This window comes from Haliotis rubra, unplaced genomic scaffold, assembly GCF_003918875.1.
Source record: "Haliotis rubra isolate DU_JTF1 unplaced genomic scaffold, ASM391887v1 Scf90, whole genome shotgun sequence".
NCBI lineage: Eukaryota > Metazoa > Mollusca > Gastropoda > Lepetellida > Haliotidae > Haliotis > Haliotis rubra.
Genome location: NW_025767635.1, coordinates 2,113,006 through 2,401,363, shown reverse-complemented (window position 1 = coordinate 2,401,363; position 288,358 = coordinate 2,113,006). Strand labels below are relative to the sequence as shown.

The 288,358-nt window shown below is 43.7% G+C and overlaps 6 protein-coding genes across 9 annotated transcripts; 2 read left to right on the top strand and 4 right to left on the bottom strand.

Annotated features, from left to right (window-relative positions):
• Positions 1-26,585: 26,585 nt before the first annotated feature.
• On the top strand, positions 26,586-31,985 carry LOC124263928 (Krueppel-like factor 3). The gene is given in 6 exon segments (XM_046698659.1): positions 26,586-26,739; positions 27,931-28,161; positions 28,447-29,197; positions 30,444-30,487; positions 30,489-30,581; positions 30,583-31,985. Coding segments are annotated over 6 exon segments (1,398 nt in total). The 5' UTR covers positions 26,586-26,676; the 3' UTR covers positions 30,799-31,985.
• An 11,416-nt stretch (positions 31,986-43,401) lies between these two features.
• Positions 43,402-55,259, bottom strand: LOC124263939 (ankyrin-2-like). The gene is made up of 2 exons (XM_046698666.1): positions 53,875-55,259; positions 43,402-45,343 (listed from the first exon to the last, which is right to left on the bottom strand). Exons 1-2 carry the CDS (start codon positions 55,141-55,143, stop codon positions 44,726-44,728), a joined length of 1,887 nt encoding a protein of 628 aa, XP_046554622.1. The 5' UTR covers positions 55,144-55,259; the 3' UTR covers positions 43,402-44,725.
• Positions 55,260-60,127: 4,868 nt separating this feature from the next.
• LOC124263966 (malignant fibrous histiocytoma-amplified sequence 1 homolog) lies at positions 60,128-78,302 on the bottom strand. 2 transcript variants are annotated; one of them, XM_046698693.1, is made up of 3 exons: positions 77,808-78,302; positions 72,854-73,922; positions 60,128-60,767 (listed from the first exon to the last, which is right to left on the bottom strand). In XM_046698693.1, exon 2 carries the CDS (start codon positions 73,680-73,682, stop codon positions 72,891-72,893), a length of 792 nt encoding a protein of 263 aa, XP_046554649.1. In that variant the 5' UTR covers positions 73,683-73,922; positions 77,808-78,302; the 3' UTR covers positions 60,128-60,767; positions 72,854-72,890. The 2 variants fall into 2 exon arrangements, with proteins under 2 accessions (XP_046554649.1, XP_046554650.1); XM_046698694.1 differs by lacking the exon at positions 77,808-78,302 and adding an exon at positions 77,372-77,510.
• A 1,999-nt stretch (positions 78,303-80,301) lies between these two features.
• Positions 80,302-86,019, bottom strand: LOC124263968 (U-scoloptoxin(16)-Er12a-like). The gene is made up of 3 exons (XM_046698698.1): positions 85,702-86,019; positions 84,583-84,703; positions 80,302-80,438 (listed from the first exon to the last, which is right to left on the bottom strand). Exons 1-3 carry the CDS (start codon positions 85,772-85,774, stop codon positions 80,324-80,326), a joined length of 309 nt encoding a protein of 102 aa, XP_046554654.1. The 5' UTR covers positions 85,775-86,019; the 3' UTR covers positions 80,302-80,323.
• A 6,742-nt stretch (positions 86,020-92,761) lies between these two features.
• On the top strand, positions 92,762-109,315 carry LOC124263970 (39S ribosomal protein L13, mitochondrial-like). 2 transcript variants are annotated; one of them, XR_006895003.1, is made up of 8 exons: positions 92,762-92,894; positions 93,437-93,560; positions 94,743-94,836; positions 97,488-97,548; positions 98,158-98,244; positions 107,772-107,893; positions 108,993-109,147; positions 109,229-109,315. XR_006895003.1 is itself a non-coding variant. In XM_046698700.1 (7 exons), exons 1-7 carry the CDS (start codon positions 92,874-92,876, stop codon positions 109,042-109,044), a joined length of 561 nt encoding a protein of 186 aa, XP_046554656.1. In that variant the 5' UTR covers positions 92,762-92,873; the 3' UTR covers positions 109,045-109,315. The 2 variants fall into 2 exon arrangements, 1 of the variants encoding a protein (XP_046554656.1); XM_046698700.1 differs by having other exon boundaries at positions 108,993-109,315.
• A 4,895-nt stretch (positions 109,316-114,210) lies between these two features.
• Positions 114,211-277,888, bottom strand: LOC124263931 (collagen alpha-1(IX) chain-like). Of its 2 annotated transcripts, XM_046698660.1 has the most exons (45): positions 277,495-277,888; positions 276,136-276,274; positions 237,478-237,546; positions 207,224-207,283; positions 202,315-202,450; positions 199,759-199,984; positions 199,347-199,517; positions 198,344-198,415; positions 196,894-196,935; positions 196,269-196,328; positions 194,983-195,090; positions 194,491-194,544; positions 194,098-194,151; positions 193,738-193,782; positions 193,225-193,287; positions 192,772-192,831; positions 192,491-192,544; positions 189,526-189,579; positions 189,198-189,260; positions 188,012-188,056; positions 187,064-187,117; positions 186,676-186,720; positions 185,728-185,781; positions 184,469-184,522; positions 184,025-184,078; positions 183,893-183,904; positions 180,585-180,638; positions 174,958-175,047; positions 173,589-173,642; positions 170,829-170,882; positions 168,203-168,247; positions 165,518-165,571; positions 159,480-159,533; positions 156,373-156,435; positions 131,709-131,780; positions 129,557-129,592; positions 127,737-127,757; positions 126,074-126,130; positions 124,398-124,430; positions 122,778-122,924; positions 122,203-122,257; positions 120,595-120,696; positions 116,590-116,679; positions 116,157-116,234; positions 114,211-116,036 (listed from the first exon to the last, which is right to left on the bottom strand). In XM_046698660.1, the coding sequence occupies exons 3-45, from the start codon at positions 237,539-237,541 to the stop codon at positions 115,843-115,845; spliced, it is 3,057 nt and encodes a 1,018-aa protein (XP_046554616.1). In that variant the 5' UTR covers positions 237,542-237,546; positions 276,136-276,274; positions 277,495-277,888; the 3' UTR covers positions 114,211-115,842. The 2 variants fall into 2 exon arrangements, with proteins under 2 accessions (XP_046554616.1, XP_046554617.1); XM_046698661.1 differs by lacking the exon at positions 127,737-127,757.
• Positions 277,889-288,358: the final 10,470 nt, after the last annotated feature.

Below are 288,358 nucleotides of genomic sequence, written 5' to 3'. Positions count from 1 at the left end.
GTCCTCGACCACTGGGCCACGCGTGCCACCTTTCATCGATTATAACTGTCAGATTGTGGGATGTTTGCTGTCGGTGAAGAAAGGTCATCACGTGTTTGACTTCGAGGTTCTTATGGCCGCTCCTCCATCACGCGTTGGAACCAGATAGCCTCTATCGTGACTTCACTAATCTTTATATATCATACACTATGTTACACAACATGTGCGGAATATGCTGTGGTTTTTGGTAACAATAATCTGTAAATGAAACATTAATATATCTCTTCCCGCCTGTTTACATAACTGCAGGTTACAACATTGTTGGTAAGTGTTCAAGAGAACTTCAATCCTGTCAGTATATATATATATATATATTTACACAGTACGTTGTGTATATGATATAAGTGACATTGTTGGTAAGTGTTCAACTTGTCAGTATATACAGCATGTTGTGTAGACAACTACGTACGCGCGTCTCCCGCCGTTGTACAAGGCGTGTAAACCAACATCCAAAAGAAAGTACACGTGCGGTGCTTTAGTTGTGACACATACGTCACCAACATTATGTTTGTGTTGCCAAAACAACACAGATATCGTACCTAAATACAATGCACACCAAGTTTCATGACCAACGTGGGCGATTCTGTCGATGTTGACGGGTTAATGATATCCCCGGATGCCGGCATCCCATTCCTGCTGACCTCACTCTGTTGATGCTGATGACGTCGCTGAACATCCGGTTGCGCAGATTGAGTATGCCCAGTTGATGGTCGTCTTGCGAGATCGTCATTCGTCTGATGATTGTCTGCATTGTACAACCGCATCTTCTCGTAATACTTCTCGTTTATCCTGATGGCGTATAACCCGCACGTGCGATTCAGCAAAATAATAAATTTTATGATGTCCCGCTCAGAAAACTTTTGAGGAGATCTGTGGTGTTTCGGCAACAGAAAGATAGTGTTAGTGACTTTTAAATTACAATCGAACCACTTTATGTGAGGAAATACTTACCTCGTTTCTTTGTTCTCAAAACACCAGGCGTGTACTTTCTTTTCTACATCAGTATGTACAGAGTGCACAGAATGTCGTCATCATCACAGTCTGTACCACGGTGTCGTCATATATTGTCACAGTCTGTACCACAGTGTCGTCATATATTGTCACAGTCTGTACCACAGTGTCGTCATATATTGTCACAGTCTGTACCACAGTGTCGTCATATATTGTCACAGCCTGTACCACAGTGTCGTCATATATTGTCACAGCCTGTACCACAGTGTCGTCATATATTGTCACAGCCTGTACCACAGTGTCGTCATATATTGTCACAGTCTGTACCACAGTGTCGTCATATATTGTCACAGCCTGTACCACGGTGTCGTCATATATTGTCACAGCCTGTACCACAGTGTCGTCATATATTGTCACAGTCTGTACCACAGTGTCGTCATTTATTGTCACAGTCTGTACCACAGTGTCCTCAGTATCACAGTCTGTACCACGGTGTCCTAATTGTCACGGCCTGTGCCACAGTGTCGTCATATAGTGTCACAGCCTGTACCACAGTGATGTCATATATTGTCACATATATTGTCACAGCCTGTACCACAGTGTCGTCATATATTGTCACAGTCTGTACCACAGTGTCGTCATATATTGTCACAGTCTGTACCACAGTGTCCTCAGTATCACAGTCTGTACCACGGTGTCATAATTGTCACAGCCTGTACCACAGTGTCGTCATATATTGTCACAGTCTGTACCACAGTGTGTCATATATTGTCACAGCCTGTACCACAGTGTCGTCATATATTGTCACAGTCTGTACCACAGTGTCGTCATATATTGTCACAGCCTGTACCACAGTGTCGTCATATATTGTCACAGTCTGTGTCACAGCCTGTACCACGGTATCACACAGTCTGTACCACAGTGTCGTCATATATTGTCACAGTCTGTACCACAGTGTCCTCAGTATCACAGTCTGTACCACAGTGTCGTCATATATTGTCACAGTCTGTACCACAGTGTCGTCATATATTGTCACAGTCTGTACCACAGTGTCGTCATATATTGTCACAGTCTGTACCACAGTGTCAGTGTCATATATTGTCACAGTCTGTACCACAGTGTTGTCATATATTGTCACAGTCTGTACCACAGTGTCGTCATATATTGTCACAGTCTGTACCACAGTGTCGTCATATATTGTCACAGCCTGTACCACAGTGTCCTCAGTATCACAGTCTGTACCACAGTGTCGTCATATATTGTCACAGCCTGTACCACAGTGTCGTCATATATTGTCACAGCCTGTACCACAGTGTTGTCATATATTGTCACAGTCTGTACCACAGTGTCGCCATATATTGTCACACCACAGTGTACCACAGTGTCTGTACCACAGTGTCGTCATCATCACAGCCTGTACCACAGTGTTGTCATATATTGTCACAGTCTGTACCACAGTGTCCCTATTATTACAGATTCCGACATCGCTTACTCCTCTCCTTTTCATGGATGGCATCTTGCCAAATGAGACGCTAATTCGAAGGAACAGGTTCTCCTTGGCTAGTCTAAAGATACAGGTTTGACATTTGGACTTAACAAATAAGTACTCGTCATTTGAAACATGAGAAGATAATAAATAATGGATCGCTCAAGTCACAAGGGGGAGTTGTTATTGAGCATCTTGTGGAAGATCAGGCCAACACCTATCTTGGAATGCATGGTCGGGACAAGCTTCAATACAAACCGAGTATAAATTGCGCTTGAAGAAAATCTGAAGCCCAGGGCTAAATACTCCAAACATCACAACTACTTTTCCTGTACCAATGTTTTCCTATTCCCTTGGGGTAGTTGACTGGACAAAGCAAGATATTCAGAATCTTGACCGCTTGACGAGAAGGATCGTGTCTGACAACAGAGCTCACCACACTTAGTCCTCTCATAATCGTTTAGGTAAGGCAACTAGTTCGAGAGGTCAGGGTTTGAAAAAGAATCGTATTATGCACATATTTATTTATCTGATGATCCTCTGGTCAAGCATGTCAAGACTCATGATGAAGGCAAGAAATTCTACAGCTATTATAAACACGTTGTTGGACAGAATCTCAAATTTGAGGTTGATTTTGTTGATGGCGATGTACTGCTCTACTATACGGCGATGGTATTAAACAAGGTGAAGCCAGTCACCCTGTCTACCCAGACTCGGTCATTTAAGGAGAAGCTTTCTGTGAAACCACTGCATCGTGTATATATGCACTGAGTGGAAAATAATAGCTGCCCAGCCGACTCCTGGGCCTGGATGAAGTCGTCTTGTCTTAAAAATGAAACAGACGGCTTCCTTTTTGCTGCCCAGGACCAGATACTTCCCACGCGCAACCGCCAATATGTGATCATATAATGGTTTTGCTGAGATTTCCAACACCTTGTCAGTGGTTGTCCTTCCTTATATCTATCCTAAATCACTTGATGGAAAGGTCTGTTGCTTCTATCACTGCCTTCCTCATGACTGAGGCTTTGTGCAGTCGCCATTTTTGCTGTTTTGTAAGATTCGGTTTTAGAAACAACTTTCACATGTTTCCTGTCGGTACAGCATCTATAACGTCCATCAGGCTTTGGCACAATAATACAAGGTTAACTCCAGTCATTTTGACTTGGTTCAGTACACTGGCGTGTATTGAACCTCCTTCTTCAAGGCTTGATTGGATTCATGCGTTAATGTTGTTGTTTCACGTGCACAGTGTCACCTACATCAACAGCACGACAAACTAAATATGTGGAAACACGTGAGTGAACTTTGGAATTAACTCTGAGCTTTTCACCTCAGAAGGTAAATGAGCCAGTTTAACATTTAAGTTATATAACATTTCAGAATTGTGAAGCTTATTTCTAACTTAGTCAGGAATACCATAAAACTTGACAAAATCCCATTTCACAGCAGCATCACAATCTGATACATTACCCGCTGTAGGTACATTGTCATGTCGTCCATGGTACTTTCTAATCATACTGACAAAGTGGAGTCTTTTTATGACGATCTGTATTAGCATGACATAGTCAATATCTGACTTACTTCAATAACATATGGTTCATGGTACCTAGCACGTAATGGGTGACCAGACATTGACAAAAACACTAACACTTTACTGCCAGGACCAAAATTTCTCCCTTGAGACTCCCTGTCATAATGGACTTTTATCATGACCTGTACTTCCGTTATCCTTGGAAACGCGAAAATCTTTCGAAAGACTAGTCTATGATAATGAATAATAGTACAACAACCTCATGTTAGACCTATTATGTAGCCATTGCTCCTTCGCGTGTTTAAAGGTCCATGAACAGTATGGCCAAATACAAGGTCAAGAGGACTGAAACCTAGAGACTCATGGACTGACAGCAAACAGCAACATATGAACGTCTTAATCCCAGTCCTTCTTTGTCTCAAAACAGTTAGTCCTTATTCTATACTTTAGTGTCTGATGGAATCTTCCTAGAGCACCCTGAGATTCAGGATGATTACACACGTTATACGCTAAATGAAAACACCCAATATGAATTATTGTCTTAAGCAAACCAAGCATAGTAAAGCCTTGATAGCCTTGGTAGCTTCGATAGCCTTGATAGCCTTGGTAGCTTCGATAGCCTTGATGGCCTTGATGATGATCTGGGTCATGTGAAGGAACAGGTGATAGTATTAGTTAGTTGCTTGTACTGGTAGCCTGACCTAGTTTTAGGCAAAGCACCAGCACAATCAATGATGGCCATGCTGAAAGGCTCTTCAAAGTGGCTTTCAAGTGTGCGGCTGGTATTTTCATGGTAGGTTTGCCAAACATTTGACACACATAGCAGAAGTTTTGGAAAATTCAGTAACATAATGCTGCAAATTAGGCCAAAGAAAATAGGACAATATTGTGTCACAAGTTTGGATGGAACCCACACGACCTGCCACACGGGTTTCACGTGCCAAACTCAAAACATTTGAATTTGGAAGAACAATCTTATGAGGAACCATTGATTTATTACCTGAAGGCAGCATCCATTTCAAAACGAAGTTCTGGGACATATCCCAGAACCTAAACAACTGTTCCCTGCCCAGAACCGGTTCCTCAACAGTCAACTTTCAGAATATTTAGTACTCTCCAGACAGACAAGAGAATAATCTATGAAATTGCCAACCAAATCGTACTGGAATCGTTCTCAAGAGACATTTGCCTGACTGAACAATACATTTAATTTCCTTTTCAAGATTTTCAGTAGTGTAAAGGTCATGAAAAACAATAGAGTCCGCCAAATAATTTCCCCCTGCCAAATTGCTTCCAATAAGCAAGTCCACACCTTTGATAGGGGCAGGTTCTACAACCGACCCACACACAAAACCAACCTTCACAGAATGGAGAGGTGCACTTGTAAAACAATAAACCCTCTCCAGAACACCAGCCATCAACTATAGCAGCAGACTCCAAAGACGTAGTGCCATCCCTAGCAGATATAAACGTCTACCTGTAAGCTTTATGTACCGTCAAAACTGCAGCCTTAACAGTCAGATCATCAGAACTGGCAATAGGAAGGGCAGAATAAACTTCATGAGCTTTCCCCCGAATAACATGGTAAACTGACTTTCAGGCCACTTTAAGTTGATAGCCACCTTTTCAAAATTTAAGGAAACCTTTTCATCATCGTCTTCAGAAAAAGGCGGAATGAATCTAATCTGCCTAGAAAAATCAAATGACCTATCACCTTTGGAGGTACCGAGATACGATTTTGCAAGTAATTTATCTCAGCTTATTTTCTTTATCAGCTTTGATATACTGTCTCTCCTCTACTAATGTCCTCGATCATGACCAAAGCACCAAATTATTAACCGGTCCGTAAAAGAGGTCGGTGTAAAACAAACAGGCAACAAAACAATTGATATAATTAATAATCGTATTTCAACATAAAATAAGTTTACAAATTAATAGAAATAACTACGAAGGTATAACAGTGGTAGTATAAAATAGAGTTTCAGTACAATTCAACTACTGTATAATACAACTATAGTGATAATAGCAATAAAGACAGAGGTGGTTATATCAAACATCATCATACTGTTTACTGTTATGTCAGTTCGTGGTATTCAGCAGGCTGACAGCATCCAGAGGTCTGGCACTTCACTTGATTGATGCATATCGCATCTGAGCTGATCCTTGCTCATGATGGCGGTCATTAGATTACCTGATACAGACTTGATATTTACAGATCGCCGTGACACAAAGAACAAAAGAACGATTAACTCAGTACAGACTGTATATGAGTGAGAGAGAGAGAGAGAGAGATAGATAGAGAGAGAGAGAGAGTGTGTGTGTGTGTGTGTGTGTGTGTGTGTGTGTGTGTGAACGTTTTACACACCTTCAAGTCCAACTCCAGCTCTCACAGTCTACGTCTGTATAGCCTAAACAGCCGTTGCAGATAGGTTATCAGGAGAGCTTTTACCTTGAGTGACATCTATGATCTCAACTTCGACCAAAGCACCAAGTACTCGGATCGTATGACTCTCATTGTCCCGATCGAGCCTGAAGGGATAGTTCTGAAACGACTGCTAACACCGACACTGTGCAGCAACGAACATAATGATTTCAATGATGACATTCAAATAATTCAAATATGTGAATGAAGGATATCAGTCATGGATGTCATTCTGTACAATGTTGATGTGCAGTCCTTCCTGTCGATCGCAGCAGTTCTGTTTTACTTTGTACTTTGTACACAATTGTACTTAGTGAAAGTAGGCCAGTGGAATGTGTCGCCCGGCTACATGTGCTGATACAAGTGACTCGGGGTTAGAGCTCGAGATATCAGTTTCACAGCTGCAGTGGGAGTGTGTCAAGGTGTACCAACACTATGTACAATGTATTTTATGAACGCTTCATGTAACACCGTATCTTCTCGCGTGATCAGAGTTTTATCGTCTTCCACACATAATTCTAACTGAAGCACACGAATATAGATAATTAACGTTTGTGAAGCTGTGGTGACTTCATACCAAAAACATGAGAGTTTACAGTTTACGGATAAATATGTCCTGGAAGATTGCAGATGAGAAGGGGGTTGACTGGCGTCAAATGGTGAATGAATAAGAAATTCAGCAACAGTCCTGTTTGGAATGAGCATTTTGTTTTGTATTCATTTGGTCCTTCTTTTCATTCCGTTTAAAGTTGAAAACTATTCCATTTCATTTTAAACAATTATTGTGTTCGGCAAAGCGAAGTATAGTTGACAAATACTCCTGAGGTAATTTCCATATTGTTTTGCAGATTTTTTTGTAGTATCTAAGTCAGTAGTCCCTACTACATGAGGTATATCATAGTTACATGTCACTTCTACATGAGGTGTGTCATGGTTACCTGTCCCTTCTACATGAGGTATATCATAGTTACCTGTCCCTTCTACATGAGGTGTGTCATAGTTACCTGTCCCTTCTACATGAGGTGTGTCATAGTTACCTGTCCCTTCTACAAGAGGTGTGTCATAGTTACCTGTCCCATCTACATGAGGTATATCATAGATACCTGTCCCTTCTACATGAGGTGTGTCATAGTTATCTGTCCCTTCTACATGAGGTGTGTCATAGTTACCTGTCCCTTCTACATGAGGTGTGTCATAGTTACCTGTCCCTTCTACAAGAGGTGTGTCATAGTTACCTGTCCCATCTACATGAGGTATATCATAGATACCTGTCCCTTCTACATGAGGTGTGTCATAGTTACCTGTCCCTTCTACATGAGGTGTGTCTTATTACCTCTCCCTTCTACATGAGGTGTGTCATAGTTACCTGTCCCTTCTACATGAGGTGTGCCATAGTTACCTGTCCCTTCTACATGAGGTATATCATAGTTACCTGTCCCTTCTACATGAGGTGTGTCATAGTTACCTGTCCCTTCTACATGAGGTGTGTCATAGTTACCTGTCCCTTCTACAAGAGGTGTGTCATAGTTACCTGTCCCTTCTACATGAGGTATATCATAGATACCTGTCCCTTCTACATGAGGTGTGTCATAGTTACCTGTCCCTTCTACATGAGGTGTGTCATAGTTACCTGTCCCTTCTACATGAGGTGTGTCATAGTTACCTGTCCCTTCTACATGAGGTGTGTCATAGTTACCTGTCCCTTCTACAAGAGGTGTGTCATAGTTACCTGTCCCATCTACATGAGGTATATCATAGATACCTGTCCCTTCTACATGAGGTGTGTCATAGTTATCTGTCCCTTCTACATGAGGTGTGTCATAGTTACCTGTCCCTTCTACATGAGGTGTGTCATAGTTACCTGTCCCTTCTACATGAGGTGTGTCATAGTTACCTGTCCCTTCTACATGAGGTGTGTCATAGTTACCTGTCCCTTCTACAAGAGGTGTGTCATAGTTACCTATCCCTTCTACATGAGGTGTGTCATAGTTACTTGTCCCTTCTACATGAGGTGTGTCATAGTAACCTGTCCCTTCTACATGAGGTATATCATAGTTACCTGTCCCCTACTTCATGAGGTGTGTCATAGTTACCTGCCCCTTCTACATGAGGAGTGTCATAGTTACCTGTCCTCATCACATGAGGTGTGTCATAGTTACCTGTCCCCATCACATGAGGTGTGTCTTATTACCTGTCCCCATCACATGAGGTGTGTCATAGTTACCTGTCCCCATCACATGACGCGTGTCATAGTTACCTGTCCCCATCACATGACGTGTGTCATAGTTACCTGTCCCCATCACATGACGTGTGTCATAGTTATCTGTCCCTGCTACATGAGGTATGTCATAGTTACCTGTCCCCATCACATGACGTGTGTCATAGTTACCTGTCCCTTCTACATGAGGTGTGTCATAGTTACCTGTCCCCATCACATGAGGTATATCATAGTTACCTGTCCCTTCTTTACGATGTGTGTCATAGTTTCCTCTCCCCATCACATGAGGTGTGTCATCCTGTCATGAGGTGTGTCATAGTTACCTGTCCCCATCACATGAGGTGTGTCATAGTTACCTGTCCCCATCACATGAGGTGTGTCATAGTTACCTGTCCCTCCTACATGAGGTGTGTCATAGTTTCCTGTCCCCATCATATGAGGTGTGTCATAGTTACCTGTTCCCATCACATGAGGTGTGTCATAGTTACCTGTCCCTCCTACATGAGGTGTGTCTTAGTTACCTGTCCCTTCTACAAGATGTGTGTCATAGTTACCTGTCCCCATCACATGAGGTGTGTCATAGTTACCTGTCCCCATTACACAAGGTGTGTCATAGTTACCTGTCCCCATTACACAAGGTATATCATAGTTACCTGTCCCCACCACATGTGGTATATCATAGTTACCTGTTTCCATAACACGAGGTGTGTCATAGTTACCTGTCCCCATCACAGGAGGTGTGTCATAGTCACCTGCCCCCATCACATGAGGTATATCATAGTTACATGTCCCCATAACACAAGGTTTATCATAGTTACCTGTCCCAACCACATGAGGTATATCATAGTTATCTGTCCCCATCTCATGAAGTATGTCATAGTTACCTGTCTCCATCACATGAGGTATGTCATTGTTACCTGGTGTATATCAACGTTACCGGTCTCCGTCATAAGGTATGGCTTCATTTCATCACGGCACTGTAGAGCTATACTGAATAGTAGGTGTTGTTGGTCAGTCGTGTGTATTGCTGGTCAGTCGTGTGTATTGCTGGCTGGTCAGTCGTGTGTATTGCTGGTCAGTCGTGTGTATTGCTGGTCAGTCGTGTGTATTGCTGGTCAGTCGAGTGTGTATTGCTGGCTGGTCAGTCGTGTGTATTGCTGGTCAGTCGTGTGTATTGCTGGTCAGTCGTGTGTATTGCTGGTCAGTCGTGTGTCTTGCTGGTCAGTCGTGTGTATTGCTGGTCAGTCGAGTGTATTGCTGGTCAGTCGTGTGTATTGCTGGTCAGTCGTGTGTTGGAGTCCCGTGTTGGTACTTTCATTACCAGGACGCTGTCTAGGGATGTCTACACTGTGGTCAGCGTCTGACACATCCACGGTAGAGATACATTCACAAGTATACGCGACTCACATTGATCACTGATTTCATATGAATATGATATTCTTATGTGTACTTGGTCACAATATGGCTGAAATATTGCAGATGTGACTACAAATCTTAACTCACTCACTCATTATTTGTACTTGTTTCCCAACGTTTGGTTTCCAGATGAATTGTGAGCATAAATAGCAGTAAATGGTTAGGCATAACAATGATAATTAAATGTGCACACAAAAACAAAACGCCAAGCCAGGTAATGATCAGGTTCGGTTACCTGAAGAAACAGATACCATTGGGTGTAAAAGGTAAATAGCAGTGGAAACTATATGAAGGGATCACCGATAGCCAGAGACGACACCAGGTGGTAAGCATATCACACCGTACCAGCTGCGCCCCGAGATAAAGTAAGCCCTCTTGAGTTTTCTGCTGGCTGAAGTGTTTTTTCTTTCCGAAACTTTCGCAAAGCGACCGACAATGCAAAATTCACTATATCATCATTTGAACACGCTCACAAGTTGTCCTGACACACTTTGTGGTTGCCGATGGACGCAGTCAAGGAAAGGGAGACAACTCCTAGAGTACTGAAAATACCCCAGATGCATACAGTTGCATGAACTAGTTGTTTATAATTATCAGTAAAGCTTCTCGCGTGACAACTAAACTTTCCGTCTTGCTTGGTAGATTTACCGTCTCGGAGCGAACGTATGTCCGACTGAACGTAGATACTTTGCCCGGGAAACACACCTGTAGCCATGGGTAGTATTGGGTACACAGTCTACAACAGGGAGATTGTAGATGGTTAACCTGAGAAACACACCTGTAGCCATGGGTAGTATTGGGTACACAGTCTACAACAGGGAGATTGTAGATGGTTAACCTGAGAAACACACCTGTAGCCATGGGTAGTATTGGGTACACAGTCTACAACAGGGAGATTGTAGATGGTTAACCTGAGAAACACACCTGTAGCCATGGGTAGTATTGGGTACACAGTCTACAACAGGGAGATTGTAGATGGTTCACCTGAGAAACACACCTGTAGCCATGGGTAGTATTGGGTTCACAGTCTACAACAGGGAGATTGTTGATGGTTAACCTGAGAAACACACCTGTAGCCATGGGTAGTATTGGGTACACAGTCTACAACAGGAGATTGTAGATGGTTAACCTGAGAAAACACACCTGTAACCATGGGTAGTATTGGGTACACAGTCTACAACAGGGAGATTGTAGATGGTTAACCTGAGAAACACACCTGTAGCCATGGGTAGTATTGGGTACACAGTCTACAACAGGGAGATTGTAGATGGTTAACCTGAGAAACACACCTGTAGCCATGGGTAGTATTGGGTACACAGTCTACAACAGGGAGATTGTTGATGGTTAACCTGAGAAACACACCTGTAGCCATGAGAAGTATTGGGTTCACAGTCTACAACAGGGAGAACGTAGATGGTTCACCTGAGAAACACACCTGTAGCCATGGGTAGTATTGGGTTCACAGTCTACAACAGGAGATTGTAGATGGTTAACCTGAGAAACACACCTGTAGCCATGGGTAGTATTGGGTACACAGTCTACAACAGGAGATTGTAGATGGTTAACCTGAGAAACACACCTGTAGCCATGGTAGTTAACCTGAGAAACACACCTGTAGCCATGGGTAGTATTGGGTTCACAGTCTACAACAGGGAGAACGTAGATGGTTAACCTGAGAAACACACCTGTAGCCATGGGTAGTATTGGGTTCACAGTCTACAACAGGGAGATTGTTGATGGTTAACCTGAGAAACACACCTGTAGCCATGGGTAGTATTGGGTACACAGTCTACAACAGGGAGATTGTTGATGGTTCACCTGAGAAACACACCTGTAGCCATGAGAAGTATTGGGTACACAGTCTACAACAGGGAGATTGTAGATGGTTAACCTGAGAAATACACCTGTAGCCATGGGTAGTATTGGGTACACAGTCTACAACAGGGAGATTGTAGATGGTTCACCTGAGAAACACACCTGTAGCCATGAGAAGTATTGGGTTCACAGTCTACAACAGGGAGAACGTAGATGGTTAACCTGAGAAACACACCTGTAGCCATGGGTAGTATTGGGTACACAGTCTACAACAGGGAGATTGTAGATGGTTCACCTGAGAAACACACCTGTAGCCATGGGTAGTATTGGGTTCACAGTCTACAACAGGGGGATTGTTGATGGTTAACCTGAGAAACACACCTAAAGGTCTTTGGTAGTTAGTCTGAAGCGGACATAGGGACGTGAATGATCTGTCTGCATGACATCCAAAGGATCACAAATAGTACAACTGACTCACACAAATACGCAATAGTCTTGACGTGTGTGTCTATATAAGCTGTGTGTCTATACCATAAGTATAATAGCACCTAATACCTCTCATTCATAAAAATGAACGGGTTAAGAAAGAGGTAAGGCTGTACCACGCATCACCTGCATGATGGCACTGCAACCTATATTCGAAGTCTTCTGAGGAGAGCGTTCCACATTGCCACCGGCGCGTCAGCTGATCGATAATATCCCCGTGCCTGCTGTAGGCCAAGGACGGATAAAGAGGACAGTCGCTTGTGTAATGTGGTATTCCTGGGGGCATTAGTGTTAGTAGTGTGTCACAGATCCTACCATGCAAGTAGTGTGTCAGAGATCCTACCATGTAGGTAGTGTGTCACAGATCCTACCATGCAGGTAGTGTGTCAGAGATCCTACCATGTAGGTAGTGTGTCACAGATCCTACCATGCAGGTAGTGTGTCACAGATCCTACCATGCAGGTAGTGTGTCACAGTCATGCAGATAGTGTACCAGATCCTACCATGCAGGTAGTGTGTCACAGATCCTACCATGCAGGTAGTGTGTCAGAGATCCTACCATGCAGGTAGTGTGTCAGAGATCATTCCATGCAGGTAGTGTGTCAGAGATCATACCATGCAGGTAGTGTGTCAGAGATCATTCCATGCAGGTAGTGTGTCAGAGATCATTCCAGGTAGTGTGTCAGAGATCATTCCATGCAGGTAGTGTGTCAGAGATCATTCCATGCAGGTAGTGTGTCAGAGATCCTACCATGCAGGTAGTGTGTCAGAGATCATTCCATGCAGGTAGTGTGTCAGAGATCATTCCATGCAGGTAGTGTGTCAGAGATCATTCCATGTAGGTAGTGTGTCAGAGATCATTCCATGCAGGTAGTGTGTCAGAGGTTGTGGTTGTAGTTGCGGTGGTAGTAGTTTTAGTAATGATAGTAGTAGCAATAGTAGTAATAGTAGTAGTATCAAACTATCTATAATAGTAGTATCAGTAGTAATAGTAGTAGTATCAAACTATCAATAATAGTAGTAGCAGTAGTAATAGTAGTAGTATCAAACTATCAATAATAGTAGTAGCAGTAGTAACATTAGTAGTATCAAACTATCTATAATAGTAGTATCAGTAGTAATAGTAGTAGTATCAAACTATCTATAATAGTAGTATCAGTAGTAATAGTAGTAGTATCAAACTATCAATAATAGTAGTAGCAGTAGTAATAGTAGTAGTATCAAACTATCTATAATAGTAGTATCAGTAGTAATAGTAGTAGTATCAAACTATCAATAATAGTAGTAGCAGTAGTAATAGTAGTAGTATCAAACTATCTATAATAGTAGTATCAGTAGTAATAGTAGTAGTATCAAACTATCTATAATAGTAGTAGTAGTAATAGTAGTAGTATCAAACTATCAATAATAGTAGTAGCAGTAGTAATAGTAGTAGTATCAAACTATCAATAATAGTAGTAGCAGTAGTAATAGTAGTAGTATCAAACTATCAATAATAGTAGTAGCAGTAGTAATAGTAGTAGTATCAAACTATCTATAATAGTAGTATCAGTAGTAATAGTAGTAGTATCAAACTATCAATAATAGTAGTAGCAGTAGTAATAGTAGTAGTATCAAACTATCTATAATAGTAGTAGCAGTAGTAATAGTAGTAGTATCAAACTATCAATAATAGTAGTATCAGTAGTAATAGTAGTAGTATCAAACTATCAATAATAGTAGTAGCAGTAGTAATAGTAGTAGTATCAAACTATCAATAATAGTAGTAGCAGTAGTAATAGTAGTAGTATATCAAACTATCTATAATAGTAGTATCAGTAGTAATAGTAGTAGTATCAAACTATCTATAATAGTAGTAGCAGTAGTAATAGTAGTAGTATCAAACTATCAATAATAGTAGTAGCAGTAGTAATAGTAGTAGTATCAAACTATCAATAATAGTAGTAGCAGTAGTAATAGTAGTAGTATCAAACTATCTATAATAGTAGTATCAGTAGTAATAGTAGTAGTATCAAACTATCAATAATAGTAGTAGCAGTAGTAATAGTAGTAGTATCAAACTATCAATATAGTAGTAGTATCAGTAGTAATAGTAGTAGTATCAAACTATCAATAATAGTAGTAGCAGTAGTATCAAACTATCTATAATAGTAGTAAGTAGTAATAGTAGTAGTATCAAACTATCAATAATAGTAGTAGCAGTAGTAATAGTAGTAGTATCAAACTATCAATAATAGTAGTATCAGTAGTAATAGTAGTAGTATCAAACTATCAATAATAGTAGTAGCAGTAGTAATAGTAGTAGTATCAAACTATCAATAATAGTAGTATCAGTAGTAATAGTAGTAGTATCAAACTATCAATAATAGTAGTAGCAGTAGTTACAGTAGTAGTATCAAACTATCAATAATAGTAGTAGCAGCAGAAGTATTTGTACCAGTTATGGCAATAACTGTTGTTTTATTGGTAGTGGTTTGTTTGAATCCGGTTGGTGGTTTGTTTGAATCCGGTTGTGTGAGCTTCCGCGGAACACGGGACTTACTTATATCACAGCGGTTCGTCTATGTGGATCACTAACCAGTTGGAATACGTCATTATGTCCACGATAAGATGAGTCCCCTTACGCCCAACAGACCATATAATCCAAATATATGTGCTTGTCTGCTGTTGCTAGGCGCCAAGGAAACACACCGCTTTCACTGCGCAGAACGACATTTGGATTGGCTTGATGTGAGTTCATTCATGCGCCGGTCAGTATCTGTGGATGTGTGGAGCGTGGAGGCCGAGTGAGGGAACTCTACTGAACGACCCAGCCTCGCTAGGGATTACTATAATTATGAACAGAACAGAGCGCCGGTCTAAACCAAGTAATAATCTGCTGACATGTGCACCTACTTAGTTTCATTGTTAACAGTGCGCTTACACCAACCCAATCACTCGGTCAGCTTGACAAACTTACCACAGGTACATAGATATATACAGCCATGGGTGGGGTTTAACAGTGTGTGTGTGTATGTGATGCGTGTATTGTGGTGTGTGGGGGGAGAATGCGAGGTGCGTGTGGTCTATGGGTGTGTGTTTTTATTTGAATGGAGATGTAGAAGGTAGTGTAAGGGCGCGGGTATGTTGGTCCAAGGATGTGTGTATGGATGAAAGTAGAGGACGAAGGTGTCTGTATCTGGAACGTCAGCAGAGGTCTCGCGGGGCCTGCAACACGTGATAGACGCGTGCACTGCCCACGCACAAGTCAACCTACAGCATGCTGCATGATGCATCGTGTCAGGACGTCGTTATGGTGCTGTAGGTGATATGGGTGCCTCAGTCAAATTCCGAGCAGGTGATGAGTGGAAGACGCACGGAACACCACTGTATCTGACCTAGAACAACTATATGGCCAACTATCAGCGATGTAGTGCATTCATTAAAGTGTTCACGAGGTCAGAACGGTGTACAGAACACACGTGTAGCAAGGTGTACTCAAACATGCTGGAGTCACGTGTGTCAGGGTGACCTCCAGTTTGTAGTACGAGCGATATACGTTGGTCGTAAAAACTGAATAATGAGAATTCCTGGACTGACAGACGTCATGTTTACCCTGACCTTCTCACCTGAGTCCACCTGTACAGCTAACATCCCTTGTACGTGCAGCTTGACAGTCGCTGCCGATCGTACGTCTCTGCTGAATGTGGCTGTCTGATCAAATGTAATATTTGTCAAAGTTTCCTTTTATCAGCACCTCAGATATGTGTTATATTTCTCACATGTATTTCCGTGTATTATATTTTCGACGTTCGTTCGACGGACAGTTTCGTTCAGGTTAGATTTCAGGTGGTATTTACGGCAAGGGGACTTTATTGGTGTGGCATGTCCTTTGTGCCCAGGTCGGCCCTTCTGTGTGGAGATAGCAACGCGGAACTGCAACCCGGCCTTCGGGCGGCAGGTGCGTGAACCTGTGACGACACAGGGGAATCCCTACAATCAGCCAATCGGCTTCCCTCTTCAAGTCTGGGATTCGTAACCAGTCGTCCTACTCTTGGACTGACATCTACCAACATATTTTACAGACCATTAGGTTAATACATTATAATCATAGACTATAATGAAAAACAGCGCATTTTCTTGGCATTATGGTCGTGGAGTCTCATAAAATCCATTACAACCTCACGTTGGGATGATGTCAACTCGTGTTGGGAGTTGTGTTTTACTGGTGTACTTCACAAGTGTAGCTGAAACAGGCTGTAGCACTAAAGGGTACTACATATATGTCATAATTCCAGCATATCAAACTAAATTGGTTAAACTGACAACACCAAAATTCGGTTTATTTTCATCGTTGTTGGGGAGGGGGAAACGTAATGGTCGAAAGCCTAAAGTATATTCTCCTCTTGAGTGCAATGTGTGATATATGTCCCATGCCGAAAAATACTGTAAAATATCGTTCTCAAACACGTACACTTCATTGTACGCGTCACGATGAGTCCGGCTGTTTCTGTTCAGCATCAACGTACACATATGGCTGTCTCGGATTAAACCAAACAACGTCAAGAATGTCATAACCTTCGTTGAAGGAAACCATCCGTTGTTGTTTTTCTATTTGTGTCCACTGAGTGTCCCCCAGCTGTATTGACGTAGGGTGTCGAGCTGAGAGTCACAGGGGACGTCAACACGGGGCATAGTTCAGTTACAACTCGAGACATGCTGTGATGGTATACAAGTGTACAAGTGAAAGCACGGACCAGTTATATCGGACCACATTACCCTGCGGTTATTGCCCTCGATCATCTCCGATATAGCCATGTCACCTGACTTTACCACACAAAATACCTATGTCACCTGACTTCACCTCTCAAAATACCCATGTCACCTGACTTCACTCAAAATACCTATGTCATCTGTATTCACTCAAAATACCTATGTCATCTGACTTCACCACTCAAAATACCTATGTCACCTGACTTCACCACTCAAAATACCCATGTCACCTGACTTCACCTCTCAAAATATCCATGTCACCTGACTTCACCACTCAAAATACCCATGTCACCTGACTTCACCACTCAAAATATCCATGTCACCTGACTTCACCACTCAAAATATCCATGTCACCTGACTTCACCACTCAAAATACCCATGTCACCTGACTTCACTCAAAATATCCAAATACCTATGTCATCTGTCTTCACTCAAAATACCTATGTCATCTGACTTCACCTCTCAAAATACCCATGTCACCTGACTTCACCACTCAAAATATCCATGTCACCTGACTTCACCACTCAAAATACCCATGTAACCTGACTTCACCACTCAAAATATCCATGTTACCTGACTTCACCACTCAAAATATCCATGTCACCTGACTTCACCGCTCAAAATACCCATGTCACCTGACTTCACTCAAAATACCTATGTCATCTGTCTTCACCACTCAAAATACCTATGTCATCTGACTTCACCTCTCGAAATGGTTCCATGTCACCTTCACCTTCACCAACAGACAGGGAAAAGCTGTCATATTGTTGGTGTTGTTTAACGCCACACCCACCAAGGTTGCAGCTAAATGACGGATGATTGTAAATAATCGAGTCTGGAAATCCAGTGACTGACGGCATGTACATCGATCTACGAGGTAGGAGGCGATGACATAACAGTATGTGCCAAACTAGTTAGGGACTGTGGCCATCCCATCCTACAACAGGCTCCGTGCAAGGGATGCTTGTATATGGTGGGAAAAGTAGCCTGTTTCTCACCTGTTGCATCGCGTCTAACATATAGAATAATAAAAAGTCCTCTGGATTGACAATTAGTATTTGATCCGGACACACTCTGAAACAAATACACTGAAAACAAGGGAACCATGTTTTACTGTATGTCCCAACATAGCCAAATAGACCAAATTGTGTTGCTGGGGGGTAACTCTGGTTATGGATGAAAGGAACCTACACTAAAGCAGGATAAGTCATTAAGGTGCTCTTGGTGCACCCTCCGCGTCAACATTAGCACGATGTGGTCACTTTTTTATTCTCCGAGCTGTAGCCATTTGTACTGGAGCTTTTTCAGTACCGCCTGTGCACCCAACTCGTATTCACAACAGCAAAGCAACGTTGTCTCATTGACTGCCTATAACACCCCCGAACACAGCATTAGACAACTTGTTCATTGATGTGCCAACTTGGCGCCCAGCTCTTGAACATTCTGGGACTGACGAGTCAAGGCACGAAGACCTATTCCTAGAGCATCTCACACCTGTTCGATGGGACCGAGGTCACGCGATGTCCATGGCCACTCCACGGCGTCAGTACCCGCCTGCACTCTTCCGCCGGCAAATCGGAGCGTAAAACGTGATTGGTCCTATTCCATCACCTCTGGTTCCATTTGCAGGTGCAATTGTGCAATCGACGTTCATTGCGGTTTACCTGTGTCAAAACTGGCCCAGCATAAGGACGTCGGACACGAGATGGACAGCTCGCATGCGGTTTCGTATGGTCTGGCCATACACTGCGTTAATTAGGAGATAAACATCACATTTATCGACACTGTGGTACACTTACAGAATACCGGATACCTAATTATATACATTCTATTGAGCGCGTGAGGCTCCTATATATAGAAGAACCAGAGAGCGCGAGCCTGCGAGCAATCCAATAAAAATACGAATTTAAGGTAAAAAATAAGGTTAAAATCGAATTCCTCACCTTACTTCCGGTTTAGGAAACCTAAACTGGGGATTTTAACAGCGTTCACTGACGTAAACAGAGTGAAAAGTAATCGTGTGTTGAAATTTTATTCAAATGCATGCTGGGAAAAGGAACTCTACAGTGTGGGAACACTCTGATGGTAAGTGATTTTTGATTGGTAAGGTAAGGTAGGTAAGGCTTTTAAATAAAGGGGGGTACCCCCTTTACCCCCATTATCTTACCTTTTTTTAGCTTTAATATTGTTTAATATTTAATATTTAATATTGAACGCTGCTTCAACACAGCCTTCATTCATCGCGTGCCGTTGCTAAGGAAACAAAACGAAAGTGCGCAAAAATAAATGCGCAATCAAAATAAAAATGGCGGATAGGTATCCGGTATTCTGTAATCTTGCCGACACTGTAAACACAAAAGTAAGTCAAAAGGCCCACATGGGTTTTACTGTTTGCACTCAATGACATCGAGTACGGGTACAGCAGTGAAGTGTCATCAGCTGGCCGTTTCAGCTGGTTCCCATGGTAGCATCTGGACACTGCTCATTTGTGACGTCATTCCGACTTTACGTCACAATATGATTTGAATGACGTCTCCACTGCTGACAACGCAACAATACAATTGTGTGCGATATTTGTACGTGTCATTACGCAGTGAATAGTCTTGCAATTTCCAGGAATCGAATACCATTCGATCATGTTTTTCAACCAATCAGATTAAAGAACACAGTGACTTTTGGTTTATTCATAGAATGTGTTCCCCTTCAATATGGATCACGTCTATATGTTAGCAAGATCGGGTTGAAGTGCCTGCCTTGGAGGAGAGGTTGTTGATAGCATACTGACCTAGTGAGCGGCGAGTACGTGCAGAGTTAACCGTGATTGGGACGCATGGACTTTCTCGCACAAAGCTTTCTCAGATAACATTCTGAAATATTGAAGGATCGTGTTGTTTGGATGTCAATTGTTTTGTGCAAGAGTGCTGGTGGTGTTGGTACAGATGTGACAGGGTGCAGGTGTAATGGGGTATAGGTGTGATGGGGTATAGGTGTGATGGGGTATAGGTGTGATGGGGGTGTAGGTGTGATGGGGTATAGGTGTGATGGGGTATAGGTGTGATGGGGTGTAGGTGTGATGGGGTATAGGTGTGATGGGGTACAGAGTGTGATAGGTGTGATAGGGTATAGGTGTGATGGGGTATAGGTGTGATGGGGTATAGGTGTGATGGGGTATAGGTGTGATGGGGTATAGGTGTGATGGGGTATAGGTGTGATGGGGTATAGGTGTGATGGGGTATAGGTGTGATGGGGTATAGGTGTGATGGGGTATAGGTGTGATGGGGTGTAGGTGTGATGGGGTATAGGTGTGATGGGGTATAGGTGTGATGGGGTATAGGTGTGATGGGGTATAGGTGTGATGGGGTATAGGTGTGATGGGGTATAGGGGGTATAGGTGTGGTGTGGGGGTGTAGGTGTGATGGGGTATAGGTGTGATGGGGTATAGGTGTGATGGGGTATAGGTGTGATGGGGTATAGGTGTGATGGGGGTATAGGTGTGATGGGGTATAGGTGTGATGGGGTATAGGTGTGATGGGGTATAGGTGTGATGGGATATAGGTGTGATGGGATATAGGTGTGATGGGGTATAGGTGTGATGGGATATAGGTGTGATGGGGTATAGGTGTGATGGGGTATAGGTGTGATGGTATATATAGGTGTGATGGGGGTGTGATAGGTGTGATGGGGGGTATAGGTGTGATGGGGTATAGGTGTGATGGGGTATAGGTGTGATGGGGTGTAGGTGTGATGGGGTGTATAGGTGTGATGGGGTATAGGTGTGATGGGGGTGTAGGTGTGATGGGGTATAGGTGTGATGGGGTATAGGTGTGATGGGGTATAGGTGTGATGGGGGTGTAGGTGTGATGGGGTATAGGTGTGATGGGGGATATAGGTGTGATGGGGTATACAGGTGTGATGGGGTATAGGTGTGATGGGGTATAGGTGTGATGGGGTATAGGTGTGATGGGGTATAGGTGTGATGGGGTATAGGTGTGATAGGGTATAGGTGTGATAGGTGTGATGGGGGGTGTAGGTGTGATGGGGTATAGGTGTGATGGGGTATAGGTGTGATGGGGGTATAGGTGTGATGTAGGTATAGGTGTGATGGGGTGTAGGTGTGATGGGGGTATAGGTGTGATGGGGGGTGATGGGAGTATAGGTGTGATGATGGGGGTATAGGTGTGATGGGGTATAGGTGTGATGGGGGTGTAGGTGTGATGGGGTATAGGTGGTAGGTGTGATGGGGGTATAGGTGTGATAGGGGGTGTATATATAGGTGTGATGGGGTGTAGGTGTGATGGGGATATAGGGTGATAGGTGTGATAGGGTGTATAGGTGTGATGGACTGTATAGGGGTATAGGTGCTTGATAGGGTGATAGGTGTGATATGGGGTATAGGTGTGATGGGAGGGTGTGTGTAGGGGATAGTATAAGTGTGATAGGTGTGATGGGGTATAGGTGTGATAGGGGGTGTAGGTGTGATGGGAGTATAGGTGTGATGGGGTATAGGTGTGATGGGGTATAGGTGTGATACAGGGGTGTAGGTGTGATGGGGTATAGGTGTGATGGGGTATAGGTGTGATGGGGGTGTAGGTGTGATGGGGGTGTAGGTGTGATGATGGGGTATAGGTGTGATGGGGTGTAGGTGTGATGGGGTGTAGGTGTGATGGGGTATAGGTGTGATGGGGTATAGGTGTGATGGGGTGTAGGTGTGATGGGGTATAGGTGTGATGGGGTATAGGTGTGATGGGGTATAGGTGTGATGGGGTGTAGGTGTGATGGGGTATAGGTGTGATGGGGTATAGGTGTGATGGGGTGTGTAGGTGTGATAGGGGTATAGGTGTGATGGGAAGTATAGGTGTGATAAGGGTGTAGGTGTGATAGGGTATAGGTGTGATGGGGGTATAGGTGTGATAGGGGTATAGTGTGATGATATAGGTGGAGGTATAGGTGTGATGGGGAGTATAGGTGTGATGGGGTATAGGTGTGATAGGTATAGGTGTGATAGAGGGTGTAGGTGTGATAGGGTATAGGTGTGATGGGGTATAGGTGTGATAGGTATAGGTGTGATGGGGTGTAGGTGTGATAGAGGTGTATAGGTGTGATAGGGGTATAGGTGTGATAGGGGTATAGAGTGTGATGGGATGTAGGTGTGATGGGGTATAGTGTGTGATGGGGTATAGTATAGGTGTGATAGAGGTGTAGGTGTGATGGGGTGTAGGTGTGATGGTGATATAGGTGTAGAGTGTGGGTATAGGTGTGATGGTGTGGTGTAGGTGTGATGTGGGGTATAGGTGTGATGGGGTATAGGTGTGATGGGTGTGTGTATAGTGTGTGATAGAGGTGTAGTGTGTGATGATAGGGTATAGGTGTGATAGGGGTGTATAGGTGTGATGGGGAGTATAGGTGTGATGAGGGTATAGGTGTGATTGGGTGTAGGGTGTGATAGAGGGGTGTAGGTGTGTAGAGGTGTGATAGGGGGGTATAGGTGTGATGGGGTGTAGGTGTGATAGGTGTAGGTGTGGTATAGGTGTGATGGGGTATAGGTGTGATGATAGAGGTATAGTAGGTGTGATAGGGGGTATAGGTGTGATGGGGTATAGGTGTGATGGGGTGTATAGGTGTGATAGGGGTGTAGGTGTGATGGGGTGTAGGTGTGATGGGAGGTATAGGTGTGATGGGGTATAGGTGTGATGGGGTATAGGTGTGATGGGGTATAGGTGTGATAGGGGTATAGGTGTGATAGGGGTATGGGTGTGATAGGGTGTAGGTGTGATAGGGTATAGGTGTGATGGGGTATAGTGTGTGATGGGGTATAGGTGTGATGGTGGTATAGGTGTGATGGGGTATAGGTGTGATAGGGTGTATAGGTGTGATGGGGTATAGGTGTGATAGGGGGTATAGGTGTGATGGGGGTATAGGTGTGATGGGGTATAGGTGTGATGGGGTATAGGTGTGATAAAGGGGTATAGGTGTGATGGGGTATAGGTGTGATGGGGGGTATAGGTGTGATAGGGTATAGGTGTGATGGGGTATAGGTGTGATGGGGTATAGGTGTGATGGGGTGTGATAAGGTATAGGTGTGATGGGGTATAGGTGTGATGGGGGTGTAGGTGTGATGGGGTATAGGTGTGATGGGGGGTATAGGTGTGATGGGGTATAGGTGTGATGGGGGTATAGGTGTGATGGGGTATAGGGTGTGGTGTGGATGGGGTATAGGTGTGATAGGGTGTAGGTGTGATGGGGTGTAGGTGTGATGGGGTGTGATGTGGGAAGTGTGATGGGAGATTGTAGGTATAGGTGTGATGATATCATGGGATATGATAGGTGTGATGTGGGGTGTAGGTGTGGTGGGGTATAGGTGTGATGTATAGAGTGTATAGGTGTGATAGGGGTGTAGGTGTGATGGGTGTATAGGTGTGATGGGGTATAGGTGTGATGGGGGTAGTATAGGTGTGATGGGGTGTAGGTGTGATAGAGGTATAGGTGTGATGGGGGTGTAGGTGTGATGGGGTATAGGTGTGATGGGGTATAGGTGTGATGGGGGTATAGGTGTGATGGGTATAGGTGTGATGGGGGTATAGGTGTGATGGGGGGGTGTAGGTGTGATGGGGGTATAGGTGTGATGGGGTATAGGTGTGATAGGGTATAGGTGTGATGGGGTATAGGTGTGATGGGGTGTAGGTGTGATAGGGGGAGGTGTGATGGGGGTATAGGTGTGATGGGGTATAGGTGTGATGGGGTATAGGTGTGATGGGGTATAGGTGTGATGGGGTATATAGGTGTGATGAGGTGTAGGTGTGATGGGGTATAGGTGTGATAGGGGGTATAGGTGTGATGGGGTGTAGGTGTGATGGGGTGTAGGTGTGATGGGAGTATAGGTGTGATGGGGGTATAGGTGTGATGAGGTGATAGGTGTGATGGGGTGCTAGGTAATTATAGGTGTGATGGGGTGTAGGTGTGATGGGGTATAGGTGTGATGGGGGTGTAGAGTGTATAGAGGTGTAGGTGTGATGGGGGTATAGGTGTGATTGGGGAATTATAGGTGTGATAGAGGTATAGGTGTGATGGGGTATAGGTGTGATGGGGTATAGGTGTGATGGGGGTATAGGTGTGATGGGGTATAGGTGTGATGGGGTATAGGTGTGATGGAGGTGTAGGTGTGATGAGGGTATAGGTGTGATGGGGGTATAGGTGTGATGGGGTATAGGTGTGATAGGGTATAGGTGTGATAGGGTATAGGTGTGATGGGGGTGTAGGTGTGATGGGGTATAGGTGTGATAGGGGTATATAGGTGTGATAGGGTAGGTGTGATGGGGGTACAGGTGTGATGGGGGTATAGGTGTGATGGGGTACAGGTGTGATGGGGGTATAGGTGTGATGCGGTATAGGTGTGATTGGGGTATAGGTGTGATGTGGTACAGGTGTGATGGGGGTATATGTGTGATGGGGTATAGATGTGATTGGGTACAGGTGTGATGGGATATAGGTGTGATGGGGGTATAGGTGTGATGGGGTATAGGTGGCATGGGTATAGGTGTGATGGGGTACAGGTATGATGGTGGAATGGGTATAGGTGTGATGAGGTATAGGTGTGATGGTGAAATGGGTATATGTGTGATGGGGTACAGGTGTGATGGTGGAATGGGTATATGTGTGATGGGGTACAGGTGTGATGGTGGAATGGGTATAGGTGTGATGGGGTATAGGTGTGATGGGGTGTAGGTGTGATTGGGTACAGGCGTGATGGGGTATAGGTGTGATGGGGGTATAGGTGTGATGGGGGTATAGGTGTGATGGGGGTATAGGTGTGATGGGGTATAGGTGTGATGGGATATGGGTGTAATGGGATATATTTGTGATGGGATATAGGTGTCATGGGATATACGTGTCATGGGATATAGGGGTTCAGGTGTGATGGTGACATGGGTATAGGTGTGATGGGGTATAGGTGTGATGGGGGTATGGGTATAAGTGTGATGTGGTATAGGTGTGATGGGGCACAGGTGTGATGGCGGTACGGGTATAGGTGTGATGGGGTATAGGTGTGATGTGGTATAGGTGTGATGGGGCATAGGTGTGATGGGGGTACGGGTATAGGTGTGATGAGGTATAGGGGTGATGTGGTATAGGTGTGATGTGGTATAGGTGTGATGGGGCATAGGTGTGATGGGGGTACGGGTATAGGTGTGATGAGGTATAGGGGTGATGTGGTATAGGTGTGATGGGGCATAGGTGTGATGGGGTATAGGTGGTATGGGTATAGGGTGATGGGGCAGGGGCGGATACAGCTTTTTGAGGGTATAGGTGGAGAGGTTTCAATGGTCATTTAATAAACTTTCAGGTGTGATGGGGGTACCCCTGCACCCCTCCTCTGAATCCGCCGATGTGGGGTACAGGTGGGATGGGTGTAGGTGTGATGGGGCATAGGTGCATGTAATTGTGTATGGTTGTAGTTGGTGGTGTGGTGGGGAGGAAATTTATTTAATCATCGGTGCGTGATTTTCGACAATTATGTACTTGTTTTACAGAAGATGCTTCGGCGATTCGTACATGGTAATGAGAGTCTACCTAGTTTATTTCGTCATTCTTCACATTGTGTTATGTAGATGGTTAGTGGTATGGAAACCACACAAACATTATACACTCCTTTACAAGCAAATGCGAATGCAATCACCTGTATTTTTCATATATGGAGATCAATTCAATTCCGACACAGACTGGCATACTGACATATGCAGAGAGTCACAGAAATTTGCGATTCCGTGTCTCTATTAACAAAAATAAGCATATGTTAGTTTCACGTGCATTCCAAGCCCCTTTATCAAATGCGTGTTAACTATATAGTACACTAGACTAATTTAATAGGGCTGACATAGTGACGTGCTTTGTGTGACCTTTGTTTCAATGTGTACAGTCCAGACAGAGCTTATGTCAGTTAATTTATTCAAGCCGAGTATCACGCCGCCCGCCTGGATCACGTGCTCCGCGTGCAGCGTAAAGCAGCCAAGAGCGAGATCAGTTCGCGTCAAAGTCAGTTACACAATTTTGTCGTGTCAATTTCATTTTCTGTTTACAACCGAGTGATAACGGAATTACCTTGATGTCCGATTATTAGAGATCCCCGACTCTTATATCACTATATATGTACTTCTTGTTGCTTTTGTTGAAAAAAGAATAATAAATTCATAATTATATTCATTTCAGCACTTTTACGCACACACTTAATTAATGTCTTTCTCCGACATGTCTTTATATAGTTCAGAGACACATTAACAGGTGCTGTACCAGTCTTGTTGACTAATCAGTGCGCAAGTTCTGATGTAAACATTGACAACGAGAACTGTGTGACATGCCATTGCCATCACAAGGCCACGTGCACATGGACAGCAAAGTCACTAGCTGATCACATGATAGATGGATGCTGATTGGCTGCTCAAACCATGCCCCCATTTTTCATTGGTTTATTGTTCCCCGCCCTCGCCTTGAATGTGAGCGTAGTTTGTACAGTCATAGAAGATGTAAATTGGCCTTCGATCGGAACCAGTTAGAAATATACGAAAATGCGAGAGGATATCTGTTCATACCCCCCATCACCACCAGTTACCCCGCCGGCGTTTATCACAGTAAGTATTAGTTTAGTCAATATATTTCTTCATTATAAACTCCAGTGGTACGTACTTTTCCCGAGGACATTGATATTCAAGCCTGGCTTGCGACTGAGAAATGTCCGAAATCTTGGGAGGTTTCACATGATCATTTGTTCTATTAAAATGTGTTAAAATAGAAAAGTTTTGGTGGTAGATCTATTCGAAGGAACGATGTTTTGGACTTGGGAATAATGTGATTCGATTATGAGTTACAAGTCAGCTGTTATTCAGTCTAGACAGAATAAGCTTTGTTTGTAAACAAAGTCAGCGATCTGTTGTTGGGAACCGATGTTCATTCAGTTTGAGATCAGAGACTACATGTTTTGTTTTTAATGATTGTATGTAACGTTTTCGTGTCGGCGTAGCTAAAATTAACATCTTTCCTGATGTCAGCGCCTCAGCACTGTGTCCATGCACTCCGCGCGTGAGATAGTGGTGACTTGTTGATAGCTGTGGTTACTGGGCCGTGGCTGCTCCTCGGCTCAACTGGGTGTCTAGGGCAGTTTTGTGTGTGCTAAATCTTAACATTCTCACCTGTACTACATCTTCAAAGATTGTTTGCCATGTGCGTGATATTTTTAATTCTTAAACACAAGTTTGCATATGTTTATGTTGATGATTTCGAAGGCACTGGGAAACCGGAAGTAAACGCCTCTTTGTTATGAGCGTGACCTTGCTCACCATATTTGGAAGGTGTTACACACGTTGAACACGTGCTCGCTTAAGTAGTATCCAAGACCGTCGAACTTTGAACGGGCATTACGTCAGAAAATATGACATTGTAGGTATTTAAACTTAACACACGCCTGGCTGTCATGATATGGGTAGATAGAGTTAGCAAAATCAGGTTTATGTTCTCATTAGCAGGGGGATGTGTTTTGTCGCTTGTTTCCCCAATGAAGGTTAAGATCAGGGAATGGGATTGAAAAAACACCCCAATATTATTAGTACATTATACTTGTTGTATAATAAGGACTATTTAGGACAATAGGACTGGAAATTGGACAATGAGGACTTCTTTCATGAAATTTCTAAAGGGAAACATTTTAAAAGAACTTGTGCAATTCACAATAATAGTCTATGAAAGTAAAAGTCAACCAAATTAATTTAATTTTCTTCAATTAACAAAGATTAATGTTCTTTGATAATTATTTTTTTGGTTTTTAGGATAAAGATATGGTATTGAGAAGCCCGAGTCAGCCTTCCTGCCAGGACCCCCTGGAGCGGGATGCAGTGGAAACACTCTTGGCAATGGGTGGCAAGAGGAAGCGGGATTCTGATGATGACCCTTATCTTGGGGTCATGACCCCACCACATTCAGATGGGTCAAGGTCGCCATGTCATGATGACCAGGAAATTAAGACCCTCAGCTACAGGAAAGAATCAAAATTAGCCAGGGTAATTATAGTTAGGTGTATTATGTGAATAGTTGGTTTGTTTAAAACTGAAAGTGTTGCACACATTATTCAGACTGTCAGATGGCTTTGAGATGAGCACAAAATAATTTAGTAGCTTATGTTGGTTGTAAAGTGTTGATGCATACAATTTAACCGAAATATTGCTATTATAAGTTCTGAAAAGGAAATGCTGATTTTCTTTGAATGAACAGTGTATGAAGCTAGTATTTCTAATCCATATAGAGTGTTGACGTAAACCTTATATTCAGTGGTTTTGATGTTTCAGTTATTGCTTGGTGACAGTTCAATGAGGCTTGAATCTGTAACGTCACAGGAGGTGCATCCAACAGCTACATCTCTGAGCCGACATGTGTCAGTCATAGTTCCACCAAGATCTTTCCACAACAACTCTTCTACTGTGCACTGCACAGATCAACCCATCAACCTGTCTCAGAAGAGAACAGTCCCACCTAGTGACTCAAGTGCCTGTGTTCATCCACCGAAACTGCATACACATGAGACGCATTCGACCTCCACCCTGGAAGCAACACCTAGACCTATGACCACAGTTGCTGAAAGTCCTCAGTCTTTTCCGTTTGTTCTCCCAACCACTGTGAGTACAGGTCCTTTGCACTCTGACAGGAGTCCCTTGGTATCAAATGGCTGCAAGCCCAATTGTGCCCCAGCAGTCTGCTCAACCTGTCCCAGTCCTGTGTGCTCATCCCTGCCATCTGGAGGAGCAAGAGTGCCGATTGTCCTCACCAGTGTGGATGGCAAGCTCGTTCCCACCATGCCTTCCATTGTACAAGTGTTTGTGTTGAACCAGAACAGTGCAGGACCAAGGAAGGAACAGACAAAAGTAGACAGTTTTTGCCCAATTGCACCGCATCCAGTGGTGATGCAGTCTGGAAACCGATCTGAGGAAGCAGGTTTTGGTGACGGCAAGCGACGGCGAACACATGAGTGTACCTTCCGTGGCTGTGATAAAACATATTTCAAGAGCTCTCATCTTAAAGCACACATCAGAACACACACAGGTATGTTCCTAAGTAGACAAATGTCTGGTCTTTCAAGTGAACTTGTTTTACTGGAAAAGCAGTTCTTACATTATCATGATAACATATAATGAAAAGTGGCCAAGAGAGTATCCTCATTTTTAGCCTGAAAGAGCAGTGATCTAGACTTGCCAAATAGAATAAGCTGGCATGGGCTGTCTTGGCATGGGCTGTCTTGGCATGGGCTGTCTTGGCATGGGCTGTCTTGGATATGTTTGTTTCAGGGTCTGTATGACTAGTACCAATGTAGTATCACCAATAGATAAACAAACAGATAAAGGGACTGTTTCTTAAGTTTCGTTATTTCACAACTCTGTCACTTGCTGTAGTTGGAAGTACTTGTTGGCAAACAAGATGGCAGCATACAACACTGGTGTAAAATGTCTGCTGTGTGTGCTGTTTGCCTCATTTTAGTGACATGCCACTGCCCTGAAGGTGTACTGATTTCCATGGCAACATGTCCTGTCAGGCCCTGAGTGTGTACTGATTACCATGCCAACGTGTTACCGTGTCAGGCCCTGAAGGTGTATTGTCCATGCCAACATGTCCTGTCTGATTGTGTTCCTGAAGGTGTATTGTGGTCCATAGGCCCCAACATGTCCTGTCAGGCCCTGAAGGTGTATTGTGTTCCATGCCAACATGTCCTGTCAGGCCCTGAAGGTGTATTGTGGTCCATGCCAACATGTTCTGTCAGGCCCTGAAGGTGTATTGTGTCCATGCCAACATGTCCTGTCTGAAGGCCCTGAAGGTGTATTGTGTCTCATGCCAACATGTCCTGTGTTCTGTCAGGCCCTGAAGGTGTATTGTGTCCCATGCCAACATGTCCTGTCAGGCCCTGAATTGTGTGTATTGTGTCCACATGCCAACATGAGGCCCTGTCTGATGTCCCCAGGCCCTGAAGGTGTATTGTGTTCCATGCCAACATGTCCTGTCAGGCCCTGAAGGTGTATTTGTGTCCATGCCAACATGTCCTGTCAGGCCCTGAAGGTGTATTGTGTCCCATGCCAACATGTTCTGTCAGGCCCTGAAGGTGTATTGTGGTCCATGCCAACATGTTCTGTCAGGCCCTGAAGGTGTATTGTGTTCCATGCCAACATGTCCTGTCAGGCCCTGAAAGGCCAACATGTTCTGTATATTCTATTGTGTCCCTGTGTTCCATGCCCTAACATGTTCTGTCTGTTCTGTCCCTGACGGTGTTCCAGCTTTTAACACACGTGTGTTGTTTCAGGTGAGAAGCCCTACAGCTGTGACTGGGACAACTGTGGTGTATTGGAAGTTTGCCAGATCAGATGAGTTGTCCTTGACACAAACGAAGGTGTACTCACACCTGAGAGAAATATATTGATTCAGCTGTGAACAGTGTGACTGACCGAAAGTTCATGAGAAGTGACCATCTTGCAAAGCATCAGATGGCGCCATGCAGCCAACAAGAAAGTTCCTACCTGGCAGACAGTGTGAGGGGTTACCGAACTTTGCCAGACTCAATGAACAAAACTTGTGCTCCTTCAACCCTCAAGTCTTTCAATGTCTTTGTGCTTGTCTTGCCTGTCTATGTGAATTTGGTGGATTCCTCGAACATTTAACATTATGCTAATTGTGAAGGCTGGAGCAGGAGTCTATTTATTTACAAATGTTCTTATTCATAGCCCTGACCTATTTCAGCACTCCAGGGTTTAATCACAGGGTACGTGAATATTATTCGCATATTGTCTCACTAGCTCGGTATACAACAAGTATGATATATGAATGTTAGTTACGATCACAGGTTTTGTAGTGAAAGAGGGTGTTGCTTATTATGTAGGATTATTATTACTTGCTAAAACTTCCCTTTGAGTGATCTCTAAATGAGCATCTTTCGGAAACATCATAATTATGCATAGGCTCTTCAATATTTCGATTATTATATTTTTCTACAAAAAAATCAGAGTAAAGACATTCTATTAATCTTTCTTTTATTCCTAATATGTTAAAATACTAAATCACCTTGGTTGAGTCCAAGTCTGACATCTGACATTCAAGGCTTCACAACTAGAAAGGAATAGATTGACCTACATTACTTGGTTGTCTACATATTTTCTGAGACTTTGTTTCCTTACATTTTGTTTGTTTAATGGTTGTTGTCTTCTTGGTGCAAATGTTGCAAGAGATCAACTGTTTTTCTGGTTAAGATATGACCACACACAACGCAAGCATGGTGTTGGTCACAGTGGGTGCAATATACAACATAGCTTGGTACATTAAGAAGGATATATGTATGTGACAAACAAACACCTTGGACGTTTCAGGACATGAATATGTATGTAATGGCAGCAAGCTCGAAGCTATTTGTATTTTATTCCTTCAACCACATTTCTTCCCATTTCATACCAGTGAATGTCTGAGAGAGAGAGAGAGAGAGACAGAGAGAGAGAGAGAGAGAGAGAGAGCTATGGCAAATAGGTCACCAGTTGTATGTTGAATTAATTCCTGGATAGGGTCAAAGTCCAGTCTCCAATGAATATTTATTATTAGATGTATAGTGGCAATGTTTGACTAGAGACGGATTTAGAGCTGGTTTCCACATACAGGTACGTATCCAAGCTAACATTAACATGATCAATGATAGAGAGCTGCCTGTGACATCGTGACACTTGTCACCGCCACAGGATTGCTTCTAAGTAAGCGTTGTTGTAAGGTATTTCACCTCACTGTACATTTATCATCTAATTTATTTACACTGATCTGTTTTGTACACGTACAAGTACATATTTATTAAAGTCTTGTGAGAATGTTCTGGTTTTGAGTTTGTACATTTATGCGAGTGTCTTGGAGAGAGCACTGTACATTTATGCGAGTGTCTTGGAGAGAGCACTCCGACAGGTGTTGCAGCTATTATCTATATATTGCTAGTAACTGACTTGCGAAGTCCGGTATATTATCACTGAATTTGTCGGCAGCATGAGGCGGTGTTGTGCGTCTCATCACATGATGTATCTACATACGTGCTGCCGGCAGTTGCCAGCGCCATCTGGACCTGCATCTGCACAAGGAGATCGGTGCAATACTACAACAGTAATCACTGCATCCTTTATCCTTACTGTGACCCTCTGGTCGGGGATGGTGTGTACTATACTGCATACCCTGCAGGCTGGAGAAAACTGCTGTTCCTTGTGTGGCCTGGCGATCTCATTCTGGTACTGAACTAGTAGCATTTGCACTCGTTTACCTGAAGTAACGAGACGATTATGCACTAGAACTATATACAATAGGCCCGCACTTTTCCCAGGAATGGCAACTTTCTCAAGCGGGGCCTTCACCCCCGACCTGTCACCGTTCAAACCTCGCTAACCTCCATTAACCGACATTCGTACGGGGCGTGTTCACATTCCGTGACGTCAGCTTTGTGTGGGCGTTTCATTCTATGAATAGAGCATTGCGCTCCCAGCCCCACGGTCCAACCGCGTGAATGTACTGAGCGTAACCAAGGACCGGGCTTTGATTGCGAAGGAATTGCTGTGGCGGTTGTGTAATCAGCACTTAGTATGTTCTATATATAGAAAGCTATTGCTCACTACCCAGCCCAGCCAGCTGCAAGGTCTCCACGGGGATATGTGGATTGTGTTGTGATCTGTGTCATTCGGACCATTGACTTAGTACAGTCGTTTAATCCTATCGACCATTAAATAGAAAGGATCTATAATCCCATAGAAAGAGTTATTTTTTTAACCCACGTTACTTTGTTTACACACACACAATCGCACGCACGTACACACGTGCATTTAACGATAAATAAGGCCCACACATGACATTTGGCTCCATCCTATTTGAAATGTCCCCAATGCTTGGTCCCTTTTTACCATGGACCCTTCAAAAACATGAAACGTTTCTTCACGCCCCCTGTCAACACACCACCCACTCTTGGCTCAATTACCAGTCCCTAAAGAGTGTGCCAACTTTCTCATTTGACTGACTGACTGACTGAGTTTAGTTTTACGCCGCTTTTAGCAATATTCCAGCAATATCACGGCGGGGGACACCAGAAATGGGCTTAACACATTGTGCCCATGTGGGGAATCGAACCCGGGTCTTCGGCGTGACGAGCCAACGCTTTAACCACTAGGCCACCCCACCGCCCTTTCTCATTTGAAGTCATACAGCTGGTATTGTGCATGCTCCGCAATAGTTGGGGTTAATTCTGGTTGTTTAACCACGAATGTGTGCCGCCGGTCAACCACTATCAACAACAGTCTGCAACGGACGAGTGAGTGAGTGAGTTTAGTTTTACGCTGTTTTCAGCAGTATAATAGTCCAGCAATATCAAGGCGTGGGGGGACCTACAGCAAAACATCAAGGTACAAGTCTGTTCGGGTTTCTGTGATTGTCATGGAGGACGTCGGGTAGCCAATACTGTGTTTATCTCCTAAGGCAACTGTGAGTATATCAAGGCTTAACATCTTGCATTCAGCCGTGTCGTTCCTCCAAGAAAGTGAGCTTGTGAACAACACAGTTATCCCCGGCAGTGCATGGCTGTAGATTGTGAAAACATTGAACATCCCCGTATTCACCAGACTTGGAACCGCCAGAACACCATCATTTCACAAAGAAACTTCTGGCAAAGCATTATATGAAAGTGGTAATGGTATAACCTCTGCTATGGGGTCCAGACACTGCAGCACTATTGGCAGAGGTGTGTTTGGCTCAGAGGGACAAGGCTGAAACCACCAGTTAGTGTCCAGTTCTATCAATGCAGTCCATTGTGGTGAGGTGCACGTTTCAATCGCTCCTGTATATGAACATGTGGAAGCGAATAGGTTCAAGGTTGCTGGTGCTGCTTTCAGTAACACAATTACTCATTTTCTCACTGTGTTTGTCGACTACAGCTTGATTAATACCAAGAGTGGAGTGTATTTATCAAATATAGGGTGATTATATAGGTGATGGACTGTACTTGTCGGATATAGGGTAGTTGTATCTGAGATGGACTGTATTTATCAGGCAGTTATATCTGAAATAGGCTGTAATAATCCGGTAGGGCTTTTTGTTAATATGTTTTTTTTTAAGTGAGCTTTAGCCTTCCCTGCAACGCTAAAGCCCTAAATGAAGCAAGTCTCAGGTTATCCCATCTCACTTGGTCTCCTTTTCAATTTATAATGGTTTATTTGTTGCTATCAAAATTATATATATTCAGAGACTAAGTCTAAGAGGAGACAAACTTATCTAGGTACCCCAAGCAACATACTTTTTCAGAAGATACATCATGATGTGATACACGATTTGTTTGGTCGTCCCCATTACGTCATGAGCAGATGGCTTCAGGTGTGTATACCTCATTGCCCTGTTTGGCTTTGAAATATGATTGGCTTTATATGAATATTTTGTGTCAAGATGGATTTAGAAAATTTCAATATTTTTGCTTTTGGAAATGCGCTTCCAAATTGTTATCTACTATCAACATAGACACAATGGGGTCAGACCAAATACGCCAAGCATGGTGGACTTTAAACCTTCCCTACTGGGTTTTTCCACTGAGGATAGGAGAGTGTATCAGTGTATCAGCGACTTCTACAAAACGTTTCAGATAAAGTTGATATAGCTGTCAAACACCAAGTAATGTTTATCTGTATTTCTGCAAATAGGACACATGGAGTCAATTTAAAGTAGCCGTTGGTATGGCATATAGCATCTTTACACCTTTGTATGAAAATTTGGTCCAGCCTATCGTATCCTATATGGTTCAACAATTTGGCGTACTAAGGCGATGACATGGACTGGACGTCACCAGTAACAAAACAAAGAATTGAAATCGAAATCTTTCGTTTCGGGTGAGGATTACATGCTGTAGATTGATCTTGTATACCCAGTAATATTGACCTATGGCCAGTAAAACACCGTACATCCTCTAGTAATATTTTTTTCAGTCTTCATTTACAAATCTATGATTTGAAAATATTTCAACTGATGAGTTTAACTTTTCTATAACTCATTTGCTATCCTTAAAGCAATCCATTTTTTCCATCCACCTTTCGGAGATATGACATGGAGGGTGGGGGGTGACAGGCAAGCATGCGGTAATTTTTAGGCGGTCGTTACTGTCAGCTGTACAGGATATAACCCTTGGATTTATGATTATGCTTTTCGGATTTTTCAGTTTTTTAGCTTTAACCTACGAAACCAAATGTTCGACCTAAGGTATGGATTGGCGGACTCACAACACGCTACGCAAAACACCAGCATCCACCACTTCAGTGGAAAATACATATAAGCTTTGTTCGTATAACTTTAACTGTGTGAGCTGAGAAACAAGGAGTTAAACTGACATTTCATTCTCTTTGGTAAAACATGGCGAGCAGGCAAACACACCGTTATTCGGCCGACAGCCGACACATCGTCCATATAGCACTTATTTTCGAGGATATTTCCGGCAAATAACCTCATATCTGTCCGGTGTGGATCATACATCCATGGTCACCTCCTTGTGTCACTCGTGACTCCGTGACAAGGCCGTCAGTATGCCCTTGTGTTGGATGGCCAAGACAGGCAGATAGTGCTGATAGTGTGGACTAGATACTCTGCATGGACTCGATAGCTCAATAGCCTCTCCCTCTCGTGTTTAATCAAGCCAGTGTCCACATTGTGACTGAATGAATCACAGATAGCCAGAGGCACTAGTATGTATCGACACCACACCTTCCCTGGTGTGAGTCACTGAGGAGCTGGAGCCGACGATTACAACTTACTTCATTCATCTCATCATTTGTCGATATCTGCCAGTTGTCATAACGTCTCTTTTACCATCAGATATATTTGTATAACCTTCAGAAGAAATAAAGTGTTTACATCTTTCATAACCATTTACAAACTACAGACTATTTCTAAGTTTTCTCAAGAAAGTATATTTCTTTAGTAATTTTGTTTCAGGACATTTAAGGACATTCCCTGTGACATTTGTGCAAATACATTGGTGTTTTTATGTGAGAGTATTTCCATCCTAGGTTTACGTTTACGTAACGCTATATTCAGCCTGTGACTTGTCACAAAATATCCTGGCCAAGTAAATCCGATAACACAAGCAATAACACACTTCGTCACCCCGTATAACCGCTGTGAAACAGGCCCTTCTCTAACATGGAAACCAAAGAGGAGAGTATGAATGTACCAAGTTTGTCTTTGAATATATATATATATATATATATATATATATATATATATATATATATATACACTTGGAAAAACGGGTAATTTTAACAAAGCTATATGTTTCGGCTAACATCAGCTGTGGGCACGCTCAGTTCGTTGGTAAAGCCGCATGGTTTTGTCTGTATGATCATGTCGTGACTTCAGGAGTTTCCTTCAACCTTTTAATATTGTATATAACACAATACACACATCATCTGTCTTGACCCAGAACGATACCTGATACATGTAAGGAGTAAGAGAGAGGATAGGGCAACATGGCGTGAATCTGATGAGACAAAACATTTATTTGGAACCTGGGAACATTCCACAATCAAGATCTAGTGTGCTCTCCACGTGCTTGGATAACTGCCTGTAACTTACGCTACGATACACAGCAAACTGTTGCATTTATTGTGCAAAACCGCTTCCAACTCAATAGGTGCTTGCATCCGCCCCCCGAATGTCCCAAATGTGCTCCAGGGTGTCCAGGCCCGGGCACATGGCGTTACACGGAATGTGAGTCACTGCATTATTCTGAATGAAAGCTGTCACTGAACGCGGACGGTGTGGTCTACCAGGTCTAGCGTTGTCATCCATAAATACAGGTCTTGTAGCAAGAGGGTAATGAACTAAATGGAGGACAGCAACTGGATCTTGCACTTCCCGGAAATACTGGTCATCCGTCAAATTCCACGCAGTGTCACCAAGTCATTGGAGACCACACAGCACCACGATGAAGGCTTCATTATCAGGGCTGGTTTTAGCACCACGATGAAGGCCGCGTTATCTGGGCTGGTTTTAGCACCAGGATGAAGGCCTCTTTATCAGGGCTGGTTTTAGCACCAGGATGAAGGCCGCGTTATCAGGGCTGGTTTTAGCACCACGATGAAGGCCTCGTTTTCAGGGCTGGTTTTAGCACCAGGATGAAGGCCGCGTTTTCAGGGCTGGTTTTAGCACCACGATGAAGGCTTCATTATCAGGGCTGGTTTTAGCACCAGGATGAAGGCCTCTTTATCAGGGCTGGTTTTAGCACCAGGATGAAGGCCGCGTTATCACGGCTGGTTTTAGCACCACGATGAAGGCCTCGTTTTCAGGGCTGGTTTTAGCACCAGGATGAAGGCCGCGTTTTCAGGGCTGGTTTTAGCACCACGACGAAGGCTTCATTATCAGGGCTGGTTTTAGCACCAGGATGAAGGCCGCGTTATCAGGGCTGGTTTTAGCACCACGATGAAGGCCTCGTTTTCAGGGCTGGTTTTAGCACCAGGATGAAGGCCGCGTTTTCAGGGCTGGTTTTAGCACCACGATGAAGGCTTCATTATCAGGGCTGGTTTTAGCACCATGATGAAGGCCTCGTTATCAGTGCTTTTATCACCATGTTGAAGGCCTCGTTATCAGGGCTGGTGTTAGCACCATGATGAAGCCCTCGTTATCAGGGCTGGTTTTAGCACCACAATGAAGGCCTCATTATAGGGCTGGTTTAATTTCTCAGATGGGGGCCATTAATATTAGTGTAGGTTGATGTCAGATGAACCTTTCATTATCAGTGACTGACTGACTGAGTTTGGTTTTACGCTGCTTTTAGCAATATTCCAGCCACATCACGGCGGGGGACACCAGAAATGGGCTTCACACAATGTACCCATGTGGGGTTCGAACCCGGGTCTTCGGCGTGACGAGCCAACGCTTTAACCACTAGGCTACCCCACCGCCCCTTCATTATCAGTGACAATTTTAGCGAAAGACAGAGTCTAACGATTACTTGAGTCAATAACCAACAGTAACTGTTACTAATTCATTAATTCATTTGTTTTATTCCTGTAATTTAGGGCCACAGTAGATAAAAGAATTAAAATCAAAGCTTAAAATTTTAGGTGTATATTCAACAGTTTCTGTGTTTCAGTTTCCGCGTTAAATCCTGTTATTCTTGAAAATTAATTTTGTCCCGTTACAACATTACACACGCGTGTATGGAATCGCTATGGTAGGATCATATTACTTGCGCTTCGCTTGATTTCTCAGCTAAGAACTGGACGTTGGTTGTTCGTCACATTGCCTGAGAACTTTCTCTATCAGAGGAAACTCCGTGCTGAGTGAGTGAGTTGGGTTTTGAACAGTATTCTAGTTATAGCACAGTAAACTGCACCGCTTTACACAGTTGGGGCACGACTGCATAACAAGACAGTTCAGTAGCTGTTTGTTCAGTTTCAGCAGAGACCATATACATGCAATAGATACTGGTTTCAGTAGGGCGGTGGGGTAGCCTAATGGTTAAAGCGTTCGCTCAACCCGGGTTCGATTCCCCACATGGGTACAATGTGTGAAGCCTATATCTGGTGTCCCCGCCGTGATATCCCTTGAATATTGCTAAAAGCGGCGTAAAACTACTCACTCACTAGTTTCAGTAATAGTTTGTATGGAGTGAGGGAGGCTTCTGGCCATGACCTCCCATACCCATGGGATTTCCGACCATGACCCCCGTCCATGCTGAACAGCATAAGAATTGCATGGTGAGTAAACTTCAGGCCATGACCCTCGGACATGTTGAAAGCTATAACAGTTCTCTGTCCTGTCAGCTTCTGGCCTTGACCTCCATACCCAATAAACAGTATAACAAACGTCTGAGGTGTCATCTTCTGGCCTTGACCTCCATACCCAATAAACAGTAAAACAAATGTCTGAGGTGTCATCTTCTGGCCTTGACCCCCATACCCAATAAACAGTATAACAAATGTCTGAGGTGTCAGCTTCTGGCCTTGACCCCCATACCCAATAAACAGTATAACAAACGTCTGAGGTGTCATCTTCTGGCCTTGACCTCCCAATAAACAGTATAACAAACGTCTGAGGTGTCAGCTTCTGGCCTTGACCTCCATACCCAATAAACAGTATAACAAACGTCTGAGGTGTCATCTTCTGGCCTTGACCTCCATACCCAATAAACAGTATAACAAACGTCTGAGGTGTCATCTTCTGGCCTTGACCTCCATACCCAATAAACAGTATAACAAACGTCTGAGGTGTCATCTTCTGGCCTTGACCTCCATACCCAATAAACAGTATAACAAACGTCTGAGGTGTCATCTTCTGGCCTTGACCTCCATACCCAATAAACAGTATAACAAACGTCTGAGGTGTCATCTTCTGGCCTTGACCTCCACCCAATAAACAATATATAACAAACGTCTGAGGTGTCATCTTCTGGCCTTGACCTCCATACCCAATAAACAGTATAACAAACGTCTGAGGTGTCATCTTCTGGCCTTGACCTCCATACCCAATAAACAGTATAACAAACGTCTGAGGTGTCATCTTCTGGCCTTGACCTCCATACCCAATAAACAGTATAACAAACGTCTGAGGTGTCATCTTCTGGCCTTGACCTCCATACCCAATAAACAGTATAACAAAACGTCTGAGGTGTCATCTTCTGGCCTTGACCTCCATACCCAATAAACAGTATAACAAACGTCTGAGGTGTCATCTTCTGGCCTTGACCTCCATACCCAATAAACAGTATAACAAACGTCTGAGGTGTCATCTTCTGGCCTTGACCTCCATACCCAATAAACAGTATAACAAACGTCTGAGGTGTCAGCTTCTGGCCTTGACCTCCATACCCAATAAACAGTATAACAAACGTCTGAGGTGTCAGCTTCTGGCCTTGACCTCCATACCCAATAAACAGTATAACAAACGTCTGAGGTGTCAGCTTCTGGCCTTGACCTCCATACCCAATAAACAGTATAACAAACGTCTGAGGTGTCAGCTTCTGGCCTTGACCTCCATACCCAATAAACAGTATAACAAACGTCTGAGGTGTCATCTTCTGGCCTTGACCTCCATACCCAATAAACAGTATAACAAACGTCTGAGGTGTCAGCTTCTGGCCTTGACCTCCATACCCAATAAACAGTATAACAAACGTCTGAGGTGTCATCTTCTGGCTGAGGTGTCAGCTTCCTCCATACTTCTGGCCTTGACCTCCATACCCAATAAACAGTATAACAAACGTCTGAGGTGTCAGCTTCTGGCCTTGACCTCCATACCCAATAAACAGTATAACAAATGTCTGAGGTGTCATCTTCTGGCCTTGACCTCCATACCCAATAAACAGTATAACAAATGTCTGAGGTGTCATCTTCTGGCCTTGACCTCCATACCCAATAAACAGTATAACAAACGTCTGAGGTGTCATCTTCTGGCCTTGACCTCCATACCCAATAAACAGTATAACAAACGTCTGAGGTGTCATCTTCTGGCCTTGACCTCCATACCCAATGAACAGTATAACAAACGTCTGAGGTGTCATCTTCTGGCCTTGACCTCCATACCCGTTAAACAGTATAACAAATGTCTGAGGTGTCATCTTCTGGCCTTGACCTCCATACCCAATAAACAGTATAAGAAGCGTCTGAGGTGTCATCTTCTGGCCTTGACCTCCATACCCAATGAACAGTATAACAAACGTCTGAGGCGTCAGCTTCTGGCCTTGACCCCCATACCCTATAAACAGTATAGCTACTATCTGTCCTGTCAGCTTTTGACCTTGAGACCCATACCCGATAAACAGTATAACAACTGTCTGAGGTGTCATCTTCTGGCCTTGACCTCCATACCCAATAAACAGTATAAAAACAGTCTGACGTGTCAGCTTCTCGCTATTGCAAAGCAGAACACCAGACCATCAGGCTCTTAGGTCCAGGGATGGCAGAACAAGGATTTTAGAAATCCTATTTTGGAATTCAACCAACTGCCATCAGATCCCAACAAGTGTTTGCCACTGATGTGGCAATGTCCCCCGCCGCTAAAGAATGGAATATCTATATTTACTACTTTTTATTTTTGGGTCACATACAAGATGCCTGAAATGACTGGTGTCTGCATAATCACCCAATGTAGGCTCTCAACATACTTGAAAACATTGGGTGCAATGTTTTATGAGATATCGCCTTTAAAAAGCGGTCAAAGTATCGCGGTGACCTTGAAAATAAGGTCAAGGTCACACAAAATCAACTGGTGTCTGCATAATCCCCCAATGTAAACTGTCACCAAATTTGATGACATTGGGTACAACAGTCGATGAGATGCTGTGTTAAGAAGAGTTTATAAAGTGTTCAAAGTGCCGTGGTGACCTTGAAAATAAGGTCAAGGTCACCTAAATACAGTGGTGTCTGCGCAATCCCCCAATGTAGGCTGTCACCAAATTTGAAGACACTGGTCACAACAGTGCATGAGATATCACGTTAACAACAGTTTGAAAAGTGGTCAGTGTCGTGGTGACCTTGAAAATAAGGTCAAGGTCACCCAAATCGTCTGGTGTCTTTGTAATCCCCTAATGTAGGCTGTCACCAAATTTCAAGACATTGGGTGCAACAGTTCATGAGAAATCGCATTAACAAGAGTTAACAAGAGTTAAAAGTGTGAAAAGTGTCGTGGTGACCTTGAAAATAAGGTCAAGGTCACCTAAATAAACTGGTGTCTGCGTAATCCCCCAATGTAGGCTGTCACCAAATTTGAAGACACTTGGTACAACAGTGCATGAGATATCACGTTAACAACAGTTTGAAAAGTGGTCAGTGTCGTGGTGACCTTGAAAATAAGGTCAAGGTCACCCAAATCGACTGGTGTCTGCATAATACCCCAATGTAGGCTGTCACCAAATTTGAAGACATTGGGTGCAACAGTTCATGAGATATCGCGTTAACAGGAATCGGGACGGACGGACGCCGCTGAATACATAGTCCCCCGTTCCGCGTTGCGGCGGGGTACAACAAGGCAAGCCAATTGCCACGGACTGTCGGTGGACTCTCTCTTAACTCAACATGATCAGCTGCCATTGGCAAAGTCAATAAACTAATCATTCATCACCTTCAATAAACTTGTCCACAGAAAACTCAGCTGCAATACATGTTAGCTTTATAACTAATAACAATGCCAACGCAAGCAACATACATCAACAAAAGATCTCCTAAAATGAATGATAAAAGATGCAATACATTCAACATTGCAGATGGAAAATCAGTGAACAGATCTCACTCAAAGTTAATTTGTCTGACATTAGGGAAAAACAACCGTACTCGTGCCTGTGATATCGTGAAGTGAGTGCTCAATGAAGAATCAGCAATCTTGCACCAGTTTTGTAGATATGCTCAACTGTACATCATGCATGTATGTCTGAAGTCACATTGGATGACATAAATTAGACCAACATGTGGTGATGTAAAATAACATATTAATTTGTGTCATCATCATGGCTAACGATGCATATATCTTGAAGGATATCTTCTTGTTCATTGCATTGAGGAAGGTTTTGATGTAGATTCTTAAACTATTATCAAGCTATAGTGACTACAACCAACTAATGAGAGGTATCTATGCATAATAGGTTGTAACAAGTGGGAAAATATGGACAACAGGTAGTTAAAACTGGTCACGAATAAAATCCCTGCTGATTTGTGGTGGCAGGGCAGATTTCAGTGGCTTCCAGGTTTTCTCTTTGTGATGTCCTGACGATTGGTGCAAGAGGATGATCTAAACTTTGCTAAACTGAACTTGATGGTGGGAGGAACTCTTGCTTGAGGTTTGAGAGAGCTGATTTACAATCTGCTTTGGTTGAAGTTAGTATTAAGTTAGTATTATGTTCTTTAATGCAGGTATCTATGTGCCGGGTGGTTTCACCAATGCAAGTCTCGGCAGTCACAGTGTATACTACAGATCACTCTATTAGCAGTTGCTTGCTGCAGGATGGTCTTGAGGGACGGGGAGCCAGTGAAGGTTCTACATACCAGATGGCTATGATTGTGGTTTGGTTTGGTTTGTTGTTTTACGCAACACTCTGCAATATTCCAGCTATCTGGTGGTGGTCTGTAAATAATCAAGTCTGTACCAGACAATCCAGTGATCAACAGTAAGAGCATTAATCTACATAACTGGTTACGATGACATGTGACCACCCGATCCCGTTAGTTGCCTCTTACAACAAGAGTGGGTTACTGACGACCAATTCTAACCTGGATCTTCGCTCGGAGACAAGCCTGGGTTACTGATGATCAATTCTAACCCGGATCTTCACTGGGAGACAAGCCTGGGTTACTGATGATCAATTCTAACCGGGACCTTCACAGGTACCTGGCTATGAAGTGTCAATCAAGTAACAGACTCAAATCAGCTGTTTAGTTAGTATTCATTCAGCATGTTTACATTTTAATCCTGTTGTATTTTGGCTTCCTCACTGGGGCTAGTGGTTTGCATTCAACACTTGGCCATGGAATTATGTGCTCCAGTGCCTGTTGTTGTTAATCTCCTGCCGGTCAGATCCTACCCTGCATACACACATCTCATCAGTTGGCTGAGTCACTTTAGCCTGAAAACAGTGTAAGAATCTACATCGAAATACAAGCATCTACATGCACCAACTACGAAGTTGTTATCATTCTCTAGAATGCCTCATCATTGACAAACTTTTGATTGTTGTGATTACCTGGTAGTAACTGACTGTGACATGCAAGCAAACCTCGTGGAACTTACAACCAGTGACCACAGTGACCACAATGACAGCAGGAGCTGAAGCCTGTACCTGGAGGTACAACATCCTTGTTGGCCTTCCTTCTTAATCCACCTTCTTCCCCAGACCATGACCACTCATTGTGTTATTGCCACATGAGTGAGTGAGTATGGTTTTACACTGCTTTTAGCAATATTCCGGCAATATCACAGCGGGGACACCAGAAATGGGCTTCACACATAGTACCCATGTGGGGAATCGAACCTGGGTCTTCGGCATGACAAGCGAATGCTTTAACCACTAGGCTACACCGCCTCCCCCACAGCAACATGATGAACATCACTTACTATATTACACAAAAGCATGGCATGACAGAATCCCTAATATCACAGAACTTCTTTTGAGTTGTCTAAATGGCAAGTTGTCCTGACCGATTCCAGAATACATGACTATTGCTCCATGCAGACACATACATCACAAGCAGATTCTTGCATCAGTTATCTCTGACGAGGTGACATTTGGGATACATACTGGCAGTAGCATTATGTTCTTGCTGCTTACATCAGCTATCTATATACAAAACTGTGTGCTGCTGCTATTGTGCAGAGACCAACATAAAAGATCCGTGGCCCATCATATCATGGGAACACCTTTATGGCTCACTCCACAGAATGTCATGTACACAGGTTCCAACATTCAAACTCAAAATTATCCCTGAAATTACACAAGCAATCTGAAAATACAAGTTAGCATCATGATACATACAGTTATCATGAGATGAGGACACAGTAAACCCTGTGAAAACCTCATCAGTTGGATGGCTTATTTGATGCTATAATCTGAAGATCCCTTCAAAATGTCTTCAGGAATATTTTCATTGGTTGAGGAAGAGGTAGTTGATCCACCTTGTCACAGAATCGGATTCCCCCTAGAGTTCGCCGAAGCCTGCTCCAGCACAGTGTCTGCAGTGACGGGAACGACTGCAGCAACAATCGATGCTCCTCATCCACAGCCTCCCACAACTTCCGCCAGTCACTGTGTTCCACAAAACCTATGACATGTACATTATACAGGAAGCAGCCCAGTTTCCCCACAAGCAGGTCCAGCGCCCACCTCCAGCCATTTGGCTTCTCCATGCACCATGTCTGTCCTGTATGAAACGTGTTAAAATAGGACAAAACAAACATGGTGACCGGTGTTCGACCTTGGTTGTCTTGGATGCATGGGTCAGCCCCTGCATCTAATAATGTCTTCACAATTGACCGTTCCAACTCCCAGCCTGTGTTGAGGGCCAGGTGGAGTGGTGTCTGGCCATCACTTGTCTTTGAGTCAATGTTGACTCCCTGACGCACTAAGGCGGCGATGGTCTTGTATGTGCGTGCACCGACAGCTGTGTGGATTGGCTCCAAGCCCTTGTTGTTCTTCTTGGTGAAGTCAACACCTAAATCTGACAGCCACTGTACCAGCTCCTGCAAGGCAAGAACATATTGCAGATTAGTTTTTGAACTAGTTGACAAATTTTTCCTGCACAGAACTGTATGTAGCCCAAGTCTAAATATAGCACACCAGTACCCCTCACTAACTCCACAAGTACAACACATAACACTGCCCCTCACTGACTCCACAGGTACAACACATAACACTGCCCCTCACTGACTCCACAGGTACAACACATAACACTGCCCCTCACTGACTCCACCAGGTACAACACATAACACTGCCCCTCACTGACTCCACAGGTACAACACATAACACTGCCCCTCACTGACTCCACAGGTACAACACATAACACTGCCCCTCACTGACTCCACAGGTACAACACATAACACTGCCCCTCACTGACTCCACAGGTACAACACATAACACTGCCCCTCACTGACTCCACAGGTACAACACATAACACTGCCCCTCACTGACTCCACAGGTACAACACATAACACTGCCCCTCACTGACTCCACAGGTACAACACATAACACTGCCCCCCCTCACTGACTCCACAGGTACAACACATAACACTGCCCCTCACTGACTCCACAGGTACAACACATAACACTGCCCCTCACTGACTCCACAGGTACAACACATAACACTGCCCCTCACTAACTCCACAGGTACAACATTATAACATTATGAACATTGTTGCACAAAATATAATGCTGCTCATGACACTATTGACATGTGTATTGTGGTATATAGATGGGCAAAGTGTTTGACAGTGAACAACAGTGGCTGGACATGCAGATCCATTCTTCTCGATGTACTAAGACCAAGAAAATAAATGCATGTATTGTTTGAAATGCATATTGCTGTACACTGGTAATACCGACCGGTCCCATTCTGTATGGTTGTCCATTTCCGAGTGTGCACTTCAAATTTAAAAACTGAAAGGTTTCATCACTTAGTGACTCCTGAACTAAAAGGAAAAAGTTTTCTCTTTCCTGCTAGTATTATGGTTAGATAAAAAAATATGAAATGATCAAAATTCAGTGTTGTGCCGTGCGTGGGCTTGTGAGAATACACAATAATTTTTCACATGGCACATGAAATTTCTTACAGTGCGTACCTAACGACGCGTCCTATTTCTAAAGAAACATGCCGTCATAGAAAGTTATCTCTTTATTAAAATGACGTGATTAAACTTATTTTTCATCTGCAATACCAGACAAACTAACAACACAATGTTTATGCCGCCATTTTGAATGGATTATCCCTTGGCTAATCGAATTTGTTGTTGCATATACATGTGCCAGTTTCCCAGTGGATACTATTCATCAACCAATGAAACAGTTTGTTATATATTTAGCTTACACATGTTCGTCAAGCATGAAAGAGAGCAGGACGACCAAACAGCAGATGTGATTAACATGTTTGGGGGGAAATGGGGGTGATCAAAACATAACTGATGACAGAAACACACCTTCAAATAAAGAAACATTACCATCAGTCGACAAGTCACCGACAAAAATTCTGGTGACTTGTTTGAATTTTGAGCATGTTCAACCTTTCAAAGTTGATAATTAAACATTTATTATGTTTTCTTTTCCATTTTCCATGTATTGAAATTTTCAGGACCCTCTTAAATTTCTGGTGTCCATTAAAATTGTACATGTAGGGGCACTTGGGCCCATATTTTGCAAAACCTAGGAACTACACCGTTAAAAATAATATGTTTATGTTATCATGAAAAACAGGTTCTGAAAGTTTGATCAATACAATTGCAGCAGTGAAAATAGTCCCAACTGTCACCCTTAGAGTATGGGTAATACCATAGTGAAAATAGTCCCAACTGTCACCAGTAGAGTATGGGTAATACCATAGTGAAAATAGTCCCAACTGTCACCAGTAGAGTATGGGTAATACCATAGTGAAAATAGCCCCAACTGTCACCAGTAGAGTATGGGTAATACCATAGTGAAAATAGTCCCAACTGTCACCAGTAGAGTATGGGTAATACCATAGTGAAACTAGTCCCAACTGTCACCAGTAGAGTATGGGTAATACCATAGTGAAACTTGTCCCAACTGTCACCAGTAGAGTCTGGGTAATACCATAGTGAAACTAGTCCCAACTGTCACCAGTAGAGTATGGGTAATACCATAGTGAAACTAGTCCTAACTGTCACCAGTAGAGTATGGGTAATACCATAGTGAAACTAGTGACAACTGTCACCAGTAGAGTATGGGTAATACCATAGTGAAACTAGTCCCAACTGTCACCAGTAGAGTATGGGTAATACCATAGTGAAACTAGTGACAACTGTCACCAGTAGAGTATGGGTAATACCATAGTGAAAATAGTCCCAACTGTCACCAGTAGAATATGGGTAATACCATAGTGAAACTAGTCCCAACTGTCACCAGTAGAGTATGGGTAATACCATAGTGAAACTAGTCCCAACTGTCACCAGTAGAGTATGGGTAATACCATAGTGAAACTAGTCCCAACTGTCACCAGTAGAGTATGGGTAATACCATAGTGAAAATAGTCCCAACTGTCACCAGTAGAGTATGGGTAATACCATAGTGAAACTAGTCCCAACTGTCACCCTTAGAGTATGGGTAATACCATAGTGAAAATAGTCCCAACTGTCACCAGTAGAGTATGGGTAATACCATAGTGAAAATAGTCCCAACTGTCACCCTTAGAGTATGGGTAATACCATAGTGAAACTAGTCCCAACTGTCACCCTTAGAGTATGGGTAATACCATAGTGAAACTTGTCCCAACTGTCACCAGTAGAGTATGGGTAATACCATAGTGAAACTAGTCCCAACTGTCACCAGTAGAGTATGGGTAATACCACAGTGAAACTAGTGACAACTGTCACCAGTAGAGTATGGGTAATACCATAGTGAAACTAGTCCCAACTGTCACCAGTAGAGTATGGGTAATACCATAGTGAAACTAGTCCTAACTGTCACCCTTAGAGTATGGGTAATACCATAGTGAAACTAGTCCCAACTGTCACCAGTAGAGTATGGGTAATACCACAGTGAAACTAGTGACAACTGTCACCAGTAGAGTATGGGTAATACCATAGTGAAACTACTCCCAACTGTCACCAGTAGAGTATGGGTAATACCATAGTGAAACTAGTCCCAACTGTCACCAGTAGAGTATGGGTAATACCATAGTGAAACTAGTCCCAACTGTCACCCTTAGAGTATGGGTAATACCATAGTGAAAATAGTCCCAACTGTCACCCTTAGAGTATGGGTAATACCATAGTGAAAATAGTCCCAACTGTCACCCAGTAGAGGTATGGGTAATACCATAGTGAAAATAGTCCCAACTGTCACCAGTAGAGTATGGGTAATACCATAGTGAAAATAGCCCCAACTGTCACCAGTAGAGTATGGGTAATACCATAGTGAAAATAGTCCCAACTGTCACCAGTAGAGTATGGGTAATACCATAGTGAAACTAGTCCCAACTGTCACCAGTAGAGTATGGGTAATACCATAGTGAAACTTGTCCCAACTGTCACCAGTAGAGTCTGGGTAATACCATAGTGAAACTAGTCCCAACTGTCACCCTTAGAGTATGGGTAATACCATAGTGAAACTAGTCCCAACTGTCACCAGTAGAGTATGGGTAATACCATAGTGAAACTAGTCCCAACTGTCACCAGTAGAGTATGGGTAATACCATAGTGAAACTAGTCCCAACTGTCACCAGTAGAGTATGGGTAATACCATAGTGAAACTAGTCCCAACTGTCACCCTTAGAGTATGGGTAATACCATAGTGAAACTAGTCCCAACTGTCACCCTTAGAGTATGGGTAATACCATAGTGAAACTAGTCCCAACTGTCACCAGTAGAGTATGGGTAATACCATAGTGAAACTAGTGACAACTGTCACCAGTAGAGTATGGGTAATACCATAGTGAAACTAGTCCCAACTGTCACCAGTAGAGTATGGGTAATACCATAGTGAAACTAGTGACAACTGTCACCAGTAGAGTATGGGTAACACCATAGTGAAAATAGTCCCAACTGTCACCAGTAGAATATGGGTAATACCATAGTGAAACTAGTCCTAACTGTCACCAGTAGAGTATGGGTAATACCATAGTGAAACTAGTCCCAACTGTCACCAGTAGAGTATGGGTAATACCATAGTGAAACTAGTCCTAACTGTCACCCTTAGAGTATGGGTAATACCATAGTGAAACTAGTCCCAACTGTCACCAGTAGAGTATGGGTAATACCATAGTGAAAATAGTCCCAACTGTCACCCTTAGAGTATGGGTAATACCATAGTGAAAATAGTCCCAACTGTCACCAGTAGAGTATGGGTAATACCATAGTGAAAATAGTCCCAACTGTCACCCTTAGAGTATGGGTAATACCATAGTGAAACTAGTCCCAACTGTCACCCTTAGAGTATGGGTAATACCATAGTGAAACTTGTCCCAACTGTCACCAGTAGAGTATGGGTAATACCATAGTGAAACTAGTCCTAACTGTCAACCTTAGAGTATGGGTAATACCATAGTGAAACTAGTCCCAACTGTCACCAGTAGAGTATGGGTAATACCATAGTGAAACTAGTCCCAACTGTCACCAGTAGAGTATGGGTAATACCATAGTGAAACTAGTCCCAACTGTCACCAGTAGAGTATGGGTAATACCATAGTGAAACTAGTCCCAACTGTCACCCTTAGAGTATGGGTAATACCATAGTGAAAATAGCCCCAACTGTCACCCTTAGAGTATGGGTAATACCATAGTGAAAATAGCCCCAACTGTCAACCTTAGAGTATGGGTAATACCATAGTGAAACTAGTCCCAACTGTCACCCTTAGAGTATGGGTAATACCATAGTGAAACTAGTCCCAACTGTCACCCTTAGAGTATGGGTAATACCATAGTGAAAATAGTCCCAACTGTCACCCTTAGAGTATGGGTAATACCATAGTGAAACTAGTCCCAACTGTCACCAGTAGAGTATGGGTAATACCATAGTGAAAATAGCCCCAACTGTCAACCTTAGAGTATGGGTAATACCATAGTGAAAATAGTCCCAACTGTCACCCTTACAGTATGGGTAATACCATAGTGAAAATAGCCCCAACTGTCACCCTTAGAGTATGGGTAATACCATAGTGAAACTAGTCCCAACTGTCACCAGTAGAGTATGGGTAATACCATACTGAAACTAGTCCCAACTGTCACCCTTAGAGTATGGGTAATACCATAGTGAAACTAGTCCCAACTGTCACCAGTAGAGTATGGGTAATACCATAGTGAAAATAGTCCCAACTGTCACCAGTAGAGTATGGGTAATACCATAGTGAAAATAGCCCCAACTGTCACCAGTAGAGTATGGGTAATACCATAGTGAAAATAGTCCCAACTGTCACCCTTAGAGTATGGGTAATACCATAGTGAAACTAGTCCCAACTGTCACCAGTAGAGTATGGGTAATACCATAGTGAAAATAGTCCCAACTGTCACCCTTAGAGTATGGGTAATACCATAGTGAAACTAGTCCCAACTGTCACCAGTAGAGTATGGGTAATACCATAGTGAAAATAGTCCCAACTGTCACCAGTAGAGTATGGGTAATACCATAGTGAAACTAGTCCCAACTGTCACCCTTTAGAGTATGGGTAATACCTTATAGTGAAACTAGTCCCAACTGTCACCCTTAGAGTATGGGTAATACCATAGTGAAACTAGTCCCAACTGTCACCCTTAGAGTATGGGTAATACCATAGTGAAAATAGTCCCAACTGTCACCCTTAGAGTATGGGTAATACCATAGTGAAACTAGTCCCAACTGTCACCCTTAGAGTATGGGTAATACCATAGTGAAACTAGTCCCAACTGTCACCCTTAGAGTATGGGTAATACCATAGTGAAAATAGTCCCAACTGTCACCCTTAGAGTATGGGTAATACCATAGTGAAAATAGTCCCAACTGTCACCCTTAGAGTATGGGTAATACCATAGTGAAACTAGTCCCAACTGTCACCCTTAGAGTATGGGTAATACCATAGTGAAACTAGTCCCAACTGTCACCCTTAGAGTATGGGTAATACCATAGTGAAACTAGCCCCAACTGTCAACCTTAGAGTATGGGTAATACCATAGTGAAACTAGTCCCAACTGTCACCCTTAGAGTATGGGTAATACCATAGTGACAATAGCCCCAACTGTCACCCTTAGAGTATGGGTAATACCATAGTGAAACTAGTCCTAACTGTCACCCTTAGAGTATGGGTAATACCATAGTGAAACTAGTCCCAACTGTCACCCTTAGAGTATGGGTAATACCATAGTGAAACTAGTCCCAACTGTCACCCTTAGAGTATGGGTAATACCATAGTGAAACTAGTCCCAACTGTCACCCTTAGAGTATGGGTAATACCATAGTGAAACTAGTCCCAACTGTCACCCTTAGAGTATGGGTAATACCATAGTGAAAATAGCCCCAACTGTCAACCTTAGAGTATGGGTAATACCATAGTGAAACTAGTCCCAACTGTCACCCTTAGAGTATGGGTAATACCATAGTGAAAATAGTCCCAACTGTCACCCTTAGAGTATGGGTAATACCATAGTGACAATAGCCCCAACTGCAGTGTATATTATACAGTATGCCCTGGTAATAATGCCACCGTTTGTCCAGGAGACAACATGGCATTATATCCAGGGTGGCATTATAACCAGGTAGGCCAGTTAGCGGCCCTATGCAATGAACAAGGTGATTGAGCTGATGTCTCCTGTAATGAGCCTTAAATGACTGGACAATCCCAGCGTCTAGGGGCTGCAGGTCACTGCTTGCTGTGGGTGGCAGGAAGTGTATTTTCACATGGTTTATCTTATCTGGGATTACATGACTACTTATAGCATTAATGGGTTTGGTCAATAAATTTGAGTCATGTCAATTAACCAATTACGGTATGTATACTACATGCAGCCAGTGTAATTGGCATTATAACCAGGGGAAAATGACTTTCACAAAAACCATTGGCATATGGCATTATATCCGTTTGGCATCATAACCAGGGTATTATATGGGCAGGAAACCGTTCTGTCAAAAACATGGCATTATATTCAGGGTAGCATTATAACCAGGGTGCACTGTACTATGAAACAAGGCCCGTCCGACCGAACTAGAGTCATACGGTCTAGATTTCTGACGGACGGTCTAAAATTACAGTTAGCCAGCCCGATGGTCTGGTAAAATCTTTAGATGTTCGATACATCTGAGCAAATTCACCATATCTTGGTGTCTGGTCTGGTTGAATCCATTTTGAGCTGGTAACATTTTGAAGTTACCAGCCCTGACGTCTGGCTGGATTTTTGGCTTATTTCAAACACTGCCAACTGTCACCCTTAGAATAGCTCCAGCTGTCACCCTTAGAATAGCCCCAGCTGTCACCCTTAGAATAACCCCAGCTGTCACCCTTAGACTAGCCCCAGCTGTCACCCTTAGAATAGCCCCAGCTGTCACCCTTAGAATAGCCCAAACTGTCACCCTTAGACTAGCCCCAACTGTCACCCTTAGAATAGCCCAACTGTCACCCTTAGAATAGCCCCAACTGTCACCCTTAGACTAGCCCCAGCTGTCACCCTTAGGCTAGCCCCAACTGTCACCCGTAGAATAGCCCCAGCTGTCACCATTAGAATAGCCCCAACTGTGACCCTTAGACTAGCCCCAACTGTCACCCTTAGAATAGCCCCAGCTGTCACCCTTAGATTAGCCCCAGCTGTCACCCTTAGAATAGCCCCAACTGTCACCCTTAGACTAGCCCCAGCTGTCACCCTTAGAATAACCCCAACTGTCACCCTTAGAATAGCCCCAACTGTCACCCTTAGACAAGCCTCAGCTGTCACCCTTAGAATAGCCCCAACTGTCACCCTTAGACTAGCCCCAGCTGTCACCCTTAGACTAGCCCCAGCTGTCACCCTTAGAATAGCCCCAACTGTCACCCTTAGAATAGCCCCAACTGTGACCCTTAGAATAGCCCCAACTGTCACCCTTAGAATAGCCCCAACTGTCACCCTTAGACTAGCCCCAGCTGTCACCTTTAGAATAGCCCCAACTGTCACCCTTTGAATAGCCCCAACTGTCACCCTTAGAATAGCCCCAGCTGTCATTCTAAGAATAGCCCCAACTGTGACCCTTAGAATAGCCCCAGCTGTCACCCTTAGACTAGCCCCAACTGTCACCCTTAGAATAGCCCCAACTGTCACCCTTAGAATAGCCCCAACTGTCCCCTTAGAATAGCCCCAGCTGTCACCCTTAGAATAGCCCCAGTTGTCACCCTTAGACTAGCCCCAGCTGTCACCCTTAGAATATGGGTAATACAATAGTCATAGTGACAATAGCAGTTAATGCACACCATCAGATTTTCTATGTGTCATTTCAGAATTCACTGCACATATGCTGCAAGCACACAGACCAAACTGATCACTGCAGGTGTCTGATGCCATACCTGGGAGTCTACTGACATCACATACTATTATTCCAGTGACAAACTTACATCTATTTCTGTACTTCTGCTACTCTGGACCACATTGAAAGCTGCATTCTCTCCAGTTTGGTCAATGTACTTTACATCTATTAGTCCAACTTCATATAGGTCCTTCAGGATTGACAAGTTGACCCCATTTAGTGCTGAATAGCAGATATCCATCACAGAATCTTCATCCTCTGTCTTTGGGAATTTTTCATGAAAGACAAGCATTGCCTTAACAAACTTTGGAAAAACTCTTAATACACCAATGTACAGAGTAGTGTAATAGCTTGTCGAGTCTGTAAACATTTTTGGACCAAAATGTTCCAGAAGACGGAGTGGAATAACTTCATCTTTCCCTGAATTTTGACGCAGAGCTATTCTGAGAATTTGCTGGTGATTCTGTGCTAAATGTGCATTATTGAGTTCACACTCAGTGTTGTATAAACGTAGCAATAAAATGTCCAGACACTCTTTGTGTTCCATCTGACAACTCCACAGCAAGGCATAGTGCTTGCACAGAAATGTGATGTCACTCTCATAGGTGTTGATCAACAGGACCAGTATCTCCAGCTGGTTGTTCTGACAAGCCAGTTCAATCAGGGATCCATAGTACCTCAAGGCCACTGCACCTGGAATACGATAGCTTCTCACATTTAAAGGCAGTTCTGTTATATAACTTGCCCCATGATCTATCAAATACTTCACCATGTCATAATTTCCATTAACGACAGCATAATGTATCGGGGTGATGACTCCGTCGTCAGTAACAGCGATTTTGTCGAAGTTCACTTGAGCACCAGCTTCAGTCAAAATTTCTACGATATTCTGACAGTTTAATTTGGCTGCAATAATCAATGGCGTTTGTTTCAAATACATACAGTTTACGTCAACCCTCCCTGAGTTTATTAAAGCCTTCACAATAGTCTCATTTTCAGCTGATACTGCTGCATGTAAAGGCGGGTAGACGGTCACAGAAGCCAGAGTTGCCTCCCCTGACAGAGACTCATCCGCTTCACTCGCACGGCGGAGTACAGCATCGTCTACTGACAATCGTGCTCTGTTTCGGGTTTCCACGGAAACATCACTTTCGCGGACAGTGGAACAGTTTAAATCACACCCTGCGTCTATTAAGACGTTGACTATGTCGTAATGCCCTTGTTCACATGCTACCGTGACAGGTGTGCGTTTGTGTTCGTCCACGGCGTTGATATCATGTCCCGCCCGGATCAATTTCAACACCTCCTCCTTCTCGCCGAAGCTTGATGCGACGTGGAGTAGATGCGAGTCGTCCATGGCAATTAAAAGCTACTGTGAAAACGGCGTCATAACTATTTGTAGAATTTCGGCTCCCCGTTCTACCAGTAAACCGTTCTTCCAGTACAAAAGAGTGCTGAAAGGGAGGTCACTCTATATTTCTTTCCCGTTTGTGATTAGACTGGCTTACTTGTCCTGGTGCGCAAGCAGTGCATTCGGATAGTGGCAGTGTACCAGTCCGTCTGGTTCCCGGTCAATGCTATCTATGACACTGTTGTCGCAGTATGCCAAATGGATGATCTAATATGTTTACTGGTTACCAAGGTTTTCAGTCTTCGGCGCGTTGCTATTGATCGCACTCTCATTCAGGTATCCTCACAGTCACTTGTTCTCCACAACGTTGTGTACTTTCTCTTGTTCATTTCCTGTACAAATGACTGCCGGGTTATAGGTCTAATATAAAACTATACCTTTATTGTCTGATAATGTATTTTTTTTTCGATTGTTCTAACCTCTAGGCATCTTAGAATAGATGATCAATGTTTTCACTACAAATCTGAGAAGAGCAAAGGCCAATATTATAGTGAAATGTATCTTCAGTACATGTGTACAAATTGATGACCCCCCTACCTCCCCAGTACAAAGTGGGTGCCCCCCCCCCTAAAATCACCATTAACACACACACGCGCGCGCGCGCACACACACACCAGCCATAACTTATGAATGGTCACTTACTATGAAATATTTGCTATGAAGTTATGTGGTACAAATTATGGTGATGCCCTTCCTCTGAATTTTGACGCAGAGCTATTCTGAGAATTTGCTGGTGATTCTGTGTTAAATGTGCATTATTGAGTTCACACTCAGTGTTGTATAAACGTAGCAACAAAATGTCCAGACACTCTTTGTGTTCCATCTGACAACTCCACAGCAGAGCATAGTGCTTGCACAGAAATGTGATGTCACTCTCATAGGTGTTGATCAACAGGACCAGTATCTCCAGCTGGTTGTTCTGACAAGCCAGTTCAATCAGGGATCCATAGTACCTCAAGGCCACTGCACCTGGAATACGATAGCTTCTCACATTTAAAGGCAGTTCTGTTATATAACTTGCCCCATGATCTATCAAATACTTCACCATGTCATAATTTCCATTAACGACAGCATAATGTATCGGGGTGATGACTCCGTCGTCAGTAACAGCGATTTTGTCGAAGTTCACTTGAGCACCAGCTTCAATCAAAATTTCTAGGATGTTCTGACAGTTTAATTTGGCTCAATTGACGAAAAGATCCTCTACTTTGCCACCAGCGACCGTCTACGCCTGCTACAAGAGCTGGATACGCCACAGTTATACGTTTTCCATGACTACATCACAACGACCTGGGTAGATGATAATGCTAAATTCAGGCTGGGGATATGGAACCACCACACCACTGCTGGAACTCGCACGAACAATCACCTGGAAGGATGGCATTCCCCAACATACATCTAAACAAGGCCGTGCGGAGAGCAGTCCCAACATACATGTATTCTCACTAGCACACCCCAACATACATGTATTCTCACTAGCACACCCCAACATACATGTATTCTCACTAGCACACCCCAACATACATGTATTCTCACTAGCACTCCCCAACATACATGTATTCTCACTAGCACTCCCCAACATACATGTATTCTCACTAGCACACATACCCCAACTAGCACTCCCCAACATACATGTATTCTCACTAGCACCCCAACATACATGTATTCTCACTAGCACACCCCAACATACATGTATTCTCACTAGCACTCCCCAACATACATGTATTCTCACTAGCACACCCCAACATACATGTATTCTCACTAGCACTCCCCAACATACATGCACTCCCAACATACATGTATTCTCACTAGCACACCCCCAACATACATGTATTCTCACTAGCATGTATTCTCACCCCAACATACATGTATTCTCACTAGCACACCCCAACATACATGTATTCTCACTAGCACACCCCAACATACATGTATTCTCACTAGCACACCCCAACATACATGTATTCTCACTAGCACACCCCAACATACATGTATTCTCACTAGCACACCCCAACATACATGTATTCTCACTAGCACACCCCAACATACATGTATTCTCACTAGCACTCCCCAACATACATGTATTCTCACTAGCACACCCCAACATACATGTATTCTCACTAGCACTAGCACTCCCCAACATACATGTATTCTCACTAGCACCCCAAATATACATGTATTCTCACTAGCACACCCCCAACATACATGTATTCTCACTCACTAGCACCCCCAACATACATGTATTCTCACTAGCACTCCCCAACATACATGTATTCTCACTAGCACATTCTCCCAACATACATGTATTCTCACTAGCACCCCAACATACATGTATTCTCACTAGCCCCCAACATACATGTATTCTCACTAGCACCCCCAACATACATGTATTCTCACTAGCACACCCCATACATGTATTCTCATACATGTATTCTCACTAGCACACCCCAACATACATGTATTCTCACTAGCACTCCCCAACATACATGTATTCTCACTAGCACTCCCCAACATACATGTATTCTCACTAGCACTCCCCAACATACATGTATTCTCACTACTAGCACTCCCAACATACATGTATTCTCACTAGCATACCCCTAACATACATGTATTCTCACTAGCACATGTATTCCCCACTACACTCCCCCAACATGTATTCTCACTAGCACTCCCCAACATACATGTATTCTCTCACTAGCACTAGCACTCCCCCAACCCCATGTATTCTCAACATACATGTATTCTCACTAGCACCCCCAACATACATGTATTCTCACTAGCACACCCCCAACATACATGTATTCTCACTAGCACTAGCACCCCCAACATACATGTATTCTCACTAGCACTAGCCCCAACATACATGTATTCTCACTAGCACACCCCAACATACATGTATTCTCACTAGCACACCCCAACATACATGTATTCTCACTAGCAACATACATGTATTCTCACTAGCACACCCCAACATACATGTATTCTCACTAGCACACCCCAACATACATGTATTCTCACTAGCACACCCCAACATACATGTATTCTCACTAGCACACCCCAACATACATGTATTCTCACTAGCACACCCCAACATACATGTATTCTCACTAGCACACCCCAACATACATGTATTCTCACTAGCACACCCCAACATACATGTATTCTCACTAGTGACGGTCCTGCAGTAGTTGGAGAAGACAGCAACAAGCTGCCCAGATGTTATATATATGTCAATAATGTTTATACATAAATGATATAAATCAACGAGATATACAATATTATTTCAATATTTTTCAATATATATTTTACATAGCTTCAGAGGCATGTTAGTTTTGTCAGGGCTGCCATGTGTCTGTTTTCCAATACATCCAAAGTATTTTAACGTTTCAGTTTTAAACATAGTATGGGATACTTTCTGTTCAGAATAAAAATATCCTTCCAAAACTGAAACTCAGCATGGGAAATCATTGTCATTACATTGACAGCTTATTTATTAGAGCAAAGAATTCTGTAAAAAGATCCACGTAAAATAATACCAAGCAAGTTTTATTTTTGTTATCGTGCCTACAGTCACAGCTGAATGGTTCTACCATTGACGAACAAAATAATCTGCATTTTCGTGTACAGTTATCGTGTGCAGAGTTTATGGGATACTCGACAGATTCACTTACAGTATATCAGTACTCATGGTTACAGCTATGTATGAGATGCACGCTTAATGCGTCGTTGTATGGTGGTTTACGGCTGTTGGTAGTAACTACAGACAAGATTATGCGTCTACTTGGAGTCGGGTAGACGTTGTGGTAGACAGTGCTGCAGACGCCCCCGTCGAATGAAAAACGTTTACCAATTTAGTTCCTGTCAGGAAGAGATTTTACGTGCGCTTTAGATTTGAACGTCACATGAAGGTCATCTCAGGTTCATGCCCGCGTGTGTCAAGTTTATATTTTTAAATTTAGTACTTTGGGACGTTAGGTTATTGGGTACCAGCGTTTTGGTATACCGCTCAATATGTACACCAAAAAATGTAAATTAGTTATAATGTTAGAGTCTAGCGATGAAATGGAAATGTCAACTATGTGGATGTTACAATGGAGATAAGACTCAACATGGCTGTCGCGTGTTGAAGTTAGCACATATAATATGCTCGTTGTGTTCAAACTCAATGGATGACCGTGGCCGTCATGCATTAAACCAGCGTGCCACTGAATTTGAGCCAGCAAGCAGGCCGACCAAGATTGAACGCGTGGAAAGCGGCCGTAAAATGTCGACAGCTTCCCTGGGAATCCGGATCGCCCACTGGACTTCATCTTGCATACTCTCACTTCTGTTCATGCTGCCGCTGTGTCTTACGACGACTCTGCTGTTGTCTGTGGTCCGCTGAGGTTGCTGTTGTCAGTGCTATGTGGATGCTGTTGTTATAACAGGTGATACAACAATGGTATTCTCAGTGTCAGATGCTATTAACTGTTTGAGAGGCATTCTAGAAGTTGTAAGTAATAGTACTGACAAGTCTTTATAGATGATCAACTTCTTTATTGTGCAATAGCGACGTTTCGGTATAGATACTTAGACCGTTTTCGATGCTTGGCAACGATATAAGTATCTGTACCGAAACGTCGCCATTGCACAATACAGAAGTTGATCATCTATAAAGACCTGTCATTCCTATCAGATGGTATTGTTGTTTTAGTGGTACGTTATCAATGTGTTATCAGTGTCCGTTGATGAAGCTGAGGTTTGTGACCCGTTGACGATGGTGTTGTCAGTGTTACATCTAACATCATCGATGGTACGTTGATGCTGATGGTAGATGCATGCTGCTGATGTTTTAGTCGGTGGTATGCAGTTGTGGTGTCCATGCTGTAGTACCCTAGGTCAGGCTAGGTCAGGCTAGGTCAGGTCCCGATTGTTTAATGAAGAACACATCTGTAGGCGGCTACTTTTTATTTTTTTCTGAGTACAGTGTAGTAACTGGACTATCTAATCTGCTTTGTTGGACAAAGCACGGAGTATGTGCATAGAGCTGGAGCATACAACCAAATAAGGAATGCTTTATCGTTATATATCATTCAAAACAAGTAGGGGATATTCCTTTTTGCGACCATACCACTAGCCAATACCAATGTATATGAGAACAAGTAATATATATCCATACGGATGAAACATGTCCAAAGGAATGGAATAAATTGTGACATTTTCCCTTAATTTCTCTCCATCATCTGTTTCCTCCTTGGCTTCATCATTTGTATTTTATCAATCTTGTAAATCCAATATCCCCTCCTTTTTAATGGTATATATATATATATAGCCATCTTTCTGTTGAAAAAGCTTGTGTAATAAATATATCACGTGACGTTCCCAACGTGTTGCAAGCCGTAATACTGAGCAGTGTCGTTCAGTGAAAGTCATCAGGAGATTCCTGTAGTTGAGGGAGACACAGTGTAATACTCATGGGCACTTATTACAGACAGTCCACCAGGGGTATAGGCCACCCATGGACGGATATGGACGGATTACTGCCCCTGGACCCAGGAAACACGTGACAACTGGTGGCGGTGCTGGTCATTCTGAAACAAACCAAACACATGAGATACAAGGAAACCTTGAAACAGTATCGCGACTAATTAGGTGTACAAGAAAATTATCCCCAAATATTCCACCAATACGGACATGTTTAAAACAACGTGAACAATGTCAGCTCAATGCCCTGCTATACCGTGAGATAACATGCTGAACTAGATAAACCCGGAATCTCCACAGTACATGAGCGTAACAGCCTCTCCGGCCGGCCGCAGGTACGCACTTCTTATGAGTGTGGTAAACCTTCAAACAAAGTGCATTTAATTCAGTGTTTTAAAAAACACCGACAAGACAGATTTGAACGACTAACATCCTATGGTGAATTTCAAGATAAAGTGGACCAAATATATAATTTCTTTGAGAGGCATTTTCCTTCAAATATATCATGTTGAAAACAATTCAGAATCGATGTGCTTTGTTCCATCACTCGAATTACATTAATTCAAATTTAAATTTTACAATACAACGAAAGCAAAAGCATCCATAATATTCAAACATAATATTCAATCAGAATGTTCAGTCAGAATGTTCAATCAGAATGTTCAGTCAGAATGTTCAGTCAGAATGTTCAATCACAATGTTCAGTCAGAATGTTCAATCACAATGTTCAGTCAGAAGTTTCGCTATCCACAGTTGTTTTCTGTACAACTACCCACCAACCTCTTTGTCCCTTCACATTAACAGACCTTATACAAATAGAATGAATAAAATTATTCGGTGTGTTATATTTCTATTGTTATATTTAGAAGAAAACAAAACCATCCTTCCAATGCAATATCCGTGATGATGATGATTTGGAGATATAAAGTGCCTCTTCCGACATAACGCGCATTTCGCACAGAGTAGCAATATCCGTTCACAAGCTAGAGACCTCAGTAATAGGTGTATGTACACCGGGTGGAGACACCTCAGTAATAGGTGTATGTACACCGGGTGGAGACACCTCAGTAATAGGTGTATGTACATCGGGTGGAGACACCTCAGTAATAGGTGTATGTACTCCGGGTGGAGACACCTCAGTAATAGGTGTATGTACATCGGGTGGAGACACCTCAGTAATAAGTGTATGTACATCGGGTGGAGACACCTCAGTAATAGGTGTATGTACTCGGGTGGAGACACCACAGTACTATGTGTATGTACTCCGGGTGGCGACAACTCAGTAATAGGTGTATGTACATCGGGTAGAGACACCTCAGTAATAAGTGTATGTACATCGGGTGGAGACACCTCAGTAATAGGTGTATGTACATCGGGTGGAGACACCTCAGTAATAGGTGTATGTACTGGAACCGGGTGGAGACACCTCAGTAATAGGTGTATGTACATCGGGTGGAGACACAGAAGTAATAGGTGTATGTACACCGGGTGGAGACACCTCAGTAATAGGTGTATGTACATCGGGTGGAGACACCTCAGTAATAGGTGTATGTACATCGGGTGGAGACACCACAGTAATAGGTGTATGTACATCGGGTGGAGACACCACAGTAATAGGTGTATGTACACCGGGTGGAGACACCACAGTAATAGGTGTATGTACTCCGGGTGGAGACACCTCAGTAATAGGTGTATGTACATCGGGTGGAGACACCACAGTAATAGGTGTATGTACATCGGGTGGAGACACCTCAGTAATAGGTGTATGTACATCGGGTGGAGACACCACAGTAATAGGTGTATGTACATCGGGTGGAGACACCTCAGTAATAGGTGTATGTACACCGGGTGGAGACACCACAGTAATAGGTGTATGTACATCGGGTGGAGACACAGAAGTAATAGGTGTATGTACACCGGGTGGAGACACCTCAGTAATAGGTGTATGTACATCGGGTGGAGACACCACAGTAATAGGTGTATGTATGTACTCGGGTGGAGATACCTCAGTACTATGTGTATGTACTCCGGGTGGAGACACCTCAGTACAGTAATAGGTGTATGTACACCGGGTGGAGACACCACAGTAATAGGTGTATGTACATCGGGTGGAGACAGTAACCTCAGTAATAGGTGTATGTACATTGGGTGGAGACACCTCAGTAATAGGTGTATGTACACCGGGTGGAGACACCTCAGTAATAGGTGTATGTACAACGGGTGCAGACACCACAGTAATAGGTGTATGTACAACGGTATGTGCAGACACCACAGTAATAGGTGTATGTACACCGGGTGGAGACACCTCAGTAATAGGTGTATGTACACCGGGTGGAGACACCTCAGTAATATGTGTATGTACTCCGGGTGGAGACACCTCAGTAATAGGTGTATGTACACCGGGTGGAGACACCTCAGTAATAGGTGTATGTACATCGGGTGGAGACACCTCAGTAATAGGTGTATGTACACCGGGTGGAGACACCTCAGTAATAGGTGTATGTACATCGGGTGGAGACACCACAGTAATAGGTGTATGTACATCGGGTGGAGACACCTCAGTACTAGGTGTATGTACTCCGGGTGGAGACACCTCAGTAATAGGTGTATGTACATCGGGTGGAGACACCACAGTAATAGGTGTATGTACACCGGGTGGAGACACCTCAGTAATAGGTGTATGTACACCGGGTGGAGACACCTCAGTAATAGGTGTATGTACATCGGGTGGAGACACCACAGTAATAGGTGTATGTACATCGGGTGGAGACACCACAGTAATAGGTGTATGTACTCCGGGTGGAGACACCTCAGTAATAGGTGTATGTACATCGGGTGGAGACACCACAGTAATAGGTGTATGTACACCGGGTGGAGACACCACAGTAATAGGTGTATGTACTCCGGGTGGAGACACCTCAGTAATAGGGTGTATGTACTCGGGTGGAGACACCTCAGTACTAGGTGCATGTACATCCGGGTGGAGACACCACAGTAATAGGTGTATGTACATCGGGTGGAGACACCTCAGTAATAGGTGTATGTACATCCGGGTGGAGACACCAGTAATAGTGTATATGGTGTATGTACTCCGGGTGGAGACACCTCAGTAATAGGTGTATGTACACCGGGTGGAGACACCACAGTAATAGGTGTATGTACATCGGGTGGAGACACCTCAGTAATAGGTGTATGTACATCGGGTGGAGACACCACAGTAATAGGTGTATGTACATCGGGTGGAGACACCTCAGTAATAGGTGTATGTACAACGGGTGGAGACACCTCAGTAATAGGTGTATGTACACCGGTGGAGACACCACAGTAATAGGTGTATGTAGTAATCGGGTGGAGACGGGTGGAGTACCACAGTAATAGGTGTATGTACACCGGGTGGAGAACACCACAGTAATAGGTGTATGTACTCCGGGTGGAGACACCTCAGTAATAGGTGTATGTACACCGGGTGGAGAGACCACACACCTCAGGAACAATAATAGGTGTATGTACACCGGGTGGAGACACCACAGTAATAGGTGTATGTACACCGGGTGGAGACACCACAGTAATAGGTGTATGTACATCCGGGTGGAGACACCACAGTAATAGGTGTATGTACACCGGGTGGAGACACCACAGTAATAGGTGTATGTACATCGGGTGGAGACACCTCAGTAATAGGTGTATGTACATCGGGTGGAGACACCTCAGTAATAGGTGTATGTACTCCGGGTGGAGACACCTCAGTAATAGGTGTATGTACATCGGGTGGAGACACCACAGTAATAGGTGTATGTACACCGGGTGGAGACACCTCAGTAATAGGTGTATGTACATCGGGTGGAGACACCACAGTAATAGGTGTATGTACATCGGGTGGAGACACCTCAGTAATAGGTGTATGTACACCGGGTGGAGACACCACAGTAATAGGTGTATGTACATCGGGTGGAGACACCACAGTAATAGGTGTATGTACATCGGGTGGAGACACCACAGTAATAGGTGTATGTACAGTAATAGGGTGGAGACACCTCAGTAATAGGTGTATGTACATCGGGTGGAGACACACCACAGTACTAGGTGGATGTACTCGGGTGGAGACACCTCAGTAATAGGTGTATGTACATCGGGTGGAGACACCTCAGTAATAGGTGTATGTACATCGGGTGGAGACACCACAGTAATAGGTGTATGTACATCGGGTGGAGACACCTCAGTAATAGGTGTATGTACACCGGGTGGAGACACCACAGTAATAGGTGTATGTACATCGGGTGGAGACACCTCAGTAATAGGTGTATGTACATCGGGTGGAGACACCACAGTAATAGGTGTATGTACATCGGGTGGAGACACCACAGTAATAGGTGTATGTACATCGGGTGGAGACACCTCAGTAATAGGTGTATGTACATCGGGTGGAGACACCTCAGTAATAGGTGTATGTACATCGGGTGGAGACACCTCAGTAATAGGTGTATGTACATCGGGTGGAGACACCTCAGTAATAGGTGTATGTACACCGGGTGGAACACCACAGTAATAGGTGTATGTACATCCGGGTGGAGACACCTCAGTAATAGGTGTATGTACACCGGGTGGAGACAACTCAGTAATAGGTGTATGTACATCGGGTGGAGACACCTCAGTAATAGGTGTATGTACATCGGGTGGAGACACCTCAGTAATAGGTGTATGTACATCGGGTGGAGACACCTCAGTAATAGGTGTATGTACATCGGGTGGAGACACCTCAGTAATAATATGTATGTACTCGGGTGGAGACACCTCAGTAATAGGTGTATGTACACCGGGTGGAGACACCACAGTAATAGGGTGGAGTACACCTCAGTAATGGAGGTGTATGTACATCGGGTGGAGACACCACAGTAATAGGTGTATGTACACAGTAATAGGTGGGTGGAGACACCTCAGTAATAGGTGTATGTACACCGGGTGGAGACATCGGGAGGAGACACCAGTAATAGGTGTATGTACATCGGGTGGAGACACCACAGTAATAGGTGTATGTACACCGGGTGGAGACACCACAGTAATAGGTGTATGTACATCGGGTGGAGACACCTCAGTAATAGGTGTATGTACACCGGGTGGAGACACCTCAGTAATAGGTGTATGTACTCCGGGTGGAGACACCTCAGTAATAGGTGTATGTACATCGGGTGGAGACACCTCAGTAATAGGTGTATGTACATCGGGTGGAGACACCACAGTAATAGGTGTATGTACACCGGGTGGAGACACCTCAGTAATAGGGTGTATGTACATCGGGTGGAGACACCACAGTAATAGGTGTATGTACACCGGGTGGAGACACCACAGTAATAGGTGTATGTACTCCGGGTGGAGACACCTCAGTAATAGGTGTATGTACATCGGGTGGAGACACCACAGTAATAGGTGTATGTACATCGGGTGGAGACACCACAGTAATAGGTGTATGTACACCGGGTGGAACACCTCAGTAATAGGTGTATGTACATCGGGTGGAGACACCACAGTAATAGGTGTATGTACATCGGGTGGAGACACCTCAGTAATATAGGTGTATGTACATCGGGTGGAGACACCTCAGTAATAGGTGTATGTACACCGGGTGGAGACACCTCAGTAATAGGTGTATGTACATCGGGTGGAGACACCACAGTAATAGGTGTATGTACATCGGGTGGAGACACCTCAGTAATATGTGTGTATGTACTCCGGGAACACCACAGTAATGGAGTACACCTCAGTAATAGGTGTATGTACAACGGGTGGAGACACCACAGTAATAGGTGTATGTACACCGGGTGGAGACACCTCAGTAATAGGTGTATGTACACCGGGTGGAACACCTCAGTAATAGGTGTATGTACATCGGGTGGAGACACCACAGTAATAGGTGTATGTACTCCGTAATAGGTGGAGACACCACAGTAATAGGTGTATGTACATCGGGTGGAACACCTCAGTAATAGGTGTATGTACATCGGGTGGAGACACCACAGTAATAGGTGTATGTACATCGGGTGGAGACACCTCAGTAATAGGTGTATGTACACCGGGTGGAGACACCTCAGTAATAGGTGTATGTACACCGGGTGGAGACACCTCAGTAATAGGTGTATGTACACCGGGTGGAGACACCTCAGTAATAGGTGTATGTACACCGGGTGGAGACACCTCAGTAATAGGTGTATGTATGTACCGGGTGGAGACACCTCAGTAATAGGTGTATGTACACCGGGTGGAGACACCTCATAGGTAGGTGTATGTACACCGGGTGGAGACACCTCAGTAATAGGTGTATGTACATCGGGTGGAGACACCTCAGTAATAGGTGTATGTACATCGGGTGGAACACCTCAGTAATAGGGTGTATGTACAGTAATAGGTGTATGTACATCGGGTGGAGACACCTCAGTAATAGTGTATGTATGTACATCGGGTGGATCGGGTGGAGACACCTCAGTAATAGGTGTATGTACATCGGGTGGAGACACCTCAGTAATAGGTGTATGTACATCGGGTGGGAACACCTCAGTAATAGTGTGTGTGTACACCGGGTGGAGACACCTCAGTAATAGGTGTATGTACACCGGGTGGAGACACCTCAGTAATAGGTGTATGTACATCGGGTGGAGACACCTCAGTAATAGGTGTATGTACACCGGGTGGAGACACCTCAGTAATAGGTGTATGTACACCGGGTGGAGACACCTCAGTAATAGGTTTCTGGTTTTTACAGGCAAGTATTTCACGTCGGTGTCCTAGTAAATCATTTGATAAGCGGTAATTTGCATGTTAACAGTAAGACCCTTTGTAAGCCTTATCTACTCGTATTCTCCTCAGTGCACAGCTGTTGGCACGCCGTCAGTTAATTGTATTCCTTTGTATATTTATGGCCTGTTATCAGTCAGCCTGCTCGACATGAAGCCCACAAACATTCTACTCAATTGTTGTCCGTGCCAGTGTTGTCTAAGTGTCCTCATATTGGCCATATTTACTTTGTTCTTGAGAAAAGCCACATAACGTATACTGTGTGACGCCTAAAAATCGTTTCCCTCCTTGGTGCCAATATATGGCCCAATCAACAGGACAAACAGCGCTAGGGTGACAGGAATTGAAGAACCAGTTTCGTTGGGGAAGGAAGAATTCAACAATTGCTAAGTTTTGAGTATCTGTAACCTGTTCTCTTCTCTTCTCATCATCCAAGTTGGAAGGATCGTGCTGTAAACAGTGTTCATTTTGCGAGAGCCAAGGGTAACACCTGACGTTCAAACAGTACATAAAAAAGACCAAGAGACTCGTGTCGTGGTCCCCGTCCGTTATGTGAAGTGTTGCATTTTCCCGACTAATGTCTACCGATACCACTCCAGACATAAGTCAGAATATTGAGTGACGGAGAGTCGACCTACTTGAGCATTATACCCTACTACAGTCTGCACTCAGTGACAGACACAAACCTCTGTAATACTCAAACTGGTTGAGTACCCTGTATGACATACACTATAGTGGCGCGTACCCTGTATGAAATACACTATAGTGGCGCGCGCCCTGTATGACATACACTATAATGGCGCGTACCCTGTATGACATACACTATAGTGGCGCGTACCCTGTATGACATACACTATAGTGGCGCGTACCCTGTATGACATACACTATAATGGCGAGTACCCTGTATGACACAAACTATAATGGCGAGTACCCTGTATGGCGCGTACCCTGTATGACATACACTATAATGGCGCGTACCCTGTATGACATACACTATAATGGCGAGTACCCTGTATGACATAAACTATAATGGCGAGTACCCTGTATGACATACACTATAATGGCGCGTACCCTGTATGACACACGCTATAATGGCGAGTACCCTGTATGACACACACTATAATAGTACACTGTATGACATAAACTATAATGGCGCGTACCCTGTATGACATACACTATAATGGCGCGTACCCTGTATGACACTATAATGGCGAGTACCCTGTATGACATACACTACTATAATGGCTATAATGTACCCTGTATGACATACACTATAATGGCGCGTACCCTGTATGACATACACTATAATGGTGCTGCGCACCCTGTATGACATACTACTACTATAATGGCGCGTACCCTGTATGACATACACTATAATGGCGAGTACCCTGTATGACACACCTATAATGGTGGTACCCTGTATGACATACACTATAATGGCGCGTACCCTGTATACACTATAATGGCGAGTACCCTGTATGACATACACTATAATGGCGAGTACCCTGTATGACATACACTATAATGGCTATAATGGCAAGTACCCTGGTATGACATACAAACTATAATGGCGAGATGTATGACACACGCTATAATGGCGAGTACCCTGTATGACATACTACTATAATGGCGACGCACCCTGTATGACATACACTATAATGGCGAGTACCCTATAATGGCGTATGTATGACATACACTATAACACCCTGTATGACACACTATAATGGCGAGTACCCTGTATGACATACACTATAATGGCGAGTACCCTGTATGACATAAACTATAATGGCGCGTACCCTGTATGACATACACTATAATGGCGAGTACCCTGTATGACACAAACTATAATGGCGAGTATGAGTCCCCTGTATGACATACACTATAATGGCGAGTACCTATAATGCGCACCCTGTATGACACACTATAATGGCGAAGAGTACCCTGTATGACATACACTATAATGGCGAGTACCCTGTATGACATACACTATAATGGCGAGTACCCTGTATGACACAAACTATAATGGCGAGTACCCTGTATGACACAAACTATAATGGCACGTACCCTGTATGACACAAACTATACTATAATGGCGAGTACCCTGTATGACACACACTATAATGGCGAGTACCCTGTATGACACAAACTATAATGGCGAGTACCCTGTATGACACAAACTATAATGGCGCGTACCCTGTATGACACACACTATAATGGCGAGTACCCTGTATGACTATAATGGCGCATACCCTGCTATAATGGCGAGTACCCTGTATGACACAAACTATAATGGCACGTACCCTGTATGACATACACTATAATGGCGAGTACCCTGTATGACATACAATATAATGGCGCGCACCCTGTATGACATAAACTATAATGGCGAGTACCCTGTATGACACAAACTATAATGGCGAGTACCCTGTATGACACAAACTATAATGGCGAGTACCCTGTATCACACTATAAGAAGTGAGGTCACGCACTACCAGTATATATGGACGTACCTGTCCAGTTGATTGCTATGATTATCACATGAAAATACTTGTATGTCAAAACAACTCTTGCCTCCGAGCATACTACCTGGTATGCCATAGTCTCATTTAAAATAATCTGGTATAACACAGCCTAGTTGAAACAAAACAAAACTGGTATAAAACATCCATTTGAGTTATAACATTGTATGTGACACAACTTGGCTTAATATAATCCAGTGTTAACATAATCTTCGTATGACAAAGCAGCCGGTTTAACATAATCTGGTATGACGCAACCTGTGTTAACATAATCTGGTATGACGCAGTCTGTGTTAACATAATCTGGTACAACACAACCTGTGTTAACATAATATGGTACAACACAACCTGTGTTAATATAATCTGGTATGACACAACCTGTGTTAATATAATCTGGCATGACACAGTCTGTGTTAACATAATCTGGTATGACATTACAGCCTGTGTTAACATAATCTGGTACAACACAACCTGTGTTAACATAATCTGGTACAACACAACCGCTGTGTTAATATAATCTGGCATGACACAACCTGTGTTAATATAACCTTCTTGTCGTAAATAATAATAGTCATGTACTGTAACTGAAATCTCGGTGATGGATTGTCAACAATGGTCAGTTCCACATGTCGTTAATTATTTCGACAAAACTATCAGCAGTGTAAATGTGTCATGGGGAGGATTGCCAAACTAACACTGCTCCAAATGAATAAGAAAAATAGTACGAGGGAAAATGTCAGATCGGCAGCAGATATTCTTTGACAGCGTCAATGCACCTGATTCCAACAAGCAGTAACCACGCTTCAAGTATGTTGGTTGTTTACTCTAGAACAGCCACGCATGGCCGAACACTCGGCGAGCGTCTCCAGCTTTCAGTACCGTTTCGCTTCATTGCCTACATTCGATTTCGATAATGCAGCACTTAATCGGAATGAATGCACCACAGTCACCTGATCTCCTATGTACCTGTAAACACTACAATGCGTGGACAATGGAACGTTTGATACTGGTAATGCTGTAATGGCGGTAGGTAATGTCCTAACAGGATCAGGACACGTAATGGTGTAGACTTGAGTGGTGTTACTGACTGCAAGCTCGGACAAACACCAGTCTTCAGGAGCCAGTCGCTTTTACATACAAACTGTTTACATGTCTTGTATTATACGGCTTCGAATGGCAACATTAGTCTGACGTGTCAACAGAAATAATTGTTGGTCATTGTAACTGGAACAACATGCCTTATGGTGGGTGTCATATGCTTCCTGTGTGTTGTCTGTGTGCTGACTGTGTTGCCTGTGTGCTGACTGTGTTGCCTGTGTGTTGCCTGTGTGTTGCCTGTGTTGACTGTGTTGCCTGTGTGCCTGTGTGCTTGTGTGCTGACTGTGTTGCCTGTGTGTGTGTTGCCTGTGTGCTGACTGTGTTGCCTGTGTGTTAATTGTGTTGCCTGTGATACTTTGTCTTGATTGTGTTGCCCGTGTCTTCATTCTGTTGCCAGCGTTTTGATAGTGTTGCCTGTCTTGCCTGAATTGTGTTACCAGTGTATTGATAGTGTTACCAGTTTGTTGATTGTGTTGCCCGTGTGGCCTGTGTGTTGGTTGCGTTGCCTGGGTCTTGATTGTGGTGCCTGTGTGTTGCCTGTGATGGCCGTGTGTTGCCTGCATTGACTGTGTGTTGACTATATTGCCCGTGTTTATGTGATGTTACCTGTGTAAAGACAGTATTGCCTTTGTTGCCTGTGTGTTACCTGTGTAAAGACAGTATTGCCTGTGGTGCCTGTGTGTTACCTGTGTGAAGACAGTTTTGCCTGTGTGTTACCTGTGTAAAGACAGAATTGCCTGTGGTGCCCGTGTGTTACCTGTGTAAAGACAGTATTGCCTGTGGTGCCCGTGTGTTACCTGTGTAAAGCCAGTATTGCCTGTGGTGCCTGTGTGTTACCTGTGTTACCCGTGTGTTGCCTGTGTTAACTGTGTATATGTTATGGTGCCTGTGTAAAGACAGTGTTGACTGTGTGTTGACTGTGTTACCCGTGTGTTGCCTGTGTTAACTGTGTATATGTTATGGTGCCTGTGTAAAGACAGTGTTGACTGTGTGTTGACTGTGGTGCCTGTGTGTTGACAGCATTAAAACATTCATGTTTACTGTGTGCACTTGTACGTTTCAAATCGGGCTATGTACAGTAATCAATATAATCTCTCTCAAGCGATGATATCGATTAAACGACAATACGGAAGATTGCTCACATTGGAGCTACACGCCCTCTGCTCACAACGACCTACAGACGTACAAGGACAGTATCTACCGTGGGTAATGGATGCCCAAGACGACCGTCCCATCGGATGGTTGGGATTAGATATTTATCACCGGTGATTATAGTACCGTAAAGAAGAACATTCTCAGAGTTCTTAGAACGAAGCTGTTGACCCTAGCAACAACGCATGTAAATTTGATACGAATACTAAACAAAACATCGCTTTCCCTCGCCCTGACAACAATGGAGACAGATATTGATCCTAGTACTAAGTTCCTACATATCTGTATCATGGAAGTCCTGCTCGGACGGATGTCTATGTTATAACCAGCTTCGGGCTTCCAAGTACAGATCTCTTAACCGTGTTTACCACGAACTCTTTAGTGCACGCTTTGGTTTTGAATTATCACGTTCTCTCAGATTTCAGTCTTTCAAATCATTTACACTATGAGACAGGAGATTCACCGTATTACGTTTTCAGCTCTACATGGGATCCGAGAAGAAATATTGTCGAATACTTACCGTTATCCAAACAGAACCAAACCAACAGTTTCATTGTGTGACAAATTATGTGCGACACTATGATACTGTCTCTTCAATGATCCCATCGTTATAGTATCGCATGATTAAGGATACGCACCTTGATTACTATGCCACGTAGATTACAGGCGTGCAGGTCAATAACTCCTGTCTGTGTCGTTATTCCGGGACTTCCTTCCGGAGAGTGACGACATATACCGGTCTATAGCATCGGGGCCCATTCGGCATATCTCGATAGGAGGGTGGATGAGCGGATTCCCATCCAGAGCTGACGAAGTGTATCGGAACCCCCAGTCCAATTTCACCAGCCTACCAAAGTCTCTCGGAAGTTGTCGGATTCTGTTGTTGCCGATCCAGAGACACCGAAGTTGCGTGAGAGTACAGATGATGTCGGGCAACTTGGTGAGGTCGTTGATGAAGAGGAGGAGAGACTCCAGTTGTTTCATGTCGCGGATCTCCTCCGGCAGAGAGCTGATATGGTTGTCACTGACGTCCAAGAACTCCAGCTTCTCCAGTTTACACAACTGCAGCGGGAACTCCCGGAAGCTGTTGTTGGCCATGTGAAGACTCTGGAGGTTCTTCAGATTGCAGAAGTTGCTGGGGAGGCAGGACAGCTGGTTGTTGCTGAGTGCCACCCTCTCCAGCTGCTGCAGCAGAGCAATCTCTGGGGGCAATTCCTTCAGTTCGTTTGTGTCAAGCATAAGGACCTTCAGGTTGACCAGCCTGCCTATTGTGGGTGGACATACTGGGAGCTTGTAGTCCAGGCAAGCCTCTCGCTCCGGACTAAGGTCAAGGACATCCAGTTCTATAAGATGGAACACTGAATCGGAAATGTTAGCCAAGTCTTTCCCCCGCACTTTCAGTTTCTTCCAACCGTAATACAGAGGATCCTCCGTCTCAATTCGCATTCGATAACTTTTCACTGACATCTTGGCAGTTTGAAAGAGAACTATCCTTGCTCCACGCCCTCCCTTGCCTCGCCTTGTTGAACCTCAGCAGAATCGTAAAATTATCAGAAGTATTAGAAAAGGATATTTATCTGTCGATAGTAGAAGAAACGCAGAGGTCCATGGTCGTTGAAGGTAGCAGCAGCGACGGCGTTCTACGTGGCCTGCTGGACGTCGTCGACTTTCGTATCTCTCGCAGGATCACTCAGCGCCGTCTGTTGCCTGGAAGTTGAATATAGATATTGTATTGACCTACCAACAAACCGGGGCCATCATGTCCATGACGAGGGTCACAACATCCACGTCGAGTTTTGTTTCTAAATGTACAAAGCAGCTTTCCTATTAATCCAATATGTGCATCGACCTGTGCTATAAATACCGCCATCACTCAGGCGTGTCAGGGTGAATTATTTAACACTACTGGCGGGATGTTGCTTGACAGGAAGAACCGGATGCAGATATGAAAACGGGGAAGCTGTGCTAGTTACCATGGTGATGGGCCATCTGACACAAATACTAACACTAGTTTGATAACACAGTTGTCATATAATAGAAAGGCAATATTGAATTAACATAGACAGACAGTCTACTTTGAATACATTGTGGGTTAACATACAGGTGACATGCACATACGACTATAGGCCAATACGATATGGATAGGTGGTCGATTCTGAATCTAATATACGGTATATATATAAATATATATCAACAGGCTACACTGAGTACATTAAATGGATAACATATAGATGGATGGTTATTTATCCTATATTGTTAACCCGTTGACTGGCTATACTAAGTATTCTGTTTGGTTAAACCACTGGTGCTAGTATTTATCATTAGGTCATAGTTGGAACAGCGGAACTTACACAGTGCAATACAGTAGGCTTTTACTGACTACACTAAAATAATATTCTTCAGAAAGATTTACCTTAATTTGTCTGTACATCTCAAGTTTGGAATATTTACGAAGGACTGAAATCCAATTTTGAACGTCAATGTCAATACATCTCTGTTTAAATTCATTTAGAAACTACTGCGCGTTGACAACACGCTGGTCCATCCACGCTTGTCCCAAACCATAAGTGAACAATAAAGTTTTAACTTTTAGTGCCCAGCAGTCACGGGGTTTTATCAGCTAAACTAAACTGGTACTTATATACAGTATACAAAATTACATTCGCCCTTTGACTTGTACATCTGATCCAATATTTAATTATCTTAATATATCTATTAACATCCAAAGAATATCTCTCAAGTTCGCCACGAGCCACAATGTTCGGTGTAGTAACAGAGAGCCTAAGTATTTGCTTACGTACATTTTCATGAACATGAAGAGCATTCGGCGAAGGGTGGAAGCCCCAAACTTCCGCTCCATACAGCAACACGGGTAGAATTTTTACATCAAAGATATGCAACAAAACCTTCAATGGACTAGTCAGTGACACAACCTTCAGTGCCTGAACACAATATAGGGCTAAATATATTAATGGGCGAACTTATATGAACATAATATAGGGCTAGAATATTAATGGGCGAACTTTACTGAACACAATATAGGGCTAGAATATTAATGGGCGAGCTTTACTGAACACAATATAGGGCTAGAATATTAATGGGCGAACTTTACTGAACACAATATAGGGCTAGAATATTAATGGGCGAACTTTACTGAACACAATATAGGGCTAGAATATTAATGGGCGAGCTTTACTGAACACAATATAGGGCTAGAATATTAATGGGCGAACTTTACTGAACACAATATAGGGCTAGAATATTAATGGGCGAACTTTACTGAACACAATATAGGGCTAAAATATTAATGGGCGAGCTTTTTGGACACAATATAGGGCTAGAATATTAATGGGCGAAGCTTTACTGAACACAATATAGGGCTAGAATATTAATGGTCGAACTTTACTGAACACAATATAGGGCTAGAATATTAATGGGCGAGCTTTACTGAACACAATATAGGGCTAGAATATTAATGGGCGAACTTTACTGAACACAATATAGGGCTAGAATATTAATGGGCGAACTTTACTGAACACAATATAGGGCTAGAATATTAATGGGCGAGCTTTTTACTGAACACAATATAGGGCTAGAATATTAATGGGCGAGCTTTACTGAACACAATATAGGGCTAGAATATTAATGGGCGAACTTTACTGAACACAATATAGGGCTAGAATATTAATGGGCGAGCTTTACTGAACACAATATAGGGCTAGAATATTAATGGGCGAGCTTTACTGAACACAATATAGGGCTAGAATATTAATGGGCGAGCTTTACTGAACACAATATAGGGCTAGAATATTAATGGGCGAGCTTTACTGAACACAATATAGGGCTAGAATATTAATGGGCGAGCTTTTTACTGAACACAATATAGGGTTAACATACAGATGCAAAGCCTAGACTGTAAACATTCATGTAGTTTGAATTACAGGTGGTATGTGAAAATCCCTAGTGAACATTTACGAGGGAAATATTTCCTGAATTGAATACAGGATGGTATGTCCAAATACTAGAAGATTGGTATGAACTGAATACAAGGATGGTATGTCCAAATGGCTAGTAGATGGCTACAGTATGAACTGAATACAGGATGGTATGTCCAAATACTAGAAGATGGCTGGTATGAACTGAATACAGGATGGTATGTCCAAATACATGGCTAGTATGAATTGAATACAGGATGGTATGTTCAAATACTAGAAGATGGCTGGTATGAACTGAATACAGGATGGTATGTCCAAATACTAGAAGATGGCTGGTATGAACTGAATACAGGATGGTATGTCCAAATACTAGAAGATGGCTGGTATGAACTGAATACAGGATGGTATGTCCAAATACTAGAAGATGGCTGGTATGAACTGAATACAGGATGGTATGTCCAAATACTAGAAGATGGCTGGTATGAACTGATGGTATACAGGTATGAATTGAATACAGGATGGTATGTCCAAATACTAGAAGATGGCTAGTATGAATGAATACAGGATGGTATGTTCAAATACAGAAGATGGCTAGTATGTGAATACAATGGTACTAGAAGATGGCTGGTATGAATTGATTACAGGATGGTATGTTCAAATACTAGAAGATGGCTAGTATGAATTGATTACAGGATGGTATGTTCAAATACTAGAAGATGGCTAGTATGAATTGATTACAGGATGGTATGTTCAAATACTAGAAGATGGCTGGTATGAACTGAATACAGGATGGTATGTCCAAATACTAGAAGATGGCTAGTATGAACTGAATACAGTATGGTATGTCCAAATACTAGAAGATGGCTAGTATGAACTGAATACAGGATGGTATGTTCAAATACTAGAAGATGGCTAGTATGAATTGAATACAGTATGGTATGTTCAAATACTAGAAGATGGCTGGTATGAATTGAATACAGGATGGTATGTTCAAATACTAGAAGATGGCTAGTATGAATTGAATACAGGACATGTTAATAGAAGCAATGAATTCAGCATGAGTTCCCATCCTGTTGGACAGTGGGCATTACGTGTGATAAAGGTTCACAAGTACATTTATAGTCGTCAATGTGGAGTTATATAGATCTTGACGTCGTCATTACTCAAGGGGCCTTCCATGTAGGTGAGAGTGGCTGTAGATGCAGTATAAAGTATACTCACTTCGGTTCACCTCAGATTATCCAGGTTAATGGGGAGGCCACAAGCATTCTTCAGAGACATAATACATTTACCAGGCTGATGTCAGAGCTCCTACGATTGTTCCAAGAATATGTTGCGTATGTAAACAATGAAATCTATACACAATCGATTTAGAAATAAATGTATCCTCTGGCTGCGGAACAGCCGCATATACACGGGGGCGGTTCTTTGGGTAGAGCACCCGACTGCTAAACAAGGACCTACCCTGCCAGTATAGGGTATTACCAGGGTATTACTGACCATAAACCCCGCAGTAATTACTGAAAACCCCGACGTGTAAAGCCACACACCAGTAACTTACCTCTGCCCTCGCCAGATCTGATATCGATCAAGTCAACTCTCGCCTAAACATGGTCCCGTATGATTAATGAGTATATTTCATTCTCGTAGTACTCACCAGATCTTAAAAGTCTCCGTCGAGTGGCCGAGAATGTGTTACAAGTGTCCTGTTTATGTAGGCTGGGTTTGAACCTCTGTGCTGGTTGTAACAGTAGCTCTCGTCGTCCAACCGAGTCTGTGAAGTCGCTCCCGGCAACCGTCGTCTCAACACGTTCACAACGGAAGGGGAAAGTATAAGGAGTCGATACGTTGAGTAAACACTCTCAAGACCACCCGTCAGTCTCTGATCGACGGCTGATACGTAAATCTCTACTCTATTCATTCAACAAAGCAAATAGTTGAATAGCCACGATCCTCAATAAGTTGTCTGTAATTTATTCCTGTAGCGTTGAAGGGAAGAGTTGGCACCCGGCATTCATGGGATCGCCTTACCCTGTTCATGCCTCAGTATGAATTTAATACGTTAATTGCTATCTGCGTGTCGGAGTCATGTGTCGCGATCAATGTGGGCCTGCCTGCAACTGCGTGTACAGCAAGAAGCTACAAAGGCAATGACAGGTATCCGTGTCTCAAGTGGTTTAACGCAACAACAGGATTATGCACCCGTGTCGTCATAAGGCCTTAGACAATGGTATTTGGCCTGCTGAATGAAAGTGGGAGATCTTGTAGCGTGGAGCAAGTCTTTACATGACACTGAGTGTTTCCCTGTGTCAGTGAGTGAGATACCAGGACGTTTCAGGACGTTTCTCCAGCAGTGTAACATGGGGCAGTATCACCAGGCTTCACAAACTGTTCCCGTCCTGGGGCTCCTTTCGCGAAGCAATCTTTACCAAGGTTAACCTCAACTTCGATTCTTTAACATTGCACTTAGGTTACCTTAGTGAATTACGATCACCTTAGTGCTTTGTGAACGGAGGCCCTGCTGTTTCGCCAGGTCTCTGCGTTGTCAGCACCAGATGGTAATTGAAGGCTGTAATATTAAGCTGTTTTCAAAGAACAAGCAGGACTAACGTCCACGCCTTTAACGGAACAACTGCCGTAAGTAGTTGTCAACGAATGTTATTGAGTGTTTCAGGGTTAGCAATTTCTGTACTCCGTTCCGCAAAGTGATCTTAAAGCATAATTGTTCGTAACTTGTAGCGCAAAGATATACGTTTATCCCCATTCTCCTGCATAAAAGCATTTTCTGCTTTCGTTGGAAATGAGACAAAGAAATGCAGATTCAATTACTAACTCGTTAGGCAGTTTTAGTGTTTACGTGTAAAGAAGATTGTTCAGCACAGTGCGGTGCGGTGCGGTGCGGTGCGGTGGTGCGGTGCGGTGCGGTGCGGTGCGGTGCGGTGTGATATGGTGTAGGGTATTGTGTGGTGCGTTGTGATATGATGTTATTTAGTGTGGCATGTGTGATACAGAGTGGGTCTGGTGCGATGTGGCAGCGTTAAATGCAGGTGGATTTGGCAGGAGAAGTTAAGTTAAGTTTCAATTCTTGTGGTTCTGGCAGAAGGTCACTCAGCTCCCGCAATACAACCCAGATGTCTTTCAGTCACGACAGTCCTTGGCACGATCTTTGTCATATCATCTTGTGTTCAATGCATATAAAACACCAACGCTTGGCCACGTGATATTGTGCATGCAGACCCTGCACTGTTGCCGGCCTCAGGGTGTGGCTAAATAACTTCTGTCATCTCCTCCTATATAACTCCTACATCTGCTGTGTACACACGCCGGTTGACGCACACTAAACACGACTAAGAAATCTGAAATATAAATTTAACGATTTCCTAAATAACTTGCATCATGGCGTCATCGTGATCTATCCCCCCAGAGCCGACTGAACGTCCACTACACCGGTACCCACATTGATATGGCACCTGCATAAGCTAGGTTATAACAAGGAAATGGTTTTACTGATCTAGGAATATCTCAGAGACATTTTGGCCATATTCAGTAGCCATTGTGACCAACCAATCCAGTCGCTTTTGACGACAAAGCCAGCTGACTTCTTTGATTAGCATTCTAGAAGTTGGGTAGATGAAGGATGAGGACTATTTTTATGGACATACAACTTCTTTATTCTGTATAGGCGACGTTTCGAAATAGATTCTAATGTCGCTGTCAAGCAAGTGATGCTTGACAACGACATTAGAATCTTTGTCGAAACGTCGCCTATACAAAATACAGAATAAAGAAGTTGTATATCCATAAAAATAGTCCTCATGCTTTAAAGCCAGCTGACACGGACAAAGAATCTTGAGAAAGGTCAGCATGTTTCCAGACAGTAGGGCGCTCGGGTGGTCAAGTCCCTCAACACGCTGTAGAGAGTTGCGTCCCTTGTACACATCGGAAACCTTTGGTTATGGGTTCAATTCCCGTTTAGTTCGCCCCGATTATGTTTCTAGGTGCGCCAGCACCATATTCGTGCTCAGTGGTTAAGCTGGCATCAGACATCCCAAAGAGAGCTGATACGTCAAACTATTTCTTTCACTCACTCACTCACTCCGAGCTTGCAGTGAGCCTTTCCTTGCACTGCCAGAAGAAACAGAAATGTCGCGTTTTGGCGCAAAAAGAGGTAGTTTATTTTCCTACAGGAGGACCTGTGCAATATGGAACGTCACAACACTCCGGGAACGGCCCGGTTGGGTCCTTCTTCAGGTTGTACTGACAACTCGGGATCGGGTAGTCTGGACATCTGTAGAAACAACACGACACAACGTGAATATACGTGAAACAGCATGACACAACGTGAATATACGTGAAACAGCGTGACGCAATCTGACGGGATTTGATTAAGAGCAGGCTTTAAAACAAGTTGCATCAAACTGATGGTATCGAAAATATATGTGACTGTGGCTATTGCATTCTACCACTTGTATATATTTGACTCTCACACACACACACACACACACACACACACACACACACACACACACACACACACACACACACACACACAAGACAAACACACACTCAAACAAACATACATACATACACACACAGGCATAAAACACACACACACATAGGTACACTGACACATACACCACAGTCGTCCTTATGAGTCGACATGTGCGTCACTTCATGACGTCGTTTGACGTTACAGTCGTCCTTAAGAGTAGATTAGGACTGGATAATTGCGTCACTACATGCTGTTGTTTGACGTTACCGTCGTCCTTAAGAGTAGATTAGGACTGGATAATTGCGTCACTACATGCTGTTGTTTGACGTTACCGTCGTCCTTAAGAGTAGATTATGACTGGATAATTGCGTCACCACATGCTGTTGTTTGACGTTACCGTCGTCCTTAAGAGTAGATTATGACTGGATAATTGCGTCACTACATGCTGTTGTTTGACGTTACAGTCGTCCTTAAGAGTAGATTATGACTGGATAATTGCGTCACTACATGCTGTTTTTTGACGTTACCGTCGTCCCCCGGAAGAGAAGATTATGACTGTAATCCTTTCATCGTTTTTAACGAAGAAGCCATACTTTGTTGGCACACTAACGAAGCAGCCATACTTGCCACACTCTCCTCTTGTTGAACCACGTGGTCCCTGAATCCATCTCATGGCCCTTGTTGTCCACGCAGTTGCCTAGGTGACAATGTGACACTGGTACACGTGATGTTGATAACAAATGTGGATGATAACATGGAATATAACTGAACAAGCAAATATATTTTAGTTGTATGAGAAACGCGGTTTAAGGCCCATAAAAATTAGGAATGCTACTGTTGAATAGATCTCCCTTAGACGTAATCGTCAAGCAGGCGAGAAATATCTACTGCAGCAGAAACAAGGACTATATTGTCTCTATGTACTGTCCTTGCTGTAGAGTGACGTGTTGCATCATGTGGCCATGTTTTGGGCCAGTGAGATAAATATGTCCCAGTGGCAAGCGATAGTCAAAGTTACTTGTTCGAACCTTAAACTGGTCACAGAAGCCATTGAGGAATGAATATGCTATTATCCGTAGTATCAGCCCCACAGAAGGCAAGTAAGAGGAGCAGATATTGCCACTTGAAGTGACACCATTATCATATGCTGCACACATGTGGTCACTAAAATCGTAAAGTGATCAGATGAAGTTTACGAAGAAAATGCTCCAGCCAATAATGTCTCTAGACGGGTGAGAACCTACCTTCGTGAAACGTTATAGGCGCATATATTCCTATAACACACGAGGTGAGGACGGCGACGAAGAGCAAGCCCATGATTTCAACAGGTGTGAAAAAAATGGACGACGGCAGCTGCTTGACGACCGGTAATCATCGGTAGATTCCGCTTATGTGTTAAGTAGACCAGCTTGTGAGTGTCACAAACACTGCGAGCAATACATCATGTTTCTGGTCGAGGGGAGGGGGAGCAGGAGGGTGGAGTGAAAAGAATGGGTATTGAAGGGAGTAATATCTCACTGTACTACATTGACGAGGGAGGGGAGCAGGAGGGTGGAGTGAAAAGAATGGGTATTGAAGGGAGTAATATCTCACTGTACTACATTGACGAGGGAGGGGGAGTACATATACCTCACTGTACTACATTGACGAGGGAGAGGGAGCAGGAGGGTGGAGTGAAAAGAATGGGTATTGAAGGGAGTAATATCTCACTGTACTACATTGACGAGGGAGGGGAGCAGGAGGGTGGAGGAAAAGAATGGGTATTGAAGGGAGTAATATCTCACTGTACTACATTGACGAGGGAGGGGAGCAGGAGGGTGGAGTGAAAAGAATGGGTATTGAAGGGAGTAATATCTCACTGTACTACATTGACGAGGGAGGGGAGCAGGAGGGTGGAGTGAAAAGAATGGGTATTGAAGGGAGTAATATCTCACTGTACTACATTGACGAGGGAGGGGAGCAGGAGGGTGGAGTGAAAAGAATGGGTATTGAAGGGAGTAATATCTCACTGTACTACATTGACGAGGGAGGGGAGCAGGAGGGTGGAGTGAAAAGAATGGGTATTGAAGGGAGTAATATCTCACTGTACTACATTGACGAGGGGAGGGGGAGCAGGAGGGTGGAGTGAAAAGAATGGGTATTGAAGGGAGTAATATCTCACTGTACTACATTGACGAGGAGGGGAGCAGGAGGGTGGAGTGAAAAGAATGGGTATTGAAGGGAGTAATATCTCACCTGTACTACATTGACGAGGGAGGGGAGCAGGAGGGTGGAGTGAAAAGAATGGGTATTGAAGGGAGTAATATCTCACTGTACTACATTGACGAGGGAGGGGAGCAGGAGGGTGGAGTGAAAAGAATGGGTATTGAAGGGAGTAATATCTCACTGTACTACATTGACGAGGGGAGGGGGAGCAGGAGGGTGGAGTGAAAAGAATGGGTATTGAAGGGAGTAATATCTCACTGTACTACATTGACGAGGGGAGGGGGAGCAGGAGGGTGGAGTGAAAAGAATGGGTATTGAAGGGTAATATCTCACTGTACTACATTGACGAGGGAGGGGAGCAGGAGGGTGGAGGAAAAGAATGTATTACTAATATCTCACTGTACTACATTGGGAGGGGAGGAGCAGGAGGGTGGAGTGAAAAGAATGGGTATTGAAGGGAGTAATATCTCACTGTACTACATTGACGAGGGGAGGGGGAGCAGGAGGGTGGAGTGAAAAGAATGGGTATTGAAGGGAGTAATATCTCACTGTACTACATTGACGAGGGGAGGGGGAGCAGGAGGGTGGAGTGAAAAGAATGGGTATTGAAGGGAGTAATATCTCACTGTACTACATTGACGAGGGGAAGGGGAGCAGGAGGGTGGAGTGAAAAGAATGGGTATTGAAGGGAGTAATATCTCACTGTACTACATTGACGAGGGGAGGGGGAGCAGGAGGGTGGAGTGAAAAGAATGGGTATTGAAGGGAGTAATATCTCACTGTACTACATTGACGAGGGGAGTTACATATACGGAGGCTCGCGAAACGTAATACAATCTGCATATATTTTGGCATCATGTTTAGCAATGTCGTCTACTCTTAGTCCGACTGCATCGGTTGTGTGAAACAGTTTGCGTCCAGAAAAGAGAGTCAGATTAACGTGAACGATTAAACAGAACAGAAGGAAGGTACAGTGTTGCAGTAATAAACCTTACACAATGCTGGAACGACGCCGGTGGAATCATGTCGATTTGTTTTAAAGCAAGTTAGAGTTTATAAGAAAACCCAAATCCATATATGGGTGTGCCACGTCTCATAGACTCACGTTCCACAATATCACTCTCGTAAACTCACGTTCCTCAGTCTCACGTCTCGTAGATCACGTTCCATAATATCTCACGTTCCTCAATACTCACGTCTCGTTCACGTTCCACAATATCTCACTCTCGTAGACTCACGTTCCACAATATCTCACTATCGCAGACTCACCTTCCACAGTCTCACTCTCGCAGACTCACGTTCCACAATATCTCACGTCTCGTAGACTCACGTTCCACAATATCTCACTATCGCAGACTCACGTTCACATTCTCACTCTCGCAGACTCACGTTCCATAATATCTCACGTCTCGTAGACTCACGTTTCACAATATCTCACTCTCGCAGACTCACGTTCCACAATATCTCACGACTCGCAGACTCACGTTCCACAATATCTCACTCTCGCAGACTCACGTTCCACAATATCTCAGTCTCGCAGACTCACGTTCCACAATTTCAAATCTCGTAGACTCACGGTCCACAATATCTCATCCTGATAAACAGCTCGCTCTCGCAGACTCACGTTCCACAATTTCAAATCTCGTAGACTCACGGTCCACAATATCTTATCCTGATAAACATGTATGATATTTTCGGGAACGTATACACGTGTATATAACTCTCGTCGACTCACGTTTCCCTGTATCTGATCCTGACGTCATTCTTCACGAAGCAGCCGTATTTAGCACACTCCCCATTGTGGAACCACGATGTGCCAGAGTCCATTTCGTGCCCAACATTGTTCGCGCAGGTTCCTGAAACAGAACATCACAAATTGCATCATCACACATACTATATATATCTGTCACTTGTGGTGTTCTGTGAGATGTAACTCTGCTCATGGTCAATCCAATACGAAGCCGCGCCCCACACACGTACCCTTCCCCTCAAACATACCACCTGCACAGTTAGACATGGAACTGGACGTATATAGTAAACCACGGGGTAAGTCACAACAGTAATCCTACCGTGTGAGTGAGTTCTCTAATGGAGTGAGTTGACCTATATCCCCTGGGATAAAGGTTTATGTTTGGGGACACGGCGGGCAACATGGCCTTGGTGTTACCCACTGACAGACAGGGTACAATAAGCACTGGATACTGATGGAGTGAGTTCACCTTTACCCCCTGGGATAAAGGTTTATGTTTGGGGACACGGCGGTCAATATGGCTTGGTGTTACCCACTGACAGACAGGGTACAATAAGCACTGGATACTGGCAAGGCATGGGAGGCGACTCTGCACAGAAACTTCGAACCAATAGTTTTAGTTGAAGTTTGCAATAAAGGTTTATTAAAAATATTATAATGTCACCTTGTCATTTGAAGTATAATATTGTAAGAATACAATGGAGGAGAAAACTATTATTAGGTACGAATTTGTATTTCAGGAACGGAAAATACTTAAGACTTTCTGTGACCTTCACTGAGGCTACGATAGGTTATGGCGCAAGGTTGTGGCTTAATTCAGAAGCATATTTCTTATCAGTAGGTCAAGTGAATTCAGTTGAAATTAATAATTTTACAAAAATTAATATCGACATGAACTTTGAAGAATATTTTGTCTATACTTATTAATTAACTGCTGTTATAACACAACAGAAATCATCCAACATGTTAACATCCAAAACAGATCGCCAGACGAAATGCAGTCACAAACAGAAGACTGCGGACATAACGTTTAACATTAAAACGCCTTACCGTAATTGAGTTTCTGATTATTTCATTGTTTTCATGGGGAAAAACACAACAAACCTGAATCAAATGTGATAGGGGCATATATGCCCAGAATCCCGGACAGCAATAGTGCGGCACACAGACAGTGCATGTTGTTGGCGGTAGTGGAAGACAGCAGGTGCCCGCTAGCTCACAATCTCTCACCCGCCTGCTGTCACTAAAATGGTTAAACGTGACTCCAAGTGCCTATGTTGGAATCCAATACATGCAGATACATACACGTCATGAAGCAAGCACCAAGAGATTCTGTTTGATGTTCGAACGTCCTGTAAATCAACGTACTATTGAAGGTTTCACGTTAGACTAACGCCTCGTGTCTGAAGTGAAACTACTTTACGGGCACAAAGGTCTTTACAATGTATCTATAAATTTAAGAAAATCAGCCACAAGATTCTGTGCTTCTAGACTTGCAAGCTATGATAGACTTGAATTGGCTGTATTGAATATGTATGGTTCGGGTTCTGTATAATAAAAGCTTTACGTAAGAAAGAATCACACGCGATTTCCACTTCTATTTGTCATTAAATTACTGTTGTGTTTCATACTGTATTCTCCACACTACACAGGTGTGTATGCGTGTTACATGACCCGTGAAGGTCAAGGTTAGAATTGGTCTTCAGTAACCCATACTTGTCGTAAGAGGCGATTAACGGGATCGGGTGGTCAGGCTCGCTAACTTGGTTGACACATGTCACCGTATCCCAACTGCGTAGATCGATGCTCATGCAGTTGATCACTGGATTGTCTTGTCCAGGTTCGATTATTTACAGACCGCCGCCATATAGCTGGAATATTGCTGGAGTGCGGCGTAAAACTAAACTCACTCACTCACTGTGACTGTAATATGACATTAGTTACGAGACCTATAATACAGCACCAGCTTGGTCAGATTTACCCAACATGAACGCTGTAAGATTTGAAATAGAAATCAGTGACAGGATTATTTTCAGCACAAAATACATCTTCAGTGTATATTATATACACTATATATATGATATATATAATATATACATGATGTAGGAATACACCCTGGTACTGCATGGTCAGGTCAGAGACAGTTTTACAACTACAGTTGACCTACAGGTCTACACTACAACAACCACAGACATGCCAGCATCGTTTATCCCATCTACTAGGGATGCCTTCACATGGTCATAAAGAGATGTCGCCGTGTTTGTCAGCCACATTTGCCAAATTCTGTTGTGGGTGGGGACAGAACGAAGAGAAATCCATAGTTCTTACCATGTTCGTAAAAGGTTCTGCTCCACACGATATGAAACATTCTGTTTCTCAGTGCTGATCTGAAACTGGTTGGTCTACCTGTACAATAATATTGTTAGAAAACAAACCCCTTCCACATCCATAAGAAATCTCAGCTAAAAGCTAAGTCGATTCTACAATTCTGACAATATTATGAGTGTGTGTTTGTTGTACAGGATGGAGAGTTTCGTAGATTTGAGAAGTTAAATGTTGTTCATAGTGTTATGTTGTAACACAGTTAGTCTAGTGATAATGTTGTTCATATTGTTATGTTGTAACACAGTTGTGTTAGTTAACATGTTAGTGATAATGTTGTTCATATTGTTATGTTGTGATATAATGTTGTTCATATTGTTATGTTGTTAGTCTAGTAACACAGATAGTGATAATGTTGTTCATATTGTTATGTTGTAACACAGTTAGTCTAGTGATAATGTTGTTCATATTGTTGTAACACAGTTAATCTAGCGGGATATGTTGTAACACAGTTAGTCTAGTGATAATGTTGTTCATAGTGTTATGTTGTAACACAGTTAGTCTAGTGATAATGTTGTTCATAGTGTTATGTTGTAACACAGTTAGTCTAGTGTCAATGTTGCAGGTTTAAAATGTGGATTTCTCTGCATTAAACATTCATTCTGACACACCAGTGGTAGTAATTGTCAACTTTACTGATGATAAATTTGTTTCATCAAAGTGAGTCAGTTACATAGATGATATGTCTAGATGCAGTATGATAAGTTAGGTACATGGATGATACGTCTAGATGCAGTATGATAAGTTAGGTACATGGATGATATGTCTAGATGCAGTATGATAAGTTAGGTACATGGATGATACGTCTAGATGCAGTATGATAAGTTAGGTACATGGATGATATGTCTAGATGCAGTATGATAAGTTAGGTACATGGATGATATGTCTAGATGCAATATGATAAGTTAGGTACATGGATGATATGTCTAGATGCAGTATGATAAGTTAGGTACATGGATGATATGTCTAGATGCAGTATGATAAGTTAGGTACATGGATGATATGTCTAGATGCAGTATGATAAGTTAGGTACATGGATGATATGTCTAGATGCAGTATGATAAGTTAGATGCAGTATGACATGGATGATATGTCTAGATGCATGATAAAGTTATGGATGATATAATGCAGTATGATAAGTTAGGTACATGGATGATATGTCTAGATGTATCCAGATGCAGTATGATGTACATGGATGATATGTCTAGATGCAGTATGATAAAGTTAGGTACATGGATGATATGTCTAGATGCAGTATGATAAGTTAGGTACATGGATGATATGTCTAGATGCAGTATGATAAGTTAGGTACATGGATGATATGTCTAGATGCAGGTACATATGATAAGTTAGGTACATGGATGATATGTCTAGATGCAGTATGATAAGTTATGGTACATGGATGATATGTCTAGATGCAGTATGATAAGTTAGGTACATGGATGATATGTCTAGATGCAGTATGATAAGTTAGGTACATGGATGATATGTCTAGATGCAGTATGATAAGTTAGGTATGGATGTTATGGTAGATATGCAGTATGATAAGTTAGGTACATGGATGATATGTCTAGATGGATGATAAGTTAGGTACATGGAATGTCTAGATGCAGTATGTATGATAAGATTAGATACATGGAGATATGTCTAGATGCAGTATGATAAGTTAGGTACATGGATGATATGTCTAGATGCAGTATGATAAGTTAGGTACATGGATGATATGTCTAGATGCAGTATGATAAGTTAGGTACATGGATGATATGTCTAGATGCAGTATGATAAGTTAGGTACATGGATGATATGTCTAGATGCAGTATGATAAGTTACAGGTACATGGATGATACATGTCTAGATGCAGTATGATAAGCAGGTATGATGAAGTTAGGTACATGGATGATGCAGTATGATAATGTACATGTCTAGATGCAGTATGATAAGTTAGGTACATGGATGATATGTCTAGATGCAGTATGATAAGTTAGGTACATGGATGATATGTCTAGATGCAGTATGATAAGTTAGGTACATGGATGATATGTCTAGATGCAGTATGATAAGTTAGGTACATGGATGATATGTCTAGTCTAGATGCAGTATGATAAGTTAGGTACATGGATGATATGTCTAGATGCAGTATGATAAGTTAGGTACATGGATGATGGATGATATGCTAGTATGATAAAGGTACATGGATGATATCTAGATGCAGTGATAAGTTAGGTACATGGAGTTATGTACATGGATGATATGTCTAGATGCAGTATGATAAGTTAGGTACATGGATGATATGTCTAGATGCAGTATGATAAGTTAGGTACATGGATGATATGTCTAGATGCAGTATGATAAGTTAGGTACATGGATGATATGTCTAGATGCAGTATGATAAGTTAGGTACATGGATGATATGTCTAGATGCAGTATGATAAGTTAGGTACATGGATGATATGTCTAGATGCAGTATGATAAGTTAGGTACATGGATGATATGTCTAGATGCAGTATGATAAGTTAGGTACATGGATGATATGTCTAGATGGAACATATATAGATGCAGTATGATAAGTTAGATACATGGTACATGGATGATATGTGTCTAGATGCAGTATGATAAGTTAGGTACATGGATGATATGTCTAGATGCAGTATGATAAGTTAGGTACATGGATGATATGTCTAGATGATAGGTACATGGATGATATGTCTAGATGCAGTATGATAAGTTAGGTACATGGATGATATGTCTAGATGCAGTATGATAAGTTAGGTACATGGATGATATGTCTAGATGCAGTATGATAAGTTAGGTACATGGATGATATGTCTAGATGATATGTCTAGAGCAGTATGATAAGTTAGGTACATGGATGATATGTCTAGATGCAGTATGATAAGTTAGGTACATGGATGATATGTCTAGATGCAGTATGATAAGTTAGGTACATGGATGATACGTCTAGATGCAGTATGATAAGTTAGGTACATTACAGCTTGTAATGGTATACTGTACATAACATGCACTGGATTGCGAGACTATCATGCTTGTACATGGAACCTTGACCTTTGAAACCTGAACTTGTGTCCAACAGTGGCCTGAAATGTCCTACAGAAAGTAGAGTGTGTCTCTGTGAGCCGTCTTATGACACCAAACACATGGCTCTGTAAAGTAATGCACTCAGTAGTGATTGGTGTAGGCATTTAATTTGGTCTCGTAGACCGAGACTTGGGGCAGTGTTCATAAACACTGAACACATTTATCTCAAACTGTTTTGCTGTGGTGACATGCTTGTGGAAAGTTACATTCGGCTGCTTACTTGGATTACCCCATTGTGGAAGGTGGCGTTTGTAAGTGGAGCTACCATCAGGGAACTCCAGCACAACCATGACATGGCTACAGGCGCCACTAGCTTCCATGAATACACGTCCATTGTGCTCTAGACCGAGTCTGCTGGGCTGGCTGAACATATCGCATATGGCTAATGTTAGTCTACTAGTCTCATGGGTTACAAAACATCAGTGTGTTGTCAAAGAACCATACAAACAGCATTGGATATTTCGGAACCTTATTACTTCAGTCCATCTTCGAATATAAACTAGACCAGATTATCGCATGATTCATAACAGACGAGCTGCGTGGGTAAGGCTTCGTTATGTGTCGGCACCAGTTATTTGCGCTGACGGGGTCGTCGATATAGGTACTACGTATGTGTACCCCAGGTAGGTACGTGTCAGTACACACAGCAATGTACCCTAGCCAAAATGAGAATACAGAAACATGCCTGGTACCCTAAACGACAGACGGGTTCATATTCCTCAACCCCCAAACCAAAGCCAGTTCATGTTATAGTTCCTGTTAGACTAATTACGAGTGATACTCTGCAGCGCGACATTAGCATCATTGTGTATGCTTGTTATTGGGGTATTAAAATGGACTCCGTCCGTCCGTGCACATTCGTCTTTTCCGGAGTAGAACATAAAACCGTTCTATAATTCTTCACCAAACTTGGCACATAGATAGGCCTGGTGGTGAAATGGTGCCTTTTGGTAGTTTGGTATCTCTTAATAAAATACTTTTTTTACATTCCCATGGCAACAAGTTTGACTTTGACTGAAATTGGTGTTGGTGCTCTTTTCCGGAGCAGATCTTTAAAGGCGTTCAATATTTCTTCACCAAACTTGGCACATAGATAGGTCTGGAGGTGTATTGGTGCCCTTTGGTAGTTTGGGAATTCTGAATGAGCTATTTTTGCGTTTCCATGGCAACAAGTTTGACTTCGACTGAATTTGGTCGTAGTGCTCCTTTCTGGAGCAGAACTTGAAAACATTTCAGTACTCTCCCTCCACTTCGCTATATAGTCGCTGACTTGGTTCACATCGTTTCCCAATTGCGTAGGTCGATACTCATGCTGTTGATCACTGGATTGTCTGGTCCAGGCTCTATTATTTACAGACCGTTGACATATAGCTGGAATATTTCTGAGTGTGGCGTAAAACTAAACTCACTCACTCACTGCTATATACATGCGAAAACATTTGACATGGTCATGACTAGTTGACATAAAAAGTATTTTGCCATAGCGGGGATACTGACAACCTTGTCTTCTTGTTACTTATATAATGCAATCGAATGCATCTTAAACAATAGTATGAAAGTCCCCATCAAGAAAACGGCGCGGAGTGGACTAGGGTACGTTTCTGTATTCTAATTTTGGCTGGGGTACATTTCTGTATACAGAAACGTACGTCGGGGTACATATCTGCGGTACCATTGCCGACAACGATCCCATAGATCTGCGTTATTTGCCCCTGAATATTGAAGCCTAAACAATAACAGCACAACGCCAAAACAGCATTAAGCTTAACCAGCATATTATTTAGAGAATATAATCAGGGCCTAAGTGAAAACGACACTGATTTTTGTGACTAAACCTCAAGTTGTACATCCATAATATTATCATCATTCTTCACCACCTCAACTTCAAAAATGCGCATCCAAGAAGTATAAACAGGCTATCAAGCAGATACAAAGGGGCTAAGTCAATATAATGAAGCCAGCAAAGTGCATAGCCTTTTCAGCCTGTTCTCAGAGTAACTGTTTCGTCTTTTGGTTATCTTAATATGGATTGTTCAGTGTTCTGTCGTTTCCAATTAAATGCCTGCATAAAAAAACATTAAAATTTTTGGGGAAGCCTATATCGAATCAACAATGTCTTTCTTTTGCTTGACTCCAACATACACTTAGCAACAAAAAATAATATTAAAAAAGGCTTGTAACTGCTTGTAAGCTTGTTTGATAAAGACATAAAGGAAAAAGGCACCCGCACCCCCCAAAAAACATTATAGGAGAAAAAGAAACAAAAAATACTACTGTACAATCTGTACGGTACTTTACTGGAGAAGTTTAATAAAAATATAACATGTTACATTTGATCACTTTATAGATGACATCGTGTATTCATTTATGAATAAGGTAGTACTTTAGTAATGTTTCAAAAGGCAGACGACCTATTATGTAATCTGTGTCAACATTCCCCCAAAACATCATAGACACGACTCAAGACTAACTACATCGCGCCGTTTTAACATCACATACATACTGCCATTTTGTAAAGGTGCTGTTTCCGCCTGACCACGACTACTGAGTGATGTTTATCGTGATCAGTTCATTTGTTTACAATTAATCTAAAAACACTAAACAGTTGCGTCAAATGTTCGGCATTCGCTAAATTAAATTTTCAGCTTACAGCGTCCTATTATTAAAAAGTAAAATAAGAGCGATGTTAATTTTCACACACAGATAAGTGTACTCCAATGACTTTCCCCAAGTTCACCGGAAGTTGATAACTCGCCTTAGCAAAGCATGGTGTGAACGATAGGGGATAATATCCGTAAATGGCAAACAACAGAGTATTGGTATGTAAAATAGCGGGGTGTTGTCGGCACCGTGTTTCCTTTTATAGACAAACTGTACAGAACATTGCAATATATTTTACCGTTTCTAGATGAAACACCTGACATCGCCAGCACCAAACACCAGTGCCAGTCCATGTTTTGTCAAGACCCAAGACGGTGTAACATACTGTAAACATACTGTTACATACAGGTCGGCTGTTGGGTCACAGCAGTTGCATTGTTTAAACATGAAGCATGTTCTAAATGAACTGCTTTCACTGACATCCTGTCCGAAAGGCATTGCAGCTTCTCTTATAAAGATGATTATAGATAAATGCTAAACAAGAAACAGGATCATTCTGCATGCTATGAACACATTTTCAAACACTCATTCACAGTTATCGTTAATGATACATTTCCATGGTTACAGCATATTTTCATTTGAGGTGTGTTTCTATTGCAATGACAACTGCATGGATTAAAACACTGTCTGATAGAAATATGCCAGCATAATTATCTCCACACTGACATGTTAAACATGTGTTTTAAACTTTTATTTCCAGCAATGGGCAACGTTTGCTCGCACATGGTGGATATATGATGCCAACTGCCAGTGTCCCTTCAAGTCAGCCAAGGTCCTCGTCCCCCACCTCCAGGGGAAACACAAGCCAATATATCACCCGCTCAGTAAGATCTCAAAGTGCTTCGTTGTGTGCCATATTTATACAAATTCTTAGAGTGACAGCAAAAAGTGTTAACACATGGCATTTGCACATTTGCTTGCTTGCATCGTGTGGCAGCCATGATATGAACCTGAACAGTGCCAGAATTTCTAAATATTACACAAGGATCACTCTGGTTGTCACTAGTCCAAAAGTAAGAATTAGCTTAGTTGCCATAACTGCATTCCTTAGTGCAGCTTTTCGCTAAGTTTCATAATGAGTCAAAACTTTTCTAAAGAAAATTATGAAAATCCTTTGTGAATAAGGCCGCTGACATAGTGCTCCAACTGTCATATCCCTTCATCTTTCTTGCAATTGAGAAAACTGCTGTATAGTAGTTTTTCACAAATTGTTAGGTGAGAAAGTTGATGAAGTAAAGAGTTTGCCTGACTAGACAGATGTACAGTGATAATATGTAGGTATAGTGGCAGTACACTTTCCTGTTTTGCTTACAACTGTCTAACTTTGTTTAGACTTGACCTATATAACAGATTTCCTTAAATGCAGAATGTGGTCCGCAAGTGTGAACCTGAAACATAGCCATGTAGGAAATGTAAACAATGATAAAAGTGGAAATCAAAATCGGTCCAAATTTTTAACAAATAAAATTGATGGTGACCAAAATAAATATTCTCTAAAAACCTCAGATTATCAGGGTCTTACACAAAAATATAGTAACAGAGGACACAGAAGACGTATGTTGCAGAGGGATTATTACTTGAATACTTGAGGGTACTTTCCTTTAAACACCCTTAGAATTATTTATTGGGATCTGTTGGAACCCTTGTTTTGAGTGTCAACGTATAACTTTGGGTTATGTTCAACATGAGTTGTGGATTGGTTTGCTGGTATCACAAAGGGCATTATTGCCAGGGAGGGACTGTAATTCTGAGGAACCGAAAAACATAATGAAGATATCGGGAGAGCTGATGATGTCCATACATGCACCGGTTCTAGCTAGTGTTTGTGTTATGTCACTTTTGTGACCTGTAGAGGTTGATTCTGTGCTCGGTCTTGAGCACTGAATTTTTATTAAGAAATATAGGTGGAAGTCTGAGACTGTTTACTTTTACAGGTGTTTCTATGCTACAGTGATATGCAAGTTTCATTGTGTAAGCAGCTAGTGAGAACATGTGTCTGTCTCTAGGTGACATCGGCGACCATGTTGTTGTCATCAACACGAAGCACATTGCTATGAAGGGAGACTACTGGAGGAAATGGCGGTATCATCATCACACAGGGTAGGTTGATGTGTTACCGTGACTACACAGGATAGGTTGCCTTGACTACGTCACACTTTCTGGTTTTGATGGCTGCCATCATATTGCATGTGTTTGTGTTCCATGTCTATAGATACCTGTAGTAAGTTGTAATTGAGATCATGGGATTCACACTGTCCTTGCTGTTTACAACTGGTTTACTCCAGTATGGGTTCTTGTGAGATGTTCAGTTCTTGATGTCTATTCATTCCGTAGTTTCATGTAACATTAAATGTAAATACTCCTACATGTATGGCTGTGGAAGTTAACATGTGTGTGAGGTCAGCTCTATGTGAATAAAAAAACTAAGTTGAAAGGTATGAAACCCAAGAAGACACCATCCCGTCAAGACTAGCAATAAGTTCTCTTATCATCTAATGGAGGGTGTTATCGGTGCAATAAAGCAATCTGATAAACTTGGTATCCAAATCTGATAACTATGCAAATTATGTCAATCCACGAACTACTTTCACAAAACTCCATACTATGGCTGAGCTACAGATAACTTTTTGGGCCATTGAGTTATGTACTCGCTTTTGTTCATCTCAACTGGGTATCCTATTTTCCTTTGAGTAACCAAATAAATTGTACCCACCTCACTCACACGCAATTGATTATTTTGCCATTTTCCATTAATTGTAAAAATATAAAAAAGTTTAAATGTTGGTTTACGTGTTTGTTATTTATATTGGATCTATAATATGAGAAACGATCAGAAAGACTGCAAGTTGCCATGTTTGTATGCTGAAATAGAACCTCTCAATAGACCTCAGTTATTTTACCTAACCTCAGTAACCTCCATCACATTGTTGTGTGTACACATGTAATATCATATTTAATGAGTATTTACAAAAATTCAAGCGTACTTGTACGCACTAGACTTGAGTTTTCACATTAATATTTGTGTAATTTACGAGGATACGCAGCTTGTAAACAAACATGGCTGCCTCCATTCTCAAAATTGGTGATTCTGTAAGAATTGATGGCAGAGGTTCTGGAGTTGTTACTGCAGTAATTGACTTTGGAAAACATGAAACGGAGAACTTCGTTCAAATTGAAGATATGGATTATGAGGCACAAGGGAAAGATGATTGTCTAAGAAAGGTCCCGACCAAGGATTTTGATCTATTGATCACAATACAGACGACGAATCGATTCCGTCAGGTATCAGAAACTGATATTGATGAGGTGATTACCCGAAATGAAAATAGAAACACTCCCAAGAAAACCCTGCTGGATTTTATTGTTCTTTTTAAACAGAAAGATCTGATTATAGGCATGAGTTATGTTTGCACTGTATTAGCGACTAGTCACAACCATATGCCGCCGTCATGAACGACCTTCACCTTGGTGTAACGCTAAGTATTGTTACGTGAATGCTCGATTCTCTTCATATAAATTCATTTATCATACAATGGATAGTGTTCTCAGCAGGATAAAGCCAACGGATATTTTCGGTATCCGTTGGGGTCATATATGGATATCGATGCAAATTAGAGAGGTCATATGCAAATTTCAGGGACTACTTTCACAGTGTAAACAAACATGGCTTCAAGGGTTGGCGGTCGTGTCCAGATTGACGGCTTTGGTTACGGTACTGTCAGTGCTTTGATCCCAGAAAATTCATGCCTGGTTTTGATAGATGGAGTAGATTACAAAGCGAAGATAGAAATTCATAGGCTTACGAAGATACAAACATCAGTTCCCTGACCGACTGTCAGTGTTAGCGAGAGAACGGTGCACAGTGTCACGCTAACATTAAAGCGTATTTGGTTGTTCAAAAGGTTAATTGAAGGTTTCTGAAGTTCCACGTGAGTTTGTTGTTATTTTTCAAACGTAAGCTAAGATTTGTTGACATCAATACGTGTTTTTTAGCATAAAAGCTTACTGGGAACTAGATGACTGCTGAGTGATCAGGAGAAAATTATGTCACCGGGCTTGTGACGTAACGTATTACTCCTCGCCAAGGCTTGCTAAATACAATGATTATTCCTAATGCAGGATATTAACCATCCCAAAACACACTCGCGTGATAACCTATATGTACGATTTGTTTCTTTTTTTAAGAGTAATTTTAAGAATGACATTATATGATAAAGAGATTATTAACCGAGTGTGTTTCCGTATCATTAATGTCATATATTAGGAATAAAAAATATGTATTATGCTCGCCAAAGGCTTGCATAATACAATTTTTATTCCTAATATATTATATGCCAAAGGCTCGCATAATACAATTTTTATTCCTAATATATTATATGCCAAAGGCTCGCATAATACAATTTTTATTCTTTATATATTATATGCCAAAGGCTTGCATAATACAATTTTTATTCCTAATATATTATATTCCAAAGGCTCTCATAATACAATTTTTATTCCTAATGTATGATATTAATGATACGGAAACACACTCGGTTAAAAATCTGCATATCTTCATGTAGCAATGGTAGCTAAACCTGACAGTACTCATTTATAACAGTTGAGATGCAAGCTGTACCTCAGTCATCACCTCCTGAAACTATATATTGTGACACCACTTCAACGTGACTCTTCTCAAGTCAGGCGTGACAACGTGTATGGCGGATCCTATAGTTGTGTGATGTGTTCATTTCTCCGTCTCTGTGTTTCAGACATGGGGGTGGCTACACTGCCACATCGGCATGGAGACTGCACCAGCTGGATGCCACAAAGGTAACGATTGAGACACTGTGTGGAGTCACCCTTGACAGCTGTCAACAAAAAGCTGAACCCTTTCACCAAAGTCTGCTTGAATCATACACTCAGTACTCGTTTTTGTTTTGTACCATAACAATGGCACAATATTACTTTCATATCACAATCTTTTCACTTCAGACAGACATAACATTTTCAAAGCCTGTTAACCATGACGTCCTTCTTCCTTTATAGCCACGGATTGGACTAATTTGTTATTTTCAGCTTACTATGTTGTTATCTGGTGAGTGACAGTGCCTTGTGGTTAGCAAATGTAGCATTTTCTTATTTTAGTGAACTCTGAGAAATACATTTTCCCCACATTTAAAGCGCTGAATTGTTTCTTCTTTTCATACAAGGAGCTGCATAGGTGTTATGTTTGAGTTGTCTCAAGGAGCTGCATAGGTGTTATGTTTGAGTTGTCTCAAGGAGCTGCATAGGTGTTATGTTTGAGTTGTCTCAAGGAGCTGCATAGGTGTTATGTTTGAGTTGTCTCAAGGAGCTGCATAGGTGTTATGTTTGAGATCTCTCAAGGAGCTGCACAGGTGTTATGTTTGAGTTGTCTCAATGTCAAGCGTGGTGTTACAGATCATGTACAGAGCTGTATACAGCCGTCTCCCGGGCAACCTGCTGAGACACACCATCATGAGAAGACTACATCTGTTTGAGGAGGAGGTAGGAGAGTTGAGACCTGTAGCTAGTTTCATACACACTTGGAAATACTTTGACTGCAGATAGCTCTTTTTATGAAGGCCTTGCAAGATGCAAGATATTAATAACGACATAACACTGATCAGTGGGATCCTCTGATTATTGAAAAGTCTGTCTTTGCTGCAAATGATGTGGTTTTGTGAACATGAATATCATAAAGATTGGCTGTCACGCATCTCATCACCAGCTTCTCAAACCTCAAAGAGTTAGGGAATATGAAGTTGATGACATGGTCTGCTTCTGTCATGTGTTAGATGTTGTTAAAGAAGGTCAGTATTCTGTCCCCAGTAGATTCAACTTAAACTTCTATCCTGTTTTACACTGTTCCCTCTTTTACACTCTACCCTGTTTTACACTGTCCCCTCATTTACACTCTATCCTGTTTTACACTGTTCCCTCTTTTACACTCTACCCTATTTTACTCTCTATCCCGTTTTACACTCTACCCTATTTTACACTCTATCCTATTTTACACTGTTCCCTCTTTTACACTCTATCCTGTTTGACACTGTTCCCTGTTTTACACTCTACCCTACTTTACACTCTATCCTATTTTAAACTGTTCCCTGTTTTACCCTTTATCATGCTCAACACTGTTCCCTGTTTTACACTGTTCCCTATTTTACGCTCTATCCCATTTTACACTGTTCCCTCTTTACGCTCTACCCTATTTTACACTCTATCCCGTTTTACACTCTATCCCGTTTTACACTGTTCCCTCTTTTACACTCTACCCTATTTTACACTCTATCCTATTTTACACTGTTCCCTCTTTTACACTCTATCCTGTTTGACACTGTTCCCTGTTTTACACTCTACCCTATTTTACACTCTATCCTATTTTAAACTGTTCCCTCTTTTACACTTTATCATGCTCAACACTGTTCCCTGTTTTACACTGTTACCTATTTTACACTCTATCCCGTTTTACACTGTTCCCTCTTTTACGCTCTACCCTATTTTACACTCTATCCTATTTTACACTGTTCCCTCTTTTACACTCTATCCTGTTTGACACTGTTCCCTGTTTTACACTCTACCCTATTTTACACTCTATCCTATTTTAAACTGTTCCCTGTTTTACACTTTATCATGCTCTACACTGTTCCCTGTTTGACACTGTTCCCTATTTTACGCTCTATCCCATTTTACACTGTTCCCTCTTTACGCTCTACCCTATTTTACTCTATCCCGTTTAACACTCTATCCCGTTTTACACTCTACCCTATTTTACGCTCTATCCCGTTTTACACTGTTCCCTCTTTTACACTTTATCATGCTCTACACTGTTCCCTCTTTTACACTCTACCCTATTTTACAATCTATCCCGTTTTACACTGTTCGCTCTTTTACACTCTACCCTATTTTACACTCTATCCTGTTTTACACTGTTCCCTCTTTTACACTCTACCCTATTTTATGCTCTATCATGCTCTACACTCTTCCCAGTTTTACAATTTTTCCTTATCCTGACTCATGCTTAATTGCTTGTCTTCTTCTTCTTGCGATAATAGTGGAACACTTGTATCTCCTATTGAAGCTCCCTTCAATGTAAAATCACTAATCACTACTCACCAAGAGTTGTCCCTCCTTCTGTTTTGGCGGGAAACTGGCGCCACTGTTCTCCCACATGCCTCACTCTCTCCTTCTTCGCCCAGTGAGCAGGTTGTGAGAGTGCCTGATTATTTAGTTAGTTACCTCTATAAGTTCTTTATAGAGGTTTAGCTAGTATCCTTCATCAATATGTTTTGATATTTATTCGTATTTACAACTGTTTTTTCACGGTGTATTCCGTGTTTGTTCAGTAGTTTACGTTCATGAAAATCTGTTCCGTATGTAAGTTACGTTTCTCTGCTGCTGACCCGCACCTAGTATGCCCTAGTTGCACAGTACCATGTTCTTTCAGCTCACGCTGCAATTGTTGCAAGCTTTTATCAAATTGTGAATTTAATAAATATTTACTTTGGGTCCTGAGGCGTGCTGCAGATAGGTCGCGCAGGATTGATCCAGTCATGGACAACACAGCTGAGTCCCTCACCAGTCAACTGCTGTCGGACGACCCCCTACCGTCTGGTGTTCCGCTGGAGTTTCCCTCGGAGGAGAGGCTTGGGACGAAGTCCGCCACCTCCAAGAAGAGACCTGCATCTCCAGTCATCCCGTCGTCGCAGTCCAAGACTCGGAAGTCGTCTACCACCCAGCGCAGACTTCGCACCCCCAGGGCAGCTGCCGCAACCAAAGGGAAGCCAACGCAGACTACTAGAACTTTCTCGGCCGAGATTGTTCCCGTCGCAGAACAGGGCCTGTATGATGATCAGCCGATCATCATCCCAGAGGTGCATCACAAGAAACGACTGGTCTCAGCTACAGTGACGTCAGCGCAGATCCTATCTCAACCCGATGTATCAACGCCGACATCAGATGATCGTCCCGTGGGCCCCCTCGCCATCATCGCAGAAAGGGCAGCGCTGGTACCACCGCAGACCTTCCAGGGCGACTTTATGCAGCAGTTCTCCCAGCAGATCATGGAGCTAATGGAAGAGCGCTACGGCCCGGGGAAGAAACAGCCAGCCCAGGGCCCGAGCCTTCGCGAAGGCTCCAACGTAGACATCATCTCTGAGGGGCCTGCCATCAACGTGACATCTGCCAGCAGAACTACACCACTGGGCCAGCCTGCGTGAAGGTCGACACAGCCTGCCCCGACGGAGGACTCGGACGACCAGCGTTCGCGGAGGCGTTCGCGAAGGACTACACGATCCCCACCTGCTTCGGACTCAGATGATCAACGCTCGCGGAAGCGTTCACGGAGGAAGAATCGCTCATCCCCGGACTCTGGCTCGGACAACCAGCCTTCGCGAAGGACCAGTCGCCACTCCCCAAGGGCGGACTGAGATGGTGCTTCGCGAAGGCCTTCGCGAAGGACGTCAGCTACAGTATCCAAGACATTTTCGTCCCGTAGATCATCGAGGGATTCACCAGGAGCTTTGCGAACCTACAGTCGCTCATCTCCGCGCAGGTCCCCATGCAGGCACAGCTCGTCAGGCCATTCACCACGTCGATCTCCTCGCCGATCTCCACGCAGATCCCCACGCAGGTCTCAGCGAAGGTCTCCACACAGGTCTCCACGCAAGTCACCACGACGTTCGCCAACAAGTCTCCGCGCAGGTCTCCGCGCAGGTCTCCACGCAGGTCTCCACGTAGATCGCCACCCAGGTCATCACAGTCACGCAGGACACCACCTCGTTCACTGTCGGAGGAGTATCAACGTCCCCTTCTCAGAGCTCCTGTTACTGAAGATGATTGCGGCATCATATTCTCGGACTCTGAAATACGGTACTGGATGGCTAATGGTTTGGACTTGGCTTCACCATCTATAAGAACGATAATCCGGCTCACACCTATCTGATGACAGATGATGATGTCGACATGCTCACTCTACCCCCGATCGATCCCGTCGCATCGGTTCCACAGAGCCTGCACGCAGCTTTCAAGACAGCCACTAAAACCCAGGCGCCACACTTACCACAGTTCAACGCCAGGAAGTTCTCCTCCCATAATATGGATCCTTTCCTTAAAGCTCAGGACATAGACGACAACTTTAAAGTAATCAGCGATGCCAAGGCCAAGTCGTACAAGATTGAGGACCGCAAGCTGGCTCAAGTAGAAACTATGACCAGAAGAATGTTCTTCGGCCTCAACAGATCTCGCACAGTCAACGAAACGCTCATCGCCAAGTTTCGAGATTCCACTGCGGAAGAAGACAGAATGATTTATTAGGCCCTCCTTATGCAGAAGAAGGACCAACAGTTCATGTCAGACCACCTTTCGTCCATCTCCGCAGCTCTAACTCTGGCTCATCGTCAAGGTCTCCTCGCCTCCTGCAGTTGGAGTGAACAGTTTACAGCATCACTTTACACAGCCCCGTGGTCAACTCCTTCCATCTTTGCTGGAGAAATCGACAGGGTTGCTAAGGAAGTCACTAAAGATTCAAGAGAAGTCCTAAAGTCCATAGACACTCTGGCCAGCGTCATCAGGCAGACAACCCAGCGTTACTCAGGAAGATCCAAGTTTCCTGGAATTCAGAGAGCACGGGACAGGAAAGTGGGGAGCTTCAGAGGCGGGAAGGACTCTTTTCGCCGCCCATCCGGCAACTACAGGGGAGGATCCGGACGAGGCAGGGCACCCAGAGGTCCCTGGAATTATCGACGATGAAAGACGGGTTCGGAACGACTTGAGTCTTCCACCCCCGACCGTTCCTGTACAACCTTCACAAGTGGGTGGATGTCTACAACGCCACTGGGAAAACTGGGAAATACTACAAGATCCATACGTATCCAACATCCTAAGACACGGATATCCCATCCAACTACAGGCCAAGCCACCGCTGACAGTCAACCCTTACAAGTTTGACTTCAAGGCACATCAGATAGAGAAGTTACGAGAGGCTGTCTCATCTCTTCTAACCAAGCAGGACATAGAAATCGTGGATCAAGTCAACATCGAACCAGGTTTCTACTCCCCAGTTTTCCTGGTTCCAAAGAAAAAACCCAAAGAAAAGTTCCGACTCATCTACAATATGAGCACGTTCAACAGGGATTATCTACGCAGACCCCCCAGGTTCCGCATGATACATCTACCTCAACTAATCCACCTCGTCCATCTGATGGACTACATGGCAAGCATAGATCTACAGGATGCCTACCTGCATATCCCGATACATCCCGACTCGAGAAAGTACCTCAGGTTTACACTGGACGGGCTACATTACCAATGGAATGTCCTGCCATTTGGAATATCATCGACCCCCTGGTTGTTTACAAGAGTAACGAAACCCATAGTCACGTATCTACATCATCGAGGGCTACGCAGTGCATTTTACCTCGACGACGGGATTCAAGTAGATCAAGACCCAGTCCGTCTCAAACTACAACTGAATTTCACCATCAATCTACTAACTCAGCTAGGATGGTTAGTGAATCTACTCAAGTCGGACCTAGAACCTACGCAGGACCTACAGTTTCTAGGCATCAGATTTCTCACGAAGCACAACCGTATTGTCGTGCCAGGGGACTGATGGCTCAAGATTCAACAGACCATACCTCAAGCCTTACTCTCTCCATGGCCACTAGGACAGTGGCAGAGTCTGTTGGGTCTCCTCACGTCTGCGTAAGACATGACAGCCAGAGGCAGACTACAGCTACGCCCGTTACAGGTCCTCATCAACGCTCATCGCGACGACCTACAACCCTTCAGTCTACCGAATTGTCTCAGACCACATCTACTATGGTGGACCCGGAGGTCGAATGTTTGCGAAGGCATCTATTTAGCAGAGCCGGAGTTCAAGACCCATCTATACGTAGACGCGTCACTCCAAGGTTGGGGAGCACATCTCGACAACCATGTGGCAGCCGGGATATGGAATCAGGAAGAGAAACATCTGCATATCAACATGCTAGAGATGAAAGCAGCAATCAACGCCATACTCCATTGGAGCACCATTCTACAGAATGCGCATCTCATGGTACACACAGACAGCTCAACAGTGGCGTTTTACATAAACAAACAAGGCTCAACAAGATCATTGAACCTACTAGATCTCTGCTTTCAACTGTTCGACCTAATCGACGATCTGAACATCCACATAAGAGCATGTCACATTCCAGGAGCCAAGAATGTCATAGCAGACGCACTATCCCGTCCAACTCTACCATCACCGACGGAATGGATGCTCCATCCAGAAATCTTCACACAGATCATCAAGGAAATAGGAGCTCCATTAATAGACCTATTCGCCACACAATTCAACAATCAGCTAACAACATTCGTCTCGCCAGTCCCAGACCCACGAGAGCGGGCAACGGACGCTTCAGCATATCTTGGGAAGGCCTCAACGCCAGACGCTGCTTTCTGCCGCCAGCTTCTACCAAAGTGTTACAGAAAATCAGCCAGGCAAGGAACCTCCAACTGATTTTGGTCGCTACTTTACTGGCCAGCGAGAATATGGTTCCCAATTCTCATACAAGAACTCGACCACCAATACTGCAACTACCAGAGCGATCAATCTACTAGTACATCCTCACACAAAACAAGCGCGATACGGCAACTCCAAGGGCATTCCAACTACACGTATGGACTGGATCAAGGCGTGTTTAAACAAGAGAGGTAACTCAGCCAGAGCGGCGAAAGCAGTCATGCTTGCTTTATGCAATCTCTACACGCAACTTGTATGAGCGACGACAAGCATGCAGTTTTGAGACCTACGCTGCTAAAAAGGGATTTACAGCTAGAAATGCAACACATCCTCAAGTGGCAGACTATCTTTGTCACCTACGACAAACCAAGCGTCTGAAAGGGTCTACACTCTCAACATACCTAGCGGCATTCAGTTCAGTGATAACTATGAGAACGGGTGCAAAGCTAACCAAAGTACCAGAGTTACTGGCCTTGTTACGCTCTTACAGATTGGAGGACCAAAAACAGAGATTTCGCGCTCCGGCATGGGACCTCAATATCGTTCTCAAACATCTCACAAGTGACGTTTACGAACCACTGGAGACAACATCCTTTGAATTCTTGACACAGAAAACACTGTTCCTGCTAGCCCTAGCAACAGCAACGAGGATGTCGGAAATTCATGCTCTAGATTACGAGTGAACGCAATTTGATGATAATCAAAATACGGTGCACATGGGACTGCGATGGGATTTTATCGCTAAGAATCAACTGCCAGGTCAACCGACAGACAGACAATTCCACGCCCCAGCACTATCCTCCATACTGACCACATGATACGCTTTGACTTATCCTTGTGCCCTGTGAGAGCATTGAAAGTTTATCTACATCGATCCAGAATGATGAGACGCAAGTTTAAACAACTTTTCGTCCCGATATCAACAGCGACACAGACGGAAGTCTCCCGTACTACGATATCAATCTGGATAAGAACTGTCATACTACGAGCCTACAAGGCTGCAGGACTCGATCCTCCAAGAGCCTCTAACCCTCACTTAAATTAGAGCACTGGCATCAACACTCGCTTCTACATGGGAATTGCTCGCTAACACCCATCATGGAGGGCTGTTTCTGGAAATCGGACATGGTGTTTGCAAACCACTACTTGAGAGATATCGCCACCGAGGGACGTCTCAGGCATTCACCATTTCGGCCCTCTGGTTGTCGCACAGCAGTTGACAGTTCCCCACAGAAGATGAGACGTAGTCTCGCTGTGTTATCACATGACTTATCAAGCCTACACTCAGCAGAGTTTGCTTCAGTATCCTTGCACGTCTCAAGACTAGCATAAGTGATAAACCCAGTACTTGTAAGTTTACTAGTACAGTCGGGTCGCTTCTCCACTTTGGAGTCGCTAAATCCACATTAATGTTAACAGAAATAGGACCAAAAAGTTAACTATTGTGGTCCCCCCATCTAAAGGCAGCTGAAAGAACACTTTTGAGTACAGCAGCAGAATTTAGCGTAATTACAGTGCCATTATGAAGTTCCCGTAGGGGTTTTTATTTTGACGTAAAATTCACTAATTAAATCCTAAGTGCTTTTTCCCACCACCTTATCTGTCGGATTCTACAAGCAATTAAGCATGAGTCAGGATAAAGAAAAATATGTAATTTTCTGAGTAAAATTGATATTTTATACTTATCCTGACTCATGAGGTAAGCCCTCCCAACCTATCCACAAGACACTTTGGATTTCCCTGTAAATTCAAGTGTCGGGCTCGTATTCAGGAGAGAGTGAGGCATGTGGGAGAACAGTGGCGCCAGTTTCCCGCCAAAACGGAAGGAGGGACAACTCTTGGTGAGTAGTGATTAGTGATTTTACATTGAAGGGAGCTTCAATAGGAGATACAAGTGTTCCACTATGTTCGCAAGAAGAAGAAGACAAGCAATTAAGCATGAGTCAGGATAAGTATAAAATATCAATTTTACTCAGAAAATTACATATTTATCATGTTCTACACTGTTCCCAGTTTTACACTTTATCTAGCTCTACACTGTTCCCTGATTTACACCTAATCATGTTCTTCTTCACTGTTCCCTGTTTTTCACTCTATCCTGTTCTACACTGTTCCTTGTTTTAAATTCTACACTGTTTCCTGCTCCGTACTGTTTCCTGTTCTACACTCTGTCCTGTTCCCTGTTTTACACTTGATCATGTTCTACACTTTTTCCTGTTTTACACTTTATCATGTTCTACACTTTTTCCTGTCCTACACTGTTTCCTGTTACACACTCTCTCCTGTCCTACACTGTTTCCTGTTACACACTCTCTCCTGTCCTACACTGTTTCCTGTTACACACTCTCTCCTGTCCTACACTGTTTCCTGTTACACACTCTCTCCTGTTCTACACTGTTTCCTGTTACACACTCTCTCCTGTCCTACACTGTTTCCTGTTCTACACTCTCTCTTGTCCTACACTGTTTCCTGTTACACACTCTCTCCTGTCCTACACTGTTTCCTGTTACACACTCTCTCCTGTCCTACACTGTTTCCTGTTACACACTCTCTCCTGTCCTACACTGTTTCCTGTTACACACTCTCTCCTGTCCTACACTGTTTCCTGCTCCGTACTGTTTCCTGTTCTACACTCTGTCCTGTTCCCTGTTTTACACTTGATCATGTTCTACACTTTTTCCTGTTTTACACTTTATCATGTTCTACACTTTTTCCTGTCCTACACTGTTTCCTGTTACACACTCTCTCCTGTCCTACACTGTTTCCTGTTACAAACTCTCTCCTGTCCTACACTGTTTCCTGTTACACACTCTCTCCTGTCCTACACTGTTTCCTGTTACACACTCTCTCCTGTTCTACACTGTTTCCTGTTACACACTCTCTCCTGTCCTACACTGTTTCCTGTTCTACACTCTCTCTTGTCCTACACTGTTTCCTGTTACACACTCTCTCCTGTCCTACACTGTTTCCTGTTACACACTCTCTCCTGTCCTACACTGTTTCCTGTCCTACACTGTTTCCTGTTACACACTCTCTCCTGTCCTACACTGTTTCCTGTTACACACTCTCTCCTGTCCACCTACACTGTTTCCTGTCCACACTCTCTCCTGTCCTACACTGTTTCCTGTTACACACTCTCTCTCCTGTCCCACACTGTTTCCTGTTACACACACTCTCCTCTCCTGTCCTACACTGTTTCCTGTTCCTACACTGTTTCCTGTTCTCCTCCTCTCCTGTCCTACACTGTTTCCTGTTACACACCTCTCCTGTCCTACACTGTTCTCCTGTCCTACACTGTTTCCTGTTACACACTCTCTCCTGTCCTACACTGTTTCCTGTTCTACACTCTCTCCTGTCCTACACTGTTTCCTGTTACACACTCTCTCCTGTCCTACACTGTTTCCTGTTACACACTCTCTCCTGTCCTACACTGTTTCCTGTTACACACTCTCTCCTGTTCTACACTGTTTCCTGTTACACACTCTCTCCTGTTCTACACCATTTCTTGTGTATTTGTCCTCAGAATGTCCCTGAGGAGATCCTGGCCAATGTCACCGGTCAGATCCGTCAAGTGATGCCAGTGCCAAAACGATATGATGAATACACGGAGGAGGAAAGAAAGACATTCCCCAGACTCTTTGACTGGTATGTTCTGTACATCAGTTTTCCTCCTAGAGCGAGGGGTCCTGACCGCCTTGGGGTCTGCAAGGGGCAGTACGTGTCATGTCTTACATAGCAACATCAGGGTCTACTGGTGGTGTCAGTGTTCGTTTGATAGCATGCGTGAACATGTGACACTTTTACATGCTAAATATAAAGGATATAAACAACTTGGTTTGTCAGTTGTATGATATGCACCATTTAGCATTTCAGTTTACTATATACATCATATGCCTCATCAATATGTTTGATGGCTCACAATTTGTCGTGACCGGATGATTGTCAGTATATAGGATAAACTTCCCCTGGCTGGGCAGTATATAGCATATACACCACTTGGTGGGGAATTGTGACATGCTACACTAACTGACTGGTTGGTAGTGTTCAGGAGCCAGTTGCTAATTACATGGGTCAAGAATGACTAAAGGCCAAGACGAGCCCCAGTTGCTAATGACATGTGTCAAGAATAACTAAAGGCCAAGACGAGCCCCAGTTGCTAATTACATGTGTCAAGAATAACTTAAGACCAAGACGAGCCCCAGTTGCTAATTACATGTGTCAAGAATAACTAAAGGCCGAGACGAGCCCCAGTTGCTAATTACATGTGTCAAGAATAACTAAAGACCAAGACGAGCCCCAGTTGCTAATTACATGTGTCAAGAATAACTAAAGACCAAGACGAGCCCCAGTTGCTTATTACATGTGTCAAGAATAACTAAAGGCCGAGACGAGCGCTAGTTACTAATTACAAGTGTCAGTGATATATTTCTTGTCAAGAATATGTTTCAGTGAATTACTTCTTCAGCATCCCTCAGCACACAATGTGTATTGTTTTATGCATTGATTGTAAACATTGTGTGTACTTGACGCATATTCCTGCATTGTGTAAAACAATGACATGATTACACAATGCCATTTAAAACAATGACCATTTCAAACCGTTTCAGTGCATGTCAATATCACAAGTTCACAAGATCACAACTCAAGATTTTTAGACTTTGTCCCAATCAATTGATGGAGAGATTCATAACCAGTGGATCATATTCGCTTCATGTTTCCTCATTGCCGCCATCTTGTTTTGCAGGCCAGAAGATCATGTGCTGGACTATGGGAAGAAGAAGGATGACCTTTCATAGTTTAAGCTGTAGGACACAACTACCAGGGAATGTGGCCAGCCTGGGGCTGAAACCTGGACACAGGAATATCCTCGGGTTGGTCTGTGTGTCCAGCAGTGTGTGTGTCCAGCATACAGGACATATTGGGACAGCAATCAGACATAAACATGTACACCTGGGATGGAAGGTTCGATGTCATGGTCAGATGTGTGTGTGTGTGTGTAGAAATTACAAAAATATTTGTATGTGTGTTTTAAAGGAAATAAACCAGTTGTTTACATGAAGAACTTTACAAAAGCGTTATGTTTTCTATTGGAAATAAACGACCTGTTTATGTTCTTACAAAAAGATGTATGTGTGTGTGTTACAGAAAACACAGCTGTTGACAACATTCATGGTGACATAGTGGGATCCTTCAGATAATGTTGTGCCAGGAATACTATGATACCCTTTCAGGATATGTGCTCAAAATACATCTCCGTACACTTGCTGGTCTTGTACCTGTGAAGGTCTGGGTTAGAATATTAATCTTCAGTAACCCATGCTTGTCGTAACAGGCGACTAACAGGATCGGGTGGTCAGACACATGTCATCGTATGTATCCCCATTACACAGATCGATGTTCATGCTATTGATCACTGGATTGTCTGGTCCAGACTCAATTATTTACAGACCGCCGCCATATACCTGGAATATTACTGAGTGCAGCGTAAAACTAAATTCACTCACTCCAGCAATAGGTGGAATGTTTCTGTCCCAGCAGACATTGGCGATATCTGTCTCAGAAAAGGGTTCCACAATCTGTGTCTCGTTGAACACTGGACAATCTTCACCTGCAGATGTTATGGGCAATTACTGACCCAGAAAACACTTGCCAATTTCAGTATCATCGGACATTGGACAATGTCATGTGTACTGAACGCTGACGTCAAATTATAATATCCTGTACGCACGTCTAAATTCATGCTTTGTAGGTGCAACTCAAGTCCTCGTGTTCAAATCTTAGAGTGTTATAATTACATCTCAAGTCGTCATGTATAGTACACATTTAAGTCAAGCTGTAAAATCCTTTTGGGACGAAACTTTGTAGCGCGTCCCTTCCCTACCCTAAAGCCACCCTGACACTTGCACGAATGTTGTCCCCGCACTGGTACGCAATTTTGCGTGCCAATGAGTAAATTTGGCGTAAACTGTTGTGAAGTGTGCATAAACTGTGTGGTGCTGCGTACCAGTGCACAAAGAAAAGTTTAAAATGTTAAAAAATTTTGGTACGCATAATCTTTGTGCCACTTGCGTGAACTAGTCATAAACATTGCGCAACTTACTCGCAAACACTGTGGGCGGTGCGTATCAAAGCGTGTCAGTTTCCGGCCTTGCGCGCATTGACATGCAGTGTCACACATTGGTCACGAACTGTGTGCGACATGGTCGCGACAGATTGCGGAAAGTTCACGCCTTATAACTTGTCATGAAGTAGGGCGGGACTTGTGTATTGTCACGACTTGTTCTCGTGGTCACGGCATGACTAGTTCCCGTATAGTTTGCGCACAGCACGAATAGTTTGTGCATGTCACGAAATTGGCAGTGCGTACATAAAAGCGTGCAAATCGCCAGTCCCAACATTCCTCAACTCGACAGGGAACAGTCAACAAAATGCCTGCCAGGAAGAAGAAGACAACCAGAGGAAGAGCAGTACCAGCAATGGACACAGAAGACTGGAAGAAGAGACCGGATAAGAAACAGAGAGAGATAGAGACAGAAGTTGCAGAGAGTGAGAGGGATATTTTCTCCAAATACCGGACTACAAATGGACGGATGAGGGAACTATGAAGCTGGTCGAATCTGTTAAGCAGCACCCCCAGCTGTTCGACAAGAAGCAGAAACATTGGCTGAATGTCACTGCAATAACCCAATTTTGGACATCAAAATGATATGGCACAGGCTTGTCATCATTAGGGGGGTGGAGCTGGTCCAGGCAGTCCGGCTCGGTTGTCCTCGACAGCTTTGTGCAAAGTACAGTTCTTCCATGTCCCTCCATCTGAAGCACCACCCTCTGCCCCAATATCAACATACAAGAACTTGTATAAAGCATTTACATGGGCCATGAGTACAATGCTGTGGAAGCCCTTGTAGTACTGATCCTGCTTTGGGTGGCTTCTTCATAGCAACGTGCTTTCTGTCCACAGCCCCCAGACAGCTGTGGTAGTTCCTTCAGCAACCTCCTTCCACTCCTCTTCAGTTTTGGAGCACCTGAGTACTTCGTCCCTGCAAACCTCAATGATGGCTTTGCAAACCTCTGGTAAGAACTTGCTGATTGTAGTGGCTTCAACTCTGAAGCTATACTGTAGACTTGCATAGGAATTACCAGTGGCTAGGAAGCGAAGAGTGATTGCCAGCTTGAGTCTCAGCGGTTCTCTCATGAATGTGGTTTTCTTCTCAAGATGAGGGGTTAACTTCTCCACCATGTCTTGGAACAAGTCGGGGGAAATTCTCAGGTTATTTCTGTAGCCTCTTTGGATCTTCCTTGTGGAGTTCACTTCATAATGTCCGAAGTGATGTATTATAGTCAACCATTCCCTCACTCACACTGTCCTTGTTTTCCTTTTTCTAGTTGGGGTTACGTTTTCTTCTTTGGCCTGCTCTTGCTGCATTTGCTGGTCTTCAAGAAGTAATAGTGCTGCACCTGCGAGATATAGACGCCTTTTCTTTTCCACAGGGGCTTGTAACGCTAAAAACTGCCATCAAGGTATATACTGTCACTGACGGGGTCATGGTACTATTTAAAAGCTTGTAACGCTAAAAACTGCCATCAAGGTATATACTGTCACTGACGGGGTCATAGTACTATATAAAAGCTTTTATAGTACTATGACCCCGTCAGTGACAGTATATACCTTGATGGCAGTTTTTAGCGTTACAAGCCCCTGTGTTCTTTTCTGCAATAAGAGCTTGTTCTCTAGTGTTCAACATCTTGTAGGTCCACAGCAATGAATGAAGCTGGGGGTGATGCCTGCTATTTATATAGCGTGGCGTCAAGCTGGACAAAGCGGGACCAAGTAATACAACGACTGCTCACGCATGCGCGAAGTGGTTGTGGCAATGCATGCCCATGCTGGAACTATGCGTATCGTGCGTACTATGCCGTACACTAGACGTAAACAATGCGCCAACAATACTTGACCTGGTCGTAAAATAAGTCATGCCATAGCCTGCCAATGCGTTCCAGTGAGCACCATTTTCGGTCACGCATTGCGTGCCAAGTACGTAACTTACGCGGAAACAGGACGCGAACAGTGCGCAAACTAGGCTTCACGCTTTCATGCGTACCATCTGAATTAGACGCATTGCCACGACGGATTGCGCGGCAGTTCGGGGATAAAATTCGTGCAAGTGTCAGGGTGGCTTAAAACTGATGGGAGGTTTGTTGATGCCTCCAATAATTTACCTTGTAAATATTGACTGAAGCACTCCAAAAATATAACTTTGGTTACGTGACCTGTGATGTCTTCACACCATGAACATGGTTGCTGGATGTTTTTTTTTTTACAGTGTAACCCGTATTAACAAATTTCGACATTTTGTTGTTTATTTGTCTTTGTGATGCTACCACCTCCGGTAGATACAATGTGTTTGGTAAAGTGATTGTGCAGTATTCCAGCTGTAACGCAGTGACCTGTTGGTTGGTTAATGCCGCAATGTGGCCTATAATGTGTCCACTACATGGATGCCATAAGCGGCGTTCAACCCTCAGCTAGCCGAGGACGTAGGGCTGTTGTAGGGTACGTGAACTTCATCTGGGTTACAGGGGACTATTTCCTGTTTAAATTACATGGTTTTTGTCATTATAGGAACCCAAACAGCCCTGCTCCATGACTGGAATATGTCTGCGTTCCATTTGACCAAAATTAGTTTAGATGAATGTATAAGATGTATTCCGCATTTAACATTGATCAGCATTAATGGTTGGAATGTATGCAATGGAAGATTTCAAAGTGGCTATGTCGCAAACGTTAAATATCTGGGAAACCTTTCTTCGGAATGTGGGAATTTTATTACGTTTTGAGGTTGAGTCCCATCCGGAATTGAAACCCACTCCAAATTGCCAGCACACAAAATCAGCTATCTAACGCACGCGGTCACCGAGACTTCCACGAAGAATGAAAGTCCGGCAGCTTTCCTGAAGCTGAATGTTATGCGTTAATACCTTTCACATACCGTGGTATGCACCCGTTTCTCGTTTGTTGTTAAAAAACCCATAGAACTATTTTTGAGTGGCTGTTGAAATGTTCAGGTTGTGTTTATTTGTGTGACAAAATGTAAATTATCAGATCTTATTCTTGAAATTTATGTTCAATTTGTGTTTGTATAGCCAGTTTAAATATTAGATCGTATCGCATTAACTTAGATAAAGGCTCTCTGGCACATCTTTTCTAGCATTGCGTGATTGTGTAAATAATGGAGTAGTCCATCACCCGGAGAGTTGCGTCTCTTTGCGGTGCAGTAAAATATACAATCGAGGTTACGAATCCCATATTCGTCCTCATTATGTTTCAAGGCTATTGCAGGAATCTTGCAATAGGAGTCGTGAAACCACACTCATTCGCTCTACGGTTTGGCCGTGCTCGTAGCCTTCACCAAAGTAAAAAGTCTCTTCATTGTGCTGTCTCACAATGATGAGTCGCCATTCAAATGAGCTCCGGTTGTAAGTCTCGTTACATCCAATTTACCCCCAGAGGAACTTGCAGTGTCCCCAGCAAATGGTGGGTGGGGGTAGGAATCTACGTCTCACTATATTCCACAGCTAGACAGCAGGTGACGGAGCGTCTCGTGACAGCAGGAGTTGTGACCCTACTCTCTCTCTCTCTGTGTGTGTGTGTGTGTGTGTGTGTGTGTGTGTGTGTAATACTTCAAGGAATATCGAGTGATCTGTATGTACGTGTGTGAATCTTAAGATAAACTACATCCATGAGATACGAATCTGTTATTTGGTAACCGGCAATATATTCTGTTTCATTCATTACCTTGTAATACAACCAGTGGTTTTAGAAGTTAAAAGTTGAAACCTTTGGTGCCTTAAGACCAGTGAATCATGTTGAGGTCCCTGTTACTGAACAAGTCACCCGGTTCTCTCCCAGACATGCAGGGAAGTATATATTTCACTAGCACAAACAACGCCGCAGGCTGTACAAGAAGTAAGTAATTTATTACCTAAAGAGATCTTATCTTCCAGTGGATGTAAATATACAAAACGAAAATCTAGAGCAGCTGTCACAAATACAATTTGCACTTACGTCTATGTTTGAATACATACTCTAAGATTAGCAGACTTTGAATACCTAAGGCCTGCTGTACTCTACAGAAGCGTGGCTAACGTGACGAGGTGGCAATATGAAGTAGCCTATGATAACAGTAGTTGTGTTTAAATTACACAATAAATGCTTTGAAATGTGCATACAAGTATTAACGAGATTTAACACAACAAGAAACACGCAAAGAATTCAAGAAAGAAATTCTAAGAATAAATTCAATGTATACAACGAATTATGGATAATTTACCTCGTTTCAGAATTATGTGATGTAAATTCTTTGGCAGTGTTTCTTTGGAAGTTCACAGGTGTTCTGATGTTCATGAGTAGTTGTCATGTAGCTAGTTGAAACAATATCACCCATATGCAAGTTTGGAAAATGCAGTTGTGAGGTCGTAAGGTGAGTGTCTTGAATACAATGTAACGTGTGAAGCCCTATCAGGGCCTTGGCGGCCACGATGGACACGTGACCGGAAGTCAGCAATAGAACAACTCCCAGTCTGTGTTATTGCCTCTTGATAGCAGTACGGAGGTAAAATGGTTCTGTGTAAGTTTCAGAAGGCCAAACGCGACCAATAGTTCAATAGCACCAAAGAAAACACATTGTCCAAAGCACGCACATAGTCTCAACTTGGCCTTCGCTCTCTAAATCTCCACACGAGTCATGAATGATAACTATCATGTGGTGTACAAACAACCAATCATATTGGACTGAATACCACCTGATATACGCTGAAACCAACCACGAGAGAGCTCTGTTCTGTACTATGACGTGTCTGTAATATATTGGATGAGGGCAGATGAAGATATCACATGATACGCCTGCAAGGCCTTCAGTGTATGGCGGGACCCAAACATGTCATCCGATCGTCACCAAATCGTCACGTGACACATGGCGGGATACTAAGATCCTGTCACTCTTTCTTGCTGATCCTCTAACACAGACACTTTGCTTGGATGGCATGAAGAAATGACATCATAAAAAGCTCCCAAAACATCTCAAACCTGCGTCAGCCTGTAGCGTAAATCGCAACAACTAAAGAAGGGGAGGTAACCCGTTTCGGGCCTACATGCAGGAGGACCACAACGGTAAACTGCTCACATACCCCGCAATGGCCGGAGCCTTATGCGGCAGAACATTACGATGTCGGGATACATGGCCAGTGGACCATCAGGTTTATATATAATCCAACAAATGGGGAGATCTATGCTATGGTGATGACTAGTGCAGGTAGAAAGGTCAGAAATATTTAATTATGCTTCAAATACAAGTTAGGAACACACTTGTTAGTGGAGAACACTTCACCTGAATACAGCGTCCAAGTGGTGGTGGTTTTGCATATGTATATACGAAGGTAGTATTGTGGAGGACAGACAAAGCGGGGGAATCTGAGGAAGAGGAGGAGGTGAGTCAGAGAGGGAGTATCAAATGAAATAAGGATGGAGAGAATCTAAGATAAATGGCTACAGGTGACGGGACATTTAAACCATTTTATCAGGGGGTTTGAAAGTTTTAAGGCCCCTTGATGTCATTTCTCGGCAGTCGGATGTATTCGGGTCCTGGTAGGGCGTAGTTGCAGTATTCACAGTATCCAGGGGGGCCTGGAGGACCCATGATACCACGGCGGCCGTGATGACCACCTATACCAGGAGGCCCCCTCTCGCCCGGCCGTCCCATAATCCCTTCGCCTGTCGGACCAGTAGGACCTGCGGGGTAAATTCAAATGGTGAGTGATAACTTTACAAAACAAATGGCACAAACCAGTGAAGTCAGTCTGCCGCTTGACCGGCATCACCTGTAAGTAAGTGTGTTTCCACGGGGCTCACCTGGCAGTCCCGGGGGACCTGGCTTTCCCTGCGTGCCGTGGCCGGTGGATCCTCGCTCTCCCTTTGGACCTCTATTGCCTGGAAAGCATAACACAAGAAAGTAAGTGCCTCACGTCGATCGAAACCGGTTGCCGGCTATCATACTTTACAGTTTGGTCTTCACAAAGTATTTTCGTTTCCAAACATTCCCAAAAGTTCCACAGGTAATATACATAGTCGAAATGTAAAATATTTACACAGGACCAGATATAGCTGGCGGAAGAGTGCGGCAGTCACACTCACCTAAAGCCTCGAGAATCCTACTGGCTGCAACACTTTGGCATTCACTCAAAGCCATTGAATCCCACAGGGTGCCAGGCTACACCAATATTGACACTCACCAACAGACCAGGGTACAGGTGGATGGTCACACTCACCCATTAGCCATACTCACCCATAGATCCGGGGGGCCCTGACGCGCCGGGAAGTCCTGGCATCCCCATAAATCCCCGTTCACCTGGGGGGCCCGGGGGACCGCGTTCTCCTGTAAACAGATACATGACAAATTCGGGTGTAGATGCACGTATTGATGACTCTATGGCATCATGATTTGTCATGATTTTTTATTATTATACTTTGCTGTTCATTTAATGGAGACTGACCCATTTGTACTGTAACTTCCTCATATCATCTACCCTGTTGTTCCTCAGTGACCATTAACCTACCCTGTTGTTCCTCAGTGACCATTAACATACCCTGTTGTTCCTTAGTGACCACTAACATACCTGTTGTTCCTCAGTGACCACTAACCTACCCTGTTGTTCCTTAGTGACCACTAACATATCCTGTTGTTCCTTAGTGACCATTAACCTACCCTGTTGTTCCTTAGTGACCACTAACATATCCTGTTGTTCCTCAGTGACCATTAACCTACCCTGTTGTTCCTTAGTGACCACTAACATACCCTGTTGTTCCTTAGTGACCATTAACCTACCCTGTTGTTCCTTATATCAGTGACCACTAACATACCCTGTTGTTCCTCAGTGACCACTAACCTACCCTGTTGTTCCTTAGTGACCACTAACATATCCTGTTGTTCCTCAGTGACCATTAACCTACCCTGTTGTTCCTCAGTGACCACTAACATACCCTGTTGATCCTCAGTGACCACTAACCTACCCTGTTGATCCTCAGTGACCACTAACATACCCTGTTGTTCCTTAGTGACCACTAAACTACCCTGTTGATCCTCAGTGACCATTTACCTTCCCTGTCGTTCCTTAGTGACCATTAACATACCCTGTTGATCCTCAGTGACCACTAACATACCCTGTTGATCCTCAGTGACCAGTAACCTACCCTGTTGATCCTCAGTGACCATTAACATACCCTGTTGATCCTCAGTGACCACTAACCTACCCTGTTGATCCTCAGTGACCACTAACATACCCTGTTGATCCTCAGTGACCACTAACCTACCCTGTTGTTCCTCAGTGACCACTAACATACCCTGTTGTTCCTTAGTGACCACTAACCTACCCTGTTGATCCTCAGTGACCATTTACCTACCCTGTCGTTCCTTAGTGACCATTAACATACCCTGTTGATCCTCAGTGACCACTAACATACCCTGTTGATCCTCAGTGACCACTAACATACCCTGTTGTTCCTTAGTGACCACTAACATACCCTGTTGTTCCTCAGTGACCACTAACCTACCCTGTTGTTCCTTAGTGACCACTCAGTTGTTCCTTAGTGGCCACTAACATACCCTGTTGTTCCTCAGTGACCACTAACCTACCCTGTTGTTCCTCAGTGACCACTAACCTACCCTGTTGTTCCTTAGTGACCATTAACCTACCCTGTTGTTCCTCAGTGACCATTAACCTACCCTGTTGTTCCTTAGTGACCACTAACATACCCTGTTGTTCCTCAGTGACCACTAACATACCCTGTTGATCCTCAGTGACCACTAACCTACCCTGTTGTTCCTCAGTGACCACTAACATACCCTGTTGATCCTCAGTGACCACTAACCTACCCTGTTGATCCTCAGTGACCACTAACATACCCTGTTGATCCTCAGTGACCACTAACCTGCCCTGTTGATCCTCAGTGACCACTAACATACCCTGTTGTTCCTTAGTGTCCATTTACCAACTCTTTTGTTCCTCAGTGACCACTAACATACCCTGTTGATCCTCAGTGACCATTAACCTACCCTGTTGTTCCTTAGTGACCATTAACCTACCCTGTTGTTCCTTAGTGACCATTAACCTACCCTGTTGTTCCTTAATTACCATTAACCTACCCTGTTGTTCCTCAGGGACCACTTACATACCCTGTTGTTCCTTAATGACCATTAACCTACCCTGTTGTTCCTTAGTGACCATTAACCTACCCTGTTGTTCCTCAGTGGCCACTAACATACCCTGTTGTTCCTTAATGACCATTAACCTACCCTGTTGTTCCTTAGTGACCATTAACCTACCCTGTTGTTCCTTAGTGACCATTAACCTACCCTGTTGTTCCTTAGTGACCATTAACCTACCCTGTTGTTCCTTAGTGGCCACTAACATACCCTGTTGTTCCTTAATGACCATTAACATACCCTGTTGTTCCTCAGTGACCATTAACCTACCCTGTTGTTCCTTAGTGACCATTAACCTACCCTGTTGTTCCTCAGTGACCATTAACCTACCCTGTTGTTCCTCAGTGACCACTAACATACCCTGTTGTTCCTTAATGACCATTAACCTACCCTGTAACCTACCCCTGTTGTTCCTCAGTGACCATTCCCTGTTGTTCCTCAGTGACCATTAACCTACCCTGTTGTTCCTTAGTGACCATTAACCTACCCCTGTTGTTCCTTAGTGACCATTAACCTACCCTGTTGTTCCTTAATTGACCATTAACCTACCCTGTTGTTCCTCAGGGACCACTTACATACCCTGTTGTTCCTTAATGACCATTAACCTACCCTGTTGTTCCTTAGTGACCATTAACCTACCCTGTTGTTCCTCAGTGGCCACTAACATACCCTGTTGTTCCTTAATGACCATTAACCTACCCTGTTGTTCCTCAGTGACCATTAACCTACCCTGTTGTTCCTTAGTGACCATTAACCTACCCTGTTGTTCCTTAGTGACCATTAACCTACCCTGTTGTTCCTTAGTGACCATTAACATACCCTGTTGTTCCTCAGTGACCATTAACCTACCCTGTTGTTCCTTAGTGACCATTAACCTACCCTGTTGTTCCTTAGTGGCCACTTACATACCCTGTTGTTCCTTAATGACCATTAACCTACCCTGTTGCTCCTTAGTGACCATTAACCTACCCTGTTGCTCCTTAGTGACCATTAACCTACCCTGTTGTTCCTTAGTGACCATTAACCTACCCTGTTGTTCCTTAGTGACCATTAACCTACCCTGTTGTTCCTTAGTGGCCACTAACATACCCTGTTGTTCCTCAGTGACCATTAACCTACCCTGTTGTTCCTTAGTGGCCACTAACATACCCTGTTGTTCCTTAATGACCACTAACATACCCTGTTGTTCCTTAGTGACCATTAACCTACCCTGTTGTTCCTTAGTGACCATTAACCTACCCTGTTGTTCCTCAGTGACCATTAACCTACCCTGTTGATCCTCAGTGACCACTAACCTACCCTGTTGTTCCTTAGTGACCACTAACATACCCTGTTGTTCCTTAGTGACCACTAACATACCCTGTTGTTCCTCAGTGACCATTAACCTACCCTGTTGTTCCTTAGTGGCCACTAACATACCCTGTTGTTCCTCAGTGACCATTAACCTACCCTGTTGTTCCTTAGTGGCCACTAACATACCCTGTTGTTCCTTAATGACCACTAACATACCCTGTTGTTCCTTAGTGACCATTAACCTACCCTGTTGTTCCTTAGTGACCATTAACCTACCCTGTTGTTCCTCAGTGACCATTAACCTACCCTGTTGATCCTCAGTGACCACTAACCTACCCTGTTGTTCCTTATATTAGTGACTACTAACATACCGTCAGATAACACTCAAACAGATCTCAGTCTGCCGTTACCTAGTGTTACCCAGGTTTCCGATAGGCATTCTAGATGAAGTGTACCTAAATGTGTACTAGCATACCCTGGTGTCCTCCTAAATGTGTACTAGCATACCCTGTTGTCCTCCTAAATGTGTACTAGCATACCCTGTTGTCCTCCTAAATGTGTACTAGCATACCCTGTTGTCCTCCTAAATGTGTACTAGCATACCCTGTTGTCCTCCTAAATTTGTACTAGCATACCCTGTTGTCCTCCTAAATGTGTACTAGCATACCCTGTTGTCCTCCTAAATGTGTACTAGCATACCCTGTTGTCCTCCTAAATGTGTACTAGCATACCCTTTTGTCCTCCTAAATGTGTACTAGCATACCCTGTTGTCCTCCTAAATGTGTACTAGCATACCCTGTTGTCCATAGGGTCCTGGTGGTCCTGGGCGTCCCTTCTTCCCTATTCCTGGTAGACCTGGTGGGCCTCTAAGGTCGGCAATCAGATCTTCTAGTTGGTCTACAACAAAACACGTTGCTATTGCCAGGAAAATGTGTTGTGTCATCCCGTGAGCTACAGAATCCAGCCTGAAAGTTTCTATATCATGGTGGCGCTACAGTCTGCAGATCATTAAACAATTTCTGTGGCAGTGTCACACACTTATCTGCTGACCACCAACTCAACTAGATGTATACTGACCATATCAACTAGATGTATACTGACCTTATCAACTACATGTATACTGACCATATCAACTAGATGTATACTGACCATATCAACTAGATGTATACTGACCATATCAACTAGATGTATACTGACCATATCAACTACAGTAGATGTATACTGACCATATCAACTACATGTATACTGACCATATCAACTAGGTGTATACTGACCATATCAACTAGGTGTATACTGACCATATCAACTAGATGTATACTGACCATATACTGACCATATCAGCTAGATGTATACTGACCATATCAACTACATGTATACTGACCATATCAACTAGATGTATACTGACCATATCAACTAGATGTATACTGACCATATCAACTAGATGTATACTGACCATATCAACTACATGTATACTGACCATATACTGACCATATCAACTCGGTGTATACTGACCATATCAACTAGATGTATACTGACCATATCAACTAGATGTATACTGACCATATCAACTAGATGAATACTAACCATATCAACTACATGTATACTGACCATATCAACTCGGTGTATAGTGACCATATCAACTAGATGTATACTGACCATATCAACTAGATGTATACTGACCATATCAACTAGATGTATACTGACCATATACTGACCATACTGACATCAACTAGATGTATACCTGACCATATCAACTACATGTATACTGACCATATCAACTAGATGTATACTGACCATATCAACTAGATGTATACTGACCATATCAACTAGATGTATACTGACCATATCAACTCGGTGTATACTGACCATATCAACTAGATGTATACTGACCATATCAACTAGATGTATACTGACCATATCAACTAGATGTATACTGACCATATCAACTCGGTGTATACTGACCATATCAACTAGATGTATACTGACCATATCAACTAGATGTATACTGACCATATCAACTACATGTATACTGACCATATCAACTAGATGTATACTGACCATATCAACTTGATGTATACTGACCATATCAACTCGGTGTATACTGACCATATCAACTAGATGTATACTGACCATATCAACTAGATGTATACTGACCATATCAACTAGATGTATACTGACCATATCAGCTAGATGTATACTGACCATATCAACTACATGTATACTGACCATATACTGACCATATCAACTCGGTGTATACTGACCATATCAGCTAAATGTATACTGACCATATCAACTCGGTGTATACTGACCATATCAACGCCGTTTTACTAAATACGAAGAATGCTCATCCCTCAACATGTGATCACGCTAGCGTTGTATGATGGCTAGACAGGTAATACTCGCCTCTCAGTACCATGCTGCATAGTTCCCGCATCTCCGTCTCAGATATACTGCGGCCCTGCAGGATTCAAAGTTCCACATGACAACTCGGAGACAACCCATGCCACAAGTGGGGAAAGGAAAGCTCAGTAAACTAGTATACTTCTCACACATAGCTCCTTGATCAGGTTTCTCCCAAACTCGACATAGTTTCTGTTTGTTTGTTGTTTACGTCCATACTCAGCAATATTCCAGCTAAAAGGTGGATGGTCTGTAAATAATCGAGCATGGACCAGAAAATCCAGTGATCAACAGTATGAGCATCGATCTACGCAATTGGGATACGATGACATGTGTCATCCTGTTAGTCGCCTCTTACGACAAACATAGGTCTTCTAACCCGGATCTTCATGTGTGCATATTTCCTGATGACGTTGATACATGGCTACGATAGTGCACGTTTAGTTAAAAATGACATGAAGTGTTATCCTTACGGGCGACACACACATGGACACAAAGCTCCATATAATGTACACCCTGTTGCCTACTGTTTCATGCAATCCACGATGCCAAGCAAACGAGTGAGTGATCTCCCTTACCGGAAGTCCCGGCATTCCCGGCATTCCTGACTGTCCTCGAAGTCCTCTTGGCCCTGGGGGTCCCGGGGGTCCGGACAAACCTGGAACCCCAGACTGTCCCTGCGCTCCCTGGGGACCTCTCTCTCCTTGGGCGCCGCGTTCACCGGGCTGTGGGATAATGGAGAATATATCGACTGAGTTTACTCCATCCCTGTTGTCAACCACGTTACATGTTTTTAAGGATGGCCTGATGTGTGCCACACAGGTTTGAACATATAGAATATTATAAGAAGGAGCCTAGAGATTCTCTTCAGAAAGCGTGGTAATCAATACGTATATGCCACATAGTCTGGGTATGTACAGACCAGGTTCATACCATATGTTTGCCATTTTACAGAGCCAGGTCTTGACCACTTTATGAATATCAATTGATAATTGTTTACCTTACATTTTGTTATATATTAATGAGATCCAAGAAACACATGATAAATGGTTTCTGACTTCTTAATGTTATCATCTTGTGCTCCATGGTGGCAATCCCACAGACAAGATCCGGTGGGTGCCTTAAGTGGGTCATGGCTCTCATTCACAACGTTGATAGAAGCCAGCAGGTGGGACGCTCCCGCTCGAGTTCTCGCAGTAAAAACAGGGGGTGGGGTGGGTTACGCCAGTCCATAGAACATTCATGCAAGGACGGTAAGCTGATAAAATCCCCTCTTCTAAAATCCCTTCCTTATCAAGATATTCTTGTAACATAGCGGGGCCATCGTTTGATTTGTGATATATTTGAACACAGCACCGTTAGCACTTCTAGTTCTAAGTCAAATCAGATAAATGATTTTGGTGGGGACAGAAATCTGCAGACTAAGCGAGAATCAGATTCCGGTGTGTTGGACGTCGAGCACGCCGCTGTTTCCCTGCAGCAACCGAACACTCATTTCTCACAGTAAAATATCTGCACGTAGTTTCCAGCCTGTGTCTCGCAGAAAATATAAACGCTGAATTCTGTCGGAAATAATTAACTTAGTTCCCCATTCCCAGAGTTCAACATCACGTGACATATATGTCTGCTGTGCACTTTCTAATTTGACACACAAATCCAGCGCTGGCAGACAAAGAGGTGCGACCCAGGCACGCACGCACAGATAGTGTGGAGGCTACACATATTCGCACTTAGTAGACGTGTTTATACAAGTATTCCAATATATTTGTTTAAATGTAAAGAATAATGTTGAGTATCAGGTGACACATGCATCTTAATGGTTTCCTGATCCAATCCAGCCCTCGAGCCGCACCCGCTTGGTAATTCCATGGCTTTCCAAAATTACAACCGGGTATGCTTGCCGGGTTCATCCGGGCACATTCAGATTCAATCGTAGTCCTATATTATTTTCAGTGTAAACCGAATAACCGATCAAAGAATAGAGTTAGTACAACACCACGGTCGATTTTGAAAAAGTACTTTGTCATGATTTGTAGAAATTAGTAAAAAATTGTATAAGGGTCTTTACTACCACCAGATCGTGTTGCTCAGCAGTATATTCTTGCGGATAAGTGAAACTAGTGAATCCATCGATTCCTCCCTCAGCAGGTCGAGATGACCTTTGGACCTAATGACCTACACGCCACGGGCATACTTACCATTCCGACGGATCCAGGAGGTCCAGAAGGTCCCTGTCAGTACAGAGGAAAGTGTTTAAATACATGTCCTTATCATACATCCCAAGAAACATCCAGTTCAGTTTTTAACGATAGGTATTTGTCCCTAACACATTAACATGTTTATTTAATCTAGCACCAACACATTTCACAGCGAGACAAACCAAATACCGCAAAGACAGGGGTCAACTTTTCTTTGCTAGACATGTCATACGTTAACGTCATTATGTCATTCTCTCTGGCTGACTGGAGGGTTGAACCACCTTCCCGCAATACAGAATATACAACGTAAAAACACATGCAGCACAAACGTATCAACCGCTAAGATGGAAAATATGTTGTATATTGGTATAATTAAAAGTTTGTAATCTCCGCCTGCTTTAGGTGACACAAAAGAGGGAGTCCACGTGTCTCATAAATAATGTATTGGAATTAGGGTGTGTCTAATACCGCTCAAAGAGATCTGACGTTAAACCTCTGTAAAGACGATTACCACCAAAAAGTGCCAAGTCAGCAAACCAACAGCGTGGTTCAAAGAATGTTGTGGTGTGGATTTCTCTCATTCAGTGGGTCGGGTTCCCCATAAACCGGCGACAGGTGGCACTTGGAGCAAGGCAACACATGTACATACTTGATATGTCTAGAAGATATGGCTATGTATAACTTCTAATGGTTTTAACGCTTTTGAATTGCTGCCCTCTAGTAGTTGTTGTCTCGGACTGTTTCATTAAGAAGCTCAGGCTTACTGCTTGATTAAGGAATTGAAACATCTTGTTTATGTAGTTCATAGAATATTGTCACTGTTTCTGCATGGAACGTTTGCGCAATAAAATATCTTATCTTATCTAACTATAAGTCTGAAATATTTCTGAATAGGGTTACTAGGTAACTAGTACGTACATGAGAACTTGTGTTACACTGGTGTATGGTACCCGAAACTTGTGTTATACTGGTGTATGGTATACGATACTTGTGTAATACTGGTGTATGGTACCCGGAACTTGTGTTATACTGATGTATGGTACCCGGATCTTGTGTTATACTGGTGTATGGTACCCCGAACTTGTGTTATACTGGTGTATGGTACCCGGAACTTGTGTAATACTGGTGTATGGCACCCAGAACTTGTGTTATACTGATGTATGGTAACCAGAACTTGTGTTATACTGATGTATGGTACCCAGAACTTGTGTTATACTGATGTATGGTACCCAGAACTTGTGTTATACTGATGTATGGTACCCAGAACTTGTGTTATACTGGTGTATGGTACCCGGAACTTGTGTTATACTGGTGTATGGTATACGGAACTTGTGTTATACTTGTGTATGGTATACGGAACTTGTGTTATACTGGTGTATGGTACCCAGAACTTGTGTTATACTGGTGTATGGTACCCGGAACTTGTGTTATACTGGTGTATTGTACACATGAACGCAATTCATTCTCTGCGTCCAACTGTTTGTGTCAGATTATCAGAGGCGTGGATGGACATTTCGTAACATTATAACAGTTCAGGTTTAACTGGTGTATCATTGACATACATCCCTGGTATGACGTCATCCTCGTGCCACTATATCGCACAGTTTCACTCTCGTGTCTTCACGTCGACACAACCATTGTTGAGGTAACCCATGGCAAAACAGTGGTATACTCACCGATGGTCCCGGGGGGCCGGTTCCTCCCCCACCAGTGAATCCGTTCGCCACATAGCCCTGGGGGCGAGAAATCATTTCAAGTAGAATGTCAAATTGAAATGCATACAATAGACACATTTATGTAAATCTTTACTTGAAACATTCTAAGAAAATATAAATATATAATCGCGACAATAAGCGACAATATTACACCTGTGCTACCGATGATGGTAATGACATCGAGTCTAGACCAGCCAGCCAGCCAGTGACTGACAGCACGAACAACGATCCACTGGGGTACGATGACACGTCCGTCCGACAAGTAGCAAAGGTCGACCACCAGATATAAATGAAGTCGGTTTCCACGACAATTATGACGTACCGGGAATCTTTTCTAACCAGAGATCCCTACAGGCGTAAAACCTTAGTACGAGAATCAGATATTATTTGTGGAAATATTTATCAATCCAAGTCGGAAGATGTACACGAGTTATCTATCCTAGTCAGATGATATATACCCTAATCCAATGATAAGGGAGTTAACTACCCTAGTCGGATGATATATACCCTAATCCAATGATAAGGGAGTTAACTACCCTAGTCGGATGATATATACCCTAATCCAATGATAAGGGAGTTAACTACCCTAGTCGGATGATATATACCCTAATCCAATGATAAGGGAGTTAACTACCCTAGTCGGATGATATATACCCTAATCCAATGATAAGGGAAATAACTACCCTAGTCGGATGATATATACCCTAATCCAATGATAAGGGAGTTATCTATCCTAGTCAGATGATATATACCCTAATCCAGTGATAAGGGAGTTATCGACCTTAGTCAAAAGACAAATTGGAAAAATCTACCCCAGTTGCCTGATATCTCGCAGGTATGGACCCTAGTGGGATAAGATATAGAATTTACCGAATGGGGATTGACATTTATAAAACGTACAACGGTTTAACAAGTTATTTTCAATGTAGAGAGCAATAACAGGCCACATTAAAACATACAGTCTATTATTGTCTTGGATAACAAACACTCAGACCTAAATCTTAAATTATACCAAAACATGAAATTGCTGAAGCCGAAGAGAATTCAGCATATGACAACATGAGAGACAGAAGTAAAACGACAAAGACAATCGTGGTGTATTTCGTACGGTCGCCCTGTAACGAGAAACAACAATGTTTTTGATGTGGCCTTGGGGAAACAACTGCCTGTTGCAAACGTTTGTGAATTGTGTTTGTGGCCATAAGTATTGACTACACGACGCTCGGCAACTTTGTTATGAGTAACACCACAATACATGCTACCATGCTTCGACACATAGATGTCAGATGAAGTCTTTAGGAATCTGTAGGGCGGTATAACCTGTCACACACCAGTCAGGTCAAGTTATCGAGTGTCTGTTAATGATGAATCTTCTGGAGCTTCATACCAAGAATGTAGTCGAGTTAGATCTACGCCACACGTTAGTCCAGTGAACACAGGTACATCGCGAGAGAGTGGGTTAGGTGCGTGGATAGACTTAGTGACAAACCAATGTAACAATGGGACTGTTATCTTGGTGGACTATCGGAAAGTCATTAGGATGTTAGGAATATAGAAGAGTCGTTTAACAAAAATCAAAAGAAATTCGAATTTGGCTTTAGGTAACCATGCTTCCATTACGTACCTGGAGCTCTTCGAGATCAATCTGGTCAGTTGAACAAAACGTATTCAGGTTAATCCCGGAACATGAGGACACATATGATAAGGGTTTCGGGGTATATTGTGAAGGAGAGGGGCTGGCGAGGGCCACCTGGGCACGCGGGGATGTGCTACAGTACCATTGGGAGGCAGTGCTCTGTCTTTGAGGGTACAGAGGATGGGGGATGGGCCTGCAGAACGAGAACATATAGTGGAGACAGACCTGTACTGGGGGTATAGAGGGTGGAGACAGACCTGTACTGGGGGTATAGAGGGTGGAGACAGACCTGTACTGGGGGTATAGAGGGTGGAGACAGACCTGTACTGGGGGTATAGAGGGTGGAGACAGACCTGGACTGGAGGTATAGAGGGTGGATAGAGGGTGGGGGTGGAGACAGACCTGTACTGGGGGTATAGAGGGTGGAGACAGACCTGGACTGGGGTATAGAGGGTGGATGGTAGGCCTTTACTGGGGGTATAGAGGGTGGAGACAGACCTGGACGGGGGTATAAGAGGGTGGATGGTAACCCTGGACTGGGGGTATAGGAGGGTGGATGGAACTACTGGAGGCCTGGGGCACAGACCTGGACGGTGGTAGACATAGACTGGGGTATAGAGGGTGGAGACAGACCTGGACTGGGGGGATAGGTGGGTGGAGACAGGGTGGATGGGTACAGACCTGGACGGATGGTGGCAGGGGGTATAGTGGGAGACAGGACCTGGACTGGGGGTATAGAGGGATGGATGGTAGGCCTGGATGGTAGGAAACAGACCTTTACTGGGGGCATAGAGGGTAGACAGACCTGGACTTTACTGGGGGTATAGAGGGTGGATGGTAGGGACTGTACTGGGTGGGGGTACTGAGGGTGGAGACAGACCTGGACTGGGGTGGAGAGGAGGTGGATGGTGAGGCCTTTACTGGGGGTATAGAGGGTGGAGACAGACCTGGACAGGGGGTGGATAGAGGGGTGGATGGATGGTAAGGGACTGGGGGTATAGAGGGTGGATGGTAGGCCTTTGCTGGGGGGTATAGAGGGTGGAGACAGACCTGGACTGGGGGTAGAGGGTGGATGGTAGGCCTTTACTGGGGGTATAGAGGGTGGAGACAGACCTGGACTGGGGGTATAGAGGGGAGTGGATGGTAGGCCTGTACTGGGGGTACTGGGGGTATAGAGGGTAGGTAGGCTGGGGGGTATGGGGTGGATGGACAGACCTATAGAGGGTGGACTGGGGGTATAGAGGGTGGATGGTAGGCCTTTACTGGGGGTATAGAGGGTGGAGACAGACCTGGACTGGGGGTATAGAGGGTGGATGGTAGGCCTTTACTGGGGGTATAGAGGGTGGAGACAGACCTGTACTGGGGGTATAGAGGGTGGAGACAGACCTGTACTGGGGGTATAGAGGGTGGATGGTAGGCCTTTACTGGGGGTATAGAGGGTGGAGACAGACCTGTACTGGGGGTATAGAGGGTGGATGGTAGGCCTTTACTGGGGGTATAGAGGGTGGATTTTGGCCTGTACTGGGGGTATAGAGGGTGAATGGTAGGCCAACAACCGGCTAATTAACCAAGAAGCCAAAAGGACACCACCGGTTGGCGAAATATCCAAGTATATCATTATCAGCATGTCAGCTCCCACCTCACTTACATACTATAATTCAGCAATGTTTCAGCTACATCGATCCAGTGTAGTCACTTCGTACGACCCTTAACGGGGTGCTTAGGAGTATCGTTGGTGTTATGGAGTAGATGGATGTACGGAGATTCCCTACCGATGGTGGAACCACCCCAGTCACGTCTTAACTTACCGTGTTACCTTTCTCGCCAGGAGGTCCAGGATTACCCTGAAACAACGCACAACAATGTAGAACAACAAAGGCTTGCAAAGTGTCATAACATCTAAGTATATCGACATCGTTTAGAACAGACAGTGTGGTACACTGTAACATATGTTATATAGTGCAACATCATAGTGTATGGTATGGTAACTTCGCACAACACTTGTATTGTAACGGTGCAGAGCTACGCAGAACACCTGTGTTTAGACTTGTGTGGATCATGTCGTTAGGTAGTGTAGAACTGTGTGGCAATACGACAGGTGGCAATTTTACCTATGACATTTTTACAGTATACAGCAGTTTGTGGAAAATGTACCTAAGCAATATGAAAGAGAAGCGTTAGGTTTCACATGGTTAACGTCTCAGTATGGTTTGGTTCAGAGTGCAGGTCGCCGAGTGTGCCTTGCAGTAGATCAGCCGATATTTAATACGCGCCCGTCTGTGAATGGTTAAACATTTATTTTTGTGGAGAGAAAAATTAGACTTGCTTAACTGAAACGGTAAATCAGTAGAAGAACGCTGGTTTGTTTGATTATTTAATTAAGCGGCAATATGCAGGCGTACGAAAATGTTGTTAGGCCCCGTTTGATCAGTGTTGATTACGTGGAGCGAGGCTACTTCTGTACCTGTTGATAAACCATCTAGATACCGGGTATCAAAGAGAACTGTGTCGTGGACATCCCGACAACGGTACACGGTATATGTATAGAGCAGGGTGGCACCGTCCATACATAGGGTCATCAATCTGTGACGATGTGTCCACACACACCGAACTCTACACATGGCTTCACGCATACTGTTTACTGTGCGACTGACATACTGAGGTCTCTCATGCTGTTTACTGTGTGACTGACATACTGAGGTCTCTCATACTGTTTACTGTGTGACTGACATACTGAGGTCTCTCATAAACTTTACATGAATATATCTACAATCGGTTACCAATCCTGTAGTGGGAGACCCCCGTGACAAGATCCTGTAGTGGGAGATCCCCATGACAAGATCCGGTAGTAGGAGATCCCCATGACAAGATCCGGTAGTAGGAGATCCTCATGATAAAATCTTATCGTGGAATATCCCAGTGATACGATTTTGTAGGGGGGATTCCCCTTGACAAGATCATGTAGATCGATATGACAATTGAGCGTGCAAAAGGGTCACGATGTGGAGAATGCTGTGCTGGAGAGCCCTTGTCCCCGCGGACAACACGACGTCGACGTTTCTGAAGGAACACTATAGCGTGCTTCAAACGTTAATTGCAAGACGGTATTAATAACCACCAATCCCCGCCATTTCCGCCTGCGATGCGTGACCAGATGGCGCACTAGGTCTATTAAAAGCTGATTAGGGAATTTAAGCTACTTGTGTTCTTAGGACACTTTCACTTGCCAGTCATGGCAAAGATTTTGAATTTCAACTTAACAGCAATCATAACTCCCATGGCGAGGGGATGGAATCTGAAAATTCGTTCGTAGGCCTTGCCACGCCCTTCAGTTCACTACCCCCTGGCCGGAGACCATCAGGGGCCCAGCTCAACATACCAGTATTAAACATATTACCTAACGACTAATGCCCAAGTGCCACGCCACAGCCAGCCGAACTCTTTCTTCACCTGCTGTCTGCCGGCCTGTGTGTGCAGCTGGCTTACCCATCCCACGGTGCTATACCGTGGGGCCAGTCCAGTGTCGGGGCGGAACGCTACAACAGATGCCCCTCGCGTGCACGGGGGATACGTTCTTCACCCCTAATGTTAGTCCCCATCGCGCACATTTGCAGACACAACAGTTCTAATAGTTCTTAAAAAGTTAGGTGTTTTGTTCATCCCTATTTACATATTCATGCTTTTTTTCACCTGTCACGACAGAAATATTTCAGCGATGTGTCGGCTTGGCACACTATTTAATCCTGCTGCAGAAGAATGTACAACACAATCAGTTTCACTTCCCACATGCTGCCACTGTTGCAGTTTGCCTTTGTGTTTAGTTATAATCTTGATTTCTTAACATATTGTATATTATATGCAATTCCCGCTGTTTCTAACTCAAACTCCTGAATGTAGATTTAATGCATATTGCTCTGTTGCACTTTGACGTCAACAAATGAAGGAAAGCTGGTTACTTACCGGAGGCCCTGGGGGGCCGCGGGGGGTCCGCCACCTCCTACGTCCTGGGGGGCCAGGCGGTCCTTGGGGGCCCTGAAGCAATGAAACACGAGAATTGACACTCATAAATGGGTACATATACATTTGACATGCACCTGGGGATGACTTTCTCGCGTCGTTACCTGTAGGGATGCGATACTTCAAGCAGCCCATGGGAGGCTTAAACAAATAATGACTTGAAACACGTAGAGAAAATTGTTTTCACAGTTCATTTTCACATCTCAACACCTGTTCCTAGTGTCTGAACATACAATCAAGGTCTGTTTGGAATGAAATACGACTTAAAAATACCCCTGTATCCGTTCTGATGTATCGATACTTCGATGTATCGTTACTGCTCTTCAGAGACATTCAAGTTTTTATGAAACAAACAGAATTAAATCATTCAGACTAAACTTGATCAACCGTAATAACGACACAGATGTTTATTATCTCGAAAACGTATGACCAAATGCCAGTTACTGGGTAAACATAAAGAGCACATAAGTATACACTTATTCTTCCTGTTTCTTCAACCGCCCACTATGAAACGTCTATGTAGTCAGTATCCCAGTCTTGGCTCTTCCACCACATATATGCGTGGTGTCAACACCTACAGTCTGGCTCTTCCACCACATACTGGTATATGCGTGGTGTCAACCCCCCAGTCTTGGCTCTTCCACCACATACTGGTATATGCGTGGTGTCAACACCCACAGTCTGGCTCTTCCACCACATACTAGTATATGCGTGGTGTCAACACCACAGTCTGGCTCTTCCACCACATACTAGTATATGCGTGGTGTCAACACCCACAGTCTGGCTCTTCCACCACATACTAGTATATGCGTGGTGTCAACACCCACAGTCTGGCTCTTCCACCACATACTAGTATATGCGTGGTGTCAACACCCACAGTCTGGCTCTTCCACCACATACTAGTATATGCGTGGTGTCAACACCCACAGTCTGGCTCTTCCACCACATACTAGTATATGCGTGGTGTCAACACCCACAGTCTGGCTCTTCCACCACATACTAGTATATGCGTGGTGTCAACACCCACAGTCTGGCTCTTCCACCACATACTAGTATATGCGTGGTGTCAACACCCACAGTCTGGCTCTTCCACCACATACTAGTATATGCGTGGTGTCAACACCCACAGTCTGGCTCTTCCACCACATACTAGTATATGCGTGGTGTCAACCCCCCAGTCTCGGCTCTTCCACCACATACTTCAGTATATGCGTGGTGTTAACATCCACAGTCTGGCTCTTCCACCACATACTGGTATATGCGTGGTGTCAACACCCAGTCTCGGCTCTTCCACCACATACTAGTATATGCGTGGTGTCAATCAACCCCCAGTCTGGCTCTTCCACCACATACTGGTATATGCGTGGTGTCAACACCCACAGTCTGGCTCTTCCACCACATACTAGGTATATGCGTGGTGTCAACCCCCCAGTCTCGGCTCTTCCACCACATACTAGTATATGCGTGGTGTCAACACCCACAGTCTGGCTCTTCCACCACATACTGGTATATGCGGTGTCAACACCCACAGTCTGGCTCTTCCACCACATACTGGTATATGCGTGGTGTCAACACCTACAGTCTGGCTCTTCCACCACATACTGGTATATGCGTGGTGTCAACACCTACAGTCTGGCTCTTCCACCACATACTGGTATATGCGTGGTGTCAACACCCACAGTCTGGCTCTTCCACCACATACTGGTATATGCGTGGTGTCAACACCCACAGTCTGGCTCTTCCACCACATACTAGTATATGCGTGGTGTCAACACCCACAGTCTGGCTCTTCCACCACATACTAGTATATGCGTGGTGTCAACCCCCCAGTCTCGGCTCTTCCACCACATACTAGTATACAACTGTATGCGTGGTGTCAACACCTACAGTCTGGCTCTTCCACCACATACTAGTATATGCGTGGTGTCAACATCCACAGTCTGGCTCTTCCACCACATACTAGTATATGCGTGGTGTCAACACCCACAGTCTGGCTCTTCCACCATATGCGTGGTGTCAACATCCACAGTCTGGCTCTTCCATCCACATACTATGTATATGCGTGGTGTCAACACCCACAGTCTGGCTCTTCCACCACATACTAGTATATGCGTGGTGTCAACATCCACAGTCTGGCTCTTCCACCACATACTAGTATATGCGTGGTGTCAACACCCACAGTCTGGCTCTTCCACCACATACTAGTATATGCGTGGTGTCAACATCCACAGTCTGGCTCTTCCACCACATACTAGTATATGCGTGGTGTCAACACCCACAGTCTGGCTCTTCCACCACATACTAGTATATGCGTGGTGTCAACATCCACAGTCTGGCTCTTCCACCACATACTGAGTATATGCGGTGTCAGTAGTATATGCGTGGTGTCAACACCCACAGTCTGGCTCTTCCACCACATACTAGTATATGCGTGGTGTCAACACCCACAGTCTGGCTCTTCCACCACATACTAGTATATGCGTGGTGTCAACCCCCCAGTCTCGGCTCTTCCACCACATATATGCGTGGTGTCAACCCCACAGTCTTGGCTCTTCCACCACATATATGCGTGGTGTCAACACCTACAGTCTGGCTCTTCCACCGCATATATGCGTGGTGTCAACCCCACAGTCTGGCTCTTCCACCTCATATATGCGTTGTGTCAACCCCCCAGTCTTGGCTCTTCCACCACATATATGCGTGGTGTCAACCCCCCAGTCTTGGCTCTCCCACCGCATATATATTTGCGTGGTGTCAACACCCACAGTCTGGCATAGTGCATCAGTCAACATGTCCATGCTGATCAGATTATAAATCTTCTAAGTGCGAGAACATTGTAAACGACAGAGGAGCAGTAATTTGAAAAAAGGCGGTGGTAGATTTGGAAGTATTCCCCGTGTTATCGGATACATAGCTGAGGCTGGTGATGACAGTAGTTCCAGTTGTAGTTTTTTATAAAGTGGCATCAGTGTCCTTCACCTTCTGATTCCATGGTTTCACAGGAACATGCTCTTCCTCTCTTTATTTGACCCCTGAGTGTGAGCCTCATAACCGCTTTGCGACGTTGTAATATTGGGGTTCTTTTAGATATGCTTAAATTCCGTAGTTCTATCCAAATTTCTCTAGATGTCGGGTCTGATGTTGTTCAGTGGATACGACCTGGACTGTCTCAGGAAGGTCTATAGCTGTGAACATTTCATGTACAGTTCTCTAAATGTTCAAGTAGAGATTGATCACAGAAGTATTTTACCCGGTGTTTTTAAGGGATGATCATAAGTTTCATCTATATCATTTTGCCTGTTCTAATCTAGCTTCCAATATTCTTGGGGTTCTATTTGCACCGCGGCTTCCTAAGTGAGTCCCCGGTGTGTTTCTTGGATGCCGGTTTAACGGCTCGTTTATGCTTCCAGTCAGCGTGGTGAAACGTCAGTATGTTCAGTACGTTATGCGAGTTATTTGGGGGTGGAGTTGTCTGACATTTAGTCCCACAAATATAGCTATCGTTTTTAAACAATCACAATGATTTATGTTTAAGAAAGGGCAATCTAGACCGACCAAATCGTTCTAGACATTATAAATATATTCTTTAGTGTCTGTGAGCTAGACTTTGGTTGGAATTACACATTTCGTTCTTCTGGAAAGCTTATGTTTAACTTTCACCAGTTTGATAGCCCACTGGGTGGCACCCATGAGCAGGTTGGATGTCTGCTGTCGCTGCCAATGCCCCGCCTTGTGACACACCAAGTAGCTACTAGTGCCCCTAGGAAGGTATTACGTCTGTGTAATGCTGCTGTTACACAGATTTCCCGAGTATGATGTTTAGATGGTTGTTTCTAAACCCGCTTCGATGCTGGCTACACGATACTGTCTCGTTACAAGCTCCGTGGCGGGAATCGGGAATGTCTGCTGACCGTCCAGGTTGCTTTGAACACGCGGGACCTGCTGACAGTTATATTACAAGATCAAGATTCTCCTAGATAGGGGCATAGTTTGGCGAACTGCACTGGAGTACCCGACGACCGGGCAGTAGGGATCTATAGCAAACAGAAGCGGACAACATGCAGACATCTGAATGAACGTAGACTAATGCTTAGTCTCTGAATATATATAATTTTGATAGTAACAAACAAGCCTATTTAAATTGAAAAGGAGCCCTAGGGAGACCAGAGATTCAGAGGAAATCTAGACTTGCTTGATTTAGGGCTTTAGCACTGCAGAGAGGGCTTGGCAGTAGGGAAAATAATGTGGTACAGGGACTGAGACAGACTAGAATGAACGCTGCAAGAGGCGATACAAAATCGGGAATGCAACCAAGAGTGGGAATGTAACCAAGAGAGTGAATGTAACTAAGAGTAGGAATGTAACCAAGAGTGGGAATGTAACCAAGAGTGGGAACATAACCAAGTGGGGGAATATAACCAAGATTGGGAATGTATTCAAGATTGGAATGTAACCAAGAGTGGGAATGTAACCAAGAGTGGGAATGTAACCAAGAGTGGGAATGTAACCAACAGAGGGAATGTAACCAACAGAGGGAATGTAACCTAGAGTACGAATGTAACCCAGAGCGAGAATGTAACGAGTGGGAATGTAACCAAGATTGGGAATGTAAGGAAGAGTGGATATATATCCAAGAGTAGGATTGTAACCAAGAGCACGAATGTCATCAAGATTGGAATGTAACCAAGAGTGGGAATGTAACCAAGAGTGGGAATGTAACCAAGAGTGAGAATGTAACCAAGAGTGGGAATGTAACCAAGAGTGGGAATGTAAGGAAGGGTGGGAATATAACCAAGAGTGGGAATGTAAGCAAGAGTGGAAATGTAACCAACAGAGGGAATGTAACCTAGAGTACGAATGTAACCAAGAGCGAGAATGCAACCCAGAGCGAGAATGTAACCAAGAGTGGGAATGTAACCAAGAGTATCAATGTAACCAAGAGTGGGAATGTAACCAAGAGCGGGAATGTAACCAAGAGTGGGAATATAACCAAGTGTGGGAATGTAACCAACAGAGGGAAGTAACCAACATCGAGGTTGTAACCGAGAGTGGGATTATAACTCAGAGTGGGAATGTAACCAAGAGTGGGAATGTAACCAAGAGTACGAATGTAACTAAGAGTGGGAATGTCACCAAGAGTGGGAATATAACCAAGAGTGGGAATGTAACCAACATCGAGATTGTAACCAAGAGCGAGAATGTAACCAAGAGCAACAATGTAACCAAGACCGAGAATGTAACCAAGAGTGGCAATGTAACCAAGACCGAGAATGTAACCAAGAGTGGCAATGTAACCAAGAGTGGGAATATAACCAAGAGTGGGAATGCAACCAAGAGTGGAATGTAACCAAGAGTGGGAATATAACCAAGATTGGAATGCAACCAAGAGTGGGAATGTAACCAAGAGTTGGAATGTAACCAAGAGTGGGATTGTAACCAAGAGTACGAATGTAACCAAGAGTGGGAATGTAACCAAGAGCGGGAATGTAACCAAGAGCGGGAATGTAACAAAGAGTGGGAATGTAACGAAGATTACGAATGTAATCAAGATTTGAATGTAACCAAGAGTGGGAATGTAACCAAGAGTGGGAATGTAACCAAGAGTACGAATGCAATCAAGATTGGAATGTAACTAAGAGTGGGAATATAACCAAGAGTGGGAATGTAACCAAGAGAGAGATTGTAACCAAGAGTACGAATGTAACCAAGAATGGGAATGTAACCAAGAGTGGGAATGTAATCTAGAGTGGGAATATAACCAAGAGCGGGAATGTAACCAAGAGTGGGAATGTAACCAACAGAGGGTATGTAACCTAGAGTACGAATGTAACCAAGAGCGAGAATGTAGCCCAGAGCAAGAATGTAACCAAGAGTGGGAATGTAACCAAGAGTACGAATGTAACCAAGAGTGGGAATGTAACGAGTGGGAATGTAACCAAGATTGGGAATGTAAGGAAGAGTGGGAATATAACCAAGAGTGGGAATATAGCCCAGAGCGGGGAATGTAACCAAGAGTGGGAATGTAACCTAGAGTACGAATGTAACAAAGAGCGAGAATGTAACCCAGAGCGAGAATGTAACCAAGAGTGGGAATGTAACCAAGAGAGGGAGTGTAACCAAGAGTGGGAATGTAACCAATAGCGAGAATGAAACCAAGAGTGGGAATGTAACCAAGAGTGGAAATGTAACCAAGAGTGGGAATGTAACCAAGATTGGGAATGTAACCAAGAGTGGGAATATAACCAAGACTGGAATGTACCCAAGAGTGTGAATGTAACCAAGAGCGGGAATGTAACCAAGAGTGGGATTATAACCCATAGTGGGAATGTAACCAATAGTGGGAATGTAACCAAGAGTACGAATGTAACCAAGAGTGGGAATGTAACCAAGAGCTAGAATGTAACCAAGAGTAGGAATGTAACCATGAGTGGGAATGTAACCAAGAGTGGGAATGTAACCAAGAGTGGGAATGTAACCAGGAGTGGAATGTAACCAAAAAAGTGGCAAGATAACCTAGATTGGAATGTAAGCAAGAGTGGGAATGTAAGCAAGAGTGGGAATGTAACCGAGAGTGGGAATATAACCCAGAGTTGGAATGTAACCAAGAGAGGGAATGTACCCAAAAGCGAGAATGTAACCAAGAGTGGGAATGTAACCAAGAGTGGGAATAAAGCCAAGAGTGGAAATGTAACCAAGAGCGAGAATGTAACCAAGATTGGGAATATAACCAAGATTGGAATGTAACCAAGATTGGGAATTTAACCAAGAGTGGGAATGTAACCAAGAGTGGGATTATAACCCAAAGTGGGAATGTAACCAAGAGTGGGAATGTAACCAAGAGTACAATGTAACCAAGAGCCGGAATGTAACCAAGAGCGAGAATGTAACCAAGATCGAGAATGTAACCAAGAGTACGAATGTAACCAGGAGAGAGAAGGTAACCAAGAGGAGGAATGTAACCAAGAGCGGGAATGTAACCAAGAGTGGGAATGTAACCAAGAGTGTAATGTAACCAAGAGTGGGAATATAACCAAGATTGGAATGTAAGCAAGAGTGGGAATGTCACCAAGAGTGGGAATGTAACCCAGAGTGGGTATGTAACGAAGGGTGGGAATGTCTTCAAGATTGGAATGTAACCAAGAGTGGGAATGTAACCAAGAGTGGGAATGTAACCAAGAGTACGAATGTAACCAAGAGCGAGAATGTAACCAATAGCGAGAATGTAACCAAGAGTGGGAATGTAACCAAGAGTGGGAATGTAACCAAGAGCGGGAATGGAACCATGAGCGAGAATGTAACCAAGAGTGAGAATGTAACCCAAAATGGGAATGTAACCAAGAGCGAGAATGTAACCAAGAGTAGGAATGTAACCAAGAGCGGGAATGTAACCAAGAGTGGGAGTGTAACCAAGTGTGGGAATGTAACCAAGAGTGGAATGTAACCAAGAGTGAGAAGATAACCAAGATTGGAATGTAACCAAGAGTGGGAATGTAACCAAGACTGGGAATGTAACCAAGAGCGGGAATGTAACCAAGAGCGAGAATGTAACCAAGATCGAGAATGTGACCAAGAGTACGAATGTAACCAAGAGTGGGAATGTAACCAAGAGGATGAATGTAACCATGAGTGGGAATGTAACTAAGAGCGGGAATGTAACCAAGAGTGGGAATGTAACCAAGAGTGTAATGTAACCAAGAGTGGGAATATAACCAAGAGTGGAATGTAACCAAGAGTGGGAATGTAACCAAGAGTGGAATGTAACCAAGAGTGGGAATATAACCAAGAGCGGAATGTAACCAAGAGTGGGAATGTAACCAAGAGTGGGAATGTAACCAAGAGTGGGATTATAACCCATTGTGGGAATGTAACCAAGAGTGGGAATGTAACCAAGAGTACGAATGTAACCAAGATCGGGAATGTAACCAAGAGCGAGAATGTAACCCAAAATGGGAATGTAACCAAGAGCGAGAATGTAACCAAGAGTAGGAATGTAACCAAGAGTGGGAATGTAACCAAGAGTGGGAGTGTAACCAAGAGTGGGAATGTAACCAAGAGTGGAATGTAACCGAGAGTGGGAATATAACCAAGATTGGAATGTAACCAAGAGTGGGAATGTAACCAAGAGTGGGAATGTAACCAAGAGTATAACCAAGGAATGTAACCAAGAGTGGGAATGTAACCAAAATGTAACCAAAAGCAAGAATGCAACCAAGAGTGGGAATGTAACGAAGAGCGAGAATGTAACCAAGAGTGGGAATATAACCAAGATTGGAATGTAACCAAGAGTACGAATGTAACCAAGAGTGGGAATGTAACCAAGAGTACGAATGTAACCAAGAGCGGGAATGTAACCAAGAGCGAGAAGGTAACCAAGATCGAGAATGTAACCAAGAGTACGAATGTAACCAAGAGCGATAATGTAACCAAGAGGAGGAGTGTAACCAGGAGTGGTAATGTAACCAAGAGCGGGAATGTAACCAAGAGTGGGAATGTAACCAAGAGCGGAATGTAACCAAGAGCGGGAATGTAACCAACATCGAAAATGTAACCAAGATTAGGAATGTAACCAAGAGTAGGAATATAACCAAGAGCGGGAATGCAACAAAGAGCGGGAATGTAAGCTATCAGCACCGGAAAAGACACATGACGGCAGCCGTAATAAGGTGTCATTTAAATTTGCTTCATCACTGTACATTTCTACAAGTGGTCACTAGGGTCGTGAGGTTGTGGCGAAGAATCTTGACGTTGTACAGGACACATGGGACGTAGCTTCACCACAGACATATCTGCTGGACAACGGCAACAGCTGTGTGATCAGATAAGAACAGTTTCGATGTAGCAAGCATCTGGTCGTTTGGACACTGTGACGTGTTCCATAAAGTCGCCATCTGGTCGTTTGGACACCGTATGAGGTGTTGGCTGAAACAGGCATCTGGACGTTCAGTACTCCTTATCATTAAGACGCGACAAAACATGAACAGTATTCCATTTTTTATGCAGCATCCATTGTCTGCCCACCAAGGCGGGGCTCTGCTGTCTGTCTGGTATGTGGGTCAAGCCTCCCTCCCACGGTGAGCTCTTTGAGAAGCCTCATACGCCTTGACTACATAGTCCTGGCAGGCTACAGGCCACATCGAGATCATCAGACAGAACTGTAGTCTCTCGTACAGACCCTGAAGCAAATATATCCAAGAAAGCCCACACAAGTCTAGAAAATGTGGCAAGTCTAGATTTCCTCAGCTTCTAAAAATGAAGAAAGTCTCAGGGCTCCTTTTCATTATATAATTTTTTTTTACTATGAACTTTTTTCAGTATAATATGTTCATTTCAGAGACTAGTTGTTAGTCTAACAGAACTGTACAACCTGACACTAATACACCACAATAACTGTCAGTCAACACCTGACACTTTTGTACCCTTAAGAATGTCATTCAATAACTGAAGCTAGTGTACCCTTAAGAATGTCATTCAATACCTGACGCTAGTGTACCCTTAAGAATGTCATTCAATACCTGACGCTAGTGTACCCTTTAGAATGTCATTCAAAACTTGACCCTATTGTACTTTTAATAATGTCAATTTACACCTGATACCTTTGTACCCTCAAGAATGTCATTCAATACCTGACCCTGTTGTACCTTTAATAATGTCAATTTACACCTGATACCTTTGTACCCTCAAGAATGTCATTCAATACCTGAAGCTAGTGTACCCTTAAGAATGTCATTCAATACCTGACGCTAGTGTACCCTTAAGAATGTCATTCAATACCTGACGCTAGTGTACCCTTAAGAATGTCATTCAATACCTGAAGCTAGTGTACCCTTAAGAATGTCATTCAATACCTGACGCTAGTGTACCCTTAAGAATATCATTCTAAACCCGACTGATGTCACTGATCTTGTGATGCTATCACATCCCAACGACTGTTAGTCATCTCCCTACGCTGTTATACCACTGTCAGTCAGACGCCTGTATACCACGATACTACTGCTGAAGGCCAATGTTGTGATATTACAACCGAACTGACGCACTCAGCATAAAGTCCCTCCTCCCTCACTCTCTCAGTGCCCAGAACAGCGGGGTCACTGACCTGTTGAAGACTGAAGTGACGCGACCGAGGCTGGAACGCGTGAAGTTTTACACTGTGTGATCCAAGCGCATCTAGGAATGCAGAACTACGGCTTGACCAGTCACTACCCAGTACAGACATTAAGACTCGACTATCAGGACATAACATCTTGAGAAACTATCGACGCGTGTCTGTCTGTTGGAGAGAACACTCCGAGCACCGCGTGAACCTGTCAAGAACGTTGTAGCATGTATTCTACACACCATCTTGCGACAGCTCAATAAGTGGTTGTATTCTAATGAAAAGGGTGTATGTATGTTTTAGTTAAGAAGTGAACCTTGGTGCTTGTACAGACACCGAGAAGACATGACATTGACGAGGTGTGATGCTCGATGTGGTCTGCAAACATTCCAATAGGCCTCAGAGCTCGGCATGTTCATAGAGTTTCGTCCATGTTTGTTTACATGTAGGCCTCACAGCTCGGCATGTTCATAGAGTTTCGTCCATGTTTATCTACATGTAGGCCTCACAGCTCGGCATGTTCATAGAGTTTCGTCCATGTTTGTCTACATGTAGGCCTCGGAGCTCGGCATGTTCATAGAGTTTCGTCCATGTTTGTCTACATGTAGGCCTCACAGCTCGGCATGTTCATAGAGTTTCGTCCATGTTTGTCTACATGTAGGCCTCACAGCTCGGCATGTTCATAGAGTTTCGTCCATGTTTGTCTACATGTAGGCCTCACAGCTCGGCATGTTCATAGAGTTTCGTCCATGTTTGTCTACATGTAGGCCTCACAGCTCGGCATGTTCATAGAGTTTCGTCCATGTTTGTTTACATGTAGGCCTCACAGCTCGGCATGTTCATAGAGTTTCGTCCATGTTTGTCTACATGTAGGCCTCACAGCTCGGCATGTTCATAGAGTTTCGTCCATGTTTGTCTACATGTAGGCCTCACAGCTCGGCATGTTCATAGAGTTTCGTCCATGTTTGTCTACATGTAGGCCTCGGAGCGCGGCATGTTCATAGAGTTTCGTCCATGTTTGTTTACATGTAGGCCTCACAGCTCGGCATGTTCATAGAGTTTCGTCCATGTTTGTCTACATGTAGGCCTCACAGCTCGGCATGTTCATAGAGTTTCGTCCATGTTTGTCTACATGTAGGCCTCACAGCTCGGCATGTTCATAGAGTTTCGTCCATGTTTGTCTACATGTAGGCCTCACAGCTCGGCATGTTCCTAGAGTTTCGTCCATGTTTGTTTACATGTAGGCCTCACAGCTCGGCATGTTCATAGAGTTTCGTCCATGTTTGTCTACATGTAGGCCTCACAGCTCGGCATGTTCCTAGAGTTTCGTCCATGTTTGTTTACATGTAGGCCTCACAGCTCGGCATGTTCATAGAGTTTCGTCCATGTTTGTCTACATGTAGGCCTCGGAGCTCGGCATGTTCATAGAGTTTCATGTTTGTCTACATGTAGAGTTGTTCGTCCATGTTTGTCTACATGTAGGCCTCACAGCTCGGCATGTTCATAGAGTTTCGTCCATGTTTGTCTACATGTAGGCCTTAGAGCTCGGCATGTTCATAGAGTTTCGTCCATGTTTGTCTACATGTAGGCCTCACAGCTCGGCATGTTCATAGAGTTTCGTCCATGTTTGTCTACATGTAGGCCTCACAGCTCGGCATGTTCATAGAGTTTCGTATGTTTGTCTCATGGGCCTCATCGGCATGTTCATGTTTGTCTACATGTAGGCCTCACAGCTCGGCATGTTCGAGTTTCGTCCATGTTTGTCTACATGTAGGCTCGGCATGTTCATAGAGTTTCGTCCATGTTTGTTTACATGTAGGCCTTCAGAGCTCGGCATGTTCATAGAGTTTCGTCCATGTTTGTCTACATGTAGGCCTCACAGCTCGGCATGTTCATAGAGCTTCGTCCATGTTTGTCTACATGTAGGCCTCACAGCTCGGCATGTTCATAGAGTTTCGTCCATGTTTGTCTACATGTAGGCCTCACAGCTCGGCATGTTCATAGAGTTTCGTCCATGTTTGTCTACATGTAGGCCTCGGAGCTCGGCATGTTCCTAGAGTTTCGTCCATGTTTGTCTACATGTAGGCCTCACAGCTCGGCATGTTCATAGAGTTTCGTCCATGTTTGTCTACATGTAGGCCTCACAGCTCGGCATGTTCATAGAGTTTCGTCCATGTTTGTTTACATGTAGGCCTTAGAGCTCGGCATGTTCATAGAGTTTCGTCCATGTTTGTCTACATGTAGGCCTCACAGCTCGGCATGTTCATAGAGTTTCGTCCATGTTTGTCTACATGTAGGCCTCGGAGCTCGGCATGTTCATAGAGTTTCGTCCATGTTTGTCTACATGTAAACCCAAGCCCTGGTGTTCCTGGTGTCACAATTGTACGAACACCCGGTGTTTTAATGTACATGGTTTCAGAACATCGGGTGTTCATGTATGCACTTCGATTTTCACGAATACTTTCACTTACTAAAGTACTGTCGGAAATAGAAAAAAACTGTTTTTAGGCTGTTACTCTGTATCCCTAAAATTGACAAATTTACAAAAGGCATATATATCGAAATAACCCGCATCGGCCTAACTGGCGTTCAGTGGGATGCGTAATAGGATATCCAGAAAAGCATGTTTACTCGTAAAATCGGGCAAAAAAACGAATAGCTGATCGATCGGACTATAGATGGCAATTAGGTCGCTCAGCAAGGTATGACGACGGACCGTCGACTCACCTGGCATGAAATGCACGTCCTGCCTACAAGCACAAGGGGTCATCTCAAAGATAGTTTATGCTAATTTATGTGTGTGGAATATGTCTCATCTATTGATTAACATCTAACGTGTCTTTCTTTCATAACATTTATGTTGACATATGTAAAAGAGTATGATACCCATGGAAAAGCTTAAATCAGCCATCGTATTAAATGTCTCAAAATATATGGGTTGCATGACCACCCAAAGATCGACAGGACTGGATATTATTTGTAAATTGTTATGACATGCCGTTTGTTTCCCAGTTTAATTCCCCTAAAGGAATATCTTATCTCAGCTTGTATCTCTATCCCCCATCCCGACCCCAACCACCATCTGCGACACCCGTCCTGGATTTGCTTTTGAGACGACCCCTCCTACCTGTTTCTTTCTATAGTGATAGTGAGACTCCATAGTAGCTACATCCTTCATTGTTTCAGTTTATAGTTATTATTTTTTACGTCAGCTATCGTTTATGATAAAGCTAAGTTTAATTTCAAAATGGACATATAAAAATTGTCCTTTGTAATGTAATATCATCGCACACTAATTTGCATAAAGACATGGTCTGTTCCAAATAAGTCCCTTTAGACATAGAAAAAAACCGCATTGCTCATTTCTGCACTAATCTCTTCTCAGTAAAGTCATTTTTCTACGTTTCCCATCTCCCTAACACTGCGACTGTAGTTAGGTCGAACTTAGTTTAACAGATATTTCACACATACACATATCTACTACATAAATTGTAGATATCAATGCGAAAAAACTTCTTTTTTTCTATATCCGACAGTTCTTTAGTGTCTGTCTACAAGTGTCGCTGAAACTCATTCAGTATAAAGCAGTTTACAGTTCCTAACCACAACTTACAAATATAGACAGGTGTTCTACAATGCCTATCAACAACTGACAAATAAACACATGTGTTCTACAATACCTTACCACAACTACCAAATAAACACATGTGTTCTACAACACCTTACCACAACTAACAAATAAATACGTGTTCTAAAATACCTTACCACAACTACCAAATAAACACACGTGTTCTACAATACCTTACCACAACTACCAAATAAACACATGTGTCCTACAATACCTTACCACAACTAACAAATAAACACATGTGTTCTACAATACCTTACCACAACTAACAAATAAACACGTGTTCTCTAATAAACTTTACCACAACTAACAAATAAACACACGTGTTCTACAATACCTATCAACAACTGACAAATACACACACGTGTTCTACAATACCTTACCACAACTACCAAATAAACACATGTGTTCTACAATACCTTACCAAAACTACTGTTATTTGGTTGTATTCGATTTGTGTTGACCGCACATGGATCAACACATTTATCTACTGACCACATATTTACACAGCTGTTTACATGCATGTTTACATATGCGTTAAACACCCGTATACATGTCGTTCCTGAATACCCGTACAAATGTCAGTCTTGAACACCTGTGTACATATCAATCTTGAACACCTGTATATATGTTAGCCTTGAACACCCGTATACGTATCGATCGTGAACACCTACTTATCAATCTTGAACACCCTGTACATATGTCAATCTTGAACACCTACTAATCAATCATGAACACATACTAATCAATCTTGAACACCTACGTATCAATCTTGAACACCCGTATACATGTTAATATTGAACACCTACTAATCAATCTGGAACATCCGTATACATGTCAATCTTGAACACCTGCTTATCAATCTGGAACACCCGTATACATGTCAATTCTGGAAACCTACTAATCAATCTTGATCACCCGTATACATGTCAATCTTGAACACCCATATGCATATCAATCTTGAACACCCGTATATATGTCAATCCTCGACACCTATTCATTAATCTGGAACACCCTTATACGTGTCAATCCTGAAGACCCATATACATGTCAATCCTGGACACCTACTCATTAATCTTGAACACCCGTACACGTTTCAATCTTGAACACCCGTATACATGTCAATCTTGAACACCTACTTATTAATCTTGACCACCCGTGTGCATGTCAATATTGAACACCCGTTTACATGTCAATCCTGAACACCCTTATACATGTCAATCTTGAACACCTACTTATTAATCTTGACCACCCGTATACGTGTCAATCTTGACCACCCGTTTACATGTCAATCCTGAACACCTACTTATCAATCCTGAACACCCTTATACATGTCAATCTTGAACACCTACTTATTAATCTTGACCACCCGTATGCATGTCAATCTTGAACACCCGTTTACATGTCAATCCTGAACACCCTGATACATGTCAATCTTGAACACCTACTTATTAATCTTGACCACCCGTATACGTGTCAATCTTGACCACCCGTTTACATGTCAATCCTGAACACCTACTTATCAATCTTGAACACCCGTATACATGTCAATCTTGAACACCTACTAATCAATCTTGAACACCTACTAATCAATCTGGAACATCCGTATACATGTCAATCTTGAACACCTACTTATTAATCTTGATCACCTGTATACACGTCAATCTTGAACACCCTAATACATGTCAATCTTGAACACCCGTATGCATATCAATCTTGAACATCCGTAAACTCCTTTTATCTTGCACACCGCCTCTCTCTCTCTCTCTCTCTCTCTCTCTCTCTCTCTCTCTCTCTCTCTCTCTCTCTCACTCTCTCTCACACCTACACATTATTTGTAAACATTTCCTTCATATACGCCTTGAACGCCTGTTTGTATGTACATCTGTACACCTGTATACATAATACCTCGAACATCTTGACATAGAAGCACTTGTGTGTTCAGCCCAGTGCTGACACACTTGGAAACTCGACAGCACCAATCTCGCCGGTGACCCGCTAAATCTGATCTCATTCACAGAAGCGTCTGCGAGTAGATTTAGTTAACAGTTACTCCAACAGATGCACAGACGCTATCATATATCAGGCTTCACAGCGTCTCGCTATCGGTACCGAGTTAGGAAATACAATTCCCTGAACAAGTAATTGTTTACTACCTGTTTGAGGGAACGCTGTGATTACTTTAGGAAATATATGTATGACAATTAACACCTCTTTGGAATAGTTTAATCATTTAGCACCAGGATAAAGTGCGTCACGTGTTTGCACCGCCATCTATCTGAGCAGTGAAGCACATCAATACCTCGTGAAGGCACTAGCAGCGGAACCGCCGTTACGAGCCATATAACTCAACTCCTCTTACAAATAACACATTAGGAAGAATTCCGTATGTTCTGGTGATCTACATGGCACAACCTTGTTACACCTCTGTGTAGCCCTTACCGTGGATAATAAACCTTACTTTCTCGTCATATATAGTGGAGTCACGCTAGGATCGGTGTAAAACCGTATTCACTCACTCACTCACTACGGAATGCGTTTCAAACAGATTCATATATATGATACCAACTGACAAGATGCCTTTAGCCTACATACCATCTACAAATATATTCTATAGATAAATATATGCAATCAGTTCATGCTGTCTACATGCCTAACCCTTCTCTTCATATAATCTGTATATTTAAAGGGACTTGTCGTCGTTTAGTCGGGTGATTAAGGGACCGTTCATAATTTATGGGTGGGGGTGGTGGTGGTGTGTGTGTGATGTTTTTAAGGGGGGTCACCCATTTTGTTCTGGGGAGGTAGGGGGGTTGTCAGCAATTTTGTACATAAAAATATGTCAAAATTATGCTTTAAAAATATGGAAAGGGGGAGGGGGGGAGGTCATTGACTTTGTACATGACATGTAGGGGGCGGTCACTTACTTTGTACATAAATTTATTTATTTATTTATTTATTTATTTATTTATTTATTTATTTATTTATTTATTTATTTATTTATTTATTTATTTTATTTTATTTTTTTTTTTTTTTTTTTTTTTTGGCAATTCATATTGTACATGCTTTTCCATAAAATCATCATCACTCCCCTAGCCATAAATTATAAACGGTCCCTAAGGGGAAAACGTCAGCGAAACAACTGAGGGTTGGGTAGGGTTCTTCAAAATGACAAAACAAGGGGAGAGTTTGTAGGGGGCAGTTTGAGGTGGGAAGGGGAGTGAAAGATGATGCATGTGTGGGATGGGAGGCAGCATACTGTGGAATCACGCAGACCCGGGTCCGATTCCCACATGGGTACAGCGCATGGAGCCCATTTCTTATGTGTCCTTCCGAGCTTTTGCTGGAGTAGTGGTTAAAGCGGCGTAACACTCTCGCTGTAAACTCTGGAGCTACTCGTGTGCTATTATGTTATAGCATATCAAAAAGGGACAGACATTTCATTTACATGGAAACCAGACTAAGCGGAAACTGTGCCACGATGTTCAGGTGTGCTGACCAAATTTACACATGAGACCTCAGAGGCACCCGCGGCCGTCACTTTGTTACCACAACTAACACGAGTACCCAAAAGACGTCGGGTGAAAGTCGATACAGTTGTCACAGAAAATTCAACTTTATAGAACTTAAATATGAGACATGTTCATGACATCCTTTCACAGAAAATACTTAAATTTCAATTTTCAATGTTTAGAACATAAACAATATGCAAAATATTTAACTGTCAACATGTGTCCAAACAGATTGAGCTGTTACGCTAAGCAGCTCAGATAGCCAACCTCTGCTGCATAAAACAATAAATGCTCTTCAGCGAACAACGTCTTCTGTGTTAATTAACTCATTAATGAACTATGCCTCCTGCGGGTACTCTTCAGCAACTGGGCTGTTCCCACTTTCATCGTAGGGATGGGGAAGCAACACCTGTGTGCACTGAACCATTAATTAATGTGTCTCACAACTGGGAGTTCTCACAAATGGGAGGACACCTTCCAAGACAACGGATGTCTTCACGCAAGTTGAACAGCGCCGCTGACAAACACCCGAAGCTTCCGTACTAGTCTGCCTCACAGTCCCTGAACCATATTATTTTCCCCAATGCTTAGCCCTCCCTGCAGTGCTAAAGCCATAAATGAAGCAAGTCTAGATTTCCTCAGGTTCAGGATCACTGGTCTCACTGGGGCTCCTTTTCAATTTAAATGGTTTTATTTGCTACTATCAAATTTATATGTATTCAGGGACTAAACGTCAGTCTACTTCCGTACCACCAACAACTCTCTAAATCAGGTGTCAATATAGGGGTACAGTAGAGGCTAGTGAGAATGGTGGTACAGGATTGGGTACAGTCTACTCCGGCGAAAGTGGCGTACAGGAAACGCTGTATGGAGTAGCTGGTGAGAAGAGCGCACGTTGGACGATGGTGAGAAAGAGTACATCAGATAAAGAAATGGGGTACAGCATACTCTGACGGGGCACAGCATACGGGTGACTGTTGGATGAGCCTACAGTAGATGGTAAGGAGGGATTCAGGCGATGATTGTAGACAGTAGGCACGGGAGACATGTATACAGGTCAACAAACTCTCTCCTCCCACTCTGTCACACAGCTTGCTTACACATATAGACTTTTGTAAAAACTGTCTGATATATGTGTGTAACGCTTGTAATGTAATACACTCACAAAACAACCTACATGGCTAGTTAAAGCATTACACAAACATGAATAGTGCAAAGGCTCTATAACAATCACCCTGTGTGACTGGCGGTCTATCTTTTGCCAGGAAAAAAAAATATTTACAAAGTACACCGTGAAGATGTGAAAAAAGAGCGACCCTTGCCCTCGTCATGGTAGAGCTGAAATCTTGTACGACATGGCCTTGGGAGAAATCTAGGTCTAAAACAAAATATACCACAACTAAAACGCTAACTTGCACATTTGTTACATTCCCGTTATTATAACACCGGATTGCAGAATTCTGTACTCTCTCAGAAAGACGCGCTCCGATGATCACTTCAGCGTGGCCTGGTTATTGGCTTAGTTAGGAGTATCACGGGCAGTCAGGCATCAACACAGATGGACTAGCCGGGCACCAGCATAGAGTAGAATCTGGACTAGCCGGGCACCAGCATAGAGTAGAATCTGGACTAGCCGGGCACCAGCATAGAGTAGGATCTGGACTAGCCGGGCATCAGCATAGAGTATCATCTGGAATAGCCAGGCACCAGCATAGAGTACCATCTGGACTAGACGGGCACCAGCATAGAGTAGAATCTGGACTAGCCGGGCACCAGCATAGAGTAGGATCTGGACTAGCCGGGCACCAGCATAGAGTAGGATCTGGACTAGCCAGGCACCAGCATAGAGTAGGATCTGGACTAGCCGGACACCAGCATAGAGTAGCATATGGACCAGCCAGACATCAGCATAGAGTAGCATCTGGACTAGACGGCCACCAGCATAGGGTAGCATCTTGACTAGCTTGCCACCAGCAAAGAGTACTATCTGGACTAGACGGGCATCAGCATAGAGTACCATCTGGGCTAGTCAGGCACCAGCATAGAGTACAATCTGGACTTCCCGGCCACCAGCACAGAGTAGGATCTGGACTAGCCAGGCACCAGCATAGAGTATCATCTGGACCAGCCGGACACCAGCATAGAGTATCATCTGAACTAGCACGGCACCAGCATAGAGTACCATCTGAACTAGCACGGCACCAGCATAGAGTATCATCTGGACCAGCCGGACACCAGCATAGAGTACCATCTGAACTAGCCCGGCACCAGCATAGAGTACCATCTGAACTAGCACTGCACCAGCATAGAGTATCATCTGGACCAGCCGGACACCAGCATAGAGTACCATCTGAACTAGCACTGCACCAGCATAGAGTACCATCTGAACTAGCACTGCACCAGCATAGAGTAGCATCTGGACTAGCCAGTGATCAGCATAGAGTACCATCTGAACTAGCCCGGCACCAGCATAGAGTACCATCTGCACTAGCCAGTCATCAGCATAGAGTACCATCTGGACTAGCCAGGCAACAGCCTAGAGTAGCATCTGGACTAGCCAGGCACCAGCATAGAGTAGCATCTGAGCTAGACAGGCACCAGCATAGAGTAGCATCTGGACTAGCCGGACACCAACATAGAGTAGTAACTGGACTAGCCGGGCACCAGCATAGAGTAGTAACTGGACTAGCCGGGCACCAGCATAGAGTAGCATCTGGACTAGCCGGACACCAGCATAGAGTAGCATCTGGACTAGACGGGCACCAGCATAGATTACCATCTGGACTAGACGGCCACCAGCATAGGGTAGCATCTTGACTAGCTTGCCACCAGCAAAGAGTACTATCTGGACTAGACGGGCATCAGCATAGAGTAAAATCTGGACTTCCCGGCCACCAGCACAGAGTAGGATCTGGACTAGCCAGGCACCAGCATAGAGTATCATCTGGACCAGCCGGACACCAGCATAGAGTATCATCTGAACTAGCACGGCACCAGCATAGAGTACCATCTGAACTAGCACGGCACCAGCATAGAGTACCATCTGAACTAGCACGGCACCAGCATAGAGTATCATCTGGACCAGCCGGACACCAGCATAGAGTAGCATCTGGACTAGCCAGTGATCAGCATAGAGTACCATCTGAGCTAGCCCGGCACCAGCATAGAGTACCATCTGCACTAGCCAGTCATCAGCATAGAGTACCATCTGAACTAGCCAGGCAACAGCATAGAGTAGCATCTGGACTAGCCAGGCACCAGCATAGAGTAGCATCTGAGCTAGACAGGAACCAGCATAGAGTAGCATCTGGACTAGCCGAACATCAACATAGAGTAGTAACTGGACTAGCCGGGCACCAGCATAGAGTAGTAACTGGACTAGCAGGGCACCAGCATAGAGTAGTAACTGGACTAGCCGGGCACCAGCATAGAGTAGTAACTGGACTAGCCGGACACCAGCATAGAGAAGTAACTGGACTAGCCGGACACCAACATAGAGTAGTAACTGGACTAGTCGGGCACAAGCATAGAGTAGTAACTGGACTAGCCGGGCACCAGCATAGAGTAGTAACTGGACTAGCCGGACACCAGCATAGAGTACCATCTGGACCAGCTGGACACCAGCATAGAGTACCATCTGGACTTGCCAGGCACCAACATAGAGAAGCAACTGGACTAGCCGGACACCAGCATAGAGTAGTAACTGGACTAGCCGGGCACCAGCATAGAGTAATAACTGGACTAGCTGGACACCAGCATAGAGTACCATCTTGACTAGCTGGACACCAGCAAAGAGTACCATCCGGACTTGACAGGCACCAACATAGAGTAATAACTGGACTAGCTGGACACCAGCATAGAGTACCATCTGGACTTGCCAGGCACCAGCATAGAGTAGTAACTGGACTAGCTGGACACCAGCATAGAGTACCATCTGGACTAGCTGGACACCAGCATAGAGTACCATCTGGACTTGCCAGGCACCAGCATAGAGTAGTAACTGGACTAGCCGGACACCAACATAGAGTACCATCTGGACTAGCCGGGCACCAGCATAGAGTACCATCTGGACTAGCCGGACACCAGCATAGAGTAGTAACTGGACTAGCCGGGCACCAGCATAGAGTAATAACTGGACTAGCCGGACACCAACATAGAGTAGTAACTGGACTAGCCGGACACCAGCATAGAGTAGTAACTGGACTAGCCGGACACCAGCATAGAGTAGTAACTGGACTAGCCGGACACCAGCATAGAGTACCATCTGGACTAGCCAGACACCAGCATAGAGTACCATCTGGACTAGCCGGACACCAGCATAGAGTACCATCTGGACTAGCCGGGCACCAGCATAGAGTAGTAACTGGACTAGCCAGACACCAAATATGGACTAGCATCTGGACTAGGCTGGCACCAAACATACAATAGCAGCTGGACTAGCTGGGGAACAGCATAGAGTAGCGTGTAGGGTAGCCAGGCACCAGCACAGAGCAGCATGTAGGGTAGCCAGGCACCAGCATAGAGCAGCATGTAGGGTTGCCAGGCACCAGCACAGAGCCATCTGAACTAGCACGGCACCAGCATAGAGTATCATCTGGACCAGCCGGACACCAGCATAGAGTACCATCTGAACTAGCACTGCACCAGCATAGAGTAGCATCTGGACTAGCCAGTGATCAGCATAGAGTACCATCTGAACTAGCCCGGCACCAGCATAGAGTACCATCTGCACTAGCCAGTCATCAGCATAGAGTACCATCTGAACTAGCCAGGCAACAGCATAGAGTAGCATCTGGACTAGCCAGGCACCAGCATAGAGTAGCATCTGAGCTAGACAGGCACCAGCATAGAGTAGCATCTGGACTAGCCGGACATCAACATAGAGTAGTAACTAGACTAGCCGGGCACCAGCATAGAGTAGTAACTGGACTAGCCAGGCACCAGCATAGAGTAGTAACTGAACTAGCCGGGCACCAGCATAGAGTAGTAACTTGACTAGCCGGACACCAGCATAGAGTAGTAACTGGACTAGCCGGACACCAGCATAGAGTAATAACTGGACTAGCCGGGCACCAGCATAGAGTACCATCTGGACTAGCCGGACACCAGCATAGAGTAGTAACTGGACTAGCCGGACACCAACATAGAGTAGTAAGTGGACTAGCTGGACACCAGCATAGAGTACCATCTGGACTAGCCGGACACCAGCATAGAGTAGTAACTGGACTAGCCGGGCACCAGCATAAAGTAATAACAGGACTAGCCGGACACCAACATAGAGTAGTAACTGGACTAGCTGGACACCAGCATAGAGCAGTAACTGGACTAGCCGGACACCAACATAGAGTAGTAAGTGGACTAGCTGGACACCAGCAAAGAGTAATAACTGGACTAGCCGGACACCAGCATAGAGTAGTAACTGGACTAGCCGGGCACCAGCATAGAGTAATAACTGGACTAGCCGGACACCAACATAGAGTAGTAACTGGACTAGCCGGACACCAGCATAGAGTAGTAACTGGACTAGCCGGACACCAACATAGAGTAGTAAGTGGACTAGCTGGACACCAGCATAGAGTAATAACTGGACTAGCCGGACACCAGCATAGAGTAGTAACTGGACTAGCCGGGCACCAGCATAGAGTAATAACTGGACTAGCCGGACACCAACATAGAGTAGTAACTGGACTAGCTGGACACCAGCATAGAGCAGTAACTGGACTAGCCGGACACCAACATAGAGTAGTAAAGTGGACTAGCTGGACACCAGCATAGAGTAATAACTGGACTAGCCGGACACCAGCATAGAGTAGTAACTGGACTAGCCGGGCACCAGCATAGAGTAATAACTGGACTAGCCGGACACCAACATAGAGTAGTAACTGGACTAGCCGGACACCAGCATAGAGTAGTAACTGGACTAGCCGGACACCAGCATAGAGTACCATCTGGACTAGCCGGACACCAGCATAGAGTATCATCTGGACTAGCCGGACACCAGCATAGAGTACCATCTGGACTAGCCGGACACCAGCATAGAGTACCATCTGGACTAGCCGGACACCAGCATAGAGTACCATCTGGACTAGCCGGGCACCAGCATAGAGTAGTAACTGGACTAGCCAGACACCAAATATGGACTAGCATCTGGACTAGGCTGGCACCAAACATACACTAGCAGCTGGACTAGCTGGGGAACAGCATAGAGTAGCATGTAGGGTAGCCAGGCACCAGCACAGAGCAGCATGTATGGTAGCCAGGCACCAGCACAGAGCAGCATGTAGGGTAGCCAGGCACCAGCACAGAGCAGCATGTAGGGTTGCCAGGCACCAGCACAGAGAGGCAAGTAGGGTAGCCAGGCACCAGCACAGAGCAGCATGTAGGGTAGCCAGGCACCAGCACAGAGCAGCATGTAGGGTAGCCAGGCACCAGCACAGAGCAGCATGTAGGGGTTGCCAGGCACCAGCACAGAGAGGCAAGTAGGGTAGCCAGGCACCAGCACAGAGCAGCATGTAGGGTAGCCAGGCACCAGCACAGAGCAGCATGTAGGGTAGCCAGGCACCAGCACAGAGCAGCATGTAGGGTTGCCAGGCACCAGCACAGAGCAGCAAGTAGGGTAGCCAGGCACCAGCATAGAGTAGCATGGAGGGTAGCCAGGCACCAGCACAGAGCAGCATGTAGGGTAGCCAGGCACCAGCACAGAGCAGCATGTAGGGTAGCCAGGCATGAGAGGGCAGCGTCATTCTGCAGTGCTCCGTCGTGTGAAGTCATTGATCTTTGCCACAAGTTACGTACGTGACAATATGGCTACAAACTCTAACCATAAACTGCTTGTCTTGTCTATTCACCATCAGAAGGACATATGGAAACCCTTTCCTTTGCGAGGAAGAACACACATGTAGACTTATAATGAAAGCTTTAAGACATGAGTAACTGAGGATATCGTCATGAGAATTGAAATAGAAACTACGGACAATGATATGTTGTGATATCTTCCCGCCATTCCCCACACTATGAGCTTGTGTAGGACACGTGTACAGCCACAGCTAACGTTGACTGCGGCGACCTCCCTTGCTGTATCACGTACAATACAGACGCTGGTACACTCACTTTATTCCCTTAGTATTTCTGTGAGCATCAACCGAGAACTTAACACAATCACGTTTTCCAAAAAATACAATTCAGTTTGAGACGCCATCCGTCCCCCCCCCCCCCCGTCCCCCTGCACATAGTTGGCACACATACCTACAATGTCTTACATCAGTATATGCATACCTGAGATACCTAACAGTAATACATGCATACTTCAGCATACCTGCAATAACAGCGATATATTCCTGTATACTCACTCCATAGATGTACAAAGGTACTCACCGGTCGGCCGTCGGTCCCGGGGGGTCCTCTGCCTCCGTCTCTACCCCTCTCGCCTGGGTCCCCCTTAAAGTAGAGATAACGCACCCGTGAGGACTGTTGCAATGAAGGGAAGGTAGCTATGTGCACTAGGAGTAGCAACCGGAACGACAGTATCTCCCTCATATCGACCTCCCGTACACACGCTCCTCCCGTCGGTCCTGTAGTCACTACTGGCGAGGGGAATAGAGCGCCGGACGGACAGTAGTCGTGATATGTACCGCAGGCTCGCGGTGAGGGGAACGCTCCACCGGTCTCTCATGCACGGGAGGGAGGGAAGGGGAGGGGAGGGAGCGGTGACTATATAAGCAATCTGGAAGAATAACTTACTTACGGAATAAATGCATGTATGTCACTGGGAGGTGTAAACATGGAGGGGTAAGAGGAGTTGAAGTGTGCTGCACAAAGAGTGGCGCTGATTTATGGAGTCAGGAAGCAGGGTTGTGTCCTGGGAGGGCGATGGATACACAAAAAGTGTATATTTGTGAGAGAAGTGTAAAGACTGAATGTATAACGACTGTAATGTAAATCCGCTATAGTGTATAGACTATTTGTGAGAGAAGTGTAAAGACTGGATGTATAACGACTGTAATGTAAGTCCGCTATAGTGTATAGACTATTTGTGAGAGAAGTGTAAAGACTGGATGTATAACGACTGTAATGTAAGTCCGCTATAGTGTATAGACTATTTGTGAGAGAAGTGTAAAGACTGGATGTATAACGACTGTAATGTAAGTCCGCTATAGTGTATAGACTATTTGTGAGAGAAGTGTAAAGACTGGATGTATAACGACTGTAATGTAAGTCCGCTATAGTGTATAGACTATTTGTGACAGAAGTGTAAAGACTGGATGTATAACGACTGTAATGTAAGTCCGCTATAGTGTATAGACTATTTGTGAGAGAAGTGTAAAGACTGGATGTATAACGACTGTAATGTAAGTCCGCTATAGTGTATAGACTATTTGTGAGAGAAGTGTAAAGACTGGATGTATAACGACTGTAATGTAATTTGTGAGTCCGCTATAGTGTATAGACTATTTGTGAGAGAAGTGTAAAGACTGGATGTATAACGACTGTAATGTAAGTCCGCTATAGTGTATAGACTATTTGTGAGAGAAGTGTAAAGACTGGATGTATAACGACTGTAATGTAAGTCCGCTATAGTGTATAGACTATTTGTGAGAGAAGTGTAAAGACTGGATGTATAACGACTGTAATGTAAGTCCGCTATAGTGTATAGACTATTTGTGAGAGAAGTGTAAAGACTGGATGTATAACGACTGTAATGTAAGTCCGCTATAGTGTATAGACTATTTGTGAGAGAAGTGTAAAGACTGGATGTATAACGACTGTAATGTAAGTCCGCTATAGTGTATAGACTATTTGTGAGAGAAGTGTAAAGACTGGATGTATAACGACTGTAATGTAAGTCCGCTATAGTGTATAGACTATTTGTGAGAGAAGTGTAAAGACTGGATGTATAACGACTGTAATGTAAGTCCGCTATAGTGTATAGACTATTTGTGAGAGAAGTGTAAAGACTGAATATATAACGACTGTAATGTAAGTCCGCTATAGTGTATAGACTATTTGTGAGAGAAGTGTAAAGACTGGATGTATAACGACTGTAATGTAAGTCCGCTATAGTGTATAGACTATTTGTGAGAGAAGTGTAAAGACTGGATGTATAACGACTGTAATGTAAGTCCGCTATAGTGTATAGACTATTTGTGAGAGAAGTGTAAAGACTGGATGTATAACGACTGTAATGTAAGTCCGCTATAGTGTATAGACTATTTGTGAGAGAAGTGTAAAGACTGGATGTATAACGACTGTAATGTAAGTCCGCTATAGTGTATAGACTATTTGTGAGAGAAGTGTAAAGACTGGATGTATAACGACTGTAATGTAAGTCCGCTATAGTGTATAGACTATTTGTGAGAGAAGTGTAAAGACTGGATGTATAACGACTGTAATGTAAGTCCGCTATAGTGTATAGACTGTTTGTGAGAGAAGTGTAAAGACTGGATGTATAACGACTGTAATGTAAGTCCGCTATAGAACTAACGTTCAGCTTTGACAGAATAGGACTGACTGACTGAGTTTAGTTTTACGCTGCTTTTAGCAATATTCCAGCAATATCACGATGGGGGACACCAGAAATGGGCTTCACACATTGTGCCCAGAGGGAATAGGAGGGTTACGTCACATCATAGTACAAGTTAAGTCGTTATACGTCATGTAGATGTAAGTACCCCTCACTTACTCTTCACAAAGAAAACCTGCTCGGTACAGTTCACTGCAACCTGAGAAGAAAGTTGGACAGGCCGGTTAAAGACGAGGCGAAATGGGCAGACGTTGACAACTTAGCGTCCGTCTGGAAGCTCAGTGTTAAGTTCAGATCGACATAATTGTGGTTAGGATTCTGAGCTATACATCGTAAACCCCTTGCGTGTTTCCGTCATAGGCATTCCTTGACAAGATGCTATGAGTCCGATCGTTACAAAAGATGACGTTGCATGTGACCTATCTGCACTGCGTCGAATTACTGTAAAGCGTCCACAGTAATAGTATGAGAGAGAGAGAGAGAGAGAGAGGGGGAGAGAGGGAGGGAGGGAGAGAGAGAGAGAGAGAGAGAGAGAGAGAGAGAGAGAGAGAGAGAGAGAGAGAGAGAGAGAAGAGACAGAGACAGAGAGAGAGAGAGACAGAGAAAAGAGACAGAGAGAGACACAGAGAGAGGCATTTGGCGCTGTACGTAATGTTGGGCGGGGTCATGTGAATGTTAGTGAGGAGGGTTTGTGAGTGTGAGTTGGGGGAGGTTGCCTCGGTGAGATGGGGTGGGGTGGGGGAGGTCTTATACCCAGGGAGGTCAGAGGGATATATATATATATGACTCGTTCACCATCTGCTCATCCACAAGTGATGTCCCTGCTCTTGGCAAGACTTGGAAATATACCAGATTTTGAAGAACCGACAGTGAGGAAACTGGTTCTACTCTGAATACAAACATTTGTATATTTCAGAGGGTAATTGTATTGAGCTGGCTATCCCTGTTCCGCTGTACCTACCTTGATTCCATCGGCTCCTGGCAGTCCTGGGTTGCCCTGTACACCTGCGGGACCCTGAAACAACCAACAGTGGACACATTAAAGGCAAACCTGGCTGATGTTTTAGGTATGTACAATTAGTAACATCAAACTAATAGTCAAACATTATATTTAGGCCACTACTCCGGTCAGTCCTAGATAGGGCAACGTTCGTGATGCCCTAACCTCTCATTGTAGCGTCCACCTCCACACCGCAACGTTAATTTAAGGTCAGGCGCAAGGTCACGGAGACAGTCGGTGGAGAAAATGTTGGCTGGGGAAATTCATAATTTCTTGAAAGGTTTTAAGGCTGTACCACCGTTTAAAGGCTAAATGTCAAACATGTTTAAGTTCCGTGACGTCTGGTTTTACATTCAAACAACAATGACCTTGCACGTTTAAACACGTTCAAGGGCGACATGTCGTTATTAAGACAATTCTGATTGACGTCATTGTTACAACAGCTCACACTCAATAAACCATGGAATGATTGTTACAGCAGTGCATGACTCGTATCATATCATGAATGGCATAAACCATCCAAAATTGAACATAACGTGAATCCACCGATTTGGATTCACACTTATGGGTGTCAAGTGAGCAGGGACAGTTTACAGTTATAGATCTGATGTCAGTCCAGTGAAAGGCAGCAGTTTACTTTTATATCTAATACTACAGTGCATGGTGCAACGGAGAATCATAATCGATGTTATTCTTGACAGGGACCAACGATGAGCGGATCCGTTAGGCCGCCGGTGCGTGATGTTTGAGGATACCAAACATAGACACTGTTTCATAGTCCAGGATCACCGTACCCTTGATATAGAAGCCCCCGCCTCCCTTTACATAGGGTAACGGTTTAAACACTTTAAAAATACTCATTATTGAAACAGGCATGACATGAAAGTTGCGGTAACTGCCTATACCACATGGGCTGTAATACAATACGCTTGTGGTATGGTCCTCGAGACGTTTAGCTCTTAGTTGCATTTTTCAAATATCATTGAAATAGGCGGTTGATGCCTAGTTAGCCTGCTTAATGAAATCCTGTCCCAAATCCGCCTCCACGGGCAGCCCTCCGCATCACGTATAGAATCCCTGCATCAGCTGTTTCAGCTGAGACACTGCGTGACTAAAACATATGCTCAGTTGAACTACTTGCCAGAAATGTTGAAATGTTCGATTTGCTCTGTTGCGGTATGCAGGGGTATTTTAAACTCGGTTAATAGGTTAAGAACATATTCGGGACGAGGCCATAAAGGGTCGAGTTTTTATTAGTTTACAAGTAGAAAGTCTGCGTCAGAGCCGTCACTACATACCGGGACAGTGATGACATTATGCTGCACCAGTGACATTGATGACATACAACACCAGTGACAATGATGACATACAACACCAGTGACAATGATGACATTATGCAGCACCAGTGACAATGATGACATACAGCACCAGTGACAATGATGACATTATGCATCACCAGTGACAATGATGACGTTATGCAGCACCAGTGTCAATGATGACATACAGCACCAGTGACAATGATGACATACAGCACCAGTGACAATGATGACATTATGCAGCACCAGTGACAATGATGACGTTATGCAGCACCAGTGTCAATGATGACATTATGCAGCACCAGTGACAATGATGACATACAGCACCAGTGACAATGATGACATTATGCAGCACCAGTGACAATGATGACATTATGCAGCACCAGTGACAATGATGACATACAGCACCAGTGACAATGATGACATTATGCAGCACCAGTGACAATGATGACATACAGCACCAGTGATAATGATGACATTATGCAGCACCAGTGACAATGATGACATGATGCAGCACCAGTGACAATGATGACATGATGCAGCACCAGTGACAATGATGACATTATGCATGACATGATGACATGCAGCACCAGTGACAATGATGACATACAACACCAGTGACAATGATGACATACAGCACCAGTGACAATGATGACATGATGGAGCACCAGTGACAATGATGACATACAGCACCAGTGACAATGATGACATTATGCAGCACCAGTGACAATGATGACATACAGCACCAGTGACAATGATGACATTATGCAGCACCAGTGACAATGATGACATTATGCAGCACCAGTGACAATGATGACATGATGCAGCACCAGTGACAATGATGACATACAGCACCAGTGACAATGATGACATTATGCAGCACCAGTGACAATGATGACATACAGCACCAGTGACAATGATGACATGATGCAGCACCAGTGACAATGATGACATACAGCACCAGTGACAATGATGACATTATGCAGCACCAGTGACAATGATGACATTATGCAGCACCAGTGACAATGATGACATACAGCACCAGTGACAATGATGACATACAGCACCAGTGACAATGATGACATTATGCAGCACCAGTGACAATGATGACATTATGCAGCACCGGTGACAATGATGACATGATGCAGCAACAGTGACAATGATGACATACAGCACCAGTGACAATGATGACATACAGCACCAGTGACAATGATGACATTATGCAGCACCAGTGACAATGATGACATTATGCAGCACCAGTGACAATGATGACATTATGCAGCACCAGTGACAATGATGACATACAGCACCAGTGACAATGATGACATACAGCACCAGTGACAATGATGACATTATGCAGCACGTGACAATGATGACATTATGCAGCACCAGTGACAATGATGACATACAGCACCAGTGACAATGATGACATACAGCACCAGTGACAATGATGACATTATGCAGCACCAGTGACAATGATGACATTATGCAGCACCAGTGACAATGATGACATTATGCTGCAACAGTGACAATGATGACATACAGCACCAGTGACAATGATGACATACAGCACCAGTGACAATGATGACATACAGCACCAGTGACAATGATGACATACAGCACCAGTGACAATGATGACATTATGCAGCACCAGTGACAATGATGACATGATGCAGCACCAGTGACAATGATGACATTATGCAGCACCAGTGACAATGATGACATACAGCACCAGTGACAATGATGACATACAGCACCAGTGACAATGATGACATTATGCAGCACCAGTGACAATGATGACATGATGCAGCACCAGTGACAATGATGACATACAGCACCAGTGACAATGATGACATTATGCAGCACCAGTGACAATGATGACATTATGCTGCAACAGTGACAATGATGACATACAGCACCAGTGACAATGATGACATACAGCACCAGTGACAATGATGACATGATGCAGCACCAGTGACAATGATGACATTATGCAGCACCAGTGACAATGATGACATTATGCAGCACCAGTGACAATGATGACATACAGCACCAGTGACAACAATGACCGTATGATAAAAATGCAGTACTGACAGTATTCCTACTTATTCAAAGAATGGTAATATTTACTTCCTGTCAAAGAGTGGTGATGCTACTTATGGTCACAAGTACAACTAGATTATCTGTAGACAGACTTGGGTTGGGTCATCCTGTGGGGCCTCTCTTCTGGGCTGGGCTGATATACGGAGCAACTGTTCAATTACTGCTGCCGTCAGTAAATACACAAACATACCGCGCGTACACAACCACAATGTGGACAGCAAATATACATTCACACCATACTGGGCCGAAGTGGTCAATTATAATGCAATACTACATATTCTGCCAACGTATCTGTTAACATTTCTCAGCCGCTGAACTGTTGCTGGTGGCCTGTAACTAGGCATGCTACTGTGATTACGTCAATTATAGTTATGTACATTGAAACGATGAGGGAGTCAAATATTGGGTGATCATCTTTAGCGAAAGTGTCTACACAGCGTACAGGAGCGCTAGGAATAGTGCTGAGATAAATCCATTCTCTCTCCATGGAATAATTTTGGCACTGTCAGCGTCGCACGCCGAGTCCCTCCGTCATTGACAACGAGCCCTTCAGGAGGTGAAAACCTTTACGTTGGCACCGAGTCCCTCCGTCATTGACAACGAGCCCTTCAGGAGGTGAAAGCCTTTATGTTGGCACCGAGTCCCTCCGTCATTGACAACGAGCCCTTCAGGAGGTGAAAACCTTTATGTTGGCACCGAGTCCCTCCGTCATTGATAACGAGCCCTTCAGGAGGTGAAAACCTTTATCTTGGCACCGAGTCCCTCCGTCATTGACAACGAGCCCTTCAGGTGAGTTGGCACCGAGTCCCTGATAACGGCCCTTCAAGGTAAAAACCTTTACCTTGGCACCGAGTCAGGGTCAGCGTCGTGCACTGGTAATCCCGCCGTCATGACGCGACGATTGTGAGGTTAGACCACGTAATGATGATATGGAAGAGCAAGCTCTCTGTCGCCCTGATCTTAACCCAGTCCTAAATTACAATTAATGAAACACTTATGTGTTCTCCGTCCCCTGCTGTCGGGGTTGATGCAGCTGAGATCGGGGTGGGCTTGTGACAGGAGGAGCGCTGGGAACGCCTTGTGGGAGAGAGGAGCATTGGGATTGTCGACTTCTCTCTTAGCAATTTGTACCAGATGGCCTTTAGCTATATGTTGGCACCGAGACCTCCGTCATTGATAACGGCCCTTCAGGAGGTAAAACCTTTACCTTTGTTATAGATGGTTGGTCATAACAGTCTCTACAGGGGACCGTGTGCCATTGCTCAGAGTTCGACCGAAATATTGCCATCATTACAAAACATAACGATAGATGGACAGGGTACTGCACAGGGCTGACCTTTACAGGAGACGAAACCTTTAGTCGTGAGACAGCACCGTAAGAAGAGCCTAGCCTGACCTTGTAGTAGTGCCCAGACTGACCGTAGTAGTGCCCAGACTGACCCGCAGTAGTGCCTAGACTGACCGGGCACTGACCGTAGCTGACCGTAGTAGTCCCAGACTGACGTCATAGTGCCCTAGACTGCGACACCTGAGCACCAGTGGTCAGCGTCGTGCACTGGTAATCCCGCCGTCATGACGCGACGATTGTGAGTGTTAGATGGATTAATAAGTGAACACGTAATGATGATATGGAAGAGCAAGCATGTACAGCTGCTCGCAACTCTGTCGCCCTGATCTTAACCCAGTCCTAAATTACCAATTAATGAAACACTTATGTGTTCTCCGTCCCTGCTGTCGGGGTTGATGCAGCTGAGATCGGGGTGGGGCTTGTGACAGGAGGAGCGCTGGGAACGCCTTGTGGGAGAGAGGAGCATTGGGATTGTCGACTTCTCTCTTAGCTATTTGTACTAGATGGCGCTGCTATAGGATAAGACTGGTTTCTGTGTATGCTTGCGCAGCTGCCTTAGCGTATATAGGGTGTCTGCAGAAGACATTATGGGAAGAGACACCGTGTACTTAATTTTTATCTCAGAGTTCGAGAAATATTGCCATCATTACAAACATAACGATAGATGGACAGGTACTGGGAAACAGTCTCTTACAGGGGGACGAAACATTGTCGATGAGACAGACCGTAAGAAGAGCCTAGCCTGACTTGTAGTAGTGCCCAGACTGACCGTAGTAGTGCCCAGACTGACCCGCAGTAGTGCCTAGACTGACCGTAGTAGTGCCCAGACTGACCCGCAGTAGTGCCTAGACTGACCGTAGTAGTGCCCAGACTGACCCGCAGTAGTGCCTAGACTGACCCGTAGTAGTGCCCAGACTGACCCGCAGTAGTGCCTAGACTGACCGTAGTAGTGCCCAGACTGACCCGTAGTTGTGCAAGACTGACCCGTAGTGGTGCCTTCACTGACCCGTAGTAGTGCCTAGACTGAACGGTAGTAGTGCCCCGACAGACCCGTAGCAGTGCCCAGACTGACCCGTAGTAGTGCCCAGTTGCCCAACCGGAGAATCTACACTGACCCCAAAAGACACAGCAGGGCGTCGGAAAGTGTAGGCACTGGCGTGGGAAGCCTGCATGTGGGAACTTCACCAGAAAGTAGGGGTATTGAGTCCTGGTGACACGACGTGGCTACTCACCGGTCTGCCGTCGGCTCCGGTAGGTCCAGCATCCCCCCGCTCGCCTTCATCTCCCTGCAACACACATCTGGTTCATCATACCAATACATTATACACCGTCCTGCTTATCCAGCACAGCATTATGTGTACAACAGTAGAGAGCATGTTGATGTACTGTACTGTATGTATATAGGTTTGTGTACGTGCCGGCTACACCAGGCTCACGACGCAGTGTAACACCGATACCCCACTCCGACACAGTAGAGTGTATCAACTCATCCCCATAATGCCAGACAAGGCAACAACAAGTAGCATCTGCCTTCTCATTGCAGACCATTTACTTGGCTCTGCGACGCTTGATGATTTTAAGAACAACTTTTCCTAGCGTGGCATCAGCTCCAGGCTGGCTATTCGCGAAACGGTTTTAAACACAGAGGCTACGATCAAAATTAAGAATTGTTAGGGCTACGAACGTTTCGAGAATAAGTCCCTGTTCCACCAAGCGATCTTGGCGCTACTACGATGAACGTAAACCTATGTTAAAGGATGGGAGTTACGACCTCCGCGGCGCTCGGATCGCTTTGTGAAACGGGCCTCACGAATCAATCACAGAGTATAGAAATATCAGCTAAGTGTCATGATTGAAGTTAATGAGCGTTTACTATATTTGTATACACTGCTATGATAGTCGCGGTTATAGACGCATACACTGCTATGATAGTCTCGGTTACAGACGCATACACTGCTATGATAGTCGCGGTTACACACGCATACACTGCTATGATAGTCGCGGTTACAGACGCATACACTGCTTTGATAGTCGCGGTTACAGACGCATACACTGCTATGATAGTCGCGGTTACAGACGCGTACACTGCTATGATAGTCGCGGTTACAGACGCGTACACTGCTATGATAGTCGCGGTTATAGACGCGTACACTGCTATGATAGTCGCGGTTATAGACGCGTACACTGCTATGATAGTCGCGGTTATAGACGCGTACACTGCTATGATAGTCGCGGTTACAGACGCATACACTGCTATGATAGTCGCGGTTATAGACGCATACACTGCTATGATAGTCGCGGTTACAGACGCATACACTGCTATGATAGTCGCGGTTACATAAGCATACACTGCTATGATAGTCGCGGTTACAGACGCATACACTGCTATGATAGTCGCGGTTATAGACGCATACACTGCTATGATAGTCGCGGTTATAGACGCATACACTGCTATGATAGTCGCGGTTACAGACGCATACACTGCTATGATAGTCGCGGTTACAGACGCATACTCTGCTATGATAGTCGCGGTTATAGACCCATACACTGCTATGATAGTCGCGGTTACAGACGCATACACTGCTATGATAGTCGCTGTTACAGACGCATACACTGCTATGATAGTCGCGGTTAAAGACGCATACAGTGTTAACACGAGTAACGGTAAACCAGATTGCTGCAGGTTGTTTCCATTGGACACTTCAGTACTTCCGGCTCTTCAAGGCGAGGTATCACGGCGTACCGACACACAAGGAGTTTGGTTTGTATAGTTACCTGAAGTGTTACTCGCTCCTTGTTGATTGAAAAAACATTCAGAAATCACTTGAGATAAGCTCAAGCGGTGCTTACTGAGGGCATTGTGGCTTTTACGTCATCATGCAGGCGCCTTCACAGACATTGTCGGTAGCGCTGTAAAATTAGCACACTCAGCAATTTTGAAAAGAACAATTGTGCTTCAGGGGTTACAAGCCAACGTGTTTGAAAATGAGGGTTACTGCAGATATATTTACCTACTTTAGGGTGGGTGGGTTACCCCTTTGAGCGGTTCGAGAACGCAGCGTTAATCAAACACTCACTTGTACTTAGTGATTGCTCTCGTAACATTAATTACAAGTCAGTAGGTTTCAACCCAATTCTGCTTAACCCCTCAATTAAACCAAACCAAGTCAAACACGTGAGAAAGATATTCTCATTTCCATATCGGATCATTATAGAAGTCGGTGACAGATGTCCGACATTCCGCTGTAAAGAGAGGCTGGTGTACTCGAAGTACTGGAGCGAGTCGACTGATCAAGTCCTCTGATACCCAGCACCACGGTGTAGGCTTACATACAGGTTGACTGACGACTGCCTCAACCCACGGGACCCACCCCAGGGATGGCTGGGTAGCGAACCTATCCTGTGAAACTCTACACAGCGGCAAGAGTCTGACCAGCTTACTTCATTACCGCGTTGTTGAAACACAACAATCCCGGGGCAAAACTCGACAACCACAACCATGGGTTTTATAGGGCACACAAAGACTCATATAGGATGTCCAGGTTAATATTGAGATTAGAAAACAACCATCTGACCAGGATTGGCGACAACTCGCTGATATGTTTATTACAGTTTCTTGATATCAAAGCACTGCTTTGTTTACGTTACTATACATAATACATGCCGTTGTACATGTCACACCCTTCCCACTAATAGCTAGGTGGGAAATATACTGCGTGCCTTGGTGTAGTGGAGTTAGTGAGTGAGTTGGACTGTACGTCTCATTAGGCAATCGGCTTACTGATCTTGTGTGTTCTAGTGGAGCGAACACTTTTAGTACTAAGCTACCTCCAATCTCCAGGGAGAGCTGAAGTGTGTATACGTGTCTGTCTCATTAAAGCCATTTGTCGTGATGATGTTACAGATGACGACCTTACCTTGGGGCCGATGTAGCCCTTGTCACCTGGTTGTCCGGGATCCCCCTGAAGAAGACAGTGGTAGATTAGCGAGGACGACATTTGAAAGGCTTCAGTCAGCCAGTATGTCAGTCAGTAAGATGGAATATGCTAAGCGTTCTCTATGATCAAACCGTGTTTCAGGGAAACAAACAATCTTCGATCACTTTAAGACAGCATGATAACCCCTCCACTTGATGGTTGTTTATTAGTGCATTGTTTATTTTAGTTAGTCTTAACAGCAACGGTTATTTATCTGACGTCAGTAGGTAACAGAAAGTGACCACTTGACAATGTTAATTGACCAACAGAGTACAACCGGCATCAACACGTTACCCGGCTGACAACAGTTGGCGTAATAGTGCAAACGTATGATACCCGGATCACATACTAGTACACCCCTTTCAAGTAACCATTTATTGGATGTTCCACTTGATGCCTCCATTATGCATGGGTTTGTACATTCTTCTACCCGGAAGTTGAGTCTTACCCAAACACCTCGAGATGGATATTGTGGGCAAGACACTGTGCCACCCCAGGGTCTGTTACCCCAACATGCCCGGTCCTTTTCATATATAGAGATGTAAATGTTCTCGTACTGACATATGTTGGGTGATATGTACAGAGCGACACGCTATAGCCTATGCGTTAACGTGAAGTTGGTGTTGTTCAATATCCCCCAGCCGCAATGGCAACAGAGCAGATCTGGAGAATTCATGCGTGATATGTATATAGAATAAAGACGCTGATCCGTCGGTCAATTTATACCACATTCTAAAATGCAACCTGAATATATGAAACCCCTTAATCAACACCAGTGTTAGGGAGGTAGAGTGAGTGAGTTAGTGAGTTTAGTTTTACTCCACTCCACTCCTTGTACCCATGTGGGGAATCGAACCTGGGTGTTCAGCTTGATGAGCGAACGCTGTAACTACTCGGCTACCCCTCCGCCGGGAGGTAGAAGCTAGCACCAGCAAAAGTGGGGTTGACCCGGAGTGGGTGTATCGCCGGGGGTAGCAGCACCAGCATGTGGGGATGACCCGGAGTGGGTGTATCGCCGGGAGGTAGAAGCTAGCACCAGCACGAGTGGGGTTGACCCGGAGTGGGTGTATCGCCGGGAGGTAGAAGCTAGCACCAGCACAAGTGGGGTTGACCCGGAGTGGGTGTATCGCCGGGAGGTAGAAGCTAGCACCAGCACGAGTGGGGTTGACCCTGAGTGGGTGTATCGCCGGGAGGTAGAAGCTAGCACCAGCATGAGTGGGGTTGACCCGGAGTGGGTGTATCGCCGGGAGGTAGAAGCTAGCACCAGCACAAGTGGGGTTGACCCGGAGTGGGTGTATCGCCGGGAGGTAGAAGCTAGCACCAGCACAAGTGGGAATGACCCTGGTGGGTGTATCGCCGGGAGGTAGAAGCTAGCACCAGCATGAGTGGGGTTGACCCGGGAGTGGTGTATCGCCGGGAGGTAGAAGCTAGCACCAGCACAAGTGGGGTTGACCCGGAGTGGGTGTATCGCCGGAGGTGAAGCTAGCACCAGCACAAGTGGGGGTTGACCCTGAGTGGGTGTATCGCCGGGGGTAGAAGCTAGCACCAGCATGAGTGGGGTTGACCCGGAGTGGGTGTATCGCCGGGAGGTAGAAGCTAGCACCAGCATGAGTGGGGTTGACCCGGAGTGGGTGTATCGCCGGGAGGTAGAAGCTAGCACCAGCACAAGTGGGGTTGACCCGGAGTGGGTGTATCGCCGGGAGGTAGAAGCTAGCACCAGCACAAGTGGGGTTGACCCTGAGTGGGTGTATCGCCGGGGGGTAGAAGCTAGCACCAGCATGAGTGGGGTTGACCCTGAGTGGGTGTATCGCCGGGGGTAGAAGCTAGCACCAGCACGAGTGGGGTTGACCCTGAGTGGGTGTATCGCCAGTACGGAGTGTAGGGTAATTGGATCCCCCATTAACACAGGACTGATTGTATCACAACCATCATAGGACGGGAGGGGAAAACATTCAGGTTATACAGATTACTTTTATTTGATGGAGCTATTTACTCATATTTCATTGGTCATAAACGGAATGATCAGGTGGAGAGTCAGGTGTGATGGGAACCTGTATCTCCGACCGCATCTCGCGGAACCGTGTACACAGTGTACTGGCGTGATCATGTCTACATTTACACACATTCCTGCTCCGGAAACACACTTGGTGATGGAGCGTTCAGCACTTCCCCGTCACTACCTACCTGTCACCCTGCCTCCCAATCGCAGATCCATGTCTCTCCTTGTCACATTCCCATTCATATCATGATTTATACTCACTTTATCCTTCTCTCACTCCGCCAACCATCGCGTCACTCACTCTGCCTTTTTCTCCAACGTTAACTCCGCCTCTAGGTCCATGCCATTCTGTCCCTCATTCCATTTCACACTCCATCTTTCATTCCGTCACTCACTACCTAAGTCACCTAGGTCACCTCGTCTCTCTCTCTCTCTCTCTCTCTCTCTCTCTCTCTCTCTCTCTCTCTCTCTCTCTCTCTCTCTCTCTCTCTCTCTCTCTCTCTCTCTCTCTCTCTTTCTCTCATTACAAAGAAAATGCTATTTCCATAGCTTGTAGAATTTACTTACAGGAATGCCAGGTTCGCCCTTTGTTCCAGGTGTTCCAGCGACTCCGCGTTGTCCCTGCAACATCACCACAGTCAGTGTCAGGAGAACCAACCCTCCACACCACTGTACCGGCATTATCATATATACATAGGTTGTATCAGCGACTGGTATAACAACAATCTCTGTATCACCCTAGGTACCTGCGTATTGTATAACAACAATCACTGGGCTTCAGATTGTACCTTCGTATAGTATAACAACAATCACTGGGCTTCAGATTGTACCTTCGTATAGTATAACAACAATCACTGGGGTTAGGATTGTACCTTCGTATAGTATAACAACAATCACTGAGGTTAGGATTGTACCTGCGTATAGTATAACAACAATCACTGAGGTTAGGATTGTACCTTCGTATAGTATAACAACAATCACTGGGGTTAGGATTGTACCTTCGTATAGTATAACAACAATCACTGGGGTTAGGATTGTACCTGCGTATAGTATAACAACAATCACTGAGGTTAGGATTGTACCTGCGTATAGTATAATAACAATCACTGAGGTTAGGATTGTACCTGCGTATAGTATAACAACAATCACTGGGGTTAGGATTGTACCTGCGTATAGTATAACAACAATCACTGAGGTTAGGATTGTACCTTCGTATAGTATAACAACAATCACTGGGGTTAGGATTGTACCTTCGTATAGTATAACAACAATCACTGGGGTTAGGATTGTACCTGCGTATAGTATAACAACAATCACTGAGGTTAGGATTGTACCTGCGTATAGTATAATAACAATCACTGAGGTTAGGATTGTACCTGCGTATAGTATAACAACAATCACTGGGGTTAGGATTGTACCTGCGTATAGTATAACAACAATCACTGGGGTTAGGATTGTACCTTCGTATAGTATAATAAAAATCACTGAGGTTAGGATTGTACCTGCGTATAGTATAATAACAATCACTGGGGTTAGGATTGTACCTGCGTGTAGTATAACAACAATCACTGGGGTTAGGATTGTACCTGCGTATAGTATAACAACAATCACTGGGGTTAGGATTGTACCTTCGTATAGTATAATAAAAATCACTGAGGTTAGGATTGTACCTGCGTATAGTATAATAACAATCACTGGGGTTAGGATTGTACCTGCGTGTAGTATAACAACAATCACTGGGGTTAGGGATTGTACCTGCGTATAGTATAATAAAAATCACTGAGGTTAGGATTGTACCTGCGTATAGTATAATAACAATCACTGGGGTTAGGATTGTACCTGCGTGTAGTATAACAACAATCACTGGGGTTAGGATTGTACCTGCGTATAGTATAATAAAAATCACTGAGGTTAGGATTGTACCTGCGTATAGTATAATAACAATCACTGGGGTTAGGATTGTACCTGCGTGTAGTATAACAACAATCACTGGGGTTAGGATTGTACCTGCGTATAGTATAATAACAATCACTGAGGTTAGGATTGTACCTGCGTATAGTATAACAACAATCACTGAGGTTAGGATTGTACCTGCGTATAGTATAATAACAATCACTGGGGTTAGGATTGTACCTGCGTATAGTATAATAACAATCACTGAGGTTAGGATTGTACCTGCATATAGTATAACAACAATCACTGGGTTTAGGATTGTACCTGCGTATAGTATAATAACAATCACTGGGGTTAGGATTGTACCTGCATATAGTATAACAACAATCACTGGGTTTAGGATTGTATCTGCGAATAGTATAACAATCGCAGGGGTTAAGATTGTACCTGCAAATAGTCTAACAATCGCTGGGGTTGTGTCTGCGTCAGGTAAGTATATACCTTCTTGTAAAGCTGTATATCCTAGCGTTTAACCCCAAAGTTGGAGTACATTAGTATTGGATATTACGCACACCCCTGACCCATCCTTAATAACACGACGTGTGGAGGTTCAATCTGTTGCCGATAAATCTGCTGCCTCAGCGATAAGGCCAACACAGCCAGCATGTAGACTCATTACCTCCCCCGGGCAGCCCCTCCCCCCTTGTCTACCGGGGAAGCCATGTTTGCACTTGTTGTCGGACAAGTGTTAGGTTCTTAAAGGAAGAGGCCATAGCTCGAGCTTAGTGAGTAGATACTGCTTAGTTCGTACTGTTGCGGGTATACGCTGGTGATACGTACCCTTCGTACGGTGTTTGCGTAAACCATTTGTGATCGTGCGTGATTTCTCCCCTAATCATGTGGTATCCGCGAAGTAACGCCATATCCGTTACCATAAAACTATGACCATACCAATTTTGTCCAATGACGCGCCAAGATAAATAGCCAGGCCAAAGGAAGTTTACTATTGAAAACTGCGTTTGCTGAATAATATATACATGATGAAAACACTAGTAGGGCTGAATTAAGTCGCTGAATCACAACAAATGTAACGTTCAAAACACACCTCTGATGCCTGTATCAGATGCATCACAAGCGACTAACCATTTCTTATTTGTTATGTTTAAGCAGGGGTACTCTACAGCGTCTTCTAGTCTCCCTGATTTAAGCTACAGTGAAACAATGCTGTATACTTTCTCTCGTCCCGGTAGTGCATTTATTACTTGGTACCACACGCACCGCTGCCCATATCGGGTATTGCCATATCGATACTGCTGACATTCACACTGTCAATGTGAAAAGAATTCATCAATATTCTTGATTGACAAACACATGATTATTTAAAAGGCGACGTTTGGCAGCCCAACGTTGCCATGTTTTGTCCCTGATACTCACCCTTGGTCCCTTGTCTCCCGGCACTCCCCGCGCACCCGGAAGTCCTGCTGGCCCCTGTTAATATTCAATTGGTAGGAGAATGAGTGCGTGACTCAATGTCTGGCTAGAGCGGGCATGCAAAGCGGTACTTGCCGCGCGTCATCTTTGCGCAGCCATGCTTTTATTTACATTTTTACAGTGCTTGGTTTATGGGACGATCCGCTTGGTCGGTGGGGGTAGATAGCAGGTGCTCTGACCATGGGATAGACGGCATGAGAACAGGATGGGACAGCTGGGAGGGAGGGAGGTTTGGGGCAGCGCTCTAGGACGTCTATACTGATGGAAGGTAGATATGGTGACAACAACGTTTCAGAATCCAGTAACAATTTTGTGGGGTACGCAAAATAATATCATTTGTAAATGATGTAACAATCCTACAAATTCTCATTTTACTTGTCTCGGATAGGCGGAAACCGTTGTTCGTTGAAAAAAATACCCTAAACACTGATTTATCAATTTCTATTTTGTTCAACTTGATGGAAAATATGAAATGATTGAATAATATATATATTTTGGACGGGACTTAAAGTAATAAAATAGTATACACAAATAGTACATTCGTAGTCCGATATTACACCTGATAACTTAAAAGGTCAAGGTTGATGCACGTGCTAACTACAGATGTCTTGCCTTGCAACGCTCGCTGTGCAGCAGTACCCGGATCTGCGTCAACTCACCTGCGCACAGAGACTGAGTGCCGCCACTGAGCTTCAGTGATCAGCCTCGCTCTGGAATACTGGGGACAATAGGCAACAAAATGCGTCATCAATACAAGTGTAAATCATAAACAACCGGTAGAGGCGTCTTGACGCGATATGCGCTTGCTAGAGGTAGGCTCCATTTTTGAAACTAAAGAAATGACTGAGGTCAGATCAATCATAATTCCACAAACAGAGCCAAGCAATTAGTCGTACTCTTTGCAACGCATGCGCATTCAGAACGCTTCCGCCGGAAACAAGTACTACTCCTCTGATTTCTGTGCGTTAGACGTCAATTGTCTGAAAAACTCAAATCAATGTGCGCTTAGAAAATATGGATGTCGCACGCGCAAAATATATGAAGGATATTACTTATAGATACACGACCAGTACACAGGCGGAGGTCTAATATGTCTAAAAGCGACTGGACCAAAGTAAATGGAAAGGAGTGTTGAGGAAAATATGAGTGACCCTCTCCCATATATGACTCTCATACTTCTTCGCTGTCGGGAAAGTATGGAATTTGAAACAAGGATTTGACGAAAGGACAGTGCATGTCTAGTCTATGGCGTGTGAAGAAGAGCATCCCCCGGGGCGACAGCATACATGCATAAAAACCAATGGAGTAGTACTTGAAACTTCTTGATTAGATCCTCCCATACCGCTTTCCCCTCCTGCGGCTCCGACAGCAGACCGGGAATCCCGGGGGGACCTGGGGGACCCTGAAACATAACAGTATCTCACAGTTACCTCCCCTGGAACAAAACGTCAGGTTATCTCCCTTAGATTGTTGTTTTTTCAAGCGCTTGCTTTGCATGACTACATCAAAGGTCCGATTGGCAGCAGCAGAATACTATAACTCGGATAACGCTGCTAAATGTTGCATTAAATGAACGTGTTAAATAACAAGCTTACCCGTAAGGCTTAAGAGGAACAAAATACATACATGCATTTAAACTGACTTCCTGGTACCACATGTATGTCACTGCTTTCAATGCGCTGATGTTAGTTTCAGCTGACATGTAATTATTCTGCTCATTATCTCCAACTTAACAATATCAACATATTTACTTCAGTCAAGAAGTTACCACAGGAGTGGTTTGATACACCAGATAATGTACCATAGGTACAAATGGAACTGTCAATTTCTGAAAGTTACAAGTGTTTCGCTCGAGTGTTGAACATGTGTGTCTCCTGTAACAGAGACAACTATTCAGTACAAGTATGCAGGGAGACCTCTTGGGTTCCTCTGGAGGTACACATGTGGAAGGTCATGCATCTATGTAAAGATACTACATATACATGGAGGCGCAATAGAGGCAATACGCTGACAAAGCTTTACAGAGTATAATATGGTGTACCAGTCTACACGTGTACTTATAGTATAGAGTATAGTGTGATTTAAATGTTTACACGTGCTTCTACAGTATAGAGTAAAGTGTGATGTACCTGTTTACACGTGCATCTACAGTATAGAGTATAGTGTGATTTACCTGTTTACACGTGCATCTACAGTATTGAGTATGGGGTGATTTACCTGTTTAAACGTGTATTTACAGTAAAGTGTGATGTACCAGTCTACACGTGTACTTACAGTATAGAGTATAGTGAGATTTACCTGTTTACACGTGCATCTACAGTATAGATTAAAGTGTGATGTACCTGTTTACACGTGCATCTACAGTATAGAGTATAGTGTGATGTACCTGTTTACACGTGTATTTACAGTAAAGTGTGATGTACTTGTTTAAACGTGCATTTCCGTATAGACTATAGTGTGATGTACCTGTCTACACGTGTATTTACAGTATAGTTTGATGTACCTGTCTGCACGTGTATTTATGGTATAGAATATGGTGTGATGTACCTGTCTACACGTGTATTTATAGTAAAGAATATGGTGTGACGTGCCTGTCTACACGTGTATTTACAGTATAGTGTGATGTACCAGTTTACACATGTATTTATAGTATAGAATATGGTGTGACGTGCCTGTCTGCATGTGTATTTACAGTATTGTGTGATGTACCAGTCCACACGTGTATTTACAGTATAGTTTGATGCACCTGTCTACACGTGTATTTACAGTATAGTTTGATGCACCTGTCTACACGTGTATTTACAGTATAGTTTGATGCACCTGTCTACACGTGTATTTACAGTATAGTTTGATGCACCTGTCTACACGTGTATTTACAGTACAGTGTGATGTACCTGTCTGCACGTGTATTTTTAGTATAGAATATGGTGTGACGTGCCTGTCTACACGTGTACTTACAATATAGTGTGATGTACCTGTCTACACGTGTATTTATGGTATAGAATATGGTGTGATGTACCTGTCTATACGTGTCTTTATAGTATAGTGTGATGTGCCAGTCTACACGTGTATTTACAGTATAGTTTGATGCACCTGTCTGCACGTGTATTTATAGTATAGAATATGGTGTGATGTACCTGTCTGCACGTGTATTTATAGTATAGTTGATGCACCTGTCTACTCGTGTATTTACAGTATAGTTTGATGTACCTGTCTGCATGTGTTTTTATAGTATAGAATATGGTGTGATGTGCCTGTCTACACGTGTATTTACAGTATAGTTTGATGTACCTGTCTGCACGTGTATTTATGGTATAGAATATGGTGTGATGTACCTGTCTATACGTGTCTTTATAGTATAGTGTGATGTGCATGTCTACACGTGTATTTACAGTATAGTATGATGTACCTGTCTGCACGTGTATTTACAGTATAGTTGATGTACCTGTCTACATGTGTATTTACAGTATAGTTTGATGTACCTGTCTGCACGTGTATTTACAGTATAGTTTGATGTACCTGTCTACACGTGTATTTACAGTATAGTTTGATGTACCTGTCTACACGTGTATTTACAGTATAGTTTGATGTACCTGTCTGCACGTGTATTTATGGTATAGAATATGGTGTGATGTACCTGTTTACACGTGTATTTATAGTATAGTGTGATGTGCCTGTCTACACGTGTATTTACAGTATAGTTTGATGTACCTGTCTACACGTGTATTTATGGTATAGAATATGGTGTGATGTACCTGTCTATACGTGTCTTTATAGTATTGTGTGATGTGCCTGTCTACACGTGTATTTACAGTATAGTGTGATGTACCTGTCTACACGTGTATTTACAGTACAGTGTGATGTACCTGACTACACGTGCATTTACAGTATTGTGTCATGTACCTGTCTACACGTGTATCTATGGTATAGAATATGGTGTGATGTACCTGTCTATACGTGTTTTTACAGTATAGTTTGATGTACCTGTCTGCACGTGTATTTATAGGATAGTGTGATGTGCCTGTCTGCACGTGTATTTATAGAATAGAATATGGTGTGATGTGCCTGTCTGCACGTGTATTTATAGAATAGAATATGGTGTGATGTACCAGTCTACACGTGTTTTTACAGTATAGTTTGATGTACCTGTCTGCACGTGCATCTATAGTATAGAATATGGTGTGATGTACCTGTCTATACGTGTATTTACAGTACAGTGTGATGTACCTGTCTGCACGTGTATTTTTAGTATAGAATATGGTGTGACGTGCCTGTCTACACGTGTACTTACAGTATAGTGTGATGTACCTGTCTACACGTGCATTTACAGTATTGTGTCATGTACCTGTCTACACGTGTATTTATGGTATAGAATATGGTGTGATGTACCTGTCTATACGTGTCTTTATAGTATAGTGTGATGTGCCTGTCTACACGTGTATTTACAGTATACATGTAGTTTGATGTACCTGTCTGCACGTGTATTTATAGTATAGAATATGGTGTGATGTACTTGTCTATACGTGTCTTTATAGTATAGTGTGATGTGCCTGTCTACACGTGTATTTACAATATAGTTTGATGCACCTGTCTCCACGTGTATTCATAGTATAGAATATGGTGTGATGTACCTGTCTGCACGTGTATTTATAGTATAGTTGATGTACCTGTCTACTCGTATATTTACAGTATAGTTTGATGTACCTGTCTGCACGTGTTTTTATAGTATAGAATATGGTGTGATGTGCCTGTCTACAGGTGTATTTACAGTACAGTTTGATGTACCTGTCTGCACGTGTATTTATGGTATAGAATATGGTTTGATGTACCTGTCTATACGTGTCTTTATAGCATAGTGTGATGTGCCTGTCTACACGTGTATTTACAGTATAGTTTGATGTACCTGTCTGCACGTGTATTTATAGTATAGAATATGGTGTGATGTGCCTGTCTACACGTGTATTTACAGTATAGTTGATGTACCTGTCTACATGTGTATTTACAGTATAGTTTGATGTACCTGTCTGCACGTGTATTTACAGTATAGTTTGATGTACCTGTCTACACGTGTATTTACAGTATAGTTTGATGTACCTGTCTGCACGTGTATTTAAAGTATAGTTTGATGTACCTGTCTGCATGTGTATTTATGGTATAGAATATGGTGTGATGTACCTGTCTATACGTGTCTTTATAGTATAGTGTGATGTGCCTGTCTACACGTGTATTTACAGTATAGTTTGATGTACCTGTCTACACGTGTATTTACAGTATAGAATATGGTGTGATGTACCTGTCTATACGTGTCTTTATAGTATTGTGTGATCTGCCTGTCTACACGTGTATTTACAGTATAGTGTGATGTACCTGTCTACACGTGTATTTACAGTACAGTGTGATGTACCTGACTACACGTGTATTTACAGTATTGTGTCATGTACCTGTCTACACGTGTATTTATGGTATAGAATATGGTGTGATGTACCTGTCTATACGTGTTTTTACAGTATAGTTTGATGTACCTGTCTGCACGTGTATTTATAGTATAGAATATGGTATGATGTACCTGTCTACACGTGTATTTACAGCATAGTGTGATGTGCCTGTCTGCACGTGTATTTATAGGATAGTGTGATGTGTCTGTCTGCACGTGTATTTATAGAATAGAATATGGTGTGATGTGCCTGTCTACACGTGTATTTACAGTTTAGTGTGATGCACCTGTCTACACGTGTATTTACAGTTCAGTGTGATGTACCTGACTACACGTGTACTTACAGTATAGTGTGATGTACCTGTCTACACGTGTATTTACAGTATAGTTTGATGTACCTGTCTGCACGTGTATTTACAGTATAGTTTGATGTACCTGTCTACACGTGTATTTGCAGTATAGTTTGATGTACCTGTTTGCACGTGCATCTATAGTATAGAATATGGTGTGATGTACCTGTCTATACGTGTATTTACAGTACAGTGTGATGTACCTGTCTGCACGTGTATTTTTAGTATAGAATATGGTGTGACGTGCCTGTCTACACGTGTACTTACAGTATAGTGTGATGTACCTGTCTACACGTGCATTTACAGTATTGTGTCATGTACCTGTCTACACGTGTATTTATGGTATAGAATATGGTGTGATGTACCTGTCTATACGTGTCTTTATAGTATAGTGTGATGTGCCTGTCTGCACGTGTATTTATAGTATAGAATATGGTGTGATGTTCCTGTCTACACGTGTATCTACAGTATAGTGTGATGTACCAGTGTTTTAACGATATGTATCAACGTACATATGAGTCACGAACCAAAGTGTCTACAGTTGTATAAACGTTATCGCACGACGTAATGGACGAGCCTGAGAGCAAAGCATGACGTGCAGGTGTCTTCCTCATATATAGCACAAAGCTGCTTGTTAGGCAGGTGTAACTATTGCAAAGCGTTACGTGCCCGTAAAAATTGGCATGAATTGTACTGAGTACATGAAGTGACATGAGGACCCAGTGCTGCTGTCGACTATATACACCATTGTGTGACATACCACTGTGCGTGTGATGTTCATGTGTAGTAATGTGCCTGATCACCGCCCAGCAAACAGATTATTCAGCTCCCATTTGATTGTTCTTTATAATCAGTGGGGTTTGAATCGGTGGCCCCTTTGTGTTGGTAGTCATCTGTTTTTTTAACAATGTGTTTTTGGTAGAGATATTTCCATGAAGTTTGTGTAACGTGGTCTATTTGCTGAGTGGCAGATGATTGTATATTCCAGGACAGCAGAGCGGCATGAGAGGCGGTATGACAAGCGGCATGACAAGCAGTGACAAGCGGTATGACGTGTGGTATGACATGTGGCGTAACGGGCTGCTCTGGCTATGATATGCGGTCCCGCCATGCGGCGCCCTGGAGCGGCAGGTACTCGTCGTCAGACGGACATACCGGGTCGCCACGGCTGCCTTTTTGTCCTAGTAGACCCTGGTCTCCCTGGGGGCCCTGTAGCGAATAGGAAATATTAGTCGAAAGAAAAACAAATGTATATAAACACATGTGATTTATGTGCTGTATAATGGAGGCCATGCGAGGGGAACTATAACATGTAATATATGAAGGTGAGGTCTGTCATCAGCATAGTATGGAGGGTTACATCTTCAGTTTTCGCGCTCTTCCGTAAGTAAAACAGAATGGGATGTTAATTCATCTGACGCGATCTGCATATTACCAGTTAACCATTTTAAAAGGAAACAGTAATATATTACCAACATAAAATAAGACCACCTGATCGTTTCATATTACAGTAGGTAATCTGTAGTCACACCATAACAGCTTAACTACGGTAATATGCGAGAATCGGGTGATTCAAGACATCTTTCAGAAGTACACAACCTGCTTCACGTCTTCTTCAAGTTGCATAGAAAATAGCATGCGTTCTTGTTAGTTGGGCCAAAATATGCAAATCAAATAAAAAGATGAACTTCTAAAACAAATTTGTCTACAAGCATTATTGTTCTTCATGTTGGAATGCTCCACGGAATTAAATGTATTAGGAACCAGTTATTAACGCCACATTTACACGCTGAGAAAGAGGAGACTGGTTAGCTTAGAAAGAAGCTACCTCCAGAACTATCTACACTTGTTAAACAGACTGAGCCCAGTCTACTCGGATGCATTATGGGCCAGCCTCATAGTCTATGAAACTCCATTCTTCCGCACATAAACTTATTTATTCTAATGTCCAGAGGGAATTTGGGTTTCTATACCCCAGTAAGTAAACTGTGTAGAATAAACGGCCTGTGTCTGGGCCGAAAGTGCTCCCACAAGGACACGGATCACTGGTTGTACCTTGTCCCCCATATACCTTATGAATAATATGCCTTGTACCGATGTGCAGTAGTCCCCATACGCCTTGTCCCAATGTGCCGTATTCCTCATACACCTTGTCCCTAGGTGCCGTATTCCCCATACACCTTGTCCCTAGGTGCCGTATTCCCCATACACCTTGTCCCAATGTGCAGTATTCCCCATACACCTTGTCCCTAGGTGCAGTATTCCCCATACACCTTGTCCCTAGGTACAGTATTCCCCATACACCTTGTCCCTAGGTGCAGTATTCCCCATACACCTTGTCCCTACGTGCCGTATTCCCCATACACCATGTCCCTAGGTGCCGTATTCCCCATACACTTTGTCCCTACGTGCAGTATTCCCCATACACCTTGTTCCTAGGTGCCGTATTCCCCATACACCTTGTCCCTAGGTGCCGTATTCCCCATACACCTTGTCCGTACGTGCAGTAGTCCCCATACACCTTGTCCATAGGTGCAGTATTCCCCATACACCTTGACCCTAGGTGCCGTATTCCCCATACACCTTGTCCCTAGGTGCTGTATACCCCATACACCTTGTCCGTAAGTGCAGTAGTCCCCATACACCATGTCCCTACGTGCAGTATTCCCCATACACCTTGTCCCTAGGTGCCGTATTCCCCATACACCTTGTCCCTAGGTGCCGTATTCCCCATACACCATGTCCCTACGTGCCGTTTTCCCCATACACCATGTCCCTACGTGCCGTTTTCCCCATACACCATGTCCCTAGGTGCCGTATTCCCCATACACCATGTCCCTAGGTGCCGTATTCCCCATACACCATGTCCCTAGGTGCCGTATTCCCCATACACCATGTCCCTAGGTGCCGTATTCCCCATACACCTTGTCCCTAGGTGCCGTATTCCCCATACACCTTGTCCCTAGGTGCCGTATTCCCCATACACCTTGTCCCTACGTGTCGTATTCCCCATACACCATGTCCCTACGTGTCGTATTCCCCATACACCATGTCCGTACGTGTCGTTTTCCCCATACACCTTGTCCCTAGCAGCCGTATTCCCCATACACCTTGTCCCTACGTGTCGTATTCCCCATACACCTTGTCCCTAGGTGCCGTATTCCCCATACACCATGTCCCTACGTACCGTATTCCCCAGACACCATGTCCCTACGTACCGTATTCCCCAGACACCATGTCCCTACGTGCCGTATTCCCCAGACACCATGTCCCTACGTGCCGTATTCCACATACACCTTGTCCTTAGGTGTCGTATTCCCCACACACCTTATCCCTATGTGCCATATTCCAAACTATGCCTTATTACCCACAATGTAATATGCTTTGTCCCCGTATTTCCTATTCCCCATATGCCAATTCGTTCAGTCCTTATGTGCAACAATCCCGACATGCCCAGTCCCTATGTAGCTTATCGCCAATATGCCCATGCTCTGATTGGTGTTGTTTCTATATGTCTTATCCCTCAACATGCTTAGTTCCAGTATGCCTTATCCCCAGCAGGCCTACTCTCTATATACTTACATTCCCTATGCCTTATCCCACATAGGCCCAGTCTCTATATTCCTTACACCCCAATATGCCTAGTCCCTATATGCCTGGTCACAGTGCCTCGTCCCTTTGCAGCTTAAAGGCACAATGTCACACATTTTTGTACAATATTTTGGCCATATTTTAGCTTCCTGTTGATGCAATAAAAGACTTGTTAACCCTTACGAATTGCCTGAAAACAATAATTGAAACCTCAAGGCGAACAGCTTCAAAACAGATAACACTTGCCATATGTGGAAAACTATTGCTCCGTGCATCGGAAACTGTCGCACGCGGTGTTGTCGGTGATTGCCGAACTGGCCTCAATCACAAGTTGCGTTATACGATATTCGTTAAGAGCGTTCCAAGGGACATAATTCTATGGGGTTCGCTTGAAATAATGTTCGGCCGGTAGAGGGCGCGAGAGTCGATTTAATGCTACGTTGCAATTATTCATTCGAACTTTTTGATTTAATATTGTAATCAAATACGATTTTTTTTGGGAATAAATTACATAGCAGCTTCCCTGGGGGCTGATAGTTTGTATCACTGAGAGAAATGCATTATGTTTTTTTAGAGAAACGTGGTGTGACATTGTTCCTTTAACCCCAGTATGTCTTACCCCCTTCAGGTACAGTGTGTCGTGGCACCTGCATATCGGTTAGTGTTAATGAATCGTTATTACATCACCGCAATAAACACTATCTTCTACAGACCACAGTCTGAGATCAATCAGACCCGTTTCGTCATGTTAAACATCGACTTTGTGCGAATTAGGCTAACGAGTCAAAGAGAAAAACACTAGTGGCATCACGTGTCAGTTATTAGTACAACTACTGACATACAGTTATTGTAACAATAATTACTCATCTCACCATGGGGTCGACCTAAAACATAAACATCACTGTCACTGATTCAGTTGTAACTTGGCAATAAACTCTTGAAGAAATATCAAACGGTTCACCGGTGACGTGCTGGCTTGAACACTGTTAAACTCATTCCCTTACCGTGGGTCCTGGGGGCCCTCGGATACCGTTACGCCCTCTGTTGCCAGGAGTTCCCTGCAAAGGGACATTATTCCAATAACAGTGTTAAAAGTTTCATGATATGAAGTAATACAACAGCAGAGTAGCATATAAAACAATCTTCAAGAACAATAACACAGAACAAATATATAGTTGTTCCTGTCATTTACGTCGTTACGATATAAGATCAATCATATGTTGATCAACTGATCAACTAATCATATCAATCAACTGAAGAGTGAAAAAAGGGAAGTAACTCGCACTCGCACATACATTAGTCACAGAGCTGTAGTGGTGTGTTAAGGAACATGCTGTTATTCAGTATTATTCAAAGACAGATATCAAACTATATAAACAGAGAGAAGAATTTGTTGTTTCCGCGTTGATCGTCTCACTGGAGCCCGAAAGGGAGAAAACATTTCACACCCGCTCTCCCTTTGGTCCGCGAATTCCTTGTTTTCCAGTGCGCCCTTGTTCACCCTGAAAAGAAGCAGACATAAACGTGTAGTATTTGTCGGCAACAGCGGCAAGTAAGGGGCCGTCGACACGGGCATGGCTCATTGCCACAGCAAACTACAGCAGTCCGCAATACAAATTACATATAGCTGTACTCATATACATTTGGTGACCTGTAGTCGGCAATAGTACAGCTATGTCACAACAGTCTTTAGTCCGCAATAGTACAGCTATGTCACAACAGTCTGTAGTCAGTAATATTACAGCTATGTCACAACAGTCTGTAGTCAACAATATTACAGCTACGTCACAACGGTCTGTAGTCAGTAATATTACAGCTATGTCACAACAGTCTGTAGTCAACAATATTACAGCTATGTCACAACAGTCTGTAGTCAACAATATTACAGCTACGTCACAACGGTCTGTAGTCAGTAATATTACAGCTATGTCACAACAGTCTGTAGTCAACAATATTACAGCTATGTCACAACAGTCTGTAGTCAACAATATTACAGCTATGTCACAACAGTCTGTAGTCAGCAATATTACAACTATGTCACAACAGTCTGTAGTCAACAATAGTACAGCTATGTCACAACAGTCTGTAGTCAGCAATATTACAGCTATGTCACAACAGTCTGTAGTCAACAATATTACAGCTATGTCACAACAGTCTGTAGTCAACAATAGTACAGCTATGTCACAACAGTCTGTAGTCAGCAATATTACAACTTTGTCACAACAGTCTGTAGTCAGCAATATTACAGCTATGTCACAACAGTCTGTAGTCAACAAAATTACAGCTATGTCACAACAGCCTGTAGTCAGCATAATTACAGCTATGTCACAACAGTCTGTAGTCAGTAATATTACAGCTATCGCCAGTGCTAATGTGACCACAGCGCTCGGCCAATCAGGCAAAACTGTGGGTTTATGTTCAGTTCAAGTAGAGGAACTATATACATGTATGTATACGAAGTAGAGCAGGTATCGCATAAGTAGTGCAACAGATATCACATATGTAATACAACAGATATCACATATGTAATACAACAGATATCACATATGCAATACAACACATATCACATATGTAATACAACAGATATCATATAAGTAATACAACAGATATCACATATGTAATACAACATATATCACATATGTAATACAACAGATATCACATATGTAATACAACAGATATCACCAGCGAGGACAGATGAAACCTTTACCGTCAGTCCATCCGCACCATCCTTTCCTTGAGAACCGCGATTTCCCCGCTCGCCCTGTTGACAAAGCAACATTGACAGTTGACAGAGTACAAGGATGTATTCCCAGGTGATGGGGAAAGACGCTGAAGTCATATGCCGCAGAGGAAACACGTTTAAATATCTGATATATTGATGGTTTATTATATCGCATGCACATACTGTTCAGGTATTGTTATAAACAATTATTGATATAAACCCGTATGGATACCACGAATAACACACACGTCAGTGTGATACGTTAGAATATGAGAAACGGGGGAATTTGACATGATATATTTCCTTTCTCCTCTTGATTCGTGATTCAAATATGATGGAGACAAGGATACCTTCACTTATACCTATGTTTCTCGTAAGATTATTATTGACAAAGTTTTTTTTAATCTTATAATTTTGAGTATAACTGGATTAATATTACGACACGTAAAAGGGGTCAACATTACGATATGCACAAAGGGTGCAATGGTGAGTTAGTGAGTGAGTGAGTTTAGTTTAGCAATATTCCAGCTATATATGGCGGCGGTCTGTAAATAATCGAGTCTGGCCCAGACAATCCAGTGATTAATAGCATAGGCATCAATCTACGGAATTGACCTGACCACCCGATCCCGTTAGGTGCCTTTTACGAAAGCATGGGTTGCTGAAGATCAATTCTAACTCGGATCTTCACGGGTCGACGTATAATAGAAATATAATACTGCTATATCTGACTCAGGTAGGAAGAGGACGTGACATACAGCCGGATGTGTGGCTGATGTGACTGGAGATTTATAACTGATATTTCTCAAGTAGAGGTATGTACACACATTTGAATACCTCATACCTCTGATCTAGCCGCATATCAAGTATGCATTATGCACGAGATGTAGCATTCACACCATACTAAATAAATCCCGTGGATAAACCGCTTACCTTCGTGCCCTTGGATCCCCCAGTTCCGGGTTCCCCTTTAGCCCCCTGTAATGGAGATATTGGTATAATTAGAACACTAAACGAATACATTGTGTGTACATAACACAATTTACAAAATATTATACAAAATATACTACCCGCTTTCTAATTCGTATACCAACCATCCAGTATACTACCCATCGCAGAGTACTACCTACCATCTATTCAGTATGCTAGCCACCTTGTCAACAGTCCTCTACACTCTTGACACAGTATACTACCCATTTTCAGCCCAGTATACTACACACCTTCTTCCGCATCTTTTCCAATTTCTAATCAACCTTCCATGTAGTATACCTGCCCACAACCCAAGTAATGTCAGATGTTACAAACACTTGAACGTGCAAACCTTAAGGCCTCTTTCGCCTCTCGATCCGGGAACACCTTGGGGACCCACTGGACCCTGAAAATAGACGTGATAGCCATGTGCTAAACAAGGAAATCAGCGGCAGTTCTTATAACATCGCTGATATGTTCCTATAGACACCGCATTATTACACATCACTGATATGTTCCTATATAACATATCACTGATATGTTCCTATAAACACCGCATTATTACACATCACTGATATGTTCCTATAGACACTGCATTATTACACATCACTGATATGTTCCTATAGACACCGCATTATTACACATCACTGATATGTTCCTATAAACATCGCATTATTACACATCACTGATATGTTCCTATATACACCGCATCATTACATATCACTGATATGTTCCTATAAACACCGCATTATTACACATCACTGATATGTTCCTATATACAACGCATTATTACACATCACTGATATGTTCCTATATACACCGCATTATTACACATCACTGATATGTTCCTATAGACACCGCATTATTACACATCACTGATATGTTCCTATAAACACCGCATTATTACACATCACTGATATGTTCCTATAGACACCGCATTATTACACATCACTGATATGTTCCTATAGACACTGCATTATTACACATCACTGATATGTTCCTATAGACACCGCATTATTACACATCATTGATATGTTCCTATAGACACCGCATCATAACCCATCACTGATATGTTCCTATAAACACCGCATTAATACACATCACTGATATGTTCCTATACGAAGTGATGTGTAGTGAAGCGACATAGATATTTGTGAAACCAAGAAACCAAGGCTCACATAACAGACTGTAGTAGAACCCACGTCCATGGCTCTATGAAATACTGCCAGACACTAAAGGTGTTGTAGTGTTTACTGACGTGATGGTTTATTGAGTAGCAAGTGGAGAAGAGTGTACTCACGGGCACTGGTTTTATGTCGTTGGATGTGATTTCACCTGGAGTACCCTACAAAGAAGCAGAAAAAGATGATCAAATGTAACAGCTGTAGATATTTTATGTTCGCTTCATTTATCATGAGTCCACCAACGCATGCACTGTTTTAGCGAAAAACGAAATGTACTCGTCAGCATATTTGGGCTGTTTCCGTCGTTCCGTTTGTATTATACTGTCATGTATTGTAGGGGTAGGTTGAGATCAGGCGCGGTTTGCATTGTGTCATTGTTCTACCTTTGTTGACATATCTAGTGTTCATTGCCCTGTTGTTGAGACCCGTGATGGTGATACTGTTGGACAGCGAGAAGACATCTTACAGTAATCTGCAGCAGACATCTGATCATGGCAAGCACAATAAACACTTCTTGAAGTCAGTAGAACAAACACATTGTCCTTTGAGTTGTTCCTCAAACAGCAGCGACCACTGGAAGTGCCAGTTTTCTGGCAAACATTAGCACAGCAAATGGCAAGAATCAAACGATTTAACAGCTCTTCTACTGTGTAAGGTTCAAACACCTCCGTATGTATGTGTGACAGCAAGATCGTTTGAAGGGAAACTGGTTTAGATGTGAGGGTGGTTCACAGTGGCTTTGTTTAACGGATGGCGGGAGAATAAACCTGTATGGGACATCAGATATATTTACTGCAGGTCACGATCACCATTACAGCCTCAGTTATCAAGGACAGTGCATTATAGGGAGTAACTGGCGACCTAGTCTCATATCAACATGGGGAGACAACCATTGAGTACTGACGTCACCCCCTGGTATCAACATGGGGAGACAAGCGTTGGGTACTGACGTCATATCCTGATATCAGCACGAGGAGAGACATTGAGTACTGACGTCATATCCTGATATCACAATGGAGAGACAAGCGTTGGGTGCTGGGGACCCAGTCTGATATCAACACAGGGAGACAACCATTGGGTACTGGCGAGATATCCTGATATCAACATGGGGAGACAAACGTTGGGTGCTGGGGACCCAGTCTGATATTGTGAGCTGGAGAACATTAGCTAGCCTGATAATCACGGGGATCGAAGCAGCTGTTACTGGCTACCTAATATGATAACAAGGGGAGGACAGAAACAACGCTATTTCTAACTTCTTCCCACTGCAACTGAGAGACAAGGCTACATGTTGCTACTCACCGGTTGTCCTGGCAACCCCGGGGGCCCGGGGGGTCCTGGGACTCCTGGATCGCCCTCTGATCCCTGGGGTAGAAGACAATGGACAATGAATTAGTCATACGACATATTTCCACACAAACATTCGTGTGAAAGAAACTCCACCAGAAGCGCTCGTAAACGTTACAGGGCCAGTATAAGGTGCATGTCCTGTGTTTATTTCTCCAGAGCTCATTGCAGATTACCAGATATTGTTTGTGAAAACTATTTTCGTTGACATGTTACATCAACTACCAGACTGTTTTGGCCATGGACGTGAACTATTGAAGTTGGTTATGGCAGGTGTTCTCACCGGATATCCTCTCGATCCCTGCTCGCCATCAGCTCCTGTTTTCCCCGGCTCGCCCTGCACACAAATGGGACATTATACAACACTTCGACTGTTTGTAGACACATTAAGCTAGATCTAACGATGTTCCTTTACACATTAGAGAATGTACAGAGCTGTATATCTAAACACTTGGCTAATATTAAGGTAGACCAAACACCTAGAAGGAGCTCATTAGTTGGTGGGTTTTAGGTCAGACCGAATTAATCAGTCGTTTCCAGATCTCAACGTTTATTTCAAGTTCAAATAATTCTCCCACTTAAAACAAACTCGAAATGAGGCTGCTGAAAGAAGCATTTCTTTCTAAACTTGGAGTGTTTATTTTCTCGACGTTTAAGTGGTCGTGATGGTGCCGCTGTCACAGGGCGTCCACTACTATTGTTACAAGTGCTGCACGGAGCTTGGGTGATAAACCAACCACTTCAAACACCTTGTAGTATAGAAGGGAGATAAGTCTAGCCACCTCACGCGACTTCAAAGCACATGACCATCCTAAAGTTATCAAGGCTAAGCTGTACAAGGACAACACCGAGATCCGTAAAAGGCCACAGCAGCGAGTGGGGCTTAACACAATACACTGGAGTATAAAGTCAGGCATGTATCCAAACTGTGACAGCGGTTCTTAACCACACACACCCAGTGCCATCCATTGGCACCACCAAATGTGACGCCACTTGTTCTCTTTCGGATAACGTAACGAATATATCATGCGTAGAAATTGTCATATTTTCCTGTTCAGATTTCGAGGGGAAGCTATTCAGATGATATCCCCGATGAACACAATTAGGGCATACAAAACTATCTCTCTCATCGAGACTAGGTATAGTGTTGTATGCCAACTGGGGCCGTGTTCCGTGGTTTGCCTATATTCTGCCGAGTCCTTGTATGATTGTAACCGGTCTAGTAGTCGGGTCTCGAAGTCGAAAAGCCTTGTCGAATATTCGGGTCTCGTGTTGTGATTGCATACTAGTCATGTCTCGTGGCCTGAACATCCCCTATCTGTTTAGTGGCCTGTACAAGAGCCAAAGGTCGTGACACATGGTTTAACCATTGCCATCAGTCAACCTGAAACTGCACACCTACTCCAGTTCTGGAAATGAAAGACATTTATAACAAATATGATCCTGAGTTAGCCTAGATCTGTATTAACCAGACATTCGGCCCAGATTCTACTGGGTACGCCATGTCTTAAGCATGAGCAGGTGCCCAGTAATGAACGACGCGGTGGTAGCCCTACATCCATCCCACCGTTGGTTGCCATCTGACAGACGCAGGATATCACTAAGTTCTGCAATTCATATCCAATGCAAGATGGCCGCGAAGGCACGTGCAGCCAGCAGCATGTGAAGGTGATGTCAATATACACAAAGACAAAAGCACGTGTTGCGGCGAACCCCGCCCAGTACACGAGTGTTTAAGGTGCGCCAGTATACAGATTACCGCTGACAGAGGAGCCGTAGATATCTAGGGAACTGAGGAACTGCCGGACTTTCCCGTGTCCGTCATAACTATATTAACCTGCACACTCAATACATACCCACATGTGTGACGCCGTTATTACACATGTCACGTTGCTACTGTTGTAGAGACGAGGCTTGTTGGCGGAAACATTCTGAACATTATTTCATGTGTTGACAATTTAAAGAGTTTGCAAAATAACTTGTGGTTCAGCATGTCCCAAAATTCCGCAGCCACATAAAATCACAATGATGCATGCTTCTCCATCTATTGTTGTGTTTTTACAATGAAATGCTTTGATGTAAAAAGTTATAAATTATCCTGGTAAACTTCATTACACGATACGACGCCAGGGAATTCGAATTTAAAACATCTCCAAGTAATGTATATGGCGATGATAATTCTTTCCATATCCAGCCAGGAACTGCTCAGCTAGAATGTGTCCACGTCCTATACATATAGAGCGGGGAAACTGGGGCTGTAAGCGGGGAAGACCGGCTTCACTGGGGGATTAACTCCACATTTCCACGTCACAGTGTGAAATTGATTCTATTGTACTGATAATTCCAAAGAGATGTCGGGGATTTTCAAAATTCGGGTCAAGTAAGATCAGGTAATAGGGTGAGTATACGGCAAGTTAGCAAACAGTATGGAATGGTGGATGGGTGACAGGTCCTGTGCCAGGTGCTGGGGGTCCTGGAAGCAGGGGGGGGGGGGCACAGTCTGGCATCGCGTCACTGCTGAACAATTGCAATTGTAGGCTGTAAATGGTAACACATGATCTGCCCACGGCTACCAACTGGTGGGACTGCGTCTCGTAACAGCAACGGACAAGTTTTTTTGCTTCTTGTTTAACGACGCACTCAGTAATATTCGAGGTATTTGACGGCGGTCTGTAAACAATCCGGACTGGACCAAACTATCCAGTGATTATGTTCTTATGCACGCCGTCGGAGTTACGTTGAAGCACTATCAACACACGCTTCGTCTGGTGGTCAGCATAGGTTGGTGGAATACACCAGTATGTAGCAGAAGAACTGTTGGGGTTTGGTCAATTCAACTAATATATCATATCCAAACTCAAATCACGTTTAAAGTCTGCGCTATTTCGACTATCCTGACGTAAACTAACCACAGACGTTACGATAGATTGAAGTGTCTGTGTGGCCTTTCTTTGTTTCGCTCTTAGACTATAGTCATATTCAAGTTGAAAGGTTTGACAGTGTTCTGCTCGGTCGATACAGCACCAGGGACTGGCCACCAAGGTGGTGTCAACAGCCGAGTTGTCATCATGCACAGTTTCGCCAGCATAGTACAGTGAATGTTTGGATCATGTGGATATTGGTACCCATCTAGATTTACCTCGAATTTGTATTCAACAACATTGAATAAACCGACTGTAATTCCAGTACAAGATGATATGTGTACCTGTTGTCACACCATATGCACGTATCACCCACATATACTGTACCTTTTTCCCTCCGGGTCCCCCTCGTCCGCGTGGCCCTGGTCGACCACGTGGCCCCTGAAATCAGACACAGGTAGGTGTGTTGTATTCAACTAAATTTTGGAGTCCTCTCCCTACTTGTAATTTTTTAAGAATATATCCATTTGGAACTAGTTGCATAATAAATTATAACTAATCATTTCTGAAGATAAAAAGACAACGCCTTTCTATGTTCATATTCATATATACGCAACAGGGCTATATTCAATATCGGTAAGTTACAGACACTGCCAGTTGGTGCCTACCTCCGGACCCTGGAGTCCCTGCTCTCCCTGCTCGCCGCGGGCACCCATCTCACCCTCGATCTACAATAGTGACGTCACAGAAACATCAAATGACGTTTTGGTCACCAACCAATCGACATGCACACAACACACATTAGCAGTGAGAAATATTCCGACACAAACGTATTCTACATTTAACAAACATGAAAAGGGATTATTTGATATCAATGCTGTTATGTTTCAGACACGGTAAATCTTAACAGGGAATTTTCATACAACATCCTGAAAGATGCTAAGATGCGATCTTGGTGACAGCTGTCTACCAAGTACTACTTGATTCATATGCTTGAGTTACCAGTTCGTAATAACTGTAAACAATGTCAGATGTAATAACGTTATACCAAAGTATGACAACGAAATTATAAGAGTGTTTCTTATACTCATTTATATTACACTGGAAGACAGAACACTCACCGACTTGCCCGGGGGTCCCATAGGCCCTATACCTCCTGTCTTGCCCGTATTTCCGGCTGTGCCCTACAGGAAACACAGAACAAAGTACTGGAAGCTAGAGAACACATCTAATCCTCACATATGTAAAACGGAAATGCTGCCATTTTCCAAAGTACTCATCGTCCACATCCGGTCGTCTGGATCAGTGACACTACCATCAGATAAACGCCGTGAACAGCAACATTTCAGCTGTATGACGGCGGTTTGTAAATAATCGCGTCTGGACCAGACTAGCCAGTGATTGACAACATAATCACTGATATACACCTCAAGGATATGAGATACATTTAGAATGGAGCGAACCTGACAACCCGACCCCGTCAATCACCGAGTACGACACCCCTTCCCCCCCTTGAAACTGACTAAACGCCAAACACCACATTAAAGTTTATGTTTGTTGGATCCGTCTATGGCGTCCCCAAAAAGTTATGCGAGACAAACACAGTTGGAGTCCTGCAGGTGCCCTGACTTTACCTTCATCCCCTGTGGCCCTTCCTCGCCAGTAGCTCCCCTCTGACCCTGCAATACACGGACACACAGACACACTGACAGATATAATACAGCCAGTATAACTTAACACACAAGTACATGTACTGTTACAAATATATCGGAATATTCAACATAACGTTTAAACGTCAGCTCCAGCTATTGCTCAGGTATTTTCATCACTTCGCCATTATCGAAAACAGTAAATAAGTTTTCCTTCCAAGTTGCGGATTTAGTGTATCGATATTCTCCTCCTTCATGCTGACTATTGGAGTTTAATGGCGACATCTATATCAATACTTAGCAACAGAAGTATTACATCACAATCCAGGTCCCTGATGAACTTACCGTGCGGCCTACTGCTCCTCGCTGTCCTGGGGGACCTGTCCGCCCAATCTGCCCCTGTTCGAAGACACATGAGGTTTACCGCTATCAAGCACCTGTTATTGCTGCCATTACTTACCTAGGTGCCTAGAGTTACGGGGCAGGCTTTACATGCACGGTTTCAGTGATCTATGCTAGTGAGTTACTGCAATCATCTATGTCAATATGTTAACACCAAACGTTACAACAGGCATGTCTAATCTAAATGTCAGATCATGTTATTGTCGTTAGGATCAGACTCAGAAACAAAGTAGAAGACACTCAGATGTAAGCTGAAAATCTTAACAGATTTGAAATGGGTTATGTTATGGTGTAGTTGGTAGTGATGTAACATCTGTCCAACCACGGGCCACTCACATCTTTGCCTGTCTTGCCTGGCGTACCGGGGTTTCCTGATTGTCCGGGATTTCCCTGGCAACATATGATGTCATAATGTTTCCATGGTTACTTTACCACATTACCTACGGCATATATTTGGCGGGCATAGATTACTGATGGCCGATTTGGGCCGGATGTTGTTAAGAAGTTCTCAGCTGATCTGTTATTGTGTTACGTCTAAGCACCATGCACGCTGTCGTTAGGGCAGTCAGTTAGTTCACTTCAAAAAAGAAACTGCAGATTGAGTCTGAGACTTCAAGACAGAGAGGGCAGAAGCAATGAACAATGGCCACTACAGTAATCATAGCCCGCGGAAACATGTTCAGGTCTATTACATGTTGTTTGTAGTAACATTACTTCGGCAATGGTTACACTGTCGCCATGTTTTGTCCATGTTCATTGCTAATGCTGCTATTACTGAGAAAGTAAGTTGTCAGATCCACTGCATCACCATGGCAACCGGCTACTCACGTCCCGCCCTGACTCCCCCTTCTGCCCCATCTTCCCGTCCTGTCCATCCTTCCCGTCAGCGCCTGCTGGTCCTATTGGACCCGCTGGACCTGGGGGTCCTGCTGGACCCTACAACACAGACATTCAACAGTCAACCATCACAGCCCTGCTATCAAGATATACACTCCCTCTCTATTCCCAAACTACGAACTCTAACCTGATGAACCAGATGATCAGATGATTACAACCCACCCGACCCCTAATACAGCATCGATGTTGTTTCTATTAAAGAATTCCAGGTGTTTCGAGATCCTGTTCCACCACTAGCACACAGGGGGCGGCGTCTTCTACAGCAGAACACACACTTTCCTTCAATCATTCCAACAGTTGTTACCGATTGATTCTAATGGCGTAGAAAATCTATATTGCTACACACTGTATTCCATAGCGGATAATACTAGAAATGGGCTTCATTTAACCCAAAAGTGGAATCGAACCCGTGCCTGGAGCGTGACGAGCAAACAACCCCCTACCTACCCTCGTTAAACCACAGTATGTATGCCACTATAGCAGGTTCATGGAGCAGAGGACGATTACACCATTACAGGTCCTATGTGCATTGTTCATCTCGAGTTACACGTCCCTACAGGTTACACAACAACAAGGAAGTTGGGAATATATTCGGTGTACTCACATGTACATAGTCGGTAATATATTTTATATTCGGTGTACTCACATGTACATAGTCGGTAATATATTTGGGAGTACATCGGGTTGGGATCGGGGAGACATTTTATCTTCGTCATGCTTATAGTCGTGTATTCCATGGGAGGGATACGTGGGGATACATGTGTGATGGTATAACTTGGTTATAATCTGGTAATACTGGCCTTACCCTGCAGGGCTGCTTCTCCCAGTCGCCACTACCTGAATACCTTACACTGAAGCTGGCGACTTTAACACAGTTGCACATAGTATTATGAGAAACGGTTGGATCTTCAGTACAGCTGTTTTCGTGGGACGATCGTTACAATTGTTTCTTTGTACACAATTTTCATCAAAAATCAGTGATTCTTTGGGAGTTATTACGAGAAAAATCTCTGTGTATATCCATATCAAGTGATGGAGCATATGTCTGATTTACCGTTAGGTATGTCTCCGAGCAGGTGCTCTATCTAATTGTTAGTACACGACACAGACCATCAAATGATTAACAGAAACTCAAACAGCAAATACAATCAACCGGACTTCGCGTTATCCCAGGCCACGTGACCCTGTAAGGAAACTCTACATCGTACAAAACCAACCTGTGTCCCATTCAAACCAGGAGGTCCTCGTGGGCAGGGCTTGTCACAGCTAGCCTTCCTCTGCAATACATATACACATGCAGTCATTTATGCTTAATTTGAAGTTTACGCGCGGCAAGGGGAGACAACACACGGCAACTGACAAAATACACACACAATACACTCAAACAGCCAATTTTTTTCAATTCAAAGCTGATTCAGTTATCAAAATTGTATCTATGGTTTACAGAAAGGCTATGTAAACGTGTTACTTCTTATGTTGGAGACTTGTAGAACGTGACTGAAGCGCATGGTCCGCCGGGACGCGAGTACAGGCTAGGATAGGCTGACCACACCTTCAACTAGTAGCCACAAATGCCCAACTCAGCAAGTAACGTTTACACATTTCAGAATACGTTGAAGGATTAATCATTTTCATGTGAAAATCGCCAAACAAAACAATCACAAACAACAGGAACAGGCCATTTGCTAGCCAGAAGTAAACACCAGAGCTAAATATACGCCAGCGGTGACAGCAGCGACGTCAGTGTTCACTTATGCCTAGCGACATCAACAACAGCCACATGCAGATGCAATGGGAGGTAAAGACCAGCATTGTGCGCCTCTGTTGGGCGTGGCACTCTACCTGTTTCGGTGGTGGTGGAGGTTTTATCTTCTTTTTGGGGGGCTGAGAAAGAGAAAGTAAAAGTCAAGCACGTGACCAAATCTCTAGAGATTCCACGTGAGGTCCCGTCACCACACGGAATACGACAGGATATACAACATGGACCCTTCACCATTCATATAAAGCTACACTGATCAAGAGCACATACATAGCATGATGCTGTAAATATTGAATACTTAGAACATGACTATTCAGAAATAACAATAACAAAAATGGGAGTCACTTCAATGGCATCACTCGGTAAAAGACGTATAGCATTATGCCAAATGTCTGCAGATAAATAAACCAACACACCTTGTCTAAGTGTTTGTTCCTTATGAAAATAACTATTACACAACCAACTGTCTATTCATTGGTTTTAGGCCTGCCTGTCAAGGCCCCAATAGCGATAGAAGTAATGTATATGAGTGAAGCTAGACAGTGAGATAACAGCACAATATGATCAGGAAGCAAGCTTCCACACTGTGGTATATATAGTCGTATTGAGAACACACCCCGTTCAGTCCTTACTACATCGAAGATGCTTGGGTGAAAGTGAAAGATGCTGGTGTAAATTCCTTTGCTTAAGTATGTTGTTCTGACTGAAATAGTGCGTCCTGGAAATAGGTCCCTTGTGAGTGACGTGAGCAGCAGAGATATACGTCTTGAAGCAGAGTTACAGCCGATCAACAGCTCAGACGCACCGCCTGCGCTGCAAGGAGTATATGTCTGATCCCCAGCGTGGTAATGCAGGGTTGCCTCTTTCGCCTTTTCTTATTAATTCGACATGGGTATGATGCCATACAGTGGAAGGCCCATTTAATTCTGTGTACTCTTGTTACAATTAATGTTTTATACGCTATTTATTTAGCAGGCAGCTGCTTGGCGAGTTACAAGGCGCTGCAAGCGACGAGCAAAATTTGTATCAGGTTATACTTTAGCTGAAAGTGAACCTTTGATTAAACAAATTTAGAAAGGATGAAAACAGCACGTAAAAACGCGTTAAAGATATTCATCTTAAATTATTAAGATTTCTACATAGAAATAATTAATTAAATACAAATAATTCTAAATGGATTTTTAAATAATGCAATCAGCCATGTAATCATACTTTAAATAGCCAACAACACTGCCACATGTAACTAGTTGCTGATACTGATGTTCACTGGATATGAAATATGCAAATACATATCATAGCACTCTGTTGCCATATAACCATATACCTCAACAAAACGTTTAGGAACCGAAAACTAAGACACTGCATAAACGCATGTTCCTACAAATCTGATGTTTTCAAAAGTATACATTTAGACACAAATATCTGGACGTGTATTTGCAATTATGTTGATCGTGATTCATGCTGATGCTGCTATTGCTTGGACCGTGCACATATATAGCTGTCTCGGGCCCACGGCTAGCGGTCCACACTTACAGGTAGTTCATCGCACTGCTCTCGTTCTGGCTTGGAGGGGTCACAATGTAGGTTAATCCACTGCAGCTCGAACTGTGGGGAGGACAAACATGGATGTACCGACACATTCTTGTACGTGGAAAAGTCGACTTCACTTCAAATGAAAGGATGTCGAGTTAGGTTTAATACTATATGTCATCACAGATGTGATTCATGTGACGTATGATAATACTTAATGGACGTACATACAATGCTGAGTGTGACTGTTATTCAATTGAGTTTCATGTGGTCTATTATTGGGGATACTGACACTGTGTTAATAATGATATTCCTGCAAATTGCACAGTGTGTAATCGGCTAGATGATGTGGCTCATTTTTTACTGCACTGCCAAAAATATGTAACTCATCGTAAGGCGATGGTGGGATCTTTGACAGCGCTTAATATTGACATCTCATTGACTGGACTGTTGTGTACAAGTAATATCACTCGCAATGATGTTCAGAATGTCATTCTTGCTTACATTAAAGCGTGTGGCAGCTTAACTACTTTATAAAAGTGTATAAACTTAGCAAACCTTTATGATGGGCAAGGTGTAAATGGGCCCAGTTGCCCGAACACCTATCAAACTTTCAGTTATCTATCTATCTATCTATCTACTGTGTGTGACTTTGGTGTATGTACATTAACGTCAAGGACAGAAATAACCAGTCTCCAGTATCTGACAAAACAGATGCCACTTTGTGTTAAAGCGTTGTACATTATTGTACGTTTGGATCATCTGTACTGTCACTCGTAGTAATCTTACAGCGAAAACAGGCCAGGAACACCAAGTTTGGGATTCACACAGTGCACCTATATAGGGAGTCGATCCCTGGTCTTCGGCGTTACGAGCGAACACTTTCCCCACTGGGCTAGCCGGATTCTGCGCATGCTACATAAGTCGAAGGAAACACAATGTGTCTGTGACCTGTTCGTCTTTATTATGTCATGTGGTACTAGAGGACTATAGGAAGATCGCTCACCGGCACGGTCCCACCATCCGGCTCCCTCGTCCCCAACACGATCTCTCCATTCACGTCGATCTGTCTGGGGGGTATGAGAGGCTGGGAGGATATCGGCTTGCAGTCGAGATAAAACTCCACATATTCCCGACCTACACTAAAATGGATTTTATGCCAGTCTTTGCTAAATAGCTGAAACAAAGAGGGATAAAGTTAACACAGGCCAACATCGTATAGAAGGGGGTTTTATTAAATACAGCTTTACATAAAAGTCCAGTCAACTTGTATATCGTTGCGATTACCTTTTGTTTTGACAAACGAGCCATGCATGAGATGTCTTCATGATTGTTAGAGAACACATTAAATTTAAACATTACGATCGTGATTATAACACTAATGTTCCAATAATATCCAATCCAAAATATATACGTACCTGCTTTGCTTTGTTATTAAACTTTAATGTTGTCAATTTTCCTTCAAAATTGATATAATAATATTCTATTGTTTTCTGTTTTCCGTCCAGCCGTATTCCAAATTGTGGATTGCCTTGAATATCCCTTATTTGAAATAAATTCCATCTATCTCGCCGAGTTTTGCCACTCATTCGAAATGTGCTAACAAATGAAAACTGGTCGGGGAGACCCTGGGGAAAGAGATCCCTGAAAACAAAGACGAAACTTGGATTGTAGAAAAATATCGAAATAGCTGAATATATATAGAAGCATTTAGGCACGTGCTACAGCAAAACAACTATATCATAGTGAGGATCTGGCAGTGATTGGAGTCTTAAAGTCTCCAAGAAATACCAGCCTACAGTCAGCTTTATTACAGTTATAACACGTCGAAATAAAGTCAGCATTATTACAGTTATAACACGGCGACATAAAGTCAGCATTATTACAGTTATAACACGGCGACATGTAGTCAATATTATAACAGTTATAACACGGCGACATGTAGTCAACATTATTACAGTTATAACACGGCGACATGTAGTCAGCATTATTACAGTTATAACACGGCGTCATGTAGTCAACATTATTACAGTTATAACACGGAGTCATGTAGTCAGCATTATTACAGTTATAACACGGCGACATGTAGTCAGCATTATTACAGTTATAACAAGGCGACATGTAGTCAGCATTATTACAGTTATAACACGGCGACATAAAGTCAGCTTTATTACAGTTATAACACGCGACATATAGTCAGCATTATTAACAGTTATAACACGGCGACATGTAGTCAGCATTATTACAGTTATAACACGGCGACATGTAGTCAGCATTATTTCAGTAATAACACGGCGACATGTAGTCAGCAATATTACAGTTATAACACGGCGACATGTAGTCAGCATTATTACAGTTATAACACGGCGACATGTATTCAACATTATTACAGTTATAACACGGCGACATGTGGTCAGCATTATTACAGTTATAACACGGCGTCATGAAGTCAACATTATTACAGTTACAACACTGCGACATGTAGTCGGCATTATTACAATTATAACACGACGACATGTAGTCAGCATTATTACAGTAATAACACGGCGACATGTAGTTAGCAATATTACAGTTATAACACGGCGACATGTAGTCAGCATTATTACAGTTGTAACACGGCGTCATGTATTCAACATTATTACAATTATAACACAGCGACATGTGGTCAGCATTATTACAGTTATAACAGGGCGACATGTAGTCAGCATTATAACAGTTATAACACGGCGTCATGTATTCAACATTATTACAATTATAACACGGCGACATGTGGTCAGCATTATTACAGTTATAACACGGAGACACGTAGTCAGCAATATTACTGTTATAACACGGCGACATGTATTCAACATTATTACAGTTATAACACGGCGACATGTGGTCAGCATTATTAAAGTTATAACACGGCGTCATGAAGTCAACATTATTACAGTTACAACACGGCGACATGTAGTCGGCATTATTACAGCTATAACACGGAGACACGTAGTCAGCATTATTACAGTTGTAACTCGGCGTCATGTATTCAACATTATTACAATTATAACACGGCGACATGTGGTCAGCATTATTAAAGTTATAACACGGCGTCATGAAGTCAACATTATTACAGTTACAACACGGCGACATGTAGTCAACATTATTACAGTTATAACACGGCGACATGTATTCAGCATTATTACAGTTATAACACGGCGACATGTATTCAACATTATTACAGCTATAACACGGCGACACGTAGTCAGCAATATTACTGTTATAACACGGCGACATGTATTCAGCTTTGTTACAGTTATAACACGGTGACATGTGGTCAGCATTATTACAGTTATAACAGCGACGTGTAGTCAGCATTATTACAGTTATAAGACGGCGACATGAGTCGGCATTATGACAGTTATAACACGGCGACATGTGGTCAGCAGTATTTCAGTTATAACACGGCGACGTGTAGTCAGCATTATTACTATTACCCGACTAACGGGGTCGGGCGGTTAGGCTCGCTGACTTGGTTGACACATGTCATCGTATCCCAATTGCGTAGATCGATGCTCATGCTGTTGATCATTGGACTGTCTACTCCAGACTCGATTATTTACAGACCGCCGCCATATAGCTGGATTATTGCTGAGTGCGAAGTAAAACTAAACTTATTCACTCACAGGTATATAACGACTGCCCCCAGGCATCAATATTCCACGGTGTTAGTGATGTGTCACTGAGGCCATAACAAGGTAAGGTTACATTTACAGCCAGAATGCCTTCAGTCAGCAGTATTGATGGTATACAGACGTATCGCTTTCAAGGCCTTCTCTGACACGAATGGGACAACGACACCGCTAGGATCGACCCCTAGGTCCACGGCAACACATGTGTTCTGAGACAGGTATGGGATCTGAACACAGCAGTATGGCGTCTATGTTTACCGTACTACAGATGATCAACTACACCAGTATGAGGTATATTTCACTTACGTGGTTCGTTTCCGTAATTTTGCTCTTCTACCGATTTTATATGCTACTTGGAAGTCATTTGACCCTTTGACCCTCTTGACGCCCGGTACCCGTATATCATCATTGTCTAACGAAAACTTAGATATAAAATCAAAACCTGAAAGTAAAGAAAGAAATGAATGTAATCGCTTGAATAGGTGTATCAATGTTTATGCTATATATGTCGAAAATATACAAGAACACATATACAAAGGAACAATTTGAAATGAAATCGACTTGTTTAGTGGTATATTTACTTGTTGATGTGATGTATGTGGTGCAGTGGTGTTATGTTTGCCTTATCTGCTCGAGTCTATACCAACCTACACACTCTGCTTGACGCCAGCTCCCAGGACACATGGCCTTGAATATACAGAAATACTCATTTAACGATGTTGATTCCCTCTGTCATATACACGCAGCGTCATTTCCCATTTGAACATTTTACAGCAGAAAAGATGAAACTGAAATCTGGATGTTCCCTTGTTACTCGGGGCAATAGGAGCATGTATCTGCTCCGTCAGCGTGTTGTTGTTGTACCAGACAGTAGCTGCTCTTTAACAACATTCCTGGAGTGTCACTGCATGTGATGTTGGTGCCATGGTCTTACTTCCTGCTCTTCAAATGAGCTATTCTGAGTTTGTACACAGACAAGACGCAGGCACGGAGAGTGCTTGCTAGCTTCTTCAACGCTGATTCAGCAGTGATGCCATCATATCTTTGTTTGTTTACAAAATCTGATGGGAATCTGGTTATACTTTTGTCCTGCCATCATCATGCTTTCAATGTCATCCACACAGGTTTTATCGCGTGGTGGCCAGCATCTTTCAATGTCATCCACACATCCGCGCGCTGTTATCTCAAGGCTTTATCGCGCGGTGGCCAGCATCTTTCAATGTCATCCACACATCCGCGCGCTGTTATCTCAAAGCTTTATCGCGCGGTGGCCAGCATCTTTCAATGTCATCCACACATCCACGCGCTGTTATCTCAAGGTTTTATCGCGCGGTGGACAGCATCTTTCAATGTCATCCACACATCCACGCGCTGTTATCTCAAGGCTTTATCGCGCGATGGCCAGCATCTTTCAATGTCATCCACACATCCACGCGCTGTTATTTCAAGGCTTTATCGTGCGGTGGCCAGCATCTTTCAATGTCATCCACACATCCACGCGCTGTTATCTCAAGGCTTTATCGCGCGGTGGCCAGCATCTTTCAATGTCATCCACACATCCACGCGCTGTTATCTCAAGGCTTTATCGTGCGATGGCCAGCATCTTTCAATGTCATCCACACATCCACGCGCTGTTATCTCAAGGCTTTATCGCGCGGTGGCCAGCATCTTTCAATGTCATCCACACATCCACGCGCTGTTATCTCAAGGCTTTATCGCGTGGTGGCCAGCATCGTTAAATGTCATCCACACATCCACGCGCTGTTATCTCAAGGTTTTATCGCGTGGTGGCCAGCATCTTTCAATGCCATCCACACATCCACGCGCTGTTATCTCAAGGCTTTATCGCGCGGTGGCCAGCATCTTTCAATGTCATCCACATCCGCGCGCTGTTATCTCAAGGTTTTATCGCGTGGTGGCCAGCATCTTTCAATGCCATCCACACATCCACGCGCTGTTATCTCAAGGTTTTATCGCGTGGTGGCCAGCATCTTTCAATGTCATCCACACATCCACGCGCTGTTATCTCAAGGTTTTATCGCATGGTGGCCAGCATCTTTCAATGCCATCCACACATCCACGCGCTGTTATCTCAAGGCTTTATCGCGCTGTGGCCAGCATCTTTCAATGTCATCCACACATCCACGCGCTGTTATCTCAAGGCTTTATCGCGCGGTGGCCAGCATCTTTCAATGCCATCCACACATCCACGCGCTGTTATCTCAAGGTTTTATCGCGTGGTGGCCAGCATCTTTCAATGCCATCCACACATCCACGCGCTGTTATCTCAAGGTTTTATCGCGTGGTGGCCAGCAGCTTTCAATGTCATCCACACATCCACGCGCTGTTATCTCAAGGCTTTATCGTGCGGTGGCCACACATTCCTCCATGTTGATGAACTAGCCACAGACAACTACAACTAGATAACTAGATGTGCCCCTGAACCACTGCTATAAGACCTCTATAACGGGGGCTCACATTCCTCCATGTTGATGAACTAGCTACAGACAACTACAACTAGATAACTAGATGTGCCCCTGACCAACTGCTATAAGACCACTATAACGGGGGCACACAATCCTCCATGTTGATGACCTAGCCACAGACAACTACAACTAGATAACTAGATGTGCCCCTGACCAACTGCTATAAGACCACTATAACGGGGGCACACAATCCTCCATGTTGATGAACTAGCCACAGACAACTACAACTAGATAACTAGATGTGCCCCTGAACCACTGCTATAAGACCTCTATAACGGGGGCACACATTCCTCCATGTTGATGAACTAGCCACAGACAACTACAACTAGATAACTTCTATAATGTCTGTGCAGTCGACATAACTATGATGGTCATCCATTCACATATATATCCCAGTATACCCATAGTCGTACATCCCTTCACAAACACTTGGAAATGTCACATTATATTCATAACACTCCACCTTCCTTGGCGATATCAAAGGCATACCCCTCAATTTCTATAACAATATCATGTTCAACTCTCTCGTGAGGAGCACGTGCAAACATAACTTCCCTTGTACTTCGCGTTCTGTTTGCATAGCTCGACATACGCGAGAGAATGGTGGTAACACCGGCAGATTGTACACACGACATACTGGACACAAACTCCCAGCATCACTCCTCCTGCTCTCCACACTCGCTCTCACCAAGGCTTTACGTAATCAGTATTTGTACAATGTGACAATGTTTGTAAACATATTGAAACGTGATGTAATTAATGTGCATCTGAATTTTTTGGGTCAGAGCTCATGGTATGTACAGGGTGGTAGATAATGGCGGGAGGATCAGCTGCTGTTGAGATCGCCGAGATTTCCCCCCATCTTCCTGAGTGAAGGAGGTGTATTTGTACAAGAGAGAGAGCACGTGTTTGGGACCTTGTGATATGGGGGACTGGTGTGATATAGTGATACGCTAGAGTGGCGTGATATGGCAACTTATGCTACCATTACCTGACCTCCAGGTTAATATTGGCTTGGTGCCGAGACGCGGCCAGGACAGCTGGCAGCCGGATCTCGTTGCCATATGGAGTAATGGATTACTATTATTTGAGAACATACCATGCTAAGTTAGTCTGTGATATGGGGGATATGGTTGCAATTCCGCCGTTCGTTAACAGCCGCTCATACATCGAGGTGTTTCTAGGCATGCATGTATGTATGAGGCAGCAAATGGTAAGCTTATGTCTCGAGGAGTCTGAACAGAGCTCAGATAGATCTACAACGGGAGCTTCAGCTTTGTCATCAGCACTGAAGTTGTCGTGTAACGTCTGCACTTCGATCAGTTATTGCCCGAGTGAATATCACTACCACGACGGAGTCTTTATTGTCTCCTCATAAATGAGTATTTTGGATATTTCACCCATTTTTCGACCTACAGTCATAAGAATGGTTTGAAAGTCCACGATCGCGAGTTCCTTGAATGCTGCCTTAACATCAGACCTTAATGCTGCCTTAACATCAGACCTTAATGCTGCCTTAACATCAGACCTTAATGCTGCCTTAACATCAGACCTTAATGCTGCCTTAACATCAGACCTTAATGCTGCCTTAACATCAGACCTTAATGCTGCCTTAACATAAGACCTTAATGCTGCCTTAACATCAGACCTTAATTCTGCCTTAACATCAGACCTTAATTCTGCCTTAACATCAGACCTTAATGCTGCTTTAACATCAGACCGTAATGCTGCCTTAACATAAGACCTTAATGCTGCCTTAACATAAGACCTTAATGCTGCTTTAACATCAGACCGTAATGCTGCCTTAACATCAGACCTTAATGCTGCTTTAACATCAGACCGTAATGCTGCCTTAACATCAGACCTTAATGCTGCTTTAACATAAAACCTTAATGCTGCCTTAGCATAAGACCTTAATGCTGCCTTAACATACGAGCTTACTGATAACTACAGTGATGTGAGGGGAAAGCACTCCAGCTGAATACTGCCCACATTGGACAAGGTCAGTGGGATGAGGCACAGTTATTGTCTCAGCAGCAACTACAGTTGACCAGAAAGGCATGTGTACCAGTGACTCTTCCTGTGCTATTCTTTGCCACAAGCAAGCAAGCAAGCAAGAGCCTACCCGGCTACCTTCTTCAACAACGTCGCGGTTTCTCTGACGGACTGACACAGACTTATTTGGAAATTATATCAAATGTATGTTTTAAAGACTCAAAAACGTTCAATGGCAATAGCTCAAAGACCATCCAGTGTACAATGAAAATATACTGTGAAACGGTCTATGACCACGGTCACCAATAGTCACGACCGTTATGGTCACTTGATGGACAAAATATTGTGTATAGGAAATGTGTGAGAGAATGCATGCGTGAGAGAATGTATGCGTGAGAGAATGTATGCGTGAGCGAATGTGTGCGTATTATTTTGTGTAGCTGGCATATCTTCAGTTTTGTATTTGCCACGTGTCAATCGTGGGTCCCAAACAAGTTCACTGGAACAGCAGGGGGCGCGAGATGGCTACCAAATGTCTCCTATTGTTTACAACGCCATATTGAACCTATCACCATGCCCTGTCTACATCCAACATGGCAGCTGCATGTTTAACATTGCTAAGTGTGTGAAACGATTGTTTGTGCAATTTACTGAATGTTTGTACATGTATTGGCATAGACACGTGGCATGGACCGGAAGCCAGGCATTCTTGACATGACGCATGCGCAACTCACCCGGAAGGTCATCCTCGCCCGGTCTAATCTCAGGACATACTGCTGAAGGCTGTAGTATTTCTGAAATGAGAACATTACGTTTGTAATATCAATAAAACAACATGACACATATTTCACCATGGACAAGTTTATCCTTAATACAAACACTTCAGGGATGTAAGAATACCTTTTCATCATGTCAGGGACCAAACAATGCATGTCAAAAATAAAGAATGCCGTTTTCAATAATGATAAACCCTAAAAAATACCGAACAGGACAGAAAACGACTTTAATGGCAATACCTTCCTTATCCTGGACACTCCCAAGGGGATCAGGGCGAGGACAAAGAGGCGTGTATGCAAAGGGTACCGTTCGTGGTAAGTAGACTATATAAAACACGTGCACCAGGTAGAGAACGACATACAACCTTTGATTCAGACATATTTATGCGCCCAGATACATTCATCAGAGTGCATACTTCCTATTTCTGATTCATTCAGCTTGAACATGAAGCAGTCACGTCACAGTAAAGCGCCATGGCCGAGGGCGATGTAGGTGTAGGTGGCAGGCTGGTGTTTAGACTGGGCCATTGCCTCGGAATATACAGAATCTAAATAGAATCAAGTAATTCCATTTACACTGAAATGATCCCCAGGGACAGGGATGATTCCATAAGGCTTCCATAAGGCTTCAGCACTGCAGCAAGGGCTAGGCGGAAGGGGGCACAATAATAATAATAATTCATTTATATAGCGCCTAGAAACCATCTGACTAGTTGCTCACTGGACGCTGTAATCAGAATCTCATTATTATTACCCCGGATTACCCAAGCTGCCTGTTAGGAGCTAGAAGGTTAAAGTAATAGTCACATGACTTTATCCAACCGGGTTCCCATTTTCAGAGGCAGTTTTGAACAAACTCACTTGCCTAAGGTGACAACACATGTATTACATGTGCTTCGTTGTGTTGCAGGACTGGAGTCCTAGAAACTATCAGGAGTCAAGTTGCCTAACACGGTCACCCATCGACGTTGCTTATTTTCAACTGAATTCGTGACCTGAGCTGTACGCACAGGACCACACACCACCATGGGTGGGTCACGGACAGTGAGACAGACTGTCTGGTGTTTTGTGGGTTCTGATATGCAAGGTCACTGACACACTGCAACCGTTGCCACAGCAGACTACGTTCTATGGTCTCTGTAAAACAGTCGATATCATTACAGCATCAGTAAATGTAAACGACCAATGGTCGTCATCTTAATTGTATCCACACTAAACAGTCAGTGGCAGCAGAACTGTTCAGGGGAGACACCATCCAAGAGTCTGCATCTGGTCGATCCGCTTCCATCCTCCAGTGACGTGACCACAGCAATAGCTCTCACACCAGTGAGAGGGACCAGCATGACGCAGACGTAAGTTTAGATACAGACCTCCTCGCCCATCAGCCTTCTGTTTGCCTACATTCAGATGCTATTCATATACCTAACACCTTAATATGGTTTTATTACAGAACGTATGCTGCCTGGTTGTGTTTTCTTCGGCGTCTTTCATTAAACCGACAAAGTGACACTTGAGGTCCAGTCTACGTGACTACGCCAATGTAAGTGAATCTAGCCTCACCCCTCCGTCTCTCCCCACCCTGACTCACACCAACACACCTGCAGGCACGGAGGCTGGTCGGGAGGATAGGTAAAGGAAACGTTCAATGTTTGGCAATCAATGTGATGTTCGTTTCGTCAAATATATATTATAACACCTATTCATGTCATTGTTGGTTGTAATATTCACGCAAGGAAAGTGAAAATTCTTGAAATTTCTTCACATAAATGTAAAATGTTACGCGCGTTCTTGAACAATTACCCCCGTACGGTTGCATTCATCAATAATGTAGCATTGAAACTTTGTCATCTGCACCACTATGGTATGACAGCGGTACGAGCACTTTCCAGTCAGTTTGCAGGGTTAGATAATTGTATGTGTCATGTAGTTTCCTTGCCAGCAGTTGAATGGTCTTTTTGTACTTGATACAGAATAACATAGAGCTAATACGAATCCAAGTTACAAGATTTCTTGGTAGACAAGTATTCATAATCAGCGTCACACACAAACAAAAACATGTAAACTCACACCTGTCCATTTACATATACCTACATCTGTCCGTCACACGGCAAGTTAACAAAGGGATTCACGTATACCTACATCTGTCCGTCACACGGCAAGTTAACAAAGGGATTCACGTATACCTACATCAATCCGTCACACGGGAAGTTAACAAAGGGATTCACGTATACCTACATCTGTCCGTCACACGGCAAGTTAACAAAGGGATTCACGTATACCTACATCTGTCCGTCACACGGCAAGTTAACAAGGGGAATGACATATACCTACATCGGCCCGTCACACGGGAAGTTAACAAAGGGGATTCACGTATAACTACATCTGTGCATCACACAGCAAGTTAACAAGGGGAATGACGTATACCTACATCTGTCCGTCACACGGGAAGTTAACAAAGGGGTTCACGTATACCTACATCTGTCCGTCACACGGCAAGTTAACAAAGGGGATTCACGTATAACTACATCTGTGCATCACACAGCAAGTTAACAAGGGGAATTACATATACCTTCATCTGTCCGTCATACGGCAAGTTAACAAGGGGTATCACGTATACCTACATCTGTCCGTCACACAGCAAGTTAACAAGGGGATTCACGTATACCTACATCTGTGCGTCACACAGCAAGTTAACAAGGGGAATCACGTATACCTACATCTGTGCGTCACACGGCAAGTTAACAAAGGGATTCACGTATACCTACATCTGTCCGTCACACAGCAAGTTAACAAGGGGATTCACGTATACCCACATCTATCCGTCACACAGCAAGTTAACAAGGGGAATCACGTATACCTACATCTGTGCATCACACGGCAAGTTAACAAAGGGATTCACGTATTCCTACATCTCTGCGTCACACGGCAAGTTAACAAAGGGATTCACGTATACCTACATCTGTCCGTCACACGGGAAGTTAACAAAGGGATTCACGTATACCTACATCTGTGCGTCACACAGCAAGTTAACAAAGGGATTCACGTATACCTACATCTGTGCGTCACACAGCAAGTTAACAATGGGATTCACGTATACCTACATCTGTCCGTCACACAGCAAGTTAACAAGGGTAATCACGTATACCTACATCTGTCCGTCACACAGCAAGTAAACAAGGGTAATCACGTATACCTACATCTGTCCGTCACACAGCAAGTAAACAAGGGTAATCACGTATACCTACATCTGTCCGTCACACAGCAAGTTAACAAGGGTAATCACGTATACCTACATCTGTCCGTCACACAGCAAGTTAACATGGGGATTCAGGCATCAAGTTCCCCCTGGACACCCTGGTGTGTGTGTTAAGATCTAGTTCTCCATGCACGTTACATGTAATTCCTGTATCACGCCTCAGCAGGTCCAGTTACAGCCGTCATCGGTGCTAAACCTTTCACCACCACGAAGACTCCATGGTGAAGAGAGGATCCATAGATTATCTCTGTACACATCCAAACATTTTGTCAAGGTGTCGATTCTTCAAGTCCAGGAAGAAGGAAGAGGAAGGCTGGGTTGAGAGGTGGGGATGACTGGGTAGTGGTGGGGGTGTGTGGAGGGGGCGTAATGGATGTTGGCCTGATTTGTCCAGGGGCCGCTTTATCAACAAGTCTTTAGTTTTTTATGCAACTATTATTTCCTGCTGTTTGTACTCAAACCTTCGAAAAAGATTTGTTGTAAAATATACAGCTGAGGTTGAGAATCGGGTTTCTCGTAGAATTAGATTGTTTATAAGATTTGTTGATATAGCTAGCATCGTGTTCGTGATTTGTGTTTGCATTTCTCACGTGTATTTATCCAGCAAGAACGAAATGAAAAGCACGTGTCGTTGGTGGATGTTACGGCTGTGTACATGGGGGGTAATTACGCAAAGAACAAACGCATGCTCATATGACTGAAACTCTCCTAAAACATCACACCCGTTGTTGACATTTAACTGTTGTTCGTGCTCTCGTGTTGCTGGAAAATATACCCCTGCGTTTACACGCGCAACTTTAAAAGAAATAGAAGTCATTGAAAAAGTGTGCATGTGCTTATTTGGGTTCTTCTACAATGTTTTTGCGATAAATCAAAACAAAATATTATTATAATATTATAACCGAATTTGAAGGAGACCTCTGTACAAATTCAATTTACAATGTGGGAAATTGTCGGAAAACATTTCACATTGTTGGTTTCATCGCTTAGTTCATCTGTACGTGAACATACATCGACACACGGCAACTGTACTCAGTGACCCCGAGGGTACGTATCGTTGGATAGTACCACAAAAACGTGGGGAATCCCTTCCAGCGCAAGACTGGTATCTGATCTTTTAACTCACGGCTTTTCAAAGTATATATGAAAATGTCGGCGCACAGACAATTGTTTTCATAGGTGAAGCACGTCATGTTTACTCAGAGGGAAGGGAGGGGGTACAGGGGCGCTGGGGTGGGAGAGGTATAGGTTGGAGTGAGTGAGTGAGTGTGTGGGGATGGGGGAGAGAACTAGAAGGAAGGGAGGGTATACAGGGATGATGGGATGAGAGAGAGGTGGACGTTGGAGTGAGTGTGAGGGTTGGGGTGGGGGTTCTGGTAGGAATGGAGGGTGTACAGGGATGGTGGGGTGGGAGAGGTATAGGTTGGAGTGAGTGTGAGGGGTGGGGTGGGGGTTCTGGTAGGAATGGAGGGTGTACAGTGATGGCGGGGTGGGAGAGGTATAGGTTGGAGTGAGTGAGTGAGTGAGTGTGGGGGATGGGGGTGGGGTAACTAGAAGGAAGGGAGGGTGTACACTGATGGCGGGGTGGGAGAGGTATAGGTTGAAGTGGGTCAGTACAGTTGGGGTTCTAATGTGCTTGTGATGATATAGACTCATGTTTAGTGTAACTATATGTAGTTCTTGATCTTGAATGGAGTAAACCAGGCTGAGTTATCTCCTGTGATATCAGTAAATAGTACTGAACGAAGTGGGATCAAATAGAACAGTGAGTGAGTGAGTACGGTTTTACGCCGCTTTAACAATATTCCAGCAATATCACGGCGGGGGACACCAGAAATGGGCTTTACACATTGTACCCATGAGGGGAATCGAACCCAGGTTTTCGTCGTGACGAGCGAACGCATTAACGACTAGGCTGCCCCACCGCCCCCAAATATAGAAAAGACTAAGACGAGAAGAAGCTGGACTGAAGAGGCCAGTGTTTTTGCTGAAACAATGGAGTAGAATCGTGTTAAAGCTTACTGGAGAAATACATAAATGTTTAAACAGCAAACCCACGGCAGGAAAATGAGTTCACGACTTGCTGAAGCTCTGGGCACTCGGGGCCGGAGATGAAGGCAAGTGATGAAGCGTCAGTGGATCAGTAACACAGTACAGTGGATCAGTCACACAGTACAGTGGATCAGTCACACAGTACAGTGGATCAGTCACACAGTACAGTGGATCAGTAACACAGTACAGTGGAAGTACACACAGGGAGACATGAGGCTGTGACAATGATGTCAGGGGTCGAGATGATAACATTAGTGTTGCCATAGCAGGGAATTAAATCAATTAAAAAGGAGGGTGAAATATGCGGGAGTGTTAATGGTTGTGTAACAGTGTCCCGTGTGTAACAGTGTCCCGTGTGTAACAGTGTCCCGTTTGTAACAGTGTCCCGTTTGTAACAGTGTCCCGTGTGTAACAGTGTCCCGTGTGTAACAGTGTCGCGTATGTAACAGGGTCCCGTGAGTAACAGTGTCCCGTGTGTAACAGTGTCCCGTGTGTAACAGGGTCCCGTGTGTAACATTGTCCCGTGTGTAACAGTGTCCCGTGTGTAACATTGTCCCGTGTGTAACAGTGTCCCGTGTGTAACATTGTCCCGTGAGTAACAGTGCCCCGTGCGTAACAGTGTCCCGTGTGTAACACATTATACCTCGGAACTCGGTAGGGAGGACAGTGGTGTGGTGTATTTAGACGTGTGTTATATATAGACTACAGGGTATTACAACCCTATGGACGTTTCTACCATATTCTGACTCAGGCAGTTGGTGAGTCTTCTGGAGTCAATGAACTACTCGTGGACTCTATACATCGCACAAGAGGTGAATCAAACAATTGTGTTGTTATCGGGCAGTGACATTTGTGTTAGGAAAAGAAAACGGATGTTCCTTCAGCGGTCGAACAGCAATAATACGAGGATACATTTTGACACAGCAGCCATTGGATCGAGAACTATGTGGGTCAGTGAACTGAATCACGAGATGTTCGTATGGACCAGGACACTAATGAAACCAGTTGGCATGTGATCAGATGTCTTGAGGAAGGATTTTCCATCTGCTGATCAACTGAAAGAAACATCATCAGAATGACAGAAATATTGAACTAACTCTCAAATACAAAACTGTATTCTCCCAGGGTAATGTTCTACTGGCGAGTAGATGACACCCGTCTATGGTTGAGAAAATACACGTAAGTGCACACAGCTCTGTCACAAGGGTCAGTTGGGAAAAACAAGACATCTGGAAAAGATGAAATCCATATAATTCTGGCCATAATTGAACAACAATGTCCTCGGTGCAACCAGAAAAACGTAAATTTCCCCAAAAGAAGAAGTCATGATTTTCGACTAAACTGAGTCAGATGTGTTTCAACCCTCATTATTGTCGCCATCAAGAGTATCAGGCTGTCCGTGGCTCACAACACGAAATGAGGAATATCACTGAAGTTTGGATAATCTAAGCGTGGACCACATTGTGAAACGCTTTCAAAGCATTAATTCTCAGACTGTATGTAGACATTTGCATAGAAACCTCTTTATACTAAATTCACTTATTCTCAAATATGAGACTGAGAAAAACGCTTGAAAGAGGAGCAGATTACACGAGTGCGCCTGTGTGGAGAAGACGGTATGAATGTCATGGTGTTTTAGCATTACCCGATAACACATGTTCTATCCTTCAGGAACAACAGCACTGTTGTAGCAATCTGAGTTGGATACGCTCTTTGATGTAGTCTCCTCATCCTCAAGCTCTGACAGTATTTAGGCAAAGGTTATATATGTGCAGCCTGTCGTGATTGATTGCTTAGTTGATACACCAATAATGCTGTGTTTATTATCAACCACGACAAACAGGTTACAGCTGCGTGGCTCCGTCAGTGGCCGCCGGTCGTCCACAGTGAGCCATATCATCCTCTGATGGCCCAGAATATGTAGACGATGTAGGTATGTCAAGACGCTATCTTCTTTCCTTGTCATGGCATTGTGACGCCACCCGTCCACAAGACGTCCAGTAGCTACGCCAGCAGCTGCAGCTCTTACCGGACAGTCACGTTCATGTACTCATCAGTCATTGGTAACCACTGGCCTAGTCCAACTGGTACAGTATTTCAGTAGCAACTTCCGTCAGCTTACAGTTAAAGCGACCCCACCACCAACCACTGAGTATGACAGTTACCTACCGTTACATCGGATTCCGATCATGTCTGCCAGTGGTAACCTTCATTGTCATCTTTCAACGTAATACACAGACATATTCGGGGCACTTATATTATGTCGTCACCCTTCGACTAGATGACATTAGATGAGGTGTTTCAGGAACAATGTCTGTCATTGTCAGACTGTCATGAAATAAACGCTTCGTCTCCGACTTCAAGTTGGAAAACGAGGTAACTGCATACAACCCCCGTCTATATCAACTCACATCTACACCCTACATACAATCCCAGTCTATATCAACTCACATCTACACCCTGCATACAACCCCAGTCTATGTGTTTTGTGGAATGTGTGATGTGTTTTGTGGAATGTGTTACGTGTTTTGTGGAATATGTGATGTGTTTTGTGGAATGTGTGATGTGTTTTGTGGAATGTGTTATGTGTTTTGTGGAATGTGTGATGTGTTTTGTGGAATGTGTGATGTGTTTTGTGGAATGTGTGATGTGTTTTGTGGAATGTGTTATGTGTTTTGTGGAATGTGTGATGTGTTTTGTGGAATGTGTGATGTGTTTTGTGGAATGTCTGATGTGTTTTGTGGAATGTGTTATGTGTTTTGTGGTATGTCTGATGTGTTTAGAGGAATGTCTGATGTGTTTTGTGGAATATGTTATGTGTTTTGTGGAATGTGTTATGTGTTTTGTGGTATGTGTGATGAGTTTAGAGGAATGTCTGATGTGTTGTGTGGAATGTGTTATGTGGGATGCGTGATGTGTCCATCATGGAGTAAATTCATATGGTACAAAGTGTTTCAATACCATCCACTTAAACAAGAAATGGCCATGCCCTGATAAGAGACAGATACTTTGAAAGTTTTATCCGGTTCTCAGTCCCTCAACACAGCGCTTGTATCTCGATCCATCACATGGATATGTTACTCCATGACAGATGTGGACATGAGATACGCTTATCTCCGACCACGTGACTGCACGAGGTGGACAACATACGAGGGATTGGTCACCCAAGATACAGGAATCCTCACAACACATCGCACTTGTGTTATGTGCTCGTGGGTCCTCTGACAGCATGGAATGTGCAGTCTGTTTATATAAGTGCAGCTGCATGTTATGTGCATTCTCGGAGCCGCCCAGCACAAGACAACGAACACAAGCCGCCAACACACACCGACCTACAGCAACAACAACAACAACAACAACAAAAAGGCTGACCAACCCAAACCGTCAAACAAAATCCTACCAACAAAAGCCGACCAAGACAAGCTATCTAACAAAAGCGGCCCAACAAAAGCGGACTAAGATAAGTCGACAAGCTGAGGATGTCTCAAAAGTTAAAGAATTTCACCAATATCGTACATGACGATGCTTCCGCATTCACATGCCAAGTTCTTTATTTAGATGTCAGCTATTTGAATACTGACAGATGTATGTCACTGACAGGTTCATGTGAGGTCGACTCCACACACTGTGGGTCCTTATAGTTGTACGGGGTGTTCCCGTGAAGTACCTTGTACCGACAACAGATCCAGCATCTGGACATGGCGACGATATGTGGGACGTCCTGGGTACTGCTGCAGTCAGTACCTTGTACCGACAACAGATCCAGCGACGACGTGGCGACGACGTGTGGGGCGTCGTGGGTACTCCTGCAGTCAGTACCTTGTACCGACAACAGATCCAGCGACAACGTGGCGACGACGTGTGGGGCGTCCTTGGTACTCCTGCAGTCAGTACCTTGTACCGACAACAGATCCAGCATCAAGACATGGCAACGACGTGTGGGACGTCCTTGGTACTCCTGCAGTCAGTACCTTGTACCGACAACAGATCCAGCGACGACATGGCGACGACGTGTGGGACGTCCTGGGTACTCCTGCAGTCAGTACCGACAACAGATCCAGCATCAGGACATGGCAACGACGTGTGGGACGTCCTTGGTACTCCTGCAGTCAGTACCTTGTACCGACAACAGATCCAGCATCAGGACATGGCAACGACGTGTGGGACGTCCTTGGTACTCCTGCAGTCAGTACCTTGTACCGACAACAGATCCAGCATCAGGACATGGCAACGACGTGTGGGACGTCCTTGGTACTCCTGCAGTCAGTACCTTGTACCGACAACAGATCCAGCATCTGGACATGGCGACGATATGTGGGACGTCCTGGGTACTGCTGCAGTCAGTACCTTGTACCGACAACAGATCCAGCGACGACGTGACGACGACGTGTGGGACGTCCTGGGTACTACTGCAGTAAGTACCGACAACAGATCCAGCATCAGGACATGGCAACGACGTGTGGGACGTCCTTGGTACTCCTGCAGTCAGTACCTTGTACCGACAACAGATCCAGCATCAGGACATGGCAACGACGTGTGGGACGTCCTTGGTACTCCTGCAGTCAGTACCTTGTACCGACAACAGATCCAGCATCAGGACATGGCAACGACGTGTGGGACGTCCTTGGTACTCCTGCAGTCAGTACCTTGTACCGACAACAGATCCAGCATCAGGACATGGCAACGACGTGTGGGACGTCCTTGGTACTCCTGCAGTCAGTACCTTGTACCGACAACAGATCCAGCATCAGGACATGGCAACGACGTGTGAGACGTCCTTGGTACTCCTGCAGTCAGTACCGACAACAGATCCAGCATCGTGTTGCTGGTTTCTGGTGGGTATATTCAGTTTGCAACGGACATCACGTTGCTGGTTTCTGGTGGGTATATTCAGTTTGCAACGGACATCACGTTGCTGGTTTCTGGTGGGTATATTCAGTTTGTAACGGACATCACGTTGCTGGTTTCTGGTGGGTATATTCAGTTTGCAACGGTCATCACGTTGCTGGTTTCTGGTGGGCATATTCAGTTTGTAACGGTCATCACGTTGCTGGTTTCTGGTGGGTATATTCAGTTTGTAACGGACATCGTGTTCATCACGCTGGTTTCTGGTGGGGTTTATATTTACCTTGTAACGGTCATCACGTTGGGTGGTTTATTCACCTGGTGGGTATATTGCTGGTTTCTGGTGGGTAACCTTTGTAACGGACAGTTGCTGGTTTCTGGTGGGTATATTCACCTTGTAACGGTCATCACGTTGCTGGTTTCTGGTGGGTATATTCACCTTGTAACGGACATCACGTTGCTGGTTTCTGGTGGGTATATTCACCTTGTAACGGTCATCACGTTGCTGGTTTCTGGTGGGTATATTCACCTTGTAACGGACATCACGTTGCTGGTTGTTGCTGGTTTCTGGTGGGTATATTCACCTTGTAACGGACATCACGTTGCTGGTTTCTGGTGGGTATATTCACCTTGTAACGGTCATCACGTTGCTGGTTTCTGGTGGGTATATTCAGTTTGTAACGGTCATCACGTTGCTGGTTTCTGGTGGGTATATTCACCTTGTAACGGACATCACGTTGCTGGTTTCTGGTGGGTATATTCACCTTGTAACGGACATCACGTTGCTGGTTTCTGGTGGGTATATTCACCTTGTAACGGTCATCACGTTGCTGGTTTCTGGTGGGTATATTCACCTTTTAACGGTCATCACGTTGCTGGTTTCTGGTGGGTATATTCACCTTGTAACGGTCATCACGTTGCTGGTTTCTGGTGGGTATATTCACCTTGTAACGGTCATCACGTTGCTGGTTTCTGGTGGGTATATTCACCTTGTAACGGACATCACGTTGCTGGTTTCTGGTGGGTATATTCACCTTGTAACGGTCATCACGTTGCTGGTTTCTGGTGGGTATATTCAGCTTGTAACGGTCATCACGTTGCTGGTTTCTAGAGGGTATATTCACCTTGTAACGGTCATCACGTTGCTGGTTTCTGGTAGGTATATTCAGTTTGTAGCGGACATCGTGTTGCTGGTTTCTGGTGGTTATATTCAGTTTGTAACGGTAATCACGTAGGTGGTTTCTGGTGGGTATATTCAGTTTGTAACGGTCATCACGTTGCTGGTTTCTGGTGGGTATATTCACCTTGTAACGGTCATCACGTTGCTGGTTTCTGGTGGGTATATTTACCTTGTAACGGTCATCACGTTGCTGGTTTCTGGTGGGTATATTCACCTTGTAACGGACATCACGTTGCTGGTTTCTGGTGGGTATATTCAGTTTGTAACGAACATCACGTTGCTGGTTTCTGGTGGGTATATTCAGTTTGTAACGGTCATCACGTTGCTGGTTTCTGGTGGGTATATTCAAAGTGTTGCAGTAATCATGTTGCTGGTTCTTGGCGGACACACGCAGAGCGTTGCGGACATCGTGTTGCAAGATGCGTGTCTACACCGATGTATAACTGTCCACAATGTAGGAATAACAACTAGTCAGCACCTGATGATGCAGCCATTGTTGGTCAGATGTATGATTACGAATCAGAACGACGATACAGAGATAATGTAAAGCATTTCACATCATGTTGTACACAGAATCATTTGATTTTGAATGTAAAAAAGACAAAAGAACTCTGTATTGATTTGAGAACTAACTCCCCAATAGTACCACCTTTGTTCATTAATGATGAACCAGTTGAGACAGGCGATGAACACAAGTTCCTTGGAACTTTATTGATAGCAGGTTAACGTGGAACACCAGCACAGATGCCCTGTATAGTGAATGGCAACAACGCCTCCATCTAATGCGCAAACTGCGATCGTTTAATGTTTCCCAATCTGTTATGATGTTGTTTTATACCGCTTTTATTCAGAGTATACTCACTTTTTCTTCTCAGTGCTGGTTCGAGTCTCTTTCAGGCAAAAACAAATCAAAACTTAACAAAATTGTAAATACAGCTAGCAAAATAGCCGGGGTCACTTTCGACAATCTTTCACTTCCCTATGAGCGGCAAGTACTTTCAATGTCTGAAAAAAACACATTTTTTAAATCTAGAGCATAAGATTTTACCTTCGAGCCGTCGCTATACAGTGCCAATCACCAAGACTAAACGAGCTCGAACGTCTTTTGTACCTCAAAGTATTGCAATTTAAAACAAATGTTGAATGTCCAGTTATCATCTTATTCATTTAATTATATTTAAGCAAATATTTATCTCTTTTTATGTGTTTAATAATGTCATATTCCTTCTAAGGTAATAAAGTATTGTTTGCCTGTCTGTCCTGTATTGAGGTGAATGTTTGTCCAGGCGGTAAGACCTACTGTAATCATCAATAAACATATCCACTGAGAAAACTATCATTATCTACATCCCCATGCCCACAGTGGGAGTTGAAACACGAGACTGACTTCACGGCAAAGCGTGCTTTTTTGTCTGTGACCTTTGGTGAGAGGACATCGTTTATGAATGAAATATTTGGGCGAGACTCTATTGCCTGACTCACAACGGAATTTTTTGAATAGTTCAGAAACTATAATAATCATATCTCCAGCGCTTTCATCCGTAGTTTGAACGAGATACATTTGTAGAGTGGGTGGGTAGGATATGACATAGTGTAGAAGATGAGCTGCCCCTGTTTCACGTCGTCCACCCACACAGAACCTCGCCTGCAGCAGGCACAGATAGTCCTGTTGTAACGTAAGTGTATGCCAGATAACGGCCATTACATGGAGTCAAACTACTCATATGTCTTGTTTGCCGATGCCTGGAAGATGCACACATCTCATTCCAACCATTATACTGATATGTATTACACCAGGCGTTTGCCTTTGGGACAACCCCTCCTCGATCAACAGTTAGCACCAAGTGTCCTTGAAATAGCCACCTTTGTCTGGTATACAAGTACCACCAGGAGGTCGGGTAACAGTGAATCTTGTCCTGGTCTACAAGTACCACCAGGTGGTCGGGTAACAGTGAATCTTGTCCTGGTCTACAAGTACCACCAGGTGGTCGGGTAACAGTGAATCTTGTCCTGGTCTACAAGTACCACCAGGAGGTCGGGTAACAGTGAATCTTGTCCTGGTCTACAAGTACCACCAGGAGGTCGGGTAACAGTGAATCTTGTCCTGGTCTACAAGTACCACCAGATGGTCGGGTAACAGTGAATCTTGTCCTGGTCTACAAGTACCACCAGGTGGTCGGGTAACAGTGAATCTTGTCCTGGTCTACAAGTACCACCAGGTGGTCGGGTAACAGTGAATCTTGTCCTGGTCTACAAGTACCACCAGGTGGTCGGGTAACAGTGAATCTTGTCCTGGTCTACAAGTACCACCAGGTGGTCGGGTAACAGTGAATCTTGGTCCTGGTCTACAAGTACCACCAGGTGGTCGGGTAACAGTGAATCTTGTCCTGGTCTACAAGTACCACCAGGTGGTCGGGTAACAGTGAATCTTGTCCTGGTCTACAAGTACCACCAGGTGGTCGGGTAACAGTGAATCTTGTCCTGGTCTACAAGTACCACCAGGTGGTCGGGTAACGTCCTGTCTACAAGTACCACCAGGTAGTCGGGTAACAGTGAATCTTGTCCTGGTCTACAAGTACCACCAGGTGGTCGGGTAACAGTGAATCTTGTCCTGGTCTACAAGTACCACCAGGTGGTCGGGTAACAATCAATCCTGCCTGAAATCTGTCTGAAATCTTGTAGCTGATCGAGAAAGTTGAGATTTTGATCATACATGTTTCACATAAATGAAATATCTGAACGACTGGTAAGACAGAAGACTACATAGTCTACATTACTCAAGTACTGTTTGTGACAAGACTAATTCCTTATCATACTGTCAATCCAAAAGACCAAACTGTGCATAACACAGCTCTGTTATTTACCAAACATTTCCACTTTTTCCCTCGATAACATTTGCAACGTTGTAAGCTTGTGCTGATGTAGCAATTCCGACAGACCTATGCAGCATTTCTCTCAGACATCCCCACCCATCCGAACGTTGCGCGCTGCAATCTAATAAACCAATACAAGCAGGAACACACTTAATTCTCACAGAGAAGATGCCGAGAAACTGCCGGCATTCCTGTCCGTCGGCATCAGTAGCCGAAGAAAAACGCCACATGTAAGGTACAAACTACAGGCAACGTAACCCCTGTCTGTGGCTGCCGTTTCTGCCTGAAACCTTCCCTCTTTCTGATATACCAGTCTTGTTTTCATAAAATACATACATTAATGCTTATTTTTCATAATGTGGAGCAGTTTTACATTTGCCGAATTCCATATGTTTCTACTCCAATGCCGTAAAATTACGTCAGCGTCTGCTCGAACGACATACCGGAAACCGTTCGAATCCAAGGGCGCAAATGTCATTTGCATATGATCCATAAGACGGCCCCATGGGCCTGGGTTGTGCGTGCACCAGCTCCAGACCGCACTTTGTCGCCCCACCTGTACATTAGGTCTATTACTTACATCAAATGGTGAACACAGGTTATCTTAATGTTGTGATGGCGTTGTTTATTAGACTAAGGTGCAAACGGGCAGTGGCAAAGGTAAGGAGAGATAAGTAGAGAATTCTGGGTGGGTCTAGCAGGGGATGCAATCCAGATTGGAAGTATCTGATCCCTGGTAGGGAGTCACACTGTGATGTGGTGCATTATACACACCAGCGGTGTGCTTCAATATAATCAAGCCTTGCATCTACAAACACGTCCTTTCACGTAGGTGACGACCTTCAGCGTGTTCTCACCCCTCCCTGTAGGCTGCTTCCTACATCCATGTGCAATGAGAACAGCGACCCTGCTCACACTTTCCTACCACAAAAAATATTGCACATGTCTGTCGGAAGGAAAATAGCATCAAACCGTTCACAGGTTTAATATTTCTATAACCCATCCCTGGTACACTGTGTCATACCCAGGTAGCCAACCTGATACACCGTGCCATGCCCAGGTAACCTAGACCTGGTACACTGTGTCATACCCAGGTAGCCAACCTGATACACTGTGTCATACCCAGGTAGCCAACCTGATACACTGTGTCATACCCAGGTAACCCATACCTGATACACTGTGTCATACCCAGGTAACCCATACCTGATACACCGTGTCATACCCAGGTAGCCAACCTGATACACTGTGTCATACCCAGGTAGGCTATACCTGACACATAGTTTCCTCTATTAAATGTTAGCATGGTTCACTTATCAGAAGTAAAGTTTCATAACATGCCGGGCTTAAGACAGTTCATACTTAGACTTGGAGTTGACGAGATCATTACAAGCGGTATTAAAGACGTTACTGGGCTGAAACCAATGGCCGAAACACTGTAAACTCTAGGTCCAAATCACAACAATAATACCTGTACCAAATAAATCAACATTTAATAACTACTCAAAATTTGCCATCGATAAAACCATCTTACGTCGGTTTTTACTGTCATTTTCCCTTTTATTTACCACATGCCGTCTTTGGATAGCGAAGGTCTGTCGGTATTGGCAGATGTTAGTGAGATGGAAGCAGCAAATGAATTTCGTTTAATACGCAATCAGCTAAGTTCCAGCTACATCACAGCATTATAACATCAAGTTGATTCCACACACACCAGTCATGTTGTGACGACCCACGTGCCGCTGCCAATAGGGTACCACGCCGAACAACGAACCAGCTCTCTGTTCGACTCGTATAGCAAACATATTCATATCGGGAAATGAATGGTGAATGAGTCACTGATTGAGATTATTTACTTGCTGTTTGCATCGTGTCACCGATGTTGATTTTAGGTGACATTTTGTGTAACCTATGCTGTGCTTCACTCCCCGAGTGAAGTTGTTCCGATGGTTTCCTATCAGTACTGATTTAGCCGGGGAGACAGAGGCCAAGCAGTTAGATGTGAAGGTCATCACTGATCACATCTTGCTGCCACCATACACGACCTTTACCTGGCCGTGTGGTCACTAGATCATTGTGAACATACACTCAATTGTCAACTCCAACGAAGTTTTACTCAGACTTACCTCACAGTGTAAGTGTATCAGGTATGGGTTACCTGGGTATGACACAGTGTATCAGGTATGGGTTACCTGGGTATGACACAGTGTATCAGGTATGGGTTACCTGGGTATGACACAGTGTATCAGGTATGGGTTACCTGGGTATGACACAGTGTATCAGGTATGGGTTACCTGGGTATGACACAGTGTATCAGGTATGGGTTACCTGGGTATGACACAGTGTATCAGGTATGGGTTACCTGGGTATGACACGGTGTATCAGGTATGGGTTACCTGGGTATGACACAGTGTATCAGGTATGGGTTACCTGGGTATGACACAGTGTATCAGGTATGGGTTACCTGGGTATGACACAGTGTATCAGGTATGGGTTACCTGGGTATGACACAGTGTATCAGGTATGGGTTACCTGGGTATGACACAGTGTATCAGGTATGGGTTACCTGGGTATGACACAGTGTATCAGGTATGGGTTACCTGGGTATGACACAGTGTATCAGGTATGGGTTACCTGGGTATGACACAGTGTATCAGGTATGGGTTACCTGGGTATGACACAGTGTATCAGGTATGGGTTACCTGGGTATGACACAGTGTATCAGGTATGGGTTACCTGGGTATGACACGGTGTATCAGGTATGGGTTACCTGGGTATGACACAGTGTATCAGGTATGGGTTACCTGGGTATGACACAGTGTATCAGGTATGGGTTACCTGGGTATGACACAGTGTATCAGGTATGGGTTACCTGGGTATGACACGGTGTATCAGGTATGGGTTACCTGGGTATGACACAGTGTATCAGGTATGGGTTACCTGGGTATGACACAGTGTATCAGGTATGGGTTACCTGGGTATGACACAGTGTATCAGGTATGGGTTACCTGGGTATGACACAGTGTATCAGGTATGGGTTACCTGGGTATGACACAGTGTATCAGGTATGGGTTACCTGGGTATGACACGGTGTATCAGGTATGGGTTACCTGGGTATGACACAGTGTATCAGGTATGGGTTACCTGGGTATGACACAGTGTATCAGGTATGGGTTACCTGGGTATGACACAGTGTATCAGGTATGGGTTACCTGGGTATGACACAGTGTATCAGGTATGGGTTACCTGGGTATGACACGGTGTATCAGGTATGGGTTACCTGGGTATGACACGGTGTATCAGGTATGGGTTACCTGGGTATGACACAGTGTATCAGGTATGGGTTACCTGGGTATGACACAGTGTATCAGGTATGGGTTACCTGGGTATGACACGGTGTATCAGGTATGGGTTACCTGGGTATGACACAGTGTATCAGGTATGGGTTACCTGGGTATGACACAGTGTATCAGGTATGGGTTACCTGGGTATGACACAGTGTATCAGGTATGGGTTACCTGGGTATGACACAGTGTATCAGGTATGGGTTACCTGGGTATGACACAGTGTATCAGGTATGGGTTACCTGGGTATGACACAGTGTATCAGGTATGGGTTACCTGGGTATGACACAGTGTATCAGGTATGGGTTACCTGGGTATGACACAGTGTATCAGGTATGGGTTACCTGGGTATGACACAGTGTATCAGGTATGGGTTACCTGGGTATGACACGGTGTATCAGGTATGGGTTACCTGGGTATGACACAGTGTATCAGGTATGGGTTACCTGGGTATGACACAGTGTATCAGGTATGGGTTACCTGGGTATGACACAGTGTATCAGGTATGGGTTACCTGGGTATGACACAGTGTATCAGGTATGGGTTACCTGGGTATGACACAGTGTATCAGGTATGGGTTACCTGGGTATGACACGGTGTATCAGGTATGGGTTACCTGGGTATGACACAGTGTATCAGGTTGGCTACCTGGGTATGACACAGTGTATCAGGTATGGGTTACCTGGGTATGACACGGTGTATCAGGTATGGGTTACCTGGGTATGACACGGTGTATCAGGTATGGGTTACCTGGGTATGACACAGTGTATCAGGTATGGGTTACCTGGGTATGACACAGTGTATCAGGTATGGGTTACCTGGGTATGACACAGTGTATCAGGTATGGGTTACCTGGGTATGACACAGTGTATCAGGTATGGGTTACCTGGGTATGACACAGTGTATCAGGTATGGGTTACCTGGGTATGACACAGTGTATCAGGTATGGGTTACCTGGGTATGACACAGTGTATCAGGTATGGGTTACCTGGGTATGACACAGTGTATCAGGTATGGGTTACCTGGGTATGACACAGTGTATCAGGTATGGGTTACCTGGGTATGACACAGTGTATCAGGTATGGGTTACCTGGGTATGACACGGTGTATCAGGTATGGGTTACCTGGGTATGACACAGTGTATCAGGTATGGGTTACCTGGGTATGACACAGTGTATCAGGTATGGGTTACCTGGGTATGACACAGTGTATCAGGTATGGGTTACCTGGGTATGACACAGTGTATCAGGTATGGGTTACCTGGGTATGACACAGTGTATCAGGTATGGGTTACCTGGGTATGACACAGTGTATCAGGTATGGGTTACCTGGGTATGACACAGTGTATCAGGTATGGGTTACCTGGGTATGACACAGTGTATCAGGTATGGGTTACCTGGGTATGACACAGTGTATCAGGTATGGGTTACCTGGGTATGACACAGTGTATCAGGTATGGGTTACCTGGGTATGACACAGTGTATCAGGTATGGGTTACCTGGGTATGACACAGTGTATCAGGTATGGGTTACCTGGGTATGACACAGTGTATCAGGTATGGGTTACCTGGGTATGACACAGTGTATCAGGTATGGGTTACCTGGGTATGACACAGTGTATCAGGTATGGGTTACCTGGGTATGACACAGTGTATCAGGTATGGGTTACCTGGGTATGACACAGTGTATCAGGTATGGGTTACCTGGGTATGACACAGTGTATCAGGTATGGGTTACCTGGGTATGACACAGTGTATCAGGTATGGGTTACCTGGGTATGACACGGTGTATCAGGTATGGGTTACCTGGGTATGACACAGTGTATCAGGTATGGGTTACCTGGGTATGACACGGTGTATCAGGTATGGGTTACCTGGGTATGACACAGTGTATCAGGTATGGGTTACCTGGGTATGACACAGTGTATCAGGTATGGGTTACCTGGGTATGACACAGTGTATCAGGTATGGGTTACCTGGGTATGACACAGTGTATCAGGTATGGGTTACCTGGGTATGACACAGTGTATCAGGTATGGGTTACCTGGGTATGACACGGTGTATCAGGTATGGGTTACCTGGGTATGACACAGTGTATCAGGTATGGGTTACCTGGGTATGACACAGTGTATCAGGTATGGGTTACCTGGGTATGACACAGTGTATCAGGTATGGGTTACCTGGGTATGACACAGTGTATCAGGTATGGGTTACCTGGGTATGACACAGTGTATCAGGTATGGGTTACCTGGGTATGACACAGTGTATCAGGTATGGGTTACCTGGGTATGACACAGTGTATCAGGTATGGGTTACCTGGGTATGACACAGTGTATCAGGTATGGGTTACCTGGGTATGACACAGTGTATCAGGTATGGGTTACCTGGGTATGACACAGTGTATCAGGTATGGGTTACCTGGGTATGACACAGTGTATCAGGTATGGGTTACCTGGGTATGACACAGTGTATCAGGTATGGGTTACCTGGGTATGACACAGTGTATCAGGTATGGGTTACCTGGGTATGACACAGTGTATCAGGTATGGGTTACCTGGGTATGACACAGTGTATCAGGTATGGGTTACCTGGGTATGACACAGTGTATCAGGTATGGGTTACCTGGGTATGACACAGTGTATCAGGTATGGGTTACCTGGGTATGACACAGTGTATCAGGTATGGGTTACCTGGGTATGACACAGTGTATCAGGTATGGGTTACCTGGGTATGACACAGTGTATCAGGTATGGGTTACCTGGGTATGACACGGTGTATCAGGTATGGGTTACCTGGGTATGACACAGTGTATCAGGTATGGGTTACCTGGGTATGACACAGTGTATCAGGTATGGGTTACCTGGGTATGACACGGTGTATCAGGTATGGGTTACCTGGGTATGACACAGTGTATCAGGTATGGGTTACCTGGGTATGACACGGTGTATCAGGTATGGGTTACCTGGGTATGACACAGTGTATCAGGTATGGGTTACCTGGGTATGACACAGTGTATCAGGTATGGGTTACCTGGGTATGACACAGTGTATCAGGTATGGGTTACCTGGGTATGACACAGTGTATCAGGTATGGGTTACCTGGGTATGACACAGTGTATCAGGTATGGGTTACCTGGGTATGACACAGTGTATCAGGTATGGGTTACCTGGGTATGACACAGTGTATCAGGTATGGGTTACCTGGGTATGACACAGTGTATCAGGTATGGGTTACCTGGGTATGACACAGTGTATCAGGTATGGGTTACCTGGGTATGACACAGTGTATCAGGTATGGGTTACCTGGGTATGACACAGTGTATCAGGTATGGGTTACCTGGGTATGACACAGTGTATCAGGTATGGGTTACCTGGGTATGACACGGTGTATCAGGTATGGGTTACCTGGGTATGACACAGTGTATCAGGTATGGGTTACCTGGGTATGACACAGTGTATCAGGTATGGGTTACCTGGGTATGACACAGTGTATCAGGTATGGGTTACCTGGGTATGACACAGTGTATCAGGTATGGGTTACCTGGGTATGACACAGTGTATCAGGTATGGGTTACCTGGGTATGACACAGTGTATCAGGTATGGGTTACCTGGGTATGACACAGTGTATCAGGTATGGGTTACCTGGGTATGACACAGTGTATCAGGTATGGGTTACCTGGGTATGACACAGTGTATCAGGTATGGGTTACCTGGGTATGACACAGTGTATCAGGTATGGGTTACCTGGGTATGACACGGTGTATCAGGTATGGGTTACCTGGGTATGACACGGTGTATCAGGTATGGGTTACCTGGGTATGACACAGTGTATCAGGTATGGGTTACCTGGGTATGACACAGTGTATCAGGTATGGGTTACCTGGGTATGACACAGTGTATCAGGTATGGGTTACCTGGGTATGACACAGTGTATCAGGTATGGGTTACCTGGGTATGACACGGTGTATCAGGTATGGGTTACCTGGGTATGACACAGTGTATCAGGTATGGGTTACCTGGGTATGACACAGTGTATCAGGTATGGGTTACCTGGGTATGACACAGTGTATCAGGTATGGGTTACCTGGGTATGACACGGTGTATCAGGTATGGGTTACCTGGGTATGACACAGTGTATCAGGTATGGGTTACCTGGGTATGACACGGTGTATCAGGTATGGGTTACCTGGGTATGACACAGTGTATCAGGTATGGGTTACCTGGGTATGACACAGTGTATCAGGTATGGGTTACCTGGGTATGACACAGTGTATCAGGTATGGGTTACCTGGGTATGACACAGTGTATCAGGTATGGGTTACCTGGGTATGACACGGTGTATCAGGTATGGGTTACCTGGGTATGACACGGTGTATCAGGTATGGGTTACCTGGGTATGACACAGTGTATCAGGTATGGGTTACCTGGGTATGACACGGTGTATCAGGTATGGGTTACCTGGGTATGACACAGTGTATCAGGTATGGGTTACCTGGGTATGACACAGTGTATCAGGTATGGGTTACCTGGGTATGACACGGTGTATCAGGTATGGGTTACCTGGGTATGACACAGTGTATCAGGTATGGGTTACCTGGGTATGACACGGTGTATCAGGTATGGGTTACCTGGGTATGACACAGTGTATCAGGTATGGGTTACCTGGGTATGACACAGTGTATCAGGTATGGGTTACCTGGGTATGACACAGTGTATCAGGTATGGGTTACCTGGGTATGACACAGTGTATCAGGTATGGGTTACCTGGGTATGACACAGTGTATCAGGTATGGGTTACCTGGGTATGACACAGTGTATCAGGTATGGGTTACCTGGGTATGACACAGTGTATCAGGTATGGGTTACCTGGGTATGACACAGTGTATCAGGTATGGGTTACCTGGGTATGACACAGTGTATCAGGTATGGGTTACCTGGGTATGACACAGTGTATCAGGTATGGGTTACCTGGGTATGACACGGTGTATCAGGTATGGGTTACCTGGGTATGACACAGTGTATCAGGTATGGGTTACCTGGGTATGACACAGTGTATCAGGTATGGGTTACCTGGGTATGACACAGTGTATCAGGTATGGGTTACCTGGGTATGACACAGTGTATCAGGTATGGGTTACCTGGGTATGACACAGTGTATCAGGTATGGGTTACCTGGGTATGACACGGTGTATCAGGTATGGGTTACCTGGGTATGACACAGTGTATCAGGTATGGGTTACCTGGGTATGACACAGTGTATCAGGTATGGGTTACCTGGGTATGACACAGTGTATCAGGTATGGGTTACCTGGGTATGACACAGTGTATCAGGTATGGGTTACCTGGGTATGACACAGTGTATCAGGTATGGGTTACCTGGGTATGACACAGTGTATCAGGTATGGGTTACCTGGGTATGACACAGTGTATCAGGTATGGGTTACCTGGGTATGACACAGTGTATCAGGTATGGGTTACCTGGGTATGACACAGTGTATCAGGTATGGGTTACCTGGGTATGACACGGTGTATCAGGTATGGGTTACCTGGGTATGACACAGTGTATCAGGTATGGGTTACCTGGGTATGACACAGTGTATCAGGTATGGGTTACCTGGGTATGACACAGTGTATCAGGTATGGGTTACCTGGGTATGACACAGTGTATCAGGTATGGGTTACCTGGGTATGACACGGTGTATCAGGTATGGGTTACCTGGGTATGACACAGTGTATCAGGTATGGGTTACCTGGGTATGACACAGTGTATCAGGTATGGGTTACCTGGGTATGACACGGTGTATCAGGTATGGGTTACCTGGGTATGACACAGTGTATCAGGTATGGGTTACCTGGGTATGACACAGTGTATCAGGTATGGGTTACCTGGGTATGACACGGTGTATCAGGTATGGGTTACCTGGGTATGACACAGTGTATCAGGTATGGGTTACCTGGGTATGACACAGTGTATCAGGTATGGGTTACCTGGGTATGACACGGTGTATCAGGTATGGGTTACCTGGGTATGACACAGTGTATCAGGTATGGGTTACCTGGGTATGACACAGTGTATCAGGTATGGGTTACCTGGGTATGACACAGTGTATCAGGTATGGGTTACCTGGGTATGACACAGTGTATCAGGTATGGGTTACCTGGGTATGACACAGTGTATCAGGTATGGGTTACCTGGGTATGACACAGTGTATCAGGTATGGGTTACCTGGGTATGACACAGTGTATCAGGTATGGGTTACCTGGGTATGACACAGTGTATCAGGTATGGGTTACCTGGGTATGACACGGTGTATCAGGTATGGGTTACCTGGGTATGACACAGTGTATCAGGTATGGGTTACCTGGGTATGACACAGTGTATCAGGTATGGGTTACCTGGGTATGACACGGTGTATCAGGTATGGGTTACCTGGGTATGACACAGTGTATCAGGTATGGGTTACCTGGGTATGACACAGTGTATCAGGTATGGGTTACCTGGGTATGACACAGTGTATCAGGTATGGGTTACCTGGGTATGACACGGTGTATCAGGTATGGGTTACCTGGGTATGACACAGTGTATCAGGTATGGGTTACCTGGGTATGACACGGTGTATCAGGTATGGGTTACCTGGGTATGACACAGTGTATCAGGTATGGGTTACCTGGGTATGACACAGTGTATCAGGTATGGGTTACCTGGGTATGACACGGTGTATCAGGTATGGGTTACCTGGGTATGACACAGTGTATCAGGTATGGGTTACCTGGGTATGACACAGTGTATCAGGTATGGGTTACCTGGGTATGACACAGTGTATCAGGTATGGGTTACCTGGGTATGACACAGTGTATCAGGTATGGGTTACCTGGGTATGACACAGTGTATCAGGTATGGGTTACCTGGGTATGACACAGTGTATCAGGTATGGGTTACCTGGGTATGACACAGTGTATCAGGTATGGGTTACCTGGGTATGACACAGTGTATCAGGTATGGGTTACCTGGGTATGACACAGTGTATCAGGTATGGGTTACCTGGGTATGACACAGTGTATCAGGTATGGGTTACCTGGGTATGACACAGTGTATCAGGTATGGGTTACCTGGGTATGACACGGTGTATCAGGTATGGGTTACCTGGGTATGACACAGTGTATCAGGTATGGGTTACCTGGGTATGACACAGTGTATCAGGTATGGGTTACCTGGGTATGACACAGTGTATCAGGTATGGGTTACCTGGGTATGACACAGTGTATCAGGTATGGGTTACCTGGGTATGACACAGTGTATCAGGTATGGGTTACCTGGGTATGACACAGTGTATCAGGTATGGGTTACCTGGGTATGACACAGTGTATCAGGTATGGGTTACCTGGGTATGACACAGTGTATCAGGTATGGGTTACCTGGGTATGACACGGTGTATCAGGTATGGGTTACCTGGGTATGACACAGTGTATCAGGTATGGGTTACCTGGGTATGACACAGTGTATCAGGTATGGGTTACCTGGGTATGACACAGTGTATCAGGTATGGGTTACCTGGGTATGACACAGTGTATCAGGTATGGGTTACCTGGGTATGACACAGTGTATCAGGTATGGGTTACCTGGGTATGACACAGTGTATCAGGTATGGGTTACCTGGGTATGACACAGTGTATCAGGTATGGGTTACCTGGGTATGACACGGTGTATCAGGTATGGGTTACCTGGGTATGACACAGTGTATCAGGTATGGGTTACCTGGGTATGACACAGTGTATCAGGTATGGCCTACCTAGGTATGACACAGCGTATCAGGTATAGGCTACCTGGGTATGACTTCAGTGTATCAGGTAGCGGGTTACCTGGAGTGCAACACGGTGTATCCAGGAATTGGGCTGCACAGAGATAACACGTTGTATCAGGTATGGGTTACCTGGGTATAACACGATGTATCAAATTGGCTACCTAGGTATGACACGGTAAAAACAGGTATGGGTTACCTGGAGTATGACACAGTGTATCAGGTATGGAGTTTCACCTGGGTATAACTTACAGTGTATCAGGCATGGGCTACCTGGGTATGACACAGTGTATGGTTGCTGAGCTACCCAGGGTATGACACAGCTGTATGGGCATAGACTACCTGGGCATGACTACAGCAAGTATCAGGCATGGGTTACCTGGGTATGACACAGTGTATCCAGGAATGGGCTACCTGGGTAATGACACGCCAGCATCAGGTATGGGTTACCTGCGGGTATAACCTGGATGTATAAGATTTACGCTGGGATACCAGGCAGTGTATCAGGTATGGGCTACCTGGGTATGACACAGTGTATCAAATTGGCTACCTGGGTATGACACGGTGTATCAGGTATGGGTTACCAGGGTATGACACAGTGTATCAGGTATGGGTTACCTGGGTATAACACAGTGTATCAGGTATGGGTTACCTGGGTGTAACACGGTGTATCAGGTTGGCTACCTAGGTATGACACAGCGTATCAGGTATAGGCTACCTGGGTATGACACAGTGTATCAGGTATGGGTTACCTGGGTATAACACGGTGTATCAGGTATGGGCTACCTGGGTATGACACGGTGTATCAGGTTGGCTACCTGGGTATGACACAGTGTATCAGGTATGGCTACCTGGGTATGACACAGTGTATCAGGTATGGGTTACCTGGGTATGACACGGTGTATCAGGTTGGCTACCTGGGTATGACACAGTGTATCAGGTTGGCTACCTGGGTATGACACAGTGTATCAGGTTGGCTACCTGGGTATGACACAGCGTATCAGGTATGGGTACCTGGGTATGACACAGTGTATCAGGTATGGGTTACCTGGGTATGACACAGGTGTATCAGGTTGGCTACCTGGGTATGACACAGTGTATCAGGTATGGGCTACCTGGGTATGACACAGTGTATCAGGTATGGGCTACCTGGGTATGACACAGTGTATCAGGTTGGCTACCTGGGTATGACACAGTGTATCAGGTATGGGTTACCTGGGTATGACACGGTGTATCAGGTTGGCTACCTGGGTATGACACGGTGTATCAGGTATGGGCTACCTGGGTATGACACAGTGTATCAGGTTGGCTACCTGGGTATGACACAGTGTATCAGGTTGGCTACCTGGGTATGACACAGTGTATCAGGTTGGCTTACCTGGGTATGACACAGTGTATCAGGTTGGCTACCTGGGTATGACACAGTGTATCAGGTTGGCTACCTGGGTATGACACAGTGTATCAGGTTGGCTACCTGGGTATGACACAGTGTATCAGGTTGGCTACCTGGGTATGACACAGTGTATCAGGTTGGCTACCTGGGTATGACACAGTGTATCAGGTTGGCTACCTGGGTATGACACAGTGTATCAGGTTGGGTATACCTGGGTTGGGTTGCCTGGACACAGTGTATCAGGTTGGCTACCTGGGTATGACACAGTGTATCAGGTTGGCTACCTGGGTATGACACAGTGTATCAGGTTGGCTACCTGGGTATGACACAGTGTATCAGGTTGGCTACCTGGGTATGACACAGTGTATCAGGTTGGATACCTGGGTATGACACAGTGTTTCAGGTTGGCTACCTGGGTATGACACAGTGTATCAGGTTGGTTAACTGGGTATGACACAGTGTATCAGGTTGGCTACCTGGGTATGACACAGTGTATCAGGTTGGCTACCTGGGTATGACACAGTGTATCAGGTTGGATACCTGGGTATGACACAGTGTATCAGGTTGGCTACCTGGGTATGACACAGTGTATCAGGTATGGGCTACCTGGGTATGACACAGTGTATCAGGTTGGCTACCTGGGTATGACACAGAGTATCAGGTCGGCTACCTGGGTATGACACAGTGTATAAGGTATGGGATACCTGGGTATGACACAGTGTATCAGGTTGGCTACCTGGGTATGACAGAGTGTGTCAGGTTGGCTACCTGGATATGACAGAGTGTATCAGGTTGGCTAACTGGGTATGACACAGTGTATCAGGTTGGCTAACTGGGTATGACACAGTGTATCAGGTTGGCTACCTGGGTATGACACAGTGTATCAGGTTGGCTACCTGGGTATGACAGAGTGTGTCAGGTTGGCTAACTGGGTATGACACAGTGTATCAGGTTGGCTACCTGGGTATGACATAGTGTGTCAGGTTGGCAACCTGGGTATGACACAGTGTATCAGGTTGGTTACCTGGGCATCACAGAGTGTGTCAGGTTGGCTACCTGGGTATGACACAGTGTATCAGGTTGGTTACCTGGGCATCACAGAGTGTGTCAGGTTGGCTAACTGGGTATGACACAGTGTATCAGGTTGGTTACCTGGGCTTCACAGAGTGTGTCAGGTTGGCTACCTCGGTATGACACAGTGTATCAGGTTGGTTACCTGGGTATGACACAGTGTATCAGGTTGGCAACCTGGGTATGACACAGTGTATCAGGTTGGCAACCTGGGTATGACACAGTGTATCAGGTTGGCTACCTGGGTATGACACAGTGTATCAGGTTGGCTACCTGGGTATGACACAGTGTATCAGGTTGGCTACCTGGGCATCATACAGTGAATCAGGTATTCTCTGCCTGGTTTTCATGAAGTGTCCAAGGTATTCCTTGTCTAGGTATGAGACAATGTCCCAAGTATTCCTGGTCTGGATATGGCACAGTGTCCCATTTATTCCTGGTTTGCGTATTACACAGTGTCCCAGGTATTCCTGGTCTAGGTATGACACAGTGTCCTAGGTATTCCTGTCCCAGGTATTCCTGGTCTAGGTATGGCACAGTGTCCCAGGTATTCCTGGTCTAGGTATGACACAGTGTCCTAGGTATTCCTGGTATAGGTATGACACAGTGTCCCAGGTATTCCTGGTCTAGGTATGGCACAGTGTCCCAGGTATTCCTGGTCTAGGTATGACACAGTGTCCTAGGTATTCCTGATGTAGGTATGACACAGTGTCCCAGGTATTCCTGATCTAGGTATGACACAGTGTCCCAGGTATTCCTGGTCAGGGCATTACAGAGTGTACCAGTACTGCGGTTTACGCATATATGTACACGCTGCTGTCGCACTGTCACGCCAGCGTCGTGGCCGAGGTTCGGGCATTCAGATGTTGAATGTATACCTTCGGAGATATCTTGTTGTGAGTGCTGAAAGCCGAACAGCAGTGTTAACATCTATTTTAAGAAACTGACAGTATTATTGTTTATAAATGGCTTATATATATGAGCCCCGATCACTTTCCACAACAGATGATAGTTGACCTCGGAGTCATTTTAAACTGCGCTAATGAAACAGATGCTTGTAAGCGTCATGTAAAGCTGTGGTTCACCTCATCAGTGTAAACTTTATTGGTCAGACTTCAGATGTCCTCAGCTCAGCAGTACGAGAACACAGTGTCGGTACGCCGCGCTGATATGGAGATCATATAGAGGACGCCATTGGGAGTGAGGGTGAGAGTCACTTTCATTCAGCTGTGCCGTAGTACATTCACTTCCACCGCAAACACAGTTTTCTCAAATGTGCATGGATTTGAGCACGGCTTGAACGACATTTCAGTAAGGGTATATTATTACTGTGTTATGCCATTCAGGGCAGTCGTCCAGGACGAATCCTTGATGGAAGGACCTTATGGAATCTTAGAAGAGGCATTGTCGTGTTGTCGCATGACCTCGTTGTCGACATTATGAAAACCAGCAAATGGCCAAAATATCACAATATGTCACATTGTCGTAGTGTCGCTCTTTGCTTAATTTGGACAACGTGACAATGTCTCTTCCAGGAATTCATAGGTCAACGTCCGTTAAACAAACACACACGTTACCATGGACACCGCCGTGTACAGACAATATGTAAACTTTGTGTCTGTCTATTTCCAGTATTTTAGCAATTCAGTTTCAACTAAACATGAATTGATTTAATGTTTATGCAATATGCAATAATAATTTGGAGTACGATCCAATAAAGTTTATGGGTTTTCAAGTCAGGTATTGGAGGCTTCTGACCTACTTTTTGCCCACAAACCCGTGTTTTCTGTAAAGGCTGATGTGAGACCAAGTGATTTACTTTTAACACCCGTGGTGTTTATGAGGAATAAATAGACGCCTTTGATCGTGTTTTATATCACGGATTAGAAAATATACACAAACGTGTCAACGTTGATGTGCATGTGCACACACAGTGCAGTTGTTCTTCAAAGAGTTTTGCTGATTCAACTAAACCTTATATCTAACAGTGGACGGGCTCTGACATCAATATGGATCCCATTCCTATGGGACCATAGAGCGACATTGCTCTATGGATGTGTCATTTCTTACGTTAAAAAGAACGTCTATATAATAAGCAGTTGGTGCATGCGTGTGGTCCTCACTTGTACATACAGTCCCCCCTCTGCCCTTGGTAATCAAGAGAGGGTGCGTGATAGTTTGACAGAAATAAATCCAGCAGCCACTGTAACCTCACATATCTTCATGTGGACCGTGAGACCATTATCCAACGACTTCACGCCAACAAAGGACTTCAATCAACCTTGGACTTCACATCAAATTTGGATTTCACTTCAACCTTCGTGAAGCTGGTTCAGGTTCGCCATACACAGTAGTATAGACAGCATGAGGGTTTGCATGGGTGTGTAAGAAAGGTATTACTTACGGCTAGACACACTGCTTAAGATAAAGAACACTCCTGTAGGGAATGTAGTCATCAGTGGCCACATGTCTCCTGAAACAAGACAAAACACAGTTGTAAACTCACTGTTAACAACATGAACCATGGTCACATACAATGTCCCGAGTGGGTTGTTTATGTTTACATAGAAAGACACGAGACAACGAAACCACAAGACCACAAGTTAAATATGAACAAGAGTGGTAATAGGGACACGGTGAGCTCATTCGGGTACGGGTGATGGGCATCTTGCTGAGTTTAGATTTGTTCCTATTGGTTGTGGTGATAGGCATCTTGCTGAGTTTAGATTTGTTCCTATTGGTTGTGGTGATGGGCATCTTGCTGAGTTTAGATTTGTTCCTATTGGTTGTGGTGATGGGCATCTTGCTGAGTTTAGATTTGTTCCTATTGGTTGTGGTGATGGGCATCTTGCTGAGTTTAGATTTGTTCCTATTGGTTGTGGTGATGGGCATCTTGCTGAGTTTAGATTTGTTCCTATTGGTTGTGGTGATGGGCATCTTGCTGAGTTTAGATTTGTTCCTATTGGTTGTGGTGATGGGCATCTTGCTGAGTTTAGATTTGTTCCTATTGGTTGTGGTGATGGGCATCTTGCTGAGTTTAGATTTGTTCCTATTGGTTGTGGTGATGGGCATCTTGCTGAGTTTAGATTTGTTCCTATTGGTTGTGGTGATGGGCATCTTGCTGAGTTTAGATTTGTTCCTATTGGTTGTGGTGATGGGCATCTTGCTGAGTTTAGATTTGTTCCTATTGGTTGTGGTGATGGGCATCTTGCTGAGTTTAGATTTGTTCCTATTGGTTGTGGTGATGGGCATCTTGCTGAGTTTAGATTTGTTCCTATTGTGGTTGTGGTGATGGGCATCTTGCTGAGTTTAGATTTGTTCCTATTGGTTGTGGTGATGGGCATCTTGCTGAGTTTAGATTTGTTCCTATTGGTTGTGGTGATGGGCATCTTGCTGAGTTTAGATTTGTTCCTATTGGTTGTGGTGATGGGCATCTTGCTGAGTTTAGATTTGTTCCTATTGGTTGTGGTGATGGGCATCTTGCTGAGTTTAGATTTGTTCCTATTGGTTGTGGTGATGGGCATCTTGCTGAGTTTAGATTTGTTCCTATTGGTTGTGGTGATGGGCATCTTGCTGAGTTTAGATTTGTTCCTATTGGTTGTGGTGATGGGCATCTTGCTGAGTTTAGATTTGTTCCTATTGGTTGTGGTGATGGGCATCTTGCTGAGTTTAGATTTGTTCCCTATTGGTTGTGGTGATAGGCATCTTGCTGAGTTTAGATTTGTTCCTATTGGTTGTGGTGATGGGCATCTTGCTTGAGTTTAGATTTGTTCCTATTGGTTGTGGTGATGGGCATCTTGCTGAGTTTAGATTTGTTCCTATTGGTTGTGGTGATGGGCATCTTGCTGAGTTTAGATTTGTTCCTATTGGTTGTGGTGATGGGCATCTTGCTGAGTTTAGATTTGTTCCTATTGGTTGTGGTGATGGGCATCTTGCTGAGAGTTTAGATTTGTTCCTATTGGTTGTGGTGGTGATGGGCATCTTGCTGAGTTTAGATTTGTTCCTATTGGTTGTGGTGATGGGCATCTTGCTGAGTTTAGATTTGTTCCTATTGGTTGTGGTGATGGGCATCTTGCTGAGTTTAGATTTGTTCCTATTGGTTGTGGTGATGGGCATCTTGCTGAGTTTAGATTTGTTCCTATTTAGTTTGTTCCTATTGGTGATGGGCATCTTGCTGAGTTTAGATTTGTTCCTATTGGTTGTGGTGATGGGCATCTTGCTGAGTTTAGATTTGTTCCTATTGGTTGTGGTGATGGGCATCTTGCTGAGTTTAGATTTGTTCCTATTGGTTGTGGTGATGGGCATCTTGCTGAGTTTAGATTTGTTCCTATTGGTTGTGGTGATGGGCATCTTGCTGAGTTTAGATTTGTTCCTATTGGTTGTGGTGATGGGCATCTTGCTGAGTTTAGATTTGTTCCTATTGGTTGTGGTGTGGTGATGGGCATCTTGCTGAGTTTAGATTTGTTCCTATTGGTTGTGGTGATGGGCATCTTGCTGAGTTTAGATTTGTTCCTATTGGTTGTGGTGATGGGCATCTTGCTGAGTTTAGATTTGTTCCTATTGGTTGTGGTGATGGGCATCTTGCTGAGTTTAGATTTGTTCCTATTGGTTGTGGTGATGGGCATCTTGCTGAGTTTAGATTTGTTCCTATTGGTTGTGGTGATGGGCATCTTGCTGAGTTTAGATTTGTTCCTATTGGTTGTGGTGATGGGCATCTTGCTGAGTTTAGATTTGTTCCTATTGGTTGTGGTGATGGGCATCTTGCTGAGTTTAGATTTGTTCCCTATTGGTTGTGGTGATGGGCATCTTGCTGAGTTTAGATTTGTTCCTATTGGTTGTGGTGATGGGCATCTTGCTGAGTTTAGATTTGTTCCTATTGGTTGTGGTGATGGGCATCTTGCTGAGTTTAGATTTGTTCCTATTGGTTGTTGTGATGGGCATCTTGCTGAGTTTAGATTTGTTCCTATTGGTTTGTTGTGTGATGGGCATCTTGCTGAGTTTAGATTTGTTCCTATTGGTTGTGGTGATGGGCATCTTGCTGAGTTTAGATTTGTTCCTATTGGTTGTTGTGATGGGCATCTTGCTGAGTTTAGATTTGTTCCTATTGGTTGTGGTGATGGGCATAATGCTGAGTTTAGATTTGTTCCTATTGGTTGTGGTGATGGGCATCTTGCTGAGTTTAGATTTGTTCCTATTGGTTGTGGTGATGGGCATCTTGCTGAGTTTAGATTTGTTCCTATTGGTTGTGGTGATGGGCATCTTGCTGAGTTTAGATTTGTTCCTATTGGTTGTGGTGATGGGCATCTTGCTGAGTTTAGATTTGTTCCTATTGGTTGTGGTGATGGGCATCTTGCTGAGTTTAGATTTGTTCCTATTGGTTGTGGTGATGGGCATCTTGCTGAGTTTAGATTTGTTCCTATTGGTTGTGGTGATGGGCATCTTGCTGAGTTTAGATTTGTTCCTATTGGTTGTGGTGATGGGCATCTTGCTGAGTTTAGATTTGTTCCTATTGGTTGTGGTGATGGGCATCTTGCTTGAGTTTAGATTTGTTCCTATTGGTTGTGGTGATGGGCATCTTGCTGAGTTTAGATTTGTTCCTATTGGTTGTGGTGATGGGCATCTTGCTGAGTTTAGATTTGTTCCTATTGGTTGTGGTGATGGGCATCTTGCTGAGTTTAGATGTGTTCCTATTGGTTGTGGTGATGGGCATCTTGCTGAGTTTAGATTTGTTCCTATTGGTTGTGGTGATGGGCATAATGCTGAGTTTAGATTTGTTCCTATTGGTTGTGGTGATGGGCATAATGCTGAGTTTAGATGTGTTCCTATTGGTTGTGGTGATGGGCATCTTGCTGAGTTTAGATTTGTTCCTATTGGTTGTGGTGATGGGCATAATGCTGAGTTTAGATGTGTTCCTATTGGTTGTGGTGATGGGCATAATGCTGAGTTTAGATGTGTTCCTATTGGTTGTGGTGATGGGCATCTTGCTCAGTTTAGATTTGTTCCTATTGTTTGCATGGTGAGACTCCTGCTTATGGACAAGGTCGAATGTAACGCGAAATACATAGATGTGATTTCCCTGTCAGTCATAGTGTGGAGAATAAGGAAAACCGTCCATACAGACAGAACTTCCTGTACGAACTGTTTCAATATATCTTCAGTGCAACACCCGTCTGACGATCACCGACACACGAACCGTTAATACCCGACGGCGTACCTGCCTTCGTTGACCTATGGCGTCCTTGTAGGCACACTCAGGATCATGTCATAATATGTTTTACGTTTGAAAATCAGTGTCACAACAAACACGTCTCATAAAAAAGATACCGCTTTGTAAAACTTGTGGCATTACTGACGTTTACTATCTCAACATTGGCTCTGGCTCGTGTACGGCAGGCGGTAATGCCAAATATCTCAGACAGATTTAAGAGTGTTCTCGACAGTGTTACTGAAACAACAGGTTCCATGTATTATTACCTAATTTACCACAACTAGCCCACGAATGAACATCATTGCCCGCAATGCCAAGATGAAGCACGCGATTCTATCACTCCCTCTGATGTAGATCGCAAACAGTCAATCTACCATCACGATTCAAATATCCAGGACTACCCAATCTCGAGTTAACAACGTGAGTCTTTAGATAACAGTACCGGATAAAGTCGGTGTCGGACAGTTCAGACATCATGGCAAATTTACCTCTACATTCCAACTATGGCTGACAGCCCCAAGGCCGCCATGTTGGCACCCGATGGCTGAAAGCAGGTCTAAACTTGGGAGCTGGGCAGCTAACAATCGACAACAATTAAATCTAACCTGCTTAGTTACAACCAGACCAGACCACTGACAGTTACAACCAAACCCCGAGTTGCAACAGACCCTACGACTGGGAGTTGCAACAGACCCTATCACTGGGAGTTGCAACAGACCCTATCACAGGGAGTTGCAACAGGCCCTATCACTGGGAGTTGCAACAGACCCTATCACTGGGAGTTGCAACAGACCCTATCACTTGGAGTTGCAACATACCCTATCAATGGGAGTTGCAACAGACCCTATCACTGGGAGATGCAACAGACCCTATCACAGGGAGTTGCAACAGACCCTATCACTGGGAATTGCAACAGGCCCTATCACTGGGAAATGCAACAGACCCTATCACTGGGAGTTGCAACAGTCCCTATCACTGGGAGTTGCAACAGACCCTATCACTGGGAGATGCACCTTGCAACTAGATTATTTGGAAACAAGTCCTCTGCATTTGGTCCACTACATATTGACTAGGTGGCGCTACAACAGTGTCGAACTCAGACCTGGTTATCTCACAATCACCCTACAGTTCCAATGACCATGTGCTAACCACACCGACAGCTATAACCACCAGATGAAGGTGATCCACTGTGCCTACCGCTAACCACACCGACAGATGTGTCCACCAGTTGAATGTGATCTGCTGTGCCTACCGCTAACAACACCGACAGACGTGACCACCAGTTGAATGTGATCTGCTGTGCCTAACGCTAACCACACCGACAGATGTGTCCACCAGTTGAATGTGATCTGTTGTGTCTGCCACTAACAACACCGACAGATGTGTCCACCAGTTGAATGTGATCTGCTGTGCCTACCGCTAACAACACCGACAGATGTGTCCACAAGTTGAATGTGATCTGCTGTGCCTACCGCTAACAACACCGACAGATGTGACCACCAGTTGAATGTGATCTGCTGTGCCTACCGCTAACAACACCGACAGATGTGTCCACCAGTTGAATGTGATCTGCTGTGCCTGCCGCTAACAACACCGACAGATGTGACCACCAGTTGAATGTGATCTGCTGTGCCTACCGCTAACAACACCGACAGATGTGTCCACCAGTTGAATGTGATCTGCTGTGCCGACCGCTAACAATACTTACCGACAGATGCTGACCACCAGAGTTGAATGTGATCTGCTGTGCCTACCGCTAACAACACCGACAGATGTGTCCACCAGTTGAATGTGATCTGCTGTGCCTACCGCTAACAACACCGACAGATGTGACCACCAGTTGAATGTGATCTGCTGTACCACTAACAACACCGACAGATGCTTGACCACCAGTTGAGATGTGATCTGCTGTGCCGACCGCTAACAACACCGACAGATGTGACCACCAGTTGAATGTGATCTGCTGTATTGCCGCTATTCCACATCCTTGACAGATGTGACCCGCCAGTTGAATGTTATGCTGATACCTCCCGCTTATTAATACCGACAGATGTGAGCCACCAGTTGAATCTGATCTGCTGTGCCTACCGCTAACAATACCGACAGATGTGACCACCAGTTGAATGTGATCTGCCATGTGCCGACCACTAACAACACCGACAGATGTGACCACCAGTTGAATGTGATCTGCTGTGCCTACCGCTAACAACACCGACAGATGTGTCCACCAGTTGAATGTGATCTGCTTGTGCCTGACCACTAACTAACACCGACGAAGATGTGTCCACCTGAAGTTGGAATGCGTGATCTGCTGTGCCTACCCACTAACAACAACACAGATGTGAACCAGTTGAATGTGATCTGCTGTACTTCCACCACTAACAACAACGACAGAGCTGTGTCCACCACCGGTTGAAGATGTGATCTGCTTGTGCCGACCACTAACAACACCGACAGATGCTGACCACCAGTTGAATGTGATCTGCTTGTGCCTACCGCTAACCACACATCGACAGATGTGACCACCAGTTGAATGTGATCTGCTGTGCCTCCTGCCACTTCAACAACACCGACAGATGTGACCACCAGTTGAATGTGATCCACAGCTTACCATCGTAACAACACCGACAGATGTGACCACCAGTTGAATGTGATCTGTTGTGTCTGCCACTAACCACACCGACAGATGTGTCCACCAGTTGAATGTGATCTGCTGTGCCTACCACTAACAACACCGACAGATGTGACCACCAGTTGAATGTGATCTGCTGTGCCATACCACTAACAACACTGACAGATGCTGACCACCAGTTGAATGTGATCTGCTCGACACGTGCCAACCGCTAACCATACCGACAGATGTGTCCACCAGTTGTATGTGATCTGCTGTGCCGACCACTAAGAACACCGACAGATGTGACCACCAGTTCAATGTGATTTGCTGTGCCCGACCACTAACAACACCGACAGATGTGTCCACCAGTTGAATGTGATCTGCTGTGCCGACCACTAACTATTTGAATCAAGTGATCCACTGTGCCTACCGCTAACCACACCGACAGATGTGTCCACCAGTTGAATGTGATCTGCTGTGCCTACCGCTAACCACACCGACAGATGTGTCCACCAGTTGAATGTGATCTGTTGTGTCTGCCACTAACAACACCGACAGATGTGTCCACCAGTTGAATGTGATCTGCTGTGCCTACCGCTAACAACACCGACAGATGTGTCCACCAGTTGAATGTGATCTGCTGTGCCTACCGCTAACAACACCGACAGATGTGACCACCAGTTGAATGTGATCTGCTGTGCCTACCGCTAACAACACCGACAGATGTGACCACCAGTTGAATGTGATCTGCTGTGCCTACCGCTAACAACACCGACAGATGTGACCACCAGTTGAATGTGATCTGCTGTGCCTACCGCTAACAACACCGACAGATGTGACCACCAGTTGAATGTGATCTGCTGTGCCGACCGCTAACAACACCGACAGATGTGACCACCAGTTGAATGTGATCTGCTGTGCCTACCGCTAACAACACCGACAGATGTGACCACCAGTTGAATGTGATCTGCTGTGCCGACCACTAACAATACCGACAGATGTGTCCACCAGTTGAATGTGATCTGCTGTGCCGACCACTAACAACACCGACAGATGTGTCCACCAGTTGAATGTGATCTGCTGTGCCGACCACTAACAACACCGACAGATGTGTCCACCAGTTGAATGTGATCTGCTGTGCCGACCACTAACCACACCGACAGATGTGTCCACCAGTTGAATGTGATCTGCTGTGCCTACCACTAACAACACCGACAGATGTGTCCACCAGTTGAATGTGATCTGCTGTGCCTACCGCTAACCACACCGACAGATGTGAGCACCAGTTGAATGTGATGTGTAGCCTCTGTGTCCACCAGTTGAATGTGATCTGCTGTGCCGACCACTAACCACACCGACAGATGTGTCCACCAGTTGAATGTGATCTGCTGTGCCAACACCGACAGATGTGACCACCAGTAATGTGATCAACAACCGACAGATGTGACCACCAGTTGAATGTGATCTGTTGTGTCTTCCGCTAACCACACCGACAGATGACCACCAGTTGAATGTGATCTGTTGTGTCTGCCACTAACAACACCGACAGATGTGTCCACCAGTTGAATGTGATCTGTTGTGTCTTCCGCTAACCACACCGACAGACGTGACCACCAGTTGAATGTGATCTGTCGTGTCTGCCACTAACAACACCGACAGATGTGTCCACCAGTTGAATGTGATCTGCTGTGCCGACCACTAACAACACCGACAGATATGACCACCAGTTGAATGTGATCTGTTGTGTCTCCCGCTAACCACATCGACAGATGTGACCACCAGTTGCAGGTGATCTGCTGTGCCGACCACTAACCACGCCAACAGATGTGACCACTAACCACGCCAACAGATGTGACCACTAACAGTAGGTTATCTGCTGTGCCGACCACTAACCACACCGTCAGATGTAACCACTAACAGTAGGTGATCTGCTGTGCCGACCACTAACCACACCGACAGATGTAACCACATTACATTATTATTACACTCTGAACGAGGCCATGGCATGCTTACATCCATTGTGCTGTCCGCCAACGGATGGAGATAGCTCCCTGTCAAGTATACAGCAGAAAATAAACAGGACATTGTATTGTTCAAGCAAACACAAACCATCAACAGTCGTATACAGTGTTTTCTGTTATTCCAAGCGTCTGTATTTGCATAGGTCCCCCAACACGGAAGTGTGGAACATTGCATGTTTTTGTTGAGATGATGTGACTGGTAGACTGTGAATTTATCTACCACCTACACTGCAGCCATTTGTCGTTCGAGGAAGCACTAAACCCTATATATAGCGAATATATTCCCCGTCTCGTCGTGCCAACCCTAATCCGTGGGTGTGTTATCAAAGATGTTGTTGGTGAGAGATAATAATGTTATGACTGGGTTTCAGGGAACTGTGCTGCTGCTGCAGAATTCCGTGCTGTGAATCACACCCGCAACGGCTTACTCAGCCCGGTACAACAGATATACATGTGTAGCCATGTTTCTTCACAATAACTGCTCGCCCTATGCAACAAGGAGACGAATCAGAGTCATCGAACTCCTAGAAGTCTGGAGGGAGTGCTCAGCCAGTTACTTGCGAGCGTCATTCAGTACTTTGCAGCGTTTTACAGGTATTACCTGCCTATGACAAGCAGGATTCTGGGTCCCTACAGCAGGGAGTACCTTCAAGGGTATAACTAGCCTATGACAAGCATGTCTCTGGGTCCCTACAGTAGCCAGACAGTGTCTTCCAGCGTATAACTAGCCTATGACAAGCATGTCTCTGGGTCCCTACAGTAGCCAGACAGTGTCTTCCAGCGTATAACTAGCCTATGACAAGCAGGCTTCTGGGTCCCTACAGTAGCCAGACAGTGTCTTCCAGGGTATAACTAGCCTATGACAAGCATGTCTCTGGGTCCCTACAGTAGCCAGACAGTGTCAGTACCTTCCAGGGGGTATAACTAGCCTATGACAAGCATGTCTCTGGGTCCCTACAGTAGCCAGACAGTGTCTTCCAGCGTATAACTAGCCTATGACAAGCAGGCTTCTGGGTCCCTACAGTAGCCAGACAGTGTCTTCCAGCGTATAACTAGCCTATGACAAGCAGGCTTCTGGGTCCCTACAGTAGCCAGACGGTGTCTTCCAGGGTATACAAGCAGGCTTCTGGGTCCCTACAGTAGCCAGACAGTGTCTTCCAGGGTATAACTAGCCTATGACAAGCATGTCTCTGGGTCCCTACAGTAGCCAGACAGTAGCCTATGACAAGCAGGCTTCCAGGGTATAACTAGCCTATGACAAGCATGTCTCTGGGTCCTGGGTCCCTACAGTAGCCAGACAGTGTCTTCCAGCGTATAACTAGCCTATGACAAGCATGTCTCTGGGTCCCTACAGTAGCCAGACAGTGTCTTCCAGCGTATAACTAGCCTATGACAAGCAGGCTTCTGGGTCCCTACAGTAGCCAGACAGTGTCTTCCAGGGTATAACTAGCCTATGACAAGCATGTCTCTGGGTCCCTACAGTAGCCAGACAGTGTCTTCCAGGGTATAACTAGCCTATGACAAGCAGGCTTCTGGGTCCCTACAGTAGCCAGACAGTGTCTTCCAGGGTATAACTAGCCTATGACAAGCATGTCTCTGGGTCCCTACAGTAGCCAGACAGTGTCTTCCAGCGTATAACTAGCCTATGACAAGCAGGCTTCTGGGTCCCTACAGTAGCCAGACAGTGTCTTCCAGGGTATAACTAGCCTATGACAAGCATGTCTCTGGGTCCCTACAGTAGCCAGACAGTGTCTTCCAGGGTATAACTAGCCTATGACAAGCAGGCTTCTGGGTCCCTACAGTAGCCAGACAGTGTCTTCCAGCGTATAACTAGCCTATGACAAGCATGTCTCTGGGTCCCTACAGTAGCCAGACAGTGTCTTCCAGCGTATAACTAGCCTATGACAAGCAGGCTTCTGGGTCCCTACAGTAGCCAGACAGTGTCTTCCAGGGTATAACTAGCCTATGACAAGCCCTATAGCCAGACAGTGTCTCTGGACAAGCAGGCTCCCTACAGTAGCCAGACAGTGTCTTCCAGGGTATAACTAGCCTACAAGCAGGTCTCTGGGTCCCTACAAGCAGGCTTCTGGGTCCCTACAGTAGCCAGACAGTGTCTTCCAGGGTATAACTAGCCTATGACAAGCAGGCTTCTGGGTCCCTACAGTAGCCAGACAGTACCTTCCAGCGTATAACTAGCCTATGACAAGCAGGCTTCTGGGTCCCTACAGTAGCCAGACAGTGTCTTCCAGGGTATAACTAGCCTATGACAAGCATGTCTCTGGGTCCCTACAGTAGCCAGACAGTGTCTTCCAGGGTATAACTGGCCTATGACAAGCAGGCTTCTGGGTCCTTACAGTAGCCAGACAGTGTCTTCCAGCGTATAACTAGCCTATGACAAGCATGTCTCTGGGTCCCTACAGTAGCCAGACAGTGTCTTCCAGGGTATAACTTTGCAGCGTATTACTAGCCTATGAGCCAATCAGTAATTTGCAGCGTATTACTAGCCTATGACAAGCAGGGTTCTGGGGGCCTACAATAGCCAATCAGTATTTTGCAGCGTATTACTAGCCTATGACAAGCAGGGTTCTGGGGGCCTACAGTAGCCAGACAGTGTCTTCTGGCGTATTACTAGCCTATGACAAGCAGGGTTCTGGGGGCCTACAGTAGCCAGACAGTGTCTTCCGGCGTATTACTAGCCTATGACAAGCAGGGTTCTGGGGTCCTATGCTCTTACCCGGAGTCCGAGGCTGGTCAATACCAAGTCAGAGGCCCGTGAGTGGCCAGTGAATAGATATTATCCAGCCAGTAGCTATTCGGCAGCTGTCAGAAGGCAGTCTGCAACTGCCAGTAGCTACACTCCGTGGTTTGTCATAACAGTGGTATTTCATGCTATCTGTTGTTAGTCATTACATGGGTATGTCTCACGATCTGATATCATTGGTCTGTCACTCATTCTATAGCTAGCAATAGCACTGGTCTGTCATTTAGTCTGAAGTTGGCGCTATGATATATAATGAAAAAGTATAGATTGTGCGAAAATGCATTAAATTACGGCTATATACACTGAAGCAGAAGTAATCAGTCGTTGAACTAAATGTTACATACAGTAATCTGCCACCTTCCTATGTTAAAACACACTGGTAACGCTAGGGGAAGAAAATGTATTTCTAATTTATTGTTGTTTTAATCTTGATTCGGTTTGTGCGATGGCTGTAATTGCATCGTTATCACTCTTTTCAAAAATATTTCTTTGGAGGAATGGTTCTGAAACGAGGCAGTCAAAGATAACGCAACCTGCATCCTGCAACCTGCACCTGTAGCGTCAAGATAAATGCATGTAGATGTATGTGTAAGTATTGAATACATCCACTATCCACATCAACAGGTTTATATACGGTTTAACATACGAGGGGTGACTGAAACGTTTTAAGCCGAATCATAAAAGATGCATAGAGCACCGTTAACAGTTTGCAGGTATAACTTCAATACTTTCCATGCTCACAAACTGCAACTGAACCAAATACACAACCAGGCAGCATATTTCAACAGATATCACATACAGAGATGTCATCAAGCATATCCAACTGAAACTCCAACAGATATCCATACCAAGTGTTGTGTGTGAAGAGCCTTCATTTGCCTCTGTTGTCATCTGGTCTGAGTTCAAGGGGAGACAAAAAGCCTCGAAGACGATCCATGATCAGAAAGACATTCAAATGCCACCACTTAGGAAAACGCTAATAAAACACATGATAAGAATAATAATTATCGACAAGCCACTACACGTCACATCGCCAACACAAGAGACATCTCGTGAAACATTTCAGAACATTGTGAATAAAGAACCGGACAAGACAATGGTCTTCAGCACGCTGCGTTCCAAGGCATCTTACTCCTGATGAGAAACGCGCCAGTTTAACCACCTCTCATACTAATCCGTCTGAAAGCATACCCTGCAGCTAGAGGACACTATGCAACACGGGTGAGATTTAGTACTATATCAGTCCAATGGAGCAATGCACCACCGTATAGGTGTCCTGATAGCTACATGTTTTGCGTCGTAGAACATGAAACTAATGTTTCCCAAACTACCGTCAGCATATTGAGTTTGTGGCACAACGTGAACGTCAACTGACGTGTATTGACGGCTCAGGGCGAGGTGACACGTCAGTGCAATTTGTTTCTAAATGCGACCCTTCAGTAACCCATGCTTGTCGTAAGAGGCGACTAACGAGATCGGGTGGTCAGGCTCGCTGACTTGGTTGACACATGTCATCGGTTCCCAATTGCGTAGATTGATGCTCATGCTGTTAATCACTGGATTGTCTTGTCCAGACTCGATTATTTACAGGCCGCCGTCAAATAGCTGGAATATTGCTGAGTGCGGCGTAAAAGTAAACTCACTCACTCACTGTTCTAACTGCCCAAGTCTGAACAACATTGGTCCTTATGCCATTCTTCTTTCTGATGGCTACTGAGACGCAGAATACTAAGGGTACCAACACCCGACTGGAACACATGTGCGACTGATGTGACTGATGTGACTGATGTGACGGGGATCCAGTGTTTTGTGCGTGTGTACCCCCGCAGCGGTCCGTCACATGGGCTGTGAAAATAGCAACAATCCCACTTTAAAAGTGAGCTCTCCAATGAAGCGTTATACATTGACTGCGTACAGTGTGAATGAAAAACACGCCCCATTTCAACACTACCAAGCTTACATATTGACTAGGTACAGTTTGGTGGAAACATACGCCCCATTTCAACACTACCAAGCTTACAAATTGACTAGGTACAGTGTGTTAGAAATATATGCCCCATTTCAATATCCACCAAAACACATTGACTAGGCACAGTTTGGTCGAACTGGGTACAACGAACTTGAATACACGTTCGCTGTAAAGTGCACATCCACCATACATATAGCTTGCTTCAGAATCCTGGACTTGTTCAGTACACGCCCGTGTACAAGGAATCTGTGAAATCAATAGGCTTGATTACACTATCAGGCCACATGCCAGGAATCAAACTCTCATTTGTTTGTGGAAAACGGAAATGCCTTTAAATAGTTAAAGTGTTGCAAGTATCTGATTCCCCGGCAGGAAACATCAACAACGCTTCAATGAAAATTATTAGAGGCTGAATCTTCACGCACGTGTCAGCTCCATACCTGTAAGATATTAAAGGGGCATGGATGCAGAAGGCAGATGGTTAGTGGGGACACTGGGGGTAACTCCTCACCTGACCAGCGCAGGTACATACACACAATCATCAAGAACACGTAAAGAACAAAATCCACAACTATCTGTGCAGGCAAGGTACATGGACAATACAACACGTGATACCATCTACCTGATGTATTGATCAACTACCTGTTTAGGTCAGACTAGGACAAGAACATTGACTTATAATCTACTTGCTCTGCAAATTACATGTAAGCAGACATTGGACAAGAACTTACAATATAGAAACTACCTGTTTCATGAACTATTTATGTAGGCCAGAAATAGACAATAACACACAGGATAAAAATACGTTTAAAAAACAACATGTGTAAGCAAGCATTTCACGAGAGTATTATGTTATCATCGACCTGTTCTCTCAGCTCTCCATGTAAGCAAGCATTTCACGAGAGTATTATGTTATCATCGACTTGTTCTCTCAGCGCTCCATGTAGGCAAGCATTTCACGAGAGTATTATGTTATCATCGACCTGTTCTCTCAGCTCTCCATGTAGGCAAGCATTTCACGAGAGTATTATGTTATCATCGACCTGTTCTCTTAGCTCTCCATGTAGCTCACGAGAGTCCATGACCTGTTCCCTTAGCTCTCCATGTAGCAAGCATTTCACGAGAGTATTATGTTATCATCGACCTGTTCTCTCAGCTCTCCATGTAGGCAAGCATTTCACGAGAGTATTATGTTATCATCGACTTGTTCTCTCAGCTCTCCATGTAGGCAAGCATTTCACGAGAGTATTATGTTATCATCGACCTGATCTCTCAGCTCTCCATGTAGGCAAGCATTTCACGAGAGTATTATGTTATCATCGACTTGTTCTCTCAGCTCTCCATGTAGGCAAGCATTTCACGAGAGTATTATGTTATCATCGACCTGTTCTCTCAGCTCTCCATGTAGGCAAGCATTTCACGAGAGTATTATGTTATCATCGACTTGAGAGTATTATGTTATCTCGACCTCTCTCAGCTCTCCATGTAGGCAAGCATTTCACGAGAGTATTATGTTATCATCGACCTGTTCTCTTAGCTCTCCATGTAGGCAAGCATTTCACGAGAGTATTATGTTATCATCGACCTGTTCTCTCAGCTCTCCATGTAGGCAAGCACTTGACAGGAATATGTTTCACCTGCCTGTAGTATACCACCTATGTAGGAAGTGACTGAACTAAACCATAATGTTACAATCTACATGTTAACAAGAGCCTGTGTAGACAATAATTGGAGACTAACATGCATGTATAATCGACTTCTTGTATACACCGATTGTGTGGGCAAGCATTGCAACAGAATGTAAGAGAATGAATATGTGTGAATGAATATATGTGTGTGATTGTATGTGTGTGAATGAATGTGTGTGTACGGCTGAGCGTTCGCGCTCGTGTGTGTGTGTGTCTCTCTCTCTCTCTGTCTGTGTGGTGTGTGGACACACCTTCCCGCACCCTGACTGCCACCAAAAAGCCCCAGCCTTGCCGAGTATTAGGCACCTATATCGAAATACTGTAGAGAAGCACAGACGGTGTCAGGTGTTGCCGACGTGATGCTGGTGGGAAGGTGTGCGCTGCACGTGGTATATGGGGAAAAGTATGTACTACATATATATCTCAGATGATATATGTAAAACATGACCGACCGGAAATAGCGGTGATGACATGGGTAATTTTGCCCTCTAGAAACAGGCTATCACAACAAAGAGAAAGACTTTCTTTTCCTTTAATTAACGACCTGTTGTATTGGAAACGTTCCTTAACAAAAATGTATATCTGGAGGGACTGCAGAAACTTCATTATAATTACTTTCAAAGTCTGGGTTTTGAACCTTACAGACGTTCATGCTCTGACTGCTGAAGCTATTCATATACTGTATGACTATCTAGTGCAGGTTAAGGGCTTACATGAGCACAGTTTAATATTCGAGCCTTGGTTTCATTATGTTATTTTAAGAGTAACAAACAAACTAAATTGTTGATAGTGAGTTACATGAGATCTTGAAAACCCAGTATAATCCAGTGGAGTATTGTCAGCCCATATATCCTATTCGTAACAGACACAAAGTCAACGGAATAAGCTTAGTTGAAAATTTAAAAAAGAAGTATATTACGTGCGTATCATGTATGTTTTTAGTATGTTATGGACTGTACACCACCTAAAACAAATACAGCACATGCAGACGCTCTTGTATTGTATTTGTACTTACCCGCAAGTATATCACGTACCGTATATCATCTACCATCAGTTCATCATTGCAGCAGTAGTATTCCTTGTATATCTCCTTTCGCATAACATGTACAATGTGTCATATACACACAATAGCGCCCAACATATGGCGCATTTCATCTAAACAACACTTCTTTCAGTACATCATTTGGATTATATCACTGGAAACATCAATCAGTATATCATTGGGAGTATGTAACCGAAAACATCCTTCAGTATATCATTGGGAGTATGTCACTCAAAACTTCCTTCAGTATATCATTGAGAGTATGTCACTCAAAACATCCTTCAGTACATCATTGGGAGTATGTCACTGAAACATCCTTCAGTATATCATTGGGAGTATGTCACTGAAAACTTCCTACAGTATATCATTGGGAGTACGTCACTCAAAACATCCTTCAGTATATCATTGGGAGTATGTCACTGAAACATCCTTCAGTATATCATTGGGAGTATGTCACTGAAAACATCCTTCAATATATCATTGGGAGTATGTCACTGAAAACATCCTTCAGTATATCATTGGGAGTATGTCACTGTCCTTCACTGGGGAAAAAAACATCCTTCAGTATATCATTGGGAGTATGTCACTGAAAACATCCTTCAGTATATCATTGGGAGTATGTCACTGAAAACATCCTTCAGTATATCATTGGGAGTATGTCACTGAAAACATCCTTCAGTATATCATTGGGAGTATGTCACTGAAAACATCCTTCAATATATCATTGGGAGTATGTCACTGAAAACATCCTTCAATATATCATTGGGAGAATGTCACTGAAAACATCCTTCAGTATATCATTGGGAGCATGTCACTGAAAACAGCCTTCAATATATCATTGGGATTATGTTGCTGAAAACATCCTTCAATATATCATTGGGAGTATGTCACTGAAAACATCCTTCAGTATATTATTGGAAGTATGTCACTGGCAACATCCTTCAATATATCATCTGGGAGTATGTCACTGAAAACAACCTATCAGTATATATATTGGGAGTATGTTACTGAAAACATCCTTCAGTATATCATTGATCTTTCAGTATGCCACTGAAAACAATCCTTCAGTATATCATTGGGAGTATGTCACTGAAAACATCCTTCAAGTATATCATTGATATCACTGAGTATGTCACTGAAAACATCCTTCAGTATATTATTGGGAGTATGTCACAAAACATCCTTCAGTATATCATTGGGAGTATGTCACTGAAACATCCTTCAGTATATCATTGGGAGTATGTCACTGAAAACAATCCTTCAGTATGTTGCTGAAACATCATATCATTGGGATGTATGTCACTTCAGTAAAACATGTCACTTCAAACATCCTTCAGTATATCATTGGGAGTATGTCACTGAAACATCCTTCAATATATCATTTGGAGTATGTCACTGGCAACATCCTTCAATATATCATTGGGAGTATGTCGCTGAAACATCCTTCAGTATATCATTGGGAGTATGTCACTGAAAACATCCTTCAGTATATCATTGGGAATATGTCACTGAAAACATCCTTCAGTATATCATTGGGAGTATGTCACTGAAAACATCCTTCAGTATATCATTGGGAGTATGTCACTGAATACATCCTTCAGTATATTATTGGAAGCATGTTACCGAAAACATCCTTCAGTATATCATTGGGAGTGTATACCACTGAAAACATCCTTCAGTATATTATTTGGAATATGTCAATAGTAACATCCTTCAGTATATCATTGGGAGTATGTCACTGGTAACATCCTTCAATATATCATTGGGAGTATTTCACTGAAAACATCCTTCAACATATCATTGGGAGTATGTCACTAGCAACATCCATCAATATATCATTGAGAGTATGTCACTGAAAACATCCTTCAGTATATTATTGGGAGTATGTCACTGAAACATCCTTCAATATATCATTTGGAGTATGTCACTGGTAACATCCTTCAACATATCCTTGGGAGTATGTTGCTGAAACATCTTTCAGTATATCATTGGGAGTATGTCACTGAAAACATCCTTAAGAATATCATTGGGAGTATGTCACTGGAAACATCCTTCTGTATATCATTGGGAGTATGTCACTGAAAACATCCTTCAGTATATCATTGGGAGTATGTCACTGAAAACATCCTTCAATATATCATTGGGAGTATGTCACTGAAAACATCCTTCAGTATATTATTGGGAGTATGTCACTGAAAACATCCTTCAGTATATCATTGGGAGTATGTCACTGAAAACATCCTTCAGTATATCATTGGGAGTATGTCACTGAAAACATCCTTAAGTATATTTTTGGGAGTATGTCACTGAAAACATCCTTCAGTATATCATTGGGAGTATGTCACTGAAAACATCCTTCAGTATATCATTTGGAGTATGTCACTGAAAACATCCTTCAGTATATTTTTGGGAGTATGTCACTGAAAACATCCTTCAGTATATCACTGGGAGTATGTCACTGAAAACATCCTTCAGTATATTATTGGGAGTATGTCACTGAATTGTCCTTCAGTATATTATTGGGAGTATGTATGTCACTGAAAACATCCTTCAGTATATCATTGGGAGTATGTCACTGGCAACATCCTTCAGTATATCATTGGGAGTATGTCACTGAAAACATCCTTCAACATATCATTGGGAGTATGTCACTGAAAACATCCTTCAATATATTATTGGGAGTATGTCACTGAAAACATCCTTCAGTATATTATTGGGGAGTATGTCACTGAAAACATCCTTCAATATATCATTGGGAGTATGTCACTGAAAACATCCTTCAGTATATTGGGATTGGGAGTATGTCACTGAAAACATCCTTCAATATATCATTGGGAGTATGTCACTGAAAAAAACATCCTTCAGTATATCATTTGAAGTATGTCACTGGTCACATCCTTCAGTATATCATTGGGAGTATGTCACTGAAAACATCCTTCAATATATTATTGGGAGTATGTCACTGAAAACATCCTTCAGTATATTATTGGGAGTATGTCACTGAAAACATCCTTCAGTATATCATTGGGAGTATGTCACTGAAAACATCCTTCAGTATATCATTGGGAGTATGTCACTGAAAACATCCTTCAGTATATCATTGGGAGTATGTCACTGAACAACATCCTTCAGTATATCATTGGGAGTATGTCACTGAAAACATCCTTCAGTATATTATTGGGAGTATGTCACTGAAAACATCCTTCAGTATATCACTGGGAGTATGTCACTGAAAACATCCTTCAGTATATTATTGGGAGTATGTCACTGAAATGTCCTTCAGTATATTATTGGGAGTATGTCACTGAAAACATCCTTCAGTATATCATTGGGAGTATATCACTGGCAACATCCTTCAGTATATCATTGGGAGTATGTCACTGAAAACATCCTTAAACATATCATTGGGAGTATGTCACTGAAAAAATAGTTCAGTATATTATTTGGAGTATGTCACTGAAAACATCATTCAGAATATTATTGGGGGTATGTCACTAGTAACACCCTTCAATATATCATTGGGAGTATGTCACTGAAAACATCCTTCAGTAACCAATTGGGAGTATGTCACTGAATACATCCTTCAATATAACATTGGGAGTATGTCACCGAAAACATCCTTCAGTATATTATTTGAAGTATGTCACTGGTCACATCCTTCAATATATCATTGGGAGTATGTCACTGAAAACATCCTTCAATACATTATTGGGAGTATGTCACTGAAAACATCCTTCAGTATATTATTGGGAGTATGTCACCGAAAACATCCTTCAATATATCATTGGGAGTATGTCACTGCAAACATCCTTCAGCATAGCATTAGGAGTATGTCACTGAAAATATCCTTCGGTATATCATTGGGAGTATGTCACTGAATACATCCTTCAATATAACATTGGGAGTATGTCACCAAAAACATCCTTCAGTATATTATTTGAAGTATGTCACTGGTCACATCCTTCAATATATCACTGGGAGTATGTCACTGAAAACATCCTTCAGTATATTATTGGGAGTATGTCACTGAACTGTTCTTCAGTATATTATTGGGAGTATGTCACTGAAAACATCCTTCAGTATATCATTGGGAGTATATCACTGGCAACATCCTTCAGTATATCATTGGGAGATTGTCAGGGAAAACATCCTTAAACATATCATTGGGAGTAAGCCACTGAAAAAATGTTTCAGTATATTAGTGGGAGTATGTCAATGAAAACATCATTCAGAATATTATTGGGGTATGTCACTAGTAACACCCTTCAATATATCATTGGGAATATGTCACTGAAAACATCCTTCAGCAACCAATTGGGAGTATGTGACCGAAAACATCCTTCAATATATTATTTGAAGTATGTCACTGGTCACATCCTTCAATATATCATTGGGAGTATGTCACCGAAAACATCCTTCAATATATCATTGGGAGTATGTCACTGAAAACATCCTTCAGTATATTATTGGGAGTATGTCACTGAAAACATCCTTCAATATATCATTGGGAGTATGTCACTGAAAACATCCTTCAGTATATCATTAGGAGTATGTCACTGAAAACATCCTTCAGTATATCATTGGGAGTATGTCACCGAAAACATCCTTCAATATAACATTGGGAGTATGTCACTGAAAACATCCTTCAGTGTATTATTTGAAGTATGTCACTGGTCACATCCTTCAATATATCACTAGAGTATGTCACATCCTTCAATATATTATTGGGAGTATGTCACTGAAAACATCCTTCAGTATATTATTGGGAGTATGTCACTGAAAACATCCTTCAGTATATCATTGGGAGTATGTCACTGAAAACATCCTTCAGTATATTATTGGGAGTATGTCACTGAAAACATCCTTCAATATATCATTGGGAGTATGTCACTGAAAACATCCTTCAGTGTAGTATATGAAAACATCCTTCATTACTGGGAGTATGTCACTGAAAACATCCTTCAGTATATTATTGGGAGTATGTCACTTGCAACATCCTTGAAAATTGGGATCCTTCACTGTAAACATCCTTCAGTACACCATTGGGAGTATGTCACTGAAAACATCCTTCAGCATATTATTGGGAGTATATCACTGAAAACATCCTTCAGTATATCATTGGGAGTATGTGACTGAAACGTCCTTCAGTATATCATTTGGAGTATGTCACTGAAAACATCCTTCAGTATATCATTTGGAGTATGTCAGAGAAAGTATCCTTCAGTATATTATTGGGAGTATGTCACCGAAAACATCATTCAATATATGATTTGGAGTATGTCACTGAAAACATCCTTCAGTATATTATTGGGAGTATGTCACTGGTAACATCCTTCAGTATATCAATGGGAGTACGTCACTTGCAACAACCTTCAGTATATCATTGGGAGTATGTCACTGAAAACATCCTTCAGTATATCATTGGGAGTATATCACTGAAAACATCCTTCAGTATATCATTGGGAGTATGTCATTGAAACGTCCTTTAGTGTATTATTGGGAGTATGTCACTGAAGCATCCTTCAGTGTATTATTGGGAGTATGTCACGGAAAAGATCCTTCAGTGTATTATTGGGAGTATGTCACTTAAAACATCCTTCAGTATATCATTGGGAGTATATTACTGAAAACATCCTTCAGTATATTATTGGGAGTATGTCACTGAAACGTCCTTGACTATATCATTGGGAGAATGTCACTAAAAATATCCTTCAATATATCATTTGGAGCATGTCAGAGAAAGTATCCTTCAGTATATTATTGGGGGTATGTCACTGAAAACATCATTCAATATATGATTTGGAGTATGTCAGAGAAAATATCCTTCAATATATCATTGGGAGTATGTCACTGAAAACATCCTTCAGTATATTATTGGAAGTATGTCACTGAAGAGATCCTCCAGTATATCATTGGGAGTATATCACTGAAAACATGCTTCAGTATATCATTGGGAGTATGTCACTGAAAACATCCTTCAATATATCATTGGGAGTATGTCACTGAAAGCATCCTTCAGTGTATTATTGGGAGTATGTCACGGAAAAGATCCTTCAGTGTATTATTGGGAGTATGTCACTGAAAACATCCTTCAGTATATTATTGGGAAGTATGTCACTGAAAACATCCTTCAGTATATTATTGGGAGTATGTCACTGAAAACATCCTTCAATATATCATTGGGAGTATGTCACTGAAAACATCCTTCAATATATCATTTGGAGTATGTCACTGAAAACATCCTTCAGTATATTATTGGGAGTATGTCACTGAAAACATCCTTCAGTATATCATTTGGAGTATGTCACTGAAAACATCCTTCAGTATATCATTGGGAGTATGTCACTGAAAACATCCTTCAGTATATCATTTGAAGTATGTCACTGAAAGCATCCTTCAGTGTTCAGTATATATTGGGAGTATGTCACTGAAAACATCCTTCAGTATATCATTGGGAGTATGTCACTGGAAACATCCTTCAGTATATTATTGGAAGTATGTCACTGAAACATCCTTCAATATATCATTGGGAGTATGTCACTGAAAACATCCTTCAGTATATCATTGGGAGTATGTCACTGAAAACATCCTTCAATATATCATTGGGAGTATGTCACTGAAAACATCCTTCAGTATATTATTGGGTTGTATGTATGTCACTGAAAAAAACATCCTTCAGTATATTATTGGGAGTATGTCACTGAAAACATCCTTCAGTATATCATTGGGAGTATGTCACTGAAAACATCCTTCAGTATATCATTTGGAGTATGTCACTGAAAACATCCTTCAGTATATTATTGGGAGTATGTCACCCCAAAACATCCTTCAATATATCATTGGGAGTATGTCATGTCACTTTTTAAGAGTATGTCACTGAAAACATCCTTCAATATATCATTGGGAGTATGTCACTGAAAACATCCTTCAGTATATTATTGGGAGTATGTCACTGAAAACATCCTTCAGTATATTATTGGGAGTACGTCACTTGCAACATCCTTCAGTATATCATTGGGGAGTATGTTCAGTGATTATTGGGAGTATGTCACTAAAGAGATCCTTCAGTATATCATTGGGAGTATATCACTGAAAACATCCTTCAGTATATCATTGGGAGTATGTCACTTCCTTCAGTATATCATTGGGAGTATGTCACTGAAAACATCCTTCAGTGTATTATTGGGAGTATGTCACTGAAAGATCCTTCAGTGTATTATTGGGAGTATGTCACTGAAAACATCCTTCAGTATATTATTTGGAGTATGTCACTGAAAACATCCTTCAGTATATCATTGGGAGTATGTCACTGAAAACATCCTTCAGTATATTATTGGGAGTATGTCACTGAAAACATCCTTCAGTATATATCATTGGGAGTATGTCACTGAAAACATCCTTCAATATATCATTGGGAGTATGTCACTGAAAACATCCTTCAGTGTATTATTGGGAGTATGTCACTGAAAACATCCTTCAGTATATTATTGGGAGTATGTCACTTAAAACATCCTTCAGTATATCATTGGGAGTATGTCACTGAAAACATCCTTCAGTATATTATTGGGAGTATGTCACTGAAAACATCCTTCAGTATATCATTGGGAGTATGTCACTGAAAACATCCTTCAATATATCATTGGGAGTATGTCACTGAAAACATCCTTCAGTATATCATTGGGAGTATGTCACTGAAAACATCCTTCAATATATCATTTGGAGTATGTCAGAGAAAGTATCCTTCAGTATATTATTGGGAGTATGTCACCGAAAACATCATTCAATATATGATTTGGAGTATGTCACTGAAAACATCCTTCAGTATATTATTGGGAGTATGTCACTGAAAACATCCTTCAGTATATCATTGGGAGTATGTCACTGAAAACATCCTTCAATATATCATTGGGAGTATGTCACTGAAAACATCCTTCAGTATATCATTGGGAGTATGTCATTGAAACATCCTTCAGTATATTATTGGGAGTATGTCACTGAAAACATCCTTCAGTATATCATTGGGAGTATGTCACTGAAAACATCCTTCAGTATATCATTGGGAGTATGTCACTGAAAACATCCTTCAGTATATTATTGGGAGTATGTCACTGAAAACATCCTTCAGTGTATTATTGGGAGTATGTCACTGAAAACATCCTTCAGTGTATTATTGGGAGTATGTCACGGAAAAGATCCTTCAGTGTATTATTGGGAGTATGTCACTTAAAACATCCTTCAGTATATCATTGGGAGTATGTCACTGAAAACATCCTTCAGTATATTATTGGGAGTATGTCACTGAAACATCCTTCAGTATATCATTGGGAGAATGTCACTGAAAACATCCTTCAATATATCATTTGGATTTCAGAGAAAATATCCTTCAATATATCATTGAGATGTCAGAAAAGTATCCTTCAGTATATTATATTATGTCACCGAAAACATCATTCAATATATGATTTGGAATGTCACTGAAAACATATATTCAAGTATGTCATGATTTCAATATATGATTTGGAGTATGTCAGAGAAAATATCCTTCAATATATCATTGGGAGTATGTCACTGGAAACATCCTTCAGTATATTATTGGAAGTATGTCACTGAAGAGATCCTCCAGTATATCATTGGGAGTATATCACTGAAAACATGCTTCAGTATATCATTGGGAGTATGTCACTGAAAACATCCTTCAATATATCATTGGGAGTATGTCACTGAAAGCATCCTTCAGTGTATTATTGGGAGTATGTCACGGAAAAGATCCTTCAGTGTATTATTGGGAGTATGTCACTTAAAACATCCTTCAGTATATCATTGGGAGTATATCACTGAAAACATCCTTCAGTATATTATTGGGAGTATGTCACTGAAACGTCCTTGACTATATCATTGGGAGAATGTCACTGAAAACATCCTTCAATATATCATTTGGAGCATGTCAGAGAAAGTATCCTTCAGTATATTATTGGGGGTATGTCACTGAAAACATCATTCAATATATGATTTGGAGTATGTCAGAGAAAATATCCTTCAATATATCATTGGGAGTATGTCACTGGAAACATCCTTCAGTATATTATTGGAAGTATGTCACTGAAGAGATCCTCCAGTATATCATTGGGAGTATATCACTGAAAACATGCTTCAGTATATCATTGGGGGTATGTCACTGAAAACATCCTTCAATATATCATTGGGAGTATGTCACTGAAAGCATCCTTCGGCATATCATTGGGAGTATGTGACTGAAAACATCCTTCAGTATATCATTGGGAATGTATAATTATATCATCCTTCAGTATATCATTGGGAGTATATCATTAGAATCCTTCTTTGGGTGTATGTCATTATAATATCCTGATGCATATCATTGAGAGTATATGAATCAGAACATCCTTTTGTATATCACTGTGTGTATGTCATTAAAATATCCTTATGTATATCAGTGGGGGTATATGATTGAGAACATCGTTCTGTATATCATTGGGTGTATGTCATTAAAATATCCTTATGTATATCAGTGGGAGTATATGATTGAGATCATCCTTCTGTATATCATTGGGTGTATGTCATACAAATATCCTTATGTATATCAGTGGGAGTATATGATTGAGAACAACCGTCTGGTTATCATAGGGAGTATATTATTGACACCCTTCTGAATATTATTGGGATTATGCCATTAAACAATCCTTCAGGAAATGACTGGGAGTATGCCATCATAACATCATTCAGCGTTTGTCATTGAGAACACACTTCAGTATATCATTGGGAGTATGTCAATGCAAACACACTTCAGTATATCATTTGGAGTATGTCAATGCAAACACACATCAGAGTATATCATTGGGAGTATGTCAATGCAAACACACTTCAGAATATCATTGGGAGTATGTCAATGCAAACACACTTCAGTATATCATTGGGAGTATGTCAATGCAAACACACTTCAGTATATCATTGGGAGTATGTCAATGCAAACACACTCAGTATATCATTGTGAGTGTGCCCTTCCAAGCACCCTCTGTATTTCACATGCACCAAGCCATTTCCACAAGTTCTCCAGCATATATAGGCAGTATTTCACATAAATTACATCTCCTTTGGTATATGGTGAAGTATTTTCTCACAACAACTTTCAGTGTATCATGTGCAAAGTGGTTACAAAGATATAGTCTTCAGTATATGAACGCACTATCAGACTCACACACCCTCTTGACAAATATGCCAAGTATTTAGGTTCAACAAGTGCAATATGTCCTTGCACTGAGCCGCAGAGGGAGACGTGGACAACTGCGATGTTGACGTGGCCTACAAGCGGCAGTGAGATATGTTGTAACCGGCAAACCACGTTACGTGTACTCCTGCATGTCTGGGCTTACTGAGACAGTAAAGACTTCTGCTGTAGTAATTATATAAACTGGTAAACGTTCTTCTGAGGCAGAGGTATGGAACAGATGGTTGCACTGCAAACACATTTCATGGTGAATGTATTCCTGCATGGTTCCACGCCATGATCGTTGTCAGCAAGCGTAAAACATGCAGCAAGCAAACAGTCCAGAGTGAGTGAGTGAGTTAATATTTTAAGTCACAAACAGTCCAGAGAGATATAGTTGACGGACATATAGAAGCAAGATTGCCCTTGTGCAGGCAGGCAATTGTGTAGTGGCCTGAAGCTACTGTTGACAAACAGGCGGACCACACACACCGTGCCTTGAACTAGTAGCAGGCAGACACACAACCTATAGTTGGTAATCGACAAGCAGACGGGCAACGAGAAACAGACGGACAGCAGTCACTTTCCAATATCTAGTAGGTGAGAAACAGACGGACAGCAGTCACTTTCCAATAGCGAGTAGCCGAGAAACAGACGGACAGCATGCACTTTCCAATAGCGAGTAGCCGAGAAACAGACGGACAACAGTCACTGTCCAATAGCGAGTAGCTGAGAAACAGACGGACAACAGTCACTTTCCAATAGCTAGTAGCTGAGAAACAGACGGACAACAGTCACTTTCCAATAGCGAGAAGCTGAGAAACAGATTGACAACAGTCACTTTCCAATAGCGAGTAGCTGAGAAACAGATGGACAACAGTTACTTTCCAATAGCGAGTAGCTGAGAAACAGATGGACAACAGTCACTTTCCAATAGCTAGTAGCTGAGAAACAGACGGACAACAGTCACTTTCCAATAGCTAGTAGCCGAGAAACAGACGGACAACATTCACTCGCAATAGTAGCTGACAGACGGACAAAAGTCACACTGCACACAGCTACTACAACAAAATTCTAAAAGTAAACAGAAACTATAGGAATGCACCAGAAACTTTAGGAATGCACAGGAATTATGTTGCATTGCATTGCATAGCAGTGGATTTTCTGCTTTTATGACTGCACCTGCGCATGCTACTTGATGAACTCAAAGCATGCAATTCTGTGCATTCCGTACTATGTAGTGATCATTATTTTATAAAACTGCAAGACACTGAATTTTAGCTTGTTAGCATGATGGACTTTTCATGCAAACAAGCATGTTTGTTTACATGTTTCTAACAGATTACGTTTTGTGGTTGTAAAGACGATGGAAACGTCTCAATGTTCTTTGACAGATCAGATGGCTGCTTGCAAAGACGATGGAAACGTGTCCATATTCCTTGACAGATCAGGTGGAGGTTATATAGGCGATGGAAACGTGTCCATATTCTTTGACAGATCAGATGGTTGCTTGCAAAGATGATGGAAACGTGTCCATATTCTTTGACAAATCAGGTGGAGGTTATATAGGCGATGGAAACGTGTCCATATTCTTTGACAGATCAAGTGGAGGTTATATAGGCGATGGAAACGTGTCCATATTCTTGACAGATCAGGTGGAGGTTATACAGGCGATGGAAACGTGTCTATATTCTTTGACAATTCAGGTGGCTGCTTGAAAAGACCGTGGAAATGTTTCCATATTCCTTGACAGATCAGGTGCAGGTTATATAGGCGATGGAAACGTGTCCATATTCTTTGACAGATCAGATGGCTGCTTGCAAAGACGATGGAAACGTGTCTATGTTCTTTGACAGATCAGGTGGAGGTTATATAGGCGATGGAAACGTGTCCATATTCTTTGACAGATCAGGTGGAGGTTATACAGGCGATGGAAACGTGTCTATATTCTTTGACAGATCAGATGGCTGCTTGCAAAGACAATGGAAAAGTGTCCATATTCATTGTTGACAGATCAGGTGGAGGTTATACAGGCGATGCAAACGTGTCTATATTCTTTGACAATTCAGGTGGCTGCTTGCAAAGACCGTGGAAATGTGTCCATATTCTGTGGCAGATCATGTGGACGTTATATAGGCGATGGAAACGTGTCTGCATTCTTTGACAATTCAGGTGGCTGCTTGCAAAAACGGTGGAAATGTGTCCATATTCCTTTACAGATCAGGTGGAAGTCGTAGAGACGTTGGAAACGTGTCTATGTTCTTTGAAGGACCAGGTGACGTTTGTAGAGACGATGTCAGTCAGTTACCCGACAGTGTACATCCAAACAGTGATCTCATCATAGGTCAGTCAGTTACCCGACAGTGTACATCCAAACAGTGATCTCATCATAGGTCAGTCAGTTACCCGACAGTGTACATCCAAACAGTGATCTCATCATAGGTCAGTCAGTTACCCGACAGTGTACATCCAAACAGTGATCTCATCATAGGTCAGTCAGTTACCCGACAGTGTACATCCAAACAGTGATCTCATCATAGGTCAGTCAGTTACCCGACAGTGTACATCCAAACAGTGATCTCATCATAGGTCAGTCAGTTACCCGACAGTGTACATCCAAACAGTGATCTCATCATAGGTCAGTCAGTTACCCGACAGTGTACATCCAAACAGTGATCTCATCATAGGTCAGTCAGTTACCCGACAGTGTACATCCAAACAGTGATCTCATCATAGGTCAGTCAGTTACCCGACAGTGTACATCCAAACAGTGATCTCATCATAGGTCAGTCAGTCAATGTGTACCCCAAAATCCAGAAGTATTTCCATATCAAGCTATTGTCGATATGTCCAATGTGGACAGTGGACGTCCGTCGTTGATTCATCAAGAAGTAGATGCTATACGTTACACAAAGCATAACGAGATACTGAATGCTATGTAATCTATGGAGTGAGTGAGTGAGTTTAGTCTTACGCCGCACTAAGCAATATTCCAGCTATATGGTGGCGATCTGTAAATATTCGAATCTGGACCAGACAATCCAGTGATCAACAGCATGGGCATCGATCTACGCAATTGAGAACCGATGACATGTGTCAACCAAGTCAGCGAGCCTGACCACCCGATCTCGTTAGTCGCCTCATACGACAAGTATGGGTTACTAAAGATCAATTCTAACCCGGATCTGCCGGCTGTTACAACTGTTTTATACAAAAAAAATAGAACTGCAAAGTGTCTACGTACACTCAATCTTGTGTATGAGAGCTTATCATCAAGTCATTAACTAACTAACACTGCACACCCGACACGGTGACACCCAGATCCTGCTGTGTGCTACTCATTAAGTTCCAGTCGTTCATACACACATGCGCTATCTGCCTTCCGCCTAACACGCTAGGTAACAAACTTACAAAGAAGCTCCCATTAAAAACACCGCAAACAGACTCATTTCAGCTATCCAGAAATCCAAACAGTCAATTTAAACAAGCTTCGTTTAGTCGAATCAAGAGTTATTTTAAGACCGTCTACACCGCAGCCTATTTTCTCCATTTCATCCCTTGTGCACTTTGCACTGAAATGAAGAACAAAGTGCTACCTCCCATTTGCCGGTTTGTCGAGTCTGCAGTGTCTCTGTTGACCCAGACGCCTTGTAAACACACGGCAGATTAACACTCGGCGAATGTAGTTGACAACAGCCAGTAATATAGGGCAATAGTCTTCCCTCATTTGTACTTCATAAGCATTGTGTACACACAAAGGTGTAGCGGTGGTGGAATTACACAGGAATCAGCAGCCATTGGATAAATACCCACAACAACGTCGTGTTTCTTTGAATGTCGCCTTTTTGCCAACCCCTGGCATTACCACTTTTTGATAGTGAGGCATAAACACATGTCATGATACAGTCATCGGAAACCGACTGGGCTTTTCACAGATATTTCTCATGAATATATATAAAGTGTTGATTTATCTCATCTTTACAAATGTTAGGGTTGAATCTCACTGCGGTTAATAATTGCTGGGGTAATTACCGGTGCAAGGATTACCGAAACGCGATAGCGCCAATGACAGAGTCTCAAGTGACACCAAGGGGTCGTATATTTTTATAAACACAATATATGTCCAAAGACCTTTCCAACGACCTCTTGTTTGCGTCACATGCCAAGGTTTGATCTGTGTGTGAACAGGTACATTGGATGTGTTATCAGCTCACCATTCAGGCATTGTATCTGACACGAGGTGTGTGTGCTAATCTGTTCGAGTGTTCAGAATTTGTGGATGACAGTTATCTTTAAGATCCAGATTGTTTAATCCAGCTGATCCATTGACAAATATACGGGTCGACATGCACTCAATTACGTTAGCCCCGTTTGCTCACCGGTGAATGCAGACTGTACCTTGGACGTATATGCAGTCCCACTCTGTGCCACCCTCTCAGGGTATCAGTGAAATATTTCACATTTTACAGCTTTCTTTTTTTGCATCTCGATGAAATGCTCCTCTTTAAGAAAACGCCAGACTGTGTCGGAGTGTTGCTCCGTAGACCTGTGCCTTCATGCAGACTTGTAGTTAAACGTCCGCATGTAACCCGTTTGATCATCAGCGTCATGACATGATGTGACGTCACGCAGTGAGGTCATAGACTAGTCACGTGATCGTAAGTATCAGATATCGGACTGGAATAAAATCACTTGCATGACATGAGTTTGTGAGTATGTTTCTCGACACCTGTTAACAATAGCCTAGCAGTAGCACTTATGTGGACACACCAGAAAAAAAGGTTACATTGAACCTCTGAAGGGAATCAAAAGTGGGTCATTGTCGTGACGAGCGAACGCACAACCACTAGGCTACCCCACAGCCCCTGGTGATATAAACTGTTTGTTTGATACACTGACTTTAATATGTTAATATTTTGTTTTGGTGTAATAAATTCTAAGATGCTTCGCTAAAAGATTAAAGGCGTTGACAAAACTTTATCAGGCGAGAAAGTACAGATGTGTCATAACGTTATATTGAACTGACGTCACTGCACCATTCTAGTGTGCCCCCTCGGAATCAACCGTACCCTTGATAACATACGTCACGATTAACTACAGTTGGCATTGCCTAGTACAGTCCCCTACAGTGCAGCTAACTCGGTTAGCACCCCATGTCATGGTTTGCAGTTGCTTCTGTCGGCTAACGTCACTGGTGGAAACATTACGTTAAATTTACGGACAAAATTAACGAACGTTTGACATATAATTAACCAGCGACATGACAACGCTTGCTAACTCGCTGCTCACCATGCACCCATGGAATGTCACGTGACATGAACTGGGTGTACTGGATCCACATTTATTTTGGTAAACAAAAATTCCACTGTGGTTTACGATAATAACGAATGTATTTGCAACGATAACGAGAAGATGTTTAACCTGAACGTAAACCGTTTTGAAACTTTTGATCAGTTATTTGATTGGCAACATGCGTCTAAACGTAAAATGCAGTCACATCAGTAGAACAGCACGTCAGTTTGCCCTGAACGAGGAGGGTTAATTTAGGTCATCGTTTTGTATGGTCACCACTTTCTAAACGTATTAATTGTGTATTCTTAGCGTTACTGGGGCCTTGAATGTTACAATTTCTTAGTAACAGGCCTATTGCTCTGTTTGGAACCGTCGTACACGAGTATCGTCTCTTGAACCATAAAAGATGGGTGATATAGACACGAAAGATATAGACGCGAAAGATGGGTGATATGGACACGAAAGATGGGTGATATAGACACAAATAATGGGTGATGTAGACACGAAAGATGGGTGATGTGGACACGAAAGATGGGTGATATAGACACAAATAATGGGTGATGTAGACACGAAAGCTGGGTGATATAGACACGAAAGATGGGTGATGTAGACACAAATAATGGGTGATATAGACACAAATAATGGGTGATATAGACACGAAAGATGGGTGATATGGACACGAAAGATGAGTGATATAGACACGAAAGATGGGTGATATAGACACAAATAATGGGTGATATAGACACGAAAGATGGGTGATATAGACACAAATAATGGGTGATATAGACACGAAAGATGGGTGATATAGACACGAAAGATGGGTGATATAGACACGAATAATGGGTACTATAGACACGAAAGATGGGTGATATAGACACAAATAATGGGTGATATAGACACGAAAGATGGGTGATATAGACACGAAAGATGGGTGATAAAGACACTAAAATGGGTGATGTAGACACGAAAGATGGGTGATATAGACACAAATAATGGGTGATATAGACACGAAAGATGGGTGATATAGACACAAATAATGGGTGATATAGACACGAAAGCTGGGTGATATACACAAATGGGTGATATAGACACGAAAGCTGGGTGATATAGACACAAAAAATGGGTGATATAGACACGAAAGCAAATAATGAGTTATATAGACACGAAAGCTGGGTGATATAGACACAAAGATGGGTGATATAGACACAGATCGTTAGGCTTCATAGACAGCATCAGTAGACAGGCAACACCCGTGACCTTCATTGACCTTGGCAACAACGTGTTACGACGCTCCATCAGGATCGCCATATTGACCTAGTCCATATCAGTGATTGAACACTGCCGACTGCCAGGACTGCTGCACTAGTTCAAGGTTGACGTGGGTGTCATCAGCGCTGACTCCATGCGACGCCGTCTACACGCTACAGGGCTCCATGCTCGACGTCTTTACTTTGGACCAATTCTGACTGACAGACACCGTAATGAGCCTATACAATGGGCTAGCAGGCATGTTCAGTAAAGGTTACAACACTGGCATGGTGTGGTAGACACTGACGAGTCACGTCTTCATCTACGTAATGCTGACGGCCGATTACGTGTTTGGCGTAGACGTGGTGAACGTTATGCTGGTGAGTGTGTGGTTCAGACAGACCATTGGGTGGTGGGAATGTCATGGTCTGGGGTGGAATAAATTACAATCACAGGACTGCCTTCGTGTCTGTCAAGGTAGAGTTAATGCCCTTTATTACCGTGAGCAGATTCTTCAGAATCACATCGTATCTGTCTTCAATCACCACCAAGAAGTCCATACTTTTCAACAGGACAACGCACGGGCACACACAACAAGACTTTCCATGCAGTATCTGGCCCAGCAACACATCCAGGTTATTCATTGGTCAGCACAGTCGCCAGATGTATCCCCCATGGAGCACTTGTGGGACGAAATTGGGACGAAACATCCGGGAACTTGAGGCTGCACTACTGCAGAAGTGGAATGCCATCCTCAAGAACTCTATTCGGACGCTTACTGACTCAATGAGGAGACGTTGAACTGCATGTGTCAATGCAAATGGCGGTCACACGCGATATTGACTTTTCGATTTGACCCCACGTGTGTTTGATCCTTTCTGACTGTGGAACATTTCAATAAATAAGCGTCTTTTCTGTGTTGTTGTTTTTGTCAGTCGTCCATCTGTTAGTATCCACTCAAAAAATATCGATTCCTCACACGTGCTTTTAATAATCTGAACTTTTATAAGTGGTGCGTTTTCAATAATGTTCAGTATATAACAATACAATCTATTAATATAATAATACTATCTATTAATATGAGGAAAGTATGTCCTTGATATATTTCCAAGGATCACCTTTGATTTTTGTGACAGGTGTTTGATGGGTTTAGATACAGCGACTGCCCAGAAGCCGGAAGACCGGGGAGTCGATAGCATTCCCCAACACTGAAGATGGTGAGTGTTTTCATCCCTGCACCAGGACAGACCCAGCAGAATGTCACACTCTATAGGTTTTCTTCCAATCAAGTACAAAAGAAGAATGGACAAGTCTTCAGGTATTAAAGTGGGGCTAACAGTTAATACTAGCGATTCGTGTTCTTTGCAGATTGTCATATCATGAGAGTAACGATCCATTCATCGCATGTATGTTTGTTATTATAAGCACTGGGGTGTCAAGGTCAAGGTCAGAATAACTGTTTCCGAATGTATGATTAGCTCATCTTTGTCATCCTATTTAGCGGGATGTGATAAAGACCACATATTTAGCACAGTAACATGACACTAATATTTCATGTACTCCAACACGTTGTGTTGAACATATTACACATGTAACAACCACATTGTTTTATACGTAAAGCTAGTTCTGAATTGTTGATACATTATTTGACGGCATCAAATTAATTAACTTACCTAAAACATCGAACAAACAATGTTCATGTGAAGTAGGTTTGCATATTTGCGTCTCAGATGTATTTCACATTATTACAAACATATATTCACCTTCAACTAGGCCTGTTTTTGCCTCACCTTTTACACATGAAACTGTATCAAATAGTGACTAACTGAAACGCATCAAATACTACATATCATCATATTGCACAGGCTCATCAAATAGTGCGTGTGTCTACCCAACAGAGACTTCACTACACACATCAAAAAGTGCGTGTGTCTACCCAACAGAGACTTCACTTACACACATCAAATAGTGCGTGTGTCTACCCAACAGAGACTTCACTGACACTTATCAAATAGTGCGTGTGTCTACCCAACAGAGACTTCACTGACACTTATCAAATAGTGCGTGTGTCTACCCAACAGAGACTTCACTGCGTCAAATAGTGTGTCTACCCAACAGAGACTTCACTACACACATCAAATAGTGCGTGTGTCTACCCAACAGAGACTTCACTTACACATCAAATAGTGCGTGTGTCTACCCAACAGAGACTTCACTGTGTCTACACACATCAAATAGTGCGTGTGTCTACCCAACAGAGACTTCACTGACACTGACATCAAATAGTGCGTGTGTCTACCCAACAGAGACTTCACTGACACACATCAAATAGTGCGTGTGTCTACCCAACAGAGACTTCACTGACACACATCAAATAGTGCGTGTGTCTACCCAACAGAGACTTCACTGACACACATCAAATAGTGCGTGTGTCTACCCAACAGAGACTTCACTGACACACATCAAATAGTGCGTGTGTCTACCCAACAGAGACTTCACTGACACACATCAAATAGTGCGTGTGTCTACCCAACCCAACAGAGACTTCACTGTGTCACCAACATCAAATCAGTGCGTGTGTCTCACCAACAGAGACTTCACTGACACACATCAAATAGTGCGTGTGTCTACCCAACAGAGACTTCACTACACACATCAAATAGTGCGTGTGTCTACCCAACAGAGACTTCACTGACACATCAAATAGTGCGTGTGTCTACCCAACAGAGACTTCACTGACACACATCAAATAGTGCGTGTGTCTACCCAACAGAGACTTCACTGACACACATCAAATAGTGCGTGTGTCTACCCAACAGAGACTTCACTGACACTTATCAAATAGTGCGTGTGTCTACCCAACAGAGACTTCACTACACACATCAAATAGTGCGTGTGTCTACCCAACAGAGACTTCACTACACACATCAAATAGTGCGTGTGTCTACGCAACAGAGACTTCACTTACACACATCAAATAGTGCGTGTGTCTACCCAACAGAGACTTCACTGACACACATCAAGTAGTCCATGTGTCTGCCCAACGGAGACTAAACTTACACCCAGCAAATAGTGAATATGCGTATACTTCACACATTAAACTGACTCACAGCACCTGATATACACTGGAAACACCAGCTAGTTAGATCGCGGCATAGAAAAGGACGTATTTGTCAGTACTTGAGTGCTGGCCAGTTGGGGTGTTCCCGCTGATATAGATGTGTGAAGTGTGGAGGTATTCGGGGCCAGCAGGTTGCCCTGCGGTTTTCCCTGGCTGTGACCTCAAAGGAATGAAGTGTAAATGACAAATGTTAAGTCATAAGCCTCAACTTTGAAAGACAAATTCCCACATCCGTTACATCAAGAGTCTACAAGGAGTTCCCACAATTGTATGCGTGCGCAGCTGATCGACCTGTCGAGGATAACTTCATCTAATGGGACACTCTTGGGTAGAAGATCAACAGTAATAAGTGAATTATACAATATACGGTCATGATAAATCGGGTGTGTTGAAGCGAGAGCAAACAGGAACTGTGGCATGTGTAGGAGAGTGGGGTGTGACATGGGGGCTGTAGACACCAGGAGATGTGTAGGCCAGCCTTCAACCGTTCACTGGTAATAGACTTATTACTGTTCAAGCACCTGATCGGAGGTTAATGGATTAGTGAATTTGATATTTATGTGGCAGTGTACGGTGAGACATACAGACAGGAGTTTGGTATAAATCCCGCTTTAAACAGTGTTTCAGTTACATCACGGCGTCTCAGCTCCATGTGAGAGGAAACACCCAACTGATGCATCACTTTGGTAAACCTTGAGTACGGCGCTGGTGCAGACAAACACACATAATCAAGAGGAGGTGGGGACTCGGAAACAATAAAACCACAGGATTTGGGCAATACCAGGGGACGCAACTCTGCACAGAATTCTGCGAAGGGTGAATGAGTGAGTGAAGTGGCGAGTAAGTGACTGTGTCTGTGTGAGTGAGTGAAGTGGCGAGTAAGTGACTGTGTCTGTGTGAGTAAGTGAAGTGGCGAGTAAGTGACTGTGTCTGTGTGAGTGAGGTAGTGAAGTCTGACTGAGTTTGGTTTTACGCCGCTGTTAGCAATATTCCAGCAACATCACGGCGGGTGGTAGTGAAGTGGCGAGTAAGTGACTGTCTGTGGATGTGTGAGTGAGGTAGCGCCAGTGTAAGGGAAGTCGTCAGTAAGTGATAAGTATGTTAAAGGGTTAGTGAGTCAGTTGGTATGCTCTTTTGTGACTGATTTGGTTGATAAATAAATTTATAATATGGAAAGATGTGGGTAAGTGAGAAATTGTGGATTTAGGATACTTACTGTTGAAGAAACATTCTTAGCAGGAAAACAGAGTATATGTTTATTCTGCAATTGCATAGAGTCGAACCCGGACGAACGAACAGGCAGCGTTGTTTTAGCCCAGCAAGTTCCCAATTACTGGTACACTATGTGGGGAAGACGGACGTCTAGGCAATGCGAACCAGCAGGTAACGCCACAGGTGGAATAGTAAAATCAACGTACACCAAAGGAACAATAAACTCCAAATAGTGCGACTCCCACTAATCTACTTGTGGCGAGTTGTATATATGTACTTAGATGTACATGCAGCCCAGCTAAGCCCTTACTCGTTAGTTCTGTATGGGTTGTGTCATCGAAGCGCTTCTCTGAGCAGTGCTGCAATACGGTGCTGCTTTGTGGTCGGTCTGTCTATCATCGTTACTCACTGATTCAAAATACCAAAGTGGAGATGCATCGGTCCCGCCACATGTTTACTGTATGCAGCAACCCACTACAGGGCGATGTGGATCGTCCTCTTTGCCGGGGTCACTGCGGGCTTGAGTAAACCACTGCTTGTATTTTGTCATGTACTATACCAACCACCAAGTTGTAATATTACGGCTATTATCCCGTTCAGAGGTCTAAGAATACTGAAACGGCTGTAAAAATAGTTTGCTTTCTGCAGTTTTTAGCCCGACTTCTACCCGTATGACGTAGCCAGATATTCCAGCTATTGATGTGGGCATCCTTGGTGTTCCTTTTTTCTGGTGTGCCTACTACTGATGTGCGTATTACCTTGTGAGTATTTTCGATGTACCTGAACCTGATTTGTCGATTACACAAGGCTCAACAGCGACATGACACGTAGCTGACGAGACGCCATAATGGGACGACGACGACGGTGGAAAAATTAAAGAATGAATAAAGAAGAGCGGCAAACTGAGAACATATGATTCTTGGCAATGGTCCTGACGCAAGATGTTATCTAACGATGTTGTGCTATCGAGTTTGAGAGTGAAATAAAAGCTTGAAACGTGGCCACAAAATTGGGAAACATTCTCGGTTCGCGCTTGTGCCAACAACAACAGCCATGGCAACATCATCAGGTCTTATTGAATGAAATGTGCGCTTGTCAGCGTATGCCTTGTATACTTGAAATCCAATACAGAATATGAGCAAACGAGTGATGTATTCGAAGAACATTTGTCAGATACATTAACAGGTGGTAGGAGTATGTTTTGTGTGATGAAACCATTGTGTGAGAGCAGAGCTGCCTAAGTGTTGTAATGTGATCGTAAAGTGTGATGTGTGGAGCTGTCCGGGAGCAGCCATGGCCGGCCACATTCACACCACGGTATGGCCATCAGGGATGTTGAACCAGGTACAACCCTGCAAGGAGCTGCCATTGGCAGCATGATTTCTACACCTTCGCTCAACTTGGACCTACTGACGTCCTGTTGGTGTTGATGTTCATTTCTCCAAACAACGTTCACTTCCCAGATAGCATTCAGACGTTGGCCCAACGTTGGCAGTGGTTTTGCCAACATTGGGCCAACGTCCGAATGCTATCTGGGTTCTCTCTTGAACACTTGTACCACTGATGATTGAACATGAACTGTTTTCGTTAATAAAGCGTCAAAATACTAAAATGCTGATAAAAGTATTTTCAGAGTATTTAAAAGAAGAAATGTAACAACTTACTCTGCTCCGGACAGTGGTGTTACGAACAATCTGCGAATCCTCTTCACCCGCAAACATCAGTAAACTCCCAACACTGCTACAGTAAACTCCACCTGCACAGCATAATCCAGGTCAGAACTCCACACACCGCTGGTACAATCTGCATTGCAAAGAGAACGAGATCATAAATACATAAGGCGACGCGAGAAGACCGCTACTTGCGAGTAACACGCCCTGTGTCAGAGCTTCACTCAGAGGAACTCAATTCGAAAACTGTCGATCAAGATACTAAAAAGAGCCCAACGCTTGTCCCACAAGAACTGATGCCTGTTTGACAGAAGTCCGGGGGACCAGAGCTGATGAGCGCAATAGAAGGATTCTATACATAATATACACCGATATCTACCCGTGGTCAAGTATCTCGGACGTCTTGACTGGACCACTGTCAAGGATGTACTGCCACAGGGCCGGTATTACAGCAGAATTATCCGGTGTAGGTATTGAAATACACCGCATGGCAACACCCATCTGGTGCCTATACTCAAATAGATCTATCCTACTTGGGGTCAAAACGCTCATTGCAATATTTCCGGTAAGTCCAAAATTAACTCGCACCCCTCCCCTTCCCCCACATGAATCCCTGCCACTGAATGAAGCCATCCAATCTGATGCTTCACGATCGCGATCTTTAATGATATGCACATCTTAAAATAACCTTCCTGCTAATTTTCAGAATTAGAAACAAGGCTTCATTATCCGTCAAACGCATTCCCATCCACGCCCAGATCTACAAAGTCGTGTTCGTCTTGAAGTTAAACACAGAACCACGAGATGTTGTGTTATAACCTCTATATAGGTCTGTCATCAAATAAAGTTGAAATCGCAGAAATTAAATCGCGGCTCTCCACCAAATCTGCATTAATTCAACGTGCGAGGTGCCTCTCACTCGTGTCCAAAACGTTTCAATATTTAAAAAAGATTTTGTCTCTCACGATGATGTAACATTCAACCTTTGGTAAAGCATTTAAAAAACAATATGATGATGCTATTCGTAGTTATTTGGGAGCGTGTTTTATGCCAGTGCAAATAGAAATTGCATTCCATTACGAAGCAGATCGGTGTGTGCCGGGACAGCGCTATGTGCTGAGACTGCAGAGAAGAAGGATCAACAGCCAAGGGTGAAGTTTGCCGCCAATAAATTACGGAATAATTATCACACACAACTGTTTTCTACATTTAAACCGCTGAATCCAAAGATAAAAAATAATTCAGTCACAAAGATATAACATAATATGCACTTAACATTTTCATATAATATATATGTTATTAATTTCTTTACAAAGAGAGTATAATAAAGTGCCGATGAATTGCATCACCTACCTGATAAACCATACGCTGACCGGCTCGATTAAAGTTAACCCATAAAGTAAAACTCCCAAGATAGCAGCAAATCAAACGGTTTTCTCACTACAAATTCAACATTATCCTTCTGGGTCCAACAGAAAAGCAGCGATAGTGTGTGGCGCTTGCCTAGCCCGTGTAGCGCTAGCGGAGCCCTAAAGTGCAGAAAATCCCTCGACTTGAGGTGAGTCTCTCCAGGGTTATATGACGTCTGCCATTGTTGCATGCGCGAATCTCACTGTTCGCCACGAGACCGCCACATTTCCCCGTTAGGGGGCGTGGTAGAACTCTTCAGAAGAAAAGTTAGGCAGACGAATAACCATGGTGACTGTATGCTACTACCCGTCCTGCTGTCCCGTGCACGGACCGTGCGTACCGGCCATGTCAGTTTGGTCGTGCGCTACCATGAACTGGTGGTCCGCTCTCAGTTAGTATCGAGATATCTTCGTATGCATTTATCAACAGTAAGGTAGTGTTTTAAAGGGGCAGGAGACTGCAAGCAAGCAGTCGAGCGACGACGGGTTCAGAATGCGTCACAGAAGACCCAGCTGGTCTGAGGGTGACATTTCCAACGCCGCTGAGTGACACTAGGTACGCAGTGTGACCTACCAACATACTAGGGATGTTTATGAGTCCGTGCAATAAGTTTCAACGTGTTCCTTGCCATTGGATCCAAGCATCCCCCATACTTCTGACTAATGATATAATTACTGATATTTATTTATCATCGCCTTGAACATTACACTAAATGTATGTCTCCCACAAGTTTATGGAAATTTGGATATTTGGATACAACTTTTGGCCAGATTCGTCCTTAAAGGCCTTTGGGACGCGTTCTTTGGCTCATGATTTCGACACCCCGTCCCCAACACACCCCTTCTATTCATTCACTCACACAACTCAACGGACATTCATTGTGGTAATTAAAAACAGACGTTATTGGCGTTTGATGGAAAGTATGCGGGGTCTGTCTTCAAAACGTTGTGGGTCTATCGTACTAATCAGATATACTTTCATTATCAGTTTCCGTTTCCTTAATGAGAGATATACTATTAGCAACAGTCACGCCACAACAGTCACACAACACTTCCACACAACAGTCCCACAACACTTCCACACAACAGTCCCACAACACTTCCACACAACAGTCACACACTTCCACACAACAGTCACACAACACTTCCACACAACAGTCACACAACACTTCTACACAACAGTCACACAACAGTCACACAACACTTCCACACAACACTTCCGCACAACAGTAACACAACACTTCCACACAACAGTCGCACAACACTTCCTAACACGGTACACGGACCGGCAGTCTTTCATTCAGCCACCTGTAAAACCGAGACTGTTGTCACCGGACATGCCAGTTCTCCTGGTCACAGGGGGCGGTGGGGTAGCCTAGTGGTTAAAGCGTTGGCTCGTCACGCCGAAGACCCGGGCTCGAATCCCCACATGGGTAAAATGTGTGAAGCCCATTTCGGGTGTCCCCGCCATGATATTGCTGGAATATTGCTAAAAGCGGCGTAAAACCAAACTCAGTCAGACTTCACTACCTCACTCACACAGACACAGTCACTTACTCGCCACTTCACTACCTCACTCACACAGACACAGTCACTTACTCGCCACTTCACTCACTCACACAGACACAGTCACTTACTCGCCACTTCACTCACTCATTCACCCTTGGCAGAATTCTGTGCAGAGTTGCGTCCCCTGGTATTGCCCAAATTTTGTGGTTTTATTGTTTCCGAGTCCCCACCTCCCTGTCCTGGTCACATTTAACTGTTTTTCATCTGTATATTAAACCAATACAAATGGTGGGTATATGCACCGTGGCTGTGAATCTGTTTTGCACACATACACTTATACTATTATACTTACTGCACTTATACTCGTTTGTTGTTGTTTTTTGCGATATTGGCCATACACATCTCCAGACATATCAGACTTATGAAATAATGACCTTACTCAATGGTGGAATAGTGGCCATACACAGCTACTCCAGACATATCAGACTGATGAGATAATGACCTTACTCAATAGTGGGATAGTGGCCATACACAATTCACTCAAGATATATCTGACTCAAGACATATCTGACTGATGAGATAATGACCTTACTCAATGGTGGAATAGTGGCCATACACAGCTACTCCAGACATATCAGACTGATGAGATAATGACCTTACTCAATAGTGGGATAGTGGCCATACACAACTACTCCAGACATATCAGACTGATGAGATAATGACCTTACTCAATAGTGGGATAGTGGCCATACACTACTCCAGACATGTCGGATTGTGAGATAATGACCTTACTCAATGGTGGAATAGTGGCCATACACAGCTACTCCAGACATATCAGACTGATGAGATAATGACCTTACACAATAGTGGGATAGTGGCCATACACAACTACTCCAGACATATCAGACTGATGAGATAATGACCTTACTCAATGGTGGGATATTGGCCATACACCACTACTCCAGACATATCAGACTGATGAGATAATGACCTTACTCAATGGTGGGATATTGGCCATACACAACTACTCCAGACATATCTGACTGATGAGATAATGACCTTACTCAATAGTGGGATAATGGCCATACACATCTTCCAGACATATCTGACTGATGAGATAATGACCTTACTCAATGATGGGATAGTGGCCATACACAACTCCAGACATATCTGACTGATGAGATAATGACCTTACTCAATGGTGGGATATTGGCCATACACTACTCCAGACATATCTGACTGATGATATAATGACCTTACTCAATGGTGGGATAGTGGCCATACACTACTCCAGACATATCTGACTGATGAGATAATGACCTTACTCAATGGTGGGATAGTGGCCATACACAGCTACTCCAGACATATCTGACTGATGAGATACCTTACTCAATGACCTTACATCAATGAGTGGATAATGGCCATACACAACTCTTCAGATAATGACATAATCCATACACATCTTCAGACATATCTGACTGATGAGATAATGACCTTACTCAATGATGGGATAGTGGCCATACACAACTCCAGACATATCTGACTGATGAGATAATGACCTTACTCAATGGTGGGATATTGGCCATACACATACCACTCAGACATATCTGACTGATGATATAATGACCTTACTCAATGGTGGGATAGTGGCCATACACAACTCCAGAGATATCTCACTGATGAGATAATGACCTTACTCAATAGTGGGATAGTGACCATACACAACTCCAGACATATCTGACTGATGGGATAATGACCTTACTCAATGATGGGATATTGGCCATACACAACCACTCCAGACATGTCGGAATGATGAGATAATGACCTTACTCAATGGTGGGATATTGGCCATACACAACCACTCCAGACATGTCGGAACGATGAGATAATGACCTTACTCAATGGTGGGATATTGGCCATACACAACTACTCTCCAGACATAATGACCTTACGGACCACGATGAGACTAATGACCTAAAGACCTTACTCAATAGTGGGATAGTGGCCATACACAACTACTCCAGACATATCAGACTGATGAGATAATGACCTTACTCAATGGTGGGATAGTGGCCATACACAACTCCAGACATATCTGACTGATGAGATAATGACCTTACTCAATAGTGGGATAGTGGCCATACACAACTCCAGACATATCTGACTGATGAGATAAAGACCTTACTCAGTGGTGGGATAGTAGCCATACACTACTCCATACATATCTGACTGATGAGATAATGACCTTACCCAACGGTGGGATATTGGCCATACACAACTCCAGACATATCTGACTGATGAGATAATGACCTTACTCAATGGTGGGATAGTGGCCATACACAACTACTCAGACATATCGGACTGATGAGATAATGACCTTACTCAATGGTGGGATGTTGGCCATACACAACTGGCCATATCACTGATGAGATAATGACCTTACTCAGACATATCTGACATGATGATGAGAAAATGACCTTACTCAATGATGGGATATTGGCCATACACAAGTACTCCAGACATGTCGGAATGATGAGATAATGACCTTACTCAATGGTGGGATATTGGCCATACACAACCACTCCAGACATGTCGGAATGATGAGATAATGACCTTACTCAATGATGGGATAGTGGACATACGCTACTCCAGACATATTGGAATGGTGGGATAGTGGATTGTTCAACCCTGAATGACCAGCGTGCATCGTTGTGGGGCATAATTGTAATACTAAAAACTCCCAGGAGTAAAGCTGCCAAACAAGCTGATTGTAACACTCTACGTCTGTAGGACACCACAACGTCTGTAGGACACCAAAACGTCTGTAGGACACCACAACGACTATAGGAGACCCAACGTTTGTTGGACACCATAACGTTTGTAGGACACCGCAACGTCTGTAGGACACCACAACGACTGTAGGACACCACAACGACCGTAGGACACCAGAACGTCTGTAGGACACCACAACGTCTGAAGGACACCAGAACGTCTGTAGGACACCACAACGTTTGTTGGACACCACAACGTCTGTAGGACACCACAACGACTGTAGGACACCACAACGTCTGTAGGACACCACAACGTCTGTAGGACACCACAACGTAGGACACCACAACGTCTGTAGGACACCACAACGACCGTAGGACACCACCACGACCGTAGGACACCACAACGTCTGTAGGACACCACAACGTATGTAGTACACCACAACGTCTGTTGGACACCCAACGTCTGTAGGACACCCAACGTCTGTAGGACACCACAACGGCTGTAGGACACCACAACGTCTGCAGGACACCACAACGTCTGTTGGACACCCAACGTCTGCAGGACACCAGAACGACTGTAGGACACCACAACGTCTGTAGGACACCACGTCTGTAGGACACCACAACGTCTGTTGCGCACCCAACGTCTGCAGGACACCACAACGACTGTAGGCCACCACAACGACTGTAGGACACCACAACGTCTGTAGGACACCACAATAATACATGCAGGACAATGATTCAAGGAGACAATCGGCAATATTTATCAGACTCAAATTAACAACTGCCTAGCTGCAACCCATTTTCGTCACGGGGATATGGCTGAAATATTGCCGATGTGATATAAAATCTAAACTCACTCACCCATTTTCGTCCGATTCGGTAGATGTACCAAAATAACCCTGCTTAGTTTGAATTAGTTTGAAATAAAACTGTATTCAGTGTCTCTATGGAGGAACTGGAAGGTGTGCTTGAGGAACAAAGCTATTGGACCATCACCTACAGCAGGATCATCTTGCAGGAACTGATTCTGTCAAATACAGGAAGGGCTTGGCGAGACGTCCGACGAATGAAACATCTGGAATATTACCAGAAGCAATGGCGTTTGATAGTCAAGCCAGCACGGAGGATAACGACTTATTATCACATATATTCAAAGGACGTTTTAGATGTATGTCTTCAGACAGATTTGTTTCATTACTGAACATGAACGTTCGGCATGTGATTCTATGTCTCATCTGGTTTCAGGAACGATCTGCACATTTCTAACGCCTAGTGGTCAACTATCTCCTTGTGTAGTGCACACGAAGATGATGTGCCAAATGGCGCAATGGTTAAATATCTCTTTGCTTAGTGTCCGTGACAATGGTCTACCAATTGGGGAAGTGATGTCTTGCGTAGTGTTGACCATGATGATCTGCTGAACGATGACATCAAACGCCAAAAGCCCACCATCAACTGAGACCAAGGATACTTCATTCCATCCGCTTATGATGCACTCATCCACCAAGCCCAATCTACTGTATAAACTCTACTGTATAAACATCTCATTATTATTTGTACATCATTGGCTTCCACGCCTGTCCTTTGTCTACTCTCTGGCTTCATCAGCTTTCTGCCTAGCCAATTATGTTACTTATGTTGTTTTCTTTGTTACATTGTTACATCCAGTATATATACACTTCCCCCTTCTTCATGTCCCATTATGCTTGACAACGGTACAAGAATCTGTATCGAAACGTCGCACTCACGACTAAAAATAAGTTATCCATAAAGTTTGTTCTATATTGATGTGACAGTCAGACAGTCAGACAGACTATTTCCCCTATTTACAAGCCAAGAGATTAAGTTGTGTTGCTCTGCTGTCAGTCCCTATTAATGCTGAGGACCTCATAAAATATTACACATCCAAATGTCCAAACAAAGCTGGGAACACATGTGGCGCGCTGATGTAAAGTAACAGACACCGGGTGGCATTTGTTAACACAACATCCTCATCCTTCGCGAAGTTCGCAGCAAGTTGTTTGAAAACCAGATGCTGCACTTTATGTCGATAATGAAATATGACCAGCACTGTGTTGACAACCTCATGACGCTCTTTACGTTGGTATATCAAGATGATAAGCTTTCACGTTGAGTACAACACCTACACTTTGTTGACAAGCGTTTGATGTCGAGAACCATATGGCAAATACTGTTGCCAGCCAACATACTCTATGTTTGACATCATGTGACATACTCTGTGTGTGACGGGTTCGAACCATATAATGCACTCTATGTTGACAGCCACGTGACTCTCTGTCAAAGTAACAATTTTTGTGACAAAGGTCACGATGACAACATTATCTCACACTCCGAGCCATACACTGTGTTGGCTTGGAACCGGTTACAATTTTTGTGTTTAAAAGCGACATTAAATTTGAATGGTAGCTTTCGTCGCGTTGTCTATATATTTCAAGCTTATATGTTTTGCATTTTACGGCTTTCATTCACATTTTGATTTCTCTCTTCTATTTCCGAAACACGTCTCGAGCGTCTGTTTGCTTTGCGTTATGATCATGCGAATCTGCTCACATTTGTCACTGGCTCGCGTTTTATCTTGTTTACCATTCATACCAATCACCCTAACTGCATTGTCAGGAACAGTTACGTATCTATAGAGAAACAACCGGACCTATTTTACACACGACAACAATTAATGCGCTGTGTAATCCGACGCATGTCTGTTTACAGCACGGTTTATTTTTATTGCTCCGCGGTATGTGATCCACCCTCCACCGACGGCGAGGGACCTGCTGACGTTCCCTGTAAACTAAATATTGTTGTGCATGTGATAAGCGTGCTCGTCCTATTGTTTTTTTATGGGCACACTTTTCCTCTTCCACAAGGGCCTGTTCTCACTTGACAAGAGAAACAAATTCTATCTAATGGTGTGTGCAGGACGTACCACAGTTCAGGGAGACATGGTAATGTGCATTCACATGGTGTCTACATGACGTACCACAGTTGAACGAGACATGATAACGTGCACTCACATGGTGTCTACATGACGTACCACAGTTGAACGAGACATGATAACGTGCATTCACATGGTGTCTACATGACGTACCACAGTTGAACGAGACATGATAACGTGCATTCACATGGTGTCTACATGACGTACCACAGTTGAACGAGACATGATAACGTGCATTCACATGGTGTCTACATGACGTACCACAGTTGAACGAGACATGATAACGTACTCACATGGTGTCTACATGAGTACCATTGATAACGTGCACTCACATGGTGTCTACATGACGTACCACAGTTGAACGAGACATGATAACGTGCACTCACATGGTGTCTACATGACGTACCACAGTTGAACGAGACATGATAACGTGCACTCACATGGTGTCTACATGACGTACCACAGTTCAGGGAGACATGATAACGTGCACTCACATATACAAGCATGGTGTCTACATGACGTACCACAGTTGAACGAAACATGATAACGTGCACTCACATGGTGTCTACATGACGTACCACAGTTGAACGAAACATGATAACGTGTACTTACATGGTGTCTACATGACGTACCACAGTTTGAAGGAGACATGATAACGTGCACTCACATGTTGTCTACATGACGTACCACAGTTGAACGAGACATGGTAATGTGCACTCACATGGTGTCTACATGACGTACCACAGTTCAGGGAGACATGATAACGTGCACTCACATATACAAGCATGGTGTCTACATGACGTACCACAGTTGAACGAGACATGGTAATGTGCACTCACATGGTGTCTACATGACGTACCACAGTTCAGGGAGACATGATAACGTGCATTCACATGGTGTCTACATGACGTACCTCAGTTGAACGAGACATGATAACGTGCACTCACATGGTGTCTACAGGACATACCACATTTCAGGGAGACATGATAACGTGCACTCACATGGTGTCTACATGACGTACCACAGTTGAACGAGACATGATAATGTGCACTCACATGGTGTCTACAGGACATACCACATTTCAGGGAGACATGGCAAGGTGAACTGATCATGACACGTTGTCTGCGAACATAGTTCCATTTCAAAGAGACAAGCCTAGGTGCTCGATTTGTCATTGATTAGGTGTTGAATGTATTCAATTTTCCAAAAGTCACACGCCAGTCTTTATGAATGGTCTAAAAGCAATAAAATCTGGTGTACAGACATCTGTCCAGGTTTTAATGATTTATATCGAGACTTCTCCGAAAGATTAAGGCGAGGTAAGGCCTTGGTAAGATCATGAAGATTGACAGACAGTCAGTTGCTTGCAACAAGAGTATCTATCCTCCACAGAAAGAAGGGGTTGATGAGTTTGGTTTAGCCACATCAGGTTATGTCAATAGCCGGTCTCCTGGCAGGCCAGGCCCACCACCCAAGTACAATACGCCAGCCTCGTTACACCTTCTATTATCTTTTTACAAGTTGGCTCATGCCAGGTTGAAAGAGTAATTCCACATTCTTTGAATATTTGCGTTTTTTAATGATTTCCCTCCGCTAAATAGTAACCCTGGGCGAACATATTAAGCCATGAATGAAACGATTTATCTGGAGATCAGTTACATCAAACATCAACCAGTCGTGAAGATAGCTGCCATTGAGAGGAGCAGTATAAGGCGGCGGTATGCAAACCTTGTGTTGTGGTGAGCGCCACGCAGGACAGCCGTTTCATGAGAATTTAGTTTGACTTGACCCGTGTGACAACATTTAAAAGGAGGACATGTATGGTGATTGGACAGAACAATGGTATACAAGGGTGATACACATGCTGAAGTTTGACAGACGTAATGTTGAACATACATGCGTCTGTTTTTGTTGTTGCACGGCAATATTCTGTCACTATTCCAGTCTGGATCAGAGAATCCAGTGATTTGATCCCCAGTCCATTTGATCACCACTCACAACTTAACGACTTTCCGGGAACCAGTTCAAATCTGGAATCACCTCTGTTGGAACATGCTTTAGGTTAGGTCGGACAAGGATGAACTTATCGGAGGTGTTTGGGTGGCGTTTTGCATGTGTTATGTACAAGACGTTCACTATCACATTAACATTATTTTACAGTTCGCATTTTGAAGAACATTAAGCATCCAACACTTTATTTTGCCAGCAGCGATATATCAAAGACGAAAAACAAAATTAATGTATCTTAAATGATAATGTCATTTAGACTATGATTGTTAGATCATATTTTAACCCAACCTTTTCTGTCGAATATATACAGTATACCTTGACGAAGGCAAAAGGTTTGCATCAAAGACATTTAATTAACCTTGACCTTGTGTTGAAAATGTTATTGATACAAACACTATGCATGTTATCATTGCAGTGATTATTTGTCAAAGATCTCATTTTCACAATGATTATGTATGGAAAATCCAAGATGTTATTTTCACAAAATCTATGCTTCAAATATTTTATTTTGACATAAACCTTAAATACTTCGACATAGAGTATGAACTGAAAAACATCATGTATCAAGATATACTGTGACAAAGACCTTGTATCAAGATGTATTTGGATAAAGGACATGTGTAAAGAACGTTTGTTTCAAAGACCATTTATCAAGATGCATTGTAATAAAGAACATGTGTCAAGATGCATTTGGACAAAGTCCAAATGTGTGTGTCAAGATATTCTGTCACAGAACATTTGTCAAGATGTATCTGTCAGGTTGTTATTGTGACAAAGACCATGTGTCAGGTTGTTACTGCGACAAAGACCATGTGTCAGGTTGTTACTGTAACAGAGACCATGTAACAGGTTGTTACTGTGACAAAGACCATGTGTCAGGTTGTTACTGTAACAGAGACCATGTGTCAGGGTGTTACTGTAACAGAGACCATGTGTCAGGGTGTTACTGTAACAGAGACCATGTGTCAGGTTGTTACTGTAACAGAGACCATGTGTCAGGGTGTTACTGTAACAGAGACCATGTGTCAGGGTGTTACTGTAACAGAGACCATGTGTCAGGGTGTTACTGTAACAGAGACCATGTGTCAGGGTGTTACTGTAACAGAGACCATGTGTCAGGGTGTTACTGTAACAGAGACCATGTGTCAGGGGGTGTTACTGTAACAGAGACCATGTGTCAGGTGTTACTGTAACAGAGACCATGTGTCAGGGTGTTACTGTAACAGAGACCATGTATCAGGTTGTTACTGTAACAAAGACCATGTGTCAGGTTGTTACTGTAACAGAGATAACAGAGACCATGTGTCAGGTTGTTACTGTAACAGAGACCATGTGTCAGGTTGTTACTGTAACAGAGACCATGTGTCAGGTTGTTACTGTAACAGAGACCATGTGTCAGGGTGTTACTGTAACAGAGACCATGTGTCAGGTTGTTACTGTAACAGAGACCATGTGTCAGGGTGTTACTGTAACAGAGACCATGTGTCAGGGTGTTACTGTAACAGAGACCATGTGTCAGGGTGTTACTGTAACAGAGACCATGTGTCAGGTTGTTACTGTAA

Excerpts from the sequence above, each read along its gene's own strand:
- LOC124263939 (XM_046698666.1), bottom strand. The coding sequence starts at position 55,143 with ATGGACGACTCGCATCTACTCCACGTCGCATCAAGCTTCGGCGAGAAG. Across the intron at positions 45,344-53,874 it reads GCAGAAGTACAGAAATAGAT|GAGCTGGTACAGTGGCTGTC; the intron begins GTAAGTTTGTCA and ends CTTGCCTTGCAG.
- LOC124263966 (XM_046698693.1), bottom strand. The coding sequence starts at position 73,682 with ATGTCAGTGAAAAGTTATCGAATGCGAATTGAGACGGAGGATCCTCTG.
- LOC124263968 (XM_046698698.1), bottom strand. The coding sequence starts at position 85,774 with ATGCACTGTCTGTGTGCCGCACTATTGCTGTCCGGGATTCTGGGCATA. Across the intron at positions 84,704-85,701 it reads CCCTATCACATTTGATTCAG|GAACCTGCGCGAACAATGTT; the intron begins GTTTGTTGTGTT and ends GTTCTGTTTCAG. Across the intron at positions 80,439-84,582 it reads AGGATCAGATACAGGGAAAC|ATGTCCAGACTACCCGATCC; the intron begins GTGAGTCGACGA and ends TTGTTTCTACAG.
- LOC124263970 (XM_046698700.1), top strand. The coding sequence starts at position 92,874 with ATGGCAAACAACAGAGTATTG. Across the intron at positions 92,895-93,436 it reads TGGCAAACAACAGAGTATTG|CAATGGGCAACGTTTGCTCG; the intron begins GTATGTAAAATA and ends TTTTATTTCCAG. Across the intron at positions 94,837-97,487 it reads CGGTATCATCATCACACAGG|ACATGGGGGTGGCTACACTG; the intron begins GTAGGTTGATGT and ends TCTGTGTTTCAG.
- LOC124263931 (XM_046698660.1), bottom strand. The coding sequence starts at position 237,541 with ATGTGGCCACTGATGACTACATTCCCTACAGGAGTGTTCTTTATCTTA. Across the intron at positions 195,091-196,268 it reads CTGGTTTGAATGGGACACAG|GGTCCAGCAGGACCCCCAGG; the intron begins GTTGGTTTTGTA and ends TCTGTGTTGTAG. Across the intron at positions 120,697-122,202 it reads ATGCAGCATGGTACTGAGAG|ACCAACTAGAAGATCTGATT; the intron begins GCGAGTATTACC and ends GTTTTGTTGTAG.